Source organism: Centrocercus urophasianus, unplaced genomic scaffold, assembly GCF_019232065.1.
Source record: "Centrocercus urophasianus isolate 14NV4802_14NV808 unplaced genomic scaffold, USGS_Curo_1.0 seq_73, whole genome shotgun sequence".
Lineage (NCBI taxonomy): Eukaryota > Metazoa > Chordata > Aves > Galliformes > Phasianidae > Centrocercus > Centrocercus urophasianus.
In genome coordinates, this window is record NW_024885344.1 from 3,177,795 (window position 1) to 3,466,152 (window position 288,358).

General features: G+C 42.2%; 6 protein-coding genes and 1 long non-coding RNA gene across 8 annotated transcripts; 4 read left to right on the plus strand and 3 right to left on the minus strand.

The window, feature by feature from the left end:
- Positions 1-38,385: 38,385 nt before the first annotated feature.
- On the plus strand, positions 38,386-213,531 carry SYN3 (synapsin III). Of its 2 annotated transcripts, XM_042837827.1 has the most exons (14): positions 38,386-38,702; positions 52,213-52,270; positions 62,124-62,215; positions 67,526-67,528; positions 74,758-74,914; positions 81,521-81,610; positions 181,378-181,440; positions 191,205-191,347; positions 195,291-195,365; positions 198,505-198,607; positions 204,523-204,657; positions 209,705-209,789; positions 211,301-211,598; positions 213,250-213,531. In XM_042837827.1, exons 1-14 carry the CDS (start codon positions 38,386-38,388, stop codon positions 213,380-213,382), a joined length of 1,752 nt encoding a protein of 583 aa, XP_042693761.1. In that variant the 3' UTR covers positions 213,383-213,531. The 2 variants fall into 2 exon arrangements, with proteins under 2 accessions (XP_042693761.1, XP_042693760.1); XM_042837826.1 differs by lacking the exon at positions 67,526-67,528.
- Positions 84,258-121,508, minus strand: TIMP3 (TIMP metallopeptidase inhibitor 3). Its single transcript, XM_042837828.1, has 5 exons — positions 121,168-121,508; positions 97,319-97,401; positions 90,404-90,515; positions 89,613-89,734; positions 84,258-88,970 (listed from the first exon to the last, which is right to left on the minus strand). The coding sequence occupies exons 1-5, from the start codon at positions 121,289-121,291 to the stop codon at positions 88,773-88,775; spliced, it is 639 nt and encodes a 212-aa protein (XP_042693762.1). The 5' UTR covers positions 121,292-121,508; the 3' UTR covers positions 84,258-88,772.
- LOC122170704 lies at positions 133,488-145,531 on the minus strand. Its single transcript, XR_006171830.1, has 3 exons — positions 145,383-145,531; positions 142,744-142,852; positions 133,488-133,561 (listed from the first exon to the last, which is right to left on the minus strand). It is a non-coding gene; the product is annotated as an uncharacterized LOC122170704 (long non-coding RNA).
- Positions 213,532-217,814: 4,283 nt separating the features above from the next.
- Positions 217,815-230,938, minus strand: FBXO7 (F-box protein 7). The gene is made up of 9 exons (XM_042838028.1): positions 230,817-230,938; positions 228,934-229,231; positions 227,269-227,496; positions 225,820-225,961; positions 224,903-224,986; positions 223,705-223,797; positions 220,399-220,575; positions 219,714-219,751; positions 217,815-219,502 (listed from the first exon to the last, which is right to left on the minus strand). The coding sequence occupies exons 1-9, from the start codon at positions 230,936-230,938 to the stop codon at positions 219,104-219,106; spliced, it is 1,581 nt and encodes a 526-aa protein (XP_042693962.1). The 3' UTR covers positions 217,815-219,103.
- Positions 230,939-231,007: 69 nt separating this feature from the next.
- On the plus strand, positions 231,008-255,942 carry LOC122170847 (BPI fold-containing family C protein-like). Its single transcript, XM_042838073.1, has 15 exons — positions 231,008-231,134; positions 239,311-239,422; positions 241,718-241,846; positions 244,125-244,280; positions 244,971-245,034; positions 245,122-245,182; positions 246,949-247,040; positions 248,330-248,503; positions 249,599-249,652; positions 250,617-250,787; positions 251,392-251,459; positions 252,998-253,040; positions 254,187-254,250; positions 255,235-255,311; positions 255,865-255,942. Exons 1-15 carry the CDS (start codon positions 231,008-231,010, stop codon positions 255,940-255,942), a joined length of 1,470 nt encoding a protein of 489 aa, XP_042694007.1.
- A 6,619-nt stretch (positions 255,943-262,561) lies between these two features.
- On the plus strand, positions 262,562-275,432 carry LOC122170848 (BPI fold-containing family C protein-like). Its single transcript, XM_042838074.1, has 15 exons — positions 262,562-262,667; positions 262,919-263,030; positions 264,124-264,252; positions 264,925-265,080; positions 265,862-265,925; positions 266,867-266,927; positions 267,718-267,806; positions 268,390-268,563; positions 269,245-269,298; positions 270,817-270,987; positions 271,479-271,546; positions 272,586-272,628; positions 273,241-273,304; positions 274,380-274,456; positions 275,391-275,432. Exons 1-15 carry the CDS (start codon positions 262,562-262,564, stop codon positions 275,430-275,432), a joined length of 1,410 nt encoding a protein of 469 aa, XP_042694008.1.
- Positions 275,433-275,827: 395 nt separating this feature from the next.
- On the plus strand, positions 275,828-287,197 carry RTCB (RNA 2',3'-cyclic phosphate and 5'-OH ligase). Its single transcript, XM_042837975.1, has 12 exons — positions 275,828-275,990; positions 276,074-276,152; positions 276,852-276,919; positions 278,626-278,725; positions 279,899-280,055; positions 280,273-280,429; positions 281,505-281,664; positions 282,452-282,627; positions 283,398-283,586; positions 284,065-284,175; positions 284,975-285,094; positions 286,138-287,197. The coding sequence occupies exons 1-12, from the start codon at positions 275,898-275,900 to the stop codon at positions 286,243-286,245; spliced, it is 1,518 nt and encodes a 505-aa protein (XP_042693909.1). The 5' UTR covers positions 275,828-275,897; the 3' UTR covers positions 286,246-287,197.
- Positions 287,198-288,358: the final 1,161 nt, after the last annotated feature.

The window sequence follows — 288,358 nt, forward strand, 5'->3', positions numbered from 1 at the left end:
TATTCCAGTGCTCATTTCAGTCTGTTTGTCTGAGAGACAGTTTCAGAACTCTTCCCTGGCATAAAGACCAAGTGGCACACAATGTATACAATAGACTTGATCCAGAAATAGAGCTTTCATCTCTGGAAAGTTTAAATTTGGCTTCTCTGGTCAACAGAGGCAGAAACATAGCAAAGGAAAAATACTTAAAGTCTTCAAGTCAGACGTGCTGAATTCTTTTTATCAGAAATGACGTATTTCATTCTGACAAAGGAAAACGAAAAATTTTCCTAATCACAAGACTGAAAAACTTCATCATTCAATCTATTCTGAGAGTTTAGTTTTGTTTTAATGAAGCACCGTTATTTCTATAGACTACCCCTTAAATTTATGTTCTTCAAAAATAAACTCCAAATTCCTAATATTTTGCCATAAACCATGTGAAAATTCAGGAACAATTTAGGATTAGAGTTTATGAAGAAGAAAGGTTTTGCTGTTGCTGGTGCTTTTTCGCTGGCTTCTGGTCTTTGTGGATGGGATGGGGATTTTTTTAGTATGTGCTGTAACTTTACATCCTACTCTTTCTCTTTAAAAAAAGATTATAGTTGTCCAACTAGAGATTCACTGCTGATTAAGTTCAATGTTAAGTGTTTGTATTCACAATATTGTTTCTACCAGTTGTTTTTCTGGAATTGCCACTCATTTGACATACCTGATAATGTCAGGTCAAGAAAGGCTGTTAGATAACTTCGAATAAAAGGATTAACATCATTATTTTTGGTACAAAGTGTAGCCTAAAATCTCCTAGGAGCCCCAGAGTCAGAATATCAGTAATGAGGATGATGTGATGTTCATGAAAAATGTTTGCATGATTTACAAATAAGAAGAGAGCTCCTTTCTTGGAAAAAGGTAGACTGCTTCCAGATCCTGTGGTGTATGTTAAAGCCAGCTGTAAAAGATCCTAGGAAAGAAAAAATATCTAAAGTTAGACATCTGTTCCTTGCATCTTTGAGAGTCCAAGCCAATCAGTATGCTACAGCTCCAGTATCAGAGTAAGAAGCCTTAAAACCATCTACAAATGCTTTCTGCGAGACATCCATACAAGAAAAGGTGTATAACAAGGTGCAGGTGAGAGCAGCAATGATTTATTGTTTTAATAGCCAAACAGTCCTATCTGTTTGTTCTGCTAAAAGGCTATATGCCCATAATCCAAGCAAATACAGTAAAGCCTCAGCATTGCATCTAAAAATATTATAGAAAAAAGTGATGTGTTTGTGAGGAGAAGATTTTGATGATCTGCCAGTGTCCTGAGGTCTTCCCAGGAGGGCTGTGCGGTTTGTAGTGGAGATTTATTCCTCTTTTTTTTTGCTGGTTCAGTGCTGATAACTATTTCTTCCTTAGTCTTAGGATCCTCTTGGATTTTTTTTTATTATTTGATTTTTTTCTATTTTTCCTACTTAATCCATCTTCTTGCATGCTCTCCTTTTATTGATTCCCAGTTGCTGTCACCAAAACTGCTCTGACATCATCCTGTGTCTGTGCTCATCCCCAACAACACTGTTCTGCTATCAGAGGCATTTCAGTCCACAGAAAATAAGTATTTGATACCACTCTAAAGTGAAAATAAAACAGCTTTAAGCAACAGTTGCGTTTCAGCTAGAACAATCCAAACCAGCTCATGCTGGGACAAGTCTAGACATTTCCTGAGACCCTGAGCTGCCAGATCAATACAAAGCCTTTGGCTCCTAAGTCATAATAATGAAAATCAAATTTATTGGGCAACAGTACAAACCTTGGAGGCAGGGGGGGTGGAAATGCAATGCAATATGTACTGATCAGTGTCAACATTAATCTCTAATGGCACCATCTCTGGAAACTAGTCTAACAGGTTTCATACGTTTGTTTTATGTCAGCTCTTATGGGCCTCTTTGTTTCCACATACAACAGTTTCCCAAATAAGCACTAAGTGTGTCCGCTATGTTTGCGTTCCTCAATTAAAACTGCCTTACTGCATCCGCCCATTTTTTCCTTTTTTCTAACATTGGTTGCACTGTAGCTTCTGTAGCCAAAGAATGAGAATCTTGCAGATGTTTAGGTATTTGTCAAAGCTGCTTTCTGAACTACAGCAGACCTCCAGCTTTATCAAATTCCTCTTCTTGCATGCTGGGTGTCCTCCAAATGAAAGGATTTATCTGTTTTCACAAACAATTCTCATGTTGGATGTCAAAAAGACATTGCATTGCAGAAACTATTAATGGGAGAGCTTTGTGTGACACAAAGAGAAGCAAACATTTCATGCTTTCAGCTCAGTCCCACTTTGGCTGCCTCCATGCTTCAAAGCCGATCCAAGTATCTGAGGAATATAGCGAGTTTGAAGTGCTGTCATGCTTATGAATAATGCCTGGAAGTCTATCTGGGGAAATCTCAGAAAGAAGACTGGCTAGAGGAATGATGTGAGTTGTTTCATGGCAAACAACCTATCTGTTTCATTAACCAATAATGAGATCTTATGAAGCATCCCTGGGCATTGCTGTGACCCGAGATGAACATTTGATGACTCTGAAACATTAACATTTAAGGCTGAGAACCGATGTGGCTGTGTTCTGGGTTGAGGGGCTTACAGTAGGTTTCGCTGCCTGGAGGTGAGCATAATGCCTAAAGAAAGGGAAATGTTCTGCTTGTTGTGAACAGTATGTAGAACAGCAGTTTAATGCCCAAGGAAAGAACTATAGTCCTTGGAAAAGCATATAAAAATGGAGATTAATCAGAAGCTAGAACTGCAATAACTAGTTTAATTCATTAGCTGAAAATCTGTACCACTACAGGTAACAAGTTTGCTCTGCCTGTTCTTCTATTTGCTTCTGTGTTGTTCTGTTTGTTTTTGTTTGTTTGTTGTTTCTTTTCTGTCTGTCTGAGGAGCTGGGAAAGACAGGAACTACTATGATTTCATGTGGCCATTGAAATGCTTCTGCTAGTGGCTAGCATAGGGAGCTGACATAAGGAGTGATGGCAGGGCTGACACAGAAGAGAACTGTAATCTGTAAATAAATAGAGATTTGGTCCAGCACCTCTACCATCCACACTCACACACCAGCAGACAAAGACCTGTGACTTCAGAGCTGTCGAGAAATTCCCCCGTATACACATCCTCAACAGATCAATAAAGCCTTAGCTTAAATCAATTGCAACAAATTGGGAGAAGAAAAGAAAAAAAAAAGAAAAGAAAATTAAAAAAAAAAAATAAAACAAACCCTGCCAGTGAGTCAGTAGCAGTTCAGACTGGGGGCGGAGGAGATTCCAGTATAAAGTACAGCAAAGGGGTGAGATGGGGTTGCTACCAACTCTGGCAAGTAAACTATGCCACTTACAGAGTTGGCAGCTAACCCTAGTGCAGCTTCCTGAAAAGTTTTTTCCATGCCATGGACAAAAAAATTGAACTTTCATAACATCATTTATGCAAAGAGAAAGAATCTGTCATCCCCATACTGGGAAAACTGTAGTCAAGTTTTCTGGCAGAAGAATTCCCCAGCAGTTCATCTTGTGTCCACGGGTGAGTAACTGGGTTGGATTCAAATATGCTGTCCTAGAGAGCACTGTATGAAAACACAGCTATGGACTGCTTCTCGCAGTGGTGCTAAGAAAAGCATACTAATATTACAACCTGAAATGCTGATGGGATCAGAGAGCACTGCTCGAGGTACTAATGTGACTGGTCTTGAATGCTTCGAATGGTTTCCCAAGGCCCTGTTCTGCAAATGTAACTAAGACTGCTCAGAAGAGCCTCCTGGTTGACTCTGAAGGCTGTTGATACTCTAATATGTTTCTATTGCAATCAGTGTCTTCAGGTTTTGTGGAGAGAAAAAAAACTTATCATGAACCCATGGCTAAATTCCCAACCCAACAAAACACTTGTATTCCTAGGTGTTTGGGCAAGTCTCAAACTCAACTAGGCAATAAAGACAGAGTCCTGAAGTTGTCACGAATCCCATCGTGAAACACTGGCCTCAAGGTACTGAACTCCTGATTAACTGATTAACCATTGAAAGCTTTATAAACCAAAACCTGACTGATCTAAGTTCAGGTTTTCCTGTTGATTCTTGAAAGATTACTTGGTTTGCCTTTCTTACAACTTCCCTCTTTGAATGTGCTGCTTCTTTTGTAGTGCTTCTTTTGTAGTTGCTTACTGGCTTTGTGGCAAAAAGCCATGCCTCAATTACATATTTAGGGACCCATTTAAAGAGAAGTTGATTAGTAGGCACATAATGGTCACAACAGTCTAATTTTTGTGGTGATTAAATCATTCCAGAGGGGAGATATGTGCACTGCGTGTCACATATGATTGAATATGTATGTTGCATCTGATGGAACCATGGGATATTGTAATTTCTCCTTTTTATTTTTCTCAGACCACTGTTGCTTTCCTCTGAGAGACATCTAATTTTTCTTGGTGTTACCTCGATATTCTAGCATCACTGATGAAAAGGAGAAGCAAAGTTGCATTTGCATTTGTAAAAGGTTTAATTACAGGGGTTCTGATGTCTGAAGACAGCACCTTAAATTATTTTGTCATGTGGGCTATTTTTGTATTTTTCTTTTTTTTTCTCATTTATCTTTGCTTTTCTCTGCAAGACTTGTTTTGATAAACTGGTAGATTGCTGCTTAGAAGACCATTGGCTTTTGCTGCTCATTCTCCTCACATAAAATTGAAATAGAGCTTCTGCTTTAGTCTGCTAAACATCAGACAGATCTGATTCCTCTTCTCTCACCAGCTTTCCCCTACTGCAACTCCGATGATTTATGACACAGTTACCTTAATTTATAGCTTGAGAGAGAAGCTTTTGAAGACACAGATTAAAATCTGAACATGGTTGACTTGCCCATTCATTCTGAATAGTTGTTTTCAGTTGCATGTAGTTTTCTGCAAGGTCATTTCAGTTCAGGCTTTTTAAAAAACAGCAAAAACTCTGGAAGTCTGGCAGTGCTCGTGTAGCAGTCAAAGACAGCATTGTTGCTACAATTAAAATAGGACAGACCCCAGTGGCCCTTACCAATGACTTCTTTCTCTATACTGTTCTTGGGGTAGTCATTGAGCGTGACCATAAATCAAAAAGTGACAGCATGTTGTTATTGCTAGAGAACCAATTGGGCAAAATTTGGATTCAAAGACAGCATGTAAAGCATTTCTGTTCTTTGTTAACGATGCTACCTGCAACAATAGCTTTGCTTATCAGCTGAAGCTGGTGAGACTGAAAGGGCTAATAAGCGTGTTTGTATTCTCATTTGTATTTTAGTGCTATCATTTTAGTGATGGTAATAACTGTGACAGAAGCATCACCAGTAAATTGTTGCAGCCACATTTGAGTGCCAATATTTCAGCGCACTGAATGAGAAGGTCATTTACATAAGCAGAAATGAAATGCCTATGTGTGGGTGCTTGTAGCACAGTTACATCCAGTCCAATAAATTATACATGCCCATGAGTGTCCTTGGGCACTGAGGCCAGTGGGCATAGAATGACCTAGTTCTTTGACAGTAAATCCTCTTGGACTTGAGAACAGCATGGCCTGTACAGACTGCCTATTGGGAATGGTCCTAGCAATGCTCTCATCACTGACTCAGGCATAGGGATGGTTGGTGAACATCCCAGTGCATGTGCAAGTAAGGTGTGCTTACAAATGTCCTCCACTTGGTCAGAAAGATCCTGTTCATGTTCCACATCTCTCATCACAGCTAACCCACACTGTCTGAATATGAAAGATTTGCAGAGGACTACTGATCTGAAAATATTGTTCCCAAATGTTTGGGACTGTGTTGAACTGCAGCTGCTTCTTGAGATGAAAAAGTTACATTCATTTTGATAAATTATATGCTGTGTTCTCAGCCTAATTAAAAATTTAAAATGAGAGGACAATATGTGATGTGATGTAACAGGCATAAATACACACCGAGGAGTGAACAGTCTTGCCCGAACTACATTGTGCCTGAAAAGAAGAGCAGAGAATAGGGGAAGCTAAGAAGCATGCTCTGGAAAATCTTGCTTTCTTCTGTCGTTGGCATTATTCCCCTTTTGTGTGACAAAACCTAGTGTCTGTATAAGCTAGCACACTCCCAGCAAGTGAGAAATCCACTCCCCCTGCCATCTGCTCTCCTGCATGAATAATTAGGAGGAGAAAATAGACCTAGAGCAGTAAAAGAGAGATGCTGGGAGCTAAGCTATTGCTGGGAGAAAATATCCCATGGAAACTAGCGGCAGGCTAGGAGAGAGAATCAGGGAGGTGGATTTCTAGCCTTAGACAAGTGCAGCACGTAGAGAGTTGCTCACAAAGCACCCAGCAGTGCTTGGGAATAGGAGAGCTGAGAGGGGAGAGAACAGCATTGGGTTCCAGCAAACACTGTCCTGGCAAACAAGCGCTGCCAAGTAGCCTGGATTCCTTTAAGCACTTACCACAGCTCATGACTTGCATGTGATCCTTGAGGTGTTCTGCATTGGCTGTCCCCTTCAAAACAAACTCTAAGAGAGCCTTGTTTCCATCCTCTGAGTATCTTGGTCTCGCATTCAGTTGATCAGTTTCCTTTTGCAGTTAGCAGCTTCGTACCATCCTTTATTTCCTGGAGCAATTGATTTGCCCTCCGTGTGGGCTTGTGGGACATCCTGAAACACTTACCTGTCACAGCATGACTCTGCTTAACATCGACTGTTCACAGTGTTGGCAGCATTGCAGGAAATTTGAGTCTCCACCTGTAGCTCTGGTTTATATTTTGTGTTCACAGCTAAGTGAAGAATCTCTGCCACCTACATCTCTTATTGATTGTAAAGCCACGTGTCTTCTGAGGAAATCTAGAACTACAAGTTAGACACAGGTATTCATCTGAAACTTCCCATGAAAAATTTATTAAGTTTTTTATAAGTAACTGGAGAAGGAAGTTCACGTCCCAGCATTTGGCTCCTTGAAATTCTTCAGGGTAGCTAATCCAGCAAGCTTATGGTCTTTCATTTCTTACCCTGTATTCAACACTGTGTCTGTTTTCCAGACAAACTTTAAATCAAGACGTGGAAGGCACTTCTTAGAGGCACTTCCTCCTGACCAGCAGCAAAGTCAGGGCATCAGCAGAGCTACAACTCTAATCAGTGACATTGTATGTAGTATATCATTTGGATAGTATGCACTGTGCATTACTGTGTTCCAATCAGAGATGTGGCAAAAAGCAGTAGATGCAAGACTGAAAATGCTAGGCTCTGGATAAGATTCTTTGTATCTCTTGTTCAAGTAGAGATGTTTTGATTTGATCAGACACAACCATTTGATCAGCAGGAAGAGCACTGGGGCAAGAGTGTGCAGGATGGTGTTGCAGCTGCTTTGCCCCTAAGTATTCCAACATTATTCTTGCATGCACATGCATACAAATGGCTGTACTCACATTTCATCCTTCAATAACAACATTTTTGCCTATTCTATCAATAAATATAAACATGCTTCTTCACTCAGTCATGTCATTTCCATAAGCTTTTAATGCCTCCTTACCCCATGAGCACGTATTTTTACAACATACAGTTTCAAAGCCATATTTCAGGGGAAAAAATAAGTTTTCATAGCTTTCTGCATGCTTGTTTATGCCCTGCTGTGCCAAAACTTTCGTCCTGGTCTCTAGCTGCCTTTTAAATGTGTAACATGTGTCTCAAAACAAGCTGTGCAATCCCTTATACCTGTACACTGACTCTTGTTAGCTATGGTTGATTTTTATTCTTCATCTTGCTCTTTCTGCATAAAGTTGGAGCAGTTGTTTATCAGGAGGAAAGACTTCCATAAATTCCCTCTGTATAATCCCTTTCTTCTGCAATAACAAACTCCAGCTGCATTTTTATATTGTTTTTTAGTAGCAACAGGGCCTTTTTATTTGCACATCACCAAAGTTGAAAGCACATTTTATATCCTCTCACTTTTACCTCATCCCTGTGGTTCCTGATTGATTATTTAAACTTTTATTTCATGCAGTAATTAATGTGTTGCAATAAATTAATTCTTGAGCTTCTTTTCTGCTTCATTAATGCAGGAAAAACTCTTTGTTGTTCAAAGAAGTGATGTGCCTGCCAGATATCACACAACTCGTTAAAAACTGTTCAGTGCTGTAAGTCAGCACTCAATCCAAACAAAACAGTAGGGGACACAGGAAAGCATAATGGTTCTACTTGCATATTCAACTCTCTCTTTTGCACAGCTTTTTTCTTCCAACTGATAGTCCCAAGATCTGTGTTTTGTTGTTGGTTTTTTTTTTTAATTTCCTCTTTGAAACCAGAAAACCTTAATTTGAAGTAAGGGCTGCTCTGTACTCAAGCTCTGCATCCTGGGTATTGTACACTTCCATAGACTCTGAAATGAGTTTGTTGTTTTTCTGCCATCCCTTGAAGCAGAAGGTGTTTTGTTTTGTTTTGCTTTTTCCTTTTCAACATTTGACAGTACATAATTTGGGGCAGTATCTTCCTGTCTAGTGACCACAGTGAACTTGCTTGTATCATAATGGCTTGAAAGCCTGGAGGATGTAAAGACATGTCACAAGTCATTAAAATGTAGAAGCTTCATCCACCCGCTGTTGTTCCTCTTGATCTTTTTAACTTTCGCTACAGTAAAGAATCTTTGGGTGTTTTTCCTTCTCTCTTTAATTAAAGCAGACAGAAGACTTCTCTGTGAGGTTCTGCGTCTGTTGAATTTCACACATTGCTTTATTTGAGTAAACAAAACCCATAAATATGTATGGAGAAGAAGCCCCAGTACAGTAAATTGTTGCAGCTCTTTTCAGAAAAATACAAACCTCTCTAAATGGTTTCCTGGCGGTGCTTAACATGTAATTGCACTCAGGATATGTTGTACTTCTGCTTTGAATAATGGAACTAACAGAGGTTGCATGACTGATCTCACAGAAAGGGCAGGCACTACAGTATTTGGGGTTCTCTTGTGTTTCCCCCTCTGTGGGGTCTTTCACAGAATCACAGAATCACCCGGGTTGGAAGGGACCTCAAGGATCATGTAGTTCCAACCCCCCTGCCTAGCAGGGCCACCAAACATGCACATTTAGATCAGTGCCTGCTCAGGAGCTGAGCTGAAGGAGTACTTAATGAATGAGGAGTTTATCTGAAAAAGAGCATTTGTGGTGGAGAGGAGGTTCAGGGGAGACCTTATTGCTCTCTACAGTGATCTGGAAGGTGGTTGTAACAACGTGGGTGCCAGCCTCTTCTCACGTGTAACAGCAATACAACAAGAGGTAATGGCCTCAAGTTGCACCAGAGGAGGTTTAGGTTGGATACTAGGAATCATTTACTCTCAGAGAGTGATAAGGAGTTGGAACAGGCTGCCCAGGGAGGTGGAACATCCTGGAAGTGTTCCAGAACTGTGTGGATGTGGCAGTGAGGGACATGGTCAGTATGCATGGTGGGGATGGACTGATGGTTGTACCAGGTGATTTTGAGGTCTTTTCCAACCTTACTGATTCAGTGATTTTATGACTGAGCCTGATGTTGTCCAGGCATTGTCATTTCAAAAGCATAAGGAACTAGGCAGCGAACTGTACTATATATACTCTATACTGTATGTATGTATATATGTATATAAACTTAAAACCCATGAAAATAAGAAAGACATTCGTCTTTTGTTGAAAGACTGTGTTATTTAGTCAGGCAGTCATTTAGGTAGCAGCAGCAGAAACAATCAGGAAACAGAGAAGACCCCAATTGTAGAGATCAGTGCAGTGTTTGAACAGTAGATGTCATAGAATCATAGATACAAAAATATTATCCTGGCTGTTCAGGAGACAAGATTATCATTTGTCCTTGCTTAAGCATATTTGCAGGACAGTACCAGTGAAAAAAAGTGAAAATTGATGGACTGTCATTGTCTATCACTCATGCTTTACAGACGTAAAATGCATCACATTTGTTATTGCTAAGGCTGTAAACAGTCTTAATCTCTATCACAGCCTCTAAAGCCAGAGCTGTTGCTTTAGGAGACTGTAAAAATGTACTCACGTGGCACAGAGCAGTGTGCTGCAGGACCCTGAAACTGGGGCTGCTGCAGTAGAACAGGGATCAGGAAGAGTTGAGATTTGAGAGTCCACATTGGTGGACTCCTCATCCCTAATGGTCTGGAACTGCACCTCACACAATGCAGCTGGGATTGGATATAGATCTGATCTGCTTGCTGTAGGTACCCTTCTGTTCTGCTGTACTGCTCCATGTAGACATGTCCTGAAAAGTGTTAGGGTTACTCTGTTAGATTCCAGAAAATTATCTGCAGAGAAGAACAAGCTATTTCCAAAGTTAACCTGAGGTCACATTACTTATGATGAACCAGAGGATACATGAGGGCTACCAAGAGTGGTCAGTTTGTATGCTGTTCTTGTGTGGCTTTCATCCTTACAATTTTGCCTAGTGCTGCAGCAGATGCCCTGTTTTCTCTCAGTTTCATTCAGGTCTGCCACTGCTGCCTCCCTTCCCTTTAACATACTTTTAGAAAGGTGTTCAGCCAATAGCAATAGGAAACACATTCGTATTTTGCCTCCTCTATCAAATCAACGAGTAGTCTTTAATTAAAACATTATTTTTCTGTGAATGTGTTCTGTGGTTTCATTTTACAGCCTTACAAGTAGCTTCTCATTTGATTCCTACGCCCCTGGGAAGTGAACTATATTGAAATACAGTGGTTACTTGCCCACTGAAGATTGCTATTTGAAAAGCTCCCCTAGGATGTATACTCTCTTGAAAGAATTTATTCCCTCACCTTTCTTCTTCCTCTTATTAAAGGAGCCTGCATGGCTGCATCAAGGTCCCCTTGGATTGTCCCCAGACTTCTGTTTCTCTGCCTCCTTTCCACACATAGCTCTCCCCTTCAGCCCCCTCCTCATTCCTCTCACCTCAGCCTTCATTTTGTGATGTCAGGCACATTTCTCTGAAGAGCCCAGCTGAGCTGCTGTGGCTAATGCTGTGTAACAGTACACAGCTGAGGTCTTCACTTTATGTAGAAAAATTTTTGCTTCCATCCAATTTATCTAATTCTTTCACATGTTGTTTATTTATTCTAAGTTCTAGACCTAATAATGGGGAAATCATTAAGAAAATTAGTGAGGTTGCCAAGAGTCATAATTCCATAATTCCCTTCCCATAATAACAAGAACACCTCGATGTAAAAAAAAAAAAACAAAAAAAACCAAAAAAAAACTGAAATAAGTTAATCAGAGCATCTGTTTTGTATTTTTTAAAAACTCTTAGATACTCTTAGAGTATCTCTAAGATTTCTAAGAGAAACTCTTAGATAGATATTAGGTGTTTAAAACACACTGAACAGGTTGCCCAAGGAGGCTGTGGATGCCCCATCCCTGAATGCATTCAAGGCCAGGCTGGATGTGGCTCTGGGCAGCCTGGTCTGCTGGTTGGCAACCCTGCCCATGGCAGAGGGTTGAAACTAAATGATCATTATGGTCCTTTTCAACCCAGGCCATTCTATGAAAAGGAGAAATTAGACAAATTAGCAAAAAAACCCTTTATTCCTAAATCCTAGTTTCCTTTTCTTAATCATGTTAAACTTTGATTTACGTCTCAAATAACTGGAAACATACCATTGAGATTTTCATTATGGAGCGTTGCTCTGGTCTTCACGCCTCTGTGGAAAAGGCAGCAAGCCAAACTGTGACCTTAGAAGACAGAAGAGGCTTGCATGTACCAGAAAATAAATACTGGGGACAAAAATCAACTGTCTGTATTGTGCTGCTGGAGAACACAAGAAGAAATCAGTTTCTTACAGCTAATGTAAGCTGTAAACTTGAAGGCAGGATACAGCTGTTGAAGCAAAGCTCAGCAAGAACAGTGGGATTCAACAGTAGAAGATTTTCAGTCATGAAATATCTTCTTGCTATCAAATAAAACCTCACTCAGTCAAGAAGATGTAGGAGGAAGAAAAAGCATTTCCCTTTTCAGCTAAGGGTAACATCTGGGTCCAGTTCTGACTGGGTCATTTAGATCAGTAATTCAGTAATTTGCATTGCCCATGCATTAATAGCAAGTGGCTAATTAGAAAGGCAGATTCTGATCTGCTCCCAGATTCCCAAGACATTTAAGAAGATACGATACATAACTATACAGGTTCAGTGTCTGCAGTGAATGCTATCAGGTTGGATGGCCTCAGGGTACAGCCATTACCGCTTTAGGCACAACACTAGATAATAAAAATTGGAAAAATCTCTCAGAAACCAATGGCTTTTTTTGGCATGATGTATGGAGGTAGGGTGAAAATAAGATTTTGTTGTGTGGCAATAAGTCTCAAAAATACTCCCAAGCTGCTGAAAAACATCAATAATTCAGTGTGACCACAGGAAACTAAAAGTGATATTGAAGTTGCTCAGTGTCTTTGTTTCTTTTTGTTCTTGTTAGGTTCAATCCTGCACATGGTGAGATTCTGAAAATCAGCCTTTCCTTGAAAGCAAAATCACAGGTGTGTCTAACTTTCCAAACATTTTTTTTACCTGACTCTGTACCTGTGCTTAGCTAATGCCACCATTTTTAAATCCAAATTGCATTTTGAAATACTAATGATGTCATTTCAGTGTATAGTACTCTGCAGCTTCAAAGATCAGATCTCATTTTCTTTCGTTCATAATACTGAGTTTTATCCACCAATATAAACTCTGATGGTGGGAATTTGGGTAGACCTGGGAGATGAGACAGCATCTTCCACACCAAGTTAGCCAAAGTACTTCATGGAGGAAGTATGGGGCTTTCCATTTCATTTTCTAGTGGCTATTCGTACTCCTTACCTAAAGATGCCCAAGCTTTCATTAGCAGATTATTGGTGAAATTTTTATGTGTCTTTGGTGTTTGTCCTATGGGACACATTGTTATATCAGTGCTATAAACATAGGGATGTGGCCAGCCACAGAAGTGATCCTCAGAGACATCCTGAAATGTATTTGGGGTATCTGGCATTGAAAGATCTCCTGCTGTACAGGCTGTTGACATTTATGCTTCAGCTCTTTAAATTACTGATTTGCTGAACTGACGGAGAACAACTGAACCCCAAGAATGCTCAGTAGCAAGCTTGGAATCAGTGGAGAGTCATTTTTTGTCATTATGGGTGCACATACCCTTTCACTATAGCCAGTAGCATCACTTCATGGTGAGACATTGCCTCTGTGGCCAAGGCCATATTTTCTTTTTGAGGATTTTTTAGGAATGAAAGCCCACACAGTGCCTTACGGGGTGGTTTCCTCCAGGATGCTCTCCAGTCCTTTTTGTAGTTGCTTGGCAACCAGTAAAGGCAGCAAAAGGAGGAGGAGGAGGATGTGAGAACATGGAGGCACCTGAAGAAAAAAATTCTCTGGGGTACTGTACTATTTAGGATATTGCTGATACTAACATAGGATGAGGGTATGTCTCTCCTTCTTCTGAACTTCGGGAAGTGGAAAACTACCCAAGAATAAACAAGAATATTCTCCTCACTTTGGAGACTTCCACAGCCTAAAGAACAGTTTTTGGCAAAATTTGGCAGGGTGATAAGAGGCAGTGTACTTGTTACTCATGGAAAAAAATAAAAACAAAAACAAACAACAAACATAATTATTGCATGTTATTGTCTCACAAATGCATAGTTAGACAAACTACATCTTTCTTTGACATCATACTGCTATGATATTTGACACGGCAAGAATTATCTGCAACCAATAGCATTATAGAAAGTTGCTGAAGTCAAGTATGGTATAAGTAGTTATTATTGATCTCTTTCTAGATTAAGAAACAATAGTTGAAAGGTCCTGAAAAGTTTACAAAAGTTGTAAGTTGGTCTTACTAAAGAATGAAAAATTCTTCTAGTTAGGATCATGTGCGAGGCACTGAAGCATCTTTTCAGTGGTGTAGTAACATCCTTCTTATGGAGATTACCACACATGTATGCAGTAGCACTGAATTCTCAGCATAATACCTCAATCTGACTAGGTAAAATGCAGCTCATCCCAAAGGCATCTCACTTCAGAAAAAGTCATCCCAGACACTAGCAAGGAGTCTATTCTTGCCCTAATATTCACCATATTTATTTCTGTGGAACCTACCACTTGAATGCCTTTGCTGCTCTTACACCATCCCAAGAGCACGTTCGCCAAGCTGACAGCTGTTAATGAGGGTGTCACAATATATTCAACATGAAAAAAATGCTCACTCCAACCTCTGATCTCTGCTACATGTTGTGAGTCCAAACAAGCCTTTATGACTTCTGTGCAGTCTGATCTAGTCTTGCTGTTACAATGTCAGTAGCTAATAATGGTAATTTGCAAGTTAAGGGCTTTGGTAAAATACCAAGGAGAAAGAAAAGATAAATAAAAGACAGACACACACGTAAAAAAGAAAAAAAGACTCTTTGCAAGTCAACTCCTTTTTTATATTCTGATCCAACCTATCAGAGGTTGTATTAGCAACGTGTAACAGTGATACTCAGACACTGGGAAGACAACTCATCAAAAGATCAACATCCAGCATAAGGCAGACTATCCATCAGGCTTGGAAATCAGAGGTTAAACAGGATATCAAAGACTCAGTGGGCTTCACCTCAAAATTTCTCCTTGATTTTCTTAGAAGATGAGCTATAGAAAAAATATTCAACTGAAAACAAATTATATGGAGAGCTAGCATTGATGGAAAATGTTCTATTAAGTTTTTAATTCCTGCCAAAATCTCTAGTACTCTGTCTTCCATTTGCTCAACCTGTTAGCTTCTTCTGACACCATTCATTCTGCTTTTTTCTTCAACTTGCCATTTTCTTCTCAAATTTGCTTTAATTCACTTCTTGGAACAGGTTGAAGACTTTGCTTAGCCTACCCCAGCTTTCAGATAGTTTCCACAGACTGCAGCAAGGACTCTCCCTCCCTATTTTCTCTATGAATTCTGTGATCCACCTTCTGTATTCGGTGCTTGTCCACAAGGAAGCCTCACTCCATTTCTCCCACCCCGCCTCTTTGTGCACTATTGCTGCCACTGCTGTGGCTCTGTGAAGCTCTCAGCTGAGCACCTTTCACCACAGCTACGTTCACAGGAGAGCTGGCAGAGGTGGCTTATACTTTCTTTAGCCAAAGCTTGTCTCCAGAATATTAAACCTTTTGTCAGAGAGGATTTGATGCTAGGAATTAACTTGAAAGAGATTTGATAACCAAAGTCCATACTCATAATGCAAAGCTTTCCATTGAAGAGATTTCCTCCTCCTGAGCATCTCCTGAATTTTGAGCAGATTTTCTGGTAGCCATGGCAACTGCCTAATTTGCTCTCTTTTTGTGATTTAAGTAAACATCATGTAAAAACTCTCCAATAAATGCTGCTAAAATGCCCTGAGTTTTGGCATTGGGCATCTTGCCACGTGACTTAATTTAATCACTCTGAAGCTATCAGTGAGTGCATAATTCAAGACTTCATTTAGCACAGAAGCTCTTAAAAGTTTGGAAGGCTGCAAGGGAAAGGGGGAGAAAACAGCAGCTGCCATTCTTCGAAAGTATAGAATCTTCAGGAGCAGGAAGGCAGTTTTTTGAGAAAACCACTGGTCTGTCACTAGTGATCTGTGTTTGTAGCCAGGCTGGTACTTGGGTGTAGCTTCAGGGAGGTTGAGAATTCAACCTTGTGTCTGTGCTGCCTCTGGAGATAGAGTTGAGGGCTGTTCAGCCAGCCAGTCTAGCAAATGAGCCAAGAATAACAGCTGAATGAAGAAGTTTGGGTTTTGGTGCAAATCTGAACCTCATACTGTTGTGACAGAATCACAGGATCACAAAATCCTTGTTTGGAAAAAACCTCTAAGATCAGCTGGTCCAACCATCATCCCATCCCCACCATATTACTGACCATGTCCCTCAATGCTACATCCACACGGTTCTGGTACACCTCCTGGGATGGTGTACTGGGTAGATAGACTCTTCTGGGTCAATATTGACACTCACAGGGGAAGCTGAGTAAAGAGAATGTTCTTGGACCCCAAGGGAGGCAAGCTCCTGTAACAAGAAGAAAAATGGTCTCTTCATGTGGATGTTGCATTCTTGGAGGTGTTTAAGGCCAAATTGCACGGGGCCCTGAACAATCTGATCTACTACTTGATCTAGCAGTTGGCAACCCTGCCTGTAGCAGTGGGTTTGGAACCTGATGATCCCTGATGTCCCTTCCAATGTAAGCCATTTTATGATTCTGCGATTCTGTGATTCATCCTGCCTGTTTAAATTATAGAATCATAGAGTTAGAGAATATCCTGAGTTGGAAGAGACCCATGAGGATCATTGGGTCCAGCTCCTCCAAGTCTCAATTATAATGATATGATTTGCAAGCAACACACTTGTAGGCAAGTATTAGCAGTAGCTTTAAACATTGCTGTGAATGGTGATTAAAAACACCTGCTTTCTGCTTGGTCTGGATGGCATAGTCCCACTTTGCTCCTCAGCTGCCGGTGTTGGTCCCATGACAAAACCTTCAGATACGTAAAGGGCTCTCTTAACACAGAATGTAGTATCCCTGTCGCTGCAGAGGAAGCTGCAGTGCTTTGTAACTCTTCAAATAAGGCTTCCTTTGTAGAGGACTGTGTTCGTCCGGGGGAAAACTGCTTCTCAGGAAAGAGATGTATGATTGGTTTCTGCTATGCTACAAATTTCTGTTCAGAAGAGAAAAAAAAAAAAGAAAAAGAAACAGAACAGCCTAGTCATTTGTTCTGAGGGAAAACTACCGCTTTGGTGTGTTGTTTTTTATGATGTGAGGATGCAGACTCCCACCAGTGGAGTGTGAAATCACAGTCCCTGAGCGATGCGTACATGCGCCTTTCAGGAACCGCGTACCTGCATCCCTTGGGTGTCTGAGCTGATGGGATGACAGTGCAGTTGCTGAATGGAGGATATCATGGAACGATACAGTCTGTCCCATTTCCTTGTAATCTGCTTGTCTTGTCACTCCCTTCTGCAGAACAGTTGTTTTTTTTCTTTTGTCTTGCATTCAGGAAAGATGCGAAGTGACTGATGCTGTGTGCGGTACCACTTTGCCTGGGCAGAGATCTCTGCATCCACCGAGATCGTGATGACCATTCACAAGGAAAACACAGTGTTGTGGGATGGTTGAACAGCAATAAAAAAGAGAATTCTGTGGCTTTAGGGAGAAGAGAACAAGAGAGACAGACTAGGGAACACAAGTAGGTAATGTGAGGTCTCTTTTTCAGCGGTGACAGATTCTGGTTTCTTTACCCTCATCTCTTTGATAAGAGAAAAGCCTGCCAGTGGGGGTGAAACTTGTGACACCAGAGCCTGCACACCCTTGTTGTTCGACTAAATTATTCATCCTGTTCCTGTGATAATATAGTTATGAGGAGGAGCCTAATTGAATTTACTGTCTGGCTTTGGCCAATAGGGAGATAAGGATCCAGCAGAATGGGATGACGGTGAATCCTGCCAGTGTGCTGTGAATGTGAAGCAGGAGAGACCGGCAGTTTGTGTGCAGAAGGGAAAGCGAACAGGTCCAGGGCCCCCGGATTAGCATCCCAGGGAAAGGTAAGGGGCGAGTGGGAACAGGGCTTGCTAGAATCTGACCCTGTGCCACGGGGCTGTTTTTGTTTACAGCAAAGCACTCTGCAGGCGGTGCTTTCCTGCAGGGTTTGGAGGGAATCAGAATGTGTGTGGTAGCACTTGCTCAGCATGTGAAGTGTGTGCCTTTGTCTTTATATGTGCTGCAGGGCTTTATAATATCGCGTGTTTGTTATGCGTGTCTGTACAGAGATGCCTGTGTTTTGCACGGATGCTGCAGCAACCTATGAAGCCTGTGCATTATAAATGCAAGGAGAGAGTGAAAAAAGAGAAATTACCTCATGGGCAGCCTGGAAAAAAACAGTAGTGCTTTCTGGTTTGATTGAAAATGGGAATGAAGAAGCTCTTAGTGATCTGTTTGTGATCAGAAAAAGAGCAAGCGCATGTGCATTTGTCAGTGCATGTATCGAATCTGCAGCGAGATGTGAAAATGGGAAAGAGGAGGTAAGAATCTAGTATTAGTCACAGCAGGTGGAAAAAATGGCAAGCAATCTGTGTAATCAGATTCTCAAACATGGAGAGAGAGTGCAAATGAGTGGGGAAGTGGATTAATCCTATCTGCAGTGGAGCAAGCTACACCTGGAAAGTGAGGCTGAGAGGCTCAAAGCAGGCTATCTGCCTGGATAGGAGAACTGATAATCAAAGCGTCCTGCCTGCTGGCTGCTCAAGAAATAACTGATTGCATTGCTTCCACTGATTTGCCATCTCCCTTTTCACCATACAAAGAGAGGGTGAGCAACTCCAAAGATCAGGTTGGAGACTATGAATTAACATGATCTGGAAGAACAAGAGCACGTCAAGCAAATTAGCCTTTGCTCTTTCTTTTGTTTTACTGCCATTGCTCTGATAACAAGTGTCTGCATACCAGGAAGGGCTGGTGGGGGAGCTTGGATTACAAATGTGACAAGTGCCACTAAGCCATGTATGATGATGTTACAGACACAGAATTATACAATCGTAATCACATGAATTGAAAGGATCACCAGAGGTCATGTAGTCCAACTCCCTCACTATGAACAGACACCTATAGCTAGATCAGGTTGCTCAGAGCAGTCCCACTCCTGCAACTTACATCTTTAACAGCAGGTGATGGTGAGCCTTACCCAGCTACCAGTGAGACAGAATCTGTTGTAAGATTGTCACAGGTTTAGTTGCTTTGTGTATGTCTTAATCACCTCTTCCTTTTAAAACCAGGTTACAAAGGGAGGTGTTAAGCCAAAGAGTACTCAATGTTGTGAACCTGTGGAAATAAACTATTAGGGTGAACGCTGAGGGGAGTAGGCTTTTCAGCTTCCTCAGAAAGCAATAGCCAGAGGGTTCCTCCAAATAGAGTAGTAAGGCAGAGAGCCCCATAGGAGCAGCACACAAAATGACTCATGTTGGATTAACCCAACCTGTTCACTCCAAGGAAGACTTAAGCTTGAATATGTTCTCATTCTGCCATGATACCAAATCTCTTACACCAGGGGTTAGCTTTGCCTGGCAAATCTCCTTTGTCTTCTGGGGTTTTCCCATGTGACCCAAAAATGGGAAAATGCAGACACAGTGGCTATTCCCACTGAGGAGAATCTCCCTGCTCATCATGTCCCTATTCACAAGCCCCCAAGCTATGATTCTGGAGTGGGGGGCTCAGCCTGATGCCATCATCCTTCAGCTTGTGTGCATGCCCCAAGTGAGATCAAAGGGGATAGAAAATGTGTACTGTCACTGCACCGGTACAAAAAGGCTCCACCTCACAGATGATGTTTGTATTTGCTGATGGAAAACTGAAAGGGAATGTGCTGCAGCTTCTGGTAGGATGGAGCCATGCTCTCCCTCTCACTAGAAACAGCTTTCAGAAAAAGGTCCAGCTTAGGACACATACTGAAAGCTAGCTTTTTTTTTTTTGTCTCTTGATTTCTCATGCCTCTTTCCCATCCTTCAGCTCCCTCAAGTCAGCAAAAAAAATGGCCATTTTTGAGTTTGCCTCCAACTTGCAAAGCACAGGTAGCAACAGTGTGAGCTGGAAAAGAAAGAAAAACAAATTTTGGAAATACTTGGAAATAAATGCTTTGGCAAAATCTCTCTTCCCTTTCCTCTGCCCCTGAATAGGAGCAATAATAGCACACACATTCTCCTGCTCCAAAAGGCTGTGGGGCCTGCAGGTGCAAAGCAGAGGGCTCTCCTACAAAAGGGGAGATGTGCTCAGTGTGCCTGGAAAGCACACTTGAGAGATGTGCAATCTACTGTAGACCTGCTTTAACAGGGGGTCAGACTTGATGATCTCCGGAGGTCTGTTCTAGCCCCTGTGATTCCACGATTCTGTGAAGCTGTGCGCCTGCCTGTTTGCACCTGCATGTTTCCAGGTAACAGCACCTTCCCCAAGAGATGCACTCAGGGTTCAGCAAAGCAGCATCCCTCTGACAATGCAGAGGAGGCAGCCAGGATGTAGCACTCAGTGCCGGTTGGGTGAGTGCATTGTTTGCCGCTGCCCTCAGAGTCAACAGAGAGGCTCAGAAATGGGCAGAACGCCAGCGTATTCCCAGGGAAGCTGACGTCATTGCCAGCTCTCCAGTGCCAGACACAGTGCTGGAAACCTGAGGTTGCTTTGGCCATTAATTGCTCAGATGATTAATTCATTCAATGATATCATTTTCCTGAGTGGAGGTTACAAGGTTTTGTACTCTAGTAATGAGAGGCGTGATGGGATGCCAAACTTTGCTCTGCATTGAGGTTAATGCTAATTACAAGAAGCCAGCCACAAAATCCTCATCGTTCCTCCCCTGGAAAGGGCATTATTTTTTTTTACTTTCCCTTCTTTCTCTTTGGCATTTATTTTTCTTTTAGTTTTGGTGAGACGTATGAGGAATTGCTTTTATGAGTTAAGCAGTACTGCAAATTCTATCTAATACACTGTGCTCTTAGCTTTCAGAGCTCCTTCTTAAGCAGGTTTGTTGCTTTAATTTCAGCTCTTATTTAGGGCTTTTTCCACCTTGCAGATCTCATTCCGCTATCCAAGAACTCCTTGTATTTATGTCATTTATATTGCACAATCTGGCATACATGTATATATATACACATATATACATATGTACATGTATGATATAACAGGTTTGGATCTCACTGCACAGTGGTCCTTATTCTGCGCTGTGGCTTTCTCCCCTCGAAGGATAATAGTCTGTCTATAGGAGTGTGCTATTGCTTTCTATTCAGCTTGGAAATTCTCCAGAACACTGGCTTTTGTGCTAAACTCTCCAAAATATTTTATTGTTTTGTAACGTTTTAGGCTAAATATCACTCCTGCCACATTAACAGCTAAGCAAATAAGCACAGAATTCCCAGAAGGACAACACAGATCCAGATATAGTTATTAGCTGATAAAGGTGCAGCAATTTGATCTGATAATCTATCATTAGGTGAAATTGTCAACTCCAAATGTCTAAGAAAACACTCCGTGTATTTTCAGAGTCACTGTAAGCCACTGTGTTTTCAGAGCTACTTTCAATCAACGTCACATCTCTGCCTCCTACATCTCTCCCCCTCATTGACTCCAGTGTTTCTGTTTGCCCCTCCTTCTTCTGTGTTTTCATCTGGCTTTGGACCCCAGAGGTATACAAAGCCCTTCATCCTAAGTTTTCAAACAGACTCAGTAATATCAAATGGAAACCTTACAGTTTCTGGATAAGCTTGTTATCTATGGGATAAAATGGTTTCCTTTCTCTTCAAGCAGTGGGTAAGCCATGCTGTCTCTCCATTCTGAATAATTTTTCACTTCTTCCCATCTTTCATGGTTTTCTGTGGTGTTCTCCTGTCTTACTGAAATACTAGAAAATGTCAAGGAATTTTTCTGAAGCACTGACAAACAGTAGAATTCTGATTAGCAATTGTTGCCAGTTTGGTATAAATTTATAATAGGGTTATCAAGGAAAATTAAGTGATTATGCGGATCTGACAATATCTGTATTAGTGGCTGTCAGGCTCCAGACTCATCTGTTGTCTGTTTAATGAGAAGTAAGCCTATGGTGGCTGCGCAGATCAAACGCCAGAGCAGGGGTGTAGTGTAACTTGCTGGCATTAGCAGGCTACAGTGGCCACAGGACAGGCGGCCCAGAGCATGCGTCTGCAATTGAGACCCTGCTCTTAAATAATGAGATGGTCTTAGTTTTAGTGAAGCAGTAAAAGAGTCTGTGACGTGGACTTCCAGATGAAAATGATCTTTTGTTTGGGTGGCAGCGTTCTGTTGCAAAGCATTGAATTCTGCATTGCATTTACAGCAACCCAAAGGGGAAGGAAGGATCGCTTGCACAGAGTGGTCTGTGCACTTGTGGTGGGCTATCATGGGAGAAAACAAAGCATGAGGTGGGAAAGACCCCTTCTTCAGGCTTACTGAAGCTGGGAGCATTGTGCTCAAATCACTTCTGCAAGAGTGGCAGTCGTTTTTAAAGGGAAATTCAATTTGCTATAAACTGTCAGGCTGAAATATGAGCAAGACAGACAGCTGTTGTATTGTTCTATAATTCATCATGAGGAACCATGACAGTGGTGTTGCCTTCCTATGGGCCAGATGCAGAAGTCTGAGTTCATGTAAAAGAGAGGAGAAGTAATGAAGGGCTGGAGAGATGGGGGAAGAGCTGTAGAAAGCAGGGCGGGGGGATGTTGTCTTTTTTTTTCAAAGAAAAAAACTTGATTTTTATGAAACATTTCAGCTTTGGGCTGATTTATTTCTTGCTCTCAGCAAGAACCAGTGCCAGCATTTCTTCATTCTGTACCTCAGCTGGGAAGCTTGGAGAAGCACTGATTTACTTATTTCATCTCACACACAAGTGAGAGCACATAATAATTCTTTTCAAAGTATTAAACCAATGTCTTCCACAAGTTCTTCATCATTTGAAATAGTTACTTGTTCAACTCCCTCAAGTGTAAAAAGAGGGTTAGCTCAGGCCTTACATTTTCATTTCCAGTTTTATTTTAATTGGCAATAGCACAAACATAGAAGGAAATATATCTTAATTTGCTAATTCTAGTCCTTTAAAGTCACTACTCTGCATAAGAAAAGATTCTAGGAAAGCACTTTTTTGTAGAGGTGACAGCTGAAATCAACATTATTCAGAGCAGAGTAAGGATCCCACTGGTACTTCATTCCCAGCCAAGTGAGTAAAGAAAGTCACACTTTACTGGGACCCAGGATACCCAAACCTTGCACAAGGAAACAACCAGAGCTGCTTGCACCATGCTTGCACCATGCTTCCTGTGTAGCCAAAACAAGATACTTTTAATAAGGAAGGACTGGAAGGCTCTCACCAGCCCTATATGAACTTGATAAATAAATGCAAAAATATTTACTATTAGAAAAGCAAAATCAAACACTGCAGAGCATTCAGCCCTATGTTGAATCAAACCTTAAAAATTTGCCATTTAAAATATAGTGGCACTCTTTTTTTTTTTTTTCAAAATGTATTATTTTTAATGTAGGATATTTTTGCCCTGTGTGGTTGTATCCATCCACTACACTGCTGTCGTCCTCCCCAACTTTCATCTGCTTCTTGCTGGACTTACAAGAAGGTTGAGCAGCCCTGTAGCACCTATAGGAAAATATCAAAGATTTTCTTGGCTCAGGAACACTTTTGCTTGACATTGCAAAGCAAACTGGTAAACACCAGGGAAAGGTGCTGAAAAACAGAGACTCCTTGGAGAAAGAAGTTGAGAAAAGCAGGTGTTTTCTCATTCAGCTTAGCAGCACAGCACAGTTGGGCTTAGCCACAGTTATAGAAAAGTAGTGAAAAAATATGGAAATCTGGGAAAAAGAGTGATCATGTGGGCCTGTAGGTGACAGACTGAACACAACACTGATGCACTGTGCCTATCATAGAATCATAGAACCAATAAGGTTGGAAAGACCTCTAAGATCACCTGGTCCAACCATCAGCCCACCCCCACCATGCCCACTGACCACATCCCTCAGTGCCACATCCACATGGTTCTGGAACACCTCCAGGGATGGTGACTCCACCACCTCCCTGGGCAGCCTGTGCCACTGCAGCACCTAGGGACAGAGTGCACAATGGACTTGGGTAGGGAAATACCCCCAACACCAGTCTGCTTTCTCAAGTGGGTCTCACAAAACCAAAGACCGAAGGACTGATGTGTTAGGAAGCATTTATTCTTTCTTAGCCCTGAAATATTTGGTTTTGCTGCTTAAAGATGAGACTTGGTGTCTGTATTTCCTGTCTGTTTGCTAAAGCATTAAAGCACTTTGGAGAGAGGTGTTGGATGAAATACTGCACTCCCTCCAGCAGCTGAAGCCATATTTTGCTCAATGCATCTATCTAAAATAGGCCATTGTGTATTTAGCTAATCTTGCAGGCAGGCTTTCTTCCTTCAGCAGCCTTATGAAGCTTCTTTTAACAGCAGAGAGAGGAGTAGGCGAGGCATAGTGTGCTGTTCTATAATAAAACCAAAAGAGACTGTCAGGAATTAGCATGGTGGTTACCCTGTCTTATTCTTGGCAACCTTAACAATACAGCAGAGCCTTTCAGCCAGGGTTTCCTCTTCTAGTCCCTATGGGGACTAGTTTCAAGTGTGAGAGTTTCTTTTCTTGAAAGCATTCACTGCTCCAGCTCCACAGAAACATGAGGCATAAGACGGGAGGGTGCCTATCAAGACCTCAAGCTGACAGCCCCTATTAATGCACAGGGAGATTTTTCAAGGAAGATCCTTTGATGTCTCAAACTGTTGGTCACAGGTCATAGGCCTCTGTCTTTTCATGTCATACCTCTGCCTTGAAAGAAAGAGGCAGTTCTTGTTGAGCCCTGCAGTCAGATGGCATCTCTATCATCCCCTCCCTTGGAGCAGCCCACAGAATGAGCAGGATGGTGCTTTTGATTACCCTCAGTGTTGACACATCTTCTGAAGTCACCAGATGGTGCCACCCGAACAAGCGATGCCAGCCATGCAAGATTATCTGCCCTTCACTGTGGTCAGAAGGGGAGAGGGATGAGATCTGAGCCTAAAACATTTAATGACTTCATTGAGAATCCTGTTCAAGCTGATGGGAAATTTGCCTGAGCTAGAAGGGAAAGAATGGACCAAATGCTTGCTAAGATATTTTTTGGTTAAGTAAGTAACACTGCAAGTTTTCTTCTACTCTCTGTTCTGTTAACTTGCACAAAATGGTTGAGTTTAGTAAGTATTCCAAGAAAAGCAAAGATGTAATCAGATGAATATATAAGACACAAGCTTCTGCATTGCTGTAGCATTTCATCTGTCAGATAGAAAATGTTTGCAGTCAGATTTGGTAGTCTGGGAAGAATAATTATGACAACATACTGCAACTTGTGATATCCAAACCTCGCAGTTCTCCCTCAACGCCACTGTAAGGATCCAGTATGTTTTCAGTGCAACATCTCTCCATTGAAAAACCACAGCCCATCAGCTGTGAAGGCAGGCTGTAGTAATGCCATATTTGAAAATTTGTTTAGAAAAGAAAGCTTAGGAATGAATGGAACATTTGGTGCTCTGCTTACATGTTGTAAGAAAATTTGAAATATTTCTTGTGCTGTTTTGGAGGAAAAATTATTTTGAATATTTCCTTAAAACAAACCGTCTGGTTTTCAGCCTACTATGGATAATACAGGAATTTTCAACCACGCCACTCTTAGTCCAGCTCCATATTCTTCCCATACTACATTGGCTGAAAAGTCCTTTGCACTTCCATTTGGAAGAACAAATACCTTCAGCTCTGCCTCTGACACCCTGCCTTTTGATTCCTGTGATTGCTGTGATCTCTGAGAACCCCAAGATAGTTTAAACCAGGGTTTAATTTGTAGTGAGACATCTATAACTGCAATCTTCTCCAGAACTGCCTACATCTTGGACTAACAGAAGTAATACGTGGTTATGATGCTGTAAGACCAGTATACTTTCTCAGAGTACAATGGGTGTTGAAAAGTGAAAAGACTCTAGGAGCTCTCCATAGTTGTCTAGCCTTCTAGGGGTACATTTTTGTGCTTAGTTAGTGATAGGGCATAGAGGACAATGGGTAGGTAGTAAAATCTTTGCTTTTTTGAAGGAGACTACCGCACAGGACTGTTTCATGGAATGGACATTGCTGGCAGTTGGGGGGAAGGTGGAAGGGTTGTCAGCAGAAAGATCTGTGAGTCTATAAAGAGCACACGTGAAGTACAAAATACAGTCAGATGCCCATATTAGCTAATAGCAAGTTCTGCACTTCCTCTTGGCAATAAGCAGTCGTTATGCTTACTAGGTGGGAATACTGAGTTACTAAATAGGTTTCCCATCACATTTTTCCTAGTAAGAAGGTGTCTGCTACTGCTTCGTTAGTAGTAAAGAGCATCAGGCAGGTGCTGTGATTGCACCACAGTGTGAACAAAGGCAATAGTTTGATTGAAGTCTGAAGTCTCACTGCCTCTTGCTAACAAAAAAAGCTTGGTGGGCCATGGACAGCAATAACACCAGGGGTTGGACTGTGCATGAGGTTCAGTGATGAAAATCCCAGGGAAGTGGTTGAGTCATCACTACTAGAGGTATTCAAGAAATATGTGGATATGGCACTAGGGACATGGTGGGGATGAGTTGATGGTTGGAATAGATGATCTTAGTCCTCTTTTACAACCTTAAAGATTCTATGGTTCTATGAAATCGCAGAGGGAAGACAGGGCCATAGCTGAAAAGCCCTCTGCCATCTACTGCAATGCTTGGCAGTGTTCCTTGTTCAACCTTCAGAGTAGCTAAGCTGAGGAAACAACTCAGGAAGGGATCACTGTCAAGCACTGACTGGCCTTGCAGATGATGCACAGACAGCAGTTGCTACTCAAAGTCTATCTGATCAGGACACAATTGCTGCCTTGCAGTATGAAGAAATGAGCTCTTCTGAGTTGCTCAGGCAATGTTTTTGCATTAGTTTACCATCAGATTACATATTGCCTGCTAAAATTTGGGGAGCATTACAGGCAGACAAAATGCTGTCTTCTTCACTTGAGCTTTCAGGGAGATGTTGTTACTTTGCTTTTGCTGCAGTTGAGGTGGTTTAGGCTCTGGACTGGTTTGGACCAAAGTGATGAATGGTTACAAACCAGACATGGAGTTGGTTTATGAATAAGAAGTTACAAACTCATGGCAGGGATTGCTGGGAGAAACTACACACACTGTGCTAAGTGGGAGGCCAAGCTGAATGATCTTTGTCTTCAAATCTGAATGATTTTTTACAAGTACTCTACAGTGTAATTGAAGAGATCCAGAGCAATTATCCTCTTTCAGGAGTGAGTTACTAATGATGGGGAGCTGAAGTGAAAAAAAGAAGTATGTGATTAAGCTCATAATAGTGAAGGGGTTTTATGTATTTGGTATCATGCAATGTGCATAATTATTAATGCTCACATAGCCCTCTCTTTCTTTGGCTTCACAAGGGCATACTTGTGTAAAATGAATCATAGAATCAGTCATACGGTCACTAACATTGGAAAAGATCTCTAAAATCGTCCAGTCCAAACATCATCCCATCCCCACCATGCCCACTAAGCATGTCCTTTAATGCCACATCCACATGGTTTTTGAACACCTGAGGGGACATGCACTCTACCACTTCCCTGGGCAGCCTTTGCCACTGCAGCACCACTCTTTCAGAAAAGAAATGGTTCCTAATATCCAACCTGAACCTCCTCTGGCACAAGTTAAGCCATTGGTTTAATGAGAGTTCTTCCTGCAGCTCCTAAGGAAAAGCGTATGGTTGTACAGGATCTATCACCAACTTGTGAGGATGGTTTTCATTTTCATGCAGTTTAGTGATGGTACCAGGTTTACATAATCCCAGTGCTCACTGCATCATGTTTGGATACTGTGTTTGTGTTGGAGTTAAGAGAGGAAACAAGACAGAGAAACTTGTGTCTAACCTGGTTTATTTATAAAAGGTCACTCATACACCACCCTCTTACACAATTAACCTCATCTGAGTATACAAAGTTTTTCCATTGATTGGCTCTGAAACTGAGCTCCAGTGACCTTAGCAGTTCTTTGTTGAGCTAAGAACTCCATAATATTCTTCCATGGTAAAAAGTAATAGAGTTTTCAGTTTTCAAGTATAGTGCATTTAAAACAGCTGCCATACTTGCTTTGCGTATTATAGACCACCTCTGTAATCTGTATTTATATCATTGTGCAACTCAGGTTCTCTCATACATAAACCATTTTAACATTTTCATGCTTTATTTTCTTTTTAACAAGGAATGCCATTACACAGTCAGGCATACAAATACACAAAGCTTATTAGTGATCTGCTGAAAGCCAGAAAGTAAGTCCATAGCAAAAAAAAAAAAAAAAAAAAAAAAATGTACAGAAAATACTGTTGCGGGTTGGAAGATGAGGTCTGCACTGCACCTCTGGAAAAGGCTGTATATGCCTGTGTAAGCATGAGCAGATCTCTGATTGTCCTAGCTGGGGGAAGCTGGGCTCCAGGAGTGTGTAGCTCTGTGCAAAGCTCTGGGGATGAAGCGTACTTCCCCAGCCTGCTGCAGTTAGCACCCTGCCTTTTGTGCCAGCCACCCGATGCTTGATGCTGAGAAGTTGTGCCCCAGGGTTTGTTTGGTTGTTTGTCTTTTTAGCCTGCTTTTCAGCCTGTCTTTTTAGCCTGTGATGGTGTAGGGGTGACAAAGCAATGCAGCTGTTGCAGGGTGGTCAGTTGCACAAGGCAAGCTTTTGAAACAGCTATCTTTGTGAACCTAGGTTCAGGTACTCCTCCTCGGGAGTGCTGAGAATGAACCCAGCAGAGCAGACCAGCTCTCCAGCTGTCTCTCAGGGCATTACGGAGTTTGTTTTGGATCTTATACTATACTTTTGGATACATCTTTTTTTCTGCAAATATATATCCACAGTTAAAACAGCTTTTATCAGTAAGGTATAGTCACATGCAACTGCATTGCTCAGCTCTTATCAAGTACATAGAATCACAGAAGCACTTGAGTTGGAAGGGAACCTTAAAGGCCAGCTAGCCCAACTGCCCTGTGATGAACAGGGACAGCCACAGCCACAGCTAGATCAGAGTGCTCAGAGCCTCTCCTGCCTAACCTTGAATGCCTCCAGCAACAGGACATCTACCACTTCTGGTTCCAGTGCCTCATCATCCTATAATCATAAGTAAACAGCTATGTTACTGGACCATCAGCCAAGTCACTAATACAGAAAGTGAGTTTGCAGAATGGCTCTCAGATAACTTCTGTCAGAGAATAGCAGATGTTTTCACTGCAGTGCTCCCTGCCTTTAAAAGCTCTGGTGTTGGATTCTTAAATAAGGCTGGCCAGTTTTGTTAACCTAAAATCTTTGTACTTCAGCTAACTGATCAGCAGGGAAATCAGAGCTCTTGGCTGGTGGAAGCTCCTCATGCTCAATTTGTTGGTGCAGCAGGTGGACATTCAAACTGAGCCATACAGTGTCTCTGCATTTTAAAAATTCCTAAATGAGGAAATCAAGGCAGTGATGTCAAGTGACCTTTCCCCAAGCTGATGGCAGAGGATGCTATTAAAATCATGCTGTGCTTTATTTCCACTTCTGTGCCCAGCCCACTCACCTACTGTCTCAGGACATTTTGTGGGTACAGAATCTGTTCCAGTTCCCACACTAATGCATCATATTGCTTTTTGTTTAAACATGGTTCTCAGATTTTGGAGCCAATTATGAAGGGCTCCTATACTGTTCAGCATGAATTCAAAATCTGTATGGATAATCAAACAGGAACCGGGAGAGAAGACATCTTGATACCAAGGAAGCTGAGAGAAATGATTTAGTGTTGTTTTAAAAGCCATCTTCTAATTATTGTAATAAACCTGAGTATAAAGCTCTTTGTGAATACATGTCTAACTTCATAAATGGCACTCAAAAGCTGACTAGATGCTTTACCATGAACTTGGAGCACCTGTCCCTCACTGTCCCAAACAGGATCCTTGCTGGCACCATGAATATATCTGCCTTGCAACTCCAACCTCCATCAGGACAGAGCAGGATCTCATGGATGTTTGTGAGCTGGAAAGCAGCTCACAAACTGGCTGGGAAGCAGACTGGAGTTATTAATCCAGGTCTGAGCAAGGAGGTTGTCACCCTTGCTGGGGCGTGAAGTTTGTGAGTATGCAGTAAAAAGGATGTACTTACACAAACCCACACAGCTTTTCAAGTGTCCCCATGTGATCAGTAGTAATCACATGAAAAAGTGAAGAAAACATCTCCTGGAAGCACTCAGCACAGTTTGAGTTGGTTATTACAGAGCATGAGTCAGACGCAACCAGCTGGTCTCCCACAGTGATCCAGAGGCTCTACCAATCCCTACTTTCTCTGCCTCTTTGGGGGGATAGTCTAGGCAGCCAATTTTCTACCATTTCTGCATCTGATGGGTGGATTTGGCAAGAAGCTATCTTACAATTGTGCCAGAAATCTTCCCCAGAGGGCAGTAAAACACTGCTTTTCCCTCCCATCCTTAAATCAGCTAATTTTTTTTCGCATTAAGTGCTGCTGCTTGAGATGGGCAAAGATGCTTGGAAAGCAAATGAGCATCTTGCCACACAAAGGCAGTTTGTAGGCTTTTTATCTCCAGGTGTCTTGTTACTCGTATCATCAGGTCAAGTGCATCTCAAGTATCAAAAAGGGTTCCCATTCATGTGGGAGGAATCTGGAAGGCTGTGGTATTGTGATGTCTGTAATGATCAGGGTAGAAAAAGGGTGAATGCAAATGGCAGCAAAGCTTAGAAGGACTATACTTGTAATAGTGATGATCTAGAAAACTGCAGATGTTTGAAGAGAAGAGACTTTGACCTTCCAAGGCATAAAACATTTTGGGGAAAAAATATATGTATTTTTTGGAACAGAATAAAAAATAATGGATTTTCTTGGCATCCTAAAATGAATTAGAAGCATTGATGCCAGAATTGAAGGGTTGAGTTTGAAGATAAGTTACTTGAAAACATGCAATTAATCTCTGTCTTATAAACCCATATAAGTAATAAAATTGCTTCAGATATAAAAAAAAATACTACCATAAATTAAAAATTATGCTTTTTTATTTATTAAAAGTATGCTTTGCATATTATTATCTTGCAGTGAATTTTCTTCCCTTTCACATCCTGAAGCTTTTTTTCTCAAAGACATCTAGTTAGTTCTATAGTAGCTAAATACTTTGTTTACCTGCATTTTGAATAAACAATATACTGAGGCAGAACTGAAACACTCTGGAAAGAAAATGATGTAGGAATGAGGAAGCGTGGGAGATCATTATCAAGACTGGAGCCCCATTAGCTCTGGGAAGATTGCTTCAGTTTCCTCTGAGAATCTGTGAGCTGTCAGTCCCTTAGGCACCTTCCATCTTGACGAACTCTAATGCATATTGGCAGGCCCTACATATTAAATACATCCAGCTTCTTGATTTTATTTAGATCAGCACTCTTCAAAGCAGCGCATCTCTCAGCTGAAGGAAATCCTTGCTCTACTAATGGCACGTCTGAAGCCACTTTCACTCTTCTCACCATGAAATCAGGACTTGTATGGCTACTGCAGGAGACTTGGACACACACACGACACGAGCTGTGATCACATCATGACTGGAAAGGAAAAAGATGGGCAACACAGCCATACTTGCTTCCTCATCACAGTTCTGTCCACTATACAGACCTATAAATTCTTCAGTTTGTACTGCTGCCTCTTGTTTTTTCTTTAATGCAATCATGAGAAGCCCCTTTTGCACATGTGTAAGCACTAGGTTTGATGGATTGTCACTGTTGCTCAGGTTGGGAATGGCCATGATACTCCAGGGAAATAAGAAATTGAGGCAATATTCCAGTTCAGCTGGCTTTCAGATGTAGATGGCTTTGTCACACACAAGAGTTAGCAACAGATTTCTTTACCCCATCCTGCCTATATCCCCCAGCTGGATCTGGCTTGGCTGATAAGCAAGTCTTGATATTGAATGGAATCAGGGCACAACGGCCCTTCTAAGCACATTGACAAGGGGATATTACCACTGCAAAAAGACCAGGGGCTGTTAGTTGCCAACCGGATTTCCATGCTAAGAATGAAACGAGGAAGTAATGTATTGTTTCCAATAAGTAGCAAATCAGCATTTTAGTTCTTGTAAGCATTAAAACCATGGATTATTATCTTAATATTCAGCTTTATTTTTCACTGGAAAATTTTCTACTTTGTTATTCATGGCTTTAAACATCTTCCTTAGCAATCTACTTAAGTGTCTGACAATCTTACAATGACATTTTGCTATTTTAAAATCTTTTTAGTGCTTTCTTTTCTTGCCTGGCATTACGAAATAACAGGGAAAAGAGGAGAAAAGGCAAATTCTTTTCTGAGCTGGGTGTAGACCTTGGGAAATGGTTTCATTTGTATTCTGATGTCTACATAGTATACGTATTATCTTCAGGCCCAGACAAAGCACATCCTCTATGGTGAAACTGCTATACAGAAAGCACTGACAGCTACAAACAAAAAAATAAGTAAGATTTGTGAAGCCTAGACTTTTCCAGTACAATAACCACCCAAGAAGGTGGCAAGGTCTGCAAGAATGCAGCAACAAAACAGCAGAGTTGATGTGCATTTGTATACACTGGCGGTTTAATGAAGCATGTTGGACAGTTTAAAGTGATCTATTTCTGACAAAGAAATTGCCTGGCATCTCTAAGGATCTCTCTGAGCAGATAAACAGGATGGATAAGACATTGCTTTCCTGTGAAAGTTCTGAGAGGAATCATTTCCAAAGGAAATCACTGCTACTGTTGCAAGATGATAAAGAGTTTGTGAAGTAAGTGAAACTCTGATGAGCAACAGCCTAACACACAACTGGGATATGACAGCTTGAGTAGCATCCTTGTCCTAATGATATGGCGTGTCCAGTTCCTTGCTCTGCCACCTCTGCCAGCTGCAGCTTCTCACAGCCTCCCCAGAGAGGCTGCACAGCTCTGATGGTGTCATTCACAGCACATACACCATGTTAAGAAGGGCCCCTGGCACCAGGATGCACAAAGCCTACTGGTCTTGGGTGAATCTTGTGCTGTAAAGTTGCATGCTTTGGAAAATGTCTACCAACGTCTACATTAGACTTGTAGATCATTGCTGGTATTTGGGAAAGCTCTAATTTTTTTGTACACATCATGCATTTTGGTGGGGTATTCTTTCCTTTTTTTCTTTTTCTTTTTTCCTTTATTCTTTTTTTCCTTTTTTCCTTTTCTTTTGTGTTTTCTTTTTTTTTTACTTTTTATTTTCTTTTTCCTTTTTTTTTTTTTCCATTTTGTTTTCCTTTTTCTTTTTCAGTTTCTTTTCTTCTCTTTTCTTCTCTTTTTTTCCCTTTTTTCTCTTTTCTTTTTCACTTTTCTCTTTTTCCTTTTCCTTTTTTCTTTTCCTTTTCTTTTTTCATTTCCTTTTAATCTTTTTCTCTTTTTCTCTCTTTTTTTTTTCCATTTTCATTCTTTTCTTTTTTCCCTCCAACACATGTTGTTTTAATTTACTGATTTACAGAATTTTGACTTTTATAGACAAACCTCAAGAAAAGTTTGAACACATGAACCTCTTGAGTCCTATAACTGTGTCAGGTGACATAAAATCTTAGCAAACTTTTTAATTAATTTCAGAACTACTTGTTTTATTCTGCCTTCAATTCCTACATTGCAACAAGTTTGGGAACGTTGAATGCCGTTCAAGGGAATTTGACTAGAATATTTTGCTGAGAATTTGACTAGAATAACTGATCTCTTGCTTTCTTTTTTTTTTTAAATTATGTGTAGAGAGCCATGCAGCTGGACTTAGAGCTCCTTGGTATGGCTGTACCTCCACAGAAGTCTCCTCCCATGCCATGCAATGCACACAAAGGCAGAAAGAGATGCCTGGGAATATCTCACACTGAGCATGTATGTTACAGGCTATCTGCAAAGCAGATAAGTAAGGGGAGTTAGTCAGTGGCCATTTCCAGATGAGGAGCATTCCCTCATCTCTACATCCCCCTTGAGGACATACTATGGAAAGGTGGGAGGGTGATCTCCATTACTGATATCTATGTTGGGTGTTTCATCTTGCTGTCCCCAGTAGTGCTCAGCTGAGGCTGTCAGGAGCAGAATCAGTTACCAGCAGATATGGTTGTGCTAGTTCATTACCTGATGGCTTAAATAACAAACTCAGGGGAAATCTAAGCACACTTCACAGTGTGCAATTGAGTTTGGTTCCCTCTGGAAGCAACTGCACATTAGAAAGTAATCCAGGGGATGGCAAAGAGGCTTAAGTGAGCGTTTTGCTCTTGCTTTCAAACATGTCAACAATTTTTTGAGATAACTTACGTCTCCGTGGAGTATGTTCTTGAGAGAAAGCAGCTAGGTGCCTTGGTGCTATCAGCATGCTAAGGGAACAGATTGCTTTCCTTTCCTTGCCCTTCCAAAAATATCAGCCAGGAAGTTTAACTGCGTGTTAGTAAGGAGCTGATGGTGCCAGCTTCTTTGCTGTTGTTCCCAAGGTCAGCTCTAATTGACCTTGCTCTTGCTTCATTTAGTTGCTCACATCATTTTCTTTTGATTCTCTGACTATGCCTGCATTGTTAGGATTTCCACATGCTTCTGTGTTGTGTTTTGGTTAAAATGATTCTTGTCTACTTCCTCCCCTTCTGCTTATGCATTCTTGTCCTCCCCCTCTCCTGCTTTCTTTCTTTCTTTTTTTCAGGACTCGCTCATTCTCCTACACCTTATTAATTATTTCCCAATCCCCAAGTGCAACCCACAGCCCCAACTTGCAGCTCCATGGCCCAAATGCCCACTGTTTTCCCAGCAGCAGGTTATTCCTGCATGGTGGGAGGCAGCTCAGACACCTTGGCAGGAGCTGCTGCCTAGCCTGGAAGCAGCCCATGGGCTGTATTTCAGCTGTAGGCTGTATTTCAGGACTTTCTGTGGGCAGATTTGTCCCTGGTGTGGCAGTAAGTTGCTGATTCATCTGCATGTGAACCATAGGAAGACCGGAGTACACAGAAGCAAGGTACAACTTGATGGTGTAGAGCCAGCAGCTCTCCTACCTGTGGCTATGGAGTGACAAAATACAATCTAACACCTCTGTCTTGTTTCTAAGAGACATGTTGGCTCCTGGCTTTGCTGAAGTTACAGCCCAGCTTGTCTACTAGGGTAGGAACTGTATGTACACTGGGTGGATGCCGAGCTGCGTGCTGTGAGAGCTATGCAGAGCCAGATTTGGTATGACGTGCTGAGCCCTCAGGATTTCCACAGGAGTTTCAAGCAGCGGGTGAATGAAGTCCTAACCTATTCAGACTGTGCCTGTAAGAAAAGTTCTGTTGCTGAAAGTTAATGACTAGCAAATGTGCACGATGCAGAAGCAGATCATGAGATTTTCCAGTAAGCAAAAGGATCTGCTGGCTGATTGCACTGCTTCCATTGCAACGATCTCCTCCGTGATTGTGCTAGTAGTAATCAATACATTGATACAATGAAGCCATCACTAACTTCATTAAGAAAAAGAAGAGGGACGTTTTTACTACATTACTCATCTCCTTAGGAAAAGCTGTGTGATAAGGACAGTCTGTGCCATCTCTTCGGCAAATCTAAAGTCAAAGTTCCTATTAAAGTCAAAGTTTGCTACCCCCATTCCAGAGCAAATCCAGGTGCCACTCTGCCACAGCAGCAGCATCTTCCAGAATGTATCTGCCTCATGTTTTGCTGGAGGGAGATTTCCCCATGACATCAGTATCTTGGGTTTCCTCTCCTTCCTTCCCAAGCCAAGGGCACACAGCCCAGTCTTTGCAGCAAGCAGAGACAGTGCCAGCCCAACACAGCATCCCAATCTTTCTGGACAAGACAGTTTTATCATCCTGCAGTGTCTCCTGGGCAACACCTTCCACTACCAAACCCCTGGTGGAAAAAATGATGAGGCACTCTAAATATTATTGTTTGAAAGAGTCCAGGAGACAAGTGGTCATGGGATACTCTGGCCTCTCCCAGCCCTATGATGTCCTATACCACACACTTTCATACTCTTATCCTACAGGAGGTATTTTCCCATTGCTTCACTTGCTGATGCTGCTTGCAAGCGGCCCATTTTCTTTAGCAGACTGAAAACTTGCAGAGGAGGAAACAGCCAGGTACCTGGCAGTGGGAAGAAACAGTTCAAGAGCATGCAAGTCCTGCTGGACCTCATCCCAAGGAGACGAACTAGTGAAATCAGCCTTGTACAGCCTGTATGTCTGGGGCCAGATTCCTTCCCGTGGCTGAAAGCTGTCACAGCAGGAACTAGCAGCTGAGGCAGTCTAGTGCTAAACTTCTTTCCTAAAGCTGATATTGAAATCACATTTGTGTCCTACCTCTTGCCAGCTTATGCCAAGGTTCTCCAATAGAGCACACCTAATTGCTGTGCACAGTCACCAGACAATCATTTGGAGCCATTCTGATGGCTTACTGATATCTTGGATGCTTCTCTTAACCAGGACTGGAGCAACACTTCAGTGTGCTGCTACTAAAGTGAAGGAATTGTTCTTACATGTGTTACATGAGGTAGAATACACTAGTTCCTAAAGAGAGAACAGCAGAGCATGTTTTCACCCAGTCTGTAGTATGTAAAGGGCCCAAAGTCTTTGTAGGATCTACCACTGTGGTCATCCTGGACACGTAACTGTGTATGGCTCTGTGCTAACACTCGTTTACAAGAGCATGCCAAATGTGTATAGAAATATGTATGAAGTAAGTATCTGGATCATAATTCATGGATATGGCACCTTCTTTTTGGAACAATTGCAGCATAACCAGAGAGGGCTACTGAGGTGCTTGCTGGTGTGTGCCTGCTGATTTTGTGCAGTTGACAGGCACACCAGGATTGGGTGGGAAGTCAGCACAATGCTTTGAGATACGTTATCAGCTGTAAATGTGGCAGGAAGTCATTAAAGATTTCCTCAGCTGTTCCCTGGGAAAAGACTACCCCCAGGCTCCAGCAAGCACAGAGGAGTTGTACTGCCAGGGCTGAGAACCTAAAAGAAAAATCGCTCTAATAAGGTGATGTGTCAGCAGCTTCAGCAGAGAGCCCTCTGCTCCAGATGACTCCTATGCCCATGAGTTCAGGAGGGTGATGGATAGCTATAGATTCAGAGGACGGTGCTAAGGAGCTATTTGTAGCTCTCTTATTCCAGGCAGGCTCCTCTGAGTGAGCTTCACTAAGGTTCTGGGGGACTAAGAGAACTATGGATGTAGAGTTCTGAAGCCTATGTCTTAAAAGCTTTGTAAATCCACGTAGTTGAAATTAAATGACATTTTAAAACTGGTTTGGTTCTTCATGAATTTTCAGACATAGCTCCAGGAGGAAGAATCACAAATGTTGAGCTCTTTTGGACCAAGTGGGAGGAAACAATCTCCTGCCATCTGGAGGTAGTTAGAGACTGGGACAAGAGTGCAAGCAGTGAGGAAGGCCACCGTGGGGAGGTCGAGGCAAGGAGTCCTTGCATTTGTAGAGGCTCATTCAAAAGGATGTTTTTTAATAGCAATACCAGAGATTCACTTGACTCATCTCACTTGAAGTATGGGGTACATTTCACTTCTGTTGTCGCAAATATGACTGTCTTGAATAACATTCATATTTTACCAGAAATATCCTTCTATACTTTGTTTTTCTTTTTTTCCAAACCTCACCAACCAGCCTCTGGTCAACAAGACTCAAATGCTGTGTCAGCAGAGAAAAGGTCTGGAGGAATTACTGTGGAAATCTCATTTCTGGACTGTGCCCACAGGTGCAATTAAAAAAAAAAAAAAAATAGGTCTGTACTAATTCTGTGAAATTATTTAACTGCTGAACAACTTAATGTTCTTGGTAAAAACAATGTTGTCATACTATGGTCAAGGGAAAAGAGCCAGATAGTTACATTCCACAGTGTTCATTTTCTCTCTGGGAAAGATGAGTAGAGGAACAGACCCTTCCTCTTATAAAACAAAACAAACAAGCAAACAAAAAAACCTTTCAGGTTTGAGTTCCTGCAAAGATCCCACTAGTAAAACTTGAAAGGCAGGTTGTTCGCTGTATCTGCCTAGCAGGAACCAGTATGCAACTGGTTCTAAGTCTAATAATTTTAAATGCAGGGAGCAGCAGGGACAGAAAAGCATATTTTGAAGATTCCACTGAACTTGATCAAGATGTGTAGGAGGATTTTTCCACTGCTTGTTTTCTTCATGCTATTTCAATTTAAGATGTTTGCTTCTTAATTGTGGAGCCTCACTAACAAGCCTGCCAAAGATGATACAATTCTCTATCCTGCTGGACCATCTTCTGGTTATTTTGTAATAATCATACTATGCTTATTACACATATTAGGACAATATCAGAAATAAACTGTCTCTCTTTTAACAACCATCATTTATAGTCAGAATTATGGGGGAAAAACTTGTAAGTATGCTGGGAGCTTTATTTCCATTTCTTCTGGATTGTCAGTGCCTAAGCTGGTCAGCCCTGACTGAAAATTGTTTTGAGACGGGCAAGAAGCCCTGAAATCTACTTTGCCACATCTGCTTGTTTCTACTAATGTAGCATGCCACAGAGAAACAAGCACTCCTTTATCCTCGCACTGTTGATTAATGTACTCATTTCAAAGGCCAGAATAGTCTTCGTTATGCAAAATTCACAGTATGTATCCCACATGTATGTGTTTAACTCTCTTTCCACAGGAAAAGAAAGGAAACGTGACTGAAAAACAAAGGCATATTTCTCCAGCAGGATTTCAAGAAGGAAAACCTACCAGGACAACAGCAAAGTTCCCTACACACACAAAAGTGTTTTTGCAGGACTGGTGACCCCATCAGAGTCTTGTTCTCGCTGAGGTTTCCATACAACACTACAACAATGAATTTCCTCCGGAGACGTCTGTCCGACAGTAGTTTTGTGGCAAATCTGCCCAATGGCTACATGATGGACTTGCAGCGTCCTGACAACTCCACAAGCTCCCCAGTTTCTCCTGCCATGGAGAGAAAGCACCCACAACCACCGCAGCCCTCGCAGTCTTCCTCTACTGGCACCAGCATTTTCAGCTCCATCTCCAGTGCCATGAAGCAAACCACACAAGCAGCTGCAGGACTGATTGATCATTCAACAAGTACTACACCACCTGTGGCTCAGAAACCCAAGATCCTCCTGGTTATTGATGATGCACACACAGAGTGGTAAGTCATCATAGCTGTCCCTTTGCCTTCAGCTCCACCATGTTTTGGGGATGGATCTAGGAGGCACAGGGCAACTACTGGGGAATACATAGAACCTTTCACATCTAGATCATCAGCTAGGTTGGATGATCTAGGTTAGATGACCTCCATGACCAGCAGACTAGGCTTTCCTCGAACCTTGTTTAAAAAATGCCATTAATTGGCAAACATCTTGACAGCCTCAATATATGGGCACACACAGAGCATTCTTGGCTTAGTTGGCTTAGCTGAGCTGGCACATCAAACATTGGTCCTAAGAGATTGTAGCTGAAGGTGTTTTAATGACACGGTAAGGAAGTTTGGTTTACTGTCTGTTCCAGCTCTAGAATTAAAAAGGGACTCCTCTCTCTAGCTTTTTCTCTCTCTTTCTCAAGCTCTTCCATGGGTGCAAATTTATTCATAAATTAAAAAAAATTATCCAACTACTACTACCAATAGTAATGACTAGAGCTCACTGGTTGGTCAAGAGTCCTTCACCTGTTTATCATAGTGAATATGGGCAAAAGATTCTCAGGTTCACATAAGCATTAAGTTTGTCTTGTTCCTGCAGATCTTTGTTTACAAACAAAAGCTTGGAAGTATATTTTTTATGATATTTGGTAACAGTGAACTCTTTTTAAAGGGAAGGAGAGCTGAAGGCTTCCGAAATGTTAGAGGAATGTCTCACTGGTTGCAGTGTGCTCCCTTTCAAAGACAGCTGTTTTCAAAAGCTGGAGGAGAGACATGTTTTAGTGAAAACCCAAACCATGTGTTAAGGAGATAGATGCTCATTGTTTTGTCAGCCAGCTTGTCTCAATATAAGCTAACACAGGCAAGGAGACCAAGCTGAAGACCTGGTAGTGAAAGAAGTTGAGTTACTAGATCTTAGCCAGGGGACATTATTTTATGGTTCTTTTCACCCCACTCTACTCTCTAGAAAAGCAGTCACCTTTGGTCTTCTTTACTTTCCCAGGAGCAAGAACACAAGGTGGGACCTGCCTCCCTGGAGGTATCTGCACAAAGTGAAAGTCCTACACTCTGCTTTGCCCCCTTCCCTTACATAAAAGGGGCAGAGACTGAGCACAGCTAGGTCACAGTGCTTCAGCCAGCTTGAATTAGAACAGGGAAAACAGTGGGGTTTTTCTCTAAGGAAAACCAACTTCTTGAGTGAGTGGGAAAGTCCCTGATAAGATGGCAATTATATCAAAAGTTTCATCACATACTGTCTTTTATCGTGCAGCAGCACATTTATTCAGGATAGTGCAATCTGCAACACCATTCTTGTTCAACCCCGATCACTCTTTCCTGCGTGCACTTGTAAGTTTCCCAGCAGGTTCACTGACCTCCATCTCTGCTCAGCCTTTTGCAGTTCCTTTAAGATGCTGCCAGGTGGCAGTCCCCTAACATAGCATCCTCCAGCTGGGGATGGGAGTGCCTGTAATGTGCTGCTCAAGCAGCTGGAGTTTAGCCGGCACTGCCTCGTCCAAACAGTGTAATCAGAGAGGAAAGCCCTAGCTCAAAGGCCAATACAGTTTTTCCTTGAGATTAATGGTGCTGAAGGTAGTCTGGGCAGGGAAGATGATGGGGAGGGGCTGGACTCCGTTGCAGTGTTTTCATGGTTTAACACACATTGCACTCAGTTCCCTAACTTTATATCTCCCAGCTGCTGGACTGTCATGCAGACTTTGTGCTCTGCAAACTGAGCTTGTCCAAGGAGCAGCAGCTGGGAGTTATAAAGAGGAGGTATGGCTACCCATGCTGTCTTCACTCCTCCACTTGTATGTAAGCACTCCCTGTATCCTCCTGTCTTGGCTATCCCTCAGCTGTCTGTAACTCAGAGGTTTCTACACATGATTTCTACACCTTTTCAATGACATAAACGGCAGGATTGGACCCTCAGCAAGTTTTGGTGGCCAGCAGGGTGAAGGAGGCAATTGTCTCCATCTGCTCTGCTCTGAGGCCCCATCTGGAGGACTGCATCTAGGTTTGAGGCCCTCAGTACAGAGCTGCTCAAGCAGGTAAAGAGGAAGATGATCAAGGATGATCAGTGGGCTGGAGCACCTCTCCTGAAGACAGTCTGAGAGAGTTCATCTTGTTTATCTCGGAGAAGGGAAGGCTCTGGGAAGACTTTGTTGCAGCCTTCTAATACTTGAAAGGAGCTTACAAGCAGGAGGGAGACTGACTTCTCACACAGTCTGATAGTGACAGGACAAGGGGGAATGTCTTTAAACTAAAAGAGAATACACTTAAGTTAGACATTAAGAAGAATTTTTTTACTCAGAGAGTGCTGGAACAGGTTGCCCAAAATGACTGTAGAGGTGCTCATCCCTGGAAGTGCTCAAGGCCATGTTGGATGGGAACCTGGGCAGGCTGATCTAGATGTTAGCAGCCCTGCCCATGGCAGGAGGTTGGAACTAGATGATCTTTAAAGTCCCCTCCAACCTAAGCCATTCTCTGAAGTTTTTGTGGTGGAGAACCCCATTCAGTCTTCCCAGCTCTCTGCCTTTCTCCACAGACTTACAGATATCAAATAGTGCTGCATGAAAAGGCTCCCTGCTTTTACTCTATGTCTCATGTTGTGAGGACACTGACCAAAATAGTCATGTGTATTCATCATAGTCTTGTGCCACATGCATGGCATGAAAATACTACCAACCCTTGTGTACCATGGCTTTCTGTAATATGGGCAAAAACACACGCTTAGCCTATAGACTGTCGCAGCCTAAAGGTAATGTGGTCCTTTCTGAAACAGTGCCAGTGCAACCACCCAGCAGATCACAGGGGTGCTGCTAGCAGCTGATTCTCAACTCTCCAGGAAATTCAGGGAACCCTTGACAGCAGTAAAGAGCAGTGGTTCTGTGGATGTTTATTTTTGGTAAAGTATGTCCAAGTAATGTCAGTCATCTTGTTCTCAGCCATTGTGTTAGATAAGCTCAATCTGACCAGACCAAGGCCAATGGCAGCAGCGTTTGCCTTGTGAGGGCACGTCCAAAGAAGTTGATTATCTGGAGATTCTGGCTTGTCCACTCTCCATCAATTATAGAAACACTCCAAGAATATCAAGTGTGAACAACAACAACAACAACAACAACAACCTATTGTCATTCCAGTGCTGGCGACTTGGGTTTTGGAATGAGCATCATGTTTGCAATGCATTTCACTTCTGCCCACTCTTATTCTTGCTACTGTTGAAACCTTTGTCTACTGTTTTCAAGAGAGTGCCCTTTCCTTTTCTATTTTGAACTAGTTAACAAATCTAGAAAAGATCCCCCCCTTGAAAAAAAAAAAAAAACTACTGACATGCTACCCTTATCTTAAGGGCAGGAGTCATCCTCCCTTGCATCAAGTCACACAGTTGACAACAAGGACTAGTTTGCTCAGAGGCAGGAAGAGTGAGAGACAATGGAATCTGCCATTTGATTTATCTTTTCTAAATGAAAACACTTTCTTATAATTGGAGACTGAAGCAATATTGCCAAGCCAGACATTAATTTATCATCACTGTTTGTATTACAGCAGAGGGAAAGAGCTGCAATTAATGGATTGGGACGAGGTGTTGCACAAGTGCATGACGAAATGATCTAACAACCTAAATAGGCGTGTGCATGCTGAAGGCACTTTAAAATGACAAATGGCAATCCTTTCTATTTTTAAGGAGCTGCTCTGTTTCTGATGGCACACTATAGCACTCTGCATATCTTGGAGATCTGGAGGAAGTGAAAAGCACCCAAGAGAATTCATGGCCTGTCTTCCTCTCTAAAATCCTTGCCACTCTTGACAGGTAGCATGCTCTGGTTTATTCCAAAGACAAAGCACTATAAAAATAATGTGAGCTCCACAGAATACCATCAGCTGCTTTCTGCATTAGCAGCAGTAAAAGAAAGATACATGCTGCTAAAAGCAGGGGAACTCACACAGCTTTCTGTTGAAGCAGCAATGCTTGGACAAATTTTCCACCCTTCTCCAAGACTCTGCTCGAGCAGAGAAAGCACACAGCTAATCTGCCCCATGCAGGATGTGTGCAAGAGGAAAGGCACTATCAGTGCAACTCCCTCATGTTCTTGCCTTTGACAGGCAGGCCTCAGAGGCACCACAGAAGTGACAGTATCCATGCACTGACATACTAGAGGAAAGCTCTGTTTCTCCTCAGCCAGTAATGGTGCACATTTCAACTGGGTGCCTCTCTCTAGAAAATGAAGCTGCTCCTCGTACACCAGGGAAGCAGTAACAGTGCTTTGGGAGGCTCCAGAAAATGTATCCACAACCCACCCAGAGCAGCTGCCAGGAAAGGGGAGCTCAGACATGAATACACACGCATGCATGCAAACACACAGCTAAAAGCAGCAAGACCACGAAGGAAGGGGATGGCAGGACTCCATGTAACAGCAGAAGAGCCAACTCCGGCAGCCTGACCTCAGCCAGGAGGAAAGCATCCCACCTCTGGCAACTTCCTTGCTCAAAGCACCCTTAAGTAAAATCATGCTCTTGCCAGATTGAATGTCTCAGCAGATCAAGCAGTATTTAGTACTGTGAATTGTTAACCCACCTCCTCTGCGAAAGTGCTCAGCTTTTGAGCCTAATGCTTGGTGTTTAAACAGATTATTTGGGAAGCGATCAAGCACAGCTAAGGCTTCCATTAACAACATATGCTAAAAACATTGCTTTTTGGACCAGGCAGCATAACAAAGTTGTTCTTGCTGCGTTTGTTACATATCTCAGTTGTATTTGTGAAATACCTCATGACGATTTTCAAAGCCATTGGCATGTGTTATCCAAATTTCAGGCTGTTTCAAGTGCTAACAATGGTTATGCTGTCCTGCACTAAGGCCCTATGTGTGCCCTATGTGATGTGATTTTGTGTGCTAGGATTGTGCCATGCTTCACTGAAAATAAGCTGCTGAGGATATTTTAAGAGATGCAAAGTTGAATTGATTTTTCCTATTTATTTTACAGCCAAATCTGCCTAAGCATATTGTCTCCAAAAATTCAAAAATGAAAGAAGGGAAAAACTATGATTAATACTGAATGAAATCCTCTTAATACATCTGAAATGACTCTTTGCAAAATAATGATGTCTCAACTCAGATCTAATTATGGGCTGACCTGACAGGATTAATGTTTTTCACTTTATGAAGGAAATTATCAACATTTTTTCATTGAAATAAAGCTATTTTTCCTTCTGATCAAACCTTCAATATGTTATTTTTCCAAAAATGTAACTGGTCAAATATAATAGTCTCATAGTAAATTTTAGTAATTTGGGAATTTCTAAGACCTTATTTTTTGCAAAGAACTGCTTTTTAAAGATATTGCATGAGTATCTTGAATGCCACGAGTCATTCCATGCTTTCAGTAGGCTGAAGATGATATGTGAAAGCTCACACCAAGAGGAATATTTCTGTACTTAACTGACTGAAATACAACAGGAAGTTCAGGATTAGCTTTTAAATTTGGACTTCATTGTAATTTATCATTTCTATAACTCATTTTTCTCTTTATAACTCAGAGTTGATACTTCAAGCTTGACCTCATGAATTTGCAGGTTACATTTCAAAACTTGTTAAAATTTCTTGGTAAGAAACCCACGATCATCTAATATGGTGGTAACAGCCTATAATTATGAATTTGTTGCAGAGAGGTAGCCTTATAATATTTCACAAGTTCTGTGCAACTATACAGCTATAACTTTAACAACTAACTACAGAAATGTATGTTTTCAAAAATCTAGCTAAAAGCCTTATATTTGCATTATTTAATGATGTCTAACCAGGACTGAATATTTGTGTTTCTATAATCCACACCAAGTGTGACTTGAGGGCAAAGTTCCATTTTAGGAACAGAGGAGGCATGTTTGTGTTAAACCATGTGTGTGTGTACGTATGCATGCTTGGAAGCAGCATGAAGATTTTCAGAATTAGAAGTAGTCCCTAGCAGGCAGGCATAGGGGTGAAAAAGAGGTAAGACTGTTGGAGGTATTCAATCAGTCACATTTATCACATTGCTTTTCAATCTGTTTTAGGTATATCACCAGCATGTCTGCCTGTATTTTTGTCCTGCATATGCAAAGCAACTTGGGATCTAGTCTTCTTGCATGAAAGGTGATACAGAAATGTAAAGGATTAGTATCATTACAAAAATAGACATAAGGAATATGGAAAACATTCCCCACCAGGTTATAAATATGCTAATGCAAGTCAAATCTGAGACCTTAATTTCTTTACCAGAGATCCTATAAATGCATAGAATTTAACTTCAGAATGTCCTGCCTAGTCCTGTGCATATTAAAAAAATAAAACAACATCCCTCAGATGTGTGGTTCGTGAGACAGATTTCTTCTGCTGGAAGCCAGGAGTTCTTTCTCAGAGTTGTGTGAGTTAGCCTACTTCCCCAGCTCCTAACATTCAGAGAGGGCAGAAAAAGGTTTTCCATTCCAAGGAGGAGCCAGGAAAAAACATTGCACAATCCCCAACAAAATGATACCACCAAACAGCTCCAAGCCATACTATCTAGATTTAGCAAGGCAGAAATGTGCCAGCAATGTACTATTTTGAATACTATGCAAAATAAAATAGCTGTCTCACATTGTGCTTAAAGCACACCTCCCCAGTCCTGTTTGTTGCCAACAGAAATGTGACCATGAGGGCATGTACCCTTTGGAGTGTAGCCTGGGGAGGGAAGACCAACATGGAAGTGTCCTCGCTACCCTGGTGGCTTGAATACAAAAAGACCTGCCCGTAAGTAATCATGTTGCACTCACAAGTGCTGCTTTTCTTGGCCAATTTCTTTGATTATCGTCATGCCATGAGCATGAGGTGGCACAGGAAGATGCTGGGGGGCCAGCACTGTGTGGGACTCTGCAGTTGAAGGAATAGAAAGAGTACCTGAATAATAGTGTCTGTGATTGTTAAAAGTGCTGTTTGTTTGCTGGCACAGACCCCTCCCGAAACCAGGCCTTTGGTTCCATTTGTCAACTCCTAGTCTTGAGAGAAAGGAGGGACCCACAGAAAGAGATGTAAAAACCCCTTCTCCCTTCCGACCCCGAATTTTCCTTTCTGTGTGTGCTCAAGCCAAGAACATACATCTGGCCCTATAGGGTGGGGTCTGGGACCTCACAAAGAATCACAGAATCATAGGATTTGGAAGGAACACCTCTGGGGATCATCTAGTCCAATCCCAAAGGATCTCACCATGAGGAGTTCCTTTATCCCAAAAAAGAACCAACTCCATAGCACCATCAGAGTCTGACACAAACCTCTTCAGGAGGAGGCGTGGAGGTATTTCTTCCTGTGTGATCCCGTAGCTAGTAATGTCCTGGGGGTTGTTTTACAGTAACCAGAGAAGGCTTGACTTGTGGTTGTTCTGAGAAGGTAACAGAGGATCTCTGTTCCCATCAACTTGCCATCAGACCTTGGGCACTGAGAGTGTACCTGTAGTGCAACTGGGCTGGCTCTGGATTAGGTGGTTCCAGCAAGCTAATTTCACCCCATGGAGCCCTGGGACTGGCTATGGCAGCACTGCATCCCAAGCTGGAGCTGAAAGTGCTGTGTAGCTCCTGGCAAGGAATCAGTGTATTCAGGGCTACCTTTTGTCGCATCCTGAATCTTCAGTGTACCTCTTAGTCGCTTCCTCCCTATCTGTAAAATGAGGATCCCCTTCTATTTGCTCTTGGCTCTGGTCTGTTTAACCTGTCATTAAAACTTTGTTATTCAAGATGTGAAAACATACATCTATTATGCTTTTCCATCATCTTCAGCATCCTGAACAACCCGCTAGGATTTATTAGGTACCCTACTTAACAAATATTAACTACTAACCAGCACATCTCAAGCTGATCAATGTGTAAGTCTCTGGGCTGTAGCAGATATAGACAAGAGCTCGAGTAGATTGCAAACTCCAGCACTCACCCCAGTGATTTTTCTTTTCCCTGTGCTCTGGGCAGTCAGGACTTGACTGTCTTAAAAGTCCCTCTTGTTTGCAGCTGGGAATTGCTAAACTGGGGAGAAGTGGGGAAGGCATTGAGGACTGGTCCCTGAAACGAAAACATCCCTTGTTTTTACCCCTGAAGAAAAAAGGGGCATAAATGCACCTCTTCTCCCTCCTCCCTCCCCACTGCTTTTACAGCCTGTTTGGGGGCTGGGGGGGGGGGGTCTGGGCATTCCAGCAGCTGCTGGCCAGTATCCTAGAAACTACCTCCTTTTTCCCAGTCCTGGCCCCTTTTATGAAGGAGACAATGCAGACATACAGTGAGTGCCTTGTGCATCACTTGGGCCCCCAGGCCCTTTGACACAGGGATTTCGTACAGTGGCTAACCCCCAGCGTCTCTCCATGACGTCCCCCCACACCCAATCCTGGGGACACCAGCTCAGCCTTTTCTAAGCTGCTCCAGAAAGAAATGCCATGCTTCGTTTTCCCAAGGGCTTGGGAGAAATATTTGTGATGGAATTTCAAGGGAAATAATTCAGATAATTCTAAAATGTATCCACTGATCCCTTTTGGCTTATTTACCCATGTCTCTTTCTCAGCACTTCTCTCCCTCTTTCTTCCTCCCACTCCCTCAAGCTCCAGGTGAGAAGCGGTCTCCACCCAAAGAGTGGCTTTCCTTCCTTTCATTATTGTGTCTTATCCCAGAGGCACAAACCCAGGGGGACTCAGAGAGAAGGGATTGTCCCACTCTACTCTGTGCTGGTACCGCCTCACCTGCAGCACTGTGTGCAGCTTTGGGCACCACAGTACAACCATAAAACTATGATCTATTATAAAATACTTATTATATTATAAACTGTGGGAACAGCTTTTGAACCACTGCGCTCCTGCAGTCCATTGCTTCAACTCTCATAGTTCCTGGCTGATTCTGATGCTGAGGCCAGTGTTAGGCCTTTTCTAGCACAGAATGCTGTCTAGTGGCACTGTATGTGGGGAAGAGGTCCTCAGGCATCTTCTCCAGCTGATACTTGATAGCTGTACATCTCCTGTTCCTCACCTGTGCAAAGCATTTTCCAGCCTGGCTGAAGTTATGCACTCCCCTGCTGCATCTCTAATGTCTCCATTTCACAAAGATTCAGAGGAAAGTACTGAAGCAGCCCTCTGAGTCAGCTTTGATGTGCTTCTTTGCATCAAAAGAAAAAAAAGCAGAGGGAAGAGAGGAGAAGTAACTCCAGGGGAGATGGCATGAGCTCTGTACAAGCAGTACGTCCGCAATTCCTTTGCTGTGTGTGTATAAATGGCATGGATACAGGGGAGCACAGAGATTTGGGCACCCTCTCATAGCTGCAGTGCAAGTCAGCCTGCTCACAGGTGGGTAACACCAGAGATGTTAACTCCACTGCTGGTATTTGAGTGCCTCACAAGTCTATTAGCAGCCTTGCATCAGTGCTTGCATCTCTTGTTCAGAAGGATGCTTCTCAGGCATCTAAGCAATAAAGTTATAGGTTTTCTGAGAATTTTCTCTCTGATGTATGTAATTCAAGGTAAATTGATCAAACTATCAGTTGGCTTGTTTTTTTCCCTGCTGCTATTCAGGATACGCTCTGTATATAGCAGAAAAAAATGCATATATACTTCCCACAGCCACAGTCACTGAGGAAAAGTGGAACTGTTTCATGGAGCTCTGGAAAACAAGCTTTTATTCTTTCCAAATTACTTCATAAGGAGAGGCATCAGGTTTCCTGTGACCCTGCCACCATTTCAGGCAGAAAGCAGAAGTAATGCCTGATGCCCTTAAACCAGAAAACCTATCCTTTTCTAGGGTATGCAGCTTCCTTGCTGAGAGTTTCAAGGAAAGTTCTCCCCCAGAGAGACAGGACAGGCCTTTGGCTGTTTCTTACTGTGCTTCCTTCCTCCCAGCTGATGTGGCCACCTCTAAATGCATTTCCTAGCACTGTGAATCCCACCCAAGATCTGCTCCTGAGTGTGGCCCAGCAGTTTGCATCAATCAAAACATGTTTACATGCTAATTTGCTGAAATCACCACAACCGTACCACCCCATCTATAACCTGCATTGCCAAATTATAATGCTGTGTTCTACAAGAGTAAACATCTGGTATGCTTTAAAACTAAGAGCTGGACAACTGATCACTGGTCAACACTGAAGGTTGCCTGAGGTGGGCTTATGTGGCTGGTGCTTGTCCCATGCTGGTGGTGCAATGAGGCAGCCTCCACCTCAGGCAATGATCCAATCTGATTGCTGATGGCTGGCTGTGATGGAGATGAAGGAAGACACTTCCAGGCTCCTTAGAAAAGCTTTTGGCTGGTCTTCTGGGTGAGGCTCACAGCTGCATTACAAGCTGCCTAGGTAATCCCATAGCAAGTCACTTCCTGGGCAGAGGAGCCCAGCACCTAGCAGCTCATGTTGATTTAGGGGAGATTCATAGATGTTTTGCACACTGTTCAACCTGCAAGAAGTACCCATGTTTCTGCTGCATCCTCATCAGTCAGCATGTTCTTTCTTTCCTCCATCCATTGCCTGCTGTACTCTTGTAGGGAACAGGTTGTCCAAAATTGTGGATTCCTCATCCTTGGAGGAGTTCAAGGCCTGGTTAAGTGGGACCCAGAGCAACCTGATATGGTGGGTGGCAACACTATCCACAGCTGTGATTCTATAATTTTATGATTCTGTTATTCTATGATTTTCTGACCAGAAGCCCTTTCATGTGCTGTGCAGTACTGACCAAAAATTGTTCCCTCTTGTCATAGAGGAATCATGATGCTTCCACAGCATCAGCAACAATTCTGGTTTACCTAAAATTTCAAGGACTCCAGGGCAAGGCTAAAGCCATTTTTCAATTCAGCATGATAGCCTCTACAGCCCAGGGCTCTGAAACACCGTGAGGAAATTGAAAACATCACTCCATCCATTTCAGAAATGTTTTCAGAATGAAAAGTTTCATTCTTACTCTGGACTGTGTCAAAATGGTGGCCTGACCTAACTATTTGGCTGCAAATTGATCAGCACCTGTGTTCTACAGAGACACTCAGAGCAGGTTAGCCACTTTGAAAGAAAGTGATGTATTGTTTTGGTAACAGATACTTGCCTGAGACACGTAATGAGACAAACTGCATGGAAGGAGGGATAAGAAGGAGAAGAGGTCACATGGTGTCTAACTTGATGTGCCTTGTCCTACTCCAAGGAATCCTGGTGCTGTCTGTGCCCTCTCTGTATCCATGAGCTGAGCCAGTGTTAATAGAACAACAGAATAACAGAATTGAGGTTGGAAAAGACCACTAAGATCATCTAGTCTAACCACTAGCCCATCCCCACCATGCCCTCTAACCATGGCACTCAGGCTACATCATCCACATGTTTCTGGAATGCTTCCAGGTGACTCCACCACCTCCCTGGGCAGCCTGTTCCAATACCTCACCACAAGAGAAAAGGCTTTTCACTGCGTGAAGGGTAATTTCTGGGAGTGGAAGTCTCTTAGCTCCATCTGTGTCAAGCTACAGACCACAGCTAATCACACTTCATTACAAGCTGAAGCAAAGCAGCACCAAGGAGTCTGCAACCAGCTGGTCAGCATAGTGGAGAGGCTATAGAGGGAGGAAGTGTGTCTCATAAATGTGGGTAAGGAGCATATGTTATGAGCGATCTGGGAATAAGACAGGCTTGTACCAGTGAATAGCGTGCCTCAAATTTCAGACCAGTTCCTGTGGGCCCACTTAAATCTTATTCCAGTTTTTCAGAAGTCGCTGGTTCTAGCAATATCCCCTGTACTTAGGAGCTAGGAATATTGCCAGACCCAGCCATACCTCTAGAAATACGATGGAATTATTGAGTGCATTTAGCATTCCTATTTATTGTTAGAGGTGTGATGTCTCAACTTGTCTGGTGAGTTGTTGTTTTTCATACAACGCATAGACTCAAAAGAGGGTAAGAAGTGGCCAGAACTCTGCTAGTTATACTAGACAGGGATAGTTTGAGCCACACTGGGCCACCTGGCTGTTACACCGTTCCTGTACTTACATCCACGTAGAGGTCTTATTAGGACCATGCTGATGGATAGACTGTCTGGGAAGGGAAGCATGGTATAGCCCTCAGATGCCCTCGTTATAACTACATGGAAAACTTCTGACTTTTTTTTTTATATATATCTTTTCCTAATAAAACAAAAAGTTGATTTGGTTTGGAGCCAGGACCACAGAACAAAGCATCTTTACATTTCTCATTGCCGGAGGAGGGGAGAATTCAGTTCAGAACTGGTGCATTTCAGCCATGAGGAAAATTGCCTCCCTACTCTCTCTCCTTTTTTATTGGAACAAATAGACACATAGTAAAAATGTGAGCCAGCTTCTTATTTTGCTAATACTATAAAATAGGGAGTAAAGCCGGCTTCCCTTCATTTTCCTTTACTTTTTTATTCTGCCCTGTCTTTGCCAATTGGAAACAGAACTCAGAGAGTTACTTTGTCTCTGGAAACAAATCTTGCAGGGCTTAACTGTGTTTTCAGCGCTTTTCAAACAGAAGAGATTTTTGGAACCTACATGATCTTCCTGAAATTTTGGGGGGTCTGAGAAAATGATCTATGTTCATGTTTTCTTATGTGAAGCTTGTTTTCTGAGGAGAAGAACTGGGGAGAAATAGAATCATAGAATCGTTTGGGTTGAAAGGGACTCTTAAAGGTCATCTAGTCTAACTCCTCTGCAATGAACAGGAACATCTACAGGTAGATCAAGGTGCTCAGAGCCCCTCCATCCTGACCTTGTGTGTCCAAGGAAGGGGCATCCACCACTTCTCCGGACAACCTGTGCCTCAGCAAATATCCACAGAGGAAATTCTATTGGCAATCTCCCTGCTGACTGATCGACATAACAAGCATCGTAATACAATAAAAAGACTAAAATTGTCTGCCTTTTTCCTATGCCAGTGCAAATGTCAGCTTTTTCCTCTCTGAAAGTGCTCTGTGGTCTATCTTGCATAGGCAGCTGGGAGAAGAAGTGATGGGAGGCACAAAGAAATGTTCCTTCTTGCACTATTCAGCTGGAAAACAAACAACATTTCTCAGGTCAGGAGATCCTACATTCAAGACACTATAGATGAGTATACAATTTCTCTAAATTAGTAATAGAAAGATAGGCAGAGGTAAAGCAACTCTTCAGTGAGTGAGCAAGAGAGAAAGCTTTACAAAATAGTTTGATGCCATGCCTTGCTTTGTTCTCCTTTTACAGAATAGAGATCGGGTATTAAATGAGATTAGTGAGGAATCATTGATTAGTGCTGTTGCTCTGGAAAAGATTATGAGAACATGTGGTTTTCAGTTTGAAAATAAAATGAAAAAGTCACAAGCCTTGAAGGAACTTTCCAATGTGGTTTTCATCTGGCTTTCATCTCCACTGTTTCTCCTGGAGAACAGAAGGCTGAAGAAGATGTGAATTAGGAAAACATGCCATGACCCGGATGAAAAGTCTTCAGCAAAAATGGAACTGCTGAAGCAAAATAGTATGCAGTAGAGCTACAAAGTCTCTTAACCATGCCCATATCTCTGATTTCTTCTACAGGGCCAAGTATTTCCAGGGGAAGAAGGTGAATGGAGAATTTGATATCCGTGTGGAGCAGGTCAGTGACAACTTACCTGTAAGAAATGTGTGTGGGCAGAGCTGAGGTGTCAACAACAGACAGTCTGTGGATTTTCTTCAAGAGAAGAAAGGATCTGGGCACAAGTTTTAACACTTGTCCATTTTAGTCGATGATGTATGACCTAAGTGAAAATACCCTACCTTCTCTCTCTGTCTTTGCAGAATCAGTCACTAATTCAACTTAAAATTAAGTTTTCCATTTTGGTGATGGAACTATCATTTCTTCCATTGGAAGACTACCTCACAGTTCCATATGTGTGTCTGTAAAAGTGAAAAGCCAGTACACAGAAGTGCATCTTAGTGATGTTATATTCCACGTGTGTGTTATTGAAGTCTTCCAACTTATTCTGATTTAAGTCTAAAAGTTTTGGTTTCCATATGCAAAATAACTGCACACAGCAAAATCTCTTCAGCATTGACTGATGTGCTGAGTGTGATTGTCACAGCAGAAATGATTGTTAATAACCATGCAGGTGCCTAATTTGAAGGCAGGCATAGTAAGAGAGATGTAGAACTGAGCCTGTGATTGTGAAGAAATCGTGTGCTTGCTTTTTTTTACTTTAGGGCTGTAAAACTACTTGGATGGGTAAAGAAAGCTGGTGAATGTTTGAATGACCTGGTATTCTCTGTCTTTATAAATCTGGAGATTCTGTGTCATATATGTGGATGTGCATATGTGTTTATATAAAAATACTCGTGGAGTGGTTTTGAAGACTTTCTCAAGATCCAGTATCTGTGACAAGTTGTTCCTTCTCTTTTCAAAGGGATATTGTCCACTTGCCTAAGGCTGTGCATGTGGATGCACAGTTTGATCAAAATCTGTGCCTAGGACAGAAAGGTTAGCAGGTCATCTTTTGCAACTGTGATATACGAATGCTTAATTTTCCTCTTTTCATTTGTTCTTGCTTCAGATACCCACACATCATTACTTCAATCAGAAATATAGTTTGTCTTAGGAGAATTTTTTGTACTTTATAGGAAGAAACTCTTGATTTGAAAAGCTAAGTAACAGAACAGTTTAAATGACATAAAAACATGTAAATAAAACTGAACATTCAAATGTTCAGTAGTCTTGAAAAAAGATCATATTGGGAAAAAAGAACTACCCTATTTTTTTCTGACATAATATTTTGCTGTTCTTCTAGAATGCTCAGTATTTGGTTTAAACTGAAGAAAGATTCTGTCTTGCTGCTTTCCTTTTCCACCTCCATCTCTATTACATCTTCTTTCTTGGTGAATCATTTTGGAAGGTTGGGGCATGGGGGAAGCAGAGAAGGAAAACAGGAATATTTTTTTAAGTCAAAACATCACTTATTTATAATGGAGTAGCAGCACTGAAAACTGCACAGCTCTCTCTCAGCAGTGGGAAGTCAGTTATCTAATCTGGTTAAGCTCCCCTACCAGCTCTCTGAGCTGCCTCTCCCCCTTGGCTGTTGTTTGAGGAATGCAAGACATATGTGATCATGCTGTCTCGCTGTCTGTCCCCCACACCCAAAACTGTGGAAGACATTGGCTGATTTCAGCTGAATTTGAGAAACAGGCAGAAGTTTCAAAATATTAAGTTTCAACAAGTTCCTTCAGCAGAGGTTCAGTTCCTATTAAACACTGGATAACCCACAGGGAAGAAACTGTGAAGTACCATCCAGCTGCTTAGGGAGCTACTTTTATAAGACTCGGCTTGTATAAAAATAGGTTTTATGGACTCTTGAAGAGGGTTTTCTGTTTGTTTACTGTAGAGATGAACTGAATAACCTCAGTGCTACTTCCAGGCCCTTGGTCTTCAGCTGATCACTAACCATTAGCATTAAAAAGAGACAGTAGACTCTATGGGCACACCTGGTTGCCAGTGAGTAGGAGAAGGAGCTGTCAGGGACACTGCAACCAATGTATATGTGTAGCTTCTACTTTCTTCTTCTGTTCAGTTGAAATGAATGTGAGGGCTGACTTTTTTCCCATCTTTTCTTCTTCTCTTCTAATCTTCATCACGATGTCCAAAATTTATTTATTTGCCTTAGAGGCTGCAGAATTTGTTGTCACCCACCCCTAACTGAAACTCAGGGACACAACTTCATTTTCAGGTATGTCAAGCTGAGTGCTGGGGTGCTGGGAAGCAACCATAGTCCTGGAAGGATGCAGGAGAAAACAAAACATAGGAAGCCAATCTGTTAAGTGAAAGAGAAATCAAATGCCATTGGTTGTACAGGGGTTTTAGTCTTGGGCCTCAGAGAAGCAGTGGGCATGAATGACTCTTATTCTAAACTATCAGATGGAGTCTGAGGGTGGTAACAGTTAAGTATTTTCAAGTAAAACTAGTGCTGGCACAAAGAAGACTGGATGACATTGCTAAGTCATGTCTGATGCTAATCCACAGATAGAAATATAGTGCAGCTCTGCAGCTTTCTCTCCTTAGCCCACCAACACATCTCCAGCCTATTCCTGCAAGATTTTTTTTCCCAAAACAAACAGAGGAGTTAATTTGGTGTAAGTCCATTTAGGAGACCATTTAGCAGGGCAAGTATGATGTATTTATAAACAAAATATTTCCACTCAGAGAAACACATAATTTGATTTAGGCATAAAACATAAGTTTGCACAAGGCAAAACTTCTGTGTAAATGCTCTCTTGAATTCAGGCCCCATTTGCTTTGGAGACAGTTTCCATTAAGTTGTCATTATCTGGGTATTTTTTTCACTACACATCCTTTTGTAGCATCAGTAGTCATTCCTGAAACTGAACAAAACACTGATAGGTAACTGAAAATCTCTTTGACCTATTCCCATTTAAATCCTGATGGTTTAAGTCTTACTCAGTATGGGTTTAAGCTTTCTCAGTATAGCTGAGTCTAAAAATACTATTCCTAGTTTATGCTTAAAATAAGATCATTAAATTTTGATCCATGCTGTTGCTTTTACTTGCCTTATGATTTCTGGCTTTGGGAACTGCAGGGTATACATCTGCAGCTCTTTCCCTCTAGAAATAGAACAGCTAGTGAATTTTTTTTAGAAATGAAAGGTTTGATTATATAAAATGGATATATGGTTAAGCTCAGCATTAAGAAGAAATATAAATGCCACCGGACTTGGCAACACTGCTTTTAGTCTCTCTGGAAATTAATTCTGCGTTTATCTTCTCAGACCATCTTTCTCCTTCACTAGCCAGGGGACATGAGGCATTAGGAAATGCAGTCTACTTGGGAGGAGAAGGAATTGTACTGTAGGCTTTACACTCTTTGATTTTCCATCACTGAAGGCAACTGGTACTAATTCAGCATCTCTACCACCACCTTCTCTGCCTTGTCCCACTGAAAACCAAACTGTGCATTCTATAAGGATTTCATATGACCCTTGGATTTCCCATATGGATCATAAAATGTCCTGGGTTGGGAATCTCCTTGTGGGTTATGCTTGCTCCATGTGCAAAGAGCATACTGTATGGTTGTGTGTCACCAGCAGAAGATGGAAGGAGAGTTGGAGCAGAGGCCTGGACAACCACAGCTCCATCAGCCAAACCATGACACTGTGGGCAGTGGTCATATCCCACATCTAGGATACAGATGCCCACGAACAGGATATGTGCAGAGTAGGAGATGTGCACAGGGATGACTGTGGAGACCTGACTCATGGCAGCAAACAGAAAGAGTTAGCTTGCTTATCCTGACAAAATGGACAGATGCTAAAGGAGACATGACTCCTTTTAGTAAATGCACCAGTTTAAGAAAGGGTTTTGTGACACAGTACTGACAACAGCAAGGGCTTGAATCCTGTGGGTCTGGTGGTCATCTTTGGTCCTGTGTCCTGCACTGACTGAAGAAAGTACGAGAGGAAAGAGGAGAGAACAGACCTAACTAGCAACAGCAAGCAGCACTTCTGCCAGTCTGAGTACCTTTCCTTTAGATATTTGCTAAAGGCACTTCAGTGCACTCAGAAAAAGTCTTTCCTGGAATTAGCTAACAGATTGTCTCTGATGAGGCCAAAAGACTTATCTAAATTTTGATTCCTGTTGTCTGTCCACCCGTCTTCTTCCCACCATTTCCTGCTGTGACGAGGTGGGTCCGTCTCTCTGTCTGACATGCATTCTTCTTGCACAGCTCATTCACTCGTTACCACTGCCTGGTTTATTTTCAGGGAATGATTATTCAGTGAACTCCTATGTACATGCTTCTGGAAAAGTATTGTGGTATAGATTATGACTTCATTGGCAACATTGTCAGGAAAAAGTTGTACTTGGCTCATACAGAAGATAATTGCAATACAGATCATGTCTTCTATTTCCATTGTACCTCTCATCCTAAAACAATGTTTTCATGTGTGACTTGAAGTGGTCCTTTCAAAAGGTAGAGTTCGATAGGACTACGTGTGACAGTGTGAATTAGTTTCTCATGAAACAACTGTATAATTTTTATTCATTACATATTCATTACAAGTTGTGGGTTGGGTTGTTTTGGTTTGTTTTTTCCAACTGAAAGCCAGAAAGCTGTTCAAGAACAGTAATAGCAGTTCTCATAACTTTGCCACATACAAGCATTCATAAACCGCGAATAAAGGGAATTGGAAAAATAGGAAGAATGACTTGAAATCATTAAATAGATTCAAGGGTTGGTTTTTTTTTTTCATTTTCCAATTGTTTTTGGAGGCTTACAGAGTTCATGCATTTGATCTATATCCTGGGATCAAAAGGTTTAGAAATGTGTTTTTACTAACTAGAACTCCAATTTTCAAGCAGTCACATGATTTCTGAAAAGACAGTTTAAGAGGCCAAATGCCATCAGGGTGAATGCTCCAAACAGCACTCACGCAGATCAAGGCATGGGGACCTTCACCCATGTCGTGTAGATTAGGAGCACACATCCTGAATTTGCGCTTTGCCAGGAGCAGTTCCCCTTAGAGCTGCACAGGAGTGTGTGTGTCCCTCTCTGTTGGACCTCTCCATGCTTTTCTCCCAGGTAACAGCCCCAGTACTTGGTGCAGGGTCAACCCCAAGGGACAATGTCTCAGCAAAGAGACACAGAGAATGAAGTGATAACTAATCTCCAATTCTGCATGCATGCATGCACCAAGTATGTACTGCCTTAGCCCCTCCTCTTCCCCTCACTCACATCCAGATGATCTGCTCACTTTTCTGCCTGTGTAGGGATTAGGGACTGCTTACCTCCCCCGTGAAATGCTTGTAATGGTTGTAGTGAAATGTGCTGTTCCTGGAATGCAGTCTGGCGTCTGCCGAAGTCTGTCTTTCCTTATACATATTGGAAGGTCCACCAAAAAATGAAGCATAAAATCCGCTGAGGAATGTATGTGATTCGATTAGACATTAGTAATTCCTCATCCCAAGTGCCCAAGTCGTGACACAAACTAGCCTGTTACTCTGACTGCATTTCATGTCACAGGGCAGGGGAACAAGAATATATCCATAATGATAATTGGTGAGGAGGTTCAAGAGCAAGCCTAGGAAAGCAGAGGGCTTTGTTCAGAGGCTGTTTGTGTAGCACAGTTGTTTGAGGTATGAGACAGACAGTCTCAAATAGACTGGTCAAGAATATTTGGGGAGATGGATGGTGATTTCCAGATGGAGAGCTGGCTGTAGAGGGAACAAAAAATATGGAACAACAGCAGTCATCTTGCTCAGACTGTCTCCCTTGCGATCCTGCCTAGTATTTAATTAATACCACATTAATCGACTCTCCTTGTCAGTTAATTCCCAGAGCTCCAGACATCCAGTGACAGCAGGCTGGGAACAGGAAGTCCATTGGAAAGGATATAGCAAGATCAAGACCCAGATCTGAAGCGTGTGTGCGACCACCACAGGAATAGTGGAGGAGAAAAGGAGCTCAGGCAGACAGGTTGAGTGTGCATGCCTCACCAACACAGGGATAGTGCCAAGGTAACCAGCCTTCTCAGGCCTATTTGGAGGTGGACCACCATCAGTGGGTAGGCAAGAGCCTGGGAAACCGAGGATCAAGTCAGGGAGCACAGCGGCCTCCCAGAAGACCACTGTTCCCTTGCAGAAGGTTGGGGTCTAACACCGTGCTGGAACATAAGAACAGGAGCCACTTTTGTAAGGCAATGATCAGATCTCAATTAAAAAAACACGGCAAAAACTTGAGCTGTCACAATCCAAGAACATTGTGGTCCCAACAGAGAGGAATCCAGTGACAGCAACATTTACCACTGTGTTGCTAAACACCACCTACAAGAAAATCTTACAGGAATGAGGTTGTTCTGTCTAAGAAAAATAAATAAATAAATAAATAGGTAAATAAATAAAAGGGTAACTTCAAGCCTTCAACTTCTGCAGTGGGCTTAAGAAATCAAGAGAAATTCGGGTTAAACTTCTGGAAAACTTTCCAAGATTGTTATAGCACAGATTGTCTAAAGAGGATCATTGCACATGGAAGAATTTTTCTGTAGCATCTGCACACAATGGCAGAGGTAGAACTAATCCTGCCTTAGGAAGGAGAAACAGTTTGCATGATATCTTGAAGTCCTTCCACCCCAATTCTGCAAAAAATATTTTAAATCTAGCCTGAACATTTGTATCCGAGGAATCTTTAAAATCTATGGCCTCTTTGTTTTATTCTCAGCAAACAGAAACCCTAAAATATCTCAACAGAAAGATCTTCAGTATCTAGAGAACACTAATGGGACAAACTGAGAGTAGCTTGAGACTGAGTCCAAGTGAACTGGAGAGATTTGTGATTCCAAATACTTGAAATAATAGGCATTTTTTAATAGAATAGTCCTTTCAAATCTGAGACTCGCAAAGGTACAAATATACTCCCAGGCCCACAGTCTGTATTACATTATCATAGAAAATAGGTTGTGTCACATTTGTCACACGTGGTTCTCTCTTGTTCTGAATGTTTTTGCAGCCACTGGCACCGTTTGCAAAGCAAGTATAAAACACCATCTGGCTAATGTTTTGCTGCCTTATACTTGATGAGTCCTAATATGAGTAACTCTTCAAGGCAATGGAGAGCTGCACTATCCTGTTCTGTGCATAGTTACCTGTCACAATCTGCATGGGCTGCTTTCTTTGTCTGCAAGGTAAGAGCAGGCTGGGGATGATCTCAGACTTAAAATCCCAGCCAGGGGAAGTCATCAGGCTACAAAACCCACAAAGTTAAAAATACAGGGAGCATTGGAAAATCAACAGGAAACAATTTCTGCTGACTGAAATTTTCAGCCTTCTTCCAAACGCCGTCTAGCAGCAGACTGTCAGATGGGACAAAGCATAAGAGCAGCAGTGGTCCTTAACTTAGTCTGTTAAAACAGAAGTGGATGCCAGGGGAAGGTTAGGACTCAGCTGTGGTTGCATATTGGAGTTGTTTTGGGGCTGGGGTTGTGCAGAGCCCTGCAAACCCTTTCTCTGCTCCTTAATTCTTGCCAGGGTGCCCAGTACAATGGTTGCCAGCCAAAGGGGATTTCTCCCTTTCTTCTGGCTCTTGACATAAACAGGCCTGAAATTGGTCCTGGCAGTTTGGTATGAAGTACTTACCAGCTCAGAGGGTTCTCAAGCCTGTTTGGATGTCAGGTGTCTGAGCATGGCTTTGTTTGGTCTGACTGCTGCGGAGCAACGCCTGTCAGGCTGACTTAGTTTGGCTGTATATGAGGAATGCCCATTTTCACTCCTGGCAAATCCAAATGTTAGAACAAAACCACTTTGGAAGAAGAGCATAAAAACCATGAAAACACAAGCCCAAAACTTACCTCTCTAGAGCTGGCTTTCATGTTGGATGAGATGTCCCTCAGCTGCATAAACTGAAGGTGCAAAGTAACATCCTAAGTGGGACAACTCTGAGGAATAGACAGCCACAGAGGTGGGAAACACATCCTTTCCTTTCCCCAGCTTACTAAGCCCACGTATACGCTAGCAAGCAGATGTGTTATATTGCACTCTCATCAGACACCCTGAGGACATTATGGATAGTACCGAAGGCATCTCCTCTCCTTGAATTTGTTCAAGGTGAACTAATCCCTATATCTATTGAGATTTTCAAACATTTCAAATGCAGATGACTTTTGAAATACATATTTTCTTCTCTCTGATCCATTATAATCTCTGAAGATCAACTAACCTAAGCGGTATGTCTGCAGCTAAAACAAAGGCCATGCAATCTCATAAGAGAAGGCCAGCAAGTCACATGAACCCACTACCTGTGTGTGTGTGTGCATGAAATAAGATTTTATTCTTGGCAACAGGAATTTTCCCCCTCCTTCTGTTATAACTGGGAGTTACAGTGATGTAAGATCATGTAAGGGTGTTGCTTTGAAAAGTTTACACAGGGCTGCAGACATGAAATTTCATTACATCATCAGGTTACCAATCTACAGTCACTGCTTTAAAATTACACAGATTATATAAAATGAAAGTTGGAAGTGATTTTTTCATTTATCGTCTGGCCTACAAATCTTTACAGGTGCACCAGTTCTCCATCTACAAGCTTTTTCCATGAGGACAAAACATGTTTTTTTTTCTTTTTTACTATTTTTGGTGGGTTTTCTTCTGTGTGAAAGTTGTTCCTGGCACTGTCTTGCAGTTCCAACTAGTAGAAATTTCAGAAGAATATTAGATACTGCAAGGATCTCAATAAAATCACAAGGATTAGCAACGCCACGTTAGCGCTCTGTTATTAAGTAGCCACAAGTTAGAAGATGATTAACTGCTGCCCAGTCCCCACAAAACTAATTCTGAAAGAAAGTCATTAGTGAGAAGGGGAAAATTATCTGTTGAAAGAGAAGAAAACAAATACAAACAAATACAAATTTCTGTCTGGAAAACTGAAATCTGATTATTTATAAACATAGGTAAACCACAGCTTGATCAGGCAAGCCCAGTAGTTCTGGATCCATAAGGATGTGTTTGCATCATGATGGGAAGCAAAATACTGTATGGTGCACCAGTGAAGACAATAAATGAACAGGTTATGCAAGTCTGAGATCTATTCACTTGCCTCATAAAGGACAATTTTAGGGTTTGGAGCCCAAGTCTTGTGCAGAGCAGCTAAATCCAACGTTCTCCTCCTGCTCCAAATGGCTTGAACCCGCAAGCCTTGCTACATTCCTGCCTGTTGGGTGCACGACCAGCTGCCTCACCACAGGTCATCACACCTCTCACCCTGTTAATCACAGTGATTTGAGTGTTAACTTTCACTGACACCCTCTGCAGTCAGAATCACCTGGTGCACATTTGCCTTTTTCTCCCCCAAAGCTTAAATATTCCTTGCCAACCCTTCCAGACTTGTAAGTTGCACCTCTTTTAGAAGATAAAATGTTTCAATAAATGAGAGTACTGTTAACAGCCTATCTGGCTTTTCTAATCCTTTAAGAGTTAAAATCTTAATAAGTGAATTGCATCATGTGGGTGCATCTGCTTATCACTTCTCTACAGCATAATGAGGATTTTTAGCTATTAAAGGAGGTTTAAACCATTTGTATTATTATTATCTTTATGACTGGCCAGCAGCACAGCAGCCAACTCAGAAATAATTCTAAATGAATGTTTCCAAGTGGAAACTTGGAATTTGAATTCAAATGACCTTACCTCTTTTTATTATTATTTTTATTCTTTCCTGTATGCGTTTTTCATCTTGCTTATTCTTAATTCCTTCAGTATTTATTACTGCAATAAGCTTAATCCTGTAAACTTGCGCACCTGAAGTGTGGGACTCATAAATATTTCTGCAGCTTCTCTGGGGTAAATCAGATGGAATTGGATCTCCCATTGCCTCATGGGAAAAAAGTAAATTAAAAAAAAAAAAAAAAAAAGACAATTGGGTGTTGATGAGTTTATGTCTCTGCTGCCCTTGAATAATGCTCTGTCCTTTTGCTCTACCCCAGGCTGAGTTCTCTGAGCTGAACCTGGCTGCTTATGTCACCGGTGGCTGCATGGTGGACATGCAGGTCATGAGGAATGGCACCAAGGTGGTAAGGTGAGTAGTACCAACTTTTCTTGAAAACTGGATTTTCTGGAGAGACTTGAGAGCAAGCAGGATGATTTCAGGCTCTGGCTGGTATTAGAAGGAGAACAGTTATGATGATCTGGAAGTTTCCCAGAAGAGATGGAAAGTCTGATTTGATACTAGTGGTTTTGTACCAGGTCTCAATTGCACATTGTGCCATCTAGTCATTGCTTCCAGTCCAGATCCTTCATCCCTCATCTTTAGGCTCTTTTTAGTCTTACATCTCCTAATAAAGGGGAGATGATTAATCTTTATTTCTGTTCATTTATGTCTCCTGTTCTACCAACCATCTTTCACTGTAAACAGTGCCTTCCACTCATTAGTCTACCTGTGTAGATCCTGATGCTGGTAGACTGTTACTGCAATAAACACAAAGCCCTTCTATGAATACGTCTTCTCTTCCCAACTTGCCCCTTAAATCTCACCTCTTTTGCATTAGATTCTCTATGCTTTAGCCTTACTCTGATATATATCTCACAGGTAATACCTTATCATTTGGTAATGATTTTCCCTGCTAACATTACTTCATAATTTGCAGTAGCTGCAAAGATTCTTCCTGAGCAATGCTTTCCCAATTACACATCCAATTCACTTTATTTCTATTTTTATTTCACATTGTTTCTTTTCTTTTGGACACCAGAGTGCCTGCAGTTTTGACTTGTTACTGGTGCTATACAAAGAGCAGCGTAGGAAGTCATATGGAAGATATGATGGAAAAATGCTGTTTACAGGGCCTTGATACTACCTTCCACTTTATTATTTGCAAGTCTACATATTTATTAGTTTCTGTCATTAAATCTTTCAACTCTATATTTTATTTTTGACACAAAAGCTTTTCCCTATTTGATTGAAATTTCATTGCCAGTTTCCCAATCCATTTTTCTAGCCTCCCTACTTCATTTTCTACATTTTCTACATTTCTACATACACTTTTTGATGTATATGACATCTTGAAATTTAATGATGTTCACACATTTAATCAACACTTTTGTTTATTTGCTTCTTGTTCAGAAATAGAGTTACAAATATATAAGATATAATGCAGGGAGATTTTTGAAAGGGATTATTAGAGCATATGAAAAATGGCGATTCTGACAGTGCTGAGCTCAGTTTCATTTCTCAGGACAACATTTCCAAAACAGTGCTTGTCATTGTCAGTTAGCTGTGACTGTGGTCCGTGAATTCATTACAGGCCTTGACATCTCTCAGAATGTCCACAAGTCTCCATTCTTTCTTTGGCACAGTTACAAGAGTGTCTGCTAAAAACTGTAAATGTCAGGTCTGTTATATCCATTTGCTTTCTTTCAGTCCATGAATGTCTGTTTCTCAGTTAAAGTCAGCAAATGTCCTATGAACCTACCACTGGAGCATCCATCAGACGGTACACAGTGCTAATGCACTCTTTTGTTCACTTGCTCACAACGCTGGAAGGCTTCCCAAGAACCATTTCCTAGGTTGATCACATCTTCATTTTCCTTCCCATGCTTTTCCTCCCAAAGCCATTCATGTGTCTAGTAGAAAATTCATCAGCTATTAAACTGAAACTGAAGACAAAATTTATTTCACAGGAGTGTCTGAAGCACGGTGTTCATGTTTCTGCTCCTGGTTAATACACATATATAAAAACTAACCTCGTGTGGCTATTTATATATGAAGTATATATTTATATATATGTAAATGTAAATTTTTCTGTGAGTGGCAGCAGTTCAGCTTTTTGTGTTTACATCTGTGAGTGCTTATGGAAGAGGAGGATTTGCTTCTGCCTGTGTAGAGATGTGTATAGCATTTCAACACATCAAACTACCGTCGATGCTGTAGCCTCTGGGAGCACAGAGAGGTGGCAGATTGGTCTAAAAATAGTAAATACATTACAAGCCAGTGGAATTTAAATCAATGAAACAATAAACACTTAAGAGTAATAATAAAACAACTACTGGGATTTTCTCTCCAGTCTTGTGTAATGTTAATTGAACTCTTAGCCTATTAAATTATGTCATATTGCAGCAGATCTCCTACCTCCTTTAGACTGGGGACTTTCTGTCATATGGTAGAAGGAAAACTCTTTCCTTCCTGATCTCTTGATCCCTTCTGCCACCTTAGATTTAAGTCGTTCTCATACACCCTGTGTAAACTGATTTGAGCTTCACAAAGAAAGGGCTGTAGCTCTTTTACCTTCTTTTGTTGAGAAGATACAATCGTTGTCAATTAAAGAGAGCAAGGAACTGGAAGTATATAGACTTTCACAACTACTAGCCCGTGTATCTTTAAACAAGAAACTACCTAATAAGTTTGCGAACAACATAACTGAAGCATGCATCATTTTTCTTGCTTAAATTTTGTAAAAACGTATCTCCCAGTGTTCAGTTTTGCAGCAACAGAACTCCTTTATATATCTATTAAGTTCTGCACATCTGTAGTATAGCATGATTGAGGCAGTCTCATTGAAATGGGATGCTGGAGATAGAGAATATTATAAATCTGCAAAATTGCATGTGTTTCGCTGTGCCATTTCCACCACGGTACACAATGCCTCCATCAGCACTCCATTCAGCAAGCTTTATTCATAGTTAGAAAACAAAGAGCTTGTGATAGAACATCTCACTAATTTTCCACCATTTCCCTATTTCAGTGTGTGACCTCCTGCCTCAAGTCTTGACTGGGAACAGAGCAGAGGGATGAGCAGGGCACTTGGGGCTCAGTCAGAGAAGCTTCTGTGTCTTGGTCCTTGTTATCCTGGCACTTCTTTGGGTACAGTTGGCATCAGAGATTCCCCAGTGAAATCTCAAATGTGGGAAACAGGAGATGGTACTCGTTCATCCCAGAAAATCTCTCACTGACTTAGAGTGACCCCTTCAACTGAGAAACGGCAGCCTTTCTGGGTGCAATGAATGGACCATTGTGAAGTAATTAAGCAGTGTGGAAAAAAACTAAGCATGGGTGATGCCTGCTTTTATATCATTTGGGTGGATCCTTTATCTTCCTTCCAAAGCATCCACTACTTCCTGTTTTACAGACCTACAGACATATATGCACACACACACACTCATACTAAACTGTCTGGAGTCTAATGTACCTTTGAAAGCTCTTAGGTTGTGTCATCTCTACTGAGTTTAGATGTAAAGAGTGGGATTTTTGTTTCCATTTGTTCTTCATTTCCCTGAAGGGCCTTTTTTACCAACATTTCCATAGTGCAAAGAGGCTGTCAGTGCTGGCACTGCACCCATTCTGAGGTGCATTTATACTTTCAGGATATTATAAAAGTGTCTCAGTATAAATGAGAATTTGAGCTGTCTCTGCTTCTGACAACACTTAGACTACTAAACTATGATCTCAGCCTCTGCATTAGATTAAACACAGTTTTCTGTTTGCCTTTTGGGCTTTACAAGGCTTCAGCTATTAATTCCAGTGGATGTGGGCAGGGATATGCCTTATATAAGAAAACTGGACAGTTTTCTTATATAGGGAATACTAATGTCTCTGAGAGCATTACAGGCTTTTAAGGATATAAATTAATCATGGGCCAGACTGCTCTCATCTCCTGTCTCCCTGTGGAGCTGGCTCTGTTGCCATTGGGGATGATCATCAAGGGCAAAAATTGGTATCATCATCAAGGCCACATTTTGGTATGTCTACATGGGACCTACCACTGTGAAGTTCTGTTGCAGACCTCACTGTAGCACCACAGTACAACGGCTGATGGACTAAGAGGTGCCCATCATCTGGATCAAGAGGCCCTGTGTGAAGCAACAGCCCTGGCAAGTGGAAAGGGGTGACAAAATAGACAGAGAAGCAGAGAGAAGCCAAGCATATGGGACAAACCCTTTCTATGGGAAAACCCCAGAAATGGGGTGGCATTTAATCTTTCAGGCCTCCCCTGAATGTAGCTGCTCAGTATAAAATGGGTCCCAATGAGATGCATCCAGAATCCTGAGGGAATTAGCTGATGTAGTCACCAAACCACTCAATGATATTTGAAAAGTCATGGCAATCACATGAAATCCCCGGTGACTGGAAAAAAGACAACATCACACCCATTTTTAAGAGTGGTAAAAAGGATGACCTCAGGAACTACTGACCTGTCAGTCTCACCTCTGTGCTGGGAAAAGTTGAGCAGCGGATCCTCCTGAAAGCTATGCTAAGGTACATGGAAGAGAGGAAGGTGGTATGGGAGAACAAGCATGGCTTCATCAAAGGCAAATCCTGCTTGACTAACCTAGTGGCCTTTTATGATAATATATTGCATTAATGGACAAAAGAAGAGCCTCTGTTGTCATCTATCTGGACTTCAGTATGGTCTTTGACACAGTACTCCACAACATTCTTCTTTCCAAATCAGAGAGGTATTGATTTGATGGGTGGAGTGTTCAAATGGTAAAGAACTTGCATCTAAAAGGGGGCCATAGGAAAGAAAAGGACAGATTCTTTAGCAGGGACTGTGATGATAGAACAAGTGGAAATGGTTTCAAGCTTAGAGAGGGGAGATTTAGGTTAGATATGAGAAAAAGGTTTTCTACAGTAAGGAACAGGTTGCCCGGAGTTGTTTTGTTGCCTCATCCCCGGAGACTTTCAAGGTGAGGTTGGTAAAGACCCTGGGCAACCTGATCTAGCTGCGGTGCCCCTGTTCATTGCAGGGAAGTTGGACTAGATGACCCATAATGGTCCCTTCCAACTCTAAGGTTTCTATGGTTCTAAAAACCTATGTGTTATCCAGCTCATCCTGGGTGCTGTGCCTTCATCACTCACAGCTGTAGTGGGTCATGAATGTTCTGTTTCTTCCATTTGTTCCTCTAACTAGCACTGTTTTCAGCTATTCAGTGCTTATACTAAGCTCTGTGCACTGATAGCATGTCATCTGCCTGTTGAATCACCATCCTACATACACAAAGATCCAAAAGTGCTCTTTTTTTCCCAAAGGGAACTTTGATGAAAAGATGAGTACAACCACAGCACATGGAAACAAATCCTTTTTCACTGGGGAATTCGGAGCTGTAGTTCACGTCTTCTCTTCTGAGAGAGGCACCCAGAACTGTTGACAATACATGGAACTGGAACATTAACTCTTTAACTCCCAGTACACTACATGATGTTGTGATGTGGAATACTGATAACAAAAATCATAAAACCACAGCAGCTGCACATCGCTAGGAAGTGGACATTTTCTTGTCTCTTTAAGACCATTCTTTCACAGGAGCTAGTGATTCCTCACAGTTCTTCTACCAGCAGATATCCAGGAAGGTCATGACAGTAGCTGATCCTTGTTGCTGGTGTAGGACATATCAGTAGGTTGTAGGTTGCCATCCAGCTTCTTGCCTTCAAGGAATTTTGTGTCAAGAAAGAACTATGTTGTCCCTACCTTTTAAAATTTAACTCTTGATTTAACTGGGAGACTCTCAGAAAATGTCTTTTTTGTTATTTATTTGTTGCTTTAAAATTCTTCAGATTTCTGCAGAAATGCATGATGAAGGGAAAAATTGATTGGGAAGGTTTAGGTCCCTAGGAAAAAAAAAAAGAAGAAGAAGAAAAATATATTGATCATATAGTTCTCCCAAGATTCATGTGCCACAAGGTACAATCTGTGCTATATACATGCTATACATATATATAACACTGAGCAACGTTTGGGAGATAATTTTGTATCACTGACATGGCAATTTGTATTCTAATTGGAGACGGGGTTGTGTAATCACATGTGAGCTTTTAGAAGTGTACTTAAGACAAAACGCCAAAGTCCCAAATGGCCGTTTCCCTCACCAACATATTCTGCAGAGAAAAAGGACTGGCATAAAGAAATAAGTAGTCTGGATCCTGGCAAGCTGCAGTCACACGTGAATCAAATCATCACCTCCAATAAATGTCTACAAATGGAGAAATGATTCCTATGTGGGTGAGGATAATGTCTTCCTGCTCCTCACCTGCCTGTTCCCCTCTTCTATTTTAAGCTGGAAATAACAAAGAGCAAGGAAGTTATAATGTGCTTATTTACTTATTCTCAGTTGCCTCCACCTCAGCTCCTGCTGCTGACCAGCTGCTTGGAGGCCTACTTCTCCCACTGGGGCTTACTGATCTCCCAGATGAATAATGTCCCCCTTCACCTCCCTAGCAGCTGGCACCCATCTGACATGCAGGCAGGATGCTGACAGTTATTGGGAAAACATTTGGCCTGCAGACAGCTGCCAGAAAGCAAGTCACTCTGAGCAGACAGGGGTGGGGAGCATCTCCGAGACTAAACTGTTCCCTGGCCCCTTTCACATTTACAGTAATCCTTTCCAATAAAAAGTGTGTTGCCAGGGGCTTAGAGCACTCATTAATTAGTTAATCCTGGACTGAACACAGGAATGATTAAGAACTGTTGTAGATTGTTTCAGTCTTGATCAGCTATTTTTTCCAATTCTGCCTTAGTTTGTCTCCTTTATGCATGCTTTTTACTATGGCTTTGTCTAGGAAAGGACAAATGGAGATGTTAAGGGCGAAGTCATGCTGCACCTGTACAATTCTCATCAAGTTAGAGCCTCATTAGCAATCCACTGCTTGGACAGAGTGCAGCCTCAGCAAGCTGTTGGATGGCAGCAAGTTGGAGAGTGAGAAGACTTCATGGGCTACTGAACCACTAGGCACTAGTGATGAAGTATCCTAATGGCTCACTGGGCATTAGTAAGAGTATAGCTAATGAGACACTGTTCACATCTGAAGTACTGAGTCCAGCTGTAAGCACCCTCCAGTTTAAAAAAGACACTGGTGGACTAGAGTGATGTTGACTGGAAGCTCATAAGGATGATTGGTCAAATACTCGGGGATCTTCATCCTTGGAAATATTCAAAATTTGCCCAGACAAGACTTTGATCAACCTCTTGTAACTTTAAATGTTGTCCTTAAACGAGCAGTGTATTGGACTAGATAATCTCCAGAGATCCTCTCTGACATAAATCTGTGCTGTTGGAAAGTACCTGGATCTCCTTCTGTGAAGGCTTTGATCGCATGTGTTTTAAAGGCAAGCTGCTGTTGGAAGTGTGACTGTTATTTCCCTGACACATCAACAGGATCTACATGCTTTTCTTCGTCAAGGTCAATCAGTATTCAAGTAAAACACGTAAGAGACTTCAGAGATTGCAACAGTAAATGTTGGAGCGTGTATGATGTGATTTTATAGCTCACTAACTATCGGTCTGTTGCTGAGTAGCAAATTAGAGCCTCTGATCAGAGCCAAGGTGTCCTTGTCTGTATTTATACAGTTACTGGTCCTACTGCAACCATGCCTCCTGTTTCCTGCTGCTTTTTCTACACTGATCTCTCCCACATCCCATGGCTTTCCCCAAGACATTTCTTGATCACACTGTCACAAAAGACTCCATGTTCCTCTCCTTCAGCCCTGTAAAGTTGGACCTTTCTCTGTTCTGTGATACTTTCTTGTTTCTCAAGAACCAGCTCTGCCTAATCTTACGTTCATTCTTTCTTTGAATAAACACAGCAATGTTTACTCCTTTCTGTGGAAAATGACATCATGAGGTTAAGACTGAAAGAGATTTTTTTATTAGCAAATTACCCATTGCACCATAACATCCAATATAACATGAACATGTAAGATTTCTTCTTACTTTTCAGTAACTTAATACCATTAACACATGGGTAAGGCAAAAATAAATAAATAAATGAAACACTCGTTCCTATTTATAAATGCCATTTCAATTAGCTCTCAGATACCTGAGGCACTGCATATTTGGAGGGATTACTGCTCTTCTCAGGTAGTTGCAGTCACTTAGTGTTTGGACTTGTGCCACCAAAGCTTGCCTGAAGGCTCCATTAATTCCCAATAATGTAAAACTTGTTGTATCATATTGCATAATTACACACTTTTCTTCCTCTCCCTTGCATGCCAAGCTGATAGGAAAGCTGTAGAAGACAACTTAGTAAAAAATGTGCTCATTAATAGGAAGTGTCAGCAAATTGAGTAAAGTCTCTTTGAATAACGGAGAAGTGGCAGATCCTGAAATAAGGATATCCCTCATCAGTGTCCAAGGAAGATCTTTTCCTTTTGATATGAAGTGCCTTTTAAGACAGGCACTCTTCAAGAAAGAGCAGGAGAGCCCATCCTCCTTCCAGAGCATAGGCAAAAATTGCTTTGAATTCTTCATGGTGCTGAGGTATCTGAGTTGGCTGAAGATGTCTGTTCACAGTTGGAGATGGAAGGGATTCTTCAAGGATATTTTGACAACATCCTCTATTCTTGTATGTTCTTTCTTCATGCCCATCAAGCTCTTTGTGCTTCAGAGAGAATAGCTGAAGAGCCAGGAAACAAGCTCAATTCTTGTCTATAATCAGAAATAAGAAATAGGAAATCTCCTTTAGGCACAAAGTCTCCCAGCAGGATTTGCTGTTATCATCTCTTCTCTATCCATTCAGTGGCTAGAGACTTGTTTTCTGCAGAGATATGTTAGTTCAGAGCTAACAAGATTCTTCTCTTATTGTTCAAGAAGTTAGACCCAGAGTCACCAGAATACCAACTGCTGTTCCTGAGATGGTTAACATTCATAGTCATCATCAGTGATCTCTTAAATTATGTTCCTTCACTTATGATGACACCATTACCGAGACAGATAATGCTGTCACAGACTTTAGAGTACATGAGTATTCTGTGGTCAGATCTCTTCCTTCCTTTAAAGTATTAGGTATTTTGGATCCAGGCTTTATACTTGGATTGGTCTCTGAAATATAGTTTTACCACTAAGAAAGAAAGAAAACTTCCAAGTACATTGGAATGAGTTTTATAGAGAGTTTGTTAAATGAAACTAGCATTTCACACAGCTGCATCAGACTCCAGGCTCAGGATTGACAGCACCAGCAACATCCCTTCCAGACACTCATCAGCATCCAAAGTGACTAACTTTGACAATTGTTGTCTGGTTTCAGTTACCAGGAGGAGAGGCAAATTGAGTGGCTGCCATGGTCTATGGCTACCTTTGGGGACAAAGAGACAATCATTGTAAAGGGAGAAAGAGTCTTGGACACCTCTAAGAATTGCTTCTCCCAAGGGGTGGCTAATTCTGTTGTGCACCACTAACAGGCTTGTGCCATCTGTGGCTGTGCCATCCATCAGAGTTTGCAGCCACATGAATTGAAAGGATTTCTCTTTTCCATCCCAGAGGAAAATGAAATCTCAGTAGTTGTTACATAGAATCACCAAGGTTGGAAAAGGCCTCTAAAATCATCCAGTCCAACTTTCCACCTATCACCAATATTTCCCACTTAATCATGTTCCTTAGTACAACATCTAAACGTTTCTTGAACACCTTCTGACTGCACCACATCCCTGGGCAGCCTGATCCAGCACCTGACTCTCTCAGAGAAGTATTTCCCAGCATTCAACATGAATCTCCCCTGGTACAACTTGGGGCCTCTCCCTCTATATATATAACCAGTCCTATTGCTGGTTACATGGGAGAAAAGGCCAACTTCCCTCCAGGTTGTTGTAGAGAGCAATAAGATCTAGAGAATACAAAGGGCTTGTGTTCCTGCCATTGCTCTTCTAGACCTGATGGGCTGGGGTGCTTAGGACCTCAGCACAGGAGGTGGTACTGACTTTGGCTCTCCCGATGGTTTTGGCAGCAGTGTTTCAAATGTGGGACTTCTGCCTAACCTCTCTTTCTGCCAAGGTTCTGAACTTTCTGTCGTATGAGATGGTATGGGGTTGGTTTGAACAAGCAAAAAAAGCAGTTTTACTGTTGGTTGTTTCAAATCCAAGACTCGCTATGTTAAAGATTTACACTCCAAGAATGAGGAGTAGCTTGCAAAAGTAATCTACAAAAAAGCATGAATCCTCTTGTGTGAATTAAGCCCTTTTCTCTGCATCTCACTTGTACTCCCATTATTCAGTTTTCACACTGCCATTCCTACCATGATTATTAATTTCCTTTTACTGCCTGCTATCCTTTCTACGCGCTCATCTCGCATTTTGCCACTGGTTTTGCCTTCCACTTCACAGACTCTGGGCTTTCTGGCTGCTGTTTATTCGCAGCTAGTCCCAGGCCCTGCACTCCTCTGCCTTGTTCTCAGTATCCATGGGAACATCGTCATTGTCCCATAGTGCAAAAGAGAGATTCAGCATCCACCTTCACTCTAGAGATTCACTCCTCATCTACTATGTGAAAGACTGCCCTGCCTTCCTACATGATGCAGAGCTTGAAAATGGGCTTTTCTACTTCTATTCTGTATTCTTGTGTCCATTTTCTAAGCTGAAAAGCTCTTTCTTTGCCAGGATCTGAAAAGACAAGAGCTGTTTTCTAAGCTTTTGGCTGGCAGAACTAAAGCTGCTAAAGGCAGCTTCCCAGCCACTGTGTTCTCCCCTCAGTGGGTGACGCTTCCTTACAGGCTTCCTTCCCATCATGGCACCATGTGCAGTCTGGGATGCTGGATAGATGTTCAAAGGAAAAACCAGGTTGGATATTAGGAAGAGCTCCTCCAAGAGTGGTGATGCATTGAAACAGGCTGCCTAGGGAGGTGATGGAGTCACTGTCTGTGGAGGTGTTCAAGATAGCTGTGAATGTGGCACTGACAGACATAGTGAGCATGGTGGGGATGGGCTGATGGTTGGACTAGAAGATCTTAGAGGTCTTTTCCAACCTAGATGATTTCATTATCCCTCTGGGGAGAGCAGAGCAGCAGCCTTAACATGGATGGCTAATTAACATGCATGGCTAATTATAGTTATTCCCTGAGTCAAGTCTGGGGAGAAGACCTGAGCCCCAAACAGGACTGGTTCCTTCTTCATCTGCTCTGTAAGCTAAATGAAGGAGGGATGTGCCTGAAGCTCCTGACATAGGCACTGCAACTCTTTTAGCAGCTCAATGGAGACATTGAGTCTAGTTCATAGGAAGCTGATGAATCCCTCCTGAGGACCTGTGCCTGCCTCCAGTTGCTTTCTACATGGCAAGTCCAGAAGAATGGAGCAGCCAAAGCTTTCCAAGATTTGGATTTGCTTGCTGTTTCTCAGCAGGGAGTCAATGCTTGCCTCAACAACATTGACACCAGGGAGGTCCATAAATCAGCTGCACAGTGATAGCACAGTTCTCCTGATGCTCATTATGCATCTTGCTGCTGGAGGAAAGTACCACCTTTGGTGCCAAGTACATTAGGGAACATGCTGGAGTTTAAAATACTCCACAGGAGGGAATCACAATGTTTCCAAAAGTTGGCCTCTTGCATCACAAAAGCAGAGCATGCTCCTTGCCATGCCTAGAGCAAGAACAAAAGCTCCAGGCCAACAAACAAAAAGAACAGCTCTAAAACAACAAAGCTGCTCTGGGTTCTGTATACAGAGTTTGTTGCCACAATCTGGCCCAGACTTACCATCTCCAATTTTCCTGCCAAAATGATGGAAATATAAATAGGGACCATAAACCCAAAGTATTTCCAGCTCATATATCCAAAGGATTGAAATTATAGTCTCTTAGCAAGGAAAACGTTCGAGGGTAGTGAGGTAATGGGACCTGGTTAAAGAGCTCATTTCTCTGAAAAACTTTAATACAGAATGGAATTTTTTCCAATGTCCTTGATGCAACCTTTGTTAAAGTATAAAATAATCCCCCATTTCAGAGGAAAAGACCCTTATATGCCTTCAAGAATGAACTGTTGAGCTCAATTTTGGAAAGTGTTTCTTTCCAGTTGCTGTTTCCAGAGATTTCTGAATGGCTACAAAAACACAGCATCAACAAGGAATGAGATCTGTCTGTTTGCAAGCAAATCTGTGTCCTCTTGGCTTACCTAGAAAGGGCCTCACTTTTCTGTTGATTTGCTGAGAGCTGCTGCTGTTGAACTATAGGAGTCCCAGCTCCAGACTTGCTAAATAATATTCTGGAAGTCCGCACCATGAATCACAGTGCTGGATTCTGCTCTGGACTCTGCTCATTTGATTAATTACATTACCATGCCTGCCTTTTATTTATTGACTCGCAGCCATAAGAGCCTGAGATGTGCTGCATGCGCAGTGAACTGATTAAAGGAGGAATGTATGTTAATGCATGGATGTGTACAATAGCTTTTTGAAATCCCTCATGATCTTCCCACCCACTGGGCATTCCTTCAATATCAAGTTCAATCGTCAGGAAACAAATTTGCTCCCTCATCTGCGTAGCACATTGCAATGAGCTTGCCAAATATGGCCAAGCTTTTTGAAAGAAAAGAGAATCCCCCCACCCGTGAATTTATGACCCTTGGCTCCCACGTGTGCCTTGTTCCTGTGCATGCCTCAGCGATATGGAAACTGCAGCAGATCTGTTTGACCTCTTCCTACACTCTCATATTTGCAGCTATGTTGGATTTTTGCTTTTTTTCATTGAGACTAAGGTGTGGTTTTTTTTATCTGTTTTGTTACTTTCTAACACAAGCAACACGTGAGGAAAGGCACAATGATGACAACATACATTAATGAAAATTAAAGAGGAAAAACAGAGAAGAATCAGGGAGAGGCTGGAAGTGTTGCTGAATGTGGAAAGTAGTATTATTCCTCTGCTCTCTTCCAGGTCCTTCAGACCTGACTTTGTCCTGATCCGACAGCACGCCTACAGCATGGCACTAGGAGAGGACTTCCGCAGCCTCATCATCGGTCTCCAGTATGGTGGCATCCGCACGGTCAACTCCCTCTACTCTATCTACAACTTTTGCAGCAAACCATGGGTGGTAAGTGATGATTCAGCTATGCTAATTGTCAGCACTGCAAAGTAGGTATCTGGCACCGATACAGCACTGTAGTGGAAATGCTAAGTTATGACCTGAACCAGTGATTGAGCACTTGGTGGTAAGGCAGGGACAACCCAGAGGAGCTCAGCTGCATGCAGTGCACCTGAGTGACGAGGAGGGGTGGAGTCAGGATCCACCCCTTGTCTGAGGGTTGGCAATGGAGGCAAGGGTCTTTTGCTGGAGTTTCCTACCTAGTGGCGGAGTTCCAAAGGTAAGTACTTTTTCTTCTTTTGTTTCTGTGGCTTCTGCATTTGAGCTTGTTTTCTTTTGCTGCAGGGTAGGATTGTGCCACCCTGCTACTATTGCTGTGCTTTCTGTCATATTACAGCACTACAGCATTACAAGCACTAAGCTCAGCTTTTGGGATTGTTTCATAGGAGCTGGATTCTTTGGTGCTAAAACCACTATCCCAGCCACTAAAGCAATTTGGTAGGGAGTGTTAACAAAAAAAAAAAATATCAGCACTACTCATTTATGACATCTTGGTATTACTTGGGGCTTATTTCCTCACCCTGAGCAAGGCATGTTTTACCTCTTCCCAGACTCTTTGTGTCACAGACAGTTGTACAGTAGCACCTAGATTTCTTGTAGGACAGAATACTTGAATAGTAATAGATAATAGCACTGGAGATATCAGCAAAATGTATTTTATGCTTTCTTCCTCCTTTTTCTGAGTGATGCTTTCTTGAAAGGCAGGAGAAGTAGAGATGTTATCTTCAGCAAGTAAGTCTATCCATTTAAAATGATAAAGGCCGTGGGAAGATGCAGAAAGGGGGAAGAGTGCAGGCTCTCTCAGTGGTTTCAGGAAGAAATAGAAGTCTGTAATAGTGTTTTTTCATTCCGCCTGAAAGACTGTGTCCTGGAAACACCTTGATCTGAATAAATTCCTGGGAAGCACAACACTGTTTTAATATTCAAGGCCCAGCTGGATGGAACTTCGACCTGGTCTAGACAGAGGCATCCCTGCCTATAGCAGAGGGGTTGGAGCTAAGTCCCTTTCACCTCAAACCATTCTATGGTGATATTGTATGCTGTGAGCCGCCTTTACCTGTTCTTTAAATTTTGTCAGGTTCACCTGGAAATCTCAGGAAACCTTAAAACCAGATTTATTTTATAACAAACTCAAAGTCATCAAGAGCTGAAGCAGCTGGAGAGCTTGAGGAGTAAGACTGGCCATCATAGCACCTGCAGGAAAGAATAAGATCTGCTGCCTTTCTTCAGTGCAAATCTGGGTCTTCTAAGCAGTTTTATTGCCCTCCCTGATCACTGCTGCTACTAGAATGGGAATTTCCCCTGCATTGGTCTAGGTCTGAAGCAGGCAACTACAGGCTATGTGGATTTGACAAGGAGATTGTTCTTTCCAACGTACTGCCTCATGGAAAACTCAGATATGTTTGTAGGAATTCCCACTACTCATTGAACAAATATAGTTTGGGATGGGACTTAATGTTTACAGCAAGAGTTAACTGTCTTCCCTCTTTACTTAAGACTTTTTGGTTGTTGTTTTCTTGGAATAAAAAGTCTATTAGTCTTCAGACCCGTGGTTTAAGTCCAGATGAGGCCTGTAGTAACTCAGATGTTTCTTTCCATGACTGTGTAGTGTTGGATTTAACTCAATTCCTATCAAAAAGGTACTGGTATTGTTGAAAGTCTTCTTAATTTTCAATCTTTTTGCAATATTTGGAGTTTCCATTGAGACAAAGGCAGAGTCCTGCCTTACCCAAAAATGTTGCAGTGCTGTAATGCACTGGGAAGTCCAGGTCCTCATGTCCAGAAAAAAATAGAGTCACAGATCGCTAAGGTTGGTGAAGACCTCTGAGATGATTTAGTCCAATCATCAGTCCATCCCCACCATGCCCACTAACCATGTCCCTCAGTGCCACATCCACACAGTTCTGGAACACCTTTAGGGACAGTGACTCCACCACCTCCCTTTTACATCTCACTCTTCCATCCAGGTAGATGATGCATGTTTGCCCTCAGTCCCCATTTGAATCATGAGGGTTGCTGGGAATTGAAAGGAGAGGAAGAGAGAGGTAGTAGGTTCAGTACAAGCTGTTTTCTACAGTTATTCTGACTGTGAGCATGCTGACCCCAGTGACCAGACGAAAAGCCTGCACAATATGCTAGCTTTCGCTGAGAAGACCGCCATGTGGCCTATTCCATCTCATTTGTGGTTGGAGTCTGTCAGGTATCAGTCAACTGTTTTCAACTCATTCTTTTTAATTATGTTTTGTATGGTGTACAGGGGCCTCAAGATGTGGCAGGCCTATTTTTAAGAGTCTGAAGTGAAAGAAAACAAACTCAGCACACTGCAGAAAACTAAAAACTAAAAATAAAAAATGTAGGGCTGGCAAGGCAGCGTGGGATAAATTGGCTCTGCCGGTAATTCATGTCTAAATATGCTGGGTCTGGTTGTGCTGTGCCATGCTTTCCTCACAGGGAATACAGCTGGCTCAGACAACCTCCCAGATAAGTCAGAGAAACCACTTCCAAACACTTAGGTTTATAGAATGCCTCCTTTCTCCACTGCCCCGTGCACACATCACCTTCAAAGACAAATGATTGTAATGCACTAAAGTAATCTAACGCCTCAAATGGATCTGAGCTGGCTTTTGGCACAACTGAAATTTTATCAGATTAAGGTTAGCTCAGGTAGAGATTGCACTGGGCCATTTGAGGGCAGAAAGCCTCACTGGATGGAGAGTCAGATTTTTGTGATAGCTGGGGAGTGTGAGATAGGGACAGAGCACTTTGGTGCATGTTCTACTTTGATTGCAAAACAGGCATCTTGAAATAAGGCATCCGTTTAACAGAGATTACTGGAAAATTTTTGGACCTAAAACAGTTGAGGCGCATGAAGAAATGAAATTAAACCCCATGGGAAAATGTGCTTTTCACTCTCCCTTTTATTTTTCCAAAAACAGTTCCATTTCATAGAAATGTTTATGATTTTGTGGAGGGGGATGGAATGGAGACTGCTTTTTCTTGGCAATTTGCATCAGTGTTTTCTCAGCAACTGTAATTACAATCAGCTGAGTTTGGCCTTGAGTATACTCAAACATGCAGCCCTGCTTTTTAATGACATTTTCCAGTACTACACATTTCTTCAAAGGTTAAAATTTGCATTAAGCACAGGCACAGTTTGACATGCGCATTTCTGAAGGAAAAAGAAAAGAAAAACACAACAAAAATCAAACACTGTGAGGGGACCTCACACAGAGAGAAAGATCTAAGCCATCTAAGTTTTAAGATGATCACAGAACTATTGAGAAATAATGGTCTAACCATGTGAAACACAATGCTTTAACCATTCATAAATATATATATATATATATATATGGTTGTAAAAGTCATGATACAAAATCCAGTGGGAACAATGCTCGAAGTGTTGCATGCGAAAATGTCTGTAACTGTAAGACAGCTTTTGCATCTGTAAGACTGTAGGTAATTAGAAGTCTTGATGACAGTCATCTACAGAGTCCAAGTAGACTCCTAGCCAAGCTATTATGGACTGTAGAGGAACATAGGCTCCCTGGTGGCCTAAACATTTTAAAAATATGCAAATGGACTTGAGATGTTCTGAATGGATCTTCTTATTTCTCTGGAAAGATTCCATGCAAGTACCTTGAAACTAAGCAGCCAAGCAAGATATTTCCACTTGTTTATCTGTTCCAAGTGCCTCAAACCCTGACTTTGCCATATTGCCTTGCCCCATGTTTTGCTCTGCAGTCCGAATGCAATCTCATTAAAATCAGTGGAGCAACAGACAGTAAGAAGTGACACAAAAATGTGTAAGGAGCATTTATTTCTAGTTGGACTGCTGATGAGAACATTCCTATCCATCTAAAACGCACTGGGAGTGATGACTTGAGCTTTACCATCGGGTATCCAAGAGGATCCTGTACCATGCAACATGCATGTTTCTGCCAACTTATTGTCCAGTAAGTGCCAAGAAGGAAAAAAGGAAGTGACTCACAAAGGCCAATACCAAAGGCAGAAATTTTGCAGATCATTGAGACTCTCACTTGCATGCATCAAAAGTAAGCCCAAGGAAGAAGTTGGGATGCCACCTGTCAGCCACCCAGCTGTTCCAGTTATTATGTTTGTGCTGTTTTTCTGGTATAACACAGATCTTACCTCAACATCACAGTGTCTGTGGTTCAGCAAGTCTGCATTTGTGCGCAGTGAAGGACATGTGCTGCACACAGTGAAAGACATGTGCTGCTCACAGTCTGGGTGTTTTTCTTCCTCTCCCTGTCTCTGTTTCATTGTAAGTCCTGTTTGCTCACTTTGCTAGTCAAAACAGGGCTTTGTTTTTTCTTCTCTAGGATGTGCAGCTCTAGTACAAGTAGTAAAGAGAAGTAAACTGTCTTCCTTCCCCCAACATCAATACCTCTCTTGCCAACAATAATTATTCCACACAGGGAGTTTTTCTCTTATCTACTGATGCATATGAGGGGGTGGTGGTGTTAGTGATGGGATATGCCAGCTCTTGCTGTTTCCTGAGCTTTCTTAAATGCCACATTCTGACATATGAGATTAGCAAAAGGATTCTTCTAATTTGTTTGCAAATCTGCTGGCAGCTGCCCCTTCAGCATGTAGCCTGAGTCTGGCACACACCCTGCAGCTAAAGTTTTTTTCTTTTTTACATGCTGGTTGCACTTTTTTTTTCCTCACATAGATTGCTCTTTAACTTTCAAAGGGGTATTTCTTCTCAAGACAAGTTCCAGTTTCTTGCAGAGAATTGCTTTTGCTTAGACTAGCCCAGGAAGTGGGACAGGAGCTCTATCACAGTAGCTCTCTCTTTATCTGCAGTCTAACCTTGAAGTTGAAGCTTGGTACATTTGCTGCCTTTAGCCATTCCCCTGAAGTGCCTAGAACATGTAAGATCAGGCAGCCCATACTATTGGAAGAAAGTAGGCTTTCTCTTCTCTTCCCGGTTCCCCAGATGTCTGTTCCCTTCCCCTAAAGTATGTGTCACCTCCCTCCACTGATAAAGGTGACACAAAGATCGCCTTCAAGATGAATGCATCCCTAGCTTTAATGAGAAACTTGAAGGAACTTACATAAAGAACTTACAGTGAGACTTGGCCCAGACTGGGGGCCTTTTGTTAGTTTAACTCAATCTTACCACATTTCAGAGGACTTGGAAACTTGATGCTGTTTCTAAATCACTTTGCAAATAGGACACCAATGAGGAGTGAGTTCATCCATGTCTACCAGCTCAGCAGGAGCCAAGATTCTCACTTCTTGTCAAGCAATCCCCAATCACTTTATTCTCTCAACATTCATGAAAATAATCAAGCTACTGTATTCAGCCTCATTCCTTTCCTGCAAGACTGGTCTTACCACATCACTGACAGCACTGCCAGGTCAGCATTGTCCATGGGAACAGAGCTGTATCTCTTCAGAGGGGGAGGGGTGTAGCTAGATGCGTGATTCTGAAGAATCCCTGCTTTTGCTTCTAATATTTGGAGGTTTTCTAATATGTATGTCACTTCTTATTCCCTTTTCTGTACTAGATCTGTTTTGGAAAATTTTTCTATCATACTATCTCAAGATATCAGATTTCTCTTAGGCAGATTTGGTTGTTTTTTCCATCTGATCAATGACAGATTACGTAGGGAGGCTGCAGACAATGTATGTATTAGTCTGATTATTCAGATTGCCATTTTGGGGCAGGAACTCACTGTGCTAAACTTCTGTTGGGTCTCTGGAACATAACTAGAAATCAGAATACTCTTATCATGGGAAACTTTCAATCTGGCTGGGCACAATCCTGAATAACAAACAGTTTGTAACGATGATAATAATGGTGATAATGGGGAAGCTCCAGCTGACAGTCTGGGACGATGGCTACCTGGGACATGTAGGTGGGGCATGGCTAGGAGATGATGTCTCCTTTCTCCTGCTCTGTTTGGATGGATGCTGGGAGACCCTCAGTTCATAACAATTGCAAGTAGTGTCAATCGTGCTTCCTTGGTCTGGTGCTCAGACCTGGTGGTCCTCTTGTCAATTTTATCCCTTAGCTATTCTCTTTCCCTTCAGCACCATGGGTAGATGTGTCTTGCTTTACTTTGGCTATGGGACAGAGATGCAAGGAAAAGTTTCAGTTTTGTTTCTCTTTGCTCAGTAGTGGGGCACTGATTTTCCACCTGATCATGCCTCTAAGCCCTTTCCTCTAACAAGAAGGGCACCAACCTCTCCCCAGCCACCTCTGGGAAATTAATGCTTGTTCATAGTAAATCCATAACTAAATCCAAACTGACCCCCTTCTGTCTCCTGAACTCCTCTTCTTGGTCCAAGGTTGTGTATATTGTTCAGTTTGGCCCTGGGTAACTAGTGCAAGTTCTTAATTGTTTTTCTTCTCTTTGTTCAAGAAAGCAATGTGGGAAATAACATTTTTCATTTTTTTCACTTGCCTTCTTCACCAGTATCAGAACACTTTGCAGGCTTCCACCTGTTGCACAATAGGCCACTAACATCTACTCTCTCCCTTTTCTTTTTTTTTTTTTTTTTTGTCCCCCTCTGATCCCTCCCAAGTTCTCTCAGCTCATTAAAATCTTCAACTCGCTGGGTCCCGAGAAGTTCCCTCTCGTGGAGCAAACTTTCTTCCCGAGCCATAAGCAGATGGTGAGTACCTGTGCTTTCTTCTGATTCCAGCATGAGTGGGGGAGAAGCAGTAAATGTGATTTGGGCATGAGAGAACGCTAGGTATGCTGTGGAGAGCCTCAGTTTTTGCTTACAGAGAATTTCTAGCTCAAAAGCAATATGCAAAAAAGCTCATGAAGTATGGATTAACTGTTTCCCCTCCTGTCACACTGGAGTTGTTTACGATACATAGGATGTCTGGGATATGGGCAGAAATAACAGTTTGTCTCACATTAGTTTGCTTGGTCTGTCATGAGGTTGTCATCCATGAAATACTTATCAGCTTGACTGGGTACTCAAAGAAAACTGAAGTTCCAAAAACAGAGGTTGTTTCAGCTTGTAGTGTTTACTTTGCCCAGTGGCTCTGATCTTCTTGCCAACACCGAAGTACCCAGTGTGTTGCATGGCTGCTGGGCACCATATCAACCTCTTAGGGCACCTTCCAAAGGGACATGCACAAATGCCCGCTGCATACTTGGCGTTAGTCCTGGAGAACATGAGTGGCTTCATTTAAAGCTGCTAGTACCTTGTTTCCTTTTGCTTACGAGGATAACTAGTCCTTGGTGAGTTTTCCTCCCAACTTATATGTGTGACTTAGTGACTCTCCCTGCCTGGCTGACAAGTTCACATGACCCTCTGTGTGAGAACCATGGCCCCATGTGTGAGCCATCCAGGCTTGTGTTCTGTGCTTGATTGCAAATGTGAGCAGAGTTGGCAGCCTGCGTGATAGGGTGTTATGGACCTGGCAGCAGAAACAAACACCCAGGGGGAGCTTCAGAATTCCAGAAGAAGCTTCACTTTTTTTCTTGTAGAAGATCCCACCAGTGCTCACTAGGTACCTGAAAACCTTGGAAGGCTGTTCTTTCATTTCTCTGCTCCAATACTCTGTGCACTCTAACTGTGCTATGGGGCCAGCAGCTCTTTCATATTTCACGTGTACGTGGTGAAGGTAAGTACAGTCATACTCTGAAACACTCAAGTATTGCAGTGATGAGAGTTGCATGAGCGTTTAAGACAAAGAAATGGATGGTCCTTACATACCGAGCTAGAGTTGGTTGCCAATCTTTAAGGCAAAGTAATTGATAAATCCTGTTGCATTTAATTCTCATTATTTATGAAGAGGGATTTGTGGCATGCATAGTGTTTTGGGGACAGTTGTGACTTCGGCCATCACTTCAGAAATGGTATTTTTGGAAGACTTGATTAAGCTTCTCATTGCAAATGTGTTACCTGGCAATTTATCGTTACATTTTTTTTGTCTCAAAATATGATTCTGTTGCATGTACACAACACATTTATAACCGTATCATAGTTTGGTTTAGTGAAGCACTGATCTTAATTTCACTTATTTGTCATCTCTATAACTTATCACCAGCTTGCAGATGCTATTGCTTACTTCCCAAAGAATACAGGAACCTTTTAAAGCTGTAGATAATATCTGAGCACACACTGTTGTTGACATGCAAGTTGAAGTAATCTGATTAAAATCAGTCACTTTCCAAACATTTACACAAGCAACAATCTACTTGGGCAAATTATGACCTGCTCTTCCCAGATTGGGGGCCTGCTTCTCTCTTCTGCCTGAGGGAGAAATGGAATGAGTCTACATAATTTCCCAAGATCTTCCTAGCTGTGTTTTCACAGTATCCGGGACAGAGAGAGTAAGCACTTAAGGCAAGCAAGTAGTCAGCACTCCAGCAAATGTATGTGAAACTTGCACACTGTTCATCAGCTTCTCAAGGTATCAGGAATGATAACAATATCCCTTCCGTGGTCTTTCCTTTCCTTTCCTGTAGGTGTTTTCAAGCTATACGAGTTAACACGGGTGCTTTGGTTGCTGATCCTGGAAGTGTTTCTAGTTGGTGTTATGGTATTACTTCATTGAGTGCGGCATACTTTAAGCAATGAAGTTCTCACATAACAGACCCTCATCCACGTATGCCGAAAACTTTCTAAGCTTGGTCTCTAAGCCTTTGGATGAAACACAGAGCGGATGTAAGTCTGCTTTACTCTTTCCTCTTTATGGAGGAAATAGCGATTCTAACAGCTACAGGACTGTATTTGTATTTTAATTTAGTTGAAAATACTTTCTCTCAAGCTTGCTTCTATGACAAGAGGGCATTTTTACCCAACCTTAAGCAATAAAACTAAAGAAAGGACACAAGGCTCTGATATTCCACAGCAGAAAAGATCTGAAAAAGGAATCTCCAATTTCTTTACTGTGGGTGTGTACCTTTCAACAGTCCCCCTGGCTCACTAGAAATAAGAACAATCTGGCAACTGTTCTTCTAAGGCCCTACTGGCGCTACATGACTACATTATGACAGCCCTGTTCTGCAGTGACCCCCTATGGCCAATTAACAAGTAGGATACATTAACTTCAAAAACGGTTTTTTGCCTCTCCTGGGCTTATGACAACTCATCAAGAGATCAACCTCTCAGAGAGATGGTGGGATTATAGGGTGGTGTCTTTGCCAAAGAGCAAGAATTGCCAGAGGGGGAATGTTTGCTTTGAGCCCAATAAATGGTATCAAGAAAGGGAAGGAAATGAATAAATCCACTTGCAAATCCATCTGTGTACATTTAAAGTGGGCAGAAACTAACGTAAGTGAAGCAGAGACAGAATGTCTGTGATAGAAATAAAACCACTTTACTGTTTAGAATAAAAGGACACTATAAAAAGTGAACATTATGCAACATTACCTTAAAAGACAATATACATTCACTGAATATAAAATTTATAAATAACATGGAGGAAAACTGTAAACAGTGCTAGAAAATTTAGCAACAAATACATTCCTTCTGGACAAGATTTTTCACGCAGGTTTGGTTCCCTCCCCAAATTTCCATGACTATCAGGAACAGCAGAATGGTTCTGTGAAGGAAGGATAGTGTCAGAGAGAGTGTGAAACCAGTACAAGCAAAGCAGCAGTGCTTAGCGGAGTGGTAAGCTTGTTGTCAACACTGGTAACACCAAAAGTAACTTATTCCAATTAAAAAAGGTTCTGCAGAAGTTTTGCCCTGCCTTTCTAAGCTAGAACAGACATTTTAAATATTTTTTTCAAAGATATCTGAAAGAATGGAGAATGGTTTGTTCCCATGGAGGCTTTTACTTTGAGTCCTTAGTGTGAAAAACACTGCAGCGTGTTTGCTATTAATCACCCTGAGATAGTACTCCAACCTGCATGAATGTCCTATGTAAAAAGCCATGCAGTTTTTCAAAACATGAGAAGTTTAGTCCTAAACTTGCAGTTTTGTCCCATGGAGGGACGAGGGAAGCCTACCACAGGGGGGGACCACAGTATCTCGGTGATCCCAAGAGGACTTCAGTCAAGGTACTCCAATCACAGATCTCTTCCTTTTCTCCATCTCCATCTCTTTCCTTTTTGGAAAGGAAAATTAAGATAAATTATTCCCTATCCTTCAGAATATTTTTCATACTTTTTATAATTTCTAAGGGAAAACACTCTCAAGCAAAAAAAAAGGAAAATAATTATAATTTAAAAAGCAAGAGAATGGCTTATATAGAGATGGCATATAGAGGGGAAAATTGCCCTCATCCTACATGTGCCTGGAGATCATGCTCTCATGAGGTGGGCAGTTGATAGATTCCATCTAACCTTTGATTGCTTTGATTGCAAAGTGAAGTGAAGAGCATGGGAGAGGTGACTTGTGTGAGCCATTGCATGCTCCAGTACCCAGTACTTGGGGGGAGAACTTCATACCTGCCTCCTTATATCCTGTCTCTCAGTGCCCACATCCTTCATGGTGTGTTCTAACAATGGAGAACAATCATAGAATCAGCAAGGTTGGAAAAGACCTCCACAATCATCTAGTCCAACCATCCATCTACCACCAATACTTCCCCAGAAAACCATGTCCCTTAGTACAACATCTAAATGTTTCTTGATCACTCTCAGCTTAGCAGGATAGGAAAAAGGAGAGCACAGAGAGAATGGAATAAGTGTTAGAATCTGAGTTAGAGCCCGTACAAGCCACATTAACAGCTCCCTTCTACTTCAAGGGAACCTTCAGGCAGGTCCTTAATGCAAGCACAAGCTAAAGCTTAGCCCAAGAAGCAGATGTCCCTGATAGCATGCACAGAAACAAAATTAAGTAGCTTCCCAAAAGAAATGTATTTTTACTGGATTCTTCCCCCTCCTTTTGGCTCCACATTTTTAAAAGTCTGTTTCCAACTGTTTCCTTACACAACAAGGGAAACGATTTGCTACCAAACCCCAACCCTTGCTGGTCTAGCTGTATGCATCTCAGAAATATTTTACCATCTGCAATACAAAATGTGAATTCAATTTATTTTCTGGTAATGTATGGTTGCTGTTTTGTTGTTTACAAAGCACATAGCTACATTATATCCTACCTGGGGACACAAGCCCTCATAGCATTAGAATGAAAATATTTCCACAATAATTTGAGTGCAATACTGTGATGTCTCAGCTATAGCTACATGAATCAGTGACAGGTAAAATATGCAGAGCTGCAATTAAATGAAAAATCAACACTTCACTGCTTCGAGGGGCATTCTCATTCAGCGTCTGAAGCCATGATAAGTGGCTGCAGCTCAAAGAAACATCAGCTTTGCGAGGTTGCTTTGAGCTTGAGGAGCATCTCCCTAACTGCTGACTCCACACAGTGTGGACAGTGAGGGTGGAAGCGTCCCTGCTGGCCAGGTTGGCTCCACTCTGAACTCAGCTGAGATTGAGTCCTTGGAGATTTTGTTGGCAGCACAAAGCTCAAACAGAGGTTGCCCCACTGTGTCCAAATGCCCAATCCCATACTCTGCCAAAAGGGGCAACGCTCTTGACCTGAACCTATGATGGGACTGATGAAGCACCCTACTACTCTCCCTCTCATCTCCAACCTATAATTTAGGAGTAGTCACAGGGAAGAGGACTTTTTGAAAAGTGTTCCAAGCTTGAATCACAGGAAAATCCAATGGATTTTCAGTGTGTTGAGTTCTGTATTGCCACTCAGAGCAGCTGGAAAAAAAAATACACAGCAAACCTAGGTGCCTCCTATACCAGCTCCTTAAAAATGCCCTTTAAAGCTCATGCTGAAAATGAAGCTGTAACAATATTTTTTTTTTTGTAACAATTTTTTTTGCTGTAACAATTCATCTAGTGAGTGGGGCATTTCTAGGCATGTGTATCTGCCAGAGCACTGGTGGCATAGAAAAGCCATAAAAATGCATCAAGACCCATCTCAGACATCCATTCCTTTCCATTTAGCAAAGAAGCCCCAAACAACTCTCCAATAGTTGAGAAGGTCACTGACTATAAAACGCTGTATTGCTCTGGGCTGGGATCACTGCAACACTTTCTCCTGCTGGTGGCAGCTCTGCTTTCTAAGTGGAATGAATTGAAGATATATGGAAACTTAAGATAAATAATCACAATAATACAAAAATGAAGTTAAGCATAATCTTCTCCCTGCCCAAGCCCTCCCCATTCAAAACTCAGTCACCCATTTTGTCAGAACCCCTTCTTCACCGTCATTAAAACTTAAAATACTTTTATTTGATAAGAAAAATTATATTATAGTTTTCTTAATAAAAAAAAAAAAAACAAAATAGAACGAAAAAACTTCTCCAGTCAACAGCAAAGCACAAGACAGTAAGGCTCCTCCTCCCACATCACTGCAGGACACAGTATGAGCACATGCACAGATCTATGCTTTACAGTGCCTAGAGGGGGAAAACAGCACTTGACACAGAAGGAATCCTCTGGACAGCTGAAATTTTATGATCCCAGCCAGCACTTATCAGGAGACCACTCTTCCTTGCCTAGTCCCTCCCCCCTCCCCCCCCACTTCCTCTCGCTATATAAACAAACACAGCTAGTGTAGCTGCAGGGAGGAACTGCGGTGCTGGGGTACAGAGGAAACAATGACTGTAGCCACAACTGCAGATACACTGGAGCTTCAATATCTTAAGAACAACTCACTGACTCGGAATGTCAATATTTCTGTCTTTAAAACACAATCAAACCATTCTTTTGTTTCTAACACTAAAAAATTTCCACGTCTTGTCAAAAATAGCTTATGTCATTATGTGTATGTATATACATCTTAGTTCAGCAAAACACTATTTTGGCAATAGATTTTTTTATAATAAGAGCTCTAGCAAGTCTCCCCTGTCCCTCTCCCATGTGATTGATTTACAGTTGGCATTTTTGCATGTTTGATTTAAGGTGTTTACAAGCTGTTTGTGCTGTTGAAGCTGAGCTGCAAAGAGTTCAGGCCCAACGCTGTTCAAAACAGGATGCCACAGCATTTTATCTGCTCTGCTGCAGGTGGATTTACCTCCCTGAACACAGGGGATGGGGCTTTTGTTTTTTTCAACAACAAAAATACAAAATACTCTCTCCTTTGTTCTGGAGAAAGCCAGAACTTCAAATATGCTCTTTAAATTAGCTAGGACAATCAGCCAACAATGCTTTTACCAGATGATGCGGTCAGACACACCAGGTGAATTTCTCCCACTGCTGGAGTCAATCACATTGCCAATCTCTTCCATAGAGGAGGATTTCTTTTGGATGTCATTTTTATCCAGAGTTTAAGCTGGGTTTCTCTTCAGTTTGCTTCATCTGCCAATCTGATTAATGAAACCTGTTTTTCTTTAAACAGATTTGTCTACGCATTTTCAGCATTTAGTGCATGAGGAGGGGTGAGGGGAAGCCAGCGCACAGAAGAATACAGTGCCTAATTGGCATAGTTTTTAGATTTTTGTTTTCCTAAAAAAATAGAGATTATATTGCTACAGCTAATGATACATGTAAGAGAGCGAGAGCTCCATGGTTTTTTTCCTCCATTTTTCCCTCTGGTGTGCAAAAGTAAGCTCCCAAACGTCATCTGACCAAAACAAGTGGTATCAAAAATGGAAAAGGTAACTACTACAAATTCAGTAAGGTAGCACAGACTTTTTTCTTTCCTTCTTTTTTTTCTCTCTCTCTTTTTTTTTCCTTTTTTTTTTTTTCTTTTTTTTTTTTTTTAAGTGTTCGAAGTGCTAGAATTTGCAAGAAAATAGGCACTAATTTCATTGTCATCATCATGATCAGGTAAGAGTTAGTGTCCAAAGGAAGATCAGCCACAAGTAAGGGAGAGGGAAGATAAGGAAGGTACAGCGTGCTCAGGGATCTGTGGCATTGATGATCGTTTTATCTGGAGGCGCCCATCCTCTGTACCAGCTGCAGTAACCCTCCACCCTCTGGATGCAGGCATAGTGCTTTGCTTGGTGTCCTGAGTGGCCGAAGTTGGAGAGCATGTCTGTCCAAATGCACTCATTCTTGGAGGTGGCAAAGCAGGGCAAATAGTAGCAGGGCCGAATCTGCAATTGTAAAGAGCAAACCGGTGAGGCAACACAGAACTTTGTATAAAATGCCTTTCTAGCAGAAGCAAGGGATTAAAAATTCCTCTCCTTAGAACCTTGCTTACTAACTCAAAATTCGGCCTCAGTTTATTAAGCATGTAAACATATGCTTAACTTCACATACACAGGTAATTTCAGAGTCGAAGAGGCTTCTCAGGTTCAGAAAAGTTGAGCTTTTATCTATGTTTTTGCAGGTCTGAGGCCATGAGAAAAATCTTGGTGCCAGGCTGACAGATTTTAACTATTCAAACTATTTGCACAAGAGGAAAAAAAAAAAAAAAAAGCTGGCAACCTGGCCATATTTTGCCAAGCCTTTGGTGCCTGATTTCATTCATCTGCAAATAATTCTGTGTGGATTCTACAAGGCTTCCCTAGCCCCAGTGAGCTCCAACATGGAATTACAAAGGCATTGACATGGCATTTTTATGTATCTCTTCTCGAATCTCAAAACTAAAGCTGAGCTGTTCCATTTTCCCTGCAAAAACTGCTGTCCTTTATTTCCTTCACTGGCTGTTCACCATCATTGGGATTACCAGCTAGAGGAAACAAAATTCTAGGGTTCTAACATCTTAACACTAGCTAATTAGAAACACCACTTACCTTGCATCCACAGCCCAGATGATAACGATGATTCAGTCCTTTACGCTGGGACAGAGTCAGTCGGTCCCATTTCTCATACCAATTGCACAGGCCAGTGTAAACCTTCCCTTCGTACACGCGGCCTTGAAAACAGACACATAGTCACAAGTTAGCACTTCTCAGCTCAAGCACTTTGCTCATTTCCTGAGACCGCTAATGCTCTCAGCATGTTTGGCTTCAGTCCCTGCTCAACAACTGCTTTCTTTTTATTAACTGGCTCAGGAATTTCTGACCAGAGAGATTACAGCACTTCTGTAAGTTAGGAGTGCTATGCCAGCTGTAAGCACCAGCAGCAACATACAGGTAAGTAATACTGACAAGTTTGTCTCAACAATATTGCAAAACCAAGTGAATTGACACCTTCAGAAGGACTTGGCAACTGTCACATCCTTATCTCCTTGCATCTCTTATCTCAACTGTCTGTACTCAGAATAGAACGGGTTGGAAAGGACCTCTGGAGATCATCTATTCCAGTACCTTGCTAAAGCCTGTGGAGACACCATAACCTCTCTGGTCAGCCTGTTCCAGTGCTCTGTCATCCTCAAAGCAAAGTTGTTTTTTTCCTCATATTCTGATGGAACTTCTCGTGTTCCAGATTGAGCCCACTGCCCCTTGTCTTTTCGCTCCCAAACACTGGTGAATACCTTAACATTTGGAAGGCTGTTAACAGAGCTGGGTACACAGCTGCCCATGTCTTTAGAAGCCATATGTATAGAATGGAAGATTCTGATTACAAAGTAGTTGTCCTTTACCTGTAATCAGATATTGGTACTTGTTGACCTCCAGTTTCACACCACAAAGACTCTCTGAGGCTTCTGTGTAGATGTACTGAACGTGCGGCATTATCTGGAAGCCCCTGTACATCTAGACAAAGAACAAAAAAGGCATTAAGTCATCTAAAGATGACAACTTTTCATTCAGATTCTTTACAATCCGTGCTTCTGGACTGTGGCAGCAAGCAGTGAACTTTTAGTGGTTAGGGTGAAGGGCTGACAGCACTAGCTGGATTCTGAGAGAAGTCTCCTTAGCAATCTTCTCATAGGACAGAACACCCACCTGTAGTGAGCCACTACAGTTTTACAGGGGCATCCCCATCCCTGCTCTCATTAGTTCCAATGGCACAAAGGGAGCAAAGCACAAACATCGCAAGCTCTGCTAACATCCTCAACAATTCCGTTTTTCCTTTATGTAGCTTATAATCAGGGAGAAATTGGTTCAAGTTTGGCTTCTTTCTCCTACATGTGACTTAAGCAATTTCTTCTGAACAAAGGGATTTTTTCTTTTAAACAATGACCTTGTTTTCCAGTATCAATGCTGTAAGAGTTTCAAGCTTTTGCTCCTTGATCCAAGTCATCAAGCCAGATGCCTCCTTCTCAGATGCCTAGCATACACAACTCCTGCTGACTTCAGCAGGGATTTAATGTTTCTCTAACTAAATGAAAGCAGAAATAGAATTCTACTTAAAATTAGCCTGTTACTGATGCCTGCCATAAAAACAACATCATGTATACATAATTCCTCTACGCTTTTTCTCCTTTTTCATAATCATTAAGTGGAAGACAAGATGCAGTTCAATTTAATTAGAAATATGAACCCACAGACATACTGGCAGTTGGAGTCAATCAGGAATTAGCACGTGTCCTTATCTGACTTGACCTTACCACTGCCATTTAGGGAAACTGATACATACCTGTTTAGTAGCATAAGGAGTCTGTGCATAGCAAAGAAGTAACTATTACATGCATACACTGAATCCAATAAATCATATCCTATTTTTGAAACACTGAGGATAATTTTCCTCCAAATTTCATCTTTAGAATTTGCATATTTCAAATTATTCAGGCTCTTTTTCCTCCTCCACCCCAAGCTGTATGAGTTGCCAACATTCAAAAGTTAAACAACGGAGGGCAGAGAGAATCACTGTTTCACAGTCTTTCTTAACCTATCCTTTTCTGTGTTAACTTTGTTGATAGAGAACACATTCATATTCATTTTAACTATTAACATTGTAATGAGGCATAAGAACAAAAAATCCCAAGCAGCCCCAGAGCTATAGATCCCTGCTGATGATCCCCAAATCCCTGCTGATGATCCCCACCGAAGTGGTAGTATTCTCCTCTGTGCTTTATTTTATTCTTTGCAGTCTCTTATTACCTAGTGTATGCGTTCATTCCCATTTGCCCATCTTTCACTACTCCTTTCTGCTTTATTTAAAAAACAACCCTTTTTCTTCCACAGAATTCAACACTGCTATTTTTTCTGGTGCTAGGTGCCTGATTCAAACCTCCAGGAAGTCAGTGAACAGCTCTCAGTAAGATGTAAGGGATGTTATGCTAGATCCAGGTACTGCATATACAAACAAACAAAAAGCTACTATTTTTCAATGTGCAGAGGTCACCTTCTGGGTATCCAGGGAGTATCCTTACTGACAATACTCCAATCAGCATTTTATGCACTTATCACAAGTCAGTAACAGCACTTCTGTCTACAGGAAAAGACATTCCAGAGGGTTTCTAGTTTCCAGCCTTCCTTCTACGCCCAACAAATATGCAAGGAAAGCATTTTTTTTAAATTAATCATACTGTAAGAACAGAAGCTCACAGATCATGTTTGGAATAAAGCACTGTATTCTTAGGTCAGCAAAGCCTTACACTGAATATGGAAGAACTGAACCTTGCCTCATCTCTACTTTATTCCTGCAATTTTATTGGTACAGGATGATTTACTCAGATTTTCCAGTCACCATCGAGATAGCTGAAGATCTAAGTTCTGGCACAGGCATCCTATGTGTCCTTGGATGAGTTTTTTAGTCCTTAGTGCATTTTCATTACTCATCTGCAAAACAGCTCTGTCTTACTTCACAGGGGTAGTGCTGTGAGGAAATGCATGCTGACTGAAGATCATATGTTCAAACCCCAAGCTAGTGATAGTCACAGCAAGAAGCTATGATTGCAGCATCTAAGCAGATAAGACTAGCTAAGATAACAGCTGAGGCTGGGCCCACACAATACAAGCAACCACTCACTCTGAGTGCTAAACTTCAAGGAGCATAAGGCTAATTAAGGATCTGAGCTACAAATCTACACCTGCACAAGCTCACCTTGTAAAAGGGTCTACAACCCAGATCAACTATTCTTCATAAGAGCTGCTCAGCCCCTTCCTACAGGACCCCTGCAGTCCAACTCCTTGGACTGCACCATCTTCTGCACCATTAAGCTCCAAACGATAGCCTCGGAGGTAATGCCAAACTGGCATCTAGTTTTTGACTCCTGTGCTTAATTTCCTGTTCGCATTAGCATCAGGGACAGCACTGCCAGGGTTACTGAAGGCATCATGCTCAGCCCTCACAAAGCCCTTCAGCTCACCCCTCAGCAACAACTGCCATGCTAACAGGCCTGGGCTGGGCCAGACAGGGCCTGCCTCCCCAGCTGACAACTGAAGAAAATTTGCTCTGACCTTGGTGCTCGGGAGGAAACAGAAAATTCCGCAATCTTTTACAGATGTCCCCTTTCAAAACAAATAAAGCATTTTCTTTTCTGGACATGCAAAATATCCTGGAAGTGCTATTAGACCAGTCAGAAGAAAACCAACTACTAAACTAGCCTCTCTCCTAACTGCTACCCTCAGAGTCCTCCTGTCACCACAAATGTGTATTTTCAGAAACAAAATGACAGGGAACAAAGTATTACCAAGTGTCACATGGTGATGCCTGCTAGTGCTACTCTATTTCCAGCTGTGTCAGCATTCCCCTTCACAGCTCCACACTGCTCAAACACACGTGCAAGTACTGTGGCGGCTCCTGCTGCGTGACTAACTTCTGCCTGTGATGTGATGGCTCTCCTCCATTCCTCCCATGTGAGGTTATACTAGATGCCACAGCTTGGAGTCATCTTGCCAAAATTCAGCTGCCTAAAATTTAGGTGCTTCACAGGAATTAAACACCCTCTCTAGTCATATGCCAAGGAGGTACCCAGGAAAGTGGTGGAATCACCATCCCTAGATGTGTTCCAGAGCCGTGTGGATGTGACACTGAGGGACATGGTTATTGGGTATGGTGGGGGATGGGTTGATGGTTGGACTAGGCAACCTTAGAGGTTTTTTCCAACCTTAATGATTCTATGAAAGGCAACTCCAGAACAACTCAGCCCATCCTAAAATAGTTGTCTACAACTGATGGGCTAAATTACACTTTAGTGGTTCCTATCTCTCTCTGTTGACAACCATGAGAACAGGGAAGACTCAACATTTCATTTTAGTGCATCTAAAATTAAGCTAAATTAATCCCACCCCACTTCTTCCCTCTTGTGACTATCACACACTTCATTCCCTTCAGCTCACTTTACAGATAAGCAACAAATCAAAGAAAGCCTTCTTGCTTTTGGCAGCTTGTACTGAGTGCTGCCATGGTCAACCAGCACTGTGTGTGCATATGGAGAAGAAGTATCCTGTCTCCTTGTTTCCTTTGCTGTTTCCTGAAATAGCTCTGGGACCATGCTTAGAATGTACTGCAGCAGCACAGAGCATGCAGGGGTTAGATCAGTCCTGTACAGAGTTCTGATACGTGGTCTTGAAATATTCTCACATTATTTGAGAAAGCAATGAAAGTAGGGAGTGCTAGAAAAAGCAAAAGGCCTTTTCAGACAACAAGTCTGAACACTAGGAAGCCTGGCACTGTTTTGTGCCTGAAGGCTGACCCTGTGCTCCTGTCTGGGCCCCAATCTGATTTAATTATGAAATTCAGCAATGAGTTTAGCAGTGTTAGCAAGAATAAGAATCAGTCACAGCAAACTCTAGAAAGCCGTGAAAGAAATATAGTTGGTTTCCTTTTAAGGCATTCAGTGCTTTTCACAGGCAATTCAGTGCACACAACTAGGCTTAAAAGGCTTGTTTATTTTTCATCTGCAGGTGCAGGCAGGTTTATAGGTGGCCAAAAAAACCCATAACACTGACATGTTAGTTTTATCTTCAGAATTGCTCCCATGCAGCTGTTCAGAGCCATAGGCTGCCTTCATTTTCTCTTCAGAAGGACAGTTTTCATCGGGACGAGCAAGAGAGATTTGCTGCATCATTCTCATGTCCCCATCACATGGAGCTAAATTCTTCAAACTGAATCCTCTAAACTCAGCAGAAAGACAGCAGAGTTTTGGAGAAGTCACTTACTTTGTTTGTTTATCAAGAAGTGTGTCCTTGGGACATTCCAGTTTTACTGAGCACTTTGACTGCTTCGGGTTCCATCCTGCCAAAGGACTGTGCAATGCAACATCTCACCAGCCCATCATTAGTGCAGCAGGGCATAATGTGGCAATACAGGCAGCTTGACCAACAGTCTTCCCTTTAAAATCACTCTTGTCCTTGCTGGGCATACAGCTTCCCAACAAAATGCTGTGGGACTGCTACTGCAAATTGCCAATTGGTCTTGGCATGAGGACTACTGCAGTATCTACTATAAACGCCTGGTCCTGTGCTGCAGGCTTAATTCAAGAAAAACAGCCAGGACAGGCTCCCATGTTTTAAATAGTGATACAACAGTGTCTGTTGACATTAGAGTGGCTGGTGCTCTGCTCAGCATGCTCACCTTGCCTGCTTGTGCTCTAACCTTTGTCAATAGAGACAGAGAAGCTTTTTTTACTCTCAGCACTGACACCATTGCAAGCTCCTAGGTAGATGAAGAACACTTATTTAATGCTGTTCCAAAGATTTATGACACTGCATCTTACTGGCTGACAGTAGAGCAGGCTGTATTGTTACCAGATGGAGGATGCTCTGGTTTCATCCTGACAATTTTCAGGGTTCACAGGAACATCAGCGTGCCTCTCATACAGTCAACTCCATTACACAAAATGGATCACCTTCTTTGTTCTGACAGAGGAACACCAACCACTGGGACTGAATTCTGGTGGAGTTGTTAGCGCTACGCCACCATCTTACAACAGATTTCCCAGAAAAATGTGTAGCACTTGAAGGCTGTCATCCATTTCCTGAGCCATATTCATTTCTCTTATCTCATTTGCATGCTTGGCTGTCAAGATATCTTCAGGAATGTCATCTGATCTTCAGATGACAGGAGAGTACTGTGCTGACCTTGTTCCTTAGGTGAAGTTGGAAAGAAAACTAGGGGCTCTTTCTGGGTCTAGAAGAAATGTTATTTTTTCACACACTTCCAAAGCAAGCGCTTTATATCTGAAATCTCTGTGCTCAGGGAGAAGAGCAGTAATAATAATTAAATAATTAAAATTTTAATACTGATTTTAAAAAGAGGGTAATAACTCACTTTGAGACTACTGTTATTCTAGATCACCACTGCAGCTCCTCCACAGACATGTGTTAGAAATAAAGCACTGAACTGAGAAAGAATGTTAAGGGCCCTGGACAGATGAGGATGTAATCAAGAAAAGAACAGTTGATGAATTCAATGCAACACAGTTTTGTGAAGTGAAGTACACCAGTTAACCTGGACAGTAAAAGCTGGACAGTAAAGGCTGGAAAAGAACAGCAGAGAGTGCTGTAAGGCTGGTAAGTCCAGGTACAGCTGTCAAAAAAACAGTGGCAGCACTGTCTTGCTGCTGCCAACATAACCTGTTGCTTTTATGATACTAAATTCATCAGATTTGTATATTCACTTTTGAATCTTAACAAGAAATTTTAAAGATAAAGAAAATAGTAAGCCCAGTACCTTGTGTCCTCTTAAGCAAAGTAGAGGCATTCCACTCTAGTGGAAAGGCTGTGCCAGAACCAGATTTGGCCACGTGTGCAGTTTTGCGATAGTTTATGCAACAGGCTTTGAGCCTCCTCCTCCCAGTTTTGTTGCTTAGCTATAAACTGCCTTATAAAGAGAGTTACTGTTATGAGGCAAGCAACTGTTTTTTCTAAACCTTTACTTTGTCTAATATGTTTCAGATTTCTTCAGTGTCTGCCAAGCTTTTCCTTTCCCTTTTTTTTTTTTCCTCCCCCTAAAGACATAAACCAGTCTTATGACTGGAATAGCACAGCCAAGAAAAATAACACAGAGCTGATTTTTAGCATTACATAACATGGGGGTCAGTTTAAGAAAAAAATTCAATGCAACAGGTTGAATGCAGTTTCTACACCAAAGAGATCAGGGCTCTGAAGTCAGGAAATAGAGAAACCAAATTGGTGAAGGAGACCTACCTCTTTCCACCTACAGAGTCAACAGCGCTTCCAAGCTGATAATACCTGAGAGCGAAAACGTTTGCTTTTGCTTTATATAAGAGCTTTTGCTATGAGATTCCTTGGTTCTTAAGTGGAAAAAAATGCCATCATGGGAACTGGTGGTCACAAAGAATGCAAGGCAAGAAGAGCACATCCCCAAGGCTGGCAGACCCCCCAGCACCATATTTTGAGCTTAATAAAAAACACTGCACTAAAAAGCTTCCATTTCCACAGTCTTAACACTGTTTATGTTGAACACAAACATGATTCCAGTATCTATCATCCTCTACTACCAGATACGTTAACAATAAAGGAGAAATGCAGGTGTTCAGTACTGCATGTCAGAAATGAGCTCTCCCTGCTATTTTTCCATGCCTCAGGCAAATTTCTATCAATTGAGGGGCTGCTACTTTAAATACTCAATCTCATTCATTGTTACATGTTAATTAGAATCATTATTTTATGTAAACACCCACGTGAAAAGTCTGTAAACATACCTTCATCTGCTTGACTGTGTATCTCATTGTTCCAAATGGTCCATCTTTCATGAGCTTCTTTCCCACAACTTTAGCACGGATCACTGTCAAGAGAAAGGAAAAATACAACTGATAAGTAACTTTGAATTTAGATACAGAAACCCTCACAAGGTTTAGGCTGGACCCTCCACTTCAAAAAAGCCACTCAGATAAATTGCTTTGTGAAACAAAACTCCAGACCAACATTCCTTTTTAATTTATTCTAAAATTTCACATGCAACGGAGGCATGTAAAATGGGATGCCAAAGAAAGTATTTATTTAGAGGAAATCCAATTAAGTGTGAAGACAAAGAACAAGCATTATTTGTGTTGAAATCCCTCTCCAATTTGAAAAACAGATTATAGCTAGGACCAAGACAAGGTAAAATGCTTGCACTAAGCCAGTGGGCTGAAATTAATATTGAATGCCTTGAATCTCAACATACAGAATTGCATGATGGGTGCCCCATGCAGCTTCTGTTTCCCAGTAACCCAACAACCCAGTACAGCACACTGCAGTGTCTCATATCTAGGGACTTCCTACAGCAGCTAGTCTTGAGGTACCACAAGACTCCCAACAACCAGCTCTCTCAAACAAACAGTTAAGGATTTTGAAGTCTGTCAAACAAATCTAGCAGGTAGCTTACAGTCAGGTTAATGAAGCGCTCTCCTGCTTCTGGATTTTTGGGGCATACCACACAAACTACTGTTTCATATATCCTCTGCTTTGAAATCACCTGATCATCAGGAGGAAAGCAAAGCTTAGTAACAGGGCAGGAATTATTCAGCTAATACCCAGTACCATAGAACAATCGCATTCTGTTATAAAACCACCAGAAGTGGCTTAACTTTTACAGGAGCTGCAAAAAATGAGATTTGAGAAGACCAGTCCTGACAAGAATCACTGTTAGAAAAGCTGTACCCCAGAAGCCACTCAAACCAACAAAATCAAACAAATGGGGAACTCAAAATTCCATGAAGAGAAACATCAAAACTACAACACACCCATGTAAATCCTGCCTCTGAAGTTATGCATTCATTGTGCTTCTCACTATGACGGCCATGAAAATAATTCCAGTAGAGTAATCCAAATAGTGCAACACGCTCACAGCACTAACAGAAGCTCATTTTTTCCTGGAAGAAGGTACCAGACACTTTTGCACAAAGGTTATATTGGTACAACATGATTGCAAACAAAATATCCCTGCTGAAAATACAGCCCAATGTTTCCAGAATACTGAAATCCTGCAACTAAAATGGACTACATACATCCCATCTTCTCAGCCTACAAAGGTCCTGATCGTAACTCCCTGTGCAGGACAGAGGTATTCCTTTCACAGAGATCGTACTAATGCATCACAGAAAACAATTCATTAAGAAGTAGGAAGGCATGAAAGGGAGATCAAGAGGTGGAGTTGCTCTTTCCAAGTAGGAAAACCCAATGAGTTATTATATGCATTACAGCCATATATAAAAGCCAAGTTCATGGACCCATTTGCTAGGCTTATAGGATACAAAACAAGCACCTTGTTGGTTCTTAACTCATTTCAGTGTTCAGATGGCAATAGAAGCACCTCGAGAATTGGTAAGAAGAGAAGCACTGAGTTTTGTTTGCTACCTCGATCAAATTAATGAAGGAAAATGGTTGTCCTCACTCACCTAAAATGGTACTTTCTAAATAATGTGAAAAAAACAGATTTAAAGAGACAGATCTAGTTATATGCATCAGTCCTGGAACTTGTTCATGAGGATGGTGTGAAATGAAGACGAGCTCACTCTACTCCAATTTACATTCTGTGCCTTAGCCAGATTTCTCAAATAAACTTTAAATTCAGTAAGACAGTGCTGTTGGCTTTGATTCAAAGGTCCAACCAAACTTCTGTTTATTGAGTGTCAAGCTTGATTCTTTTTTTTCAAACTTCTATTATCCAATGGCAGTAAAAGCACACGAATTTGTACAATTTTGTTGGTTCCACTATTTAACAAGCAGCTCAGAGTTCAATTTACTCCTTCCTTCAAAACTTCATAGCTACACTGAAGAATGTCCTTGAGGAGTGCAAACAGCTTTCAAAAATGAGGTACTTCCCTTTGTTTCCCCCAACCACCACTGCAAGTGAAACTGCAGAAAGCAGGCTGCCTAAGACTCAGTTAAAAAGAACACAATTTCGTTAACGCTCTGTGAATCCCTTGGTACTTCATTAGTAATACAGCCCTTAGCAAAGGGTATGAAAGGTCTTATCTTTATCTGTTGCTTATCTAACACACTGAAATTGAAAAACAATGAGTGTTTGCCTAATATAGGATTATTAAATTCAGATAACTTACAACGGTAAGAAATATATTAAAATGCGATTTTGCAAAACCCTAAGGTTGCCAAGCCAGAACATGGTTAGCATTAAAGATGACAGGCACATTCCCAGTTGCTGACAAAATACCTAAAAATCTGTTTTCTTCATGTACTTAACTGCTAGTTTGGCAGCCCTTTAACTTTCTGGTTAAAGTAGCACAGCCACTTCAGAAAGAAAGCAGCTTTGATTTACGGACTAATCAACAGCTTCACCACAAGACCAAAGGTTCAAAACGTGCATCTTCACTAGCACATAACAGCATCCCAGTTTCAACACTGCTACCCCTGCAGTCAGGTGGAAGGATATATGACTAGGTTAAGACGGCCCCGTCTCTTCAGATTATTACTCTCCAGTAAATAGAAAGGAGCAATCATGCCAGCACATTCATCTAGTGAAAGCCATGAAGAACCTTAGCGTGGGCTGTCACTCCAAGCCTTTAGCAAGTGGGTGAGGCTGTCTGTATCTCAGAGAAGTTGTCTTTGTTATCCAAACAGTAACCTTTTGGATAAGTTCCTTCCTCTACCAGAAAGCTTGGAAGCAACAAGGAACTCGCCCTATCTCATTTCTCCCATATTAAAGGAGAAATCAAGCTGTTAGCCAAGGAGCAAACAATGCTCCAGTTTCTGCCCTTTGAGGATCAGACAACTCTGAGTAAGAGAAAAACAATGTTGGATGGATGGGACTGCTCAGAGGCCGCTCTTACACATGCAGCTTCATCAGCTATGTGAAAGCAGTCCACAAATCTGCCCAGAACAGGGCTCCAAGCTGCAGAACTGCAGGCATGTGGATGCTGCAAATTCAGTCCCCGTTATACTGGAGAAATCCACTGTTTGCTTATGAGGACTTCTGTTTTTTCATCAGAAAAAGGCAAAAGGTGCTGTGAGTGCTCCCCTGAACTCCTTTCTCCCCAAAGCTCTGTTAAAGCCCTGCTGTTACTGATGGGAAATTTTATCCCACACAAGTGGTCACCAAAATAGCTGCATATTTTTAAACCACAATTCCTTTGATGTACTGCCTATAAAAATACGCCGAGATGAATGTTTCTCAGTACTTCAGGGTTTCGGGTCAGGTCACTTTGTGGGACTGGAGCAGTTGGCAAGGTCTCACGAGTGATTTGTAATTATTATGAAAAGTTAAATTAAATGGGGATATAAATCTTGATAAGAGTGGCTGCCATATAGTGATTCATAGAGGAGAAAGGGCTGCTTGTCCAATGTTGGTAGAATTTAAAAAAATGATGGGTAGCAGAAGACACGGTCACAGCGTGAAGACTAGACAATGAGTGAGAGAAGTGGGCACACATGAGACTAAGAGAAGCATTTCCCAAGCTGAGAAAACAACATGCTGACAAGACATGCAATTACAAAGCCGTTTCATCCTGGCAGAAAGCACTACTACACATGTAGTAGGAGCTCTTCTTCCCCCAGCTGAAAAGCAAAGGCATATTTAGTTAATTCAAGCCTGTCCTTTATGGGGGTCAGCCACTAGATGGTGACACTATCACAAATCTCACATTAACGAGAGGGCAGCGGTACGTGTGGGAGCTAACACCACGATTCCCAGTTGTATGTCCAACCACACCATGAGAACCAGATGCTTCCACGCAAGCTGGATGCTTGTCATCCATAAACAGCAGCTTTCAGTGGAGGCACACTGCTTTCAGAGGCCAGGATTTGCTCCAAACCCATCTCCCTTGTGGCTAATGATTATGAAATTCTCAGGGGAATAACACATGCTACAATTCTATTATTGTTTCCAGGATTTCTTTTACTGGTGTGCAAGAAGGGTATTTTTAAGTGAGAAATTTGGCTGAGCTGTACACTCATTACATTTAAGCAAATGAAGGATGTGGAGGATTCACGTTGTTTACTAATGAAGACATAGGGGAGAAATAATTCTCTCAGCCCATTCTTAGACACCCAAATAGCAGCAAAATAACATATATGCAGAGCATCAACGTGACCAGGAGGCTAAGAAAGCCTCTGTCTGTTCTGAGGCCACTAGCTAGCCCAGCAGCTGGGCTGCAAAACAACCCCTCAGCAGAAGGGAGTGCTTGGAAATGCTGCCTTGACACTAAAGGTGGGACATGTTGTGCTCCTTTTTCCAGCCCCCCATCTGATCTGTTAGTAATTATCACCAAGACTCCTGGCTTCCCTAATAACAGAAGGCCATAACTACAAGAGGACTGTGTCCTTTGGACTGGAAGTCTGGCCCAGCTGTATACAACCTCTTGGAAACCTGTTAAATTGTCTGGTGGCTGTAAGCCTGTGTGAGAAGTAAGGGGGTGGGGATGCCTCTGGAACAAGAAAACACCATCTCACCCATTTCTCCACTTTCACAGTACAGCAGAACCACGGGGAAGGCAATGATGGCAGCAGGGGGTTCATGAAAAGACAAAATCAGATACAAATCCCTGGTCTGCCTGTAATTAAAGTCTCATCCTCTACATAACAGAAAGACAATTATAAACATATTGAATTTGAAGGCTTCTTGTAAAGACCAAGGTTGAGAAGATGATACAGTAGAGGAGCTTTCTCTTGCCTTGTTCCACCGTGACCTCCAGCCAAAGCCACATGAGCAAAGAAAACGTTTTTTTTTTTCTTTGCCTTGGAACAAGCCAAGGCCAGCAGAGCTCCTGGGAAGCATTGCCAGAGAAGCTCATCAAGAAAGCAAAAAATTAAAATAGAAAATAGCAAACTAAGCAGTTCTCCTCTGGCTGCCTTCCTCTTATACCCCTCACCATTAAACTAGTTCCCAATTAGCCTTCTCAACTGGCAGGCTAAATCTCAATCTTCTGCCTTTTCATAGTGCCCTAAGGAACACCGACAGAGAAGGAACACCCCCTTGACCTCAATCACCACCAATTATCAGACCATTGCGATGATAATACCACGGTGGAAAGAAACTCAGGCTTATGTTGGCAAATTAGCTGCCAAGTTTGTTGGAACATTTTGACTGACAAAAATCTAAACAAAAACAGGAAGGAAAACACCCAGATATCTTTCCCTCCAATTTCTTTTTTTTTTTTTTTTTTTTTTTTTTAAACTAGAACTATGACACTTACTTTTGGCCTTTGTTCTACAGATCAAAATAAAAACCTTTCCCCTGTTGAAAGGTTTTAGTTGCTGTTTGAAGGCCACCCCAAAAAGAAGAGGACAATTAAATGGTTTCACCCAGGCCCAAGTTATAGCTGAACCAACTGATCTTAACTGCAATTGCTAAACACTTGAAACCAGGTTTCATATTCTTTTATACTTTGCAGAATTCTTAGCCTCTGAGAGCTTGTTGGCAAAACAGATTGAATTTTCTCATTTCTAACACTGCAAAACAAGAGTGATGCACTTTCATGCAAGACTGATTACATCAGACCTCCCATCACTTCAAAAACTTATAAGCTGCTCTAGAAGGGCTTTTCCTACTTGGGAAAAAAACTAATCCTCCCAACAAGACCACAAATTAAAGATGCAAGGTACGAGACAAGCAGGACTTGAGTTGCACATGGCATTTATCCTGTAGTTTGTTCACTGGATATAATTTTTAACATGGCATCAGTAACAAGCACTTTATGCCTTCTCTGTATTGTGCCTCTCAGCCTATGCAAGTCTAAGCAGGATTGCCTTTGAAATACATCAGGATTGGAGAGGAAGAGAGGTCTCTCATATAACAAACTGCAAGTTAAATTTTAGACCTTTCATACTGGTTCCTATATCTGATATTGTTGAAAGCTCTCAACAACCCAGCACTACATCCAGCTCCTGCTAGCTCCTTTGCTTTCCCATCATACGCAGGTAGTAGTCTGATTAGAGGACAGAGGAAAGATTGAAAGGAGGAGAAAGAAAGAAGGGATTTAAAATGCATTTCCTTCCAAGTAGAATCCTTAAGATCTATACACAGATGGTATGTTTCATGCCAAGTGAGACTAGCTTCAGGAAATACCTTGTGACAAACAGAGAAGCCAAAGCTGGGGGGGGGAAGGGGGAACAAAAAACAAAACAAAACAAAAAAAACACTTGTTTTTGCTAGCTGCTACACCTACTGAAGTCAGGGAAGCCAGGCAGGACCAAGAAATTAGCTAGAACAGGCAGAGGATAGCTAATTCAGTCATAAAAGTTACATGCATCACTAAGTTAAACTCACAGCTTGCATCAACACCAAGTTCTAGGTTTGCTACAAATGTAAGCAAATAGCATTGCTGCAGGCTGCAGAATGACTGTGTTCTACAGTTTCAGAATCTTCTGGGAAAATAAAATGAGGAACCAAACACACTCTTGTGAAGTAGCCACTTTGCTGCCTCCTTTTTTGGCATGCTTCTTCCTCCTCTTCTTCCCCAGTCCTCTTTCCACCTAAACATTTAGGTAGTTACTGGCAGATTAATTCAGTGTAGGGAGTAGCTGAGTGACAGAATGAAAGAAGGAAGAGTGCTGTGAGTGGAGGAAATGAAAGGAGCCCCCACGAACAGAGCACAGCACAGCAGCACCTTACCATCCTCTGTGAGGGATGCTCTCAGCAGAGTGCACTTTACCTCATTTTCTGTCATCAACAGCTACCAAAGAAAGAACTGCTTTCAGCCAAGGTTGGCAGTGTTGGAAGGAAAACCAACATGCAAATACCTTTCCAGAGCCAACTTAAAACAAAGCATAGAAATAACATGCATGAGAATCAAAGCTGGTCAGGCAATGCTCCACTCAAAACACCTTTTCCATTTTCTTTTGGTCTGCATAAGATCTGGGGAATAAGATGTAACTCAGTCCTCATATCTAGATCAAGTACTTCTAGACACAGTATATGAAGGGCAAGAGGAAGCTGAGCCGAGACAGGCAAGGCTCTGGCTTCTCGGAGTTCTTTGGAAGCATTCAAAGGAGCCATAAGTCTAAGTGTTCCACTCAGAGAATACGGCAGAGTTGAGGTGAGACCAATTAGGGGCAAATGGAAACCATATGTGGTTTTAATAAAACAAGGAGCTGGAGTGCATGGCTTACTGCTGGAGGAACATTTACTGCCTGAAAGGAATGCGCATCTGGCATTGATCGTTTCCCAACCCATCAAGTGAGCTGTAACATGGAAAGCAAATTGGAGCATATGAAGAGAGATTAATTGCCTGAAGAAGTACAGTTAGGGGAGCAGCTAAGAAGGAAATGTGTCCTTTGGCTGTGATTTAGTGATATGGCTGCAAGCGAGACTGATCTTGCATTTCCACAGATCATGATCAGGAGAACAAACTACAAAGAACAAGTGTGACTGAAAAGTCTGACAAAGAGTGACTGAAGTGGATTGTGAGGTACTTGAAAGAACCTACTATCATAGAAACCCCATTTCATGTCACACAGAGTAGACTCTTATTCTCAAGGTAGTGGGCACTACTTAAAGAATAAAGTACTGCTGATCCTAAGCAAGGGTAACACAGAATCCTCAAACGGCATAAAGTTGCTGAAGGGGAACGTGGTTGGTTTTACTTGTACCTCAAAACACGTAGATGGGAGATCTGAGGCTGAGGGGACAGTGCAGATATGCCCCCTTTTTTTTTTTTTTTTTTTTTTTTTTTTTTTTTTGATGGCAAATTTCTTAAGACATTTCAGTTCTGCTCTGAAAGAAAAGTCTTTGGCCTGCAAAGCTGCAGATAAGCTGCTCGGCTGGGATACAGTCGCTTCTTTTGCGAGCCGTTGTGTTGCAGCTTGATATCTGCTTCTCAGAACCAAACCACTATCTTCGGCAAGCAGGAAAGAGACTACTCAACAGACACCAGAAGGCAAGAGACAAAGAGAGATGCCCTCATCCAGCACTGAACCACATATACAGTGTGAAGTCTTCCTTAACTCACTGTGCAACCCAAGAATGCACTACAAGCTCTCAACCAAATGACCAACTGGAGGAAGAAGAGGAGGAAGGAGAGTCCTGTAAAAAAAAAAAAAAAACAATAAAAGAACATCTGAAAGCAGTTTTCTTCTGCACATTGGAAAGAAGACAGCTCTGACAGCCCACGTAAGGCTTTCAAAACAGGGAGTATCAAAAGCCACAGGCCTGGACACTCCCTGCCGCAGTGACTTACTTCAGAGGACTTCCTTCAGCACCTCGGCTGGCTGGGACGGGTGCCAGGCTCTGCGAGGAGGCCACACTCTGTTGATCACATGGTTTACACATGGTTTACACTCTATTTTGCACGTAGAACTAGGGAGGAAGAAGTGCTTGGGAACATGTATAGATTTCAAGGGTACTGGGTGGGCCTGCAGATTCCTTCCTACATTAGAAAACTTGCATTAAAATGATAGACTAAGCAGCTGTCCATGCCAAAGAGGTATACATACTTAACCAGGTCAGGTCTATAAGTGCTGCTCTGCTGTTCCTATTTGCACAGGACCTTACAGGACCTAGTATTGAGCGTGCTGGATGCTGGGATTAAACCTGCATTCAAACAGTTTCTGCTATCAGAAGCTACTACCTTTGCCCACCATTATAGTACAAACTGTTCAGAAGCTGACAGCTGCCATAGACTGTTCATGGACACTGGATGTACCCATGACACAGTTCTGGTTTATCATAATGTTTAAGGAATTTAGTAATTACCCATCTTAAAAATCCATTATCTAACCACAGCCACTGACAGTATGGATTAAATCTTTGAGCTTAGATACATTAAGAATTTTGCCCTGAAGTCCCGACACCATTTAAAAACAGGGTGCAGCTCCCAGATCCTTATTCAGTGTTCATTATAACAAGTGAACTTCCTGCACCCTGAGTCAGCCCCACATGCCAGAAATCCCATTTCAGCCACAGTCAGACTGCCTACAGGTCAAGGTCAGGGCACTCCATGCTGGCCAGCTCACCCACCTGGCCAGAAACTGTCCAGGATCCCATGTGGTATATCGTGTTCCAGAACATCAAGCTTCAGTTTGATCCATCAGAGGGACACCAAGGGTCAAAGAGACTCAGCATTGATTTGTCTGGGGAGTAAGGTAGTAAATAAGTAATAGGAGAGTAATATGAGACAGCTCATGAAAGAGGTAATGAGATGGCCTGGAAGTCTAATAGCACCTGTAAGCAACAAGTGACTACATGAATAACAATTAATGCACGCTGTACATCCCTTGGCTTGAAGACCCAGGATTTCACCTATGCACAGGTGCAGATTGCTGGCAGAAGGGAGAATAGGCAGACACCAGCCTATTACCTTTTTTCTTCAGAGCTCAGAAACTAGCTCACTGTCCTACTGACAGACTGACCGACCACATTTGCTCCTTAAAGACCATGGCAGAGAGACATAGTATAGCTACCTTGTTCTTTTATTACTTTCTTCATCAAAGGGAATTTTAATCAAAATTTCATGTTGGCAGACAGCCCAAAAGGCTCTTTGTAGAATAGATTTCCAGAAGTTGTGCTACTACCCTGACACTCACATACAACCTGGTGTTCCCTACGCAATACTAATGAGATACAGCTTTTGGCTAGACTTCTGCAGGCACAGAGAACACACTCAATAGTGCCTGCCTCGCCACCAACTGCTGTTGTTATTTATTTACTTATTTTAAACACAAATTCAAGACTAACACAGTGTTTTATCCCTCGTCAGTATTGCTGATCAATGCTTTTTAGGGAAATGATCAAGTCTGACCACTCAAACCTGATGTGATTTAACTGAAATTAACCTACTAGTCAGTTAGCTTGCCAGTGCTATTGGAGCTATACAGCTTCACAGAATGGCTTAGGTTGGAAGTGATCTTAAAGATTCATGAGTTACAGCCCCCTGCCATGGGCAGAGTTGCCAATCACTAGATAAAGTATTCTGACCCAAATCTTTCACTAAGCTCCGACTTGGGTGAGCCAAGTCTGCATTCTGTTATCAGTTCTTAGGCATTCAGGTAACTTCTTGGGAAGAAAAAGTGAAATGCCATAAGACATGGATGGTTAGCCCTTTCACAGGCACCTGGCACAGTGATTGCTATTTCTGAAGGCTGTAAGGCTCATTAACTGTTTTGGGAGGCAGATGTTCTCTGGACACTTCCCTGCTGAATGTTTACTGATAAGGGTAATCATTTCCAGGGTACACACCAGGCCTGGCTGCTTCCTGTCTCTGCAGGGCTCTGAGACACAGCTGTAAGAGGGCTTTATTGCAATGAAGTCATGAACCTGAACTAACCTCTCAGGAGCCAGCTTGTAGAGCTTTGCTTAAGCTCACACCTGGGACACAGGTGTAAGCAACCTTCAACATTTTGACAGGGAAATAACAGAGAAATAGGAGGGGAAATGCCTCGTTTCAGCCCATTGGCAGCAGCACAGCCACAAACTCCTTTGTTCATTAATGCAGCAAGCCCATGGAGAGCTGTCTACTGCAAAGAAACGAAGTGAAAGGTGGGTACGTGTGCACTAAAAAGAATCCTCAGCACTCAGGAAAAGCAAATTGTAAGCCCAGAGGACCAATGACCCGGAATCTCTCCCAGCTGGAGGGGCAGCACGTAACCTGATCAGAATTTCCAAAAGGGAAGGCCGTTACTGTTAAGCCATCAGGGATAGGGCTGGTAGAAATGATTCTGGAAACGCTTTTTCCTGTCAGGAAATATGGTTTTACTTAAGTCACAAATTTATAAGGAAAAGGATCAACTTCAGGAAAAAAAAAAAAAGAAAAGAAAAGAAAAAAAATATCCTCAAAAATGACTGAAACCTATTTTCATTCTGAATCAGCATTTCTCTTCAATTTCACTTGACATCTAAATGTTAGTGTGGCACCACTGTTCAAAACAGACATCTTAAATTAACCCTTCAAAACATTAGCTTCAGATGCATTGGAGGATCTCTTTTTTTCCCACCAAAATTCCATTCTGAAGACTTCTGTTATTTTCATTTTTTATCTCATTTCATTCTGAACAAACTTCTACCACTTCAAAATTCTTTACGGAAAAGAAACCCCAATCCTCTCCAACATGTGCCTGGATTCCTCCTTCTCTCTATTAATCAGAGGTGACAGCAACAAGCTCTAATGACAGAAGCAAGAGTACCTTTCATTTTTCCCCTCATTTTTCAGAAGCCACAAGTAACAAATTTATACCACTGAGAGCTGCGGGTGCTTCCTTTCAAGAAGTAAACCCACTCTCCTTATGATCGCATAAGGTATCTAAACTAAAATGAGCACCCAACATGAGAGATCAGTCCTTTAATAGAACGTGCCAATAAAAGCCTGTCAGCACTGCGGACCTTAAATGAATGCAGACATACTAGAGCTATCTAAAAAAAAACACTCAAGACACCACAAACACGGTAATTTAACCTGTTCCTCAAGCAGAGCACTGAACTGCTGAATAACTGTTCTTCGAGACTGCAGGCAAGTCAACTCTGACAAGTCTTCCTATTCTCTTTCTGCTTCCTAGCTGTTCCCAACATTTTGGAGCAGTATTGTGTGACTGCTGTTTCCTGAAGCCTCTTCCTTCAACTGCCTGCTGGACCCAGTCGGAATTCTGCCTCTGATTTTTAGCAGAGCAGGATCAGGCCCTAAATAAGTAGTGGTGGAATCCCCAGACTTAGGGACTGAACAGCTGCGTCTGCCCTTCCGAAAGAAGAGGGAAAAGTTATTCCTGCAGCTGTTTTCCCCTAAGTGCCTTCACTCCAAACTGTAACAGGATTGGAGGGAGGGGGAGAAGGTGGAATTTTAATAACCCATTAAAAAGGAATACGGGCCATTGCGCAGCAGCTCTTTCAGTTCTACTCAAGCAGGGTCACTGCTGCCAGGCTCAGACAGCCCTAAGGGCACGGGAAAAGTCGTCTTCTTGTTTTCACATCTCATTCACAGAACGGATAATGAGGGGGAGGGAGGAATCAGCTTTTGGGTTAATTAGCACCATGAACAGACAGCTGCATTGTCATTAAAAGTTCAAGAAGTCATCGGGGTCATCACTGAACTGCAAGATGTACACACACGCACACGAGGCACACGTCTGAGCCTAGAGTTGTAGCAGCCTTGCATGGCTCTGATTTTCCACTACTCCAAGGGAAAGTTGTAAGACTACTGAGCTGTTGTAGCTCTGAAGGGAAACCAGAAGCACAAAAGCACTCCCTCTGAATGGTAGTTGTTCATCCCCCTTGGAACTGCTTAATTTCACACTTAATATACCAACTAAGAATAGTTAAATGGCTTATGCCCCCTGAGAAAAATCAGAGGCCGAGCTTACCAAAGCTTAGTTTCATCTCTGCTTCCAATGTTCTGTGGTATAAGCAGAGAAAACCAGAGTACCGAAACACATGATTTTCTTCCCCTGCTTCCTTCCATCAAGCAAGGAAGCTGAGGAAGTGCCAGTGCATATTAGCAAAACCAGAAAACGAACATATATGGAAAATAATGAGAAGATAAAACCTCCAAAATGACATGGACTACCATTAATAAGATTTGGAGCGCTGCAAGCCTCAGTCACAGTTTGGCTGAAAAACAAAACTAACAAATTATCCAACTATGCAGAACAGCCGCAGATTGCTTTCTCACTGCTATAGTTCTCCAAGTAGCATTTTCCGGTAAGGGATCTCAGTGAAAATACACGAAAAGAAGTATTCCTCTCTTACCTTCTGAAAGAGGGAAAGAATTGGAACTTAAAGTCTTGAGTAGCAGAAGCAGTACAGAAAGCAGGCTGGCATCACCTGGTCCTGTCAGCTGTAGCTTTGCTGCCTACACTCTCAAGGCAAAAATGGGGCTGAAACTACTGTCACTACAGCTACACCTCACAAAAACATGGGTCTCCTTTACTGGGTGAAAGGAACACAGATCCTGTTTGCTGTTGCTATTATACTGGCAGACAAATTGGATGCATGTAGCTCATGAGTGTGTAGTTCCATTCTCAGCTTGCACATTGCCAAGGGAAATTACTCCAGGAACACAGAAACTAGACTGATTTATTTATATTTTTTTTTTAAACCATATAGCTCTGTTGATTCCCAGGCACATGAGTTGCTCACAGCACAGAATTTCAGTATGCTTACAGCCATACAGTTTTTGTAGCAGTTCAGCTGGAGGTGTTCTGAGGAGGGAAAAACAGAAAGGAGAGAGTCCAAAATTCCAGTTCAGAGGGGAAACAACAGTCATCAGCATTTTGACTCTAACTGCTTGAGTTAGGACAGCTGCTGGAAGCTCTGAAGGATTTATTTCATCACCAAAGCAAACCCAAGTAATCTACGTAGCAATCCTTAGACTACTCCTTTGAGCACCTTCCCCTCCCTCCAAGACTCAGAGTACTTTTAGGAACAAAAGCTGCCCTTACTGTAACACCACGGTGAAATAACCTAGTGAGGTTGCCTCAAATATATAGCAATAATCTTTCAGTAAGCACTGTGGTCAGTCTTCCCTTGTTGGTCCACATATGCGTAGAGGAATATATGCTGGAAGTAACTCTATTATGGTGGCTTGATGAACAAGTATAGAGGCTGAAGAGAAACATGACTGCATCAGGTGTGCTAAGACAACTTATTCCATTTGCCTTCCCGAACTTCCATCAAGAACGCAGCCTAACCAGGACGTGTGTAGGCAATGTTGTTGAATTCAGAAAGGGGAGCTTTGAACATCACTAAGGACAAAGTTTACGTCAAAGGCCCAAGCTGTCATACTGCACAAAAGACAAACAGGAAAAGGTCTCTGTACAGTTTCTGGGGCTGGAGGAAAAGAAAGACCCGGCGCTTTCCTTTACCTCTTCTAACAGCCGTTAGCAACAGCGGAAATCACTTTTTGAGAAGGGCAATCCAAACCATACATGGAGATCTAGCATGGACAGGAAGGAACCTATTGGCTTGAAAACTTTCCGGTACTAGTGAAAGCTTTGTTTCCCATCTAGTCAAGCACACAGGTGCTGTCTGCTTTTATTAATCTAAACTACTTCTTCAACCAATTTAAATGGGAATGAAAGGCATGGGAAGAAAGGCCAGTAAGGACCAGCTTCCCTGTTCTGTTTTGTTTTGTTTTTAAAAGGCAGTCACTCTTTTGGGAAGGACAAATATCCTTGGCGTCAAACACTTCTGGTCCAATACAGCCTTATCTCAAATAAAGCCATTCATTGCTGTTGGATGCCTCAAGATAAGAAAGTGTAAATGGTAAATAATTCCTTCAAACTTACCACATTACCTCTCTTAGAAAGGCTCAGCAGTTTTTTATAACACTGTAAGCAGTACTCATGACTTTGTAGTAAAGGGAGTAAGTATGAAAAGCAAATGAAAACGACCAAAATAGCGTTGCGGACCATACAGCAATCCCATGAGCCATTCTTCTGCCAGAGCACAGGCAACTGCACCCCACAAAGCACACAACCCCATGTCTTCAGGGCTCTGAATCATGTAATTCTGAACTCGCAGCACCATCCCTGCAGAATCCAGCTAAGTCACACAAAAGAGATGCAGGGCTTTGCAAGCACAAGGACTTACTATTCCTAGCCTTGCAGATCCATAATTATTTGGTGTCAGAACAAAAATATGAATAAATGCATAACTCCCATCCTGTGGGCCAAAAAGAGGAAACCAGAATATGCTGGGAATATCAGGAGAGAGCTGCATCTTAGAGTGCACTTGGGAGGTAGATTTGACATTCACAGATAACAAAACAGACTCTCCAGAGTTAAAATAACAAATGCCTTGAAAGAGTTTTGGAAGGAGCTTAAAACCGCAGGGCGTGAATCAGTCTCTCTAACTACAAGGAATTAGGATGACAGAAGCAGGCTATGGGAAAGTCAAGACTATCCCACATCAGGCTTCTGGGAGGTGTATTCTAACAGCATTGGAAATCCAGACTAGATGGATGACATCTCTGACTCACAATCACAATCAGGTTCTGTTGCAGCACACTTGTTCCGAGTGGAAAGTGTAAACTGCAACCTACCATTAAGAGTCATCGGCTGTTTGCCACCAGGTCTGGTTGAGTTTCTCTCCAGATGGATAACATTCCATTCAAACCTTCCTATGGTCATCCAGGGTCTCTCAAAGTGCCACCTTAGAATTCAGTATGATGCTTTGGAATCCTCTACTTCTGTGCTTCTCTGCAAAGCTGCAGACTGTTTTACACTAGAGAAAAGCAGGACAGCTGTTTAATTGTATTGCACATAAACTGTCTGTAGAGAAGATGGAAGCAGATTTATTGAAGTCTCCTTTTTATCTTGATTCTTGAAGGAAATAACCAACTAAATCCTTAAGCTTCCACTCCCTTGGACACAACAAGAAAGAAAAAAGGAAAAAAAAAAGAAAGAAGGGATAGGTGCTACTCTTCATATTTACAGAAGTAAAACAAAGATCTTAAGAACCCATCTTGCCCTTACCCCCAACAGTCCTTGCCATAGTAAGGTGCTTGCACAGGAACTGCTGCCCTTGTCTTCCCACACTTCTCCAGGTTGGTGATTTTGTCCCTGCAGGATGCTATGGCAGGGGGGCCTAGGTTTTCTGGCTATGGAAACACTGCACACGATGGCTTCTTACATGCCCCAGGGTTCATGTGACTGCTCTCTTTCTTGCTAGACTGGCCCTCTTCACCACTGCATTTATGGTACTCACTGATGCAACTGTAGAACTTTCCCATGAAGTGTGGTATCTATGCTGGTATCACTTGTTCCTTCTTAAGTCTCTCCTCCAAACCCTCCCTTCTCCCAAATACTAGACACGTTCCAGCTTTAAGCTCTGTGCCATATGCAATTTATTACTTACTGCAATAAACTATTTACTCAGAAACAGGCCTGCATACCCTAGTCCAGAGGTGAGAGAGATAAACAAGGAGGCTGTGTCAGTCTTAAAGGTCTCCCTCCATTTGCCAAGAGAAATTCAAAGCAGAGGACCCAGCAACCCCACACATGCCAAGGGCTGGGCTGCAGGCCGTTCTGTTCCATCACCTCAATCCCCTTTAATCTGCAGCGTGTGTATCCCTGGGCTGATAAAAGGCAGGAAGATATTTATAGCAGTGTCAGACCAGGCAGGAAGTAGGAAACTGGGGCGGCTGTTTGGAAAGCATATAAAGGGCTCCAAAGAGCAGGGCTGGCCTGGAACACCTTCCCCAGAAGAACACAGAGCTAAAGGAGAAGAGCCAGGGGAACAGATATCCTCTGGCTCTCTTCTCCCCTACCTGTTGCCTTTCCAGGACCAGCCATTTCCCGTTTTTCAAAGTCAAGTGGAAGTTTTCCATTCTGTGGTTTTCCTGTCTTGGTACAAGTAAGCACTTTTTTGTTTTCCCTAAATATTTTAACTGTTTGGAGATCATGTCCAAAACCATTTCACTAGAGGAAGGAGGTTCCTATTTACAGTTGACTCAAAAAATCTGAGAGAGCTGATTACAAACCTCAGGGGAGTGAGACCTTTGCTTGCTCCTGCATCCCCTAAGCAGGAGGGATTGAACTTGCTGTCTGAACAATTGCTCCAGTGCTCTTCCACAGAAATGAAGGCTAACACAATGCCAGCAGGCCTCCCTGCAAGGCTACACTGCAGTAATACCCATTATAGAGGGAAACACTGAGAAAAGGAAACAGATGTTAAAGTCCCAGTACTGTAATTACAATACAGCACGAGGGAATTAAAACTCATGTCTCTCAGCCTAGGCCAGCAGGAGCTTTGGACATTTTGAACGTGGCCCTATGGAACAGAAGCATTCCCTTTTCCTATGTGCTGTTGTAGGAGTATTTATTTTTAAATGAATCACCCGGGAGCAATAAGTAGTAACGCATTACCTTCACACTGCTGCACCTGGTATAGCTGCTGCTGTCTGTGCAAGCATTGTGTAAACACAGCACAACTTATAACTGCTTTGCTGAAGTACCAGTGATCATGCAGGTAGGAGAAACCCAGGCTTTTATGTATCAAAGTCAAGGAATTAAGGAGGGAAAAATCTATGGGATCATTTTTTTCAGCCTTGAAAATACAGTACCCAGCCACTTTAACAATAGATGAACAACTAAAGAAGATCATGGATTTTTGTTTAGTGTACATTTTTGTCCAGAACCCATAGCTAACAGGTGCTAATGACTGCTGTGAGTTGGGCTGCTACTGCCTGTATATGATAAGTATTTTTAGACAACATACTATGTTTGGATCAATATCATTTGCTTCTCTTAAAATGTAATCTGCATCACTTTCAAACTACACTCTTTTCCCTATAACTCACCTGGGGGAAGAAAGGGAAAAAAAAAAAAAAAAAAAAAAAAAAAAACATATACTTTCTTTCAGTTTTTTTTGAAGGAACTTCATATTCTCCTCCATGGAGACTTCTTGAAAGCCTAAGCCTTGCTCAGCAGCCATTTTCCTAGAAGCACAACCCAAGACCCTGCCCCTGAGTTGACAACAGCCTCCCCAAGCACTGCTCTATCCTGGTTCCTGGTGGATTTCAGTCCCAGGAAAGATACCCGAGATCAACTCCTTCCTTCCTGAGATAAAAATGTCATTCTACACCTTAGGCAAACCAGTGCTGACATTTGAAGAGGTCTGGTGGTATTTTTTTGCATACGTGTCTCTCTATTTAACTTGTTTTATTGTCTGTATACTGTTTCTAAGGGCTGAAATTGCCCTCTGGAAAGGTCTTGTATAAACATGAGAAGGAATCTGGACTATTCATAGTCAACATTTATTTTACCAGCATGAAACTCAAGAGACTTCTATCTTCTTTCCAAAAGACTCACAGAATCTTTTCAAGCTGGCAGAAACACTGACTAAATAGAATAATCAGGGTGTAAAACTACTTGCATTTTTATGTTATTAGGCATTGTCAGTTAATGCACTATATCTTCAGTCTGGTCACTCAAATGAACTACTTCACATTACAGTAGGAGGTTAACTGTTGTGATTATTTTTTTTTAATGTAATAGTTTTATGCACTCTAGTGTTTGTAACATTCCTCTTAGAAACTTGAAACCATCAACTGAAATCCAACTCTGATAAAAGCCACTGAAATGCTATTGAGACTAGTGGCACTACACCTGCTTTATGTAAGTTGTAAGTACAATGTTGGTCCAGCATTCCCTTGCCATATCAACGACAGGGCCAGATTTAGATCTAGTATAAGAAGGCATAAATCCATTTAACTCACCTTGGTCTTGCCTAATATGTTCAAACAGTAGAAATTTGAAATTCACATGCTTCATATTTACTCAGCGTCACGTTAATAAACACAGGAATTGGTACACTGATTCACAGCCTTTTCTCAAGTTATTCCAAAGCAAGTCCAGTTTAACCCCAGATTTAAAGAAGCACTTATCTCGCTAGGGCAAGATAACGCTGGTAGCAGAGTCACCAACAGGCAGGTAGGCAGTTTCAATACACTCTTTCAGACATGCATTTTAAAGAATAACTCTTGGTTTTAACACAGCCCCAGCAGCAAGCAGCCCTCTTCTGTGACTTGAGTGCTCAGATGCAGAGGGTTATTATAGAGGCAGGCCTTCAGTAAATGCTCAGTGGCTCAAAGCTAAGGAAAAGTTGGGATGGTCTATAATAGTTCCCAATAGAGTCAGCTGCTTTGGTCAACTTTTCCTCATTCAGAAGTCTACAGCAGGTGTGGTTAGTTTAAAAAGCAGTATCAATCTATTAAAGTTATATCAGTAAAGTTCCACATATCACATGCAGAGGTTCTTCAGATGTTCAGATGAGCTTGAAGTTCAACAAATTCTGTATTTGCTTAATTAGTACTTGAAGGCCCAATTATCTTCTCACATCTTTTACATTACTGTCTTTTCACCACTAATATTTAAGTTGTTCCCAATCAATAATATCATGCGAAAAAGGAGAATCATACCCTGAGAGTCTATAGTAGGGATACTCATCGCTAAAAGGAAATTCAGATACGTGCACCCCAGGCATTAATAAGAATGAAATAGGGCCCTCAGCTTAGTTTGGCTCAGAGCTAGCAAGCACAGCACACTTAGCCTTGCCTGCTAACTCACACCAAACTGTCCTCTCAAGTTTATTAGCTCTTATGAACTTCCATCCGGTGCAGACAGTGGCAGTTTCATTTAATGACAAGACCTCCTGCACAGAACACATGGGCTCCTTTTCTTGGGGAGCATGCTTGGTTGAGCTACCTAAGAGCACCAGATGGTACTGGAGCTATTTGGAAAAAGAAATATGACCTCAGTCAACATTGTTACAAGGAAAAGCTATGTTCTCATCTTAGCTTTAACATCCAGTTATGGCCAAGGTGACACACCAAGTGCTCCTCCTGAAGATTCTTGGTCCCACTGTAACTGTTGCAAGGCCCCACCTGGAGCACTGCATCCAGGCCTGGGGCCCCCAGTGCAGGAAGGACATGGAGCTCTTAGAGCGGGGTCCAGAGGAGGGATACTAAGAAGATCAGGGGGCTGGAGCACCTCTTCTATGAGGAAAGGTTGAGGGAACTGGGCTTGTTTAGCTCAGAGAAGAGAAGGCTCCGGGGAGACCTCATTGTGGCCTTCCAGTGCTTGAAGAGAGCGTATGAACAGAAGGGGGGAATGGCTGTTTATGAAGGTGGACAGTGATGGTACAAGGGGGAATGGTTTTAAACTAAGACAGGGGAGGTTTAGGTTAGATATTAGGAGGAAGTTTTTTACTCCCAGGGTGGTGACGCACTGGAACAGGTTGCCCAAGGAAGCTGTGGATGCCCCATCCCTGGAGGCATTCAAGGCCAGGCTGGATGTGGCTCTGGGCAGCCTGGTCTGCTGGTTGGCGACCCTGCACATAGCAGGGGGTTGAAACTAGGTGATCATTCATAACTGTGTTGCCACCAGCCTGCTTCTTCTCAGAAAGGCTAGAGGAGCAGCTGTCAGGTGGAGTTCTCTGGAACAGGTGGGAAATCAGTGGAAATAAGAATTTAAAAGGCATCTACATAAAGCAAGGAGCTGTAAGACTCAATATTGGAACATATGATTATCAGGACTTGGTGGAGTTACTTCCTGCAGAAAATCTGGAGTAAACGCATGCAATAGTAACAAGACACCAAAGGAACCTTATATAATATTCTGCACTACATCTTCCAAGCAGTGCTTTCCATCACATAATTTTTTTCTTAATATTTGCATTTGGAGATGAGACTAGCTACACATCCCAGAAGGTCATCTCCTTGCTTGAGTAGAGTAGGATTTACTTCAACAGTAAATAACCATAAAAAACAGCAAATAAGAAACTTGTATTTCCATCTTTCCCATTTTCCAATAGGATCACCAGTTTACAGTGGTGATCTTTCTGTCAGAAGACAAAACCAGGCACAAAGAACACCATCTTTCACCATGGTCTTTCACATAGGAATTCCATGTTAGTTAAAAAACTTCCTCAATTTCTTTAAGATCTCATCTATGATCAAGTTGTTCTGCATCTCTCTTCTAGTTTTCTAACAAAAAGGTAGAACGATCATAAAGAAAACCTATGAAAGAAAAAGGGCTGGTTTTCAAGGGGTTTGGCACAATGGAGGGATGAATGGCATCCTTCACACCAAGGGAATCCAAGAACTTGCCAACTCCAGCTTAAACAGGAGTGAGGCTATTTAGAAGGCAGAGGGGCACTAATCACAGCTACCCTTGCTGAGACATTTCTTCCCCCAACACAACCTATAGAAAAGAATGTTACTCCAAACTCCTTTGAACTTCTAAGAGACAGCTAGTACTGCCATAGCTCTTTCTAAAGTATATGCACAAGATGAAATTGAGATAAGTGTGGAATGGAAAAAGTACTTTATTTATCATTTACAGGTTGGTTTGTAAAAACCCAGCCTGCAATTTCACATACTTGTCCTTTTTTTGAAGGGGATGTTGGGGGGGAAAACTAGGGAAGAGGCATTTTTCCAAACCTGTGAATGCAATGTTCAGCAGCCAAGCTGAAAAGTTCCTGCTGCTCCTGCAAAAAAAAGGACAAACAAGCCCTTTTCATGTCAGCTATGTCCTGCTGGAAATGTCACGGCTTTGTCACAATGGAACAAAGCATGCCTGGTGTCTGTTCTTTCAAAAGGTCTCTTAATTCAAACAAAAGAAAAATATTCACATCTGGAAGGGGTCGAAGGCAGGGGGTGGGAGGGGAGGAAGCAAAGTTCAGATGGCATGTCATAGGATTGCTGTTTGTCTAATTATTGTACTGTCTGTTCTGGCACTTACTGATACAGTTAGAGAAAGAAAGCCAGGGAGTTAAACAATTTTTTACTTGATTGACTTCAAGGGGTCAGATGAGACACACCTCTTCACTTTTGCTCTCTTCATCATTCTGCAACACTCAGACTGAGAAAAAAGGACCCTTTTTAATCAGTCTGGGAGTGGTTTCTCTTCTTTATTTGTTAGAGGAAGAAAGTAAAATTGTTGTGTGAGCTTGCTTTAAAAAGCTCACTTTGACATGCACAGGACGTACATCCTGAAGGGCTGCCCTTTCCAATGGGTTTATTTGAGCATCTGTTTCTGCGGAGATTAAAGCCTTCTAATGACTGCAGAGCTGGGAGGCTGTATCAGAACTGAGCCATGGGAAAATCAAAATCTAAGTGTCTAGTGATGTGAGATCAGAGGGGAAGAGAATAAACTTGAGAGTAGGACTTCACTGCCTAGGCTCAAAAAGCTAACAGCAAGACTGTATTAGTGCTAAACTCTTATCTCCTTCAGCATTCAGGGCTTCCAAAGATGAAAAGCCTCTCCTAGGCTGCCACCTAGCTAGTTAATTCCTTGTATTGTTTTAGGAGCTATTTTAAAACGCTCTTCTGCTCCAGCCCTTACAGCACTGACTCCTCCCTTCTGAGCCGGTATTTTGTCAGGAGTTTCAAGAGCGATAAAAACTTGCTGCCAAGTCCCTTTCTTCCTTGCAATGCGTTTTATAACCCAGCGTGTAGTTCAGTCTGTCCAAACACTACACCAGTACACTGCCACCAGTTTCCATGGAAATGGTTAACTCCTTCATGGCCAGAAGGCTTTAACATGCTTTTTCCCATGAAGAACATGACAGCATGCACTAAGATCTCAACCTGCAGAAGCACTGCATTTTCCAACACTTCTAGCAAATTTAGCAAAGGCTTTACTTTTGCTTCAACCTATCACACCAACCTGCAGTCTTAACCAAACTTGCACTTAAGTCATCCTATAACATGAGCTGCTCTCTTCCCACACGCATCTCAGCATTGCCATCGTGTCTGAAGGCATCATGACCCCACTGACATCAACTTTCTGAATGCCACCACCCGTGAAAAAGCAAAGGCATGAGACACAAGGACTCCAGAATAGACAGACAGGAGATGAAGGACATGACTTCAAAATCAACCAGAAACGAGAGCAGCAAACAGGAAAACTTCCTGCCCTACAGTTGAGGAGCTCTGCTGTATGAAACAAAATAGTTTATTCTGCTCCTAGTCATTGCACATTGACAAAAACATACTGGCATCATAACAGAAACTTATTTAATATCAGTTTTCTTAAAAAATTAAGTTGACTGAAAAACTACCCCTAATCTACTACAACATGACCTAACCAGAGCACCAAAGGAGATCTCCCAAAACACAGCAAATGAAGGCCATGTACTATTAGCAGCTTTAGCTGTGGAAAAGTGGGTTTCCATCCTTACTGTCACAAAGGACAAGCTCCCTGGCAGCTGCCACTCGGGTGGCACGCTTGTTAACCCAAACTAAAAAACAGAGGCAGAAATATGGATATTCAACAGAACTTTCAACCGCAGTTTCCTGGAAGGATTCCCCACTCTAAAACTATTCTATAAATATTTTCCAGGCTCTCATCACTAAGGCAAACAGAGCCTTCCCAGCACTTTTAACATGTAATGTTTTCTTCTGGCATTCAGACACTACAGAAACGAGAACTGAACAACCAAACACAGCCACAGCTTTTGCACAGAAGTGCCAGTAAGTTTGGCTAAAAGCAAAGTCACTGGCAGGGTTTGTAGCAAGAACAGGGTTTGTAGCAAGACTTCCAAAGGAGCCACTTGGAGGATTTCCTTGCAGACTCTGCTTGGGGTTGGTGACAAGTGGGAAAAAACAGCCCCCTCCATATACCGCACTACTACAACAACCGATGGAGATGCAAGAAAACTCCATGCGCGCACTCTGCTCACAGCTGCCAAGGTGACAGCCCATGCGGACTGTCAGGAGGACACGTGTCCGGCTGTAGCTCAGAGGACACCACTGATGGGTTTCGTACTTTTTGCCACTTAGCAAACAGCAACCGTATTTGGCTAAGCAGTCTCAGCTACAAACAAAATAGAGAACTTGGACGAAGAGGTAATGGAAACTCTAGTCCCGAGACAGCTCGTGCGTCCCCTACCTCACGTTCGCGCAGGGCTGACCGTAGGGATGCTCAACCCCACAGCAAGGGGCGCCAAGAGAAGAGCTCCAGCTTTCCAAAAAACACCCGCGTCCGCACGCTTATGAGATCACCCCACGAAGACACAGCGTCCCAAAAGCGCGGTGACACTTGTCCCTGTCTTCCCAGCACTCCCGACCGCCCTCCCCCTCGCCCCACGCTAACGGAGCCGTGCGGGACGCCCCCCACGGCGAGGCGCTCCCTCCCGCCCCGCAGCGGGCAGGTAGCAGCCCCGCAGCCCCGGGACGGAGCCACTCACCGATGTCGGAGTTGCAGAAGGCGTCCTGCGGGTGGATGGGGACGCAAGTGCACGCCTCCGCCACCAGGTCCCGCAGGCTCCAGCTGCACAGGAACACGGCGAGGAAGCCGAGCCACGCCGTCATGCTGCCTGCCCCGGGGTGCGCTTCTAGCTGCAGCCGCTGTTCTGTTCGCCCGACCCGAGCCTCGCCTGCTCGCAGCTCGCTCGTCTCGCCCTCGCTCCCTCCTCACACCGCCTCTCTCTCGGCCTCGGGTAGCGCAGCCCTCGCTCGGCGGCACGGAGCGAGCCCGAGTGAGCAGCACTGCACAACTGAGCGGGGCCGAAGCGAGCCGAGCTGTGCCGCGCTGCGCGGTGCGCCGAGTTATAGCCTCGATCGCGCCCTCTCGGGCTCCGGGGGCGCCGCCGCAGCCGACCAATAGGAGCCCCGCATTACCTCATCGGCGGGAGAGGCCAGCGGGACGGGGCGGGGCGGTGGCCGCGGCTTCAGCGCCTTATACGGAATAGAGCGGGGAGCACCGCGAGCGGGAGGGAGTTGGGTTGGTGGCGCAGGTAGGGGCCCCGGGGGAAAAGTCCCCCTGAGGAGAAGTGCCTTGTCTCCCTGAGGAGAAGTCTTCAGTTCGGCGGGGGCTGTGGCTTGCAAAAATGAAAACGTTCGTACCCCTGAGTTATCCACGAGTGCCTGCACGGCTCTGTCCCCGCACAGTCCTGTCCGCCCCAGTCAGGCTCTGCCTCTCCTCAAGAGAGGAAAGAGGCGCCTCAGACGCCCGTGGAGCTGCCTTTTACTCGCAGAGCTTGGGGTCTTTCTCTCACAGCCATCTCAGTTGGCTGTAAGCTGACTTCTGGTTGCGGGAGATGGGAGGAAACGGCGCTGCGAAGGATTTTCAGGAAGCGAGTGGAAAGCAGCACCTCACCGTTTTTCCTCCTTCAGTAAACAGCAAAAGGAGGATGGGGAGAGGTCCTAGCTGAACCCCTTCCCAGGATGGTGCCCTTTCTCCTGCCTCCCCACCACTCATTCTTCTGGGGATGGCAGACAGCAAGGGCTCAAGCTGGGGAAAGCAGTGTTACATCTACCCAGACACTCCCAACGTTTAATCTCAAAGTGTATTTTAGCAGAGCAGCTTTAGAGGAATTTATAGAAAAGTCCTGCTTGTTTTGTTTTCCCTTATCCCCTTTTGGAACAGTACAATTCTATCAGCCGGAGAAATGTAAATGTTATAGTAGAGCTGGGACAGCGAGGAAGGAGATTGCCAGCTGCAGGATGCAGACAGCCTTATTATCCTGCAGAGGGGACCGAGGGGTGATTAATCACTGTATCAAACCAGTGTATGTAATGTCAGAGTACTTTCCGTGGGGTTTACAAGATTTAAGCATGTCTAGTTATAAATGATGCTGGTATTAAAGGCCAGGGACCAGCTGTCCTAAATTTCTAGTCAGCTAAGTCCGTAGATTTACAATTCTGCTCCATCTGGGTGAACCACAGTCTGCCTACACCTTTTCTTTAATCATACCACCCCTATAAAATTAAAGCATCCAGCATTGTGGAAACACAGGCTCTCATTTAGGGCATAGGTATACAAAAGATTGAAGATGGGTATTGCTAGTGGCTATCAAAATAACAAAGCAAACAGCAGAAGTCATAGAATCATAGAATATCCCAAGTTGGAAGGGACCCACAAGGAACATCATATCCAGCTGCTGGCTCTACAGAAATTTAGGTTCCTCTCCTTGCTGTGACACAGCCAGCCTGTGGTGACAGTTTCATCTCACTGTGCTTCAAATCCCAGTCTGTGTAATTGGGGTAATGGTGATGGAGCTTCACAGGAATGGGTGTTAGTGAATGCAGTGAAAAAAATCAGATGGTGTTGAGGTGATAACAGGTTATACAGGTACACATGAATCAGGACATTAAACAGGACATTAGATGTAGGCATGCTAGTGTCAGAATCATTTGGATTCAAACTGCAATATGAGAAACCCCATGCAAAAAGCTCCTTAGGTATTTGGGCTGTCAGCTCCATGTACTAGGACTGAAGTTGAATCTGTCAGCTTGGGCTGTCACTTCAGTCTCACTGAGTGTAAACAAGGAACAATTCTACTGACCTCAGTAGAGAAACATGGAAGAAAAATGAGGTGTGTCTGGCACTTTCATTTTTTCTTTATAGTTGTTAAAAAGTTTGATATCACCAACATTATTATGCACCTGATCTATCAGCATCTCAGATCAGTACCTGAGAGAAGCAGAATTATTCCATAATCTGACACTGGTGTAAATAAGTGAGACTTTGGCCCCCATACAATTAGATTATAATCACAACTCCAGCACCACCTGTCCAAATAGATCCTCTGAGAAGGTTTCTTCATGTCTGTAATAACACCTCTCCGGTGTGTTCCGAGGACTAACAAGCTGAATACTTTATAACAAGCTTTGAAGATGCTGGGTGTTGCGTAAATGCTGAGTGCCTGTAATGCACAGACATAGACACGTCCAGAGGAGACTGAAAAACAAACCTTTCTCTCACCCTGCTTTCTGCAAAAGGAGAAGGAAGAGAGCTAGAAGTTAGTGAGGTTCCTTCCTTCAGGCATGGCAGCTTGTTTACATTGGGACTGACCAAGCTTGTTAAAGTAAAACCAAGTTTGTGCTGATTACAGGAACTAGTTAACTTTTCAGATGTAACCCAGTGAAGTAATCTGCAGTTACTTCCCATGCTGAAAAGGAATGCTGCAGTCTGACCTAGTGGCAAGGCACAGCTGTTTGGAAGGCATGATGCTCAGGCTGTCTGTGTGTCATGGTGAACCACTGTCTTCTCTGCTGCAATTTGAGAGATGTGTACCTGTGCCTGAACAGGAAAGACTTAGCTCATTTGTCTGCTTTTTTAACACTAGATATTCCATTTCAAAGAGCTGACCTTTCCTTTAGAAGTAGGGATGCAGGATACTATGCAATAATAACAGTCCAGTAGGACTGGATTATTGTGCAATAACTGTATTTATTTGCCACTTAGCATACACAGAAATGAGAGTGCTTTATTTTTGTGAATCACAGGTAAATAGTACTCGGGAAAGCTCAGTGTGCCCCATGGCCTGCTAGGAGGCCTCTGTTAAATCATTTTACCTGCTTACACATTAATTTCCTCATAAATAGAGCTATTATGTATTATTCTCTGATTGTATCTATTAGATGTTCAATATTAGCCTCTCCGCTTTGAGCCCTGTCACTAAAATACACTCTGGAATAGCCAGGAAAGAGTTCTGTTTGTTTATTTATATGAGAAAATTTTGATATGTGGTCAAAGTAACACAAAGTCAATTAAGGAGCTGAAAGGAAAACTCATTCTGAGTCCCTACCCTATGCCCTGTCTGTGTGGGAGTAACTGCAGAGGGAAAAACAAAATTAACTAGCATTCGGCTCCTTTGGCTAGACAAAACTTTAAGCCTTATGTGGCCATTAAAAACATAGCAAGTAAAGAAGGAGAAAATAAAGACCTTGATCTTCATATGAGAAAATTAGAGTTCACATTTGATTTATGTCACCAAATAAAGAAATCTATGTTATTTCAGTCCACCACCAAGAACACACTGTTGAACACAATTAAGGAACTCTCTGCTTTACTGGGCAGCCACACCACTTCATGCTGTGATCTTGTCGGATCCCACAAGCTAAGCATGACTGGGCTGGGTCAATAGTTGGTGTGAAATTTCCCAGGGAAAGCCATGTCTGCAGGTGTTGGCTGAGTAAAGTGGCATTCTTCTCTCAGTCGTGCACGAATGTGTAGAGACGGTGCTAGGGGGCACTGCGCTGCAAGAGATGTTTGCGTCTCGTGTTGATGAAGTTAAGTTCCTTGCGGTATCTGAAGAATTCACTCTTCACGAAAGGAGCGATGTTAAGCTGAGTGTCTTGGTTAAGCGTCAGGAGAGAGAACTACATTCGCTTCCATAGATACCCACTGAAGAAGAGCATAACTGCTGATATCATTTTCCTTCCACAAGTCCTGTTTGTGGCTGGAAAGGATCAGTCCAGAGCTAGGCATAGAGGCTGGGATAAAATCACTTCGGGATGGTCCTTCAAGAGGCATAAAGTGTTGATGTAAATGCACTAAAGGCATATTCTCTTCTCTTCTGATCACCTTTCACAATGAGCTGTAAGGGTTTCCAGACACTGGCAGAAAGCTGCTTCTGAACTGACAAAAGCATCTGAATGTAATTAGTACAGAAGTGCTTAATCAAACAGGAAATTTGGGCCAAAAAAAAAAAAAAAAAAAAAAAAAAGAAGAAGAAAAGAAAAAAAGAGCAAAGAATAAAATGAACAAACAAACAAAAGAAATAAAACTCACTACCACCAACTTAAAAAACCCTGGCACATGTAGTGCCCGAAGACAACCCAACTCCTCATAGAGCTCAGCTGGCTTAAACCAAGCAAAGCACAGATTATGTCAGGGGAATTCGGCCTGCAGTTCAAACAGTTCTGCCACCTCCAAGAACAATACATTAATTTTAAATGTTACTGAACTGTGGGCATTTTTTTATAGATTGTCCATAGTAACTTGACTAGATCCATGGATGTAGAGTCCTTCCATCAGCACTCCAAATTGTTTAGCTGCCAAGTTGCTTCATCTTGTCCTGAAAACCTTTTCTGAAGTTAATGACTCTCATATCCTTTACACCAGTCCAGCATCACACCCTGTAGAAGACGTGACTGCTCTTCTGCTTTTATATAGCAGGTAGGAAAGGACTTTTTAGACATCTGATGTCCTCTTTGACAGCACACCCACACTATGTCATAGAATTATAGAATCGTAGAATGGCTTGGATTGGAAGGGACCTCAAGAATGATCACGATCCAACACTGCCATAGGCAGGGCTGCCAAATGCTAGATCAAGTACTAGATCAGATTGTCCGGGCTCCATCCAGCCTCCAATGATGAGGCATCCACAACCTCTCAGGGCAATCTATTCCAGCACCTCACCACTCAGTAGAAAATTTCCCCCTTACATCTAATCTGAATCTCCCCTCCTTTAGTGTTAAAACATTCCCCCTTGTCCTACCACTGTCCACCTGTGTAAAAAGTTGATTTCCCTCCTGTTTATAATCTCCCTTTAAATATTGGAAGGCTGCAATGAAGTCTCCCCACAGCCTTGTCTTCTCAAAGCTAAATAAGTCCAGCTCCTTCAGCCTGTCTTCACAGCAGAGGTGCTCCAGCCCCCTGATCATCTTTGTGACCTTCCTCTGGACCCTCTCCAACAGCTCCACTTCTTTCCTGAGTTGGAGGTCCCACACCTGCACACGGTAATGCAGATAGTGCCTCACAAGGGCAGAGTAGAGAGAGACAATCTCTTCTGATGTGACCCAAGATACTGGTGGCCTTCCAGCCTGCCAGTACACACAACTGGCTCATGTTTTGTTTTTCATCTACCAGGACTCCTGAGTCCTTCTTGGCAGGGCTACTTTCAAGGAATTCTTCCCCCAGTCTGTATACATTATCTGGGATTACTTTGACCCAAGTGCAAAACTTTGCACTTTCTATGTTGAACCTTATTAGGCTTGCATGGGCCCACTTTTAAATTTGTCGAGGTCCTTCTGGATGGCATCCCTTCCTTCTGCCCTATCAACTGTACTATACAGCTTGGTGTCATTAGCAAACTTGCTGAGGGTGCACTTGATCCCATCATCTGCATCACTGATGAGGATATTAAAGAATACCAGTCCCCAGACAAAACTCTGTGGGACACTGCTTTAACCCAACTCAAACATAGAGCCATTGACCACAACCCTCTGGCTGCAACTCTCCAACCAATTCTTTATCCTCCAAATAGTCCACCCTTCAAATCTGTATCTTTGCAACTCAGAGATAAGGATGTGGAAGGGAACCATGTCAAAGGCCTTGATATGTCGTAGGCAACCCTACTGAAATGGTCACACACTGCATTAACAAAACATGCTCTTATTTCCTCATTATCTTTTTCAGAATGTCTGTTGTTTTGTGGGCTGTATTTTTTTTCTGACACTTTCCTTTGAGAAGACTTCTTTTTTTTCAATTATCATATTTGTTGCGGAAGTTGAACAGAGCAGCAAGGCAGAGTTAGAGGCCGAGCAACAATATTTACCATAATTTGTGTGCAAAAGAGGTTGGAAAAAAAACCTTCTCTGTTAATAACTGTTGTATCAACGGACTTCATCTGCTACTTAAAACAAGACGGCTCTTTCTTCAAAAATGTCTTTGATTCTTTTTATACATATGAAAATTTTTTATTTGATCTCTTTCTCTGAGGTTGCAGAGGAATTATGTCACCTTCCTGTCTGCAAGCCAGATGAAGGTAACACTATCCCATTCCCAAGCTTTTAATTAGAGATACACCATTAAACTTCGATCAGCTCTAACCGTTCAATGTTGTGTTTAATTCTCATGGATCCTTCGCAGATTGAGCTTGCAGAGATCAGCCAGTCTGGGAGCAGAACACAGGCACTGTGTGCCACCAACAGCATCGCATTATAAGGGACTGTTGAATATGAAATCACTCTCTCAGTAATGTGGGGATCCTCCCATCACGCTGTGATGTGGCATCAGCGGCAGAAAGGTGACCAGGAAATATCTTCTGACAGCCTTATCGAGTTGAAAATGTTTCATGCACATGACTCCGCACTTTGGCCCCAATCCAGAAAAACACTAAGGCACGTGTTCAACTTTAAGCACACGAGAAGGTCCACTGAAGTCAACAGGACCGTTTACATGCACAAAGTTAAATATAAGCTTAAGTGCATTTCTGGATTCAGGCCAAAGGGCTCAGTACCATGCAGGGTTCAAGCCAGGAGGCTGTGATTAGATGGTCTGACAGAGTCGGGGGCGGGGAACGGGATGTGATTTGCTTGGCTCTACCTGCCTATGCCTCATTCCAAAGCAATTAATTTTCTCTCATTTTTGTTTATAAAAAGTTTTTCCATTTTCCTTGCTTTGCTTTCATGCTGCTGTAGCTATTCCCAAATTGAAGTTTTGTTTTGCTTTTAAACCCCTTCGAAACAGCATCAGTAGCTTTAAGTGACTGAACAAAGAGATTTCAAATAGATGAGGTGCTTCAAATGGTAATAAGAGCTGGTGTTCACAGAGCTTTGGAGGCTGGCACTGAGAGGAGAGGGAGAGCGACTGAAAATCACTTTTCAGTTGTTCCTTTGTATGAACAGTTCTCTGGCTTATGCAATGCACAGTAATTAAAATGACTGAAATGCCTCACATTTTTAAGAGAGCTTTAAGGCAGCTCTGTGGCATTGTGGCCAGCAGAGTTCATGAGCTGTAGATTTGTGACTGCAATCAAGGTTTGACATTTCTATCAGTGTAACTCGAAGAAGACAGTATCTGTAGAGGGCTAGGAGAGGAGCTGGAGGAGGAAGGTATAGACACAGAAAAACAGAAACATCTGGTCCCTTCACAGTTGCATGAATACCTATGGAGCAAGCTTTCCTTTCAGTGAAATGAGAGCCTGAAGGTTTGTGTGAATGTCAGAGATCCCACTGCTTTCCTTAACTGTAGCCTGTCCAACTTCAAGAGTGGAACAGCACTTCCACAACCCTATCAGTCAGTGTAATGTCAAATACTCATCTGCCCCCTCCAATGTGCTGTACATTTCCATGAGGGAGGGTACTGTCCACTGCACTTGCTGGATGTATTTGCGGAGGGCCAAATAACTCCCCAGTGTGAGCAAGGCAGACAGGCAAGCCCCTCTGCTCACAATCCCCATTCTTGTGCTGCTTGACAGAGGTAATCCTAGAATCATAGAATGGCCTGGGTTGAAAAGGACCACAATGATCATTGAGTTTCAACCCCCCCTGCTATGTTGCAGGGTCACCAACCACCAGACCAGGCTGTCCAGAGCCACATCCAGCCTGGCCTTGAATGCCTCCAGGAATTATAAGGGAAAATCTTGTTGCTTATCAGTGCCCTTGAGAAGTGACATGGGGGAAAGCCACGACATCGCTCATCTTCTCTCAAGGGTTGACCTGGCTGCTGGCAGGGATGAACAGCTGTGGAGAAATAGAGGAGCTGAGCCCAGTCTCTATTGGGATGGGATGTGACTAGACTGAAGATTTTTGTCATGCTGAGCATCAAGATCCTTCTCCCCTTCCCTCTCTGCCTCTCACCAGCCTTCTGAGGACACCTACTGAACTCCCTCCTCACCCAGCGTAGTCTTTCTCCCCTTTTCCTACACATCAGAGACACTGTGTATGATACAGTGGTCTCCACAACACTGTGTTAAGTTAGGAGACGGAGAAAGATCCCATCAGGAGGCAATGGCCCCACATCTTGTACATTACCCTGAGTGCCAGCTGAGGCTAGCAGAGCTGCGGTCCCTCCACACACAGTAGGCCAGCCAGTCTGTTGGATGTGCCACTGGTTCTAAAGCATGTTGAAATTCTCTGAAATCACTGCATGCATGAAAAGCAGAATGTTGAGTGCCTGGGAGCTGACATTCCTCTTTTTGTTACTTTAATGAGCCAGGAGACACTGTCAGGTTGTTGGATCTGAAAGAAGGGCCTCCTCTTTACCTGCATAACAGGTGCAGCTGCAGGAAAAGTTTACTGTCTTTTGCTCTCTTGCATAACCTGCAAACACTTCCCACAAAAATAAGCCAAATCACTTCATCTCCGTAGTCCAGCTGTTCCTAGTTTCTTACTTGAAGTTGCAAACAAAGGTGTTAGTTACAAGGATGGTCTCTAATGATGGGACAGTGTCCCAGCAGGGATCAAAGTCAGCGATTCCTGTTTGTGAATGTCACCACACGCGCGTCAAAAGTGAGTTCTGCTGTGTGTAGGTCCCAATGGACGATTGCCTCAGGGTAGGACTTTCTAAAATCCAAATTGACTTTTTCAGTGCTTTTGTTCCTGTATTCCCAAATTACCAATGCATTGTAACTGTAAGCAACAGCTTCACTTACAACACATCTCTCCCACACAGACTCACTGTCCAAGGCACAAGAAGCTGGGGATTTCTGATGTGAAATTTCAAGGACAGACCTATTTCTTCTATAGAGCAAAAGGCAGCACTTCTGTTTCCTCACTGTTCTAGAATTTTTCTCCATAAATCTTGGCACACAGTGTGAGACAAAAGAGGAGATGGTAGGTCTGCAGCCGGGAATGACGAGGATTCTGTCATTTGTTTATTGTCTTACTCTTCCTGAGTGACGAATAACGCACTCATCAAAGGACCCTTTCAGATCTGCAGTGTGAGTTCCACACCTCATGTATTAATGCTGGCAGTGAAAAGATCAGTGTTTGATTTAGCGCAGTGTGAAAACAGTATTCTTTCTCCAGTGAAGAAAGCAAGAGAAGTCTACCATCCTCATTCCCCTTTATGCAAAGGGCTTGGGCAATCCCTCAGTTGTGCCTTCCTCTGTTCATGCAGGAAAGCACCTTAGTTTTTTCATTGTGACTGATAATGGGCATTGTGCAGTAAGAGTTAATCTGTAACCAGATGCAGCACAACTGGAGGTGAAGCCAAGAAAGAGGAACAGAGCAAACTTCCTCTGTTTTTCCTTCGCCCTGAACGAAAGTACCTTTACCAGGAACCACGGAACTAGGACTACAATATCTTGCTTTACTAGCAAAAGCTGAAAGAAACAGTGTTCTATACTTGCAGAGTTCAACTCCTAATTTTAACTCAGTTTGTAGCAAGAGCAACAAGTAGCACACTGGGTGCAGAGTGCTCTTTGAATGGGAAGCACATAGGATGGACGAATGTTCTTTCACCCTACTGGTACTGCCCAGAAAGGACTTCAAATGCATATCAGAAGCAGTGACAACTGCCCAGAGCTGGCAGGAATCATAGAATGGCCTGGGTTGAAAAGGACCACAGTGATCACTCAGTTTCAACCCCCGCGCTATCGGCAGGGTCACCAACCACCAGACCAGGCTGCCCAGAGCCACATCCAGCATGGGAATGAAGCAGGAAAGTGTTGAATTCATGTATAGACTCCACAGCAGGACCAAAGCTGTGAGGGTACCACAGCTTGAATATGTGCCCTGAGCAAGAAAATACCTCTCTATACATCTGCTCCACCAGACCGTACTCAGAGTGTTCACCAGAAGTGCAGTGTTAAACCAAGTACCTGGTTGTGGAAGCCTGGGCTGCTCCAGAGCAGTGGTTCATCAGAAGTGCTACAAGGCTGAAGAGATACTGAATTTTTGGTAGTTGCAGATGTCACCTCTGTCCTCATCTCTCCTCTCCTTTCCTCCCATCCTCCCTAGTGCCCCACAGTGCAGCTCCCATTCTTCCCTTCTCCCAGTGTCTGTAGCAGTGGTTTGAAGCAATGCATAAAGCTCTCCCTAGACACCCAGCTGAGGACTGAGAGGAAAGGGCTCTCAGTGTGAAGTTTTGCAATGCACAGGGGGATCTGTAGAGAGATCTACTCATGGGATAACCCACAGAAGAAAGCAGTCTGAGCTGTAACAACAGAGCTCTACCAAAAGAGAAGTGGCTCTCTATCAATCTTCTCCTAGCACTAGAAAGTATGAAAATTAGATTGACAAGCATTTTAGGCTTTTTCATTTAAGCTGTGTCTTCATGTTACTTAGATTTCAACCAAGCATTCTTTAACTGAAATCCTGCTCTAGTTCAAGTTCAGCAGAACCACCACCTTGGTGAGTGGAAAGGGGAAGGAGGGATTGGAGGTCTTACTAGTGCAGATAAATCCTTACTACAGTCAGAATATAAGGCACTAATCTGATATCCTGTAGCTCACAGCATAGCTATAGGGATGTCTTCCAAAGGTGTTGCAATTCTCTCTCACTATTCAGATAAAATTATCTATTGCAGCATCAAAAAAAGCACAGACCTGCCTCACAGAGGAGGAAGGAATAGGCTAGAAAGGGAAATTTTTACTTCATTTGAAATTGCTTGCCCTATCCGGAATAAATCTTCACACTGAAAATCATATATAATTGTGACTTAGCCTAAGGGGGCTAGTATGGCATTAGCTTACAGCACGGCTGTAAGCAAATAGCACCACAGAGAGTTGGCTGGAGGAAGTAAAATCTTATTCCCAGTAAATGCAAGAGCTTTTCCTTCTCCTTACTGCAGAGACAGAACCTAGCTCCTCAAATTAGACGATATCTTCAACTCCCCTAAGGTGTTTCCGCAAATATCAATGCGATTAAATAGTTTTTACTTCACTGAAACTATAGTCTGAAGGCAGACATAGCCATTCAGTTTTATTTTGAGAAAAGTCTTCCGAGAATAAGAAAGTGAAAGAGGGAGAAGCTGGTGGTGTAAAACTCTTATTCCGTCAGGCATTGGTGGGAAGGAGGAGGGGGGCAGCAGTAAAGGCATGCCTATGGCATGGAAGGGAAAGTTCTCAAAGGATTCCTTTAATCAGATTCTGCAGAAGATAGGCTCACTCTGTAATTCACTCCATGTCTTATTCAAAGACCATATGCTCTGGTCATGTGGAGATTTACAGTCTCCAATTTACTGGCCTCAGAGAATCTAAAAGAATTATGCAAGAAATCATGTGCTATGATAACTGAGGCTTCACACAGCCACGCTTTCTAAAGACTGCTTCCAGCTCAATATAAGACCCCTCGAGGGCTTTGTAGCCCTTTCAGGGAAGAGAGTAGAGGAGAAAAAGGGGGAGCTGCTAACCATTGCCATATGTGAGAAGCGTCCCTGTCTGCACGTGGGTGTGATGTTCATGTTATCATAGGGGCTGAGCTCCAAATAGGCCCCCCATTTCCTGTTTCCAGTCAGCAACTTACTGCTGGAGCAGGAATCCCATGTCACACTGTACTGAATTTACAAAAGAGGAAAACGATGGCCAGTGGAGAGGGAAAGGGTGGGGGAAATCCTCTAAAATAACAGGGATACGAGCCAGAAGTCCTGAGAGGCAGCAGAATAAGTGGGAGTTCAGCAAATAACCATTTTCTTTCTTTGACTAGTGTTCCTCTGAGACTTAAGCACTCCAGTTCTCAGAGTTAATTTTAGCTATTTGTGGTTGTCCTGTTCCTAATGTCCCTTTCCTATCTCTCACACACAGTGAACCTTGGGATACTCTCTGTGGGCTGACAGATGACGTGAAAACCTCTAATCTGCAGGTCAAATATCAAAAATGAAGTGGGATCAGGAAATTGGAAGCACAATTTGTTTTTTTCCAAATAAGGGAGATATATTCATATTAGAAGTTCTTAGCATACCAAGTTTGTGGGTTTTTTTTAAAGAAGTGTATGAGAAGAATGACATACTCTTGAAATTTTTATGGTAACCACCAAAGATGTTATCATCCCATGGACATCCCATGGCCTTTCCTATGCAGACTATGACAGATAAACATTTATTACTTACAGGCTCTTCTCCAGGAAAACCAAAACCACACTGTCCCAAGTACTGTACTCAGATGCAACAGTCAGAGTAAGTCCCTGCAAAAGGGCACAGAGTACACATTAGGGAGGGTTCAAAATGGACACTGTGACAATAAAGCTGTGGTGCCAGGGATTAACAAGCTTGCTGTATGTGGTATTCATACTGTACGTGTGTGATGTTAACAGAAGTCTGAGCTGTACCTGTTTTACACTCCTGTGCTGATGTGCTGCCAGTGTTTTATGGTTCACCACATTTGCCCTACAGCTTCTCATGAATCTGATGACCAGAAGCACCACAGGATGCAGAAGCAAGTTAAAAGGTTTGAGATGATGTCTCCCATCTCAGCCAATGTTTCTCATAAACTTGAGCAGCAAGTGGGTCTGTTACTTCCCCTGAATCTCCCATCCTTTACCAATAGAAATCTGTAGAGGATGCTTTACTCTTTATATGCTCTGAGTGATATATGTGTGGTATTGAGAACAGTAAAAAGGCATATAGTCCCCTAAGGTATCTGAAAGAGAAGCTGGCTCTACAAGAAAATTAAGTTCAGGGCTAAGAAATCAACTCAGGACCCTTATTGTCAGTTGATAGATTTAAGGCTTTGAGTCAGGTGAGGAATATGAAGGTCTCTCATATAAAAGACCTTGGCTCTGAGAAGCTAAGAGAAGTTAGTTACTGTTCCCCTCAAGAGCGGAAGAGCAGTAGTCCCTGAGCTGACAGAGGGCAGATTTCTGTTATTAATTGGGCCGACTGCCCTGGTTTTGATTTGGACCAGAAACAGAATACTGACTAGGACATCTTGGAGAAGGCTGCCTGTAGCTCTCTGTGCTGGCTAGCAGGACATGGTCTGTCTTCATAAAAAACGAGCCTGCTGAGTTGCCAATGTCACTTTTCCATGCATACAGGTTTTTCTCAGGTGAGGTTATGCTACTCAGGGAGCTATTTTCCACTATACAGAGATGCAGCAGGACTCTGACAGCTGTAGTCAGCACTGCTGGCAGCAGAGACACAACACAGCTAAGCTTTTTGGAGAAGTCTGGCAATGAACAGAGCACATGTGGGGCACAGGGGGCATCCCAGGTTGACTCTGGCTTCCCACAGATTTCCTGGAAGATCTACAGATGTCTGAAGATCCTCTTCATTTTTTAAGAGCAAAGTTGGCAGCTTGTTTCAGTTTCAGGAGAGGCTGTTAGGGGCTGACCTGCTGGATAGGAAGATCTGTGGAGAAGGATCTGGGTGTCCTGGTGGGCAGCAGGTTGGCCGTGAGCCAGTAATGTGCCCTTGGTACCCCGGAATGCATTACAAAGAGCAGGTTGAGAGAGGTGATCCTCCTCCTCTGCTCTGCCCTGCTGAGGCCACATCTGGAGTGCTGTGTCCAGGTCTGGGCTCCCTGGTTCAAGAAAGTCAGGGAACTTCTAGAGAGAGCCCAGTGGAGGGCCACCAAGATGGTGAAGGGCCTGGAGCATCTCCTTGATGAGGAAAGACTGAAAGCCCTGGGACTGTTCAGCCTGGAGAAGAGAAGGTTGAGGGGATATCTTACCAATGCTTCTACATATCTAATGGAGGTGTGTCAAGTGGATGGGGCAAGGCTCCATCTTCTTGGTGGTGCTCAGCAACAAAACGAGGGGCAACAGACACTGGAACAGAGGAAGTTCCATTGGAATATGAGAAAGGACTTTGCCTTGAGGGTGACTGAGCACTAGAATACTCTGTCTCCTTCTCTGGAGATGTTCAAAACCCATCTGGATGCTTTCTTTGTAACCTACTTTAGGGAACCTGATTTAGCAGGGGGATGATCTCCAGAAGTCCCTTCCAGCTCTAACGATTCTGTGATTTTATGATTCTGTATGTCCTGTCCAGACCAAAGGTATGAATAGTGGGGAGCTCCCTCCCGTAAACCATATACAGGTTTTCCTAATAATCCCTGGACAGATGGACAGTCATGTGAGTCCTTGAAAATCTATCCACTTTGGAGCAGCCCTGGGTGTGGTGCAGTGGATGTGGCCAGATACATGTGCTGCCCGTTACAGACAAGCCCTCTGTCCCGCAAAGACTGAATATCAACAAAATTCTTCCTGTGGGGACTTCCAGCTCTGCCCAAGCCAGCTGTAAATTCCTTTGAGACTGAAGACTAAGAAAACTGGAATCCTGGGAGGACCTTGGTACAATCCCAAAACCATTTCCACTGAACCTCCCCAAAAATATGGTTTCTCTGACCCAGGAATGCAAGCTCTGTAACAATGGCAAAGCTGAAGTCCTAGACCGTTGGCATTAACTAGTATTAGCTCATTATTTCTGTGCACTCTGTCTGCCTTGGCTAATATGAAAATCATTCATGTGATTTTGAGATATGTCTCCCTCTGGGAGACAGACTTATTGTTCTGCTTTTGTGCAGCACCTGGCATGAAGGGGTTGCTATTTTTTGAGTGAGATGCTACCTCCACATAAACAAATAACAAAGCTTGTGGGACCCCTGGCTCCTCTGTTTACTGCTTTCTTTTTGAGTTAGTTATTTTGATGTGAGTAATTATGAACCATCTGAGTTAGCATAGTAAAGTTAACAGCTGTTTCAGCAAGGAAGTGGCTGAAAAGGGGTGACAGCAGGAATAGAAGCCATGAATTGATGTGGAATGGCTGAAGCAATCAGAATCTGCATACACAGAGAGCTCCTCTGTTAGTTTCAGCAAAGCAAAAAGAGAACTACATTTGCTCTACGGCAGGTGAAGGCCCTATCAATCCTTCAAACCCAGGAAAGCCAGTCAGCCTGACCACAGGATCAGCTACTGCCTCACTTTCCATACCTCCAGTTTTTGTGCTCTGTTCCCCACTAGCTCTGTCCTCATATAGGAGTGGGACCCACCGGTTGTCGCCTTCTGCATGAACCAGTTGAAAAGTTTGACTTCCCTTCTGTGGCAGGTTTCCTGCACATATTTTTTATGTTTCCTTCCTCGATTACACTTACTTTTCTAAACATTTGCAGATATTGCCCTTTACATACAGAGTTTCTGAGGGGATATACCACCTCTTGGAGGGAATGCATTCTCCAAAAGCCTTCCCCATGATGCCATGGCCCCATTTGTCAACATACTTCTCTCCGAGGAAGGAGAATACAATCCAAACCTCCCTCCCCTGCCTGTGGTGTCTTCAGCAAACTGTACACCAAGCACCCTTTCAGAATAGCCACCAGCATGCACGGAAGGGCATGTCAAGGGTGAGAAGGAAGAGTGGCTACACTGCATTGTGTTCCAGGCACGTTTTGTTGGCTGATGGTCCCAAGAGGATGCTGGTGTGTATATAGGCAGCTTCTGGGCTACTTGTATTCACACTGCTGATGGAGTTAAGGCAAAATGAGGCAGCTGAAGCTGGCTCTGAGGATCTCTCTTACTTCTCACTGCTTGTCAGCAAAGCCTGAGCAGAGCAGAGTACCTAGCCACACATCACACCATACACACACCAACTTCTCTGCCTCCTCTTCCCAACTGTCGAAGGAGCAGGGTAGGTATTTCAGTGAAATCTTCCCCCCCGGGGTAAGAAAATAGCAGATGAAGAACAGTCAAGTGGTGTGCTGTACTCTCATACTTCCTTGTGCCCTAGACTAGACCCATAGACTCACACACATGACTTTACACAGACATGCTCACATGAAATACTGAAACACTGAAGGGAGGAAGGCTGTCAGGCCTGGTTCCAGCTCCAGAACTGCATTCTGATAGGACTAGACTTCTTATATTTTTTTTTTCCCCAAAAGAGGGGATGGTCAACACCACCACTAAACTCACCTCCACCCCCAAGCAGCTGTTTTGCCAAAGGGTGGAGGAGCAGACCTCCTGATTGAGGGTGGAGCAGTTTGAAGGAGAGGAAAGCAGTGACTTCACTGTATATTAAGTAACAGCAGAGCAGGCTGTGCGTCATTCTGAAAAACAAGATTTTGGGTGGGGGCAAAGGCTCTCTGCAGCATCTTGCACATGAAGCCTTCCCCTTTGTAGGAAATAAGCAGAACATGCTGTTCTGAATGGAGAAGCTCAGAAAGCTGTAGATGCAGTAAGCTAGACACCTTATAATCTTATTTAAGGAGATCCAGCCAGAGTAGCAATGAAAAGGGCACATAATGGCATAGGAGAGTTTGCTCTAGACTTTCTTCCGATATAGATAGAGGAGCATGGCAATAGATCAAGTCCATGTGAATGGAACACCATGGGAATAGCTTCAAGTCCATCCAAATAAAAAGCGAGTGAATGAGTGGGCTGAATGCAGTAGTGTGTCCAGCCTTCAGCCAGGGCAAGGCAGGGCAGGGCAGCACTAGGATTAACTGTCTGCTTGCAGTGGGAGCTGGTAAGCCGTGGCACAAGCACCAGTTCTGCTGCAGCTCAAATGCCCCTCTTCCCTTTCCCCCCCATTTACCTTTCCTTGCAGCTGAGGGCTGTAGGGCGAGCTCAGGCCAGTTTGTACCTGCATCCCCTGCATCCCCCCCTCATCCTGATTCTGACTGAAGAAGTCTCTCAGGCTTAAGGGCACTCTAATACATTAGAGCCCATTTCAAGCTGTTTTCACCTTCGCAAAGAGTTAAAAGCAGTCTTAAGACTACAAAGAGGGCAAATGTAACACACATTTTTACACTGCTTATACTGTTTGTACTGGTCTAGGAGCGCAGTCCTGAGAGAGGCCATCAGAACAGAAGCTTTTTCACAGGTGGCCATGGACTGGCTGAAAAAAGCCTTCCTGCTGGCTCTGGGCAATATTTATGGCATCACAGCATACCTCTGGCCCCGTTTGCAGGGGGAACATAACAGCAACCACTTCCTTCCTCAGTCTTCCTAGGTGAAACTCAAAACACTCAGAACACTATCCTCCAGGGACAAGACAATGTCATGGGGACATGGCTCACCTAATATTTCTTTAGCTAGCCCAGGTAACAAAGTGCAGTGCCTTGGTGCTAGTGTGTGATTCTCCTGCTGGATATTTACCCAGGATTTCATCAGGGCTCTTTTGACCTATACTTAAGTCCAGGCTACAGAGTTTTGACTTGTGCTGTTGAGTTTGCTCTTCAGGATCTCCTGGCCACCTTTTGTACCCCATATCCCCTGAGGTTTTGTTTGGTCAGTATCCCCAAGAGAAAATATTCCTGTGCCTTTGTGTGCAGAACACTGTGTTTTCCCAATAGACATCACTGTCTGGCCTACAGCATGAATATCCAACAGTACAGTGAATATATGGAATAAAAATCAAGCAAGATGTTATGAGTTGGACCTACACAGGCAGTGAGTTGGGCAGAGAAGAACGGGATGACGTTCAACCAAGGAAAGTGCAGAGTTCTACACCTGGAGAGGAATGATCGCATGAATCAGTACAGGTGATGGGCTGACCTGCTGGAAAGCAGCTCTGTGAAGAAGGACCTGGGTGTCCTGGTGGGCAGCAGGTTGGCCATGAGCCAGCAGTGTGCCCTTGTGACCCAGAAGGCCAGTGGCATCCTGGGGTGAATTACAAAGAGCATAGCCAGCAGGTCGAAGAAGGTGATCTTCCCCTCTTCTCTGCCCTGCTGAGGCCACATCTGGAGTGCTGTGTTCAGGTCTGGGCTCCCCGGTTCAAGAAAGACAAGGAACATCTAGAGAGAGCCCAGTGGAGGGACACCGAGATGGCCTGGAGCATCCCCCTGATGAGGAAAGACTGAAAGCCCTGGGACTGTTCAGCCTGGAGAAGAGAAGGCTGAAGGAAGATCTTATCAGTGCTAATATCTAATGGAGGTGTGTCAAGTGGATAGGGCAAGGCTCCATCTTCTTGATGATGCTCAGTGACAGGACAAGGAGCAACAGACTCACATTGGAGCAGTGGAAGTTCCCTACAAACATGAGAAAGAACTTTACCTTGAGGGTGAAGAGCACAGGAACCAGCTGCCCAGAGAAGCTGTGGAGTCTCCTTCTCTGGAGATGTTCAAAACCTGCCTGGACGCTTTCCTGTGTAAGCTACTGTAGGAATCCTGATTTAGCAGGGGGTTGGACTGGATGATCTCCAGAGGTCCATTTTAAGCCCTGTGATCCTGTGATTTTATAACTGGCCCCTACACACCTTCACATACTGATACCACACATGGTAAGCATGCCTCAGATGCAGAGAACTCAAACTCTACTTAGGAAAGGTATAAGAAACTGCAAGACTGTTAGATGTTCAGGCCCTTTATCTATCTCTTATAGTTGTATATAAAAACTGAACCCCCATTTTTGTGGTACCAAGGGAAAAAATGAAGGAAGCAAGAAGTGAACTCTTTCATCCAAACTTTGACAGAGGCAGAGTTCAGTTTCTAAGGGTCACTAATAACCAGAATTTCGTGTTCCGACTCCCCACCTGAGAAAATTAAACAGCATTCACAGAGCTCTGCTTCCTTGCCCACAAATCATAAATGGTTTAACAGAACAGCACTAAAGAAAAATGAGAAAAGGACAAAGGAGCATATACAGAATAACCAGTACAGATACCCATTCCTATAGCACAGAGCACTTACCAAAGCCATCTCTCATTGTCTTCTGAAGTGTCACTACAGCAGATTATTGTTCCTCTCAGATCTGGAAACTCTCTGCACAGCTGACAGTTTGGGGCCCCCACCACTCACCTACTGGGCAGCAGACAGTTCTTCTGAGCTGCAGCTGTAGTGGGAGCCACTGACTGATCTTTGCAGCTTGCTGCTTTCTATAGCTGTTCTGGCTCCACTAGCTGCTCCTCTTGGTGGCTCCAGCTAAGCATGCCCCATCACTTTTAGTTCCTGCTAACTGCTCTTCATCCTCACTGAGTCCTGGCTTTTGGCTGCTCAAAGATAAGTTCTTAAACAAACTGCTGGCCCTCTAGTTTGCTGTATTTCTGCCTCTTGAGGGACTGCAAACAATTGCTTGAAGCTAAAGGTGGTCACCCACAATGGGCACAGCTAGTCCCAGCTTTTCACACTTACTGAAAATTGTATTATCCACATTTTTATGATGAAATTATGATTGTTTTCTTATACAAATCTTCTCACATATAGTGAGAAGACGTATGGATATTAGGTCTGCCTCTAGGCTCTTTCAGCTCCTTTTATTCAGAAAGAAAGGCAGCAGAGCAATCCTCCTCTTCCAGCTCTCCACCTCTCTGAGCAGCCCAAACAAAGATAAAAGAAAGGAAGGTATTCAAAGTCAGTTCTTTGCACCTTGCAGCCAGCTTAAGCATCTCAATAGGATTCACCAAAAAATAATAGTTATCTTATATAAGCCTCAAGACAATCCCCCTGTAACAATTTAAGACCTTACTGTTGTTTCTGCGCCACGGATGAGTGAACTCAGACAGGCTAAGAGATGCCAAGGAGTTTGTGACCCATTCCCAAACTTTTCTGCTCTTCCCTGTTTTCTTAGAGCAAGCAACATCCCCTCCTTAGACTAAGGCATTGCATGAGTAACACTAATGATGGGTTGTACCATCCCTGCATGCTGAGCATGATTCACAAAGTCAATATGGCCCCAGCAGCTGAGAAGAACAATGCAGTGTGCTCTCAGTTACTCCTTTTGGCTACACCATCACCAGAGCCCAGAACAAGGGCAGTGATGTCATGTTTGTAGGCTTAATGTGTGAGTAACATATACAATGCTAAAAGCTCTCTGTGATCTATTACTTCCACATTAATACAGCTTAGGGCATATATACACAATCAGTTGCCAGAGCCAAGAACAAGTCATTTGGAAGAGATTATTTTATTTTAGGCTTTTAACAGGAATAATTCTCAGTCCCAACAGGCTAGTTCTGGAAATGGAGTACCTAGCTAAACGTGGAGCTATATAATTTAGCCAAGACCTCAGCATTAAAGACAAAAGTTTGGAATGTAGAAACGGGCAGACCAGAATCCCACTGAGAAATAGCTTACATTTTTTTCTGAGAATTAGCCATTGTTGTAAGTATTTACATTAAAAAAAGAAAAAAGAGAAAAAAAAAAAGATTAAGAAAAAGCTCAGAAGCAAAGAAAGAAAGTATTCCCAGCCATTTTCAAGAAAATGACTTTGGAGCCTTTTTGTGCACTTGTGTTTGAACAAAGCTTTTCTCCATTTAGCCTTTGAGTGGAAGGAGGGCATTATTCTTTCCTTTTGAAGATGTATTATGTGTATTCAATGCCAAAAGAACCAGCACAGGAGGGGGCTCAGGAGCTAAGTATAGTGACATTGCAACCAGAGGCCAGTCCGTGGGTCAGGCAGATGAGTTCGTTCTGGCTATAAGCTCTATGGTGCATGTGCTGATAACCTCAACTGTGGAGCTCATTGCAAGCTATTAGCCAGCCCTAGAACTGGGTAGGCTGTGCACCCTGTGCTCTGGGCTATCCCAGCTACACTGCTGGTGCCATCTCTCTCAGGCAGCCCCAAGCCAGCATCCAGCTGCTGTGTGCTTTCACTGTGGATAGATGCCTCAGGGGTGATTCTTCCTGCCTTAAAAAACCCTTCCCCAGTGCACTGCCAGGTGGTTTGCAGGAACCTCAGATGACAAGGCCTGCCTGTGTCCTCTGTTTTGGGCCCTTTCCATCATTTGCTGGGTTAAGCCAGGATTCCTCTGGCCAGCAAAACAGGGGAAGCCCTGAGAATACATAGCACAAAATCTTATCTCAAGGAGAAAAAAACAGAGGCTTGTGTGTAGAGGCTCGTTTAACTGCACATTCCTGTAATAGTTTCCCAACGGTGAGTACCAATGGGACAGTCACAGGCTTTGCTCTTTGTTCCCAACAGGCTGGAAGCTTTATCTCCTGGGCAGGCTGGGGCTGGAGCACTGCCAGCCTCCCCAGGGACGGCTTTGGCCCTGTAGATGCCTGTGCCTCCGCAGTGGGCTGTGGATTGGCGGAAGCTGGTGCAAAGCTGCCTGTCCGATTAAATTTGTTGTTCTGCAAAAGGATTTAGCTTTGTTTGCCAGTTATTACTGAGGAAAAATCCTAAGCTGCTTCTTTAAACTGTGTTAAACCTTTCAGGGGGTGAAAGAACCTGGCGTCTTTCCCTCGAAGTTGTAAACAAGGAGGAGAAAGCTAAGAGAAGGCACAGAGAACAAGCCATAGATAAATAAACAAATAAATTTAAAAATACTATTTTGATTACATTCTTTTTCCTCTGCAATCAAAAATATTTTTAAATTTCCTGTGCGAGGGGGCTGCCATAACAGAAGCGTACCTGAACTTATCTTCCAAAAAAAAAGTCTGATGATAGGTCATCCGCCACCATCTCGAACACTCTCCAGATCCTACACATACCTGCTGTCTCCCAGGGACATGCTGCAAGCCCATCCAGAAGGGTCTGCACAATATTAAGTTGAGGAGAGATGGAGAGATGTCTGAGATTCTCGTATTTCATCATTCAGGCCTGCACAAACAAACCAAAGGCAGCCAAGTCAAATAAGTAACTTATTCCAAAACAAGATATCTGTACACAAGGTTTGCTCTGGTTTAATTGAGTTCAAGGCCAAACTACTCCTAGTTAGAACAATAAAATGATATCTGTAGATGTCTAATGTATTTTAGGTTGGAAAGCTACAAAAGATGACTGTGAATGTATAGTTTGAGCACAACAGTGTGCTAAAATACAACCATGTGTCCAAAGCCAGGAAGGGCTACAGGAAGTGCCCTTTCTCTGCCACTGAAGTTTTAATTTCCCTTGTTCGAGCCCTCCAATGTAGATAATTTCTTTCACAGGATTCCTGCCTCGTTTCTGCAGTTAACAGATTAGTGTTTCATACTTTGCTTTATCCTTCTGCTTAGTGGATAGACACAGATCATCTCTAGCACACAGGATTTAAACTGTGCTCTGAGAGCAGAATGACTGAAAGCCCTCTTGAGTTCAAGGCTTTCAGCAAGATATCGTATGTAGCTGCTTCAGGAACATCACAGCACTGCAGTAGCTATTATGGATCTTGTACATGAGAGGTTGCCTACTGAAAACTGTAGAGTCAAAAGACTTTGAATACCGTATAAAACAAGGACTTGTGCTTTCACTGTGCCTAGCATGCTGCTGCACTTTGTATTCAAAGCACAAAACCAAGATGCAGTTGTGAAGGCTCAGTCCCTTTTCAAGCTGGCTGTGGTTCAACTATCCAGAGGTTCCAGCTGCAACACCAGCTACAACAAACACCAGTTACAACACCAGCTACAACAGCTTGCACCCCTGTCCTGCACTCAGCTCTTTGCAGGCCTGGTCTGCAGACAGGATCAGAAAAGCAATTCTTATTAAAAATAACACTTCTGGGCCTCAGAAAACTGTTTCAAACCACTCGTTGAGGTATCAAAAAAAAACACAAGGCAGCCATGTCACAATCAACTGCAGGAATTCTGGCACAGGACAACCTGCCCCAGGTCACACCAGAGCTGCACGGCTGTGCCAGGATGCCAGCTCTGCAGGGCAGCAGCCCATGGCACGAGTCCCATGGTGACCCTAGTTCTTCCTGCAGTCCCCTACCTCACTCAGTGCCCACCTACTTTCCACAACACTTGAGGCAAGGGCTAATGCAGAAAACTGTTTCGATGCTTTCACAACCCTTGAGCAGTTCCCTCCTGCCTGTGGAGCCAAGGAGTGCCTGGAGGAAACTACAGTCTGTGGACTTTGAAATGAAGTCTGCATCATAACCCATCTGCACAGACGTTGCCTGGGTAACTTTAGTCCCGGATTTCCTAACTTTTTTGAGCACTTGAATCCATAGTTTTCATGCAAGCTTTTTGTGTGTGAAATATGTCCTTATTCAAAGAAAGTTAGAGTACACAAAGAATAAGTAAGAGAGGAGATAACTATCTGGGCAATGCCAAGGATCAGAACAAATGCTTTTTCCTTGCTCTTTATACTAGATTATTTGGAGATAAAAGAATTTGGAACAATTCCCAGCCAGGGCTTGCCGCTCTCAGAAGCTGGTCGTTGTTGTTAACTGCAGAGTTGAACAAAATCCTTCTCCATGCAAAATGATATTTTGTATTGGGCATGAGGTGTCTGCTCTGAAGTTCAACTCTGTAAATAGGACCATTGCAAACACAGGAATCGGTGACTCTCTCATAGCATGTGTGATGGGATTTGCTCCATAATGCTGCCTAGCAAATTCCTTTTCTCTTGTAAGCAGAAATATATAACGGAGGTAACAGTTTTTCTTTAGTTATTACTATCTCTGAGGTAACATGGCAGATGCCATTACTGACCCCTGTACAGGACTGTTTAGCTCCCTTCATCAGGGTTCAGTCCCAGGCATAGTTTAGAGAACCCCGAAGGCCATTCTGACAGCTGTATGATATCTATGATATGCTGGGATATCTTTGTTCCTCCCATTTCCTCACGGAGACCATTTTAGCAGAGGATGGGACAGCAGTGCTGGAAGATTCATTTTGCTTACACGCACTGAAGTAGTTCATCACCAGTTCATTGTGTCACTTTTAGTGCAGCTTTTCATGACTGAAGCAGCATAGGGGCCAATGCCTGGCACAGAAAGACTAGCTATTGTAAAGTACACTAACATAACAGGCTCATATTGCGTCTGGGTCATCCTTAAAATCATGTTTTCTGGCTTCCTTTCAGTGCATCAGACCCAAGCTTTCTTACCTTAGTTTTTATGCTTAGAAAATCTGTATCTTCCTACTCCTAGTACTAGACCTTTGTTCTTTAGTATTACCTTTGTTTCTTACATACTCCCTCTCTGGCTTAGTTTTCTTGGTCCTGTGCTGATTGCCATCTACAACTCCAGAATCCATGGGGCAGACTCTGTGGCCAACTGGCTACATAAAGGCTCTCACACAGAAGAAAATAATTGAGAAGCACACTGTATTGAAGCAAAGTGACAGCAGCCTACATTCTGGAAGATTATTTACCATTAGCAAAAATTGTGCATATCCAGGCTAATCAAGCAGCAAACCAATCCTACCTGTTCTGAGCCATGCCCCGTCCTGTAGAGTACCAACTGCAATTGTAGGCGGGCACAGCTGATAGTCCTCTCCCTCAGACAAATTCCTGCTGGGTGGCTGCTAGAACAGCAAAAATGTATCACACGCAGGAGATTGTTCATACTTTTTCTACCTGAAACAACTACCTCTTACTTCCCATACAATATGCACCCTTCTCGTTCTCATTTCCTTAAAAGCCTTGACCAAGATTGCTGTGCTGCTTGCAGATTTGATGTCACCTGCCCTCCACCTGGATTTTCTTATCGTATCTGTCTTGACAGTCTGCAAGATACTGAAAGGCAAGCTTGATATGTACCTTTCCTCTAATGACCTCTCCATAAACATTTCAGTGTTAGTGATAGTAATAACCATAAAGATAATAATGATAATAGCGGGAATAATGATTGCTATAAGGTGAGTGGTAGGATTACTCTTGAAATCAGCCTTAAATTTGAAGAAAATGGAGTAATATCCCTTCTGGAGAAACCAGAAGCACTCTCCTTTTGCAGGATGAAAGGAGATGAGGAATGTTGGTTGGCACTGAATCCCTGTCCTCTTGGGCCTTTAATGGGTTTCCTGCTCCCACAGGTTCAAAGAGCAATTACAGTCTCCAGCAAAAGTACAGCAAATGGAAAACAGATTCTTTGGCTCTCACTAAAGTGCCAAGAGAATAAGTAACCAAAGATGAAGGACTTGTAGTCACTTCATTGCAGTAGCTTATTGAGCTGAAGGGAAATCTCCCTCCCTGTACCCGTGTGGCCAGAGGAAGTCTCTAACACAAAAGCTGGGTGGTGGCAAGCCGATGAGAAAACCATGTTCACCCACATCCTTCGAGATACTCAGAATGGAGTGGAGGGATGGTCTGCAACATTCTGGAACTGCACAGCAAGATGCCTTGGGAGCCCAGCTCCTTCACCTCTCTGTTGTCTGGTGCCTTTGAATTGGCCATCAGAGAGGAACAAATCCAAGGTCTGAGGAAAGCAAGGGCAGGGCAGTTTCCTTTCTGACAGCAAATCATTATAAAGGTCTGTGGAGGTACGTATCCAGAACAGAGCAGCTGGATAAACAGATGGGGGCTGAGGAATCAGCCTTGGGTATCTCCAGCCTGGTAGTTGTGATGCTTCCTAACGCACCAAGGAATGACATCCCCATACTCTTTGCAGAAAAGGAAAACTGTGAAGAGGAGGAAAAAAGAAGGGCCCAGGTCACTCAGACTCAGGATAATCCTCTCAGAGAGCTGCTGGATGTATGTACCACAGCGGGTTAATGCTCCGGAATTTCATCAGGAGAGACCAGCGGGCATGAGCACTGTGAGCTGCATGCTAATCTCCTGTGACGACCTGCGTAGGCCACACAAGATGGCCTCCAACAGGGCAACACCGCCCAAGCAGTTCCACAGGGGTCTGTGCAATCAAGCACTAAAGATTAAAAATGAAATCCACAGGAAAAGCAGGACTGGATTTAGGACCAGAATACCAGATATTTGGTTGTGGTTTTTTTTTTTTTTTTTTTTTTTTTCTTCTCAGATCAGGGTTTTGATATAGTAATTTAAAAACAAACAGAGGAATTAATTAATTAATGGAAGGCACTGAAAGTACAATGTCTGTATAAAAAGTATTGCCTGTCCAAAAGACAAACTTGCACTACTGTCATCGCCTACACCTGGTGCTGAGAAACACTTTCATGTGATCAGCAACACCTGCAGTATGAACACATCACAGCGCTGGTATGTAGCGAGGGAGATTTCTCTTCCATCTCTGAAAAGAGTCGTAACTTTACCAGCACATTTCTGATTTGGTATTCAGTAAGCTGTGTCATACATGGGAAACTAAATAAGCCTGTCTGAAGCAGAAAGCCCTTTGGGTTGCTTTGCATTGTGTTTCATTTCCACCTCAGATTACTCAAGATTAAATCCCATCACCGACGGCAGAGAGAAATAACTAATAAAGCAGTACCTCAGCAATAATAGCAACTTTGTGCTCAAACAAGGATACTCAGTGTCCAGCGACTGTACAGGTAGGTCACCTGGCCAGCTTAGCAACCAGAGAAACTTCTCCCTTAGAACTTATGTCTGGCACCATTCAGTCGTACAGCACAAAGATGGGATGCAGCTCAACTCTGCAGTTTCTCAGGTGTAGAGGAGAAATTGTATACTTATATTTACACAACTGTGATGTAATAATTGCTAAGGATTTCCTTGGCAATCTTGTATTACAAATTGATGCTTCCTCTGGTTTTCCTTACTGACTATAGAGGGAGAAGGCATTCATTCTCTTTTTACCATATGGATGTGTAATTCCCCTTAAGCTAACAGGAAGCAAAAAGAAATTGGACCCTAATGAGGAAGGGTGCAAAGACGTGAATGAATAGAAGAATTCTTCTTAAAAGCTCTGATCTGGACCTATGGGGTGGTTTTCATTTCTGACCTCCTGCTGAAAGGTATGGACTACAGGCATAGAGTTTGAATACGAAAACTCTGAGTCCAGAGCCATGCACATTTAGACAGAAAACATATTTCATTTGGCCTCATCTTTTCCACCCATGGAACATTTGAAGCCGATGCAAAAATAAAGACACTGATTTAATTTGTTCACCCTTTGACATTCTTCCAGTCTATCTGGGATGGTGGGGAAAGGCTGTTGTAATTAAATGTTTTGAAGGAATGTCAAATATTTTTCTCCTAATAGAGTATCTTTTGAGTTGACAGGTTTGGACAACACAAGGTGAAAGGGACTTTTCCCTGCTGCAGTTTGATTGGGATACTAGTTATCAATAACAGCTTCTCCATTTTTCCACACCAAGATTCATCCCCTCTTCTTAAGTAACCATAATTAAGCTAAATTTCAGTTTCTATTGGTAAGGAAAGGAATAAAGGCAGAATAAGATGGGAAAAACAGAAGCTGTGGAGGTTCCATTACAAGACAGCCACCTTGTCCTCCAACAGCGCATAATTTTAGTTTGAATATTGTCTTTCCTTTATCAAGCCCATACTTTCACATAGTATTCTTTTTCTGATGAATCAGTATGAATGCATTCAGGAAAATTCCTCCAGGCTACTTTAGTAGTGGTAAAGATCTACTGCCTTCAGGACTCTTCACTGCCAAGGCTAGAACAAAGAATTTCTAGATGAGTAGAAAATAAGCTAGACCACCAAGCTGAAAGGGTAACAACAAGCAACACCTCAGCACCTGCTCACAGTCAAAAACAGATGGCGTACTCCAGAGATTGATTCTGTGGCCCATACAGTTCAATCTTCATAACTAACTTAGATAACACAAAAATGCATCCTCAGCATATCTCTAGAAGGTGCAGTCTTACAACAGCTGACTGATACATACATATCAAATTCAGTTGAGAAGGGATTTATGCAACTAAGTTCTCCATTTCATGGAGACCAAAGTTCTGCACATGAGGTAGAATAACACACTACGTCCCTGCAAGCTGGGAGTCAACTGGCTTATATCTCTGAAAAGGATGAGGAATTACAGTGGATGCCAGCCTGAGTGAGCTAACATAGCATTGTAAGGCAACTATGCCATAGTAGGAGGAGCATGGCTGGTAGATTTAGGAAAATAATTTTTCCTGCTGCCTGACACTGGGGAGACTGCATTTGGCTGTCCAGCCTGAAGCTCCTCCATTGCTGAGAGATGTAAAGAAGCTGAAGAATGGCCAGCTGAAGACTATCTCTAAATACAATGGTCAGAGGCCTGGAGCACATCATCAGCAAGGATATGTAGAGAGATCTTGACTTGTTTAGGCGAGTAAAAGGAAGGCTAATAACTAATAGCTACCTTAAGGGTAATTACAAACAGATCCATATTCTTCTCAGTAGCATCAAACGATAACACAGAATAACAGCCACAAATTGCCACCTGAGACATTAAGAAAAAGATTTTCCTTAAGGTCAGTGCAGCACTGAAACCACTGGTCATGGAATGGAATATTCCATTTAGGAGGCATTCGAGACAATATTCACCAGTTTTGGCTGACATATCCTATGGTAATAGTACTTCAGTGAACAGGTGTCTGGACTAGATGACTTCTACAGCTGCTTCAACCAAGATGTTTATTGCTCTGAAACTTTTTACAGCTAGTAGATTTTTCAAGGATTTATCAAAATACACTGCCCAGTTAAGAGGCATGTCCTAGCAAAGGCTATTATCCTTGCATGCCTCACAGACATTTTTCCTCTAAAATATGATGAGTAGACTTAGAGTTATGTTTCCTCACGCTCACCACTGTGATTCCCACCTCTTTTTTCAGGCTATAGGTTGTCCATTGATCATGTTTAGATAAAACCTGAGGTTGAAATGTGGGCTTCTTGGAAATAATACTGGCATAAGCCACACAATCAACATTTCTCTAACTGATCTCGGTTAAAGGTAGCCTCACTGGGCAGTAAGGCATGATTTTAACAGCTTACACTTAACAAGTCAAGTCTTGTGGGCAAGCTGTGTTCCTTATGAACAGAGATACCTTTTGGATTTTATCCTTGGTTCTGAGAAATCATAAAGGCATTTCCAGAGGTATCCAAACAGGCAGAATGAAGAGGTGTTGCTCCCAAAGATCCCAAACACCAGTTGGCTTCAAATATTTTACCACCTAAAATGTCTCCAGAGACCTTTGCCTACATTCCGTATCTGTAAGACAAAGTTCACTTATTCAGGTGTTCACTCTGGCATCTAAAATGCTAAAGTTATGATGTTCTCTTTTTCCCAGTCTATTTATCATAGAATATCCTGTGAGAATCCCAGCTATGTACACAGAACAATGACTGCCAACTATCTCTAAATCTGGAAAGAGCCAAATCACAGCCCACATTTCAGTCAATGACGCCTTAGTGGAGTGGTACCAAAGAAAAACCCAAACCCAAAGTGTTACATCTTCACAAAGAATGCAATGGTTTTACTCCGCTGCTCATGACTAATGAGTCATAAGGATTCAGTGAACAGGCAGATAATTTGTAATAATATTTGTGAAACAGAAGAGGGACAGTTCTTGTGGTTAAGGCTGGGCTGACACGCAGGATGTCTGGGTCCAGTTCCTAGTCTAGCACAGATTTTCCTTTGTAAGCATTGGCAGGCTGCTTGAACTGCCATCTTCAGTTCCTTGCCTATAATTTTTTTCCTTTCTTTGAGTTTTTGACTATCATCTCTTTTAGTTCTGAAGTATCTCTGTAGTTTCTGACATCCAGGAATGTAGACAATATAATACAAATTGTGTTATGAGCTGCAAATAGCTCAAAACAGCCCATGGGCTAAATGTATTCACTGCAGCTACCTAGCAAATATATTTGAAGGAACTAGCCTGGACAAGTGAATGGTTAGCAAACAGGCTACATTCAGAAGTAATGGTTTATAATGAATTTTGTTAAATGCCTGCTGCTGCTCCTACCATTCAATTCAATACCAGCACAGCCATCTCTGCTGCCATTTCATGCCAACCCAGATTAAGGGATGGCACAGGTTTTCACTGATATTTATAGTATCTTGCAACAACAGCAGGGGAAAAAAAAATACAACTTTTTCAGACCACAAAATGTGAGACAGGAATTTTACGTCTGACGTATTAAAATATTTTTTTCAAATTGCAACATTCAAAAGCCTATCAGTAATGTCTCCCAGGACCGATATCTCCAACTTTCAACACAAAATAGTTTTAAAATTGAGCTTACTACTGATTAGGTCACTTTCTAGCCTGCAATTTTCAGAGGCTGATTAAAATGTCAAGATACAAAAGTGAACACAGTTATCTCTATCTTGCTGCTTAATTTCAGAAGAACCGCCTTGGCACCAATAGGTTCAGATTGAAAGAAATAAAATCAAGTATAACCAAGTTACATTTTAGTCACTTGATTCTTTTGACCCTTGACTCGAAACACACGGATCCCAGAGTATTAAAACTAAAAAAAAATCTTCTACCAGCAGAGTTTCATATCCTTACAAACATGCTAAGAGCTGAACAAGCTTTTTCCCCTCATTGGGAAAAGTGGGTGAAATTGTGGGTTGGAGTTCATAGGAGAGTGTGCTCATTCTGGAAAACAGAAAGAGCTAGAAAGGTCTTGAACTATACAAAAGGACAACCAAAGAACACAATGGAGCTTTGCCCTCTAGAAAAGAGAATAATGACCAAATGGAAAACAGCATTAGCTCTGCCTGCAACGCTGAAAACAGTGCTATGGCGTGCACTTGTCATAATACTGGTCACTGTGCACAGCAAATTGTGGCTCTTCATTATATTCAACTTTGAATGCAGTATTACTACCAAGTTCAAGGATGTGCTTTTCATGTAGTTCTGTGTCTAGTTACAAAAACAAATCCTTTTTTTGAGAGACAAAGGATCAAACCCTCACAGGATTTTTCAAACTTAGTGGTGGGAGGTGATGGACTCAATGAGTTAAACTTGATGTGCACTCTAAACTCTGATGAAAACTAGAGATAAGCCTTGACCATTTTACCAGAATCTGTGAGGTCCTCTCAGCTGGATGTTCAACATTCTAGGAGTTGATGAGGACTTTTTTCCCCGAAGTCAGTAGCATGGTAAATACAGCTTAAAAGTACCCATCTCCCCCTTGTCATGGTTTAATTCTATCTGGAAATGAAGCAGATTCTCATTGCAAAAAACATCTGAAGAGAAGTTATGGTTGCATAATCATCCTGCAAGACTTCGGGCTGGCAGCAAAATGGTACAGCTCACTTTCTAAGGCTGTAACAAACACCATCTGAATCTCCCACCTAGGAATGGGGAAGAATTACAAATAGGCTAAAGATGGGCTAGTCTGAGAGCTCAGCCTCCCCTCCAGCATATGGTAAATCCAGTGACTTACCAAAACAGCACACTGACAAAGAAAGGGAAGGTAACGAATCCAAACGGAATAGAATAAGGGGCAGGTTAATCAATTACCCTTTTCCTATAGCACAGCTATCATTTCAAGCCCTCTGTTGTTGATGAAACAGCTGCTAGAGCTGCTTTACTGTTAACTGCTTGCAGTTTCTGTTTCCTGGTCTCTGAAGCTGTCAAAGCTGAGTAGCAAGGGCCATTTCAGCCAGCCATATACTGTGTTCCACAACACATCAGCCAGTTATTCCTAGCCATTTCCCATCCTTGCAGTTACTGCAACTGACCACCAGCCTTGACTTTGAAGGCTATTTCTACTCCTCAGTAACACCTATGCTTCAACAACGTAGACGTCTTACAGGCATATATATAATTCATTTTAAAGCATTTTTAGCCTTACTTATTCTTGTGATAAAACCTAGTACCAGCTGAACAGAGTGAAGCCTACTAACTACTCCTTTCTAGTCCTTTCCCAAGATGGCTGCAGGGGATACTGCCCCTGCCAGGTTTGTCTCCTTTGGAGATAGCTATCCCCTTCAAACTTCAGCTCACAGGTGAAATCCTGCTTCAACAGTTAAAGGTTGGCAATTGTCAGTATAACTTACAGCCTCTATTCTTATTTTGTTTCCACAACAGAAAATAAAGACAGTAGTTATGCTACACAACACTTGCTTGTTGGAAAACAAGCTAAGTGCTCACTGCACTTACACATTTCTGTGCTTGCACCAGCTTTTGGAGACCACTTATCAAGGCTGGCTTCAAACATAAGACCTTCCTCCCTCCCTTTCTAGGCTGACCATTTCTGCACCCCAGCTGATTTTTAATCTGATTCCTCAGGTATCAGGACATTATCAGAAGATAACCAGGGACAGCAGAGGACCAAGATGGGGATCAACCTCTGCCAGCTAGTGATTAACAGTTTGAAATGAGACTGTCAGAGCAACACTGTTTTGACTTGGACCTTGAGGCAGACACTGTGGCAGTCTGGTAGTAGTAGATGCTCATCTTGCCTCAGATGTAAACATGCACGAGGCTTTTTTTACTACTTTTTGGGAAGCATCAACAGCTCTTGGCAAGAAAGAGGAAAGAGATTACTAAGAGCCTGCTGGCATGCTCCTTGAGTTGATGTCATCTTGCAGCCCAACTGGTGCTGGGTGCACACACAGTCATGCATACACACAGCTACCAATCACCAAACTTTTGTTATGGCTGAAAAAATTAAATTAGTTATTGTTGGCTGGAGAGTTCTCCCTCTCACCCTTATTACAGCTGCTTTCTGTCTCCTGCTGGTAAGGCAGCCCCCCCCCCCCCCCCCTCTGGAGTACCTGACATCCAAACTCCAAGAGAAATCTATCAGGGAGCACTAAAAGCTGGGCTGCTCCTTAAAGGGAGGTGAGGCAGGAGCCATGATTGAGCCTTGCCAGCTAGAGTGCCAGAGAAAGGTAAGCAGGACAGACTCTGAGATGCTGGTCAGGTCCAACCAAGAGTTCAGATCAAAAGACAGTATCATAGTGATGAGGCAAATCAGAGGTCAAGCCAGGAAGTCAACCTGTAGGTCAGGGGTAGGATCAGGTCCAGTGATCACCAGGCAGGTCCACAGTGATAAAGCAGAGACAAAAATAAGCCAGTCTATATGTTGAGGTCCAGATCAAGCAGCTCCATTGCCAGGCAGAGGGAATGGCTGTGCTTATACTGGAGATCATCACTCTGTCACTATAGCATATGTAAGGAGAGAAGGCCCACGACTGAGCTTAAATAGAACTCCTGGGCCCCATGGGTGTGGGCACTGGGAGAGGCTCATCAGGGTCATTAGTGCACTGTATTTGTCAGGGCCCTGACAAATTTAGAGGCTCCATGAAGTCTGGGATTGTTTTGTATTTACATACTGCCTCTCAGTCATTAACTCATTACCCACATGGTAACTAACATCTCTCCTTCAGCTCGAACCATTCTTCTTATTGTGCCTTCTGCCCTACCTGCACTGGGACATTTTTTCCTCTCAAAATCCAGATGTGGAAATCACATTGGCTTTTCCTTCCACCATTTTTCTGTCTTCCTTTGTCACTCAGAGTAGATTTGCCAATGATAGGGAATAAATTATTGGTCTTTCCTATTGTAGTCTCAAAAGTGATATACGTGAATTAATGTCAAGCTACAATTACATACATTACTGTACTTTACTGCATTTTCTTTTCTCTGTCCTATGGAGGACATATCAGCTAATAAACTGAGGAACATAAGACAGAGAACTCAAGGTTGCTTTAGAAATTCCATAATCAGGGTTGATTGTACAACTTTATGTATGTACTTGTCAGTCCTTGATTATTGGATCACATGCCGTGGTTTGTATTGTTGTGTTTGTTGTTGTTGTCGTTTCATTTAGTTTTGTTTCATACTTTTCCCCACAAGATTTCTGCCTTATTTAATACTTAGTCCTTACTAAATTAGTTGTTATCTCCTCAAATATTTTGTCCACTATTCTCACGCTACTCAAGTGCTATCCTGTAGGGGAGAATTACTCTTTTACCCTTGAGCATTTCAGTAGTTTGCATCACTGAAGTTTCACAAACGATAATCAATGCCTACTCAAAACATCTTTTCCAGATAAGGGGAGAATTTCAGACTCATTTTCTAGACAGAAAATTGAGCTTGTAAGAGATTAAGTTCAAAAGTATGTACTGCATTTGAGTGTCTTACATGAGATACCTTAGAGCCTATTTTGTTTTGTCTGTGTAGCAGTATTTGATGTTTTATATAATCATACAGAAGTTTTCCACTGACTTCAGCTGCAACCATCGCTGCCTGGCACTTGAGTTAGTAAAGATAAGGGCTGTTAGGTCGCAGTCTGGATTTTATAGACTTTTATATACATTTCATTTAGCCCTGTAATTAGTCCAATAATTCAGGATCAACCAACGTGAAAGGCAAGTAGTCCAGGGAAGCAGCTAGTATCAGTTTAAAGGCCTCATGAGATAAAGAGCTGATGGTGTGCTTGGGCTGATTTTTCCGGGGCAATTAATTCCCTTCACTGTTAAAGCTTAATGTGGAATCCCTCATCTGAATCTGCTTGGTTTAAACTCACAGACACAGATTCTTGTTTTACTTTTTCCACTGCATTAAAGATTCTTTATACGCCTGGTATTTACTCCTCAAGAAGGTATTTGTAACCTGTATCCAAGTCACTTGCCAAAAGTTCTGTGGGCATTTCTTTGACAGACATGTTCTTCAGCTCTTTAATAGTTTCCATTCCATCTCCAATTTTTAAGTATTTCTCTTCTTTTACATATATGTATATATGTGTATACATATACAACACACCAAAATGTCATTTTCAGGGTTTAACTGTAGCAGGATATAAAAATTGCAAATCAGTTTCCAGTGTTTCAAACTGCGAATGCCGAGAATCGAGGGGCAAAAAATTACTGCCTATGGAGAAGTGTGATTTCAATGATTTTCTCAGTATTTCATATGGATCTTTAGGCACAGTTAGGGACAGAATCTGATTCACTAAGATGCTTTTCATGTGCCTTAATCCTCAAAGTGCCCTTTCTTTTCCTGCTACTCCCTGACTCATAATTTATGCATTTTCTGACTTTTGGAAGAAATGAAGCAGGGGTCCTGCAAACAACCTCCTCCTTATGTCCGGATTTAGCCTCAGAACAGGTTCACCTGATGGACCCTTCTGTAGGGGATCTGTGGAAAAAATAACCCACGGTCATATAATTAAAGACTGATTCATGATGTTTATGTACAAGTAAAGAAAATTAAGGCTGCATTTCCTAACTTTTGGGTGCTTAACTTTTTGACCTTAGTAAGGTTCTTTTCACATGACATACGGGCATGACAATTCTTGAGTTTACCACAAAGTAAACTGAATTTAAAAAAAAAAAAAAAAAACATATTCTCTCTGGCAGGCATAAATTGGCACTTGCATGACTTACCAAGACTGGCACTTTGACATGCAGTGCATGAAGAGAAGGCATATGTTTATATTCATTACCTGTGGTCATACAGACTGCTTTGCAAATATTAGGAGAGAAATTTTTTCTGAAGGGAAAAGGCCACAGTGGAGACAGAATTTCCTCTTCTATTCCATCCAGTTCATTTGTATTTTCCTTCTGGGTCTGTTCTTCCCTGGCTCCTTAGCCATGTCCCGTTCTCCTTGCACAGTTGGCTTTAATATATGCCCCTTGGTTTTCCTTCCTTGTCATAAATATCTTGCCTACGCAGTTGTCATATTTACCACCAGAGTCTGTCTGGTGAGTTCATCCCTATCTGGTTGCCCATACTGCCTCCTTTTCTTGCAAATATTCTGCCTTTGATCTGATTTTCTCCAATACAAAGATAAGATGTGGTGTGGGATCATGTCAAATACTGTGATTTGACATGGCCTGTAGCAGATCAGAGAAAGCCTCATCAGCAGCTCCCCCCAGTCAGGTGACTGTAGCAGATCCCAACTACCAGATGTCATTTATTGGTTCAGTCCCTAATTTTAACCCACAAGCTCTTGTCCCAGTCATGGTTGGTTTTTAGAGGCAGCTCTTTGCAATCTATGCACTTCCTAACATAGAGGACAATTCTTGCCTTGTCTGTCCTTCTGAAAAGCTTGTAGTCTTCAATTTGTAGTATTCCACCACATTTCTGTGATAGCAGTTAGGTCATAGATTTCTGCTTTCGCTGTTTATTTCCCATGCTATTTGCATTGGTCTAGAGACCATTCAGCTGGGTTATTGGCTGTGTCACCTTCTTGGAAAAGCCCTCACAAATTCATTTGGGAAAATCTGAGGTTTTTCCTTGTTGCTTCCTAAAGACTAGTTTATCTCTCCCACAGCAGGCCTTCAGTCCCACTGTTATCACCCAGCTTCCATTTATCTCTGTCCCTGTCCAGATCTGGTTCTTGTTTGTTTATGCATTTGAACCACAGGTTTCACATACAGTGCCTTAGCCCTGACTCTGGCCCAGGGTAGGTAGGGTGGAGCACACACTGGAAGGGATAAGCATGCAAAAATGCCACCAAGTAATATCACGTCTTGTCAGCTTTTCATAACCATAAATAGGTATCTGCCTGAGTTAAGATCTACCATACTCAGAATTACCCCCCAGAGTAAGACTATACAGGAGTAATTGCTGCCTATCAGTTCACACACAGTCATTTCTTTTCCTGTGTTTGTTCACGTTTCAGTGCTCACAGATTCCCTTTTTTTCAGTTCAGTACGTATGGTACCTACAACTTGAAATTGTAGGGAAAAATCTTGGTGAGCATCTGCACTTCAGCATCCAACTGAGTGCACATAGGTGCTTTCATGGCTTTGGAATAGATTTTTGGCAAAACTGTACTTAGCAGAGGCAAACTGCAAGTTCCAGAATATTGGAACTTGACTAGGTTTTGCCAAAATCTTCTTTAAGGATAAAGAAGTCCAATGGCAGTTACATTTCACTGCCTTTTTTTCTTCACAGCTAGCATTGCCAATTTCCCAAAGAAGCAGCCACAAGCATTTTTTACTATGGAAAAAACAGTTCTACTTTTGCTTGTGTGTGCAAGTATATACATGTAAGTGCATGTAGCCTTCTGTTGTGCCTGAAGTGCTCTGCATTTTCATCTTAAGAGAGGTACTTGGGGTGAAATATTTCACCTCAGTGCACCCCAATATTCACCAGAATTCAAATTTTTCAAGAAATCCTATTGTAAGTCAGTATAGGCAGCCCAAGTTTAGAATCATAGAATCCTTAGTTAGAAGGGACCTCTGAAGGCCATCCAGTCCAACTCCCCTGCAAAGACCAGGTTGCCCAGGGCCTGATCCAGCCTTGCTCTGAAAGTCTTCAGGGATGGGGCAGCTGCCACATCACTAGGCAACCTGTTCCTCAGCACTCTCACTGCATAAGACTTTTTCCTTATATCCAACCTAAATCTACCCTCTCTAAGCTTGAAATCGTATCCCCTTTTTCTATCACAGCAGACAGACAACATGAAAAGTCTGTCCCCTTCTTTCCTGTAGCTCCCCTTTAGATATTGACATTCCTCTGGCGATGCTGCCATGCTACAGGCCAGCACGATGGGTCACAGAGACCTGATGGCAAATCTGCATGAAAGTTGCACACAGAATATGTTGTCAAGCATATGTACTATTCAAAGCATATATATTTACGTTGTGCAGTCAGCTGGAAACAAAGAACAGGCTGTCAGTACATCCATGCAATCCCCAACAGAAACACTTGTGATCTAAAATAACAACAACAGAATATGATGATGATAATAATGTGCATGAACATTAAACACTTCACGTTTATGCAAGCTCTGTTTTCGTACATACAATTTAGACAAACTAATATGTGTTAGCTTAGTGTAAAGCTGGGCTGAGTGATAGGAAACACATGTTACTTGATACTTGTGGTTGCACAATGACAAAAAAAAAAAAAGAGTCCTGACATTCTATAGGCCTCTGGACAATTCTGCTATTGATGTGATGTGAGTCACCACAAATAGGCCATCCTATGTCTCTGAATCACTTCCTGCTCGAGGGGTTCCTCTGCTTCTTCCAGAGATTGTGTGCTGGGGAGGAATTCACTAGGCTAAGTCCATGGAGACCCATTCTAAATGCTTTCCCTTTCCCATCCTTCTCTGTGCAGCTGAATGACTCAGAGAGGGGATGACACCTTGAACTGATGTCACCATTCCCTTGATGGGATGGGAGAACCCTATGGGGAGGCAAGGAGGAAATTTAATTTGTATGTTTTATTTTAAGGAGATCCTTTTTCCTTTGTTTTTCTTCATATTTTGCTGTTTTGAGGTTTATAAGGGTTGGGAAGGAAGGTGTTTTGAAATTAGAACCTGTCTAATTAGAACCTGTCCTTTATAAAATAAAGAATGTTTGCACTATTTTCAGTACAATTGCAATGCTTTGCCTCTGTCTCAAAAAGGTGTTAAGGCTTATATCACAGAAAGAGGAGTTAAATATGTAAGTACCTCTGAAGCCTAATTAACTTTATAATTGTTAGTGCTTTTTACTGGCTGTATTGAGGTTCCTGGAACAGTCATAGACGCTTTCCTCAGAAAAATCCTTGCAGTTGAATTGATGGTGTTGCAACAACATGAGAGATTGCAATCCCAGCAGAAGATAGCAAGTAGATCATTACAAAATTCAAAGTTTTGCATGATTTGAGATATCCCAATAGTATTGCTTTGCATAAAAAGAAATGTCAATAGAATATTTTCATACATTTTCACTGGAAAAGAAACCTGCACTTAAGGAAAATAAAATGTTCTTTTGCTATTCAGAATGCTCCTGCTTTCATTTGACATTTCCACTTGAAAATGCTTTCTTGATGACATTTTTCACAAAAAAAAAGTTAAGCCATTGTGAAATGCAGAAACCTTGCATTTCAAGTACTTTCTGGTTTGTTTTTCCCAGGTTAGACCAGACTGATATGTGATCCTTTGGTAAATCAGTGTTGTGATGAAAGCACAATCAGTTTCTGAGAAATTCCAAAATTATTTTGACTTTAAGAGAGGCTTATCCTGAATGCCAGCTGATGCAGTACTTTCTCACTAGCTGACAGTGAACAGTATTTCTGAATGACCTCTGCCTGGAGTTCAAAAGTTACTGTGAAAGAGGTTCTCTGCACTGAGGTGTGACCTTCTCCTAACCGTTAATGTATAACATCAGCCTGTGCTCAAGGCATCCAGGCTGCCCCTCAATTTCAGAAATCCTCTTGTTGGATATGGAAAAAGTTCAGTTTTCCATATGCATCTTCACAAACATCAGTCTAGTATAGAAAGCCAGACACATGTAAGCAGCACAATAGCTAACACTCAGTCGGTTTCTGAGGTACCTTGTGGAGTTGTATGGACCTGTCCTAACCCTTCATCAGCACAAAACCACCCACAATTACTGATGAGCACCTCTGAGTTTCTTGTGCTATAATCTAGGCAGCAGGTGCCTCACCTAGCTTCAGTCATCCTCTGCTTGAGACCCTCCTGAACAAAATAACTGACTTTGTGTTCTTCACCTCTCTGTCCCTTCTGAAAAGCAGAAAAGCCACTTAATGTTTTTAGAGATCCAGTGTTTGTAATGTCTTGTAATGGTATCCTCATGAATTCAAGTCTGCCACTTCAGATCTCACTCCTACTTGCAACTGTTCTTTTTTTTTTTTGCATAGATCATCTTCTTGGCTTCCATGTAGGAGTAGAGGCTTCTATGACCTTGGACCTTAGTTCTTAAAGGTTTATTTTACCTCATCTGCTTCTCTGTAGATGTGCCAGGCTTTGGTGTCATCAATTTCTAACACTCCAGGCATTCTCACTTCTTCAGATTTTTGCTGAAGGAAATCTTAATAGCTGTCAAACCACTCATCTTCTGTGCAGTCCTGTAATTTAAGAATGCTAAATGCAGGTCACAGTTAACCTCCTTACTCTTTTCCAGTGGGTGGTTACTTATTTAGATATTGTTTCTACCAACCTGTTGTACTGAGTGTAAATTTGGACCAGCAGTAAAATGTCTCATACTGTGCTTCGCCACTGACTGCCTAAATTCATATCCACTAAACTGTAGGGCATTTTTAGCCATTAACTGTTCCAGGTGGCTAGATCAAGACAAAATGGATGTGGTCCCCTTCAGGACTTTTTACTAAGGCTATCTCTGAAATAAATACTTAGTTCTCCAACATAATGTAATTTATGCCAGACTTCATCAGTCAACCAAATGTTCCCATTCCATGGGAGTTTTTACTTGACTGGCTTGTGCTTTCAGTGTATGTGACAAGCCTTAACAGGTTCCTTTTCCCTTGGAAGATATCCTCAAACTCTTTTTCAATTGTTTTGATCTTCTGCTTCTTTGGTGAGTTACCTCTTTATTATGAGATGAAGGGAGTGGCATGTTTTTATTCACAGATAATTTTTTCCCCTTGGTGTGATTATAAATTGTGCTTCTTCCAATTTGCTAATTGCCCATGAATTCAGTCACAGCTCTAATAGGAATTAGCTCACCACACTGAGTCCTGAGCTTCATCTATTTATGGTCAATTGTCCGTGGCTTTGCTTTCCATGCTAATATCCCTCCTCCTGGCAACACACCAGCTTGTGCCAAAGTCCACTTCCAAGGCACAGATACTCAATTTGATTTTGAGATGGTAGTGCTTTAATTGTCTGCAGCACTGCTCACCGGTCTCATGAAGAGTCATCTGAGGACGTGGTGCTATTGTCCTCTTTGTCCATGCTGGGGAAGCTCTTGGAAAGTGATAGGAATTACTGTGGTTCTCAAAGGCTTTTCCAAATACCAGCCATTGTCCTTGTGTTGTTGTAGATCTGTGCTGCTTTATGAGGACAGCAGCTCCGTGCCCAGTGTACCATTCTGCTTCCAGTTTCTTTTCTGGTAAAAGCCTACATCCTCTGCAGCATGATAGCTCTGTCCATCTTCTGTAGGTTTCAGTCTGAATTAGGCAATTTCCTATGGCTGGCAAATTCAAGTTGCATTGCCAAAGAATAATTCTGGCTGCTCCAGAAGATTTTCACAGCTTTGTCTCACATCCAGCCACATTTGCTCTCTTAGTAAAGTCTCAGCTCCTCATAATCAAGGAGATTGGCTCTTCAACCCCCTGACAACCACAAGCCCGGTTGTATTTTTGCCTGCTTATTGTACTATTTAATGACATACAGTTCACATGTTGTCTTTTTATGTGGAAGCCAGTATTCTTCAAACTGCTGTGATACAGTGTCCTGGTGAGCCTCAGATGTCAAGCCTAATTGAGAACTACTAGAAGCATCCAGGATTTCAGCACCAGTATTGTCAAAAATAAAACTCTGACTGTTACAGAAGCATTCCACCGAAAAGTCACTTAGTAATGTTTCCTAGTGCCACTGAGGGCCACATACAAATAGTGGATGCACATCACTGTAGACCACTGCTCAGCACCTCAGAGTGAACCAAGCTCCTCCTTTTCCTTGGCCCACGGTACCAGTTAGTAGAAAACAGTAGAATACAGATGTACAGATTACATTTGCTCCAGTTGCCTTCCTTACTCTCAGAGAGCATCAGGTCCGGTAAGGTGAGGCTTTCAGTACCTCCAGTCTTCCAGTCAGAGCATTTTATTAGATTTTTTTCTTCTTTTTTTTTTCTTTTTTTTTTTTTCATCTCTGGATACCAGGGTGTTGCTCACAATCAGTTACACTGAAATATAGGATTCACCTGACCAAATGCAAATATGTCCTATAGATGTATTTTATGCGGGCATGTATATCGCTCTAGTCACCAGTATTGTCTTTGTCATCAGTAGGAAGAAAACCAAGCATTGCTGTTTTTGAGCTGTTCTCAGCCTGAGGTCAAATAGTTCACACCAATACTCTACTCTGCACTGGTGAGATCTCACCTGAGTACTACATCCAGATGTGGAGTTCACAACACACGAGAGACATGGACCTGTTGGAGTGCGTCCAGAGGAGGTGTGCATCCAAGAGATGGAACACCTTCCTACAAGGACAGGCTGAGAGAACTGGAACTGTTCAGCCTGGAGAAGAGAAGGTTCTGGAGAGACCTGACAGTGGCCTTTTGGTATCTAAATCGGGGCTGTAAGAAGGGAAGAGAAGAGACTCTTTTATCAGGTTCTCTTGTGATAGGACAAGGCAAAATAGTTTCAATCTAAAGAAAGGGAGATTTAGGTTGGACATAAGGAAGAAATTTTTTACAGTAACGATAGCGAGACACTGGAACAAGTTGCCCAGAAAGGTGATGGAAGACCCATCAATGGAGACATTCAAAGTTGTGCTGGATCAAGCTCTGAGCACCCTGCTCCAGCTGTAGGTATCTGTGTTCATTGCAGTCAAGTTGCACTAGATTGCCTTTAAGGGTCCCTTCCAGTTCAAACAATGCTATGAAATAAGTCTCTGAAAACCCCAATTTCTCTCCACTGTTTGTAAAATTTGTCCAGACTGGCTGCTGTAGATGTAGCTGAGATCTAGATGTTAAGTGAGATCTGATACTAAATGAGAAGCATCTCATTGGAGAAGTCTGACAGAAGTCTGCTCCATTGATGTCCGTGGTTTTCAACTTTTTGTCAGCAAACAACATAAACCTGGGCACAAGAGTAGGATCAATCTTGGAATGCCATGTGCAAGGCATGGCCTTTCTGAATGACACTGCTCCTGACTGGCACCTGCTCACCAAAACAGGGTACCACTGCAGAAGCCTATCCACATAATGACCATGAAATGGAGCCTTTGGTTTATAAGGTTTTCAAGCTTGAAAGAAAAGTGGGATGGAGCAGGAGTAGTGTCTCAGGAGTAGGCCTTGAAAGGATGCAGCCACTGGGTTCCAGGTAGCCAAATTTCTGCCTCAAACTTGTGGACATAACTCTGGGTACATCAGGTACCTCTGACATTTTCCTGACTCTCTTCACAGACAAAAAAATGCATACATTTTACTCAGGAAAATCAAAATTGGGTTTGTGTAGCACTGGCATCAGTATCACAGGAAGAGAGCACTGTGCTTTTTAAGCTCGGTAGACAAAAGCCAGGATGCTGCCAAACTGTCAAGTTTTGCATGAATGATGGGAAAAGAACTGCGAAAGAGACTCCAAGACCATACAGGCTGATCTACCTACCAACAGACAGTGGGCAGGTCTGCAGTTCAGCACATGATCTAGACTGACCAGGAGATGCCCAGAGCGCATGGCACAGCACCGAGCTCCAGCTGATGCATTCTCAGCAGGGGCAGTTGCTCCAGACACAGTGTGGTGCTGCCTCAGACAGTGGTATTACTGGGAGCTGGGAGCATGCAGCATGCACACACGTGGCTGGGCTTGCTCCATGCAATGCAAGAGCAATCACCACAAGAGCTGTTGCCTTTTGACCTTTTCTCCATGGATCTGGGCTGACCAGGGCCACACAGCCCTTGACTGGTATGCAAGCCTAGCTGAATAATCTCGTGTTTCCTTGTGAATGCCATCCCCATTGATCAGTTTCCAGCTGGCTTATATAGATGGAGCCTAATTCAATGCAAGTGTTCTGCATGTAGAAAAGGCTCCGTGAATGTTCCCATGGGGTCTAAATTGGCTCCTCTCTTTTTTCTTGCTCTTTAAATCCTATTGTCACTCATGTGTAGCTTTCCTGCACTCAGTACATGCCTATTCCTGGGGGGAACAATTGCCGGGGGCTTAATTTTAGAGAGGAATGTTCACTCTGCTGTCTGGGAATGAAGCCTGGTGTAGCCAGCTTCAAAGAGCAGACATATTTGTAGAGCTTAAAAGACATCTTCCCCTTGAGTGGGATTTGCTATTGTATCTCCTAGGCTCTCATCTCCCTTTTCAGTGCGTGGGAGGGCTCAGGTGCTATCCAGACTCCTTCCATCTTTGGACTCTTCCAAATGCAGATAATAAGAGCTAGCAAATCCTCAGCTCTGCCTCCTGCACACTGAACATCATTCAGCAGACTGAGGATGTGGCAGATTTGACAGGATCTGTGCTTAAGGTTCCCAGCATTTGGCTTGTCTGTGCACACTGAGCCCTGGCATTCAAACAGTACAGACCTAAAAGAAGGATTATTTTTAATCCCAATAAACTTGCACAGAAGGAGAGAGTTCTTTGCCTTCTTGCTTTGCATCACATCACATCACGATTTTAGTCCTAACAAAGGACTTCACACCAAATATAAAGCACCAAGCTATTTTTCCTTCGTGCCTGTTATTTTTCTGACAGACATATGTGTTTGTTTATTTTTTGATTACAAAATGCAATTATTGAGTTCTCTGAAGTACCCCATGAAAAATTAAGAACATGTTGTGTCAACTTGCTGCTTAATTTATGTTAATTAAACTGTTCAGTGGGAAGGATGTTCCTGGTTAGGTTGTTTTAGTGGGATCTGGATCTTATTCTTGGCTCTGCCAGAAACCGACTTCTTGATTCATGGCAAGTCAGTTAATATCCCAGTGTTTCAGTTCTTCATTCTCAAAATGAAGACAATAATTCACCTACATCTTGTCTGAGTTGACTGCAAATGCTTAAAGCAGGGTTTCTTTGCACTGTGTTTAGCATGAGTTTCATTTGTATTTGTAAACACTGATAACTGACCTTCTTCTCTCAGGAAAACAACACCTCTGCAATTCGCTTCCTGATGCCCAGATTTTGCAGACAAATATAATTTCCACCCTACTCAGAAAGGCAGCCAGGCAGAGCTCTGTCAGATCATGCTCAAAACTAGGTTTTCACCAGGGTAAATATGCTGAGTTCAGGTTTCAGAACACTGCCATTTTATTCTGGAAGTCAGGAATTCCTCTTCAAGGAGAGCTTAGTTCCCTCGCTGCATTCCTAAACTTCATCTAAGCTGAGGAGTTTGTGAAATCCCTCTGTGAGTTTTACTACAGATCAGGTCCAGGCCTGCAAGTTAGGTAAGACAGAAGTTCTGGCTTGGGCACAATTGGCCAGCGCACCTGGGAAAGCTTTCTGTTGTGTGAATGGCAGAAAGACCTGCTTGGCCATGATGCTTTCTCATCTTTCTGTGTGTCAAATAGCCAATCTCAGAATAGGCTCCACTGGGTGAGCACGATCGGACCCTGCCTGGTACTTATCTAGCAGCAGTGATGTTTTTCTATCAGGATTTCATGTATCTTGTTTGTCCTGACCATCTTCTGTTTTATTCAACAGTCATGTTTTGTTGGGATTTTGCCTTGTGGTTGTGCACAGTGCTGGTGCGCTCAAGGTCTCATCCAGATGCTGACTGGACTACCCGTTATTGGAGGCAGTGTATTCGATTTTCAAGTCAGTGTTGGTTTTACATTAAATCATTTTCTCAAAATGATCATCCCTACTGAACTCCAGATTTAAGCACTTGTTTTCTAAATCTGGGGAATCAGACTACATCTGCAGTAAGGAGGGTGACCAGAAGATAAAGCATTATGGGAATACACTGTTATTTTAGCTAATTATTTCTACCTGACAGCATTCAGAGTGCTTTTCAATGTAATCTCCAGCCAGTATAAACCCTTCATTATGAAGAGGTAAGGTATCTGGGGGGCTTCCTCTCTTCCTCCTGCCCGCATCTGCTCTAGAGCACAACGTAGGCACACTTCCATCAGCTCTCTCTTTCACTTGATGTACACAGCACCACTTCCCAAGCATAACTCAGACCTGTCAAACAAGAGCTTCACTGAACGGCCAATGCTTTGCACGACCAGCTGGGCCTGGACTGCCACGCTGCCAAAGAGGAAGAGTCCTAGCTTTTCACTGTGACATGTTTGGGCCTCACAGTCCACACTGCCCATGATCAAGTTCACGATATGGCCCATGCCTCAAGTATGACCCAAAATCCTGAAGTACCATGTCCCCAGTCTGATCACATCTACAGAAAAGAATGCTAGAACAGCTTTCTTGATGTCATTAGGAGTTAGTATAAACTCCTCTCATTAAAAAAATTTCATGCAGTTTAAATCTGCTCCTTGCTGGATACATTTGCCCCACAGCATTGCAAGCTCCATGATGCAGACTATCCTGCTCTTGAACATGATTGTGCAATAGACTTGTTTTGCAGGCTATCCCTTGAGAGGAAAATTCTGGATAGCAACTGACACTCCCCAAACTAATAAGCCTGAAATAGAGGTCACTGAAATTCAGAGCTCATTCAGTTTGCACCTGGGTGTTTAATTCTTAATGTCTCTGATTCCCATTAATAAACTGTAAGCAAAGGAGAGCTCTCAGGAAATGGGAGTGGTAGGAACCAAGGATTAGGGTATCCATAAGCATCTGCCTCTCATAACATTGACACTGAATTAAAGCAAATAGCCTCTGCTTCACCCCATTTAGTAAACACATTTGCAATTCACACCTATCCCCTACAATGATTTCCTTTTTCATTTTTTCCTCACAATTCACTGAAAAATTCTCCCTCACTCTCTCTATAAACTCAGCAGCCTGTCTTCTATTGAAGTTGCGAGTCAGATGTTAGCTTAGCCAGTGATTAATGCAACTCTTGAAAAGGTCAGCTTTGAATCTTATTGCCAAGTTCACCCACCTCTTTGGGCAACTCCTTATACCTCTTCTATTCCTTTTATAACATATTTGCAATGGAAAATAATTAAAACTGTTATGTTGCTTTATATCTTGAAAGCACGTTAGTTGTTATCTTTCTCTTGGGTATTGGGAAATGTTTTGAAGCTGTGATTCAAGAAGCAGGATCTGTTTAAGCCATCTCTCACACGGATTATTTGAAGCTAGGTATGAGATCTCCAGTTGTCATCTAGGCTTCATGTGCCACCTAGCCACCTCTCAAAACAACCTGGTGGTTCTGACAACAGTATAATTGTTGTCATCTATTGGCAAGGACACAGAAGAATCACATCAGTATTTGCAAATAAACTAAAGGGTCTTCATTCTCCCTCACACCTAAGCCAGTCTTTGTGAGTTTGGACAAGTAGACTGCTTTAAAGATTAAGGTTGGATTTGTCATATAATTTACTGCTTATGTTGTTCCCATTCTGGGTGTTTACATGTACAGCATCACCAAAGAAGCTCTGTTCTGCATCAGCAGAGTCAAAATAGTCCTTTGATAGGTAATATTTTAGGAAATTTGATCTCAAAGGCTCTCACATAGAGAAATACAGTGAAGAGCAAACAGATTTTTCCTGTGCGTGTTTTTGTTTTCTTGTTCCTTTTGAAGTAAAAGAGAAAATGTGGGAACCATTTCTAAATTACCCATGCACCAGAGTGACAGAAGAAACTCAGGAACAGATAAAGAGCAACAGCTGGAACATATTGTGGTACAAGGAAGCAATTAGCTTATAGCATAAAAGAATGAAATCACAAATAGAAATGATTCGTGTCTCCTATCATTACCTTGGCAACGTGAAAATTTTGGGTCAAACTAGGCCCATGACTGCAGGCCAGTGTTGGTGTAGCACAGGCACATGCCACCATAAAGGCAACAGTCACAGCCTTTCCTGAACAGCTCCTGTGCTCTCACGGTGCATCTGGCACCACTTGAAGGAGAGGGTCATGCCTGGGAGAGAACGGAATGCAGGGCACGTTTCTGAGAACTGTGGAAGAAGCAGGCTCCGCATCCCTCAGAAACTTTTATTCAGAGCACCAAGGCAGGTTCTTTGATCAGTGAGCAGGCTATATTGCATGGAAGCTGGCTGAGAGGGCTGCTTGACCTTGTGAAGTCCATCCCTGTATGCACATGTAAACACTGTTGATCCCCTCCAAGAGGCAAACAGTGCATTTGGTTGAGATCTCATGCAAGAATCATAGAATCATGATAGAATGATAGAATGGCTTAAGTTGAAGGGGACCTTAGAGATCATCCAATTGCAAACCCCTGCAATGGGCAGGGCTGCCAATTCCCCAGTTCTGGCTACCCAGAGCCCCATCCAACCTGGCCTTGGGTGCCTCCAGAGGTGGGGCACCCACAGCTTCTCTGGGCAGCTGTGCCAGTGCCTCACTGCACTCTGAGTAAATAATTTCTAACATCTAACTTAAATCCTCAGAACATTCTCCAAGCTAAATAAGCCCAATTCCCTCAACTTCTCTTCATAATAGAAGAGAGGGACTGTATGGTCCATACCTTCCCTGCCTTCTGAGATTGCTCAGCACTGCTCCATGTTCCCAGAGGAACTTGTTTCTCCTTGCCACTGGGGTGCCTCGAGGCAGCCATGTCCCACATCCCCCTGGGACCTTGCATCAGAAGTGGCTGACCACAGCATCTCAGCAGCCCTCCTACTCTCAGTCAGCCTCAACTTTGCAACTAGAGGCCATCCTCACAGGGTTGCTTAAAAGTTTCATCATCAAGCAATAAAACAGTGAAAATATCTCAGGGTGAGAGAGGAATTTGAGATAAACAATCTTTACCAAACATTGCAAAAGAAACCATAGTCTTATTGAAATGAATAAGCTAACTCCCAGTGCCTTCAGTGAGGCCAGGGTTTCAGTCTTTACGTGTGAGATGCCACGCTGCCATAGTGATGAGGTCAGGATATAACATAAGCCACATGATGTCAGAGGACTGGATTGATAGACATAATCAAATTTCCTACCTCATTATAGTTTCACTGTGCAAAGTCTCAATTTAATCAGCAATCATACTCTCAGTGGGATTTGTTTCAGGAGGGACCACCTTTACCACTCCCAGTTTCTGAGAGCTGGTTAATCCTTTCACAGGGCAGGGTTTTCATATCATGCCTCATAAACTCCCTCTGTGAGGGTTTAGGAAGAAAGGGCAGGATTTTTCATCAGTGCTCCTTGAGCATGTCTTCACAGCAGGCACAGAGATACCCAACCCAAAGATGGCTTTGCACCATTAACTTCTCATGGGTGGAGACTAAGGTGAAAAAGCAGACAGGCACTCAGACCCATGTGTGCTAACCTCTGTCCCCCTCCCTAGAAAGGTCTGGGAACAGAAGCGACTGAACTGTCCCTGCATAAAGCCATCTACATGTGACTTTTTTGCTGAATTCATCCAGCCGTACGTTTCCCAGCTCCATACTGGTGAGTCTGCATCAAAATGTGCTTCATGAGCCAATCAGCCTATGATTGGATCTCCATGCAGTGCCCTATTGTGTGGGGCAAGTGTGCCGGCTCTGCTTCAGTAGAGGTTACTGAAAAACTACATACAAATGCACAGCAGCATTTGTGCTTTGGGGAACCTTTCCTACCAAGGACCATCACTAGCCCTGTGTGCTGTAGGATCACTTTAAAATAACTTCACTTGGAGACCTTGGTGGAAATCGTCTGCCAGTCACCCTCCTCACGGTGCTTTTCATTCTGAGAATCAACAGTCGTCAAAAAGCAGCCTCAGAAGGGGCCACACCTGTACAGAATTTGCTTTCATCCCCATAAGGGTTCCCAGACAATGCCATTGCTAGCCAGAAGTTTGCTGAATTGTACAAGAACCAAAGGCTTCCTTTGCTTTCTCTTCATCCATTAAAACCTTGTGAGTCAAAATTAGGAGGACAGGAGTGGAGCTTTTGGAGGCTGTGGTTTCTCATAAATACCTGAAGCTAAATACTAATGCAAAAGTAACCCATCACCACAGCAATGCCACAATTAGATTCAAATTCAGTCTAATCTGCTTTACATTTACAATACAGACAAACTAATTTAGCTAATTCTTATGAAACTGTACTCTGACCTCAAGGTCTGGTATCAGAGAGTTGTTATCAAAGTCCAGAAGAGCACACTCACACTCCGATCACCTGCTACTCTCATTGACCCACCTCTGCACGGGAAGTTTTAACACCTCCTTTGTCCTACTCACAACTGATGGGTAAAAACCTATCAACTGAGAAGTCCACCAGGATCTGTGTAGACAAAATTCTCTTTGATTTCAGGTTTTCAGAAACAATATCAAGAAAAATGGAAAAGCCCCGTTGGCTTCTTCCACCCAGGACTAGTTTTTATCTCAGGAGTTATGAGTAGAGACAAACACAGACTGAGGTATGATTTAGCTTCTTTGAGTCTTTGAGTGAGCAAGTATTTTTTCTTTGTGAGTACAAAGGCTTTTTTTTTCTTCTTCTTCTCTCCTTGAAAGAAACTCCCACTCCCCCGAAGTTCTGTCTATACATCTCAGTAGCAACTGTTCTTTCAGCATGGTTCGACTGCTGCATTTCTGAGATGCTGGCACTACATCCATGAGAAACAAAACAAGAACCACCATGAAAGACTTCAGCAGCTAGTTTGGATAAATAATTTAATGGCATGAGGTCTGATGGGAAGAAAAGAGGTAGAATTGTAATAGGAAAACAAGTACCCATCTTTCAGAACTAGTCCTGGGCTTTGCTCTGAGTGAGCACCAGGTTAAGTGCAGCAATGCGACAGCAGGCAGGGACAGCGGTGGAGGTCAGCGGTGAATCTATTCCTGTTTCTTCTCGTGCTTGTCCCTGTCTTCAGCTGGCCAAATGCCCTTCTTTTGAGCACATGCCCATGCACCTCCATGCTGGCTCCTGCCCAAATTCCAAAACCCTACCTGTATCCCATGACAGCCTGGGAAAGAAACAAATACCTTCCTTCACTAGGCGTGGACCGGCTCACTCACATCTGCCTCATTTATCCCAGAGAAGTGGAGATATTGCCTCACAGATGAAATCAGCTCAGGTCTCCACCTCTTTTTCCAGTAAAGGGTGAACCCTTTCTCTCCAGACAAAACAGAAGGAGTGGGCTCATGGAGACCACAGCATCCTTTGCTGCTCCAGGCTTGCCCAGGCTAAAGAAGAGGGGCTGTGTGTTACTGCGAATGGAATTTCTCTGCTTCCTGCTGCTCACTGTTCCTGGCCGCTGCAGCCTGCCATACATCAATGTGTGTGCTCAGCTGGGAAAAAAAAACGCTGCTGACTGAGGTGGTGGCTGTGAGATGAAAAAGGCTGACCCACACAGTGGTTTCTTCTGTTTCCTCTGAATGCATTCACTTGAGGAGCCCCTTTCTCATTACAGCTGGGAAAGATGTCAACAGCAGCCAGTCCCAGCTGAAAATAACCCTGCCTATGTCCACTGTGCAGCCTGCTCAACTCCTTGGCCTTTTTTTACTCAAAATGGCTAATCGGGTTTCTTCTTATCACTGAGGTGCAGCCAAAGTTTGCATACAGGGTAATTACACAGGACACCTCCATAATGCCTTTCTTCCACTTCATTGAAAGCTCTTATGTCTTTTTAAGAAAGAGATGTAGCAGGATCTTGTCTTATCTTGTGGAAGGATCCATGAGAGGGAGACAAATGCCCACATGGTGCCACTGTGGGCTTACACCCTTACACCCTGAGTAGGAGAAAGTTTCTCAGTGCTCGAGCTTCAGGTTTCAAAGCTTCCCTGGCCCAAAGTCAAAAGTCCTCATGAATGAAAGATGCATAAATAAAATGCATATAAGGAATACTTTCCTTTTACAGGCTGGAAGCATTTCATTTCCCTGTTGGACTAAAAGAATTGAGTTGTGTTCATTCACAGAATCACTGAAACATGAAATTTTCTGCTACAAAATTTGCATTCAGAACCTTATTTTTTTCCTCCAGATAATCTGGAAAGACGGTGAAGTGGTTCCCTTCCTGCATTTTTTGGCTCCTACCAAAAACGTGCCATTTGAAAGTTCCTAAGTATTCTCACCTGACACAGAGCTAACTCAATCGTAGAATACAGCAGCTGCCTTTCATGTCCTCAGTGTCTATGCCATGAGGCAAAAATTAGTCTGGAGAAACCTTCAAGATTTTTATCTGAAGAAAGAATCTTGAAACTGCGAAGCACAAGAATGAGAATATGGAAAGAACAAAGCTCACACTTGGCCTCCATCTGCTGTAGATGTCCACAAATTTGTTATAAGCTATGGTCTCTGAAGAGCTGCTACCAGGGTTCATTGAACCATGTGCAGTCCATGAAGGAGATGGGTCCATGGAATATGCCTTTGAAGATCTTTACTCCCCACTTTTAAGACCCAGGGAGCCAAAGTGACCACAAAACACAGAGCATGTGTGTCTCACTGCCAGGCCACTTGGTAAAGAATTTGGATTCCTGCATAAGTCTAAGGGCTCAAAATGCTTAAAATAAGATCTGGCTGCAGAATAGGACAAGCTGGGCCCATGGCATAAGCATTTTCATGTGAGGTAATACTTGACTTTCCAGGTCTGTGGACGAAAGAAACGAAGACTAAAGAAATGCAATATAAATATTTGTAGTAGCAGGTAAAAAATGCAGCCACCATGAATTCAATATGAAAAAGGTAGTCCGTGAAAATTATCTTATGGGAATGGTATGTTGTATAGCAGCTTAAATCTACTGTGCATGTGATAGACCTTTCATCTGTACAGCCAACAAATAACACAAGTGTGGGAGCATACACAGATTATGCATAATGTGAGATAAAAACTATTCTTCTGCATAGCCCTGTGTGACAGACGTGGGCTGTGTTGACAGTAGCAACTCATACAGTGCCAGGGCAGCACAGGCATGGTGTGGCCACAGCTATACTATTAAAACTCCAAAATATCCTGAGAAAAAGGCTGCAGACACATGCTGGTTTCTATGTTGTGCTTGGGAATTGTTTGAGGATTTATCCCTATGGGCAATTCAAAGCCATTGTCCTTGCTATGGCACTGCATAATTTATTGGTACAGGTGTGGCCTGAGATACCAGTTGCAGGGTGACACTTCCCATCTTCCTCATTCTTTTATATGTCCAAAGTCTTTTGTGCTCTGGAGCATTAGTTAAGGCAATCTGATCAAGCACTCGATCTGGTGGTTGGCAACCCCACCTGTGGCAGGATGATCCTTGAGGTCCCTTCCAACCCAAGCCATTCTATGATTCTATGATTCTATGATTCTGTGATTACTTGCTGTGCTGGTCCCAGAGACTTTTAAAACATTATAAAAATAAACCACGGATTTTTCCAAAACAGGCAGACAGGGACTGCCTGGTTCTCTGTGCCACTGCTTCTATAGCTCTGGGTGCAAGAAGGAAGGAGGTGATCATCCATCACTCACTGGCTTTCAGAAGTCCAGAGGGCATTTCAGGTGTTCTAGCAGATCACGGTATCCCCTTCCTTTTATCAGGCAACATCCATGGTTCATTGCTTGTGGCCTCTTCCTTCTAATGACTGACATGGCAATGTCAGCCAAGGCCATTTGTGGTCATTGGCATGTTTACAGCAGCAATGAAACATCAGAGCCTTTTCTGTGTCAGGAAGAGTATTTCTTGCTGAATGTACTGACAAGCCCACAGCCTGCTTCTCATCTTGCACTGGCATAGCTGTGTTGCTCTCAGATGTGCTGCAGGAGGTTGTGGAGTCCCAACTAAGCGCTTGGAGGGGTGTGATTCCCTAAGCATTGCCATCAGGGAGCGCAGCTTCCTTTGGTTTGAGAGCTGGGAATGCACCTGCTTTGCCTTTCGGAGGCAGAAATGCATCTGCAGCTGGATGTAGTCTGAGGTTAGAGACCCGTGCTAATGCATGAGCCATCAGCAAAGCCTCCTTGTTCAGTGAGGCCTGTTCCTGAAGGCATTTTCCATTGTGGAGACCAGGGAAGTTTTGTTCTCACCGAAGAAACTCTGGTCATTGTGAAATCAGTGAGAAATCAGAGTTTGCTGCAAAAAAGGGAAAGGTTTCTGAGTGAAGGAAGAGCTCTGCTGGTCAACATGTTCTAAACCCCAGGGGTTCTTGGAGTAGGAATGGCTTTGAAGACTCCACCATAATTTCATAAAGCATTTGCATCCCCCTATTTCCTTCTGTAGCTTCTACCACACCTGAGGCACTACAGTTTTCCCAAAGGTAACCCATCAAAAGCAAACTCTTACAGAGTTCTCCACCTTGTCAGCAGCTGGCACTCGCCATCTCTCCCCCTGCAACATGGTGACGTGGGAAAAGAAAATTTCTGATTTGAGAAGAAAATACCCAATTCAGGTCAGGGTAAGGGACACAAGGGAGCAAGGGAGACAAGGGAGAGTTTCCTCCTGACCTTCCTTTACTGTTCCCACTGCATCTAGCAAAAAAATATGTACAATTTTTTTTAACATCAGAATGTGTTCACTCTCTTAGCAAGTGAGGAAACACAAGGGGCTTCCTTAATGGCAGCAGTGACAGAGGAGAAACAAACCCCAAACATTAAGCAATTACAATTTCCATGTACTCATAATGACCTTTAAAAACCTGCCTGTATTCCTCTCAGAGGTAATGGGGATGTACTGAGCAGAACCGCTAGATATGTGTGTATGTAAAAGCGCACGCAAATAAATATGCTATATTATTTTTTTGCTGAGCATCTCATCTGTTTGTCTGGACTTGTTCAAAAAATTCTCACACTGGAAGCACCAAGGGAATGAAATTAATTTAACATGCTCACACTCTTCATCCTCCAAAATACTGAGAGGGACCACTGGGAACCCAAAGGCATCCTGTCTCAGCTAGAAGAGAAGTTACAGTAACATTAGAGGTGGCATTAATGAGAAAAAGTTCCACGTTGTGCTTAACCCTTTCCACCTGCTTCTAACCACAGCAAGTGTTATGAGCCCTGAAACATTGGTTTGTGGTCAGCTCTCTTGAGAATGTGGGGACTAAGTCATGCTGTTGTTAGGGTTTCTTTTTCTGTGTGCGCTGTGCTTTTTAGAAGTGATGCTAGGATCAAAGAATAGGCTTTTACCACCACGAAGGGTCTTCTCAAACCAAGGTACTGCTGACCTCACTTCATAGTGCACGCCAAGTACTGCCATATCTCCCTCTAGTTACTCAGTGTGTTCATTCTATTAGAAGCTAGAGGTCCTGGCTCCAGCACTAAATGAAATGAGCAGAAGTCCATCCATTTAAAGCATCTTAAATCCAACCCTTTGCTTTGCACTTGTTCCTGTTCCTCTCAGGCCTGTAGCAGTGATGTTGCCATCAAATTAGTGAATGTTTTTTCTCCTCACAACCTTGTTATTAGCAACCTCATTCTTGCCTATTCTTTGTGACACCTGCAAAACCTTACACTTGCTTGCTGAACTGCCGGCTTCTGGCCTTACAGTGCTTTTTGCCATGTCGTAGTTTATTCCTATTTGATCCTATGAGCTTCCCTTACAGACATCCCAAAATATTGTCCCATCATCCACCTTGCCCACAGCACTGATTTCATCACCCCAGCTCAGTGAAGCTCTGTAAAATTTACCCCATCCTAAGAGGCAGTGCTGTCTCCCCTTTTACGTATGCTACTGCCTCTCAGTCTACCAACCACTGCAGTGCTTTGGGTCCTACCTTGCACAGTGCTTCTTGATACAGCTATGAATACAGCCCTCCTGTCACAAGTATGTCAGCACTTATTCCTCCTCAGGGTTTAATTCAGCTGGTTTGGAAGCACGGGACCTCTTTCCCTAGCTAATGATTTTTTCTTCATTGGGCTGCAATTATTATACAGTAATGAACACACACACGTGTGTGCTTTGAAGGAATCTGTGTCACGTGTCTTTAATAGAGCACAGATGTGAATTCTGGCAGCTCTTATTGTTCAATATGTTCTCCTATTGTTGCTTGGTTTTTCTCACACTGTTCCTGATCTGGCAAACAGCAGAGGACTTGTCTGTCATACATTGGTCTCCGCAAACCTCCATGGAGCCAAAGTGTTAATCCACTGAGTCAGCCGTTCTGCATGGTTTTGGTGATTATATGAGTGAGCAAAGGAATAACAGGGAGCAGTAATTCTTCTCCTCCTCCATATTTCACTGTACAGCCCTGACGCTGCCACGTCTGGCAAACCCAGTGTGCAATCAGTGTTGATCTTCAGCTTAGACCTTTAGTAAGATAGTTCCATAAACATAATGACATCATGTCATGACATCATTACTTTCCTCTGTGTTTGAATCAGCTTGTGTGCTTTTATAGAAAATCGTATACATTCACTGCTCCTCCAACTTAATTGACAACAGGGAAGCACCACACACATTACTTTCAACATCAGGCTCTCAAGGGCATGAGCAACATTCCCATAACCCATTAGGTACCCGCCCAGACCAGACTTTGTCATCTTACAAGTAAAGACAGCTAAATAAACAGAAAAGTCAGTTTCACAGCGTAAAAGCTTGAAAAAATTTTAAAAAAATGAGAAAAAAACAAACCCAGGATTCTGTCTGGGGGAAGGGTGAAGCAAAAATTTTGCAGTACCTTGTTCATTGGGACTTCAGGACTGATTTGAAAACACTAGATTCTCTGGCGATACCATACTGGTCCCAAGAGACTAAAGCTTTGATGTCCCATTTCCCATCTTCCCCAGACCTTTCCCAGAACGAACCATGATTCTGCTGCTCCATGGAGTATTAATGTTAGTGTTGATTGGAAAGTCTCTGCAGAAGAATAACCCCTGGAAACTAGAAGTGGTATGTTGTATGATGTGGATAATGTGAACTGATGCATGAAACTAAGCATGGCTGAAGGATTCAGCATTCTTTATGGACAGGACAGTATATTAAATCACAGACCCATGGCCAGCATCTCTTGAGAGCCTCAGTGAAGCAAAAGACTTGAAAATACTGTACTTACATGATAGATCAGGTTTTGTCTATGGTATCTTCCTGAAGGTCAGTTTATATCCACCTCTGTTCTGCTGCTCCACCAGAAATAAATACAGAAGATAACTGTACACTTACAAGAAGTACTGAAAGTCCCATTATTTGTAGGAAAGGAGGGGCAGAGAGTAAAGGGGTAAGTGTCATAGTTTACAGCCATGTGTTTGCAAATAGGGGCTAATGTATGCATACCGGCACTCAGTTTCACACATCACTGCTGAAACACTGATTAACTGCAGAGTTATCTTTGCAATGACACTACACACAGAGCACAGCCCGTAAAATCAGGGGCTACAATGACTTCCTTTAGGCCATCAAAGTCCTCCATCCATGTCTCCCCAACCAAAGTCCCTAATTTAGGATTTGCACTCCTGTTTGACTCCGTACGCTGATTTATAGACATCTGTAAACATTGCCATCTCAACTCTTTTGTGTGACAGCGTCTAGGAATCAATTTATAGGATTTTAATTCAGTAATTCAGTGGGTTGAGTTGTGCATATGAACTAACACTTCCATGTCTGATTACTGAGCTAATCGCAGTGCCGCAGTCTCACCCCAAAACCCACAGGCGTCCTCTATCCCAACTTTGTCAACAGTTCATGCACATTTTAAAAGCATAGAAGTTTTTTTCCCCATTTCTCCAAGAAAAAGAGCCATTACAAAACATAAACATAAACAAACACACAGAAAGACACAGACATTTGCATCATTAAAAAAAAAAAGCATGCCTTTCTCATTAAACTCTGGTGTTATTCTTTGATTATAAGCATCTTCTTTCCCAGGAAATCTATGACTAAGTGTGTGTAAACCCACATCCCAGGGGTCTGCTCCTGTGGCAGTTGTGGCCACCCCCAGAACCCCCAGAACTGGGTCTGCGTATGCACCATATTCACACATGTAATACATCTTCTCTTCCTTCAGCTTCCCTACCCATCCATGTGCTTGCCAAGTATTCTAGCTGGTCACCTCGTTACAACAGAAATCCCAACCAGGATGTGGTAGAGGCTCACAATATTTGTACTGATTGGTCTAGCCCACATCACTTCCACCACTTAGAGTCAAAGAATTGTTTGATTTGAAAGGGACCTTCAAAGGTCATCTAGTCCAACTCCCCTGCAATGAACAGGGATACCTTTAGCTAGAGCAGGGTGCTCAGATCTAGGTCCAGCACCTAAACAGCAGCATCATAATTCTCATATCAGGTGGCTGTGGACTCTGGTTTCTTTAGTTCTGTGGATTATTGAGAGCATTTGTTCCTACTTCAGCAGTCTAAGGGCACTCCATTATCACTAGATCTACACTTCATGAAATCCAGCCAAATGCATACAATCCCTTCTCTCCTTGCTTTCCCCATAAGGCAGGTTCACATACACAGAAATTATACTAGTGTGGGATTTTGGTGATGCAAATGAATTTCCAGCAAGCCTTGTGCTAACATTCCCTCGGAACTGCAGCTTTCCTGGTGAAGCTGCCACATGTTTGCAGCCCTGGTCCCTGGCATTATGGTTAGTCCAAGTGGCTTGAGGTTCCAGCCTGATCCAGCACCAGCCGGGATGAGGCAAAGCTTCATCAAAAAAGCTGACATCACATTTCCAAGAAGCAAAGAGAAAGAGAGATACTTGAGCAGAGCTTTGCTAATGCCTGTGGTTTTTCCCAGGCTAGCATGAAACTTGGGTTGTTTATTGGATCCCAAACTATCTTTGCATGTACACAGGAAAACAGATGCTTCCCACTCCCAGGCCCTGTGCTTGGGCCAGGCTCCCTCAACAGAACTCTGCAGGTAGGGCACACAGCCGGGACATCAGAGACATGGCTTCCTGCCTCACTGCTTGGAGCTGACGATACCGCGTTATCTATCTCACGCACTTCTTCGTCCCCTTGCCAGGGGCATGAAACTTGTGGCCTGCTTTTCCGGCATGCTGGGAACAGTCATCACATTTGGCTTAAATAATATGCACGGGGCACAGATGACAGAGCTGGGAAACAGGCCAGGTCTCCCTGAGCCCAAACAAGCGGGTACCCTGGCTGCTGGGCTCCCTTTCATCTTCCAAAGCTAAAAGTCTGGCATGGTTCATCCTATCCTCAGGTGCAGCCCTCTGTTTGATTCACAGGTGCCAGAGGCTAATGAAGTTTCAAGTTCTTACAATAAATTATAGAGGCAAAGGAGAAATAGAGAGTAAACTCATGTGCCTGGACATATGCTTATCTTAACTGTGGAGCTGCAGGAAGGCTTCCTGTCAAGGTCTCCTATCACAGGACTGCTGGCCTGTGCCAGCACTACGGAGTATTGCTGCTGAGGGTTCTTTTCATTCATGAAGTGGAGTAGAACCATACAATTGTTAAGGCTGAAAAGACCACTAAGATCACTTAGTCTAACTACCAACCCATCCCCACCATCCCCACTAACCACAGTGCCACATCCTCGTGGTTCCTGAACACCTCCAGGGAAGGTGACTCCACCACCTCCCTGGGCAGCCTGTGCCACTGCAGCACCGCTCTTTCTGAGAATAAATTTTTCCTAATATCCAACCTGAGCCTCCCCTTGTACTACTTGAGGCCATTCCTTCTCATCCTATCACTGTTATCCGGGAGAAGAGGCTAACTCCCATGTCACTGCAACCTCCTTTCAGAGAGCGATGAGGTCTCCCCTGAGCTCCTCTTCTCCAGACTGAACAACTCCAGTTCCCTCAGCCACTCCCCATTAATACTTGTGCTCTGGACCCCTCACAGCTCTGCCACCCTTCTCTGGTCAAGCTCCAAGGCCTCCATGACTTTCATGTAGTGAGGGTCACGACACTGAACAGAGCACTTGAGGTGCAGCCTTCAGCTTTCTGCCTGAAGAATGTCTCCACAAGTGACACAGGTTGTCTGAGGGTGCGATGCACTCACTGTTCCCCTCTCCCATGACATTTCTTTACATAGGCAGCTGAACAGCAAAACATCGGCGCTGGTTACTAATTTTGTTATTTATAGCAGGCTGTCGCAGATGGAGACAGCAGCACCATTCTATCTTTAGGGCGTAGTGCCTGCCTGTCCATACAGACAATTGGTAATTAGCACAAGAACAGTTTGTTTATCTGTTCTCAAACTTAAATAAATAGGAGAACCATTTATCTGTCAAAACACAACTCCGGATCTCTAGGTTAACTGCTTGATGAATAGAGCTCAGTGCTTCAGGTATTTAGGTAGACTGAAGTTCCTTTTAGAGAACTTCCCAAGAAAGCAAATAAAAATATGCAATAAAAATTAGTGTGTTGCATATCAAAGGGATAGTAGATAGATCAGATAGACCTGGTTGCTTTCCTGGCACAGTCACTACGTGGCTATGCAACCTACGTGGCTGTGCAACCCAAATCTCAGCCAGTCCCTAGCAGTGAATCCCTGCACAAGCTGGGGAACAGGGGGCAGAGAGGATACTTCTGCTCTCTCCAAGTAAAATGTACGTTAAGATGCCCTTGGCTGGCTGGGATGGCAGGACCCTACACAATGTAAACTCCACAAGAACTAGAGTGAAGACATGACATAATTTTTTTTCTATTTTTATTGCTGATCCCAACCCTTCTTTGTTCTCTTTTATTCCCTACACCCACCCCTAATTTAGAGGAGAAAGGGAGAGACTTTGTGAATAGATGGACTTTGTGAGTTGTACCCGAGAGCTGGCCCCTCTTCCCCTCTCCTTCCCCCACCACTGCTGGAGGGAGGGGAACGGGAGCTGCAGAGGGACTGCTCGCACTCATGCTTAAGGCCAAAGCAATCTGTGTGAAAAGAGCAACAATCCTCATCTTTCTTAGAATTCAAATGTTTTCAGCGCCTGAAATTGCTTGTGTATTCACGGTGGCAGGTGGCGTTTTTTACATGCACATACACACACATGCATATCCACACGTACATGGTGGGAGAGAAAAAGTGGTTTTAGAAGTTAATGTTATCACGCAGCAAAAGAAGGTCAGATCTGAAGAGTTCTGCCTGTCCTCTGTTTCTGACCACGTGTGTCCCAGCAAAGAGCCACTTGCTTATTGAGCTGCCACCTGGGCAGTCTTTATTGGACCTGTTTATCTTCCCATCAGCATCTAGGCAGGGGATAAAAGCAACCAAATGAAAGTAAACTATTTCAAATACAATGGCTGGAAATAAAGACTAATGAGTTCCTTCTTCTGTCTTTCAGCTCACGACTCCGAATTTCCCTGTAGTGGTCAAGCTGGGACACGCTCATGCCGGAATGGGGAAGGTAAGTAAAGGAAAAAATACTTGCAGTTCAGGAAAGAGATATCTGTGTGGCACAGCCTCCTTGCATGCAATCAGCCAGCAGGGAGTTAAACCTTCCCACAGCCTATCTGAGTGGCACTGCCTGTTCCTGTGGGAGAAAAGGCCTCCTGCTGCTGTCACGCACAGAGACAGGCAGCGGTGTCAGTCTGGAGGCTGCCAGGGTGTGGGAGGGGGTTCAGAAGAGTGGGGGGAAGGCTGGCCAGGCAGGAGCCATTCAGCTTGGCTTTTATACATTTTCTGCTCTCTCAAAAGTAGTGATGTTGTTTATTCAAGCACCTGCAATGTGCAGCTACACCCCATAGCCCTCACAACGAGGCACAGCAGCTCTGGTCCTTTTGAGAGCATGACGATGACCTTATTCAATAAAGTGGGAGCCCTTCAGCTATTTTTTTCCTCCTTGCAAGGAAGAACAAGACCTTACAAAGCAGAGTGGCTGGTTGCCTGCCAAGGAATCCTGAAAAACAGTTCGCTCCCCAGAAGGACCTGTTTGTTTTTCCCAGGCTCACTGGGATCTTTATTCCTCCAGTGAATTGCCAGCCCCTGTTTCTGGGGGTGCCTGGTCTCCCTTTTCAGCAAGGCATCTCCAGTATGTCTCTGCTGCACTTTTGCCTCCTGTTTCCTTCATATGCCTCTTTTAAAAAGCATCTTCTGTCTGTCCAAAACATGATCTGTTCAGAGTTAGAGAATTCTGATGCATCATCTCTGAATCCAAATGGGTGATACATGAACTTTGTAATTGGTATCCCTGTCACTGTGCTTCCCTAGAGCAGATCTTTCTTCTCCCTGCCTCACACTGTTTGCCTGAAAAGCATACATAGGTACACCATACCTAAGCCTGGTACAGCCTGTTTGCTTGCAATCTGTAAACAAAAGTGCTTTCGAGCTTTCTGAATCACATACAGAAGCTCTCATGACCATCCTTCCTTTGGCTGCAGCAGCATTCCCATGTGTGGATGTTAGCTGCTGCAGCGGAAGTGGGCTCAGATTCCTGGGCAAGTGGTGGAAGTGGCCTTCAGCATCAAAGAGCAAACATTTAAATAAGCAGGAAAAGTTTGTTAAAATATTGGTGTTTCATATTTTAAACAGGCAGAGGTGTCATTGAATTAGACTACTTGCATGCAGACAGCTTTGAGCTGCTTGCAGCACGAGCTGCTGAACATGTCCCCAAGAAGGATTTTGTTAGCAAACTCCTGACAGGATAGAACTGGAGGAAGAAGACTCTCCCTGATGAAAGGCTTCAAGCTCTCTGAGGCCCTGTGGGGTTTCTTAGTCCTTCTGCAATTCTGGGTCTCTCTGACCACTACACAATTTCATCTGTAATGTAGGGAGGGATTCGTGTGTCTTTCTTTGCAATACAGACTCTTGGGTGGCTACAGAGATGAGGAAAGAATCAAAGGAAAGCATCCCACCCTAAGCAGTGTTTGCAGACAAAACAGTCCTCAAAAGCTGTTGTCTTCTGCACCACCACAGATCTTCTCCCACCTCTTATTTTCTCTTCCATTTTACTCTACAATGATCTTGGTTTTTGCTGTTGCAAGCTATAGAGAAAAAGTGTTTCTATGCAAAGTGCAGGCTGAATTATATGCAGTGGTACAAGGGCGTTACATAGGAAATCATTCCAAAAGCAGATTTGTTGAGACCTGGCGTCCTAGAAGAAAGAGCTGGTCTGAGGCCAAGTTTATTTTGGTCCATTATGAAATGTAGGGACTAGTAGCAAAGTATGAATGTGGCACTGGGCACTTGTCTCTTTAGTTAATGGGGAAGGTACAGGAAGGAAGGGCTGTTGACCTTATGGTTTTAGTTTAGGCTCTGCTCCAGCCACAGCCTCAAGGTAAGTTGAGGCTGATTAAATTAATTTTCTTGAAGTCCTGTTTCATTTCATTGCATTGAGAAAAAAAGAGAAAAGAGAGAGTGAAAATAAAGAACTATTCAGTTGGTTTAGAATACAAGTAACAGGAATTTGTTTTATTTTATTTTTAAGGCAATGGCAGGGTTGACAGTAAAAAAAAGTAAGAAAATGACAGAAATCCAGATAAGCAGAACTATGGGCTTACTGAAAAAGTAGCACCTAGAGGTAAAAATATAGAGAAATAAATAAGAATAATCAAATGTAAATGTCCTTTTAAGTAACTCAGAAGAGAAATGTTCCCTGGAGACATGATGATTTTAACCATCATAACATGTAAGTAATAATCAGTGATAATAAGGAGATTATAGAGAATAATAGAGGAATTAGAGTGAGAGAGATAAAAGATTTCTTGGTCTTCAGAAGTAAAGATGACAGAAAGAAACAGCAGGTTATTATCTCTGAAATATACACAGGAAGAAAAGAGAGAGGTTTGCTCTTGGTTTGGATGAGAGTAAGAAAGTAAAAGTTAATAAAGCATCAGCATCAGGTCATGTTTTATGTAAAAGCAGTGACTGAAGAAACAAAGGATAAAATAAACAACCTATTAGTCAAAGTACACACTTGTGCATTAAAAATAGTACTTACTGTAGCAAACGATGCCAAGATAGAGAGCCATGTACCTGTACCTCTAATGGGTGCTTCAAAGGATGCGAGTATTCAGATTACAATCTCATTACCAGGAGAAATTGTCAAGGAAGTGCTTACGTTTTTCTTTTTATTAATGATAAAATCACGTACAATGGGAGACACCAAGACTATGAAGAATGAGCAAAGATGGGAAGTCCATACACTGTTTTTTTTTATTTGTACTGAGGTAGCGGCCAGGAGCCAGACAAAGAGAAGGCTTCTTCCCCAACCAGCTCCACTTGACTTGTGGGGATATATTTGTGTCATTTCACAGTTCCTCATTTTCTCTGTTACAGACCAGAGTGCTACAGTGATTACATGATGCTTACTGCTAATTCATGCTAATAAGGCTCATAGCACTGTAAAAAATACTGACTGTTGATTAGGTTGTGATACTGTCTAGAAAGAGCCTCATTGTAATAGTCAGACTTTCATTTTCAAATATCCTGTTTTCAAAGCATTTTTTATAAATTTATTCACCACGTTTTTTGGGTGAAAGAGCTGAGCAGGGAATCCTTAAGCGTCAAAAGGAAAATAGCTGCTTTAGGATTTTTAAGAAACAGCCTCTGATCATTTTATCTTGAAAGAAGAGTAGCCAGCATAAAAAGACAGAACAGAGAGGGGTGACAGTACACCAGCAGTGACAGAACTGTTCTTGCCAAGTGATGTGTGCACGTAAGCTGTGGGTTGGAGATGAAGAAAAGAAAACCAGAATAAAAAACACCCCTTATAATTTCTATTGTGAAATCCAGAAGCAACAGCCTCTGTGTTGACTTGACCAGAAGCACCAGGAATAGCCTTCGCCAAGGGAGAAGAAAGGGCCTCAGGCAATTTATTTATCTAAAAGGTGGATAAATGCTCCTCAGCCCCTCGCATGACTATGATTAACTCCCTTCCAAAATTTGAAGTCACCTCTATCTTATGGGCACTGGAAAATTGTAGCAAGTATTCTGTGTACTGTTAGTCCAATACCGTGTTGATACAAGTGCAATATCAGAAATATTGCTTAGGTGATGGTTTACAATGGAGTCAGCAAACAGCTTTCTCAAGCTGTATTTAAGCTCCTCAACAATACCCAAGGTCTTTTCCAGGAAAATTACAGATGGATGCTGGGAGCAGTGCTTCCTCGTGTTGCACTGAACTGTTGTTCACCCAGCAATTCACAAGAGGTCAAGGCATTCTGAAGCACTGTGAAGTTCGAGCCTATCTATCCTAAATGTGGTTGGGGGGGTCTCTGTTGAATAGGGTGAGTGCTACAGTGAGAAAGAAGTAATACTTATTCCTGACTCCAGATCTTGTAATGCCAGAGCCCACTGCAAGAAATAAAGCTCTGAGTGTGTTAATATCTGGCATTTGTATGTTAACATGACCCCAAAGTGTCCTAGGAACAGAGCCCAGCACTACAAAGTCACTCAAAGAGCCTCTTCACCTCTTCCTGATCAGATCATGAGAAAGAGACAACTGCCAGATCTGCAGAGAGAGGAAAAACAGTTTCTATTCGTGTGGTTTTACATATATTTATATAAATTTAATAAATATATACATATATTGCTACTTCTGTTTTATTTTTAGATCTCTCTAATTAGGCCAGTTTAAGAGTCACCTCCTCTCTATGCCTGCCCCATAATTATGAAAATGCCTCCTCCAGTACAAATCCTGGCTCAGATGAATTTATTACACTGCAGAAGAAAAACTTGTTGTTCATAATAATGTGGTCAGAGTTATTTTCTCTCTTACTGGATGGGAAAGACTTCTCTCTCTTTTTTCTTTTTTCTTTTTTTTTTTTTTTTCTGATATAAATATAGTGCAAACTAAACAGAGCCACTATGTAATGTAAAAATACCACAAGCTTTTTATCAGGAAGGACAGCTCATCACCTTGTCTCTCTCGGGACTGGAAATAGAATGTTCTAAAAGTGAAAGCTTTGAAAATCCAATGCACTAAAGAGGAAAGGAAGGGGAAAGGGCTGCCTTGGTTTGTCAAGGAACAAATATTTTCTTTCACAGAGGGCAAATAATGACATGTAACATTCAGAACAGAGAAGCCCAATCACTGTGTTCCCACTGACTCATGAGTGAGGAGGTAACACCCATCTTGAAAATAGCAAGAGCATCCTCCTCATTTCTTGCACAGCAGTCTGGAACCTTTCGCTAGATGCAGAAAGTAGTGACTGAGCCAGGATACTGGGGTCCAGAGCTGCCAAGACCCGTGGTTGAGAGCAGCTATTCATTGGAAAGTTAATAGGGATTATAAGACTGAATGTAGTAGAGACATTCGGGAAAGCCTCAGTTTGAGGATAATAAGGAAGTGAAGACTTTAGCATATCTTTGTTATTTTGAGGTGGGTCAAAGGGCAAACCGCATTTGGTTAGGCCTAAACTGAATGTGTGTCAGCTTGCTCGAGTATCTGCTGAGAAGGGGGGTGTGATATGGGGAAGAGGGAAGCAGAGGGGCAGGAAGCCCTCTGTGCAGAGCCAGCTGTCCCAAAAAGGCACAGTCACTGCAGAGAGGCAACGTGCAGGTCGAGGTGGATGAAAACTCCCAAACTCCATGTTGCCAGGCCAGCTTCTATGAAGGAAAGCAGTCAGAGCTTGTATTTTTACAAGCCTATTAGGACTCAGTTAAACACCACAGAGCCAAGTCTGGCCCTGGCTCAGTTTAGGACATTCACCTTGCAGCTCAACCTGCCTCTAAGCCCAGTTTGGACAGAGAAACTGCATATGCAAGCCATGTCCCCAGTGGTGTGGGTTTAACCAGTGAGACTGAGCAAACTCTGGATGGCACTTGATGAGGCAAGGCAAAGGCAGCCCTTGCAAACTACTGTAATTCTGACACTCCAGCCAACTGACAGTTATTTTTCATGTGGCCACATCACTAATGAAAGCAAAAGGGCACAATGAGGCAATACCTGCGGTGCTTAAGTTGAAGATGAGAGAAGAAGGCCACAGCCCTAGGATCATAGTGTGCAGAAAGATGTGGGGTATACAAGAAGCAGGGAGGAGATTTGGGGCCTGGAGACTGAGGCAGTAGAAGTTTAGAAGCCTTTCAGTATCTAAAGGGGGGCTGTAAGACAGAAAGAGACAGACTCTTTCTCAGGGTTTTCTTGTGATAGGAAATGGGTTCAAACTAAAAGAGGAGAGATTTAGATAGGATACAAAAAAAAAAAAAAAAGGTTTTATTATAAGGGTAGTAAACTGAACAGGTTGACCAGGAATGCAGTGGAAGCTCCATCCCTGGAGACATCCAAGGTCAGGCTGGAGGGGCTCTGAGTGCCCTGCTCTAGCTGTGGGTGTCCCTGTTCATTGCAGGGGAGTTCAACTTGATGACCCTTATGGGTTCCTTCCAACTCAAACAACTCTATGAATCCATGAAGTTTTTGCCCAGTTCTGCTCGAGAAGAGGCTAGATCAATGCCTGTTGGGAAAGCTGCAGATGGGGATGGGAACAGTATCTTCTTTTAAAGGGCCACTGCTAGGCAGAGAGCAGGACCCATTTGTGTGAGGATATCCCTGAGGATCCAGGTCCCTCTCTACTGCACCCAGAGGAGTGTGGTGGGACACTGCTGGCACCCACATGGATGAAGAGAGCCAGAAGGGAAGCGGGGACTCTGCTGGAGAGATTTCTTGCTCAGAAAAGGCATTTGTCAACATACTGCCCCAAGCTCTTCACAACAGGTCACTAAAACGCTACAGCAAACAGCAGCTGATGGCTCCAGAATGAGCCTATTGCTGCTCAAACAGCCAGCACAGCTAAGCAAACAGGCTGGCAGGGCAGGGGCTGTGTTTGCACTTGCTGTTTGCACTCCTCTGCGCAGCTAGTGGGATATTGCATTTATCCTAAGAAGGGTGCAAGAAAAAAAAAAAAAAAAAGAGAGAGAAAATAGCTTCCTGCTGATTTCTTTCCAACTTCTTTTCTCGCTTCCACATTGTGGCCAGCTTGCTGTTTTAGAAAGTAGATTTATCTCTTACTAAATCGATAACTATTTGATCAGTAATCATTTTTAACAGTCCCATCTTAAATGATGCCCTCTGATGTCACACTGCGTACATTCTGCCTTTGGTTATCTTCCATGGATTTTTTCTTCCTGTTAGAAGAATGACTACTTTATCAATGTGTAAGACAGATGCAAGTCTGGAGGAAATGAATTATAAAAAATGTAAAAGTAGAAAGCTAATAAAATGGCGGACTTGATAGATAAGGCAGGAAAATAAATCTAATTTGACTGTAACTGGAGTGCTTCCTGTTTATCAAGTAATAACTGCATCCAGGCCTAAGCCAGCATTAACCCAGGACACAGTTGTTATTTTGTCAGATTTGGCTGGCTCTAACAATTAACAAGGGGCAGCTCAGATTTCAGCTTTGGTGTGGTGATTATTTTGATGCCTGGTGGGAAACAGGGCCTTGGCCTCCCAGAAGGGGACCTGGCAAGGTACTTTCTCTGAAAAGCCCATGGGAATGTCTGTGGCACTGGCTGGGAAAGAAGGCAAAGCTTTTTCCAAGAGGCGGTGCAATGTGGTAGCACCAGGGGAATCATCTGCTGTGTTCATTTCTTAATTTGTGTCAGGTCCCATGGAGAAAACGTGCTTCACATTCATCCTCTCTCTCCCCATAGGGAGGAGCTGATGGAGAGCAGGAAGGAATTCACCCTTCCTTCCTGTAGCACACCACTTTTTTGAGGAGAAACCCTATTTAATGAGAAGAGCATACAACTTCTTTATAGGAACACCGAGATGGTCTAACTCCAGCCTGCAAGGGGAAATGGCATCCCTTCCTCTACCTCATGGGCCAACACTCCTGGGCTGAGACCACAAATGCCTCAAACCAAGGCCCAGAGACATCTGTTGTACAAGCACAGCACTTTCTGTCAGATCCCACAGAGGTCCCTGTTCCAAGTAGGTCATTACATAATGACACAAACTAAAAGAGAGGAGATTTGATATAAGAAAAAAGGCTTTCTTTTTTTTTCCTATTTTTTTTTTTATGATAAGGGTAGTGAAGCACTGGCACATGTTGACCGGAGGGATGGTGTATGCCCCATTCCTGCAGACATCCAATGTCAGGCTGGAGGGGCTCTGAGCACCCTCATCTAGCTGTAGGTGTCCCTGTGCATTGCAGGGGAGCTGGGTTAGGTGGCCTTTAAGGGTTCCTTCTGACTCAAACTGTTTTACATTTCTGTGATTCTATAATGGCTTTTGTCTTTCCTCATGACTAAAGTGGTCTAGAAGATTGTGGCAACCCCCTGCGTCATGCACTCTCAGGTCTCTTCTGCCACTGTCTCCTTGCGATGGCACTCTCCACTTCGTGTCACACATCCCAACTCTTATCTCTATAGCAAAAGCACCTGGCACTGCCCAACCTGCATGCCTGCCCCTCCTCCTTCCCCCCACCCCAGGATTTTGTGAGGTGTGCCCAGACTTGGGGCTCCCTGGCCTGGAGTGCTCCCCATCAAGACATAAGAGGTAAAAGCCCAGCCCATAGCAAGGCAACTCTCTCACACAAATACAAAGGTTTACATTGACCCTTTCAGTTTTTTATTCCCTTTTTTTCTTAGTTTTCCCCCATCCCTCCATGTGGCGGTAGTTTTCCTCTGCTCCATTTCTCATTCAGTCCTGAGTAGCAGAACCCAACTCTTGCCACAGAAAAAGGGAAAAGGACAAGGAGTATTCTGCATTCAGCAAGAGGAAAATCAGACACTAGGCCCTTTTTCTCTTTGTTCAGGCTTCTAGAAGTGGTCGTGGGTCAGATTGGTTGTGTTTTTCACCTTCCCCACAACCTGTGCAGTTCTCAAGAACTTCTTTGCACCAGGATGTGGAGGCATCTTTGGCTTCTGGTACTGGAGCTTGCACCAAGCTGTCCAAACAGTGCAACTGGTTAGCCACAAGCTTGTTCTCTGTTCTCTAGTGAAGATGGCTCCTGCCCTCTCATGGCTGAAGGCAGATATGTAAAACAACTTGTTTGTTCTTCACAAGGAAAAACCAAATACCATTGCATGTGTTTCCCTCAGCCGGCTCCATGCAGTCTGGCATCTCCCTCCTTTAACATACACATTGACACAACTGGGGAGCTCTTTTGGGGCAGAAACCATCTGCTTGCAAGCACTCAGCAATGCTGGGCTGCAATCCCCAATCGTGATCTCAAGATGTTACCAAACTGCAAAGGATAGATAATATGTAAAGAAAGGCACTTCCTTGTTCACCCTTTTCACACAATGCTGCTCTTTTTCTGCCACTTAATCCACCCTTCCTGCATCTGTCCTGTTCTGAGCAAGAAGAATTGGATGGGTTTCTCTGATTCACAAAGCAGATTTTTGCCAGTTGACTAAAGATTATGGTTGGTGGTGTGAATGAGATGAAGTTGTCCACCATGCCCAGCTTGTTCAGTGCTCCTCTTCCAAACCACATATCATTAGAGCTTGTACTGTTTCGGTCCTTTTTTTTTTTTTTTTTTTGGATAAAGTTCAGAGTGTTTCTCATCAGTGAACACAAATCCATGAAAAACGAGCTTCTCAGAAAATCTCCACTTCATAGGTTCTTGCCATCTCATCTCCAAGTGTGACTCAAGCCCAACGCCCCACCAGCTGTCCTGCGCACACCCATGCCATCCTGCTCTCACAGATCTCTGCAGGCACCATAGGCTTCCCCAGAGACCCTGTTTTTCTTCTGAGCTTGCTTCCAGCAGGAGACCTGTACCACTCCTCAAAGACAATCAGGGAGGGGGCAATGTGAAATGCCAGAAAAATGAAGCCTAGAAGTGGCAGACAACCAACTCTCTTGATTTCTTGGCACTGATTGTGATTTCCTGGCCACCCAAAATGCTCAGTTTTCCTCCATCTCGACATGGGAAATAGCCGTTCCAATGTCTAAATGAAGTAATGCTTCTTAAGAGATCAATTATTTCTTTGAAGCATCATAAAAGCAATGAGCATTAGCAGAAGCCATCTGGGCAAAACTCAAGCTCTCTCCATGATGCCAGCTTCACCAGGGCTTGCGCATGAGGCTGGAGAAAGGGGTTGCTCTGGTCTGTTTTGGTCTCAGGAAGCTTTTTCTTTAAACCACGCAATTCCTGCTCTGTTCTTAACTCTGTCTGTGCTAACTGACATTGTGTGATTCAGGCATGGAGATGACTTCCACTTACCAAATATTCCTGTTCTTTTTGCACCTGTCGTGTTTTTGCTGAAATTTTGGCAATCAAGGTCAAAGTTGAGAACCAGTATGACTTCCGTGACATAGCCAGCATCATAGCCATGGCAAAGACCTACGCCACCTCCGAGCCATTCATCGACTCCAAGTATGACATCCGAATCCAGAAAATTGGCAACAATTACAAAGCTTACATGTGAGTGTGTGGTTATGTCGGGGTGACATGTGGAGAGATATTGCTGGGGATGCAATTCGTTTAGCGTCTGGGCAGGAACAGGAGGCTGACTTAATTTATTTGGAAAAATGGCCCCATTGTTCTCCTCCCACCTCTGAACCCAGATCCCTCTGCCACTGATCGTCCTTGTTACTCACCATCATTGTCACTGGAAAATAAACCCTTCTCTATTTGTTGTTGATCTTCACTTCGTTTCCATTGTAAAAACCATGTTCTACCACCACTTCCCATCTCCACCTTTCCTTGCGAAAGGGGTCATCATATCCAGCCATTTAGTAAACCCCTCCATCTCCCTGTGTCTTCCTGTGGGAACCAAACCCACCACCTTCCCAGCTGGACACACAATAAAAAAGGGGAAGCAATAAAACAAGAAGGGTGTCCCAAAAGCACTGGGGAGCTGAAAACTTTGTCAGAGCTGGTTGCACCTTGTGGAGTCCTACAGTGTCCAACCTATAGCAGTGCCCTGTCTCCTCCCACGCCAGAGCTCATGGCACCATGCTCTCAGGAGGGCATAAGGAGCATACAGCACCAGGTAAGGATGGTCTCAATTTGGCCAGCATGCAGGGTTTCCATCGGCATTTTGCATGATTGCTCCCTGAGGCATACAAAGAAGGAGAAAAAGGAGGACAGATATTCGCACAGGTGCCCTACAGCTCCTCCCTGCTCTGCGGGGTAATAAGGGAGTGGCACGAAAGTAGCACTCAACACTGGTGTGTCTGAAAATGCTCAGCCAAATTTTAGGAGTCGTCAAGTCAAGCTTAATTGAAGATGTAACCACATGACTCAACACCTGTTTCTTTTTACTGCAAACCAGTAGACAAGCACAGTCAAATAGCACGACTTCTCCAGCAATACCACTCCTTACCCAGCTGCAAAATTCAGGACAAATAGCTCCAGCAGTGCATTCTTCAGATCACCAGATACATTTCATGTCTTACCTAAGACCTGCAACACTGTGAGTTGCAGGCCATATAGCTCTGGTGCAAGTGTAGTTAAGTAAGATAATCAAAATCATGTGCTCACACATTTTTCGGTTCTAGCTGCCTGGTTGGATTCCTAGCACAGAGGTATTTAAATTAGCTAGATAATGACTTCTTGGGAAGGATGTGTGGGACACTCAGCTACTTCATATGAACCTAATGAGAGAAATGTTATTTTAAATCTGATCAGGTCGACAACAGTTCAAATTGGCCAAAGGAAAGAAGGTATTAAATGTCCATTAAAATTCCCTGTTCCTGCCAACCTACTCAGCCTTGGGACCTTAGTCTGCTCCCAGCCTGTCCCTGTGTGAAACAAGGACCCAGTTAGGCTGACCATGCCCTGTCCCTGCTTATTATTCACACCCACCACACTCTCATCCAGGCAGTGATCAGAAATAATACGGGATAATTGAGGAAAGAGAGCAGTCACACTAAAAGCTCATCTCACTGGGGAATATAGCTGTGCAAGTAATTGTTTGGTAGATGAGGTATGTTTCCATACAAAAACAGCCATGAATAAGAAACACCTTAATGAGAAATTAAGCTTCTTCACAAAACAGCAAAAACAGCCATGTGACTTGCTAAGCCAGAGTATTTATTTAAATTTAGAGAGACATTTATGGAAGTGAGCTTGGGAGGATGGTATAACCAGTCTGATCATGGGCTCTTCCATGGGCATCAGACTGAATAGATTATTTCTACGGTATAAATAAGTCCTTATGATGTCAGAGGGCAGAAGTAAAAGCACCCAAAATATCAGAACTCTCACTGGTGTCTCAAAATCGTTAGTTATGATAGCAAATCTCAGCCTCAGAGGCAATGCAGCATGTGTCAGATGAAGTGAATTTCTTTGATGTGTGAGCCATGGAAACTACCCAGGATTTCTTCTATACCTACACCCACACATATAAGCTTTAAAAACTTCTTCCTTCTGACAACAGACAGCGTACCAGAATTTCTGCATATTATGTTTACTTTGCACCAAGCATCTGCCAGAGGGAGGATGCTGAGGGTGACTCATGCATTCCTTCCCGCCCCAGATGTTCAATGCACTTCCTTCCAGCCCATGACCCAAGGCTTGAGTTCAGTTTCCCATTGACTTCAGTGCAGTGACTCCAGCTTTACACTACTAACAAACACCTACTTAGCTCATGCCTCGGGCCAGCCACAAAACAGCAGATAAGCAGCATGTAATACGTGCCTAAAATTCCAACAAATGCATTTGACCGACATTGTAATACTGGTGAAGAGAAAACATGAATACTTCTCATGTGGCAGCAGAAACTGGGGGAGAGATTATACACTCCACCCTTTCCTCAGCTCAGGAATTGAGGGATCATCCCCAGTTAGGATTTCACCTTTCCTTGTAAATCTATGGCTATGGTTTGGTTTTCTCACCAGTGAATCAACCGCTTACATTTGATATGCTGGCTACATTTTCTGAGCACTGATATTCAGCCATTCTGTTACTAATCACACTCCAGGATTTCTCAGTAATAATGGAATTCCAGATGCCACCTGCCACTGCAGGGAAACTTTCTGAACCTATATGATAGTGAAGAATGGCTCTTCCCATTACAGAACTGAAGAACAAAATCAAAGACTCAAGTGTCAATAGAAAAAGAGAGGCTGAGGGGTGAACACAAGCCATCAAAGGACTCTTAACAATCAAAGCTCAAGGAGGAATCTGTATTTTTGCTTAGAATGTAGGGTGGGAAGATGGATGTTGGGTGAAGGTAACAAAAGGGAAGAGCTAACAGTATAAAAACACAATTATTTGAGAGTAATTTTTGCCCCCCTTCCTCTCTTAAAATATGGGTTAAAAAGACCATTTAAATTTCACAGCAACTGTACATACCACTTCAGAAAAGAAATGGAAAAGGACACCAGGCTGTCCCCCACCAGAGTGAAGGGAAACCCTAGGTAGCCAACTATAATGATTTAGATTTACTATAAAGCAGGACATCAGTATTATGAGTGATCTATATAATCTTATATAGATTATATATAATCAAAGTCTTTTCTACATCGTGTTACAAAGGTGAGAACACAGGGAGAGGGGGTTTCCAAAGCCACATGTTGAAAGCGCTGGATCACACAGCACACTCCTCTTCCTAAATCTTTTCCATTGTGGAGATTCTTCCTAGGTGTATCTGTCAGCTTGTTGATTTGCTCTAGCAGTCTATTCTGCCAGGGTTATCTGCACAGTGATGTCACAGCAGGCTGTCCAAGGTCTGCCCTGTGCCTAAGGTCAAGGAAAGGAAAATTGTCACCTTCTCATGGATGATGGTGAAACCCAGCAACACCACCTTTTTTTGGAAATTAACCATCACTTGCAACTAATGAGATGGTAACCATTTTGCAAATATAAATTCTCCAAGACCAAAACATAGTAAGCCACAGAAAGGTCGATGGGAAGTCAGTGGAAAAAGAGTGTATAATCGTATTTTCTATGACACCAGTACAACTGAAGTCAAATTTACGGAGACCCAGAGTGTTAGAGCTGACATTTGTGGAAATGCTTAGTCAGATGTTTGCATGGAGTGTTGTTCTTCCACAGATGGAGGATGCTACTATTGCAGAACACAAGGGTGATTATCCCAGAGACCTTCTCCTGACATTTTAGCTTTCCTAGGCCTGAGGTGTAAAGAAAGAAAGTATTCATAGGGCTTGATGTGTGCTCAAGATTCCTTGGAGATTTCCTTGCCTAATTCCTCATTCGGCCTTTCATGGGTTTGAACAACGTATCCTGTATGGAGTGTTGCTGAGGCAAGATTTGGAAAGATTCCTACAAGGAAGAACCTCACCTCATCCCCTCCCATGCAAGCACTAAGTCAAGGACGAGAACTGCAGTATGAGGGAGGACGGGGCAGGAATGTATGCATTTTCATGTTCTGGTTCTGTTTCTGGTTTGTTTTTTCTAGGAGGACATCTATCTCTGGAAACTGGAAGGCAAACACAGGTTCTGCAATGCTGGAACAGATTGCAATGACAGAGAGGTAAGGAAGAGGGTTTCAAGAGAGTACTAACTATTCTTGGCTTAGAAGGGAGGAATTGTATTTTAGACCTCAGTTAATTGAGAGAACTGGTAAGAGAGGTCTCCTGGGAGGCTGGATAAAGGAGTTTAAAGACCAAGTATTTCCTTAAAAAAATACTAAGGGCACAAAGGCAAACTGTCCTATTTTGGAGAACGGACTGGAAGGACAGCTAGAGATCAGCATTGCCAGGTCATTAGATCTTTAGTGAATTTAGCCACAGGAAGCAAGACCAGCATAGTAAGGTCAAGCACACAAGTACAAACATGTAGGTACAAAATCAGCAAGGTCACAGCACAAAACGAGAACAAGAAGTTATTCTAAGCACATTACAAATGAGAGGCAGACATGGAAAAAGTGTTTTTCTTCTGTCCAATAGAAGGAAAAATCTGCCCGTTGAAGTGTTGAAAGCATTAGGCTCTCAAAAGTGGACGCTGTTTGCGTGAAAGTCACACTGCTCGACAGTGCAGAAGGAATTGCCTCATGCATCTTGCACTCTAAACTTTGCAGATGGTACTTCTGTATATTCAAAACACTGTGATATTTGCTAATATTGAAACTGCATGGTATTGTTGACTCCCGGTGACTTTTGCTTTGATGTATTTTCCATATGCTTTTCTACAGAACTTCTATCAAGTTACTTGTTCTCCATCTTGCTTTTTTAAAGTAGGTTATTCATAGATTTAAAGAATCCATATAATATGTGTACTCAATCAATACTAGTGAATCTAAGATATTTTTTTTCTTTTCAGTTGGTATCTCCTGTTGCCCATGATCTTGGTCATGGTTAATTCTAACTCTGCCCAGGCTTGGGCACCACATTTGAAGAGAGATAACAGTGAGCTGGAGAGAGGTCAAAGGAGAATAAAGGGGATGCTCAGAGTAGAGAATGTAGCAATTGCTTATGTAGTGTTCTACCTTTTCCAGTTAGCAGACCGTGATATTTTTTTCAGGAGAGGTGTGCACTCGTGCACAGAGAATGTATGCCTTCAGTTCTGATGTTCAGTTTTCTTCATTAGCTTTCACAAAGCTGGAAGAAGTTGTCCACAACCTGAACAGTGCTTCATCCTAGAGGATAAAAATTAAAGAGCATAAGGTCTTGAAATATATAAAAGACATTAGCCACCTTTATATTGCTAGTGCAATGTTGTAAGAAATAATAACCTTAAACTACAGCAGAAAAGGTTCACTTGGGCTTAGTAAATATTTCCTAATAGTAAGGATAATAGCACAAAAATGAATTACCTGGAGGGAATAGGGGATCTCTGTCCTCTTTCACACTAGATTAGAGAAATGCCTCCTCTTTGAAGTAGAAGAGTTGTGCAGGTGATCATATAAGGTCCCTTCTGCAGCTTCAGTTCTGCGAAACCGGGAAACCAAACCAAGCTACTAAACTGATGCCAAAGGTGATGCTTCAAGACCCTACTATGACTGTGGAAGCTGGACATTAATATGTATCCTGGTTGTTTACAACACAACTGAAGCCAGAGAGATGACAGGTAGACATTTCTAATTGCACCTGCTGCCTGCTTTAGTGGTTGGCAACCCTGCCCACAGCATCGGGTTGGAACTGGATGATTTGAGGTCACTTCCAACCCAAGCCATTCTGTGATTGCATGATTCTGATTTTAAAGCCCAGATCACTGCCGACAGACCAGCTGAATTTTGAAGGTTCAGATTATAGTAGTACCACAACTCACTGAGCCTTATCTAGCCACAAATGCAACAAATCCCATTGAAATCTAAGTCATCAGTACATACAAGGCAGAAGCATGCCAAAATGCTTTGCCAAGTGAAAACAATCTGAAGTACGTACTGTACTCAACAATAGCCCAAAGGATTGACATATCCAAGTCATACTGGGCAAAACGATAGTGAAACTCCATAAATGCTGATGATGATTTGTAGGCATACAATGCTCCCCTGCCCCATAGCACTGCAAGCAGTGCTTCAGAGCTCAGAGGATGCACAGCTCTCCTCTTCATGCCAGTTATTTATTCTCAGGCTCTGCCCTCCTCACAGGGCCTGGGGTGAACATGTTTGGTCTCCTCATTAGGAGCCATTTTCCTTCAGACATTGCATTCACACAAGTTGATCATTATGTTGTCAAGCCATGGGGACTCTGGCTGGCTTCAAGGATGTAAACTTGATCTTTGGCCAAAACAGCTCTTTTCCCAGTCCCCTGAGGGCCTGCAAAATGTCAGTGTTTTCAAGAGGCTGTGGCCTCCCCTCCCCACATCTTGTCACAGTCCTGCTTACAGATCTGCTCTTCGGAGATTATTATTTTTATTGAAATGCTCAGGACTGCAAAGCAGCTGCACAGGAAATAAAACCAGGCTGCCTCGTTCCCTCCTCATTTCCACAGCAGGGGGGATGCAGTCCATTCATAATACGCCTCTTGTCATTCCCTCTCCTCCTCTGACACCAGGACAGCTAAAGGGGCACCCTGACAAAGCTGGCCTCAGCTCAGAGCAGCTGATAGTCCTGTTCTGGGATGGCCAGAGAAAGGGGCTGCAGCCTGGTCTGTGTGATGAGACCACCTGGCTGGGAGCAATGTCCAAGGGATGGGAGGGTGGTGAGGAGCTGTGGAAGGATGACACTGAAAGAGTGAATTGTAAAAAGAGGAGCTGCTGGGTAACAGATCACAGAGGGGATGGCTACTCTGCAAAGTTCTGCACTCACTTTCCCATCTTAATGAAGCCCCGGTGTCCTGAATGTCTTATCAGGAGAAGTTTTCTGCATAATGGAGGGCTTTCAGGCAAAGCCAGTACAAATTCTAAGGGGCCAAATCTTCTGGGAGATAAAATGAGCTAAATATTTATAGCTTGGCTAAATGACAACCGGCTGGATATCTGATGTAAATACCAAGGAGAGAAAGAAATGTTTTAAGGTGGCTTTGAGGGCAGAATTGAGGCAATCTGAACTAACAGGAAGCTTCAGACAAAATTCTCTTGGTTTTTTGGGGTGCAAAAAATGAGGGCACAGCATATCAGTAATGCCTTACTGGCTCCAGAATCTCTTTGTGCGGGCGTTGGGATGGGTAACTGTATTAGTGTATCACCAAGGCAGCTAATCGTAGTCCATGCCTCTGTGCTTTCTGCAGGTACAGACTGTGGGTGGATGCCTGTGCGGAAATGTTTGGAGGTCTTGATATTTGTGCTGTCAAAGCTGTCCACAGCAAAGATGGAAAAGACTACATCATTGAGGTGAGAGCAAGGGCAACCTTGGGGAACTGTATCTGCAAACACTTTCCATCAGAGTTTATATGCACCAATATGCTCACTCACACCAACATTCGAGGTCCAGCAGTCACTGCTCTAGGGTGCCCATTTGTCTCCTCCAAGCTCTGGTTCACTGATACGCAAGAGTCTAATTCACAGCCTCAGGCAAACTGACTGACTGGTGAGACTTCACCTGGAGTACTGCATCCAGATGTGGAGTTCTCAGTACAGAAGAGATGTGGACCTGTTGGAGTCCATCCAGAAGAGGGCCACAAAAATGACCCAACAGATGGAACACCTCTCCTACAAAGACAGGCTGAGAGAGCTGGGGCTGTTCAGCCTGGAGAAGAGAAGGATCTGGGGGGACCTGATAGCGGCCTTCCAATATCTGAAAGGAGGCTGTAAGAAAGAAGAGGACAGACTCTTTAGCAGGGTCACTTGTGATAAGAGAAGGGGAGATGGTTTCAAATTGATAGAGGGAGATTTAGACTTAGTGGTTCTTGGAGCTAAGAATCAGTGTGTTCCTCAGCAGACCAGAGGCACAGATGGGAACGGGTGTACAGGACGCTCAGGTCATTTGAACAGGGCGGGGGGGGGGGGAAACTGGCCAGAAAATCCAAGTGGAAACCTAAGAGATGCCCTGGGGGAGAGAAAATGTGACCAGTAAGCAAGTGCCTCTGTCACTATGTGATTCAAGGAGGCACAGCACCTGACCTGCTGTAAACTCCGCCAACACAAGCCAGCTGAGGAAGATGTGCAGAGCCAGCCTATGGCTTCATGAAGGGGTGCTGACACACTGGAAAGATATGTGTGGGAGAGCAGTCCCACCCGCTGAGGGTTGGGATGCTGATGAGAACCACATGAGCCCTCCAGCGACTGCACATTCCAGCATTATGTCTCTGCTCTCCGGGGAGCAGCGACCTGTCAAAGGGCATGTGATCCAAGCACCGTTGCCAGCAATGAAACGCTGGTGAGGCTCTGTCTTTGCTGTAGTGATGAGTCTGCTCCTGTGTGCAATTCATCAGCACCTAGAAGAGCATCCCCCAGAGCAAACTGCCTCCCTGCTCTGCACTTATATATCTCTACGCACGTGTAGCTGAGAAAGGAAGAGCAGAAAAGCAGTCTTGCTAAAAACGAGCATAAGGACATTTGGACTGTATCCATACATGGTCAGATGTGAGATGTGGTTTTCATATCCCCACATCTATTCCTGCACATAAGCCTATGTATGTGCACACATGGATAATTCTGTGCTTAAGGATTATATGCCTCTGCCTGGATATACCTCTGGCTTTTCACATCTGTCTGTGTCTGTGAGTGACTGCATGAAAAGCACAGCCACCCACTGACAGCCATCACCACACACAGAGAAATGCACACTAACACTCCCCTCTCTCCAAGACCAAAGTAAAAAGCAACAAATCTAATACAGCACAAATTAGAAGACACACATTAGCTTCAGATGGGTCATGCTGAATTATCCCACCAGAAAACCTGATTGAGCAGCTCCAATGTACCAAGACCAGCAGGCATTCAGATGCCAGGCTGACTGACACCGTTGGGAAAGGAGTAAAGCAGTGCAATACAAATAGCAGAACAAAGCCAAACAGGCATCTTTTCTGCTTTATGCAGATCTGAGAGAGATGTAGATAAGTAATTAATTGCCTCCAGCCTATTTCCTGGGGTACTTTTCTTGGTCTGAAACTGATCCTTTATTTTGCTTTTTTCTTTTGATAGTGGGGAAAAAAAAGACGTTTTTTGACAGTGCGACAGTTGTGTTTTTCTTGGTGAGAAGGAACAGTATGCTGCGACATGTTACATGAAAGCATGCCTAAATGGCCTGAACAAATACGGAATTTGCACAATGCAATTGCAGGCAGTAATTAATTTTCACAGTGCAAAGCTGTTCTCTAGGAAAGAATTGCAGAAGCAGTGATAAGCAAGTCTATGAAATGCAATTTATCACAGTGGTTCATTGCAAACAGAATCAGATTAAAAGAGATGAATTATCAGCAGAGGATAAGAATAATCTTTTACTCATGGTATTTGCTGCCACTTGAACTTCACCTTTGTTTCCTTTCCTGTGGCAGATACCAGGACCTATTGCCCTTCTGCCCTTTAAAGCAACAACACACGTTGTCACTGGGCATGGTGTGAATGTGCTGACAGTTGGACTAGATGATCTTAGTGGTCTTTTCCAGCCCTAATGATTCTATGCTTCTACAAGTTCCATTTTCATACGCAAAAGGAAATCTACTGATTTCTACAAAGTTTCACAGCTGTGAATATGATGGCAAATGTTGATTCTTTCTTTTCCTCTGATTTAAAGAACTCTATCATTTTAAAAGAATATTCAGCATGAACATTCCAAAGGCCAAACCCTCAAAATAGCACAAGTTAGGTACCACTGTTAGCGGCCAGATTCTCAAAAGAGCTCAACAGTATGTATGGTCTCTGCTACCTCCTTTTTTGGCAGTCTAACCCTTTTCTACATCTCTGCTATATTGACAAATATGGAGCAAATGAGAGACAAGTAAAATGATCCACTTGATGCATTCTTCCTCCTGGATTGGCTAAGCCCTACCTGCTCTGGAGCCAAGCTGTGTGATGAGAGACATGCTCCCTGGTGGCCCTACCCATCCCTTCACCAACGTCTTATCTGTCCTTTTGAAATGCTTAATCATGTGTCCTTCCTTCTTTCCTTCCCTAAAAAATCCCCTAACACCCCACTCTTGCACACCAGAGCACAGAAGAGCATGACCATCCTTTAGGCTTCAGCATCATAGAGGGGCAGGAGGAGGAGCAGGACGGGGTTTACCTCAGCCTCCTCTTTGCCCTGCTGCTTTCCGTCCCTCCACGTCCCTTATCAGGCAGCAGCAGCTGCCTCAGGAGCAGTCACTGACCTTGGGCAGCTGTGAAGGCCAGGACCATGCGTGTCAACATCTTATTTTGGTCAGCTGCTCTGTGTTTTTCTCAGCATTTTGCAATCTGTCTGTGATTCTGATATTTATAGAACCATAGAAACATTAAGGTTGGAAGAGATCACCAAGATCACCAAATCCAACCGTCAGCTCATTCCCCACCATGCCCACTAACCACGATTCTCAGTGCCACATCCGTACAGCTCTCAACTACCTCCAGGGATGGTGATTCCACCAGCTCTTTGGGAAGCCTTCCAGTTTGTTTATTTTGGTGCTGATGTCAGTGTCTGCCCAGCTGCAGGGCCACTCACCTTTCCTGGAGGAGACGCAAAGTGACATCTTATGCTCCTTTCCACTCAGGTGACAGCCAGCTGTGTTCATTTTTGCTCACCGAAATCACTGTCATTCTCATAGGCTTTTTCCTGTGTGTGTGACTGCTCACCCCCATATTGGCAGCCTCCTACAGTTCATGTCCCTCTGCCCGACACACACCACACACATTGCAGGTGCCCTAATCCCTGGTGAAGCTTCCTGCTAACCAACCTAATCTCCTTCTATGACTAAGTGATGCTCCTAGTGGATAAGGAAAAGGCTGTGGATGTACTCTACCTAGACTTTAGTCTCCCACAGCATTCTCCTGGAGAAGCTGGCAGCTGGCAGTGGCTTGGACAGGTTATAGTCTCCATTGGGTAAAGAACTGGCTGGATTGCCAGGCCCAGAGAGTGGTGGTGAATGGAATTAAACCCAGCTGGTGACCAGTCATGAGTGGTGCTCTCCAGGGGTTGGTACTGGATCCTGTCCTGTTTAGTATTTTTATTGATGACCTGATGAGGGGATCGAGTGCACCCTCAGTTAGTGGGCATGGTGGGGATGGGTTGGTGGTTTTACTAGGTGATCTTGGAGATCTTTTCCAACCCTTGTGATTCTGTGGTTCTCTGGCTCAGATGGGACCTGCTCCAGAGTTCGTTCCCCTAGTACTTGTGCTTTATAAAATAGCAACTTCCCTTTCTGCTCCAGCCACTGCTGCCACAGAAATAGGGAAGAGCATTCTCAACGTGGGGAAATTAGGAGTTTTATTTTAGTTGTTTGGTTTCAAACTGAATTTTATCATTGGGAGGGTTAGGCTGGTCTGTCAGCAGACTAATGGTACCATCTAGTGGTCAGATGGGACCCTCGAACGGTGCCTTGCATGGAGCTGAGATCTCTTTTCGCACGTATGAACTGCAATCGCCAAACGAGATGGGAATGCTTTTAATGAGGGAGCTGGGGGGAGAAAAGCTGCTGAGAAACCTGCTGGAAAGCTCCTAGGAGCAGTGAGATAGAGGAGCATGCTGGCAGTTCCCTGCTGTCATGGATTTTACACTGCTAGGGAGACATATTTTCCTACCTCCCTTTTCGCGGAGAAACAGACTGGACAGCAAAGATAAGTCACTTTGTGTATTGAGCTGAGCATTTTTATCAGATCTTCTGCCTTCCTTCTTTCACACTCAGGGTCAAGTAGCCAGGGATATAAATGCCAACTTCATGCAAACTCCCACTTTAAATCTCCTGGGCATCTTCTCTAGAGTTTGCATGAGCCACCAATAGAAATGAATGCAAATTAATAGCTTTTTCACAAGAACTGGCTAGCATCAACATACAAGCTCAGTGAACTCATCTAGCTGATTCCCCTACTTTAACTTGAAAAAAAAAAAAAAAGAAAGAAAGAAAAAAAAGTGTTAAACCTTCCATTTCACTCACAGCCTTGCAGCCTTGCCAAAGTGGATTGCACATCCAGTTGTTATCTGAGCATGAGTCATGTTATCTGGAGCAAAACAACCTTTAACTCTGCATCTCCAAGGTTCTTAACGTTTGGTTTAAAAATAAAAGCAGAAACAAAATAAACTCTGATATTTGGGTACAACTATATTTAATCCAGCTGAATCTTAACCTCATCATAGCGCAGCTCTTCCTGTGGGATTTAGCTAATGTTTGTGAAGAACTTGATTTAGAATGAACTGCTGAAAATGGTGTTCAGGACTGCTATGCACCTGAGGGGTTGCTGTGTTTCATTGCTATTGTTCTTGTCAGACCATTTTTTACCTCAAAAACCCTTTTACAGCTCTCTTTACCCCATAGCCACAGTTTTACATGCCAGCTTTCTCCAGCACAGTTCTAGTATTTGTTGGGAAGCAGTTGTGTCATGACAATATCAAAAAGAAAAGCAGAGAATAAGTTTACTTTTCTGCATTAGATGCCATCATTTTGGTAATGTTCTGTTCATTATGTATCTGTGGAGTTTATTTCCCCTATCAGGGTGAAGTATTTTGTGTTTATTAATCCCAAATGTTTCCTGATTTGTGCCAGCACTAGTTACTTTCATCTCCCCAGACTTTAGTACAATGTGTTTCCATTCTCCTGTGCCTGCATGTGACCCTTTCTTCTGCAGTGTCTCCCCCAAATGCTGTGGCACAATGTTAGAGAAACCCCATCCACGAGAGTCATCTCCTCAGGAGATGAGAAAAAGCAAGTTTGCGTTTACTTGATTTAGAAAGCCTTCAGACACCAGAAGACATGGCTTGGCTTTCAAATTGTTAAGGGATGGAAGATGGGGTGTTGTGGAAGCATTGGAAGGCACTGACACAGGTTGCTCAGAGAAGTGGTGGATGCCCCATCCCTGGAGTCATCCAAGATCGGGCTGGAGGGGCTCTGAGCACCCTGGTCAAGCTGTGGGTGTCCCTGTTCATTGCAGGTGAATTGGGCCAGATGGCTCTCAAGGGTCCCTTCCAACTGAAACAATTCTATGAAGTACATGTCATTTCCAAAAACACCAAAGCGAAATCCCAACCAAATGTATTTTAGCATGGAGGGGATTGATGACTAGAGGTGTTTGTAAGAATGCCAGGGACATGAAGCAAGGCAGTGTGATAGGTGATCTGAAACATGCATCTGCCACCAGGAGCTCTCCTTATTAACTGCTGCTTTTCCCTCTCTTGGCAGGTAATGGACAGCTCGATGCCCCTGATTGGGGAGCATGTGGAAGAGGACAGACAGCTGATAGCCGATCTGGTTGTTTCCAAAATGACTCAGCTTGTCAGCACTGCTGGATCTACCCCATCACCACTGAGACCTTGGGTATGAGAGAATAGAGACTTTTTGGTCAAGACGTTTCCTCAAACTCTTTTGTTCCCTCTTTTACCTGTGTGTGTGTGGTAATCAGAAGTCTCATAGAGTTGAACAGTCCCACATGAGAGTGTGTTGTATTGATTGATTCTTGCCCTTCCAAAGAAGTCTCTTGCAGATAGCTTGCATTGCATGCCCCTAAGAAATGGTTTGCTCTCCCTTCCTCCCCTTCTGCATAGCTGTGGTACCACAGTGGTACTGTGGGCCATGCATGTGCATACAAATTCTGGCTTGCTAAATTAAATCCCATTTTTATTGAAGACAACATTTTTAGAGGTGTTTGCAACTCTCTGCTTCACCTCCATCCAACACCCAGTCCTCAGGATAGGCTTCACTCCTGTTTTTGCATCCCTGATCAGTAGGAGACTTAACTACTGTTGAATCCATACAAGAACATGTCATTGTTGCATTTAATGTGCCTCATGGCACATTCAGTCTAAAGGTGCATGTGCTACACTTCTTGCAGCATCTAGCAGGGAGCCAAGAACAAAGGGTTGAGGACAACAAAAACTGTACAAAAGAAAGAATAGGAAGAGAAAGCAGGATAAAAGGGATAACACTGATTGCAACACACTGGATTCTATGGCTTTCTGCCTCTGTCATACAACAGCTCACTCCCTTCTAAACCAAGTCCTAACATGCAGTGTACTCAGAGTAACTCCAAAACAGATTTTAGCTAGAGTGGAGAGGGTAAACATTTAACAGACACTAAAAATGGTTTGGGATAGAGAAAGTGATACAGACAGGATAGGATTTACTCTGGCCAGAATGGAATCAACAAATGCCATCTGAAATAACAAAGATATAAAGAGTGTATAAATGAAGAGCAAAGGGGAGGCCTGCAGAAACTGAGAAGAAAATGGACAGATACATCTGTTGTCTGTGTCTGTGATGTACTGGTACAAGACTGGATTGAATTACAACGGACCTAAAATAGGGCTAAAACAAGAACAAAACAAATGGTCTTGGAAGGATAAGATGTCAAATAAAATATTTAAATAAGAATCCTCATCAAGAATACAACCTACAAATAATCTGTACACAAGATCAAGAAAATTAAAATCACAAATGTTTTATCTGCTGTTTTACTATAAAAAAAGACCTGGGTACAACAAACATTGCTGTAACTGTAAAAATTACAATTGCCACCATAATGTCATAATGCATAGTTAAAAATTGACAGAGAGATATCATTGAATGCAAGGCAAGTGAGATGCAGAACTGGAGCTACAGCTGTAGACTTCCACAGAATCAAGAAAAAGAAAACAATTCTTAATACAAGGTGAGCAGTATTGAATACAGAATCAAAGAATCGTAGGGGTTGGAAGGGACCTCCAGAGATCAGCGAGTCCAACCCCCAAAGGCAAAAGCAGAGAAATACACAGAAATATTAATTCTTGGAAATCCAATGTGTATGCATAGAATATCTACACATTATTGTGGCTATCTGTGCAAGTTTCTGGATCAAAAAAAAAAAAGTAAATTAAGAAACTGACAGAAATGGAAGAAGCAAAAAGTTTTATTAAAGTGAAACTACAGCCATTGAAAAGCAAGTCCAATAACATGGTGGAACAATAAGTCAGAGAGAGTTCACAGTGCTTTTAGGTAACTTCTGGGAACTGCAGAATCCAAGTGCAGTAGGAAAGAGCAGCTTGACCATTCCATGATTCTGCGATTCTATGACTTTACGATTCTATGACCTAGCCTTCTAAATCACCCAGATACTGAGGAAGTGAACATGTAGTGCTAGGCTTGATGTCCCAAGAACAGATGTGGTATCAAAAAATAACCATATGGCACAGACAGATAGAAAAGGTGATTTTAGTAAAACTAACAAGTTAAGAAAAAGCTCCCTTGTACTATAAGCAACTCTTCATGGATGTTAAGAGAACATTGTTTTCCTGAATGCATACATACGTGGCAGATCTGCTCCTGTATGAGGAATGCAAGAAATAAACTCCTAGACCTAATGGCAAAGTAGAAGGAGACATTGAAGATGGACAAAAAAATCTTCCAGATTTGGAAATATGACATTTGCAAAGACCTTTACATACAACCATGCAGGTAACAAAAGGAAACCGCAATGGGATGGAATTTGATTCTGAAGATCAGGTGAAAGAAAGAATGAAACAATTTCTCGGAGTTCATCAGAAGATGGAACCCTACCAAAGGATTGCTAAGCTCTGTGGATCATCCAGCATTAAGGGAGGAAAAGAAGACAACACAGACAGAATGTGGCTCTACTAAATGTAACTGCTGGAAGTGGAGAACTTCTTAAACTATCCATAGATTTTCCTGATAAGAAAGACACAGCAGAGCACAAACTCAGTGATTAAATTAGTGATGATCGATATTTTTAAAAATTATTAAGCCCCTGATCCAGCTGGCTACATCCAATGAAACGAATGTAGGAAGTGAATCAGCTGCCAAAAAAGCACTACTTCATTAGAAACAGTTATTACTCCATAGGATTGGTGTATAATGCAAAATCTATATTTGAAAAGGCTTTAAGAGTAATATAGAAATATGTACATAAGGAAGCCATAGACCTTAAAAATTATCTCAATAACTAATTTTAAAATTAATGCAGAAGACGTATAAACCAACAGAACTGTGACTTAAGAGCATTCACCACAATCTTTTTATACTGAAGAAAAATGATCCATCAATCTTCCTTTGATTCTTTGCCCATCAGCAATTTGAGAATATATTCATAAAGTGGTAGATAGCAGGAAGTCAGTCAAAATAATATAGCTTCACTGTCCCTAAGGCAAGGTATCAGATGAGCTATTGAAGAAAGCGAGGAGAGAGAGGGACTAAAAGGCAAAGTTTCACTGTGGAACAGAATCTGGCCTCTGATGAAGACATAGATCTGAGAGATTTTAAATCTTGCAAATAGTTAGCAAAGTGGAAATTAAAGGATACTAAACATGGTCCTGTCACATTAGTAACTAGTTATTAATCGGGTTGATTGAGCGCAGGACTTCATAGAATCATAGTATCGTTGGGTTGGAAGGAACACTTAAAGGCCATCCATTCCAACCCCATTGCAGAGAGCAGGTACAACTACAGGTAGATCAAGTTGCTCAAAGCCTAATTCAGCTTGACCTTGTAAGATGTTAATAGCAACCATTTTTTTCATGGCAACCATATGACGTACAGTTTTATGGTTACAGCTGCAGCTCTCTCACTGCTCTCTGCCTCATTTCTGCTGTTTCCCCTCTTTGTTTTCTTTGCAGAGGCTGAAGGACCTTGGGTGGCCCTCACCCCTTCACCTCTGCCTCAAAATGCTGTTTTGCCTTCATCTCTTGGAAGCCTTGGGTTGGGTGCAGGCAAAGGCTATAGAGGCCAACATGATTTCCTTTGTCTAATCAAGTCTAATCAGAGATGTCTTACAGGATTAGGATAGTGCACTTCCACCAAAACAAGACAAGGTTTAGTGCCTCAAGCTATGCAGCACTAGAAGCTATGAAATGGAAAATTTCCTTTGTTTCCCCCCCACCACTTTTTGGCATGTCCTAGATAAATAGTGCACAAGATGGGCTGGCAACCTCATCACATTGATGCTAGTCAGTTGAAACTCATTTTACTGCATCCAACTATGAAACATTTCTTCCCATTTCCAAAATCACTTAGCTCATTCTCCTGACCTTCCAGGATCTTCGACAACCCCTTTATCACTGTGTTCCCCATGTAAATAATCTGGCACATACCAGTCTATCTGTCTCCAACTTCCCGTGTTCTTTCATAAACAATTTTAGGCAATAGGCTTACACAGACTTTTGTTAACCTTGGACCAAGCTCTACGTGCAACAGTTCTGTATTGCTTAATCTATTTATTAAAATATATGTCAGAAAGAGTAAACAGTGAGAGGGAAGAAAGTGCAGATGGCACCAACTTATTTGGGTTAGTCAGAACCAAGGATGGTAGCGAAGAACTTCTGACAGAGCTGTGTATGTTAAGTCACCACAATAGTAAACTGTGCTGGAGACTGAAAAGTAAGCTGAACTAGGGGTAAAGAGGAGGAGAATATAAACAGTAGGTACACCTTGCAAGTCCCACTAACGGTGCCACTTGAGAAAGACATTGTAGCAAACAGACTAATGAAAACCATTACTCAGACTAGGGCTGTGTTGGCATGGGAGAAGCAAGGAATTTGGATGCACAAGTAATGATTTGGTGACAGAGAATCAAGATAGTGCTTCATCTGCAGTGATGCAAGCAGACTTGCTTCTGGCATCTGCAGGAAGGACTGCAAAGCCAGGAAAGAGAAGTGTGTGATGAAAATGATTAGGAGCCTGGAAACATTCCCATGGAGGGAGCAAAGGGATTCAGCCAGTTGGCTTTAGAAAGGACATAAATCAGAGAGGGGGCAGTAAAAGTCTACAAAATAATGAATGGCCTAGCAAAGGTAGGTTGTGAGAACTATTCTCAAACTCAAATAACAGAGTTGAGAAGTCTGGAAGGTAGTGAGGCTGAGAGAGCAATAAATTTCCAAGGGTCCAGGTGTCGATGTTTAAAAATATCTAGAATTGTTGCAAAAATTACGTGGAGCAGATAGTAAGCTTCATGTTTCATGGTTTATGCTGGTCCTTACTTACTAGCAATCAAGATAAGACCCCTTAGGGTAAATATATGATTACTCCATAGAGGTTTCCATGGTTCACCCCTTTTTCCTTTGGAGCATCTGGTGCTGGCAACTGTCCAAAATGGGAAATGGGACTAAGAGATCCCTCAGGCCTGATAAATTTGGCAATTCCTGATTGCCTAAAAACATTATAAACCGTAACTTCACTGTTATTCCCTGTGAGCAAACAACTTATGTGCTCATTATTATTCAGCTCTCTCTTTCAGTCCCTTGAAATTTTACCAGTGAGATGCTGTGTGTATATACTTAACAAACACTTCAGGATTCCATTATTCCTATTACCTCTGGGCTTCTCTCTGGGGACTCCGTTTTAACAGGAATGGCTTTTTTCTTTTCTTTTTTTCCTCTAGCCTCCACAAGTTCAGCCTCAGACAATGAAAACTCAGCCTGGACCTCAGCTTGCACAACTGTCTCAGCCACGGCCTCCTCCCCAAGGTACAGTTGTTTGGGACCCTTATGATCACATGGACTGTGAGACCTCAGTTTGCTTTCCAAATAAAAGCTCTGAAGATAAAGGTCTCACTCATTGTTCCAATTCACTGATAAGCAGCCAGCAGATTCTGTGAGCCATTAAAGGAGCTACTGTAATGCTCTGCAGTAGCTCAGAAGGTGAGATGAAAATCTAGTACAGATTCAGCTGATAACACTGTTAGGGTTTGGATCAGCAAAGCATTGCCACTTGAAGTGGCATTGGAGCAGGGTTTTGGGCACACTGTATTTGTGTTTACACAAAGCTGTAGCAGCTAAAAGTGTAAAGAAGCGATAGGAAGATGTGGGTGCTGTCACACCTGGAGTAGATACCAAGACGGTGACACCGGGATCCTTGATCCATCCATACACACATTGCCCTGTCACCAAGGAAGAGCACACCCCCAACTTCTCTTGGCAGCAGAAGCAGTCTTGACTTGTGGCTTGGCCAGAACAACATGTTTGGTTTACTGTCCAGATTTAGCCTGAGGTGTTGAGGAATGGGGCTGCTCTATAGGTACCTCACATCACAACAAGCATTCAATTCACCTTCAGACCATCCTTTTTTGCCACCTTTGTCCCTTCCTTCCTTTGCAATCTCCTCCCAAATAAAATCACACCTCTAATTACCTTTTCCTCGTCAGTTCCAGTTTTGCTATTTCTAAAATTTTGCATTCCTCATACCAAGTATGGTATTACTGATATGATGACTTAGGAATCATTGGCCTTGTAGGATACTTCTTTCCTGAACGTGCCCAGCATTCCCCTCCAATTCTCTGTGATGTTTTTTTCTCACAGCTCCCACTTTGACCACGTGAAATCCAACTAGTCTCACAACACTAACTTTTGCCAGCTTTTCACACTGCTGTGTTATATCCAGCAATATCTCTGAGCCAAGGCTGACTCAATAGCCTAGTCTTTGCTCACAGCTTTAATGACTAAGATTGAGCTGCATGCAGTTTTTTCAAATTAGCAAAAGTGAGTAGTGACCAAAATAATCAAGTTCAGAATCTGTTTTGAGGGTCTGCTACTAATATGGCTGAAACCAGCTGCTGATAATGCTGGAAGAAACCCATGGATAATGATAGGGTGTACAGTTTTGCATAAAAATGTTGACCCCTTGAAGAGCCTGTTGACCCAAACCAATCTTCCTTCCCAATGCAAGTGCTTACCAAGAACAAGAAATATTAATTACATGGAAAAGTACAGCACATTGAAGCAACTTCTTTTGGGTAGAGTGGCAAAACTTCTTTAATTTTTAAAGAAATAAAGAAATGGACTACAAAAGCTCTAGAGACATGGGCATGATACCAGTGCTAGATTTTCTTTTTTTGTGAAATAGGATTTTCCTTATCCTTTTGCATGAAACTGCTCTGAGTAGTCTCTCTTCTTAGCAAATATCATCCCTACATATAGATGCTACTTGCTCGTTTTCCACATGACCTTCCTCATGCTTATTATCTACACGACCCTTCCAGGTGGACCACGCCAGCCTCAGGCATCTCAGCCTCCACGGACAAATGCACCTCCGCAGCAACGGCTCTCTCCTCAAGGACAGCAGCCTCAGAGTCCCCTGTCCACTTCACCTCAGCAGCAAAGGTCACCTGGATCTCCACAGCAAATCAGATCGGCAGCTGGATCCTCTCCAGTCCAGGCTTCCAAGGCAGGCGTGTTCCCACCACAGCAGCCCAGACCTCCTGCCCAAGGCCGGGCTCCGAGTCAGCCAAGCCCCACCGAAACATCCAAGCAGCAAGCCACCCCACAGCCACATCTGAAGTAGGTGCTCTGTTAAACCAATGGTAATTGCAGATACTAAAATAAGGCTTTCAAAAAAAGTTTGTCAGGCAAAACTGTTGACAGGCAGCAGTCCCCGGGGAAAAAGGCCTGGGTAACTGTGAGAGACTTCAGAGGTACAAATGCCAGGCACAACTCAGGTCACCAGTGATTCTGCTGTCTTCCTGCTATCAGGAAGAACCAGTTGTACTTTACATCTATTAAGACTTCACATTCATCCTCTTGTTCATGTGCTCATTGCTAAATGTGTGCTCTGTCCCGACCTTATCAATACACTACTACCTTTCCAGCAGGGTATGCAATCATTACCCTTACAGACTAAGCAGCACAGTATCATAGAATCACAGAATGGCTTGGGTTGGAAGGGATCTCAAAGATCATCTAACTCCAACCCCTTCTCTGTAAGCATGGTTGACAACCACTAGATCAAGTACTGGATCAGGTTACCAAGGGCCTCATCCAACCTGGCCTTGAATGCCTCTTGTAGACAAGGCATCCACAGCTACTCTGGGCTCATCTCTCTCCAATTTAAAGATCAGGATGTGGTGAGGGACCACATCAAAAGCTTTGCACAAGTCCAGGTAGATTACATCAGTTGCCCTCTGTGGCACTACTCATACATAAACAGAACTCCAGATGGTGACTGTATGCTGAAGAGCACTGATGGAACACTGAATTATTGCACATCTTCTGTAGCAGCCTTTTCTGCCACCCTTGGTGGAATGTATCTGACTCCACCAGGGCAGGAGAGTTTTGCGATAAAATGTTTGGTGTTGACCAAGTGGGTGCAAAGAAAAATTGGCACAAACAGACCAGCGATAGAATGTCAGCTAGAATTGTAAAGAGAATTTTTAGACAGAGAAGAGTGATGTTCTGGAACACATTTTCAGTGATCACATCAACAATTAGTAAGGCAAACTGAGAGCGGAGAACTAACAGATCAAAATACTATTGCTAAGGATGCAGTCCCTGTACTTTAATTCAGGAACTGTAATTCAGAGTCTGGTCTTGTGCTGAATTCCTACTATGGACAGTAGAAAGCACTCAGTGACAAAGCACAGTAGAAAGAAAAAAGAAGGAAATTTACTTCATAAGCACAGACCAGATCTGAACTAAAACATTAGGGGCTATACACCCAGTGAGGCCAACCAAAAGACTGCACACAGCAGAGTCAGAGTAGGCATGCCAAGGAGGCTCGGCAACAGCACACTTTGCATGGGACACGGCTACCACTTTGTGCAGTCCCAAAATGGATCAACATTCATGGTGTGGCTGGTGAAAGAAAGGTATAAATTCAGTATAAATGAATATTCAGTATAAATCTACTCTTCTGTATTAACAGTTACATGATCTCAGTATTTGTTGGAAGAGTAGCACCAAATGGCAATTGTAGGTTTTTAATCAAATGCCTTCATAAACAGTTAAGAGTTCTGGACTGTGATACTGGAGCCACCCATCCCCTACTCTCCCGTTCTCCCCAGTTCCTGGATGTCTTAGCATATGGAGATTCTCCTTGCTTTTTTTGTTTTTTTTCTGGAGTGTCTCTGCAGTGAAGCACAAAGCATCAGTAAACAGCTGTAAAAAAGCACCTTCTCCTGCTGAGTCTGAGTTTCAACTCTGTTTTCCATTTCAGCAAATCGCAGTCCCTGACAAACACCTTCAGCATATCTGAGTCATCTCAGAGGGGGAATGCCAATGAAGATGAAGCAAAGGCTGAGACCATCCGCAACTTGAGGAAATCATTTGCTAGCCTGTTTTCCGATTAACAGCCCTGCAGCTGGGTTTGTGCTTCGGCCAGCCCTCACTCTTTGTATAGCAAATGTCATATTGGAATATACTCAGTGGTACCCAGCAATTTACAGCTAATACCTGGGTAAAAGGAATTGAGAAAACTACAGTTGTTTTAATACGAAGAAGATATTCTAATGACGGCCTGAAAGGTGACTGTATAAAAGCGGCATCATTTCATTGTTTTTTGTGCATAATCAGAATTATGTTTGTTCAAGTGACTGAGTTGTAAATCAAATTTTACTCCTGCTAATCCCTGTGGAGACTACAGTTATGACAGTGAAAACTAGATTTTATTTTGGTTTGTATATAGTCCATACAATCACTAACTTCCAATTACAGAATCCTTGTTGAGGCTGAGCTAAAAAGAATATAGGATTATTTCAGAAACAGATGTGCAAAAAAACAAGTAGTCACAGACTGATAAAGCCTGAGTATGGAAATACAGTGAACTATGGAACTTCAGAATACCAACTTTACTTAAAGTCATTTTTCAGAGTAAACTACATTCAAATAAGATACAGTGCCATGCATCAGTAGCTGCCAAAGATCACATGAGCAGGTTAGCCAGATGGACTGATAGTTTGTTCCAGATCATTCTGCTCATAGCAGTTAAAATGTACTTTTCATGCCTTGCATTTATGTCCCCAGCATGTGATTCCCAAGTCTTCAGAAAAAAATGTTACGTTCAAATCCAAAATAACCTGAGAAATGGGCTTTCCAAACACAAACACACACAGAAAACAACTTCTCTCTTTGACCCAGGAAACACTGTAGAGTTCAAATCGACAATCCACACAAATCCACTTTGGTGGCTTAATCACATCTGGCTATGAATGTCCCCTGGGAACATATTTAATTAATAGCAGAGCTGATGAAGTGCACATACTTGGGTGCTGAGTGTTCCATAATGCAGATTGGACAGAGAAATGGAGTGAAATCCTGTCTCACTCCTTGAACTCCCACTGACTGGGGTGAGTGCAAAACGAACCAAGGTGACAGACCTGTGATGGAACAGGAAAACTGTCATCTAGAAATAAGATGAGCTGGGGTCCATCCAGAGACACCAAGCAATGGGAAGGCATGTATGTGACTGCCCCAAGCAGGTAAGGACCTTCTGGAGAAGACAGAGACGGATTTTTGCTGGCTGTGCTTTTCTTAAGACTGTAATATAGAATGAAGCTGTATACAAACATGCTGCAACTAGGACACAGCAAAAACAGGAATGACACAAACCACATTCATAACTGAAAAAAACTGCAGAAATCAATCTAACTATGGCTGCTTCTACCAGCTGAGAGCTCACCCTGTGCATTATACTAATTCTATTTATAATACATTTGATGAAAGCACCAGTCCCCATCCCATCGCCTGACATACGCGAGGCAGGGCTCCAAGAGGAAGCAGGCAAGCCATTCTTCTGTCAATTATTTGAGCCACAACTCATACACACAGCTTCAAGGCCAGGCTTCTGACTTTATGTTTCCCTTTGCAAGTTCACATCAGTTGCACTTAGGAATACCCATGAAGGAAAGGTCAGTAAGTTAGTTACAAACATCTGAGCCAGAGGCACAGATCTTAGCTGTCACTTAAAGAGGTCCCCAAATTGGAAAAAACAACAGCAGTGTTTGCCATCTTGGATCTCATGATTCACTGGTGGGAATGGAGCCAAACGAGCAATTCCTTCAGCACCTGTAATGAACATCTAGATCTGATGCAGTCATCTGGACCTAATACGACCAATCTGAACAAACCTGCACAAATATAATTGCTTTTGTGACCTGTGCACTTTCAGGCAAGTAACTGCATGGCTTTTCCAGCTTGGAAGGCTCTGAAGAGACTCATCTGGACCAATGATTTATATCTCAAGTTCAGAACTATAGAACCACTCAATTCCCTTATGATTTATCCTTTTTTTTTTCCAGCTCTGTTTTGTCCTTCCAAGTTTGCTAAGCAGCTTACAATGCAGCATCATAAACACGTCATTGTCTGAGAAAGAAAACAGACCCTGCTGTTTTGCAATCTCCAGGAGCAATAAAAGAGTGACAAATGACTTCGAGCACTGTTCCACTGGCAAGAACAATAGCAGATTAACAAGCACCACTATATGGACAAGAGGTAATACAACTCTGGTGGAAGAGGATTTCCTTCGCTAACACTTCCCTCAGCATGGCTTATGTCTTGCCCTACTAAGCAGTCACCAGAAATGCAGACAAATGTAACAGTTTACTGCCACAATCCTCAATTGTTCTATCCTACTGATCTTTGTATATCTCTCTTATCAATACATTCTACACATACACACACACACACACACTCAGACCAAAAAGAAAAGAAAAAAAAAAGGTAACTACTACTGGTAAGGCATGGCCCCTTCAATTGACTCCAGATAATCACAACAGTTGGATCATTTGTGGATGCTGCACTTAAAACACAGCAGGACTGTCCTCCAACTGAATACTGCAACAGGACAGCACTGCTCACCTGAGAGCCAGCAGCGACTCAGATCTCTTCATCTGCCTTCAGCTCCCAGCTGGCACCTTTCAAGGGACAAGCAGACAGAACAGGCTCTCCCCTTGATCCAGCCTCCAAAAATGCCTAACAGCAACAGGCACTACCAGCTTATCTTTCCTACCCCTATAGTTGCTGAAAAGCATTTTCTGTTCCGTTCACAAAAGTGCTTTAAAGAACACACTGAGCTGACATCCTGAATTACAGAGAAGAAACTCTGTACCATATCCTATAAATGTTCCAACAGTACAACTAGGGCACTCTCACACTAGATGTTGTGGCGAGCAGCAGATTCACCACCTTTGATGTCGGGCTATTCTAAAATCCCTACAGTCTAACAAAGCAATAGACAGAGGTAATAAAAGGTGTATATTCTTGTTATGAATGGTGCACTAAGGTATATCTAAGCATTATTTAGGTACCCAAATGCAGCAGTTAAAGGAAATTGAGAAGGCAACAGAAAAGTTGTAAATGGAAGTTACGTATAAATCACAGTGTAGACATGGCCCACAGCATGCCTTGGGGTCTTACTGCTGTGAAAACTGAACACCTGGTCAGAGCATGCTTTCATTTTCTTCACATGGAAACCAGGAAACATGAATAGATGCGTGCGTTTGGAATCAGCCCAAGATGGAGCTGGAACACAACTAAGACACCCACCCGTACTCACCACCTGGAAAATGAATTTACATCCTGCTGTTTAGACACAGACTGAAAAAACATCATGTCTTTCTTGTAATATCTAGGTGTGGTATTTCAAGAGGAATGTAACTCATGTTCTCATGCAATTAAACATCTTGTATAAAGCTAAGGCTTAGAGTAACAGTTCTGCTCCGATGACTGCAGCTGTACTTTCTTTCACTTATCACAGATGGGTTTGTAAAACCTTATACCTTGCATATGACTAGGTCATTTAATATGGTCCTTTGAAGTTCCATGAATAAGGTAAAGCAAATTAAAAAAAGAAAGGATTAACAGTTCCCAATTTCCAAGCGACTGCAGTGCATGCAAATGAACAGTACAGGTAAGGAATGGTGGCCACTCAAGCATTTCACCTTTGTGTCTCTTCTGTAGAGTTTGCAAACAGCAAGGACACCTACACCTGCCTTAGAGCTGATGAATAACCAAGTGGCTGGTTTTCAAGTATTTCCTTTGTTCTGTCATATCATTTTATACTGTTGGTCCTGAGATATTCACATTGTATTTCATGTGCTGTTTTATGAATTAAGGAAATTCCTCCGTAGGAAACTCAACAGTTTGGGATAAGGCAAATTCCTTTATCTTTAGCTCACAATGCCTTCATATGGTGCAAATGAACAAAGGGAAGGAACACCTTTCAGGTCACTCATTGGCGTACCTGTAATGATGCCTGATTTATTCTCAAACAAATGTCCCAGTGTCAAAATCCAGGATAAATAGTATCTATTAAATTTGTATGACCTTGCCCGAGTATTATGTATGCATTTCTGAAGGACAGATCACAAGGGCAAAATGGTGCAAGACACACAGTGTAGACTTCCATTTTCCTTTAAAGAATCACTGTTAGCTCCACAGTGCCTGACTACAGACTTAAATGAAAATTCCACTGGAACAAGGCAATTCAAGCACTTCAGAAAATATTAAAGCTAATTTTGATATTGAAGGGGAACCACTGCCCTCAGGCTCTACTGATACTTATGTGGGATCAATAATGGCAGGACTTGCACTGCTCTGCTGTTGCTTTGAAGCAGGAAAAGAGAGAAAAAGAAACACAACATTTGAGAGAAAAAAGAAAAAAAAAAAAAGCATTATTTTACTCCCACAGAGTTAACAGGAGAACCTCCTGACCCAACTGAAGTCAGCTGATTTGTGAAACAAAAGACGAATCACTGAAATGTCACCTGAAAAAGCACAAAAGTATAACTGATGAAACAGCTTGTATTTAATAGGAAATGTAATTCATTGCCATTGTTAGAATTCCAAAAGGATTGCAGAAAGCAATATCAGCCGTCACAACAGTCATCGGTACCATTTACATTTTCAGAAACACTGAGATAAGCCATCTTAAAAAGAAGGAAAATATGAAATGAAAAGTTCTAACAAAGTTTAGTTATTCCAGTCTTCCTTTAATTGAGCTTCAGTATCAAACTGCAGATCTCATCAGGAAAACTGTAACAGGGATGTTGTTAGTTGTTCATTAGTTGACAAGACAACACTTGAAAGCTCTAACATGCTACAGCATGTTTTCTTCTGTCAAGATAACTTTTGACACTGCTCTAATGAAATTAAACGGAATTCACTGAAGTAAGAATTCGTTGTTTCTCCTGCTGTGCTCCCACTTCCACTGCAGCTGGGTCGACCTGTTTAATTCCTCAGTTAGGCAGGCAGAAAAAACTCATTTTTGCATCGATTTTAGTTCACGCACAGTAAATGCGGCCATGTACTACAGCTACTTATTTGTAAAGTCAACCTGTTCAAACAAGGAAAAAGACAAAAGTTTTGCTGCTGGCTCTTTGTAAAATTGCTCTGCTTCTGTTCAGACTTTTGAGTTGCACTGTAGCATGGGTTTCACTCAGCTATTTGCAAAATGAACTGATTTGCGTTCTAATATTTCCACTTAAAACAAAAAATCCCTTCCCTGTATTCTTTGTGTATTAAGTAACAACATAAAAATACTTTTTACCTAACAAAAAAAGGAAAATGCAATCTCTGAAAAAACCTATGGAAACACACCTACCACAGCAGTGGTAGTACCCTATTCTATCTGGGATGTGGTAGATTTTTTGTTAAGAAAAATTATTAGCCAGGTAGATTTGAAACAAACTATTTTTTTCCTGGCAAATTAATAAAACTCTTCAAATAAGACAGAAAAAGATAGGATTTGTATTTAAAGTGCTCTTTATCTGATGCAGCAAATACTTAGTATCCTTCTAGTCTCTAAGTAGCACAGGTGATTAAAGAGGAGAGGTGGGAGGGGAACAACATGTATTGTAAGTCATAGCCCATCTTGAAAGAGACCTTAGTGCCTGGTACAGCACTACTATCAGAACACTAACAAACCCTAACTCTGGGATCAAAACATTACCATGCAAACAAGTTCTTGCCACAATCTGAAGAGAAGGCAGATGTTAGTGCCTGGGTTTTACAACGTCCTGCAGTTAGAAAGCAAGCTCAGGAACTAGAAAATCCACTGAGGGAGAAAACAGCAATCAAATGAATGCACGGCGAACGTCCGTGGGGCGGCCCCGGCTGGGTCTAGGTGGAAACCTGTCATTGGGACCAGCTCGTCCTGGAAGCGTAGGGTTTGCCTCAGGCAAGGAACCAATGGGGTCAAAATGTGGTCTGAATGGAGGAAACTGGCCTGGTGCTTCCCCTGGGCCAGGAATGAGTGAATTAATTGGGTCTCCAATATACAGAAGCGTTGGTCTCTCACTATATTCTCCAATGATCATGGGGGGATAGATTGGGTTTGATGGGAATGGGTTGGGAGGAAAGGGACTAGGATAAAATGGGTTGGGATGAAAGGGAATTGGATGAGGTGTAGGGGGCAGAAACATGTGCCTCCATCTCAAGGCCTCCTTCTTCTGTTTCAACTTTTTCTTGTATAGCTGCAGACAGAAACAAAAGTATTTTAAGGTTCAGTGTCTCTTATTGATGTTCATTTTCTCCTACTCCAACCAAACTCAACTTGTTTTTACAGAACACCACTTTTAAACTAAAACTTAACTCAAAACTACAGCCTCCCAAAGTCTCTGTTTTAGCCCTGAAATTTTCCCATGTAGACTAATCTCAGTGAGATTATACAGAGAAGCCACCTACTTCTTTCCAGTCAGTGTCACGAGGCCTTGCAATGGGATCTACAAGAGAAGCAGAAAGTCAAAATGAGCAACCTCTTTTAAGTAGCACTCATGCCAAGGATTTGTGGGAACATGCAGAAGGAGATGAAAAAAACATCTCTGGTCAATACATCCTCCATAGGGATAGTGTGTTTTTAAAAAATAAAGCTGTAAGACCATTCAGTATGTAATCTACTCATTCTATATAAAATACTATCTCCAAAACTTGTAGAGAATACCAGGAATATTATTCCCATCTTTGATTTGTAACAGCGTTTTTCTTTTCCACCTTATTTCTTCAGTCTCTTGTGAGGAATTCTAGCAGGAATATCCCTTCTCTCTACTCTCAAATAGCTGCAATAGCCAGTACATCTAAGTAGCAAGAGCAACAGATGAAAACAACAAAAGTTTGTACCACACGATGGGCAGAACTATATGGTCCATGAGAAATGGCTCAGACAACTGTTACTATTTTTTAAGAGAGAAAACAGAATACCCACCTGAATTACATCTAGTCCACTGGTACTGGTTAGTATCACTAATGACTATTTGATGGCAGTATTTAAAAATCAAGAGTGGCTACCTGAGGAACCTCTAATCAAAATGTAAGACCTAATTAGCCTTGTTCACATGAGAATGAAATTGAAGGAAATGTGTATCGCCATTACCTCTGAAATCTCGCAGATACATAAACCTCCACAGAAGCTGATCATTTGAAGCTGCATAAAGATCACGGCAAACAGCAGACAGAGAGATGAGTGAACGGACATCCAGAAGTCTAAAAATCCGAAGCTTCAGCTCAAGAGGGAGGACCACTAACCCAAAAACATCTGGCAAGTTCAGAGCTACAAAGTGGAGGAAATAGAAGAATTACTTAAATGGTGCAAAGCTGATGACCCTGAAGAAAAGAAGGACATCATAACCTTTCCCTTAAATCGTTCCCCTTTGATGCCTCAGTTAAACAATTTTTCTCCAAGAGCACCATGACGTGACTTCTTAGAAAACCCATCTCTTCCCCCTTGCAGTACATTTATGGAGTTCTTGAAATAGGCCAAATGGCATTTTATAATGAACACCACTGACAGCTGTAAACCCAAGAAACATGCTGCGTGCCTAACTATGTTTACAGGCTGCACAGAACAAAGGCTAAAGGAAAAAGGTCTGCCCGATTACAAGAGTCCATAAAAAAGATATTAAATACACAGCACATGTTTCACATCAAACCTGCCCGCACTGAAGTCTAGAAGGAATTCCACTGTGTCTTCAGAATACTAAGCTACTCTTTTATGGCAGTATCTATACACAAAAAGCCTGATTTCCTACTGCTTCACAAACACCAGCTAGGATTACTTCTTCCCATTCCTTCCAAGCCCTCGATAACCAGTTACTAAGAAGACTGTTTTTGGGGTCAGACTTCCAAATACGAGGGCTGCTCCAAAATTAGTGCCTCCATTATTTTATTTTCCATATTACATATTATTTCCAGACACACATATTATTCCATAAAATATTTATCCATATTTTATTATGTTGTCCAAAGACGTTAAGAGGCAGATATCGGTAAGGCGGTAAAACAGGAGTGTACAAAATTCAGGCTTGTGTAGACCACACTGAATAAAGAGGAATTGTCTTGGGGCACGTATCAAATATATAATATAGTTAATGTATATAAGTAACAGAAAAAAAGCAACAAAACATAAAACTAGTGGGATATTTGATGTTGTTTCAGTGAAACTAATGCATCAGTCCAAATCAATGAATTGGCTGCAATTCTTAACAAGTTCATGGTGCTCATCAGAGATTTCTGATTAAATTTTATCCTTCCTGTAATGCATTGCCAAAAAGGGATGACAGGAATAAGGCGTGATTGTGAAGCAGAGGTATTCTTCTCTGCTGAGATAGGTCTTAGGAAAGTCTAGTAAAGAGACACAATCAATATCTGATTGCAATTTTATACATTCCACGTGAAAATTCACAAGTAATGCATTTATGTCAACTGAAAACAGAAAAATGGCAAATATGAAAAAAAAATTGATTTTTTTTTTTTGCAATCTTCTCAAATTTCTTTATCAAAACAGAAAACTGCAAGTATTTCACTGTTCACAGGACAGTTTAGCCAGTGTATCAAAATGCTTAAAATTATTCACCATAACTTCAGTTAGCATTGCAATGTGGCTCCCCTGTGTCCTGAATTCAGTGTCGAGTGCACAGCGATGCTTGGCTGCCGCTCAGCCACGAGTGCATGCCCAGGGCTGGGCTGGGCCGCACCGCTTAGCAGGGAAGAGCCTGCCATGATGGTGTGGGGTAAGGGGTGGCTGCAGGATGAGCTATGCCAAGCTGCATGCAGCCTGTGGGCTGGACATGCCTGCAGTTCTACTGTTGAACTTTCTGTTGAACCAATTCTACTGGTTGAGCTTTCCCACCAATATTCCCTTACATTTTGTTGCTGTGCGGCAGATGTGGCGTCTGACAAAATGGCATCTGAAATGGAAGTGCGTATGAAGCAAGGGTGTGTGTCACTGAATTCTTCCATGCAGAAAAAAATTGCACCCACTGACATTTATCAACATTTGCTGAACATTTATGGAGACGAAATAGTATATGTGAGTACAGTGAGGCGACAACTGTGATGTGAAAGGCAAGCCATGTTCTGGATGGCCACACACAGCTGTCACACAATGAAACGAAGAGTGTCTTTGCCAGCTCATCATGCAAATCAGTGGGTTACACCCAGGGAACAATGTACAGAGCTGAGAGTCAGCTTCAAGGAGTTAGAAAAGATGGTGGCAACACTGGAATATTGAGAAGTTTGTGTCAGGCAGGCCCTGCCAAGGCTCATATAGGAACCAGAAAAAGGAATGAATAAAAGTCTGTCAGGTCCCATTGCATCAGTACCAGGCTGACAGTGACAGCTTCCTGTTCCATTATCAATCATGAGATGTGGTGTCACCACTATGAGCCAGAGTCAAAACAGCAGTTCATAGAGCAGCGATACGTGAATTTCACATCAATAAAAAAGTTCAAGATGCAGCCCTCAATGGGCAAAGCGAGGAAAGGGATGATCCTCCTGGATTTCCTGGGATGCGCAAAAACCATCAACGCTGACATCCACAATGCCACACATCACAACAGTAACTAAGCTGAAGGCTCCAACTTGCAGAGTCAGGACAGCAAAGACAACCTTTTGCATCATGGTAATGTCAGGCCCCGTGCCAGTTTAAACACAGCGGAGTACATTGCCTATCTTGGCTGCACTGTCCTGCCTCACCCATCGTACAGTTTGGATTTGGTGCCCTCTGATTTTCATCTGTTTGGACCAATGAAAGGTAGACTGCATGGGCAACATTCTTCCTAGCAATATTGCTGTCACAGCAGCCGTGAAACAGTGGGTTTCCTCCACTGGTGCAGATTTTTGACAGCATAGCATGCAGGCACTTGGTCATAGCTAGGGAAAATGCATAGCTAATGGCAGTGACTATGTTGAAAAACAGTGTTTTGTAGCTAAGAATTTCCTCTATCAAAGAGTGTTATAGAGCTCTTCACATCTGTTGCAGTTTACATGGAAATAAATAGGAGACATTACTTTCAGGGTGACCTACGTATAATAGTTTCACAAAGAAATGGACCAAAATACAAAACCACTCCCACAAAGTGTCTGTGGCATGTTGTTCTCATCACCAAGTATGGAAAACAGCCATTCCATCTCAGTATCCTAAGTGAGAGTAGAAAGAGGTGTTTTGTTTGGTTTTTTTTTTATCTTGAGCAATCAAATATTACAGATGGGAAATCATCATTATATTAACTTATTTTAAAATACAAAGATTAATTTCTTTAGAATGTCCATTTTTTTCTTACTCTCCACATACCCACCACTGAGCAGCTGCCTGAATTGTTTCTAACACTTCTACCTCAAGACTTTGCACAGACTCCCTCCCTTTCTTCCATTCACAAAAATTAAGTATCATCTCTCTCACCTTGTCGGGCAGCAGCCAGAAGAGAGTAAACCAGCTGGTCTTTAAAGAGACGAGATAATTTCTGAAGGTCTTTGTAAACACCCGCAACCTTTTCTATCAAATCAGAGAGATAAAAAGCTTAATTTCAAGAGGTTATAATGCAATGATTATGCAAGAGCAGAAAAACCATGGCTTTCTTATCAACAGAATGGTGATCTGCCTGTCATCTTGATGGGCCCAGGTTTGCAACGAGTGTGTAACAATCATGGAATCACAATTTATTGAGAAACTACAGCCTACATCCGTGGTAAGGCTAGGCTACCCCATGGCCTTGAAAAGCACCATTAAGAGAAATACATGAGTTCTCCAAAAACCAACTGGCTCTCACGCTGTCAGAGCTTCTTTTATCGGATTTCAAAGCCCAGGTGGCACACGCCTATGCTATAAATGTCTGCAACATTCATTTTTTTGACAAGAATGCTTTTCCATCCTGTTATCCTAAGAAAGAAGAGCTAGAAGGCTCTACCATTATCCTGGACATGTCAGTGCTCAGTTATTCCTCTACAGCCTTTTGACTAGCCTCATACATCAGTGACTGGAGATCTGAGAGACACAGTGTAGGACACCAAGTCATCCTCAACTGGCAACAAAGAGGTTCATTCATACATCGTAAAACAAAAGGCTAGTCAGGCCTCTGCTCACAAAGGATCCACATCCATCTGTCCTTCTCCTCCCCCACCTTAGTACTCCTCTAATTTTGGCTTTCTGGAGAGAGCTGTGTGGTTGGCACCTGTTTTATAACACAAATAACAGTTCCAGTGTCGCAGTAAGAAGGTAGGTATCACCAGCCTCTAAAGTCCTGACCAGCAGGGAAAGAAAAGAGGGTCTAATCCAGCATTGCTGCCTCAGAAATTTAGATTTACATTTAGGACTTCATAAATAACAGGCAATAGGGACAAAGCATGACTCAATCTTTGCAAAATCCTTTCTTTATTCAGTTAATCAAAGAAATTCAAATTATTTTAGCAGCAAAATACAAGTAAATGACTATACTCTGAATTCCTTTTACTATAAAGCAATAGCCCATCTAAAGAGTGATCACATTTTTATTATGTCTTGCTAATTTTTGCCTACTTAGTCCTCCACTTACTATCCTTACTTATTACATCACTTACCTACTTCCCAGTTTACTATTATCAATATTATAGCTCATGCATACCTGGTTCCTGAAAGCAAACAAAGGATGCTGGCAGCAGCTGTATTCTCTTCACACCTTTAATCTCTCTGTTGATTTTTAATGTTGCTGCAAACATCAAAAGAAAAAAAAAAAAGAGATATTTCAAAATTGAAAACATACTGAGAGACAGCCAAGACCACTGCATTACTGCTTTACTCTAAGAGGTGCTTTACTTTTCTCCCTTACCAGCTCCTGTCAAGGAAAATACCAATGACAGCTAGCAGTCAGATAAATAGAAATTTCAGAAAATCAGAACAGAACTTCTAATTGAAAAGAATAACCAAAGATATTGGTGACAAATATTGTCTTCAACAATTCTATTACATGGAAAGAGATCTAATAGAGCTAGGAGTGGTACATAACGAGCCACTGTAATAAACCAGTCATTGAAGACATATCAATTCAGATATTATAAACTCTAGGAAGAACTTCAACAGCTTAAAACACATATGGTTTTTGAGACCACAGTGAGAATGTTCATGTGTCTCAGTAAGGACAGAAAAGAACACACCTCAGAACTAAGGAATATGGTAGCCTAGAAATGGTTTAAGTCTTGCAAAGAGTATGAGACTAAATAAAATGGATGAAATCTATCTCTTTTTAGTATTTATTAATGTATACTACAGTTCCAATGAAATGAGATAAAACCCGTATTTTTACAACACTGTAATAAAAATGCTAATGAATTCCCCAAACATTATTCCATTCTCATTAGAGAGAAAGAAGTTTATACTGAGGCAAGAAATGTCAAGAATTTTCTGCATCAGGAAGTGGCATCTCTTGCACCTCATCAATCTGGATAATGACGTGATTCCAAAGAAGTTTATGTAAGTCTTCTCTTGCTAAGCAATGCTGATATTTAGCAACCTATATCCAGAATAAAAACTTTACTAATTTACCATTAATAACAACAAGATCTCCCAAAGGCACACAAGTCAAACCAGCAGAACCCTCTTCGCAAAGGGGATGCGTGTACTGTAGCTTGTAAACACCATTCCCTCTCCATTTCTCTGGCATAGACACTGCCTTGGCTTCTGTCCCCTGAAAATACACAGATAATACTGTCATATCTGCAGATGGAAAAAGAGGACTTTTTAGCAATTTGAAAATGCCAGAACTGTGTTTGCAATTCAGATCTTCAGTTTAGTCCCAATCTGCATTACGATACAGACTATAACTGTGTGAGTATGTACTTTTTTCCCCCAAACCTAACAGCAAATCTAAGGACAAGTTTAGCAATTTCTGTTTTGTGCCACTTTCTGGCAAAGTTATTCAGCATGTAGACTTATACTCACTGTGTAAGTCTGCACTTCACTCTACCATTCATTCCAACATTCTGATAATTCCTGAATGTATGGTAATTTTCTGCATTTAAAACATCTTATTGCACCTTTTCTGCCATCTCTGACAGGACTTGAAGGTCATAGCTTGAAAACAATTGGAAAATCTCAGTGGATTAACAATTTTTCTTTCAATTTCAGTATGAAAATACTCGGAGTCCCACAGAAAGAGATACAACAAAACCACAAGGACAAGCAGGGTCTCTCTTTCCTCTTAAACTTGCACAAAAATTATCTTCCAAGTCCACAAATTGAAATAAACTTTGCTCCCTATGGCAAATGTGTTCACTGGACAGTACCTTAGCCTATTGTTAACAAATTAATTAAACTGATATTTGTCAAACAGACCTAATTCCATGTGCTTTTAGCACTACAAGGAAAAACAGGACACTACCTTCTCTGGTAACAAGTATTTTATGTTCAGTCACATAATAGTAAACATGTAATGCAAGTTGCACGAAAACCTAAAGGGAAAAGATGATCTCACTGTACAGAGACAAAACCACAGGTGCTTAAGTATGAAGTCTATAAAGTCTAGATACCTCCAGACATTAGTGAAACCAAAGGCTAACTGAACCCTGCTGAAGATGATGTAAGTTAGATGACAATAGTTAGGTATACCTAAGCCTTGTTAGCCACCATTTTAACTGTAGCCTATTGAGATTATACTCATGTTGAGGACAGCACTATAATGAAGTGCTACAATCCAAGCACATCTACACAAGCTTAACAGTAAAAAGCAAAAATGGGAGGTTATCAGCTGAGTTCCAGTTGAGGACTGTGAGGAACATGGAGGCAGGCCTCTTTTACACCTAAAAGCTGCTCTAGTGTTTAGCATTAAGCCATACTTGCCAGTCAGAGATGCTGATACTTCAGCCAACTGGGCTGCTGACTGTATACAAACAGCCTGATGCAGATCTCTAGAGGCACCTTGCATTACAGGTTCTTATAATATACTACAGTTCTCTCCCGCTGCCCAAGACATTTCCTTTTTGGTTGTGCACATACCTGAGGTACATAGCCTGTCTCCATCATGAGAAGATGTACTAGGACAATCAAGGCATCAGTGGCACTGGTACACTCAGCAGAAAGGTAGAGCACCTCTAAGGAATGCGGAATCTCTCCGTCAGCAGCCTCACTGCACAGCATAGGTTCGGAAGGATAGGAACCGGCACCTTCATCCAGATCAGCATCTTCTGGGACTAATCCAGAAGGAAATTCTAGGCTGGATCCTGCCTTCAAGAGATCACAAAAGATACATGCAGAAAATTATAGTATCAGTATTACTGGTCTGTCTGGCAGTCTTCGTGGGCACCAGGTCTATACTACAGATCTCCCATGTAACTTTTACAGTCTCAATTCATCTCCATTTCCTAGCATCCCACCTGGAGACTGGGATTATATTCACAGCCTCTGTATTTTTTCAATATTTATAATGCAAGTCTTTAATAAAAAAAGGTCTGTCGTTTTCTTGCCAATTGATAATAACTTATAAAACATTCATCGGAATTCTTGCAACGCTTACAGGAACAATTACTGTGGTACTCCAGCATGCATAGCAAGAAACCAACATCATGAACTCAGACTGCTCACAAATACAACAGGCTTAAGTAGCTATAAGAATCATTAACAGAATGCATCTGCTGACATTTCAGAAAGATTGTGGCTTTATTGTTGTTTCCTTTCTCGCACTGGCTTGCATGCCCACAGCACCAATGTACTAGGGACACTTTACTCCTGGAAGAATCTATGGGACAATGGTCCAACTATATTCTTCTTCACTACTCAGAATTTTTTGGATCCTAAATCTTAATTCCTATACTTTGAAACAATGCTTTATACATACGTTTAGCAATATTTCTCATAAAAAGGTTGTAGTAAGTGATATTATTATTATTTTTTTTTTTACAACTAATCCAAAATCAAAGAACAAATAAGCAGATTCTCAAGCTCCTGTCTAGGTAGGGACAAAATCATATAATGAGACAGGCACCAAGCAGCATGGCACCTAGGGTCTCTTCTAGAAAGACTACTTTCACCACGGGACTCAGCATCGGGCAGATGCAGTTATCTGTTCAACTATTCTACCTACAGGCACAAACAAAGCACTGAATAATATGCAAAAGACATGCCTATTAACTGGAAATAGGTGTGTGGGTTCATACAACAGTACACTTCTGAAGCACTGGCAGGAGCCACCTGTCTAACTTCATGCACAGGATAGACAGATCTGTCATTCCAAGCAGACCACCTGAATCATAGAGAACTGTTGTAACCATGAGAAAGGAATCACGCACTCAACTTGTGAGTGGTATTTCAGTATTTGCTGCATTTCTGTGGTACCTGAAGTAATTTTTTTTCAATTTTTTTCAAATTCAAGGAAGCGCTGAGGCAGCTAATACTCATAAATTCCTTAAACAAAGTGCATGTTCCAGCAAAAGACATGCAATTCTGTAAAAATGTAAAACCCAAAACATCTCACGATACCTGTTGGAACTGGGACATAACTAGTACATGATGAACACAGACTTCCATCCAAATAACTGGCAAATATCAGACAATCATAAGGAGGCAAATATTCTGAAGAGATTCTTTGTTATGCAGTGCATCACCTGATGTAAGATACCTCATTTTTTGTCTTGTGTCATACAAGCCCATTGTCAATGTGCTTACCCTACTGTCACTCTTCTGAGCTTCCACTTGAGCTTTCTGGTTGTCAGACTGTTCATTCTGCCTTTCTTCTTTTGGACTGTCAGCTGGACTTTTGGGAGTCAAGGTGGATGTCTCACGACCATTCTGAAGTGAGGGAGGACTTGAAGATGAGGCAGGAGGTAGGCTGGATTTGGCGTCTGTTTCTTCTAGTAATAAACATATCAAATCACCAGGAACAATCCCATATGAAGCTAAAGTCTTCTCATCTTCTGTAAGAGCATCCTTGCCATTCAATGTTACTGAAAACTCTGTATCACAACTGCAAAATGACAGAACAAGGAAACACAGTTAGCCGCATTTAAATAGCTGTACACAGAGGTATAGTTAAAAAAACATACTGTGATCTACAAATTTTATTCCTTTGGGTTTTAATCCATCAGTAAGGTTCAACAAGGGCAAACATAGCGTCCTACACCTGGGGAGGAATGTCCGCATGTATCAGTACAGGTGAGGGGCTGACCCCCTGGAAAGGAGCTCTGTGGAGAAGGACCTGGGTGTCCTGGTGGGCAACAGGCTGGCCATGAGCCAGCAGTGTGCCCTTGTGGCCCAGAAGGCCACTGGCATTGCAAAGAGCGTGGCCAGCAAGTCAAAGGAGGTCATCCTCTCCTCTGCTCTGCTGAGGCCACATCTGGAGTGCTGTGTTCTGGGCAGCCCAGTTCAAGAAAGTCAGGAAATTTCTAAGAGAGGCCAGCAAAGTGCCAATGAGACAGTGAAGGGCATGAAGCATCTCCCATATCAGGAAAGGCTGAGAGCCTTGGCACCACTCCGTTTGGAGAAGTCTTGATGGCAGAATCTTATTAATGCTGATAAGAATCTAATGGGCAAGAGTCAAGCGGATGGGGTCAGGCTCTTTTCAGTGGTGCCTGGCATCAGAACAACAGACACAAACTGGAATGTGGGAAATTCCACAAGAACTTGAGGAAAAACTTCCTTACTATGAGAGTGACAGAGCAGTGGAACAAGCTGTTCAGAGGGGTTGTGGAGTCTCCTTCCCTGGAGATACACAAAAACCACCCAATTGCTTTCCTGTGTAAGCTACTGTAAGGAACCTGCTTTAGCAGGGCACTGGATTAAATGACCTCCAGAAGTCCCTGCCAAACCATGTAATTCTGTAATACTCAGCAATACATAATAGCAAGAGTGAGGAAATAACTAAAGTTTGAAGCTTTTCCCCTGTTTCTCTCCATGTACACTTTAATGGAAGCTGCCTGGTAAGTATCACAATTGCCCACAAAAGCATTACAAGGGAAAGCAAAGGGTCACTGAACCTGAGCCTTTCAGCTGCCTCAGGAATGGGCCACTTCTGGAGGTGTTTAACAGCTGAGGCAACAGGTTTGACCGTGGAGACTGCCATGAGTTCCTCACACCTGAAACCTTCTGTGCTGTCTGAACGCAGAGACTGTCCCCTTCCGTACTATGTGAAATAGACACCCTGCCGAACACTCTGTGAGACGAAGGCCACACAGCAGCGCTCAATCAGCTCCAACAGTCACAACCCATATTCCAGAGGCTAGCACTCCCCACAGTACGCCCTCCTTCCTCGCTCTGCTTCTGACAACCGTACAGCAAAACTCTTCGGAAGTTTTTATTAAGTTTCGCCTTACAACCGTTCGGACCGCGCTCCTATATGAGGGTAGACGCCTCGCCAAGCCCGGGGCCAGGCCCCGCGCAACTCCCACACCCCTACGGACCCTTCCCCGCAGGGGGCGGCAGCGCCACATCCCGAGCAGGAGTGAGGAGGAAGAGAAAAATGGGCCGGGCCGCCCCGACCCCACCCAGCATGGTACGGCCCCGCTCTCCGGCCGCCCCCCCGCCGCCGCGGGATGGTTCGCTCCGCGCACTACCTGTAGCCCCAGGCGGGTAGCAGGGCCCGGCGGAGCTGCGCGCGCAGCTCCCCCAGCGTTGGCTCCGCCCCCTCCAGCTCCAGCGGCGCCGTTCGCTTCTGCAGCCGCACGCGAAGCTTCATGGCTGGCGGGGCCGACGGGGCCGAGCGCCCGCCCGCTTGACGCTCCGTGCGGGCCCCCGCCGGCTAACGATGGTGGCGGGCGGCGGGCGCAAGGGCTGCCGGGGCGTGGCGGTGTTTGGGTTGGCGCGGAGCCGCCTCAGCCTCCGGCCGGCCCCGCCTCCGGCCGGCCCCGCCCCGGCTGAGGAGCTGTTGCTCGGTGTGTCAAGATGGCCGCCGCCGGTGGCGCGGTGTGCGGTTTGCTGTTGCGCATGCGGGCGCGCACGCGTGGTATGCTGTGGCGGGGGGGTATGAGATAGGAAGGCGATTGTCAGCACGGTGCTAACTAAACTACGTCCATCAACGGCAAGGAGGGAAATGAGAGCGCACAGAAAGGGCACCGTGAGCACTGTGCCTGAGTCTTGGAGGAGGTTGGCTCTGCAATGTGTCGTGCTCCTTCAGCATCGCGACTGTTTTTGCAATGGCTGTGGATACCCTCCTCTGTTTTGCTTTTGAGTGTTGATCCTCTCACAGCCACCTGCCGTGTTTCCACTGTGCTCTTCTGAGAAATAAACGTTCATTTAATAAACGTTCATCTGCTTTATTTTCAGCAGAAGCACCACGTTAGCCACTTGCACAAGCTAAAGAAGCATGAAGTGAGATGCTTCTGTTCCTCAGAACCTGGCTGCATTGACACTAATTGATCCTTGTTAGTTAATCAGCTAATAAGCATTTCTGTTGCCGTTCTGACAATTTTTCCTTTGAATTTTGTAAGTCATGCCACAGGTTCAGACATGCTCTGCCCGCAGCTCTCAATATTAAACAGGAGAAACTGAGAAACAAAAGGCTGAAATGGTATGCAGAGCTTCCATGTTGGCCTGTGCCCATTTCAGATGGCCCAAGTCCACTGTCTTATTTTTGTAATAAAAGGGAAATTATTTGATGAATGAATTTCTGTGCTATTTTGATTTTCTTTTGTCTGTAGGGGAGGGAATTCCAGTAATCAAGTCTGAAACTGACCTCAGACCAGAGTGCCTCTGGTCAAGGCGCTTTACAAAAATAGTATGGAAATCACTGAACCATAAAATGGTTTAGGTCAGAAGAGACCTTGAAGATCACTGATTTCCCACCCTTTGTCATGGGCAGGGCTGCCACCCTCCAGAGCTGAGGTTGCCCAAAGCCCCATCCAACCTGGCCTTGAGTGCCTCCAGGGATGGGGCACCCACAGCTCTCTGTGCAGCTGTGCCACTGCCTCACTGCCCTCTGAGTAAAGAACTTCTTCCTAACATCTAACCTAAAGCTTCCTTCTTTTACTTTAAAGGCATTTCCCCTTGTCCTGTACGAAGTCGCTCCTCTTCCTGCTTATAACCTCCCTTCAAATACTGGAAGGCTGCAATGAGTTCAGCCTGGAGCTTTCTGCAGGCTGAACCAACCTAATTCCCTCAGCCTTTTTTTGCAGAAAAGGTACTCCAGCCCTCCAATCTTCATGGCTCTCCTTGGGACCCACTCCAGCAGCTCCAGATTCTTCTTGTACTGGGGGCCCCAGGTCTGGATGCAGTACTTCTGTGCTTACAAGTTTGAATAAAGGGTTGTGTACAAGAGTTTTGGCTTTCAGCATGGTTTGCTTTATCAGAATTGGTAACTTTTATTAGTCTAATCCTTTAAAAAAAGACTGTACAATATAGTGACAAAAGAAAGTTCTTTGTCAGTATTAAGTAGCTGAAAATATGATTTTCATGGTTTTCATGAAATCAGCATAATTTTGCAATTCAAGTACCCCACACACATGTGGTCAGTGTAAAAAATAATAGAAAGAATTTCACCAAAGAAGTCAAACTATTGAGAGCCCTAATGGTAAAATTTATCTTGAGAAACTTGAAACTTAATATAGCTCCAGACCTGTTGACCTGCAGTCAACTTCCCATGGCAGGGGAGAACTATAAAAAGTAAAGGTCTCTTTGGATCATTTGCAAACCTTATGGAATATTTTTTTCTGAAAGCTGAGTGCAGTAATAAAGAGTGAACCAGTGGACCTTTTCCAGTGTTTTTCTTTCTATACTTACTACTGCAAAGAGTGTGTTTTATAAAATATAAAAAATATACATTAAGCTGTAGGATTCTGATATTTTGAATGGCAGAAGTGGTAGGATGAGCAGATGGGCATGGAGAAAGCAGTATCATCAGGAGATCTGAAAATCCAGGGTACCATTCCGAGTGTGACACTGTCAGGGATGTTCAAATCTAAGCCAGTGGAAAGAACCTCCTGGCTTCTTGCAGCTTGATGGTGGTCAACTTTACTCCTAAAATGTATTTGAAATTCAAATTGAAATTTGAAACCCACTTGTATTAATTGCGTGTATGATCCTTGTACAGGTAGAACCTAGGAAAGGTATCATAAAAAGCACAGCTTCCAGTGGTGGTAGGTGCATGTCCTAGGCAGCACAGGAAAGAGTTCTTCCATTATTATCTGCAATTGCCATGAATTGGGATAGTGTCTTCATTTTGCTGTTAACAGGTAACTCCATGCCAGAATTGGCATCCAGGAATCTACTCATGGGAAATCTGTCTACTATGCTGGTAGAAAAAATACTCTACTGTATAATTTATTTTGCTTTCCTTCATCATTCTTGACCAAAGATCAAAGTACTCCTCTACTGGAGGCTGTAAAAAATTTGACAGAGGTGTCCGAATCAGGAATGTCCTTCAGGACATCCTTCGGGACCAACTGGTCGCTATACCGTCTTTCCTCCAGAGCTGTCAGCTATGATGTGAGAACCTTAGATTGGAGAGGATCCTGAGTTGCAGAATATGTGATCTTACATATCTTAGGCAATCATGTCCTATGTAAGATTTTATGAGTTTATCAAGGAAATCTTAGGGTCCTTGAAGATCAGACTACCTCTCACAAGTACCTGCTTTTGTTCTTTATATATTTCTTTTCACTACTGAACTACTGAGAGCTATGTGCAGAGCAAAATTCTTTGGAGTTACACCTCAGAAACAGAGTTTGATATCTTTGCATTAGCAACACCCTTGCAGTTCTTAGCTGTGAGGCCAGTGTGCAGTGTGAGAACACCAACTTTGTTAAATAAACTTTGTTAAAAGTGAATCAAGTAGTCCTGGTTCAGGTGCTAAGACAGAACAGTTACAGCAGTCAGGAATGCAAACTAAATGGATTAAAACAGTGGAAAGTGTGTGTTTGTTTTCCATCAGTTCATCAGACAACTGCCTTTCAACATAATTATACATCATCAATGAGTTCTGTGTAGGCACTGCAGCTATGGGTGTTGGTTTGGTTTGGTTGTTTTTTCTGTGGTCCAGCACAGATTAGTAGCTCTCTGGCAACTACACTCCAAGGCTTTCTAGTGGCAGTAGGGAGCAGAAGATTACCTGCTTTTATGTCCTTTAGCAAACTTCTCTGTATCATTTGTTGGATACTTTAAGCATACCTAGCAATATCTCCTTCCCAGTAACCATATAAATGTTGTATTCCCTTTCCCTTGAGTGATTTTCTGTATGGAATATCATTGTATAGGAAGGGTTAAAAACATGAAGCTATTGAGTCATTTTGATTTGATATTGCAGAGCGAGCTGCAGAAAGCATACCTATTCCTGAGCGTGCTGCTGAGTAACTGGAAGAAATGGAACAAGGAGGAAACTGAAAAGTCTAATCCCAGTTCTGTGCTAACAGCAGAGAGATTGTGAAACTAAGTGCTCTTTCTGGAGTGCAGGTTGGGTTTATGCTGTTTTTTTACTGTTGCATGTGAGAACTGTTTGTTTTGTGTTTCTTAACTATTCTTCGCTGAATTTTTGAAAGTGAAAAAAATTCTTTTGTGGGCAGTGATTGAAAAGTTTGTTCAGGGCCAACACAAGACATTGACAGCATTCTTTCTCAGGGATATTCTAAAGGTTGATCAATTTAAGATGGTGTGTTTTATGGCTGTGTTAAATGTGTTAAACAAGACAATAATAGTGACTTTTTTTTTTTTTTTTGTATCAAAGGCTTTGATTCTCAGTCAAACTTCAGCTGTTATCTTTATTGCAAGTTTCATTTAAGCTGTTTTGCAGACTTCACAAGGCAGAACTCTAATATCTGCATTCCGGTGAGAAGAGTACTTCATCAGGGTGAGACAAGTACACAGGCTGAAGCAAAACAGTTTTTCATCTTTTTTCTTTATTTAAGATACTTGAACACTCTATCTCTGAAAAGACAAAAGAATTAAGAGAATTATTTATGGAGAGGAGTTGCTTGATACGTGCTCAGTTAATTAAGATAAAAATCAGAGCAATTTGTCTATCATCTGTTGTCATCAGCAATGAAATTGGCAGCTCTTATTTAGATTATCAGGCAGCTGATATCTCCCACCTCCTTAGTTTTGTCTGCTGTGGTCATCTGACTAAGCTTGTACAATCAACCCTGGCGTATAACAGAGGCTTTGGTCTTTGATGAAATTGAGAATATCAGCCTTAGAGTGTGAATGTAAAGCTTGTTGATTTGAGAAAACAATATGAAGTGATACCATCTTCTAGCACCATGAAAGTTCAGTTTGTTCTTTCAGTTTCACACTTGGGATACATTTAAGATATTAACAAAAGCATGTAACTACAAAGAGAAGAAGTAACTAAGGTTGCTGTTTTCTGATCCTCAGTGGGAGTGAAATTCAATGACAATGAGGTACCTCACCTATGTTAGTGCTGGTAGCAATCCTTTTAGATAAGTTAGGTAAATATCTAGTATATATCTGCCTTATTTAATGATAGAAAAATCTGTCTTTTTCTTTTTATATTGATTTTTAATTGACTCCATAGAATTAGGCTAGAAAAAGTGACATTTGCAAGAAAAGCTAAGACTTTTGGAAAAATGCTAGAGTTTGTGACTCCAGCTGGCTGTTTTATGTAACACTGCTATCTTAAATTCTTCATGTTGTGTTGATTAAAATAGAGAAATGAAGCATAAAAACTAGAGATGGAAAGACCACGTAAAGAAGAATTTTCCAAATTTGTCTCAATTTGGATCATATTTTCGGATTTATCTGGTTTTTTTTGTTTGTTTGTTTGTTTGTTTTTCCCGAAACCACTTTTTCTTGCATGGAATTTCTGGGGTGATTTCAGAAGTATTTCATGATTTATATGATTTTCTATTATTCTTATCTATGATTTCTATGATTTTTAAGGATTCCTTCAGATAACTGTTATCAGAACAACACTGATAAAGCATTTTGTCTATTTTACAGTTCAGAAGTCCCATGAAGAGCAGTATTTTATGAGCTACTGGGTTGATACTGGATTTGTAGCTGTTCGAAGTCTGGTCTCATTAGTATTAATTCCAGCAAAGAAGTAAGACTATCAAAGGTTTGGAGGAGGAAGTTACATGTTTCTTTGTTTGTTTTGTTATACATTTGTATGTTTTCTGGTTTTGTACATAAGTAGATATGATCACAGCCTTACACATTGGAAAAGCGTGATCTGGTCTCCTCAGTGTTAAGGCCAGTGTAAAATCACCATAGACCCCTAAAAAAATTCCACTCAGCACTTGTTATACTTGAGTTATCATAAGAAACAACATTCAACTTCTAGGGAATCTAACAGTGCCTGTCACTGGTAGTGAAAATCATGATGAATGCAAGTTTTGAACAAAGAAACCTTACTTCTGTAAGTGTAAAAGAAAAAAAACAAAAAAACTGATTTGTCACTGCTTTTGTGAAGCTGTGTTTCGTGTTTGTGTCCCACCACGTAGTGTCTTACTTGCTTTGCCTTCAGACACGCTATACTGTGGTATGCCATGTGATCACTGTGTAATTCTTGTACATGTTTTGAATTAACCATTGCACTGCTCTCTTAGGAGCTGATTTGATCAGTGTTTGGATTAAGTCAGAAGTTTGTCTATCTATATGAAGAGGGTGTTGGCTTTTAGGAGGACGGATGTTTCTCAGCTGGTATTGTTCTGTCACGCTCACTCTGCAGGAGCTAGGATATGGTAAAATAAACCAGCTAAAACATGGGTGAGAGGAAAGCATAGTGGAGCAGAACCATGCAATCTCACCAATAGGTGATGCCTACTGGAGTGCTGTCCAGTTAATCACTGCTCCCACAATGACCACTCTGTGCAGTGAAATCACCAGCTAAACCTCTCATGGGTATCCACCCTTGTCCTCGTTTCCTGGAGGGAACAGTGACAGATAAAGATTTTTTGTGACTCATGGTATGCATCATTTACAATCACGTTTGCATCATAAATGTTCTTAACAGGTCCCAGTGACAAAGGTGAGAAGATGCAAAAGATGTGGTATTCTTTCCTGCCCTGTTTGCTCTTTTTACAACTTGAAGCTAATCCTGGTCTTAAAGTGAGAATTACTCAGAAAGGGCTGGATTATGGTATGTCTGTCATTACCACAAGTTAATTTACCATAAATATTCTATGTACAGAATATAGTTCTTTAAAAAGGGTGCAGTGTAGAAGTCTGGTCCTTACATACCAAAGCAGAATATATTCCTTTTGTCACCTTGCAGCAGAACACCCTTTGTCCCTTCTTTCTCTTAGTCTCTTTTTTGGACTCAAGGTACAAATTTATCCTCGAATTTGGGACCGCATGCTCCTGCAGTCCAACAGTGTTTCTATTACACTTCTCATATTTATCTACTGTCTTAGAACTAGAATGAGATGGTCATATAATTGTTTCTTTTTAAAAAGTGCTAACATCTTCATTGAAAGTGTGATATTGAATTGAAGATAATCAACATATAATTGAGAAAAAAGAAAGCTTATGATCTTGGAATGGGCATGTAACTGCACACTTTTACTGTCATTCTTCTATTTGAGGTGAGATAGAATCTGCATGTGCTGTTCTTAAAAATAAAAAAAAAAATCTAGCAACCATCTGCTGTAATTTTGACCCCTACAGAACATCAGCGATCTTGTACATGGCACTCCTAACCTCTAGAGTGCATTTTCCTTACTCTTTCTATTCAGGCTAGCTCTCACTGCCTCCTGCTGAAGGTGTAGTCTGTGGGTGTGGAGGGCACTCAGTACAATTTCAATTGTTCACAGAATTAATATTAATCATAAAGGTTAACAAGGTACTGATTCAGCAAAGGCTGGGTCATGCTAAGGATTAATCATTACTTATGTACTGAACACACTGACAGCTAGACAATGGACTTGTGAGATGAAAAGTAGAAGCTTGAGGCTTATGAGTTCAAGATGAAAGTGAGGATCAGGTCTACTTATTTCTCTGTATGAACATTGTTTTTAAGGCTTTTGGGGAGTTAAGAAGTGCAGGGCAAACATCAGTCATCCAAAACAGAACTGTTCTTTGTATCTCTTTATGAAATGCCAGGAAAAGCACTCCCTAGGCATCTCTGTTGCCTTTAGAAATGAAAATTCAGTCTGCTATTTCTTAATATGAGCCCAGCAGTAAGCATGGCTTTCAAGTGCCAAAGTTATAGACTAACCCTGGGTTAGCCGTAGGGGGTAAGAACAGACATTGACAGTGACTCTGCCAATGGTATTTCTTGTATTTGAAAAGTGTGGTGCCTGTCATAGAACCATAGAATTGCTCAAGTTGGAAAAGACTTTAAAGATCATCAAGTCCAACTGCAACCTAACCATACTACCCTAACTCTAACAAACCTCTGCTAAATCATGTATTTTCCTTTAACATGAGATTTGAAGGCTGAATCAATAGATCCTCCCTGCTCACCCGTTCTGCCAGAACTTTGAGAGAGACTCCATTTGAGGTCACTGGCTGCTCTCATTTAGAACCATAAGTGAGCTTTAGGGTATTTCTGTGAAACAGAGTCTACGTTTTTGCTTTTGAAGAAGGAATTTCCAGGGAATCATCATGAATTATCATTTATTGTCATTGTTTGCTTTTTTAATTACTGAATTCTAGGGGGGGGTTCTTTATTCAGCAGCTGTGAGGCTCTAAAGATAAAGAAACTCCTGTAAAAATGTATTTGACATACCAACACTTCATATGCATATGTTCACACTTCTTACATAAGTAAGGACTATGCATGTTGGTCATCTTGTCACTTAACAGGCCTCTTCAATCAACAGATGTAAGACAATCTGAGAGAAATGTGATGACCAAGTATTTCCAAGGTTATCCACACTGTGTGTGAAGTGAAGGAAGTATAACAGTTTCAAATAATTGGTAAGAGTTCTAGAATGTAAAATGCAAGTCAAGATCACTGTGATCTTGAATTGAATGATTCATATGGGGACAACAGATGCAGACATGTAAGTAGTTGGAAAGAGGTCTAGGTAAGGGTTTAAGAATGGGAGAGTTTTCAGAACTATGTTAAAAGCGATTGAATTATTTGTCAGTATATCTGGACCTTTGCATGCCATAATCTGGCCTACAAGGTATCTGATTTCCTCTGTCCCATTGTAGGTAGGAAGATTGGGATAGAACTACTGAAGCAAAGAGTACTGAAAGAGACCTTCCCAAGCTGGAGTGGGCAGGAGAGTTTCTCCATTGTGAAGGTGAATTATACAATCTCAAGGTAAGTGAAGAAAATGCATTTCAAAGTTTTAGGATGCAACACAGTAATAATTACACAGCCTTTTTTTATTACTGTTCAGTACAAAACTTTAATGGTTCATCTAACTGCTGAAACAGTTTTAAAAGTATTTCACAAAATCACAGAATCATAGGAGTTGGAAGAGACCCCTGGAGACATCTAGTCCAGTCCCCTGCTAAAGCAGGTTGCCCACAGTAGGCTCCACAGGAAAGTGTCTGGGTGGGTTTTGAATATTTCCAGAGAACAAGACTCCACAGCCTCTCTGGGTAGCTTGTTCCAGAGCTCGGCCACCCTCAAAGAAAAGAACTTTTTTCTCATGTTCATATTTTTTCCTTCTACCATGCTCAGAGATGAGCTTTAGAGGGCCTTTGAAAGAGCAGTTTGTCTGTTTCATTAGTTGATTTGTTTCAGAGTTTGGGGCAACGGCAGTTGTACATGTGGATATGACACAGTGGGAAAAATGTATGGGATAAAGGGAAAAACTAGTGTTCTTAACCATCTGCTACTATGAAGGAGATGTAGCAGAGAAGGTGATTTGTTTGAGTTTCATGAGGGAAAAGCCATCACGAAACAATAAGATGAAAATGTGTGCATGGGGATGATGTATCTGAGTTAATGGGGCAGGAAGATGAGTTTTGCAGAATCTTTTTGTGTAGATTTACAATGGCTAAAATAGCATTTTCATTAGGTAAGGCTCTACTCTTATTTCCTGCTGAGGAAAGTTGTGTGCTGGGAACAGCCTGTGGAATAAAAGATCTATGGAGCTTTCTACAATATTCCCAAACAAGGAAAGTAATAGAAAAACACGTTGTTTTACAGCCTTCATTTCCATCTTTCTGTTTAAGCTTTTTCAATATACTGTAACAAAAAAAAAACACAGTAATTTCTGACCTTTTAATACTACTTCCAAATAAAGTTCTGCTGCCCAGTAGTATTTTACTTCATTTTTTCTTCATATCAATTTCATTTACTTACAAATTACCCAGAGCAAAAAATAACAATCTGGGAGACTTCACATACTTTGTGCTGGATAGGACCCACATCCTCTACTAACATCTGATATTTCAGTAATGCTCTAATATACATATTACTAATATTCATCGTATTATAGTATCCTTGGGACCTTAATTTTTGCACATCTGAGAAAACTGGACTTGGACAGCCTGAATAAGAAAAAACTATGGGGGGTGGTGGGATGTCTTACTGCACATCTTTCACTGTCTGCTGGGTGTTGATTATGGAGAATGTGGAGTCAGATTCTTCCTGGAGGTACCCAGTGAGGAGATAATGGGTAGCAGACACAAGTTGCATCAAGAAAATCTTCAGTTAGAAGAAAATTGCTAAGGAGAAGCAGAGCAAGAACAGAGAAGTTGGAGAATCTCCATCCTTGGAGATGTTCATGCTCAAATGAACAGGGCCCTTACTTGGCCTGGCTTGGATTAGGGCATGATCCAGAAGATCTTAAGGTTCCTTCCAACCTAAGTTGAAGTGATCTTCAAAATCACAATGGATTCTCCCAACCAGTTATTCCCTTCCCAGTACACAATCTGATCTCACCTCACTGAAAACAGGATTAATTAGGCCAACCTTAATGTTGCCCAAGATGTTTTTGAAAAAGTATGTTCATTTTCACTAAACCTAGCTAGTACCTCCAGTCCCAGGTAAGCAGATGAAAGTCAGTTATTTCAGAGATCTCTGCCAGATAGCAGGAAACAATGAGGAATGTCCAGTTCATGATAAGATTGCAGCTGATACCTTTACAATGTGCAGCTCAGTTCAACACACCCATTTGCAACACAATGTCTTCAAATATCAGGAAAAATTGTTTTCATGGGGAAGTCTTTAAGACTTTATTTTCAGAATGAGGATGAAGGGGAGATGAGGAAGGGGATACAGAAGGGGAAGGAGAAACTTTGGTCTTTGTCAGCGAATGCTAGCATTCACACAACCTAAGTTTTTTAAATAGATGCAGCATCTGGGTATAACAGACAGACTTATTTTCCCTCAGTAAGCAAATTTCACTTCAAGGACTTTGTTTTTCTCCCAGTGGGAGGTTTTTGTTTTGACTGGGCATCCTTTTTCCCTAGCATTGTATTGAGGATGTTTTTTGCAAGGACGCTACTCGGTATAATGGTACAGATACTTTTCCAAACTTCCTGGGAAATTCTTTTAACAAATCATAGACTTTGCCTTTAATAGCAGAAGAATTCAATAGGTCAGTATTCCTTCTTAACCTTTTACCATGCAGTCTAACATCCTGCTTCCTTTTCTCTGTAGGTTCAGAGTTGATGCTGTAGATATACCAGAAACTTCTGCTTCCTTTATTCCTGGCACTGGTGTTAGTCTGTCAGTGGCACATGCTTCTGCTATAATCAGTGCAGACTGGAGAGTGAAAACATGGCTACTGTAAGTACTGTACAGTGCAATTGGAGTTGGGAGACAGTTCTGGAGTGGAATTAGAATTGTAATTCAGAAACTTAGTTGCTAGTTATGATTCTACAAGTCAAGTCACTGTGGATAAATGACTTGGCTTCCTGAGCCTGTGCAGTATGAGATTGTCTTAATGACATCATCACATTCAGATTTTTCCACTTCTCTATCTCAGCATTTTTCTTACCTATCTTTATCACAACATTATTCTTTTTTCCTAAAAGGGAGGGCTAAAACATCTGGGATATCAGAAAAGGTTTCAAGGTGCTAATCTCTACAACTGGGGTTAATAGAGTACCTGGTAACAGCAGTAGGCATTGCTCTGTTTGCAAGCCAGATAGTACAGCAAGATGGATCACCAGGCTGCACATTTCACAGTATGTCCTGATTTCAAAGGAGCACGTACATGCAGTTTTGCATTCAGTTTTAGTACTGGTGCCTGGAAAGCACTTGTTACTGTGGTCCTAATCTGTGTGTAGTTTTCATACTGGCATTGTGAGGAAAAGGATACTGTGTTCAGCAGAGCACATCAGCTGTTCCCAAACACTAATTTACCTCTCCCTCTTGCTAAGGATAAGGACTGGGGGATGATCTAAAGAAATATAAAACTTTGAGGACTTCACCAACTGCAAAGGAGATGAGGAACTGATATGCAGGATATGGGGGAGTGAGTCAAAGCCAGCTTTGGTGAAGTGCAAGCTTATGAAGGAATTTTCTTTCCTTTTTGAGGGACATAGGGAACAATCTATTATGTTCTGTTCCATATTATGTTTTGTACATAGCTGTAAGTTTAAACAATCCTGAATATGCCTTACTTTTCAACCCCTCCACTCCTTCATCCTAATACATTGCTTTCAGCTTAAAATAAGAGATCCCAACTGAAAGTCAGCTTTTCAAGGGAGACCCTTGACAACCCAGGCCTACTGGGCCGTATCTAGGGTCAGTAAGATGGGTTTTATCCCAGCTTTTTCAAAATTATTCCTGAGTTTCCAAATCTCACTGTATCCCTTCTCTGTTTCCACTGTGTCCCAGTGCACTCTGCCAGTCCCAGAATCTCATGGCAGGCACTTTGCTCCTAGAAGCCTAGAATCAGAGAATCTGGATTCCTCCTAAAGAAGAGCAGTTAAGGATGCAGCAACAGAGACCTAAGTAGCTAAAATTTTCCCCATCTCTCATGCAGGTCTGAGATCCTTTCACAGTGATCTATCACTGAAGTATGGGTAAGGCTAGTTTGGAAGCTCCAGAGGTCATTTTGTTCTGCTCAAAGCAGACTGGTCAGCACATTGGGTGAACTATGCACTGGGGATGTTCAGGCAAGGATGTTGATACCGTTACCTCTCCACATCATTTCTGCCAGTGCTGAATTACTCTCCTTGTGAAAATGTTTTTCCTAGTGGCTTGCAGGAAAAATGAGGGTATGAAGAATGGTGTTTCCTCCAGACAGTCACTTAATGCACATACATTGATTGAGAAATGTATTTGAAATTGGTTGTGGTAGGAGGGATTTTATGACAGGGAATGGTACTTACTGGTCTGGTCACAGGTAGCCTGTGCTTTGGAGCTGGATTGAGATTATTCTCTCAGCATGACTGTGTTTTCCCACAATTGTTCTTAGCCTGAACAACAGAGAAGAAACTTGAAAGGTACATGGTTAGTGCTTGCTATTGGGCTGGGCTCTTTCTCCATAGTAGTAATAGTACCTAAATTTGCTAGAAATTGTGAATAAGGAAATTGGAGAGGGGTGTCTTAGTAGGGATTTTTACAGAAAGGAGAAAGAACAAATGCGTTTGGAGAAAGAATAAAAGGGATGAACATATACATTAGAAAGGATTATTGAAATTTTTGACAGGAGAACAAGAATCAGAACAATTACAAAGTTGAGAACCACTAGGTTATATATTTGTTAGCTAACAGATTTCTAGTGCTGCAGTCCCAAAGGCCATCAGGATGACCTATCATGAGGTTCTGAAACGTCTTTTGTCACTGTGAAATTCTGACAGTTTTGCAAACTCTTCAAATTCTGCACAACACTGGAAAATTCATGTCCTGGAAACTCAGACATCTAACCTGTTTTGAATGCAATGCATGTGCCTGATTGACTTTAATCACTAAAGAAAAACATCATTCACTCTAGATGATAGAAGCCAGAAGTCCTTTCAAAACTGATTCACAGGTAGTATCTTAAATTACTCCCTTGGAGGACATGTTTCCCCGACTGAGGTTTGTTTTTATTTTACTTTGTTTTTCTAAGTAGCAAAGACCAAGGAGGGTTTACCCTGTCCATCTCAGAACTATTCATTGCAATTGTCTTCAAAGTATCACGGGACAGCACAGGCCACTTGTCTGTGTTGCTGCACAGTTGCCAGCTGAGCATCGGTAGTGTAAAAGTCAAATTAAATGAAGGATCTAGGTATGTATGCTAGGTATGTATAGAGGATTTTCTAATTACTCTGAGGGAAATAGTGGAGTTTGTCACATATGGGCCACTTTTCAAATTTTGCCTTTCAGAGATCCAACTAACTACTGAAAGATCAAATTAGATTTTTAAAGGCCTGTTTTTTGTGAACAGTCTCCTTTGCTGAGTGTATGAAGGGTGGTTAACCTACATTTCTTTGTGCATGTGCCAGAAAGTGAGCTGACAAGATATGACTATATAGACTGCATTTGAAAAACTTGACACTTGCGTATATTAAAGAGTACAAGATGGCAAATGGAAATTTGCAGGAAGGAATCTAGACTCATTATGCATTTTGACAAGCTGACCTACAATTTAAGTAAAAAACTTAATATTTCAAAAGAAAATATGACATAATTTTTGTAGTTCTCCTTTTGATTTTCTAGAGAGCTTTTTGTTATATTTAAAGAGAAAATGTGGCTGTTATCAGCATGTTGACATTAATATTCACAGCTTTGCAGATTGCCTTCTAAATAGCTCCAATGAGACCCAGAACTTACAGCATTGATAGTCTACTGAAATTAGTAATTGCTTTTCATTAATCTAAATGACATTGATGCCCTAGCTTGGAATATTCTATGATTTTATATTTCAAAAACTTCAATCCATGATATAAAGTGTTTGTGTTCATTTTCTTTTCTTCAGCTGGATTTATAGTTTCCTATCTGGTTATCTTGAGAAGGCCATTCATTCTAAACTGGAGGAAAATGTAAGTTTGAAAAGATGATTTCAAATAGTGAAGAGAGGAGTTGAAATACAGCCCTTTCATTGCTGACTTTTCTCTCTTTTCCTATAGATATGCCTAAATATCAAATGCAAAATACAAATGATGGATGCACAGCTTAGAAAGCAGAAGGGTGAGCTGCTGATTTGAGCTTTTTGAGTAATTTTCACAGTGTTTGTAGTGTTTTTATGACTTGCCAATCCATTTCTGTGTTCACAGTACCAAAAACAAAAAAAAAGCAAAGAGGTAAAGACTGAGCCATTGTTCTCTGCATTTGTCCATTTCAGATTCTTAGAAATCTCTTGCAAGAACCTTATAGGCAATATTTAGATTTCTTCTGTCCCCATAGCAGGTCACCTGTAATCTTTCAGTTTGTTATAGCTAACAAATGTTATTTCCTTAGATTCTCAAGGAATTTTCCCAGTGATGCTTTATGCTCTTGCTACAGTGGACATAAGAAAATCCAGCAGTAATCCACTAAAAAGCTAACAAATATCCAGTCTTGCACTGTAGTTCTGCAAGATCTCACAAGCTTAGCACATCATGTTTTAAACTTGAGGTCAGTGAGATAACGAGATGACGCAGGAAGACAGAGTCACCCTACGCGTATTTCTCTTCACAGCAGTAACAGTTCCTGTGTCACTCATGTCACAGAGGCATGAAGACAGTATATATAAGTCCTCAAAAAGTGTTTAAGATTTTCACAACTATAATTAATAAGTATCCTACATCTTTTCTTTTTCTTCCTTTCTTCATTTTTTCTTTCTTTTTTTTTTTTCTGCAAGACTAAGAATACTTGTCTGTAGTTCTCACTAATTTGAATTCACATAATTCTCCTACGTTATTACATATATTATGTATATTATATATTATGTACACACAGAATCACAGAATCATAGAATGGCCCAGGTTGGAAAGGATCTCAAGGATCATGAATCTCCAACCCCCTGCCACATGCAGGGCCACCAACCTCCCCATTTAATACTAGACCAGGCTGCCCAGGGCCCCATCCAACCTGGCCTTGAACACCTCCAGGGATGGGGCATCCACAACCTCCCTGGGCAGCCTGTGCCAGCACCTCACCACTCTCATAGTAATACACATAATATATAATATATATTATTATGTATTAATGTCAGAGATTTCTTTCCAACTCTTCAGTTTGCATTGCAGATATAGCCACATGTTCAGAAGCAGACTTGTGTTTGTTTTCTTTCCCCAAAATGGCTATGTGCCGAACACTGGGAAATATTACTGAAAATCATGGTTATCAAGAACATTGTTTGCATATCAGGTACCCAAACAGTTCAGGCTCAAGATTGCTGAAGGCTGTGCCATCACACTGAGGAGTTCATAATCTCTGTGTGAATTCACCATTTCTCTTTAAAACCATCTATTTATTTATGCAATGTGAACAGAACTTACAATCCAATCAAAAAAAAGTCAGAAGACAGATGTTGTATATGTGTACTTTTCAGAAAAAGAAGTCTTTGGTCACATTGTCTGATAACAAACAAATCATCTTCAACACTGATATGGGTAAAATGCTAATGTCATCTTCCAAAGTATTTAGTACTGTTTTCCTTTACTGTGCTAATCATATAGAAGTTCAGTTCTCTTGTGCAAACACAAAACAATTAAGGGGATCCCGCCCTTGGTATTGTATTGCATGAGAGCAGATTTCTGAGGGGTCAATTCAGTTGTGAAACAAGAGAAGTAGGCCTGTAACTGGAGGAACCTTTCCCTTACTGCAGGTTTTTTGTTTTCTTCTTCCTTCTCCCACTATTCCCCCTCATCAGATTCATAATTTCTAGAACATCTTTGCCTTTAACTAAATAAAAGTTGCTATGATGCTTTTGTAATAATGCCTATTTTGTTTTTATCTATTATTTTTTCTAGTCTTAAGCCAAATAGATGCCTTTGCACAAATAGACTATTCCCTAGTTAGTTCTCCAGCAGTCTTCAAATCACACATTAACTTGGATTTGAAGGTAATTTGACATTAATATCTCTGTGCTCTCAAAGTCTGTTCTGATACTCTTCTGCCTTTTTTCATTTTCTTTCACTACAGTCTTAGCTTCTCCACTATTCAGTTAGAAAAGCAATAAGGATTTGGGATGTTTCGAGTAATTAACAGCTGTTTTAGAAACCAGACACAAGTGTTTATTTAATATAGTAACTGCATTGGTTAATTCACCAAAATAAATTATTTCAGTTCAGTCCCTTCAGATGTGCTTTATAATGAGTGATACATAATCTGTGATGCCTACCACTGTGATTGGGATGAGTCCATGTCTTGTATATGGAGAGGTCACACCCAAAAAAGACTTCTCACAGAGAAGCAACACACAGCAGTTCCGTTCTCACTAGTTTTCCACCTTTTCTGGCAAGAGATATCCCAGCAACATTCAGCTGATCCAGCAACTTCAACCATCTTTGTAAGGTAGAGCATCCCTATTGCTCTCAGTTGGCTTCAGTTTAGAAAGACATGCTAGAGTAACATTTGAAACTCTCTCTCTGCTTATTTTATTCAAGAAGCACCATCCATAAGAAAAAAGAAAAAAAAACACATCAAGGTTCTTTGGACACCTTTTGCAAGGAAGATATAAGCAGTTTAAGAGTATTTAGCAATATCTTTAATTCTGGAACTATAGCTAGTCAGAATTTGCAAGTTAAACTTCAACATGCTGACACCCATCATGAGATTACAGACGAGTCAGGTAAAGAAGTGATTGATCTTCAGTGTTCCTTGGAACAAGCTGATTTTTGGTGGTTTTGAGTTGCCGTTTTCCAGCTCTCAATCTTTTTTTATCAGGGTTAGCTGTTTCCTTTGTGTCTCTCTTTTACACTACTTTTACACTACTTTTTTAGTGTTTATGAGGAGGCGAAGAAGAGTTCCTGAAGAATTTCCTTCAGTGTCACTCTTAGATTAAGTCAACAACTGTATCTTTGCAACAGAAGAAAACTGTGCTCTATAGCATTTTTATTCTGATTCATGGTGGCAGTTCAGAACTTTCACTTGTGTGCTCAAATTCAAATTTTGAAAGGGTGGAGTCCAGGTTCTCTGTGATTCCTGTTTTTTTTTTTTCCAAAAGAACTTCAATTTGCTCATTTTCAAGGCATATAAGAAACTCTTGCTTGCTTTAGGTTTTACTTATTGTCAATTTTATCTTCAGGTTAAGAAGATAGGATAAGAATTTGCTCTATTCAACCACTACTAATGCATTCTGACAAGTACAGATGCTTACAAGTAGAAATACTTGTTAATGACTCTTTGCAGGGCACAGTCTATCCAGTAGGAAATCACACAGACCCTCCCTTTGTGCCTGCTCCGTTTGGTCTCCCAAACAAAGGTGATTCCATGCTCTACTTAGGAGTCTCCAGTTATTTTCTTGAGTCTGCTACATTGGCTTACTACAGAGCAGGGGTCTTTAACATCACCATCTCCAAAGACGTGAGTATGATTTGTATGTAATGGAATTACAAATACCAGTAGCATGAATGGTCAGCAGAGGAGGTTAATAATTCACGGGCTGCCCAGGGAAGTAATGGAGTCACCATGCCTGGAGGTGCTCAAGAAATGTATGAATGTGGCACTGAGGGACATGGTGAGTGGGCATGGTGGGGTGGGTAGGCAGTTGGACTAGGCGATCTTAGTGTTCTTTTCCACCTTAATGATTCTATGATGCTGTGATTATGTTTGCCATGTCACACAGGTCTGGATCAGAATTCTGCTGCTTACATGACTGAACCAGGACATTTGTTTTTTTTTCATTTCATCATTTTAGATAGTCAAAGTCTCCCTCAGGCCTGAACTTACTGGCAGTTCTAGGCAGTAAATGGCAGAGATGAATGTCACAGAGCTGGTGTGCAAAGCATGCATGAAATAACCAAGGAAAGCTTTCCTCTGCATGAGTTCCAAACAACAATGGAAAGGGCAAGATAGGACAAAGAATAATTAGTCCACCATCTGCTGCATAGAGGCCCACAGTACGTGTATTGGCTGTGCTGAAAGTAGCAAAATGAGACAAGAAGCAGGTACAGGGAAAGTAAGCTTTCAGTTGTGGGTGAAGAACATGTAAGACTTGTCTCAGAAATGCTGTTTCCACAACAGCATTAGTAGACAGGGATTGCAAGAAGTTTTGCTTGATGAAACATTGCTAAGAGGGTCTGGCACTGGAAAGCATCATCACAGTGATCAGCAGAAAAAGGGTAAATAAGATTTTTTAGTCCTATCTGACATATTCAGTGTATTTCATCTGAGAGAGTCCCAAAGGCAGGAAGAAAGCAGGATGCCAGGTCTGTTCTTTCAAAGCATAACACGTACTCACTGTCTGGTAGGTGCCTCTGAGATAGATCCATGGGAAAGAAATCTTTCTCTCCTCTCTTCCACAGATTACTGTGGCTCCCCTAGGAATCATACTGGGTCAAGGAAATACTAAATTAAACACGGATTATTTAGAATCAAAGTAAATAGAGTATGCTTTTTTCAAGGAAGCCCTCATTTTTAAGCTCATATAATGACCTGACTTATTTCATTTGTTTACAGCTAGCTACTACTTTTAACCTAACTACAGCCATGCTGAAAGATTTTGTTCCTGAGGTGGGTACTTCTGCCTGTACAGATCTTTTAAAAAAGAGCAGTAGCTGATGTCTGCTGTGGATATTATTTGTGTAACATATTTGCAAAAGTTTGGAGAAGACAAGGAAGCTGAGTTTGTTGACAAGTAGTGGAAGATTCAAACATACGTCCTCTCCTGATAACTCCATGTTCTTCCTACCTATATCACACTAATCTGAAGTCATTCTCTGTCCCCATGAGTGCCAAATTCACTCTCAGTCTCTGAAAAAGTTATAAAGACTATGTCCTGGACATCTTCTGCAAGGTCAGTCTCCTTTTATTCCTGTTGAAGTAAAGTCATCTCTGTTGGGCTAGCCTGACTTCTCTATTTCAAGATACCTTCTAGCTGCAGGAAATTATGTACAAAGGGAAGTAATAGTCATGAGGAGCACAGTTTATAAATGCAATGCAAGACATTAAGATACTTACAAGATGCTTTAAAAATACCTAATATGGCAACATTTGCTATGAAGTTGGGACATTTTTTGTCCTCTAAGAGTTCATCTTGGTTTTTTTTTTTAATGACTCTCTGGAAGGCTGCTCTTCCAATTTTCTGGATTGTCATATTGTCAGGGTCATCAGTTTTTTTGTGCATGTTGGGGGGAATTGTTCATTTCCCTCATTCCCTCACTTCTTTATCATGTGTTACCAGTCCCCTCCTTTTGAAGTCCCTTAAATTATTTCTCCAGATATATCTAAATATATGTTGGTGGATCTAAAGCTTCTTCATTTGCTTTGTGGTCTCTGCAACTCAGCATGTATGCCATGCTAGCTTCAACATTTAAATAGGTGCAATAAAAATTGACTATTTGGAAGTTACTCTTGAGTTTAACAAGAGTATTGTTATATAGCACCTTGTTGTGAGATAGCCACAGAAACTGTAGTTTAAAAAAAACTTAAGCTGCAGGAACTGCACATTCAACCTTTTTTCTCTGAAATCCCACAGCTTGCTCTGCATTGCCCGACAGCGTGCCCAGTGCTTCTGAAACTGATGGCTACATCACCACCTGTTGTCAGTTTGCAGTCAGACACATGCAGACTGTGGATCACTGGGTCTGTAGAGGTGTTTGCTGTTCTGCCAAATTCAACCATCCAGTACATCTTTACAGGGAATCTAGTAAGTAGCATGAACTAGAAGATAATATTCAGTGCCGAGACTGAACAAATTATACAGTAATCTTTCAAGTCCTTCTAAAATCAGACATCAGCATAATATACCATATACAAGTCTGTCACAAATGTACATACTGTTCTGTTGCATTTCACAGGGAGAAAACTTGCACTACATACTGTAGAATTTAATACGCATGTACAGCAAGCAATTTATGAAACTTATTCTTCCCATGTGGGAAGTTGAGTGATTCTTTGAGAATAAATTATAATATATATAAATGGGATTATCTGATGTTCCTAACTTGTTCCTTCTTGTTCAGTGTGTTCCCAGACATCTTTTCATTAGGTTGAAAGTGATCCAATTAAGTCAGCCATGCAGGGATTTAAATGACACTAATGATAAGGAAGGAATCAGGGCAGTATTATCACTTCACTCAGGTAATCCCTGCTGCACTCAGAAAGCAGCAAATTCACAAATGATTTCATTGTTTATACATACTGACTAAATATAATGTTTAGGTGTTGTGTTTCCAATGACAAAAAGCAGTTGCTGTGTACAGGCACAAATGTATACAGTCACAGAAGACTGTTCTGTTTTTTCCCCGCAGACAACAAGTACCAGAGGCAATTTGACAGTAATCAAACAGAAGCTGATCATCTCATTACTTCTGAAGAGGTAATTAAGGACAATTCAGAAAGCAAAATTAATGTTTCAAATGCTAGGACTCACCAGAACATCATTCTGTCTATCTAACAGCACTTGTTTCACCGAGAGAAGAGTAATGGTTACCTTCTTTCTCACAGGGGCTCTAAAATACTTTTGACTATTTAATCTATATTGTGCAGAGAAAATATAATAATATTGTGGAATAACCACTTCTCCTGTACAATGTGATATTACCCCTATCTTAAGGTTGAATACCCCTCCAAATGACAGTGTTCAACATACTCAATATCTTAAAGTTTAAGTCTGTGCTGATGCTAGAGAATGAAGTTCAGTTGTTTATTCTACACCCTTTCCATATTGCTGCCTTGCCATGTCTGAACATCATAAACAGATGCCACCATGAAAATGCTTTAGAGGAGCAGTACAACAAGCTCTTTGTACACCTTTACATGCAGGAAAGGGAAAAGTGACACTAAATAGCTGATACTACAACATGCCATCAAACAAAAGAGACTGGAAGTGTCTCTGTAATTTGAAACAATGCTCAGAATGTTTTAGATTCTGCTTACATCTTGCTGGTTTTCTGGTTACCTACATCTACATGTGTTTTCAGCTGGCTTTCAGCAAATTTTATTCACACTTCAAACTCAGTAATTTTTTAGAGCTACTTTCTCCCTAAATGTGTAATTATGTAGAATTGACTTTCAGGCATATCCATGTTTCTTCTTAGTAGCCCTGCTCTGCAAGCTGGATCATAATTCCAGACTATATTGTATTTTTTAACCTATTATAAATCCATTGGAGAAAAATGTAGGCAGCCTTTTTTGAGTTTTGCTCACTGGTCCTTTTTAACAGGAAAAGAGGACTTGGGATGATCACAGCCTGTCAGAATGAGTTCAAGAAAGAATGTTGCCATGCAAAACTTTTGACATGAGATTGTGTTCTTCTGCTCATCAATATGATGTGTTTGTTGTGTTTTTTTTTTCCTCCAGAATTATGTTTACAGTTATCTGAGTGTGTATCACAGACATCAGCAAAAAAAGTTAGACTGGGCTGGGACTGAATAGTTCATCTAAATCATAGCAAACAGTTGAGGAAAGTGTACTTCAGCCAATACAGGAAGTAGCAATTCCAGAGAATTTTTCTTTGCAAATCTTGTAGTTGTAGCCCAAGACTATGGATGACTGTAGAAGTAGGTTGATTTCAGAAAGATCCCCCTGATTCCATAACAAGTGGATAGTCATCTGTTTTGATAAAGAAACTGTTAAGAATCAGAGTCTCTGGCAAAATTAAATATGTTAATCAGCACGAAATCAGTAAGAAGTTGCACAAATGAAATGTAAAGGAAATGCAAATTCTGACTACCTACTATACTTCTGGATTCAATTTTTGTACACACATTCTGCAGCACTTTAAGAAAAAAATAAAACAAGCCACGTATATTCTGTTTTCTGGAGAGCAAATGTGTGTTTCTTGAAGACTGTTCACTTCAAGCAGTGACTATGCAAAACCATTTTTAGTGAATCCTTTTTACTTTTTCACTTTAGGCTCCAGTTCTCCTTGGTGCACTCTGCTGTTAGATTCTCTCAGGTAAGTTAACGGTTTCAGTGCCTAGGACAGGTAGCTGAGCCCTTCAGCATTAAAAGCAGTTTAGCCAAAGTTGTTGCTGGACAATTCTCCATCTGAATTTGAAATATCATCTGCCACTGCTCCTTCTGTTTTCAAATACATTACCTGTTTTGTTTGTTTGTTTGTTTCTCTTTCTAGTACGAGGAAATAACTCTGGGGGTGTTGTTTCCTTTGTCAATAGAGACGCCAAATATTATTATTATAATGCAACATTAATTGAAACAGGGAGAAGTGTCTGCCTAGACTGCATGACCTGGTCTGCCATCACAATTGATTTTACTGGCTTCTGCATCCAGCAGGACAAAGGCAGGCATGGGGCTAGCACTTCTGTATGTTTCTGACAGCCAGCCTGAACTCACAGCTGGATTAAGTAGACATAACAGTAGGAAAAAGTACAAAGTCAAGCTTAAGCTCAGCTTCAGGAATTATCTTGAATCACTCCAAGCAAATAAAAGGAGAGTAAAAAACAGGGAGTAAAAGAAACAGCATGCCACTGGATTGGTCATTTGTCATATACCAAGAATTGGTCAGGGCAACTACAACAGCTCAACCCAACCTACACCTTTAAGTGAAGGAAGGAAAACACCAAGCACAGCAGGATAAGACAGAGCACCGAAGTGGGAGCAGTTAATGCCACCCAGAACACAGTTCATTTCTGAAAACTTAGACTTGAAAGCTGAAAAGGAGTTAAACAGATTGCATTCCTACAGTTAAGGTTGAGTTCAGGTACTTAACACACAGAAAAAAAATAGTATTGCAAGAAAAATACAGAACAGAATCACAGAATCACAGAATCGCAAGGTTGGAAACGACCTGCAAGATCATCTAGTCCAACCACCCTCCCATTCCTATTAGTACCACAAGCTACTAAACCATATCTTGTAGCACTGCATTGCTTTGTGTATTCACATCATCCAGGTGCCATTTAAAACAAAAAAGAATCTTTTTTTTTTTTAACCTGAGATTTTATTTTCCAGTTTTCCTTCTTAGCAATGAAAGGTCTTGTTTCTGATCTTTTGTAGTTCTAACCCTTGCTTTTCAACCTCCAGAAGCAGTCCCCTGGGCATCATGCAATAATCACCAAGTGTGTTTTCCCCCTTACTGCAGGTCTCACTGGTGGAGAATTTGCTGTCTTACACTTTACGGAGGGTAGTGATCCCAGTAATCAGTGGTAAGGACTGTGGCCAGTTCCCGAGCACAGTGGGTGGGAAAGCAAGACTGAAACCATTAAAGAGAGTGCACAGCTTCAAGGGCTGTAGCGTGAGAGGTTCTCTGTCAGTTTGACTACACCTGGACAGCTGTCTGCTGATCCCTCAATCACCTGAATCAGACAAAGGCTGGGACAGAGCAAGTCTCAGCTCCTTTCCAAACAGTGTGCATGAGTTTCCTTCTCATTGACAGAAGTGCAGCAGCAGAGGTCAGACATGCTTGAGTCTCATCTCAACAGTGTCAAGCCATAACGAGAGAATGGTACAGATCTGGGAAGCTCAGAAGTGCATCTGCATGTTGTGGCTTTGGGACAGTGTTACATTATCACTTCCCTCTGTATTTATGCTCTGCCTGCTACCCCAGGCAGGACAAAGTAGAAAATCAGTTCAGTGAGATATAGAGAGAGAGGGATGATGAAGAAAGAGGTGAAAGTGAAAAGAAACATATGGAATAGTATAGAAGGTGCCTGTGGGATAAACAAGGGCAAGGAGACTGCTGAGGAAGGAGGTGAGATATTGATGAGGGGAAAGGAGGGATGCAAAAGTCAAATGGTTGAAAAAGCAAGTAGGACAAAACCTGGGGCTTGACCCAGGAAAGTAGGAATGGATGAAAATAAGAGGGACCCACAGGCTTAGATGACCATATAGAGAATAAAATGGAAGGAAGATGGCAAATAAGTCAGAGTGGGAAACACCAGAAACCACATCCCATGGAGTAGATGTCTGAAAAGGAGCAAAGGCAGATTGCAGATTGCAGATTGCAGCTGAGAAATTTTGAGAGGTCTGTCCACTACTTTTTCATGGGAATTGTTGCTTCTTAGCAAATACAAGCATCACAGATACAGTGGTTACTGATTAAAGGGAAATCTTTAAACTGAGTTCCTACTGAAAAATGCTTCTGAAGTATTTTATTATTACTTATGTAGATATATTTGTCCTTTTTTAAGATAAATTAGGAAACGGATTTTCTCTTCCTAACTTGGCCCACACCAGCCTGGTTGGACCTGTAATAAAAATGAATCAGGTGAGAAGTCTCACTTTTAGTTAAATAATATTGATTCTTTTTCAGTTCTGTAAATTTGTGCATATTGCTGTGTTGTGTCATTCTAAAGATAGCTAATAGCAAAGCTTTAACTATACAGTAGATTGAAAATCCACACTCTGGATGAAAAATGTACACACACGCACCCCACCAGACCAGGGAGCTTTGAGCATTTGTAGATTATAAAGGGTCCTCTACCCTTTTGGGAGAATCCCAGCAAAGTGGAAACACCACAGTGACAGCTGTGCTATCCCCAGCAGGTCTTAGGAGCATCAAATGAGCTCTCACTACTGTGACCTTTCCATAGTACTGGAAAGCTAAGATGCAACCTCAGTGTCCTTGTGGTTAGCATTACCCAGCATTCTGGAGGGCTGCTAACATCAGAGCCTATCTGTACCCTGAAGTCAACTGAATTTCAGGAAGCACAAAGCCATGCTTGTTTCCTGCACTGCTGAGGGACTAATTGTCAAATCTACTAACCCTGAATATGTCTGTCTGAAATTTAAGGTAATTTTACGTGTTCTTGTTTCCTCAGGGTCACCTTGTGATTTTCACTGATGTTCACTACGAACATGAACAAGGGGAAGATGAGGACCTTCACAGACACCCCTAATGCCCCTTTTCTTTCAATACAATAATAAAAAACAATAATAGAGAAAAAAGAGGTCTTTCTTCTTTTGGCTTGTATGGAATAGATGCTATAACATTAGAATCTTGGATCTTGGTCACTATTTTTGATGTTTCTTCACTTTTCATAAACCAAATCTGTTGGTTTTTTAATATAGTGGGTATAGCTGACTTCTATTGATGCTTTAGAAAACTTGTTTCAGTCTGATGGGAAGGAGTGACTGGGTCTTGTGTTATAAACACCAAGTTTTATTAATTTCAGGAACCAGTTATTGCATTATTCAACTTATCTCCATTAGCGTTAGCGACGTTTTATGTGTAGAGTGAGATCTTATTTTTTGTAATATTTTTACAGTTTGTCCCTTTGTAACTGGATACCATGACTGGGAACAGATTTATGAAATCTAGTGAATTATCACAGAATTATATAATCAAAATTTATGTTGAAGTAACCTCCAAAGGCCATCTAGTCCAGTGATCACCTAAGAACAGGACTGGTTAGATCACGTTGCTGCAGACTGTGTCCATGTGAGTTTTGAACCTCTCCAAGGACAGAGATTCCACAACCTTTCTGGGCAACATTTTCTGCTGTTTAACCATCTTCAGAGTGAATTTATTTTCCTGATATCGAATCAGAATTTCCCATGTTCCAACTTGTGTCCATTGCCTTTTTTCTCTGCATTGTGCACTTCCAAGAAGAGCCCAGCTCCCTCTTTTCTGTATCCTCAGATCAGAAAGTTGTAGAAAATAAAAAAATCTTGGCAGGCTCTCTCTTTTCCAAGCTAAGCATACTTGATCTCTCATACTGTCCTAGTAGATCATGTTCTTCATCCTCATAACCATTTTCGTGATACCTGGTGGACTTGATCCAGGATGTCAATATCATTCTTGTAGTGGGGAGCCCAAATTGGACACAGTAATTCACAGTCTTGCAAATGCAAAATAGAAAGGAAGAAACACTTACCTTCACGTGCAGCTTTATGTTCAACCTTGCTGTCCACTAAGATTCACAGATCCTTTTCTGCATAGCTTGTTTCTAAAGATCCCCTAGCCTGGACTGATGCAGGGCATTACTCCCTCCCGGACATGAGCAGTGCACTGACTGCTCCTCATAGGTTGGTGTTGTGTACAAAGTCGCCAAGAGTGCACACTGTCTCATCATCCACACCATCAGTGAAGGAATTAAGCAGTGCTGATTGCAATATTGATTCCTGTGGAGCACCCACCAGTTGCCAGTCAACACCTTGACTTTGTTAATCACAACTCCGATTCTGGCCACACAACCAGTTTTCCACGTTCCTTCTCCACCTTGTAAATCACAGTTTGATGAGACTAATGGAGACTGTTTCAGAGACCTTACTGAAATCAGAGTACATCATATCCATTGCCCTTCCATTGTCCACAGCACCAGTCAGCTGATCATAGAAAGCACTGAAGCTGGCCAGGTGTGCTATGCCTCTGGAATGCTCATGCTGGTTGCTCCCAATTACATTATCCTTCATGTGCTTTAGAAATGGCTTCTAAGATATTTTACTCCATATCCATCCCAGGGTTTGAGGTGAGACTGACCATCTTGTATTTCCCTGCATCTTTCTCTTTGCCTTTCTTGAAAGCAGGTGTGATGTTAGCCTTTTTTCCAATCATGAGGAACTTCTGACTGCCATGACTTTAATAGCAGCTTATTTCTGTGATCAGTCAGCCAGCAGCTTTGAGTGCTTCCTGTCTAGTCCCATGGATTTGTGTACATCCATGTGGGTGAAGTGATCCCAAACATTGGCTTTCTCTGCTGTGGGTTATGCCTCACTCCCACAGGCTCTGCAAGGAGCTCAAGGACCAGTGTGTCTTGATGACAGATCTTACTAGTGAAGACATCTTTTTCTACATCTCTAATCACAAGTCCCTAGCCTCTTGAGCAATGGAGCCACACTCCCCTGAAACTTTCTTTTGCTATTGATGTATTTACAGAGCCCTTCACCTCCCATGGTTGTTTCAGCTCCAAATGAGTTTTGGCTTTCCTGACTTCATTTCTACATGTGCAAGCACTGTCTTTGCGCTCCTTTCAAGTAGCTGGTCCCAGTTTCCATCTTCTGTATGCTTCCTTTTCGTGTCTGAGGTCACTCAAGAGCTTTGTGTTCATCTACTCTGGCCTTCTGCCACGGTTGCTCAACCGTCTGAACATTGTTCTTGTGCTCTGAGGAGGTTGTCCTTGAAGATTAGCCAGCTTTGGGCCTTTGCTCTGCAGGGTATTTTCCCACAGATCTTGCCAAGCAGGCTCCTGAAATCTTCACATCAGAAGTCTACAGCTGTAATTCTGTTTTTTGTCTTGCTCACTCCTCTCAGGATCTGAAACTCCACAGTCTTGTGCTCACTGCAACCGAGACTGTCCTGTCCTTGATTGTCATCCCGCAGTTTTTCCTTGTTTGTAAGTAGCTGCAGCTCTTTGAGGGGATCAGGCTCCACATAATTCTTTAATTCTAGAACTCTCAAATTTCTGGAACTGAAGAGCTTATTTTTCCCTGTGTCGTTGTCACCACCAGAGGAGTTACTGAAAGTGCATGAAAAAGGAGAAATGTCTACAAATGTTACACTACAGAAAGTTCTGTTCCAGCTTGGGACAGAAATGTGGCTTGGGGTTGATTTTTTTCTGAATCCATATATACTGGTGCTCCTTTCATCCTGAAACCAAAGAGAAGTAAATCCCTGCAGGGCTTTCAACTCATTGTATTACGTAGTGGGAGAAGAGCGACCAGAAAAAGAACAGAAGAACTGAAAAAAAAGCTTTTAAATAGTTTGATGTCCCTCATTGATAACAGTCCCAGCACTTCTTTCTGCCTATTTGTGGATTCATGAGATAGGGGAAAAAGAGAACAGAAGCCCTGCTGCCCATCTCTTCTCTCTTCCAATGGGACATGTGCTCCAGCACCAGCCAACAAGTGCCATACCCGGATGGGCCTTTCCAAACCAAAGCCATGCCTTAGTGTGATGTTGCCCCTGAAGCCCTAGTCCTGAGACTGTTGTTAACAAAGTGATAAAGCAATTGTTCCTTTGATGACTAAAGAAGATGCTGTATATACCGACTGTTCCCCTGTATCATCCTATTCTTGCCTCTTGCCTACTGGACAAAATACCATTTTTGATCTGGTATTACTTCTTAACTGACAGAATAACTCATTACCTGTACCTCAGCATGCTGCAGACTAAGGAGCATGGAGAAAGGAGGGAATTAGGGAAGCAGGGAAAGGGGACTGCTGGAGCACCAAGCTACAGGCAATGGCTGGCATTGTACAAACCAAAGTGATCTGCAGAGAAACAAGTCTTCACTTCTATACTGATAAGTTCATTTTGTTTCCTGTATAGTGGGTAAAAAGGATTGCAATCTGTATCCCCATTATAGGGACCTTATAGGTTGTTTTCAACCTTGTGATTCTATGATTCTATGATTCTATAATTAGCATTTAGATTGGAGCAAATGTTTTGTTGCTCTATAAGAAAATCAAATTAGAACATTCTTTTTAGAAGCTCTTTCTTCTAATATCTATAATCTATACCTTGAAAGGCATAAAGTTAGAAAGTAGAAACAATTTGCAGGGTATGTTAGTATACTATCTGAATATATCTGTAAGCAGATATTTGGCTTTTACTGGGATATTTGTAGAAAAAAATGATGCAACTGTTCTGGAAGTGTTATTTTTTTCTTTGCTAACTTTTGCTGAACATTTTATCTAAACTAGTGATACTCCTTTAGAAGAACCATAAAACGTTAGAAGGCTATGATGAGCATAAGCTGCTTAGTTTTTGGACAATTTTAAGTTGTCTGTAGATCTTGGAGATTTACATGGATGGAAACAATTGTGCTTGTCCCTTGCTCTGACAGAACAGCAGCACTTGTGCAAAAGAAAGTGTAAGAAGAGGTTTACATACATGACGATGTGATTTTTATTCATTTTCAGTAGACAGAGGTATAAATAATGGAATGGTTATGCACGTGACTGCCTGTGGTGAATGTTAGATCTGTATATAGCCCGAGTATTTGTTGTCTGACAAATGTTTTTACCCTTTTCTATTTGTGATTGCACAATGAAGTGACTCAGATTGTCCAGCTAAGTGCTCCATGCCTGAGGGAATACACACAAGCTAATTGATTAAATCACCTCTTTCACAAGCCAGGTAGTACTGGTCAGCTGAAGGACGGGCAAGCAGAAGAAAGGGAAAATACTGACTGAAAGTACTTGACACTATATATTGACACCACATTAGTATATATACACAATAGATTAAATACTACATAATTTATTATTTTCTGTACTTTGACCAATTTCAGAACAGATGGGCCTAGACAGTTGTTTTCCATCTGTTCTTCCTAGCAGCTACACATTTCTTTCTTTCTTTCACAGTACACATTTGGTTATGAATGTTAGTCCCGTGGAACTACTGGAATATATTCTCCACTGGGGTATCTTGTCAGGTCCATCTGAAAAGCCAGTGCAGAAACAGCATGCCACAAATGCAGCAACCACTGTGAGCTCAGCATCCCAGTGCCTGAGGTTCTCCACCTACGGTTTACGCTGCCCTCTGCTTTGTCCCTAAATTAAATTAGAGTGATACTTCTAACTCTGTGACACTCAAAATAGCTCAAGACATGGTTATCTGAGAGGCCACTCCCTGTGTGATATTGCTGAAGGTGGCAGCAATTGGCTGTACTTAAGCTCTCAGCTCCTTCTTTTAAAAGACAGCACTGTGGCTGCAGAGGGTTTTCTTGCAGCGTCCTCAACCCTGTGGTCTGATACAGCAAGATTCCTCTTTTCAGCCTTCAGAGAAGAGGTATGGTAACAAATAATTTGTGACTATTCTTTGCTGTGGAGTGCTTTTGTTGGGAAGGGATAGATGTAGATAAGTCTGGCAAGATTTGGGGATTTTAAATTATGAGAACTGTGCCCGCATAGAAAACACATTTCCCTCCAGCATTTTGTTTTAGTTGTGCACAAGAAAGATATGTTTCATTTGCCTCTCAGTTTCTGACAGCGAAAATTAAAAAGAAAATACTGGCCTTACCAAAAGGCAAAGGTGTTCTGTGGGATTATTTAAAACTTTACAGCAAAATTAAGTCAGTGAAATATCATAATTTTGCAGCTTACTTAAATTGTGATTGTGACTGAAATTCTTCAGTTTTGAGATATAATATTATCTCTAATGGGTGATGAAATAGGTGGTGAAAGATAGAGCAACGTCTAACAATTTTTCATGTTTTAGAAGAGAGTGCAGCCTTCTTCTAACAGATGGTTTCATCCCAGCTCTGCCCTGTGGTAACCAAAGGCATTTTTTACATAGAAGTAATGCTAGGAAAGACATGCTAATATTTTGAGCTGTCCATAATGTGGCATAGTAGCAGGGAATAAGGAAAATCATCACAATATGACCCATGTTTCACTCATGTTTTGTACTTCAGATAACAAATGACTCCACAGAGAACTCTTCCTAGATCTAGGGGAAAAAAGAATATTTCCTGGTTTTGCCTATTAATCTTCCATCAAGGTGGCTTCTCCCACTCTCCCTGGAGACTTTGCTGGCAGCAATAGATTCTGGCTATCACACAACATGCAGCTTGGGGTTCATGCAGCATAGTTCCATCTGAATTTCAACCCCCACAGAAGCCCCAGGAATGGGAGTTTGTTTTACTTGTTCACTGCCCTGCCGTAATTCACTTAACCAGGGGTTAAGTACATAACTAGTACAAGTTCGGGTTACCTACCTTAACTTCCTCAGAGGTAGACTTTGAATCCTGTAGTCACAGGAGGATTATAAGCACTCCCCACAGAGCAATTTGTTTTAAGATAGGTGGGCTATGTCCCTCTTCACTGTAAATATGGCTGTTGCAAACGAGAGACCTAACTTTTGAATGGTTGTAATTAAATAAGACCAATCCCTCCCAAGTGTACTGGGAAAGGCAACAAGTGAATAGTAAATGATTTTTTGTCCTGGGCTGTAAGTCACTGGCCCCAGCTCTAAGTATCTCCTTAACATTTTCTGAGAGGAGATGATGGAAGAGTAGATAGACTCTATTGCTGATTACCCCAACCAAGGGAAACAAGTGGCAGCCACTAATACGTAAATCATTATTAAAAGCATTTATTTTGCCATTATTAATTTGGTTATATAGGACTTTCAACACTGATGTCCCTCTCTGTGAATGGAGAAACTAGCTAGAGTGTGCTTTGGACAAAAGGCTGGAAACCTCAGGTGCACCTAAGTGATGACATACATAGGCACAACAAGAAGCAAAAAGGGGAATACGTGATAAAATACATGATAAAACATGATAAAATATCCACCTTTAGGGATGTCAAAATAGCCAGTTTGAGAAGCTTGGTCACGATGCTCAACCTTACTAAAAAAGAAATGGTGAAGTAACTAAAATAATAGAAAAAGTAGAAATGGTCCATTTGTTCCAACACTTTACTTGTTTCCCACAAGGCACTAAAAGAGTCCTGTGGAAGATAAGAAATACAACTCTATTTCAGGCAAAAGATTTGTTTAACAGGAATGAAAAGCACAATTCTACTACCGTTTCAAATATTTCTTAACAGGTCCTTCAAAAAACAAAGACGATGGTGAAGATTTGCTGTTCTCTCCTCCTGTTAAGTTTGCTGAGTGTGCAGCTAAAAGCCAACCCTGGACTCAAAGTGAGAATCACTCAGAATGCCTTGGAGTATGGTAGGTGTGCTGAAGCTTGTGGTGATACTGCACTGAATCCTGATATGACAGACATCTTCAGTAGTGAGGTCAGTGGGAGGAAGTGAGCTAGTCAAAGGCTATAGAGAAAAGGAATGGTTAAGAGCACAATAGTTTATTCACATCCATCCCGTCAGCAAGCAGTGTTTTAAAATCTGCTAACGTGGTAGCACATAAATATAAACCTACTGTCAGTATCAAAGGTAACTGAACCAGTCTTTCTTTTCTTTCAGCCAAGAAGGTTGGGCTAGAGATCCTGAAGAAGAATATGGAGAAGGAACAATTCCCTGATTTGACAGGCTATGAGAGATTTGGGCTTGGTAATGTCAACTACAACATCTCAAGGTAAGTAACAATCCTAGAAAAATAGTTCTGGCAATATGCTACTGTAATATTTAGCTCTGTGCATGGATTATAATGGGAATGTTGATGTGTTTTACAGTAATTGTTGCTTAAAGGAGGGCACGTGTGGCTTACATCCGAAGCCTGATGAAGTCAAAGCAAAAATTCTCTTGATTAACCTCTGTTTGAATAAAGTTATCTGGTCTAATTTAGTCAGCTAAGCCCTTGCTATGATCAGTGGAGAAAGATTTACATACCCAGAAGGCAGTTACACCTCTGACTTAGACACCTATTCTAGAACGAGTTTAAACATCCTCTTCAGCTGTCAGTGTTTCTCCATTGACCACATGGGGAGCCCAGAGGAACAGCTTTCCAGCTTCCAGGTGGCTGGAGCAGACCAAAGTGGAAGCTAGATCAGAATTAGCTGCAGACCATGAGTACAGCTGTGAGAATGGATTTTGAAATGCTGCCCTATGTAACATAGCTCCTGGCCCTGGTTACTATCCCCACCAATTTGATCACTGGAGTTAGAGACTCCCAGGAACAGCTGCTGAATGAAAGGACATTTTCACTTTATTCTGCTTGTTGCAGTTGCCTTGCTAAAACCATCAGGACTTCCACCTGAATAAGTTATCCCACTGCATAGTGTGATTCTGAATGCAAGCACACATACTATGTAGCAAACAGATATTAAGTCCTTCTAAGGCAGCCAGCCTTTTGATGCACAAATCACGCAGAAATATTACATGTTTTGAAATACTGAAAAGGGCAAAACTGCAAAATATGTGGGGTCTCCATGTATAAATACACAGGTCAGTGTTTAGATATAACACTTTTAGGTGTTTCGTTTGCAGTGCTATTAAGTTCATTAGGTGCCCTGTTGGTTGCTCAGCACTTGACAAATATGCTTTAATGACTTATTTGTGCAAAAAAAAAAAAAAAGTGTAAAATCATATGATACCATAAGAATGGAATAGCAGTTATGAGTCCTGCTCGCCTGAAAAAGTGTGAGCAGGAGAAATCAAGTAAAATTTGAGGTTGCCCAAAATACTCATTTTTATTTTTATTTTTTTTCCTTATCTTTCTCATGTTGTAGAATAAGAGTCACTGCTGTTGAATTCCCCAACGTTTCCATCTCCCTCATACCCAGGAGTGGGATAAAACTGGTGATTAGAAACGCTTCTCTCACCATCGATATGAACTGGAATATAAGGACCTGGATGTTGTACGTGTAGCCTCGTGTTTTGGGATTTTTCTTGATGAAAAATATAAAAAAACAAATATTAGTTTGTCCTGTGAGCTCATCATGGCAGAAGCGGTCTTTAACAGCTCAGAGAAAAAATCCAGTAACAGTCTGGTTCTCGTTGACAGGAGGGGTAGTAGGTCTACCTACAACATGGCATGAGCTTCAGTGCGGCTCACAAACAAAGGGTAGAGGCCTTCACTGAGGCTTTGCACAGCTCTTTCTCACAACCAGGCTATGAACAGTTTGATCAAAAATACCACAGCTTCACCACATTGGAGCTGGTCTTGAGCACGGGCTGCCAAACCCCTGGGATGGTGGTGGGGAGGAGGGCACTCCAGGCCCTGAAACAGGTTTGCCCTTTAACAGACATAATCCAGTTGCCTTTGCTGTGGGCATGTCTCGTAACTATACACAAACTACTTTAGAACAGTGAGTTACCTGTTTTTCCTAATTCAGCACGTTTCAAAACTCCTAGCATGGAAATTTGTGTAGAATACACGATTGTTTTCTCTATGAGCAATACAATGAAAAGTATTCAGTGAATCTTCAGTGATCTTCAGTGAACAGCAAGAATCTGTTTAAGCCTTAGAGAGCCTTTAATGTTCACTAAAATAGGTTTTTCAGTTGTTTATATACTTTTACTTTATGCAGCAAAGACGGTGGAAGAAGCACAGTGCACATTTCCAAGGTGTTTGTTACTGCAGTCTTTTCAACACCCCTGGATAGTATGGGTCGTACTTCAGTGTCACTTAACAGCTGTCATACGACTTCTGGTGATACAGACATCAAGTTGAATGGAAAAAGTGGGTAAGTGCAAGAGATCTGTGTACATGCTGGGAGAAAATAAATGTCAATGAATGGCACAAAGACAACTTCACAAAATAGGAGAACTAGAATTGCTTTTAGGTGTCTATAAAGAACACAGATGAGAATCAGGGCCCTAATCTAGTGCTCAAGTGGCCAAGTTTAACCTCTGTTCTCGTCTTTGTGCACCGTCATTTGAGTAGAGAATAAATACAGCAACTTCTGTCAAATCAAATATTCCCTTGTGCTTCTTCAACACAGAATTCTTTCCAAGTACAGCTCTAATCTTCAACTCTAGGCAGAAGCCATATGCTTATACTATGCTTTATGTACTTTAGATCAGAAAGCTATAAAAAAAAAGAACCAGACTGCTGTCTATCGTTCCTCTTGATATAAACCTGTGCAATGTGATTTCTTGTATTTCTTATATTTCTCTCACTGTCTGAATATAGCTCTTGTCACCTGGCTTTGGTTTTCTATTTGGTTGGGGTTTTTTTTATATGCTTTGAGAATTCCTACTGCACAGACTATTTATTTTGTGTTTACACAATAGTGCTAATATAAACAAATTATTATTCATAAAGATGATCCCAGTCTAATTACTGAGTAAAATTACCTCCTTTTCAGTGGTAGCTCCCTGATAGCTCTTGAATTTCAGAAAGCTCCCACGTGTACTGGTATATCACACTTAGAGATCACTGAAGTCATGTTCCACAGAGATATCTGATTTCCTATTAATGACTGTAGTACTTGACCCATGAATTGTTTTTTTCTTTTCCTGTAGCTTCCTGCACGATTTCTTTATCAAATATCTGAAGAAACCCATTCACAGGAACTTGGCCACTAATGTAAGCCTTTTAGATTGTGTACGGGAGAGTTTAAGGAATATCACTTTCAGATGTCAGCACTGGGAACTTGGCAAAGGATGAACTAGAAAAATTATAGTTTGGTTCTGGCCTGATCGGCACACTTATTGCTTTGCCAGACAGAGAAACTTCCAAATAAAATGCTGAGTTTGTGGCTGAGATATTAACTGATCCAGAGATAGGTGAGTTTCAACCAGAGCCAGAATGTGCAGTTATTTTTCCCATTCCAGTGCAGAACAGGACTGCGTGCCTGTGTACAGACATCCTGGTTGTCGGGTAATGTTCATTCTCAGCAGGTAAAACACATACTGTGTGACACACAGATCTCATGATACACCATTGGATAGCACGACTTACTTAAACCTCATGGTTTCAAAGAGATGAGCAGTTGTGACAACATCCTGCCTATCGCCTCTAAGAAGGTAGAGCTTGAGATGGGTGTGATTCTGCTCCAAGACAGGGATCTGCTCTGAGACCAATATGAGATCTCCTTCTCACACTTCTTAAACTGTGGATTTGTCACCCCCATCAGGCTGCCTTTAGCAACTTCCCACTTCCTTGCCTAAAGGCAGCTCTGACACAGGCCATGCTTGCATTGCACAGAATAGATAACCATAGAGTCATAGAATCCTTTAGATTGGAAAAGACCACTAGGATCATCTAGTCCAACCAGATAAGATGCAGCAAGGAGATTTATTATTGGAGTTCTCTTTAAAGTGACTGAAGAAAGACATGTTCCTTTAGAAACAGATTTTTAGTGCACTGAATCACCTCCTGAACCTGATAGCTGAAGAAAAACAACCTTAGGTATTTTGACAATTGCTGAAATTGTAACATAAGGAGACAGATTAGCTAGCACACAGGTAAGGGGTGTATACAGATCCGTGATAATCATGCTGTAACTTGAGTATGCTTTTATGCAGTCTTGTCCCAACATCAGATCTGGGATCCAGCTGATAGCTAAGGACCTCCAATCACTGAATGGTGAGTCACCTGTGATATCTTTTCTTTCTGCCTCTCATCTATTGTCCAGTGAAATTCTCTAGTTTCCTTAACAGCAGCTGGATAGCAAAGCCTCCAAGAGCTGTATCAGAACCCACATTCTGTCTGCTCCTTTACTTAGAAGACCACAGGTAAATAAAAGAAATGATACTTGGACAAGAAAAGGACATTTCTGAGAAGCCAAGGACTTGGGAACTATTCTTAAGTTGTACTTCTGATGTTAGGAATGCAACTTAGAGATCACACAGCATTTATTATCAGTGCTATGTGGCCTCTGAGGACTCTTATGCTCTTATGCTTAAAAGAAAAGAAAGAAAAAATATTTTCTTATGTTAACCATTTTAGATTTGCAGGAAGCAGCCAAATTGTTGAGCAGACACAATCTGCAAAACACAAATGCCTAAATAGACCAGGCAACCACCCTTTTCTGGGGAAATATTTGCAAATCAGAGGTACTTCAAATACTCTTGTGCTGCTTAACAAGAAAACCCACTACAGCCATGGGCATTTCCTTTTTCATTTGGTTAAACAAAATGTACTTTTCCACTCTGAGAAAACATTAGACAAACTAAAAAAAGATGCTTTGAAGAACATACCAGTAAAATGTCAAGCCTTAGGTCAGAAATTATGTTTGGATATCACAGGGTTTTTTTTCCTACCCTTTGGAACACGTGTCATTTTCCTTCAGGTGCTGACTTAGTTTTAATGCACGTAAAATTCATTCTGTGGTTGTATAATATTGGGTATTTTGCTTTGTTTGCCACATACACAGTCCCAGTGCGAATTGATGATTTGGCTGAAATTGACTACTCCTTAAACAGCTTGGAAGTATTCCGACCATACATTGACATGGACTTAAAGGTAACTGCTGTAGTGTTATTTGCCAGGATTGCAAGAGACAACAGAGTATTTGATATGCAAGTCTGGGGTAATGTCACTGATACTGCAAAAGATAATGTGAGTGATTTTAGGATTGTCTGAGCTAACTTTTGTGCATTCTTTCATCTGCACACATTACTTGCTGATTTTGACCTTTGTCATTTTAAAGATCCATCTTGTAACTGAGACCATTGGCTGGCTCTGGGCAACAGTTTTCGAATCTAAATTTTTGGAAATGGGGAAAGGAGACAGTAAAGCTTTTCAATAAGGAGGTCATTCAATACATAAGTCCTTCATTTGGTTTTCTGAGGTGGTAGACTGTCTTCAGTAGGTGATCAGCGTCTGAAAAGAGAAGTCTCACAAATCTGTGAAGGTGTCCAGTCTCTGGAATTTGTCTTCACCGCCTGCTTGAAAGCACCAGAGCTCCAGGGTGTAATACAAATCCTATGTAGTTACTTATACAACAAATGCATAACTTAAGCAAAGGGAAAAAAAGTCTGCGGTCATTTCAAAGTCATGTTTTGATTCTGACTTTTTGTATTGAATCTCTGAATATACATTTCAGGGGATGGTCTACCCAGCTGGAAATTATACTGGCCCTCCTTATGTGGCAACTCCCATTGCTATCCCGGACCAAAGTGACTCCATGCTCTACCTTGCCTTCTCCAAGTATTTCTTTCAGACATCCTTATTTTCTTACTACACAGCAGGGGCCTTCAACATCACCATTGCAAAGGAAGTAAGTAGGACACGGGAATGGGGTCAGAGTGGCTCAGTCATTCAATGTGGAGCTTTGACCTGCCAATTGTCAGAATGCAATAGATTCACTGCTAATTGGGCTGTGAAGTCCTGAGACAGTAGAGCACAAACGCTAAGGTATTGCAATGCTCATTTTATGTTCTGTACAGATTCCTCAGTCCACAAGCAGAGATGCCTGGTTCCACTGAGTAAAGTACTTAGCCACATAAAAGAAATTTGTATAGACCTGTGGAATAGTCAAGAGATGGTCACATAAATTACTCTGGGCAATTTAGCTGCCTTAGTGGCTTTTTCCTGACGGGTCTTTACAGAGTAAAAATGCTACAGAGACCATGGAAGCAAAGCATAAGACAAAACAACTATGATTTGGAGCTAGGCAAACTTGGATATACAGTCTACAGGAGGTTCACTACATCCCCAGACCTAAAGACTGCAACGCAAACTAAGATAGTATGAAGCATTTGCTTTCCCAGGAAGTACCTTGACCTGAGTTATTGGGAATAAGCTTTAAGTATACTGAGTCTCTTAAGAATATTTCCGAGAACAAAAGGTATAAAACCAAAGATCCATTGAAATGACAGTAATAATGCATTAAAGAAAAGCTGAGAATGGTGGTCAAACCTGGTGAATTGATTTCTTTTATCTTTATTTTTCCCCCCAGGCTTGCAGATATTTAAATATAAGCACTGAGATGTTTGGTAATATCATCCCCAAGGTGAGTGTCATTACTTTCACAAACTGTTAGAAAACTGCCCAGTGTGAGTGTTAGACACCTCAATACTGGCGTGTCCCAAAGGCCTTGTAGGTGCAGTGGGGCTCTTGCTCTGGAAAAATGGGCATATGCATGCATGGTAGCAGCAGAGGAGATGGACCTTGTCACTTCCCATCCCCACAACTGAATGACTATTATCAAACTTGGCCGTAATCTTGTACATCAATCTTTACTCCAGTCACTGTTTCAATACATACAGCAGTTCCCACATCAAACTAGTCCTAGACAGGGAAAAGCTCCCAGTCTAAATCCTGATCTGGGAGAACTCTGCCAGAGCTTCCAGTCAGAAATAACTTATTTCTCCTGCCCATATGTGCATAATTGCCTTTGTTTCACTGCTAGCCTGTGACTGACTAGCAGAAAGCAATACAGTAAAGACCTGGGAAGGGACTGTAGTGCTCACATGCAGTAAAGTGAGCTAACAGATGGGCAGGAAACATTACATCCACTGAAAAAAGAAGGCAAATGTACAGGATTTCCATTTACTTTAGGAAGAGGAGAAGAGATATAACAGAAGAGATATAAGAGATACAAGCAAGCATGGCTTCTACCAGCATTCTCAAACAGAATAAGAAATCAAAATGAGCACAAGAGACCCCAGCCCTTGAATGCCTAGGATGGATAATTCTGGATTTGTGCTTCTAAGAATCACAGAATCATAGAATCATTAAGATTGGAAAAGACTACTAAGATTACCTGGTCCAACCACCCCATGATACCCACTGACCACGTCCCTCAGTGCCACATCCACATGGCTCTGGAACACCTCCAGGGACGGTGACTGCACCACCTCCATGGGCAGCCTGTGCCACTGCAGCACCACTCTTTCTGAGAATAATTTTTTCTTAACAGGCAACTGTAAGAACTTTGTATATTTGTCTGCTTCCTGTATGATACTAGGTTCCCTCCTTAGAAATCTAAGATTGCTTCAAGAGCAATTATCATGTGGTCTTCTTAATAAAATGCCATGAGCATTTACACTAATATTCCACCTCTCTAAGGAATGAGCTTGTGAACCTATGCGCTCTTTAGGCAATGGAGAGTCTGAGGCTCCTCACAGGACAGTCCACAGCAGATATCTGTCTTATGAGATGGATTAATCTCAAAGTGAATGACCTTTGAGCTCCTTTATTATTACTTAAATGTCATATTTTGTTCCATTCCTTTCCTGTGTTCACAGAATAATATTTAATTTAATTTCTCTAAAAGTGATACAGAGGAAATAATATTTCTAGAGTGGAAAGAACTTACCATTGCATTCCTGATTCAGCCAAGATTGGTGATTTATCACCACTGAAAATTTCTATTTCCAGCTTATATTAAAGAATTTTATGTTAGCAGCTGTTCTTAACCTCATCTAAAACAACCAATAGCTCTGAGAAAGAGAAAATGTATATTCCGACCTGTTCAACAAGAAGAGCATTTCTCTGACTTTTTTGATTTTGCCTTGCAATCATGCAGATAGCCAAATACTCAACTATACCGTATCCAGTTATGATGAAGCTAATGGCCACTGAAATACCTCTCATCAGCTTGCAGCAGGATTCTTTTACTCTAGAGATTCAGGAATCCATGGAGGTGTTTGCTGTTCTGCCAGACTCAACCACTCAGTCACTGTTCACAGTGAATATAGTAAGTACAATAAACAAGGTAACATTTAACTCAGGGCTAAATATACTTGTTCTTTCCTGCTGTTAGAATTCTCTACAACAAAGTACCATATTTTTAGTATTTAAACATGCAAGATCCCTTTAGTCACTGGTGACGCTGTGTGGCCCCACTTAACCTACTGGAAGGGGAAGAAATTTTTCTATGGGGAAGAAGTTTTTCTTGTAGATAAATGAGAATCCGAATAAATTGACACTGATTAACCAAAGATTTGTTCTCTGGAATGATTTTTGTAAGCGTGGGTCATGTCCCATGACATCTTGTTCTTCTAACTGAAAATGGTCTTGATTAGTGAAATCTCATTATCCACATTTCACCTGGCCATGGAAGAACCCCACATACACAAAACAGCTCCTATACACAGCCAGGAAGATGGTGCTTCTGCATTTGTGACTAATTCTGAGCAAGGGTTCTGTTTTCTGTGTCTGTAAACCCATGGTTTCTTTCTTCTGCAGGCAGCCAACACCAGCATTGCTCTGAATGTCTTTGACCAGAAACTCACAGGCTCATTATGTCTGAACAGGTAATTCAACAAGGTTGGCCTGTGCCTGTCTGGAAAACAACACTAGCAATCTCAGCATTGCAGTTTTTACATGTGATCAGCTAACCATAATTTACTCTCTCCTCTGAGATAGGTATGCAGGGTATTCATGATGATGGATAATTTGAGAGCTTCCCTCAATCCTTTCCAAGTAGTTAAGATACATCTGCTCTCTAGTCTGTCCTGTGCAGGGGTCCAGGACACAGAAAAGAACATGGACACCTGCAGTTTTCTCTATGTAGAGTTAGGGGGAGATGCCCCAAGAGAAGCACCGCAATGTCTAGACTTCAGAAAGCCAAAGCAGAGAGACTTGGACATTTAAAATTCTACAGTATTACATTCTATAGAGAGAGGCTCTGTAAACCACAGCCTTATAGCTGGGAATTGGGACACTTACGTCACAAAAGACTCCTTGGGAACAAAAAGAATATGCAGATTCTTTCAGGACACAGCAATGTTAGGAATGTAAAGAGGATAGTGTCAATAGTATTGGGGATTTTTTTTTTTTTTTTTCCAGCAAAATTAAGAGAAAAAAATCGGAAGCATGCAGGTAATTGGATACTTGAATATGTATGGAAAAGTATAAGTATTTGAAGTTGGAAAGATTGACATGAGCAGCACAGCCATCAGTGGCAGTACCATACTGGGAACAGTTATTCATCCCACCCCTAGAAAGGCTCACATCAAAGTATTGTGTTTACATACCAAATCCTTGCAAGTGTTCTGAGAGCATGCGCATCCATAATGCTGGCCCTACTAACATCAAATACTGATTGGATTTTCAAGACAGCACAGAAGAAGTGCACTCACATCCCTGGCTACAGCCCTTCTAGGATTTTTCTGCATGCATGTTTAGCTGTGCCCTAAGAGATCACACCTTTCTCAAGTAAAAGATATTGCTTCAAGAGTCTCCTTACAGATGTCTTGTAAGGCCTAGAGCTCTGAAGCAGTGACTGTACATCTAGAATAATACCTGTTTGTCCTTTCTAGTGACTCATCTCATTTCACTTCTTTCCCTCAGGCTCCAGTTCTCCCTCGCCCATTCCAATGTTGGCTCTTTTGAGGTAAGCAGATAGTTTAAACACATAGGAAATACAAATCAGGACTATTAATGATATCAAGGCTAAAGTAGTAAAGAGTAAAGATATCAAGGCTAAGCAGCTAAATTTTATCTGTTTTCCTAAATCATTTGGCTTCATTCCTGGATGTCTCTTTTCCTGTCTTCTGGCAGCCACCTCACTGCTGTTGATTAAAAAATAATAAAAAAAATAATAATAAGTTTATTCTTTGAGGCAATTCAGTGTTCTGAAAATTAAATATTCTAAAGTTTTCCTGACTAATGTATCATATTTTATCAGTAACTAGAGAGATGTCTCAAATCACAGCCGTGGAATCTGCGCACAGCAGCAATCTGAACTCTGGCAGTAGGTGGAGCAAGTGTGCTGCAGTCTGGGCAATCACATGTAGAACTGTGAGCCATTTGCATTTTGCATCTCACTTTCTGCATCATTTCAAAGACTTAAGATCCAAAGGTTACTTTAGCTAATGGCTCTCTGGAGCTAAATGAGAGCCAAAAGTTGAATGAAAGCCTACAGACCTCACCCAGAATGTGGGAATGATGATTCTGCCACTATCAGAAAGTGATGTGTAACTCAGTTTTTTTTTGTTTGTGACAGATCTCATTTCTGGAGAACATCCTGTCTTATATTTTACAAACTGAAGTAATTCCATCAGCCAATGGTAAGGCTGTAACACCAACCTGTATCATGTGGTTGAAACACCTGAGGGATGGGATGCCATTCAGAGAGGTCCAGACAGGCTCAAACAGTGGGCGCAGGAGAACCTCATGAGGTTCAGCAAATCCAAGTGTGGGGTCTTTCACCTGGGTCGTGGCATCCCCTACTATCAGTATAAGCTGGGAAATGAAAGGATGGAGCACAGCCTTGCTGAAAAAGACTGGTGCGTAACAGCTGGACATGAGCCAGCAGTGTGCCCTCACAGCCCAGAAAGCCAACTGTATCCAGGCCTGCATCCAAAGCAGCATGGCCAGCAGGGCAAGGGAGGTGATCCTGCCTCTCTGCTCTGTACTGGTGAGACCTCACCTGGAGTACTGTGTCCAGATGTGGAGTCCTCTGTACAGGAAAGACGTGGAGCACATCCACAAAAATGGTCCAAAGGATGGAACACCTCTCCTATGAGGATAAGCTGAGAGAGCTGGGGCTGTTCAGCTGGAGAAGAGAAGGGTCCAGGGAGACATTGAAAGTGGCCTTCCAGTATCTAAAGGGGAGCTGTAAGAAGGAATGGGACAGACTCTTTAGCAGAGTCTGTTGTCCTTTCAGACAAGGGGAAATGGTTTCAAGCTAAAAGAGGAGATTTAAACTGAGAAAAATAAAGTAAGTTATAGCAGTGAAATGAAGCAGGGTAGTGAAGCAGATCCTTGGAGACAACCAAGGTCGGGCTGGTAGGGCTCTCAGCACCCTGCTCAAGCTGTAGATGTTCCTGTTCATCGCAGAGAAGTTGGACTAGATGGCCTAAAGGTCTCTTCAAACAATTCATTTGATTCTATGATTCTGTTCTTCTAAGAATCAGCTAAAAGCTTTCAGCTGAGTGGGTGATTCTAGGAACTTTTGACATTCTGCTGACGTTACTGGTTCCTATTAACTCAGGTGGAACGTGACCATCGGCTAGTAAGCAGCAGAACAGGAAGCCAGATTTGTAAGGTTCTAATTTCTGAATAAACAGGAGGTTGTTGAAGGGCAGATATTTATTATCTTTCTCATGCATCCCTAAATCACTGTGTTTGTCTTTTCCTAAGCTAAACTATCCAAAGGATTCCCTCTTCCCAATTTGGCCAATGTTACCTTCATAAGACCTCGTATTACAATCGCACAGGTGAGATTTTAACATTCTTATGAAAAAGATTTTTTTCTTTACTTACCTTCCACTAATACAGGGAATTTTTTGGATTTTGAACTAGTTAAGCAATAAAAAAAACTGGATCTAAACTGAGATCTGCAATAATGGTAGAATCCTATTAGATACAAATCTATCCCTTGAGTCTATCTCCTGAAATACTCTCTAGATCTCAGTTTGAACATACAGATTGTTGCTAGACAGTCAGTCAGTACAATGCTATTGCTGACAGATGAATTTCCAGAAGATGGGTAAGCGTGGTGCATTTCTCCATTTGCTTACCAGCTTCTCAGATATTTTCTGCTTTGCACAGTCAGCCCCAAATCCTTCTTTGGGGCCAGGCACAATGCGCAACTCAGGAAAGGCAATGCAAAGGGTGTTTTAAAATCTTTTTTTGCATCCCACATACCTTGAAGCATCCAGGTACACAATCCCTACAAAAAAATAATTGCTTGGAAGTTGCTTTCAGTGACTCTAGCTGCCAATCACCTTACAAGCTAATTATGTACAAAGGATATTAATGGTTCTGTGGGACCCATTTCCCACCTCACTTTCTCTAGTCAGTTTTCTCATCATTAGCTAGGAATGAGAGGACATGGGTGAACTAGGCTGGTAGTTGGACCAGGTGATCTTAGTGGTCCTTTGTAACCTTAACGATTCCATTGCCAGCACATTGCAAAGGGATAACAGTGGGCAAAGATGGGGCTCTCTTGCAGTTTGAAAGACAAGAGTTTAATAGAGCTCATTACTCCCAAGTTCCAGCTGTCTTCAGTAGACTTTTCTGACTTTCAACAGCAGGAGCTGAATTTGAAAAAAAAGCTTTTTTTTTTTTTTTTTTTGTGTTTTTTTGTTTTTTTTTTTTTTTTTAATTTTGTACTTCATAGCATTTCTGTGACCGTTCTTCTCCCCACAGGGATATGTGTTGATTTCTACCGATGCTCACTACAAGCACTGAAGGACAAGAATCACCGCCTGTTAGGCATGAACCTGAAATTAATAACGGGACTGTTGAAATAAAGCCTTGTCTACACACTTCTTGTGTCTGTCTTCCTGAAAGGTGCCGCCGCCTCTCACAAGAAGTGCACTGTCAGTTCTGTGAGTACAGATCCATGCATTGAGCAGGCTGAGGCGCTCGGAGGGAAAATGGCGCAGCACGGCATGCGGTTCTCTGCACCCCCAGCGACCTGGCCCGCTGCACACAGCCCTGCCCAGCGCCTCTTAGCGCGGCTCTCGGTCCCAACCAGCTGAGGGAAGGCCCGGCCGCTTCGCCAGGGGGCGCGCGCGGGCGGAGGATATTTGTCCCTCGGAGGCTCCCGTCCGCCTTCTGCCACCGCTGAGGTGTCGTGGCCCTCGGCGGCCGCCGTCGTGTGTCGCTGTTGGCCGGGCGCTGTCGGAGGGGTTCGACACGAGCGGAGCCACCATGAGCCGCAGCTACAACGATGAGTTGCAGTACTTGGACAAGATCGACAAGAACTGCTGGCGGATCAAGAAGGGCTTCGTGCCCAACATGCATGTGCGTGGGGAGGGGGGGAAAGGGTTGGGGAGGGGAGAAGGGGGAAGCAGGAAGCCCGGCCGCTCAGACCGCTCTCCCCGCAGGTGGAGGGAGTTTTCTACGTGAACGACCCGCTGGAGAAGCTGATGTTCGAGGAGCTGCGCAATGCCTGCCGCGGCGGAGGTGCGTCTGCGGGGCCTTCACACTGAGGGCTGGGCTGGGCTGGCAGCGCGCCGGTTTGCCCACAGCTTTCTTTTATCCAGGCCGATCAAGCCCAGCTCCCTCAGCCTGTCTTCACGGGAGAGGTGCTCCAGCCCTCTGAGCATCTTCTTTGCCCTCCTCTGGACCTGCTCCAACAGCTCTGCATCCTTCTTGTGCTGGGAGCCTCAGGCCTGCATGTAGTGCTGCAGAGTGGAGATCAGTTCCCTCCCGCTCCCTGCTGCCACTACTCTTCTGATGAAGCCCAGGGTACAATTGGCTTTCTGGCCTGCATCACACACTGGTGTTTTTATTAAACTTTTCACCTATCAGGTCCCCAAAGACCTTGGCAAGGCTGCTATCAGTGAGTCCTTCTCCCAGTCTGTACATGTATCTGGGATTGCTTTGATCCAAGTGCAACACTGTGCACTTGGCCGTATTGAACCTCATTAGGTTCACATGGGACCAATCTTCAAGCCTGTGCAGTCCCTCTGGATGGCTTCCCTTCCTTCTGTCATATCAGCATAACGATATGTCAGATCTTGCTTGGAGCTCACCAGATTTGAGCACTTGCTTGTGATTTCTGGTGAGCTGGTATTTTGAGCAGACCCTTCAGAAATTGCGGTTGCCATGGTAAGCTATCTGATTACTGATGTATTTGGTTTTTCTTCTTTTGGTTTTAAGGTGCGGGTGGCTTTTTGCCTGCTATGAAACAGATTGGGAATGTGGCTGCATTGCCTGGTATCGTTCATGTGAGTCATTGTTCTGAAAAGTTGCTTTTGGTTCCTGCTTGTCACTGATCAAGGGAATACTGGTGCGAGGTGTTTGGATCAGAGATCTGTGTAGGACAGTTGGTGTGTTGGGAAACTGGCTCTGTGTGTTTGCAAGGACAGGCTGTGAAGTTGTCAGAAAGGGGAGTGTCAGAAAGGGGAGTATCTACTTATTTCATTGACTGTCTTTTGACATGAAGCCTTGCTGGCTTTGCTTTATGCTATTCCAGTTGCTTTAGCCACTATTTTTCCACTGTCTGTTGTTCTTTGTTTTTGAATCCTCTCTGCTGACCTGCAGTGCATGGAGAAGAGAGAGCAAGCGGTGACGTTATTTGTGTTACTGTTGCTGCCCTAGTGTTGGTAGTGAGCCTTCCACTGAGCCATGCACTCAACAGAGCCATGCACTGTTTTCCCTGGCCCCATGCATTCTGGAAATGAAGCATCGAATGCAGCGATGCAGGAAGAACATCACTTTTCAAGAAACATGAAGTACAATGTGGAAATGATCTTTTTATGATCAGTGTTGCTTACATTAATAAGTACCAGAACTGTCTTTTTTTTTTTCTTTTTTTTTTTTTTTTTCCAATTGTTTCTCATGGTGACTCAGCAAAAGTTTTCAGTTTCTGGCTACGGTGAAAGGCTAACCATCAATTTGCTAAAATGCCTTAGTGACCAACTAAGAAGAAGGTGAGAGAAAATTGAAGCAACCTGTTAAAATGGGAATTATGGCTGATAGTTTGTAGGAGAGATGTTATTATTATCTTTCTATTCACATCTTCACTCTTTTTAATAAGATTTCTTGTTGATGGTAAGGGGAGGGAGCAGAAGCATATAAGCCTCTGCAAAACAGTTCTCCCTTTCACGTATAGCAACAGTTTAATACATTCAATGGGTTTCAGAAAACAGACAGAATGTTTTGAGTCCTATTTGCAGCGTGTCATAATCTAAATTTGCCATGCCTCAAACTTGTAGAGTTGTGTAGATGCACACTCTTTAATTGGCAGTAACGTGAAAGGTTCAATTAAAAGTAATTCTTTTATGAATTGACTCAGCTCCCAACTTAACTTGTCATGTCAAAAGAATGTCTTTTTCCACCCATAGCATGCAGTTTTAAGTCAATGTTCAGTGACGTAGCTAAGAAAGGAAAGTGCTGACTGTTGTGTGATCTTATTCCATTGCACTGACTTCCTTCTTTGTTAAATTTACTGCATTTAAGTATTGCTGTAGATGGCACCTGACAGCGACAAACTCGTCTTCAGTCTTCTGTCTCTGCTCTGTGCCATTCATAAGTTATTGCCTACAAAGATGCCAGTGTAGAGGCTCTTGAGTCCAGGGATAAACTAGATTTCAGTTTGAGATTACAGTTCTTACACTTGGATGTTTTGTTTTTTCTGTAAGTTTTCTTGGGACCGGGTCAATCTCAGGGGGGCTGCTCAGCTGACTAGCCTCTACAGCTTGCTTCAGGATGAGATGAACTGCTCTCTGCTTTCTTTGATGGTTTCTCCTATAAACTGTAGGAGTTTACTTTCCTGAATTCAGGTGTCTACCCCATCAGAACATCCTTTCGCTGTCTGGTATATTGGTCTGTACATGTGATAACCACTGTCACAAGTCAGAGCATAACCAAGATGACTCTTAGTGCAGTACAAAGTTTGCAGAACTTTGACATTTCCTTTGTTTTCCTTCAGAGATCCATAGGTCTCCCAGATGTCCACTCTGGCTATGGCTTTGCCATTGGCAACATGGCAGCCTTTGATATGAATGATCCTGAAGCAGTGGTGTCACCAGGTGAGATTACCTCAAGACTGACTTAATCTGCACTGAGGAAGGTCTGCGTTGGCTTAAAAATACGTGGCAAAATGGCAGATCTGTACAGTACTTTATATGCAGAACAAAGACAAAAAATGACTGAATTACACAGAGTTAAGAGACACTTAAATTTCTGTGCTCAGAATCTTTATTCTTCACATTGTGAATGGTTATTTTGTAAGCATTTAAACAGTACAGAAAAAATTACCATGTTTTTGGCTTGGGCTTGTATCCCTCAGTCTTGAAGAGAGAGCACAAGACTTTGGACTTGGTTTCACCATGTTGATAAAGAATTGACTCTTCTCTTTGAGCAAGATTTGAAGCCCCTTTTTAAGAATATTTCTGTATTTTGTTAAAAACATGACCTTTTTATATTTCTGACGTTTTTATATATACCTTGGTCTTTAGTAACTGATGGTCTACAGGCGCTTTTGTGGTTGTACCTGAGATTCATGTGTTAGGCCTTACTTTTTTCAAATTGTGTGTTTCCAATGGACTCAAAATGAAGATCTCCTTGTCTAGCATCCCCACTCGGACACTAGTAAAGGTGGCATGATTGGTCTCTCACACTCAGCCTCTCTCTGTGGTGGTAGTTTATATTAAATGCTGAGAATTAAGCAAAACTAAAATTTCATATTACTTTTAAATCTTCTCTGCTTATTATAGTATTTATTCCAGTGAAGATTCAAAAACGATTTGCTTCCAAGGACTTGCTTTTGGGAACTGTGCTAAGATTTTCGTCTGTCACTTTCCTTTTGTCCTGAGGCAGCTGAATGTCCTCTTCAATTTCTGTACATGTATTTAATTAAAGCGGTATACACTTGCTGGAGCAACTGGCAGATGCATAGAGCATGTGTTTGAGATGGAGAAGCTGTGTGTGGGGTTTTCTAAAGAGTGGTCAGGTTTGTCTTTGCGAAACTATTTGGCTCTCTTGAAATCTATGGCTTCTTGTAAATCCATTAAAATGTAACTTAATACAATTCCCAATATTGTCTTAGAAAGATGTAAGATCACATCATTTGATACGTGCTCCCTGTCAGTAAGGACGTTGATTTAAGATTAATATGAATCTCATCTTTAATATTTCAATATCAGTGTTTAGCACACAGCATTAGCACACTACTAACTGTATGGCTCTTCTTGCACTGTTAGGTGGTGTCGGATTCGACATCAACTGCGGTGTCCGCTTACTGCGTACAAATTTGGATGAAAGTGATGTGCAGCCTGTGAAGGAGCAGCTCGCCCAGGCTATGTTTGACCACATTCCTGTCGGTGTTGGTTCAAAGGGTGTCATCCCCATGAACGCCAAGTAAGAGAACAACTTTGTGTGCACGTCACTGCAGTGGTCATCTCTTGTTTTTATGAAAGATTCAAGGGTGGGAGACTTTATGAAAGAGAAAAAAATCAAAGCCTTTCTATACATGTGCTTCTCCAGGAGGAGAACCATCAAGTTTCTCAGGACCATACCTCGTTAAGTTTTGAATATTTCCAAGAATAGAATGCACATATGTCTTTGCTAATTGCAGGGATTTGGAAGAGGCTCTAGAGATGGGTGTAGACTGGTCTCTCCGGGAAGGCTATGCCTGGGCAGAGGACAAGGAACACTGTGAGGAGTATGGAAGAATGCTGCAGGCTGATCCCAACAAAGTCTCTTCGAGAGCAAAGAAGAGGGGCCTGCCTCAGGTAAAGCTGTGTTTCAAAAGGGTTTTGTAGTGCCCCCAGGGTTCAAAGTGAAAGATAGCGGGTGGTTTTCTGACTTTGTCTTTTCTTGAACCTTTGCCTGATGGTTCTTGGCAGGTGGAAAGGTGAGATGGTGGTGCTATTTCTGATTAATTCTTGGCAGAGTTTGAACACAGGGAAACATGATAAATGTTGGGTGTACCCAAAGTCCCTGGGGGCATCAGGTTTTCACCAATTAACACTGGGATTCATGTTTGCTGGCATTTCCCCATCCAGATGTAGTTTTGTTGAAAGACAGGCAAGCTGTTCTGTAACTTTTCTCCTTGTTTGCATAGCAACTCAATAGCAGGTCAAGGAAAGATACCACAATAAATGTGACTAACTCAGAACTTTGAATTACAGTTCAAGGGGTTTCTATGTGTAGTAAGTATATCACTGTGTCGTTGCTCTGGGTGGAATGCTTTTGAGGGATCTGTGATAATGCTTCAATTTCTGAAACTTTATTTTATATGATTTGAGTTTTATGAATTGTGCTGCAATACATTACAGGATTTTAACCTAAAAATGATGTTAGGTCCTCAATTTTCTCATTTTACCTATCAAACAAGTAATCACCTATTACTAAGTCAGAAAAAAGTGGGTCTTAAAAATGGAATATCTTGCTTTAATCTGCTGAAAAGGCTTAATGACATCGTTAAAAGGATGTTTTAGCTTCCTCATGGGGTTAGAAACAAGTGTAAGGCAATGTCTGGCTTGTCTCTATAAACAGGGTGGATTCTCAGTACTCTACTTTTCCTGTCTTTTGACTGGACCTGAGTTGCAAAAAGAGTGGCTGCACAGAGTGTAGATTCTTGTCCTTTTGTTTAATCCTGGTCTTGTTCAAACAGTAGAAGTTGTTATGAATCTGAACAAAGAGGGCTATGATAATGCTACTGTGTTCTGCTTCCTTTTAGTTTGTTTGTTTGTTTTTCCTGGAAAAACTCCTGAAACTGAAACCTTTGTAGCAATTTGCCCTTTCGCCCATATTCCCATAGCTGCCTTACTAAGAGCTGTCTGATGTTTGTGTTGTGATTGGCAGCTGGGGACCCTGGGAGCAGGAAATCACTATGCTGAGATCCAGGTTGTGGATGACATTTACAATGAATATGCTGCCAGGAAGATGGGCATCGACCACAAAGGACAGGTTTGCGTCATGATCCATAGTGGCAGCAGAGGTTTGGGCCATCAGGTTGCCACAGGTATGGTCCGACTGGCATGGGTACCTGGAGTAAAGCAAACTCTTCAGCATGTTCTTGTAAACTCCAACACCAAAAAGCTTTTCTCACAACTGTCAGTCTATTCTGAGTTACCTTGGCAGGGGTTGTCTCCCTCTGTTTTCCCTTTCCTCAAATGCTGGAAAAGGATGTGTACAGAAGTTGTAGAACCAGCATTCTTGGAGATATTCAGAACTTGACTCAGTCCCTGAGCAGCCTTGTCCAACTGGCACTGCTCTGAGCAAGTGATAGTAACTCCCAGAAGTCCCTTCTAAACTCTGTTCTTGTATGATTAAGAGTGGAGGGAGATTTTCACTGAATCCTTTGGTTCAGGGGCTCTCTTCAAACATATTTGCTTAGGATTGTGAAGTCTTAATATTTGGTGTAACAAAGGCAGACACTCTTATGGCAGAAAAAAGAAACAACTAAACTGTTGGGTCAAAAAAAGATTTACAGTTGCCTTTATTGTTTTGAATGTAATAAAGTGCTTAGATTATTAGTAGATATCAACAGGCTGAACTACGTTTGTCTGAGCGGAGAATTCTTTCTGGTACACCTCAGACCCTGAACTTTCCTTTCTAAAAGTAGTCTTAGGGAATGCTGTTTGTAAACAACAATATTCTGCCACAAAATTACTGTTTGAGAGGAAGCTGTAGGTTTGACCACTGGACAGATGTGTTCAGTTTTTTGAGTATAACTTGTAGAGACTTGTGTTAATCCCATAGACTGAAACAAAATGAAGAAGTCTCTTAGAAATCTGCTTATTTCCTAGATGCATTGGTGGCTATGGAAAAAGCTATGAAACGGGACAAAATCATAGTGAACGATCGCCAGCTAGCGTGTGCCAGGATTGCCTCTGTGGAGGGACAGGATTACTTGAAGGGAATGGCAGCTGCTGGAAACTATGCGTGGGTCAACCGCTCTTCTATGACTTTCTTAACAAGACAGGTATGAGCAGAGTTGCCTCTGGTGTAAATGTTCTGGTGCACATCATGCTTTATCCAAGGCGTATGGAATACACAGTAGCTGCATAACAGAGTCATAGAATCACCAAGGCTGGAAAAGACTGCCAGGGTCATCCAGTCCAACGTCCATCCGTCACCAGTATTTCCTGGAAGAGGAAGGTGCAAGAAGATTCTCCTTTTTAAACTACCAAAACCATCTTTTTCAGAGTTGCCAGAATTTGTCGAGTTGATTTCAGATTAAATTCTAATGTTAAAGCTGTTGATGGGCAGATAAGTCTGGACAGTCCATTTCTGTCACACTCTGCACTCAATTTCTTCGTGGCTGAAATTGACTGAGGGTTCTTACCTGCCATGCCAAGTGTTTAGGTCACTGGTTTATCACTGGCTTATCAGTAAGAGACATTTTCACACAAATCTGTTCCTGGGTGTTTATACCAACTGGGCGAAGAACCCTTTGAGGGCAGCCCTGCAGAGAAGGACTTGAAGGCCCCAGTGGATGAGAAGCTGGACATGAGCCAGCAGTGTGTGCTTGCAGCCTGGAAGGCCAAGGCCAGGCTGGATGTGGCTCTGGGCAGCCTGGTCTGGTGGTTGGCGACCCTGTACATAGCAGGGGGGTTGAAACTAGGTGATCTTTGAGGTCCTTTTCAATGCAGGCCATTCTATGATTTTAATTTTTTAAAGTATTTTTTAGCTTCTGCGTGTACACTGCAGTTCTCCTCTTGTATTCCATGTCATGGTTTGTTCTCATTTTAGGCTTTTGCCAAAGTCTTCAACACAACCCCAGATGACCTCGATATGCACGTTATCTACGATGTGTCTCACAACATTGCCAAAGTGGAGCAACACGTAGTGGACGGGAAGGAAAGGACTCTACTGGTGCACAGAAAAGGATCAACCAGAGCCTTCCCTCCTCACCATCCTCTTATTGCTGTTGATTATCAAGTAAGTTTAGCTGTAGGAGAAGGAAAACGGAATTTTTGGATGAATCAGATAATTTTAGAGTGTTTAACAGAGATCTAAACTCTGTGAGTTCCTTTCTTTGAGTTAATAGCACTGGAAATCTTATGGAATGGCATAATTCTGCTTATGTGTGTATTATTTGATCTTTGGAATACTGAACTCAGTCTTGCACTCCACAATTGCAGTGGCTGAAAAGTCATGAAGGTTTTATATCTATGGCAGGCTGCAGTCATTTGCTTTGTCTGTCTGTTGGACCCAAGTCTTTTTGATACACTGGTGTACATCTTTCAGTGCATTTTGGTCTCCAAAATCCTTCATACCAGGCACCTAAGGCAAGTGGGGATGCTCTGAGGGAGTCTAAATCTAGCTGCTTCTTTTGGAGATGTAACTCCTCTCAGTCGTTTATTAATGAGTTGCTTAGGCTTTTGCTTGGTGAATTAAGACTTGTTTGCATCCACAGCTGACTGGACAGCCTGTTCTGATTGGTGGGACTATGGGCACGTGTAGCTACGTTCTTACTGGCACAGAGCAAGGCATGACTGAGACGTTCGGAACTACTTGCCACGGAGCTGTAAGTGAAAAAGCATTTCAGGAAGATGTTTGGATGGGAAAATCATCCAGTGAACAGGGTTGTTAAAGGGTCATTCAGTGTCTGATTCATTTGTTGGTAATACAGGGGTTCTTACCACTGTAGTCCAAGAAAATTTAGGGGGTGCTCCTTTATATGAATCAAAGGTTAATATGAGTATGTCAAGAATGATCTCCTTTTTCAAAATCCCGGTATCTGAGCTAACAAGAACAATTCATGATGCTGAGACTGTTTATATAAAATTCCTCAGTAGCTGGAAGAAGATATTTTCTCCTTTTTTAACATTGTGCAACAAGGATGACTGAGGAAAAGAAACAGTTTCTAGTAAAACTGAATCGTGAGCACAGCCTGACATGGTTTGAGCAAAAAGGCTAGAGTATTTAAATACAGAACTTTCCTAGCCATAGTACCTGATTATGCAGAAGCTTGTCATCTGAATTTCCCATTTTGTGGCTTACCTTGGTCTGTGTCATCAGCTATTCTGTTTGCTTATAATGTGTACTGATTAGAGATTATGTGCTAGATATAGCACCAGATGTCAAACTTCACCCAATACTATTCCAGGGGATCTGTCCTAGATGTCTGCTTCCTCATCAGCAGTTACAACCACTTACATTTGTGGTAGTCCTGACAAAAGGTCTTTCATTTTGTTCAACGCAGTTGGAAATGCAGCTTAGTTTTCTTGAGCATATCTGTTGATTTCTTCTTTATGTAGTAAGAAAGAGTGGTGTTTTTCCAAACTACCACAAAAAAAACCAGAACTAACTAATCTACTTTCTAGGGTCGTGCACTGTCTCGAGCCAAATCTCGACGTAACTTGGACTTCCAGGATGTACTGGACAAACTGGCTGACATGGGCATTGCCATCCGTGTTGCTTCTCCCAAACTGGTCATGGAAGAAGTGAGTTTAATACTTTGTTATCTGAGAGGGGAGAAGAGAATCTTGCTCCTTGACTGAATGACCCTCTATCACTTAATTCTTGACAGTGCTGGTTAATCACTACTTGCCTATATGTACAGCTTCTGCAATTTCTGATAGACTTATCCAATTTTCTGGAAAGCAGTATGAAGTTTTCCCTGTCCCCAAAGTCCTACCAGAAGTAGATTATTTGGCAGTTTCAAGGGATATGTTTTTTCCCTCTTTTCCTGCCTGACAATAGAGATAGTAACCCTTGACTCTGAAAAATCTTTGTGGGATCGTCACGAAGTTGTTACCTTTTGTGGGCTCTCTTCCTTCTAAATGATGTTCTCCCAGTTTTGAATTTAGTGTATACTGTAGTTGTTATGTAAATTCATTGCAGTGCATGAATTTATGTATGCAGTCTGCCTTTTAAGACAAAGTCCTCTTTCTCCTCAGGAAGAGAACTTTAACTGACTAGAAAAATTTGATTGTTATGACTTCAGTTCTGATTTATTGTGATCACATCTTCATTTATAATCAATCATGTATAACTGCTTTTATGGGTGTTAGTATTGTACAAACCTGTTTGTCCTATTAAAATCTCTATTTAAGGGTGGCTTCCTAATAAAATACTGGAGGAAGAGCTCAAGAGTTCATCCCTGTTTCTTGTCACTGAGAGGCAGTGAAGATAAATCCTAAGGGCTATCTGGAAGGAGGAAGTTGGAGTGACTTCCTGCCAAATGCTGAGTCCCAGCATTACTGCCTGCTAGTGTATTGGATTATCTGAGAACATTAGGAAAACAGAACCAAAAGAGCTAGTATCTTATCTGGAATGTGGTAAAAGTTGAATTCTAAAACCAAATATATCTTAGATTTTGAATGTCTAATATGTCTAGATTTTCAATATGTCCACCTTCTTTTACAACCTCAATGCATATGGTTCAGTTTTTATGAAGAAAGGAAGAGATATCCAAAGCCTGTATCTATCTTCCTGTGACTTTGGGCTGTTTACAGTGTTTTCTTTTTCTCTCTTCCCCCTCCAGGCACCTGAGTCTTACAAGAATGTGACAGATGTCGTTAATACCTGCCATGCAGCTGGCATCAGCAAGAAAGCCATTAAGTTGAGACCTATTGCTGTTATAAAAGGCTAGGAATTGACACAGCAGCAGAAACCCACCAACATCTGTAGGCCTTCTGCAAAACGTCTGCAAAATCATCATCTTCCCATACATTTGGACTCAATAATCTACTCAGATATTACATCACTGTTATGGAAACACAGCAGTTGAGGATGCCCCTATTTTTAACCACATCTAGACATAAATAATGGCTCCAGCTCCTTGTTATGTGGTGTTCTTTTCTTATGGAAAGGGTAAAGAAATCAGTCTTGTTTTGTATGCAGTTTCTCCCCCCATTTGGATGGTTGTTCCGAAGGCAGAACTTCTGACTTTCCTGAGCTCCACTAATTACTGTGCTGCAAGACCACCACCATCAGCAAAGGTGACATATGAGCCAGACCTCCCATCTCTGCACCTGAGTGCCTGGAGCTCTTTCCATGTGCAGAAGTACCCTGATAGGCAGGGTATAGCACCTCTGGGCAGGGAGAGGTCTCTCTGTTTGCAGATATCTATATTGCTGCATGTTTTCTGGCAGTTGAATAAAAAATACAGTTGGGAGTGGTCTCCCACTTGGGCTGAGAGGGACTAGCTAGGCTTGAGGCGCAGTCTTCTTCTCTCCCCCCACTCTCTACCATGTACCACAGCACGTGATGTGCTTGGCTGTGTCCAAGTGGGGGTCTGCAGTATTGTGTATATGCTGGTAGAAATGTTATTTTGAAAGGTCTTGTTTGCCCAATAAAATTGCAATTTCACAGCTTAGAGATCCAGTGTTTTGAAAAGTCCTAAGTGTGTGAAAGTTGGGTTGGATAGTGTTATTCACTGTGTCCAGCAACTGATTGAAATGAGTCCAGTTGCAGAGTCAGGCCCAGTAGGATGAGACTGCTTTCAGCTGATGTTTTTTCTTTAATTAAATAAAGCTGGAGTGGGAGCTGACCATCCCCACTAGATCATATTGGATATTATAAATAAAATGGGAAGATGGATACTGCGGTGTCTGTGTCATGTTTATTCTGTGGCTGTTGTCCACTTCTAAGTGCATATACCAGCGTGGAACCCTGGACATCTTGTGACTTCATCTGATGGACCTTGCAAAGAAATGTGCAGGTGGCAGATTTTTTTTTTGCAGGATGCAGAGAAGGAAGCCTGTAAGTGTGTATGCAGACACAAGAGGGCAGCAGGAGGAGCATAAAACTAAAAGCAAGAAGGGAGCTATCTCTGCCAGAAATTCGTGTAAAGGAAGCAAATAGTGATGAGTGGACTTGACTGCCTTTTGAGGAAGCATCCCTTTAGGTTTAGGTTGATCTCAGGAGGCGTAACAGCATTTTGTTGCCTTAATCATTATGTTTACCAGTGTCTTAAGTTTCCGTATCATATTAGCTGCAAGTTCAGAAGCAGTACATGCCTTGATTCCTTTGATTCCATCTTTGGTTTAAAGAAGGTGTCTTGTTTCCAGCTTTCTGAAGTGGAATTGCTCCATCTCTGAGGTTTGAGATGGACTCACCGGGTTTCAAACAAAAATCATTTCACTTGACAATGTGAAATAGAGTTGTGGAGACACTGACTGAAAGACAAATTGTTGGTCACAGTCTTATGCAGAAGTACATGTTCTGTTCTGCAGTTTCTGTCTAAATACTGCAGACTCTTTGATGTGGAATGCAGGGGAGCTCTTAAAATGTTTGTATTTAAAAACAAGGAAGCATTTCTCAAACACTTCTCCTTTCCTATCATTTTAGATTTACCTACCTTTGCAGCTGAAACAAATTTCAATTTCTTACTAACACAAATCCTCTGTACCATGTAGATGCTCTCTCATATCTATGCCTTAAGCCTCTTCTGATCATCAACATTCATGCACTAGCCTTCAAGAAATCAAAAAGTGGGGGCAATTTTGGTTTCCCGTTGCAAAGCTACTATTAGTTTTGGTTGTATATCGTGCTGTACAGAGGTGACTGTTGGTTTCCTAACCACCTGAAAAGTAAGTAAAAATGAAAGATGCCTCCCAGTTATGTCACTTGTATTTAAACTTGGATGTTCTGATTAAAGGCTGTCTTTAAAAAGGTAAAATACCTTATTTTAAAATACCTACTGAAAAAGGTTGAAACATCTCTGCAACACCAAAGGGCCCACATGGTTATTCAACCAACTC

Excerpts from the sequence above, each read along its gene's own strand:
- FBXO7 (XM_042838028.1), bottom strand. The coding sequence starts at position 230,938 with ATGAAGCTTCGCGTGCGGCTGCAGAAGCGAACGGCGCCGCTGGAGCTG. Across the intron at positions 229,232-230,816 it reads CTACCCGCCTGGGGCTACAG|TTGTGATACAGAGTTTTCAG; the intron begins GTAGTGCGCGGA and ends GTCATTTTGCAG. Across the intron at positions 227,497-228,933 it reads CTCAGAAGAGTGACAGTAGG|GCAGGATCCAGCCTAGAATT; the intron begins GTAAGCACATTG and ends GATCTCTTGAAG.
- SYN3 (XM_042837827.1), top strand. The coding sequence starts at position 38,386 with ATGAATTTCCTCCGGAGACGTCTGTCCGACAGTAGTTTTGTGGCAAAT. Across the intron at positions 181,441-191,204 it reads CTCATGCCGGAATGGGGAAG|GTCAAAGTTGAGAACCAGTA; the intron begins GTAAGTAAAGGA and ends TTGGCAATCAAG. Across the intron at positions 211,599-213,249 it reads ACCCCACAGCCACATCTGAA|CAAATCGCAGTCCCTGACAA; the intron begins GTAGGTGCTCTG and ends TTTCCATTTCAG.
- LOC122170848 (XM_042838074.1), top strand. The coding sequence starts at position 262,562 with ATGGTGAAGATTTGCTGTTCTCTCCTCCTGTTAAGTTTGCTGAGTGTG. Across the intron at positions 267,807-268,389 it reads ACATTGACATGGACTTAAAG|GGGATGGTCTACCCAGCTGG; the intron begins GTAACTGCTGTA and ends TATACATTTCAG. Across the intron at positions 269,299-270,816 it reads TTGGTAATATCATCCCCAAG|ATAGCCAAATACTCAACTAT; the intron begins GTGAGTGTCATT and ends GCAATCATGCAG.
- RTCB (XM_042837975.1), top strand. The coding sequence starts at position 275,898 with ATGAGCCGCAGCTACAACGATGAGTTGCAGTACTTGGACAAGATCGAC. Across the intron at positions 275,991-276,073 it reads GCTTCGTGCCCAACATGCAT|GTGGAGGGAGTTTTCTACGT; the intron begins GTGCGTGGGGAG and ends CTCTCCCCGCAG. Across the intron at positions 282,628-283,397 it reads TGACTTTCTTAACAAGACAG|GCTTTTGCCAAAGTCTTCAA; the intron begins GTATGAGCAGAG and ends TTCTCATTTTAG.
- TIMP3 (XM_042837828.1), bottom strand. The coding sequence starts at position 121,291 with ATGACGGCGTGGCTCGGCTTCCTCGCCGTGTTCCTGTGCAGCTGGAGC. Across the intron at positions 89,735-90,403 it reads GTACCAATATCTGATTACAG|GCCGCGTGTACGAAGGGAAG; the intron begins GTAAAGGACAAC and ends TCTGTTTTCAAG. Across the intron at positions 88,971-89,612 it reads ATCTGGGCTGTGGATGCAAG|ATTCGGCCCTGCTACTATTT; the intron begins GTAAGTGGTGTT and ends TTACAATTGCAG.
- LOC122170847 (XM_042838073.1), top strand. The coding sequence starts at position 231,008 with ATGGTGGCGGGCGGCGGGCGCAAGGGCTGCCGGGGCGTGGCGGTGTTT. Across the intron at positions 244,281-244,970 it reads AAATTAAATGAAGGATCTAG|CTGGATTTATAGTTTCCTAT; the intron begins GTATGTATGCTA and ends TCTTTTCTTCAG. Across the intron at positions 247,041-248,329 it reads ACATTAACTTGGATTTGAAG|GGCACAGTCTATCCAGTAGG; the intron begins GTAATTTGACAT and ends GACTCTTTGCAG.